The sequence below is a fragment of the Lynx rufus genome, unplaced genomic scaffold (genome assembly GCF_022079265.1).
Source record: "Lynx rufus isolate CCGP_SWC_20201006 ecotype Redwood Valley unplaced genomic scaffold, mLynRuf1.p SCAF_18, whole genome shotgun sequence".
In the NCBI taxonomy this organism is placed as follows: domain Eukaryota; kingdom Metazoa; phylum Chordata; class Mammalia; order Carnivora; family Felidae; genus Lynx; species Lynx rufus.
In genome coordinates, this window is record NW_025814832.1 from 2,153,573 (window position 1) to 2,411,515 (window position 257,943).

At 48.8% G+C, this 257,943-nt stretch overlaps 8 protein-coding genes across 20 annotated transcripts; all 8 read left to right on the top strand.

Moving 5' to 3' along the window:
- The first annotated feature begins 4,129 nt into the window (after positions 1–4,129).
- On the top strand, positions 4,130–36,936 carry PRPF8 (pre-mRNA processing factor 8). Its single transcript, XM_047080624.1, has 43 exons — positions 4,130–4,194; positions 4,385–4,495; positions 4,991–5,159; positions 6,542–6,706; positions 6,785–7,003; positions 7,131–7,343; positions 7,470–7,595; positions 7,676–7,781; positions 8,685–8,875; positions 9,005–9,124; positions 9,215–9,404; positions 9,540–9,659; positions 9,769–9,903; positions 10,256–10,385; positions 10,779–10,975; positions 11,504–11,710; positions 11,838–12,001; positions 12,154–12,280; positions 12,416–12,608; positions 12,884–13,071; positions 13,237–13,475; positions 13,710–13,856; positions 14,047–14,257; positions 14,460–14,576; positions 27,125–27,372; positions 27,473–27,652; positions 27,847–27,982; positions 28,102–28,271; positions 28,417–28,546; positions 28,671–28,817; positions 29,309–29,469; positions 29,658–29,849; positions 30,163–30,400; positions 30,532–30,660; positions 31,766–31,879; positions 31,959–32,132; positions 32,431–32,624; positions 33,342–33,581; positions 33,676–33,817; positions 35,733–35,873; positions 36,009–36,148; positions 36,253–36,455; positions 36,600–36,936. The coding sequence occupies exons 2-43, from the start codon at positions 4,396–4,398 to the stop codon at positions 36,752–36,754; spliced, it is 7,008 nt and encodes a 2,335-aa protein (XP_046936580.1). The 5' UTR covers positions 4,130–4,194; positions 4,385–4,395; the 3' UTR covers positions 36,755–36,936.
- Positions 36,937–37,607: 671 nt separating this feature from the next.
- Positions 37,608–41,348, top strand: RILP (Rab interacting lysosomal protein). Of its 2 annotated transcripts, XM_047081136.1 has the most exons (9): positions 37,608–38,165; positions 38,240–38,333; positions 38,418–38,524; positions 38,635–38,880; positions 39,180–39,307; positions 39,690–39,812; positions 40,494–40,577; positions 40,852–40,938; positions 40,970–41,348. In XM_047081136.1, the coding sequence occupies exons 1-9, from the start codon at positions 37,938–37,940 to the stop codon at positions 41,073–41,075; spliced, it is 1,203 nt and encodes a 400-aa protein (XP_046937092.1). In that variant the 5' UTR covers positions 37,608–37,937; the 3' UTR covers positions 41,076–41,348. The 2 variants fall into 2 exon arrangements, with proteins under 2 accessions (XP_046937092.1, XP_046937091.1); XM_047081135.1 differs by lacking the exon at positions 40,494–40,577 and having other exon boundaries at positions 40,852–41,348.
- Positions 41,349–41,420: 72 nt separating this feature from the next.
- Positions 41,421–52,188, top strand: SCARF1 (scavenger receptor class F member 1). Of its 2 annotated transcripts, none has more exons than XM_047081137.1 (11): positions 41,421–41,918; positions 42,242–42,303; positions 42,546–42,647; positions 43,517–44,042; positions 46,019–46,237; positions 46,641–46,769; positions 47,573–47,676; positions 48,166–48,286; positions 49,527–49,648; positions 49,733–49,879; positions 50,536–52,188. In XM_047081137.1, the coding sequence occupies exons 1-11, from the start codon at positions 41,701–41,703 to the stop codon at positions 51,393–51,395; spliced, it is 2,610 nt and encodes an 869-aa protein (XP_046937093.1). In that variant the 5' UTR covers positions 41,421–41,700; the 3' UTR covers positions 51,396–52,188. The 2 variants fall into 2 exon arrangements, with proteins under 2 accessions (XP_046937093.1, XP_046937095.1); XM_047081139.1 differs by having other exon boundaries at positions 49,770–49,879; positions 50,536–50,733.
- A 7,533-nt stretch (positions 52,189–59,721) lies between these two features.
- On the top strand, positions 59,722–97,621 carry SLC43A2 (solute carrier family 43 member 2). Of its 5 annotated transcripts, none has more exons than XM_047080628.1 (14): positions 59,722–59,796; positions 60,673–60,865; positions 69,572–69,779; positions 71,071–71,126; positions 72,265–72,341; positions 84,380–84,472; positions 85,799–85,932; positions 86,016–86,218; positions 86,677–86,823; positions 89,931–90,069; positions 91,368–91,497; positions 93,541–93,614; positions 94,906–95,029; positions 95,544–97,621. In XM_047080628.1, exons 2-14 carry the CDS (start codon positions 60,706–60,708, stop codon positions 95,703–95,705), a joined length of 1,707 nt encoding a protein of 568 aa, XP_046936584.1. In that variant the 5' UTR covers positions 59,722–59,796; positions 60,673–60,705; the 3' UTR covers positions 95,706–97,621. The 5 variants fall into 5 exon arrangements, with proteins under 5 accessions (XP_046936584.1, XP_046936585.1, XP_046936583.1 ...); XM_047080629.1 differs by lacking the exon at positions 59,722–59,796 and adding an exon at positions 60,196–60,275; XM_047080627.1 differs by lacking the exon at positions 59,722–59,796 and adding an exon at positions 60,227–60,504.
- A 10,261-nt stretch (positions 97,622–107,882) lies between these two features.
- On the top strand, positions 107,883–146,881 carry PITPNA (phosphatidylinositol transfer protein alpha). Its single transcript, XM_047080637.1, has 12 exons — positions 107,883–108,105; positions 111,789–111,819; positions 116,658–116,803; positions 120,862–120,953; positions 124,751–124,758; positions 125,815–125,889; positions 128,028–128,111; positions 130,014–130,091; positions 130,242–130,352; positions 131,130–131,252; positions 145,440–145,508; positions 146,559–146,881. Exons 1-11 carry the CDS (start codon positions 108,086–108,088, stop codon positions 145,482–145,484), a joined length of 813 nt encoding a protein of 270 aa, XP_046936593.1. The 5' UTR covers positions 107,883–108,085; the 3' UTR covers positions 145,485–145,508; positions 146,559–146,881.
- Positions 146,882–150,308: 3,427 nt separating this feature from the next.
- INPP5K (inositol polyphosphate-5-phosphatase K) lies at positions 150,309–169,733 on the top strand. Of its 4 annotated transcripts, none has more exons than XM_047080633.1 (12): positions 150,309–150,503; positions 152,317–152,424; positions 152,740–152,848; positions 156,997–157,113; positions 157,429–157,604; positions 158,120–158,231; positions 158,889–158,998; positions 166,448–166,634; positions 167,503–167,640; positions 167,903–167,986; positions 168,155–168,259; positions 168,458–169,733. In XM_047080633.1, exons 1-12 carry the CDS (start codon positions 150,451–150,453, stop codon positions 168,515–168,517), a joined length of 1,359 nt encoding a protein of 452 aa, XP_046936589.1. In that variant the 5' UTR covers positions 150,309–150,450; the 3' UTR covers positions 168,518–169,733. The 4 variants fall into 4 exon arrangements, with proteins under 4 accessions (XP_046936589.1, XP_046936591.1, XP_046936590.1 ...); XM_047080635.1 differs by having other exon boundaries at positions 152,747–152,848; XM_047080636.1 differs by lacking the exon at positions 150,309–150,503 and adding an exon at positions 151,557–152,184.
- A 3,112-nt stretch (positions 169,734–172,845) lies between these two features.
- On the top strand, positions 172,846–195,178 carry MYO1C (myosin IC). 3 transcript variants are annotated; one of them, XM_047080641.1, is made up of 32 exons: positions 172,846–172,958; positions 178,964–179,119; positions 179,236–179,351; positions 179,916–180,114; positions 180,195–180,275; positions 181,668–181,847; positions 181,929–182,027; positions 182,226–182,339; positions 182,426–182,497; positions 182,782–182,901; positions 183,025–183,107; positions 183,329–183,434; positions 183,552–183,632; positions 183,934–184,025; positions 186,191–186,285; positions 186,366–186,412; positions 186,521–186,601; positions 188,833–188,938; positions 189,061–189,178; positions 190,269–190,382; positions 190,462–190,538; positions 190,890–190,958; positions 191,057–191,141; positions 191,237–191,396; positions 191,682–191,765; positions 192,510–192,603; positions 192,698–192,753; positions 192,880–193,015; positions 193,098–193,168; positions 193,258–193,355; positions 193,430–193,529; positions 193,985–195,178. In XM_047080641.1, the coding sequence occupies exons 2-32, from the start codon at positions 178,994–178,996 to the stop codon at positions 194,009–194,011; spliced, it is 3,087 nt and encodes a 1,028-aa protein (XP_046936597.1). In that variant the 5' UTR covers positions 172,846–172,958; positions 178,964–178,993; the 3' UTR covers positions 194,012–195,178. The 3 variants fall into 3 exon arrangements, with proteins under 3 accessions (XP_046936597.1, XP_046936596.1, XP_046936594.1); XM_047080640.1 differs by lacking the exon at positions 172,846–172,958 and adding an exon at positions 176,257–176,276; XM_047080638.1 differs by lacking the exon at positions 172,846–172,958 and adding an exon at positions 177,527–177,595.
- Positions 195,179–201,045: 5,867 nt separating this feature from the next.
- Positions 201,046–226,950, top strand: CRK (CRK proto-oncogene, adaptor protein). Of its 2 annotated transcripts, none has more exons than XM_047080643.1 (3): positions 201,046–201,414; positions 211,618–211,983; positions 224,292–224,385. In XM_047080643.1, exons 1-3 carry the CDS (start codon positions 201,174–201,176, stop codon positions 224,297–224,299), a joined length of 615 nt encoding a protein of 204 aa, XP_046936599.1. In that variant the 5' UTR covers positions 201,046–201,173; the 3' UTR covers positions 224,300–224,385. The 2 variants fall into 2 exon arrangements, with proteins under 2 accessions (XP_046936599.1, XP_046936598.1); XM_047080642.1 differs by having other exon boundaries at positions 201,047–201,414; positions 211,618–212,153; positions 224,292–226,950.
- The last annotated feature ends 30,993 nt before the right edge of the window (positions 226,951–257,943 follow it).

Consider the following 257,943-nt stretch of genomic DNA (forward strand, 5'->3'; position numbering starts at 1 on the left):
CCCAACTTTTCCCATCCAACAGTATGCTTCTTGGCATGACCATAGAAGTTGATGTAGCAGTATGGTCAAGAACATAAGCCCCCTGGGCACCTGGCTGGTTCAGTCGGTAGAGCGTGCAACTCTTAATCTCAGGGTCGTGAGTTTGAGCCCCATGTTGGGGGTAGAGTTTACTTAAAAAACAAACAAACAAAAAGCCTATAATCTCTGGATCCAGTCGCTTAGGGTAAGACGGAGGCTTCATTATTTACTCTCTGTGGGGACATTATTTACTGTCTGTGAGCAAGTTGTCAGTTTCTTTATCTAGAAATGAGGCTAGTAAGAGTAACTACCCTGTTGGATTATTGTGACAATCAGGTGAACTAATGCATATAAAGTTGTTAGAACCTACACATACTTCATGTAATTAGCCATGTAACCCAAGACAGATTACTCGACCATTCTGAGCTTGGGTTTCTCATCATTAAAATAGGGATAATAATAACATCTATCTTGTAAGGTTGTTTTGAGGATTAAAGTCGCTTATTTATTTATTAACTTAAAAAATAATGTTAGGCTCACATGAAATTTGCAAAAATAGCACAGGGAGCGCATAAAGAGAAACATATAGATCAATGGAATAAAACTGAGAGTCAAGGAACGAACAAATGGTCAACCAATTTTTGTCAAACAATTCAAAGGGGAAAGAATAGTCTTTTTAACAAATGGTCCTGGGACAACTGGATATCCACATGCAAAAGAATGCATTTGGACTCCTATCTCTCACCACACGTAAAAATTAACTCAGTGACTCAGTGTGAATCGTAGACCTACATGTAAGAGCTAAAACTATACAACTCTTAGGAAAAAACATAGGAGTTCATGTTTGTGAGTTGGATTAGGCAATACTTTCTTTCATTTTTTTTTCAATATTATTCAGGTGTTTTTAGGTTTATTTAGAGAGCGAGAGAGCACGCACGTGAGCTCACATATACCTGTGTGAGAGCATGCACTGGAGGGGGGAGGGGCAGAGAGAGAGGGACAGAGAGAATCCTAAGCAGGCTCTGTGGAGTGAGACAATGTGCTGTCAGTGAGGAGCCCAACTCAGAGCTTGAACTCATGAATCGTGAGATCATGACATGAACCAAAATCAAGAGTCTGATGTTTGACTGACTGGGCCACACATGTGCCCCTAATTAGGCAATAATTTCTCCAAGATTTGATGCCAAAATCATAAGCAATAGAAGATTTGGTAAGTTGAACTTTATCCAAATTAAAAACCTTTGTTCTTCAAAGAACACCATGAAGAAAATTAAAAGATAACCTTAAGAATGAAAGAAAATTTTTACAAATCATGTAAAGGACTTATATCTAGGATAAAGAACTTCCAGAACACAATAATAAAAAGACAACGCAATTTCAATATGGGCAAAGGATCTGAATAGACATTTCTCCAAAGAAGATTTTGTATATATGTATATGTATGTATAGGTATACATATGTGTGTGTATGTATGTATGTGTATATTTTGAGGACGAACCTCAAAAACATGCTAAGTAAAAGAAGCCAGTCACAAAGGATCACTATTCTATGATACTAATGATGAGAAATGTCTAGATCAGACAAAAAACTATAGACACAGAAAATAAATTAGTGGTTGCCTAGGGCTGAGGGGTAGGAGGTAGGAGGAAATGGGCAGTGAGTGCTAATGGCTACGAGATTTGTTTTGGGGATGATGAAAATGTTCTGGAACTAGATAGTAATGATAATTTCATGACTCTATAAATATGCCCAAAGTCATTGGATTGTATACTTTAAAGAGGTGAACTTTATGGAATGCAAATTATATCTTAATAATGCTGTTTAGAAATAGCACGGGGGGGGCGCCTGGGTGGCTTAGTCTGTTAAGCGTCCGACTTCGGCTCAGGTCACGATCTGGCGGTCCGAGAGTTCGAGCCCCGCATCGGGCTCTGGGCTGGTGGCTCAGAGCCTGGAGCCTGCTTCTGATTCTGTGTTTCCCTCTCTCTCTGCCCCTCCCCCGTTCATGCTGTGTCTCTCTCTGTCTCAAAAATAAATAAATGTTAAAAAAAAAATTTAAAAAGAAATAGTACAGGGCCTCCTGGCTTGGTCAGTTGATGGAGAACATGACTCTTGATCTTGAGGTTATTAGTTTAAGCCCCAGTTGGATGTAGATTATGTAAAAATAAAATCTTTTTTTTTTTAAATAAAGAAATAGTACAGGGAATTCCCAGTAGCTTGCTACCTTTCACCCAGTAGCAAACTTCTTACATGACAATAGCAGAACAACTGAAACCAGAAGTTGACATTGGTACTATTGACAAAACTATAGACAATACTAGTGATAGGAAAAAATCTGTTACATGATGGCCGACAGTACTGATAAGGGAATTTCAGTCCGTGCCTGAAGACTTCCCTTCTGGGTTCTTCTTCCACCCTGCTTGCCTCAGGCTCCAAATTACTACTAATGAGGAATGCAGAAGTAACAGACTATAACTTGTCCCCTCTATTGATGTTCTGGGTTCAGACCTCTGGAGAATGATCTCCTCTGAACCCACCGGTGTAAAATAAACCTCCTGCCTTCTAAGCTCTCCAAGTGCCACTTGGTTCTTCTGTCAGGTGATCCAGACCAGTTTCCATAACACTTGGATATTACCAGGGTTTAGAACAATACCTCCCACCCAACCTTATGCAGGTGGAAGGACTCCACAACAATGACAATGATGAACATAATAATGACAAGAGTGGAATTTCTACTGCTGCCAGATTGATTGGCTGTTTTCAGAGCACGCCATATTGGTTCCTCTTTTTTTTTTTTTTAAGTTTATTTATTTATTTTGAGAGAGAGAGAGCGAGTGCACATTAGCTGGGGAGAGGCAGAGAGAGAGAATCGCAAGCAGGCAGAGCCTGATGTGGGTCTCAAACCCACAAACTGTGAGATCATGACCTGAGCCAAAGCCAAGAGCCAGATGCTTAACCGACTGAGCCACCAGGCACCCCTATTGGTTCCCCTTTCTAAACTTCAACTCTAGCAGTTTCCACCACCTGGGATTTCTTTCTCCTTCCTCTTTCTTTACCCCCATCAAATCCCTCACATCTACCCATTTCCATCAAATCTTTACTAATCTTTACTTGTCTGGACTCTCCTTTGCATTTTTCTCTAATCATTTCACCTTTGAGTCCTACATTTTCAACCAGTTTGAGAGGTTGTATGGGTTACAATTCCTCTGCATACTCCACAGTAGACTGTGTGAGTTCAAACAAACTTACCTGTTGACTAAGTCAGATTTAAGGTTGTTAGGATGCAATAAGAGAGATAGAAAGTGAAACCAGGATGGCAGGAGATGGAGGGCAATCCAAGTAGCAAGACACAGGCAGAGCCTGAGGGAATCAAGAAGCATTTATGTCCAGTATATACTCAGTGGTATATAATACACTATATTACACAGTGTGATCATTGTCAGAGAGAGAGAGAGAGAGAGAGAGAAAGAATGGAGAAGGAGGGGAAAGGTCACCCAGCAATGTTGATCTCCATGGCCTCTTTATTGTTCTAGGTGCATTGACTAACTCCTTGACTTCACTGGCAGGGTTAAAATGTCCTGCCCCTGAACTCCCATCACATTGCATTGTAAGATCCTGGGTCCTTTGGCCGCTACCCTGTGAGTTCCATGAGGTTGGCTTCCCCTCCCCCCCGCTGTTTCCAACCCCTGATACATATTGAGCACTCAATAGATGGTTTAGTGAACGAATGCATGCATGAACAAAAGAAGGATGGACTCCGAGCTAGCGGACCTCAAACCTACATTTATGAAATTAGACACAGTATAACGTGCAGATTGTTACAAATTTATTTTTCAAAACTAAGGTCTGTCGTAGTCTGATGGACCCCAATCGCAGACTAAAGTCTAGCTCCATCTACCCCAGGTCCCAAAACCAGCCCGAAAAAGGAGGGAGGCGGGGCTTGCGCCTACCCGACCCCACCCTCTTGCGTTTTAATATTTCCGCCTATGGACCGCCCCTCTGGTCCTATGTGCAACTCTAATTGGTGAGCTCTCTAATCCGTCTGGGCACTTGGGCGCCTATTGGATCGACTGCTGAACGAGAGTTGCGTACTTCCCGGCGTTGGGAACGCACAGCGGACGTAGGCTTGCCGCCATTGTGCTGCGAAGAAAGCGGCTACTTGTGTGGGGGCCTTTGGGGGTTCGTGGCGGGCTTTAAGGGCTGTGTTGCGGGAGGTGTGAGGGGGTCGGGCTGAAAGGCTTGAGGGTTGGGCTGGGCCGGGCTGGGCATACTCTGAGCAAGGAGGAACTGCAGGTCGGGGGTGTTGACGCGTTCCTGCTGGGCCCGGGCCCTATTGCTCGATACAGTTTTAATTTCTCTGCCCCCCCAGATCCTCCGGGAATGGCCGGAGTATTTCCTTACCGAGGGCCGGGTAACCCGGTGCCCGGCCCTCTAGCCCCGTTGCCAGACTACATGTCGGAGGAGAAGCTGCAGGAGAAAGGTGAATGAAGAACGCGTGCGGGACCCGCGCCTGCGGGCCGGGAGGCTTAGGGCGGGTGTGCGCGTGCGCGCAGCGGGTTTGCTGCTTTTCCCCGTTTTGTTAAGTCGGCATGAGGTGTCAGCTCACTTATAACCCCGTTTATTTTTTAATCTAATAGGGTAGTTAAAGGTATCTGTTATTTGCAGGCACTGATCCAATGGGGAAACAATTGCAATGGAAAAAAAAAGCCCTACTCTGATAAGGGTTAAGTTGCAATGAGTGAGGTAGACAATAAAAAACTTAAACATGTGTAACAAGAATGTCAGACAGTCATAAATGTGATGAAGGAGATAAAGGAAAAAATAAAGCAGAGGGAGGTAAGAGAATTGTCAAGGAGTGCATCTACTGTATGCCCACCCCTTCCTCATACATCCAGACAGGAGCTTACCCTGGGGCAAGAGGTGGGGATGATTAGGCTGAGGGTGTGTAGATCTTTAAACTGAGTTGTCTTTGTAGCCCGAAAATGGCAGCAATTACAGGCCAAACGCTATGCAGAAAAGCGGAAGTTTGGATTTGTGGATGCTCAGAAGGAAGACATGCCCCCGGAACACGTTAGGAAGATCATTCGAGACCATGGAGACATGACCAACAGGAAGTTCCGCCATGACAAAAGGGTCTACTTGGGGTAAGGAACCTCTTGGAATTATTTCATTTACAGTTTGGCCCCTCTCCTTTGTTCCTGTCCCATAGGTTGTAGTCCTGGATAGCAGCTCTCATTTGGGGACAGGAATCCTCTATGACAGCCCATCTTGGTGGTTATAAGCAAAGGGAGAAAACTAGGATTCTGTGATAATTTTCAGATCTTGCAGTTATTCTCTTAAAAAAAATTTTTTTTAACATGTATTTATTTTTGAGACAGAGGGAGAGAGAGCATGAACAGGGGAGGGTCAGAGAAAGAGGGAGACACAGAATCTGAAACAGGCTCCAGGCTCTGAGACGCGGGGCTCGAACCCACAGACCGCGAGATCATGACCTGAGCCAAAGTCGGACGCTTAACCGACTGAGCCACCCAGGCGCCCCTTGCAGTTATTCCCATGATTGCCCTGATTTCTTTTCTTGATCTGCCTCTAATTCGTCCTGTTGAAGCTATGTTAAGATGTCCCTATCTTTGAATGGGTTGAAACCCAGAACAGGATACTTCATTCTTATTGTTAGTAACTCCTCAGTGACCAGAATCCTGAAGTTCAGGATATTTAACTCCTGAAGCCTCTATACTCTTGTTTTTCTCTGCTCCCAAGCTGAGTAAATACAGGTATGAGTGCCTTAGCAAATCTCCTTTCTATTTGGACACAAAAATGTTAGCCACTTAATGGTCTAAGGTGGCCATCTAAAAAAAAGAGGGCCATATGTTTTGGTTATAAAACGTATTTTTTGAGAACTCTGCTAGGGATAGAGCAGTGAATAGGACGTAATGGCCTTTCTGGATCTTATAGTCCAGTGGCATGGCCGATATGAGACAGATGGTGACAATAAAGTATGACAAATATTTTATTATTTTTTTAAGATGAATAATTTTACTTAATATTGGTTTCTTTTATTTATGTTTTTAATTTGGGAGCAATAGACTGCAAGTGGAGGAAAGGGGTAGAGAGAGAGAGAATCTCAGCACAGAGCCTGACATGGGGCTCAATCCAATGACCCTAGGATCATGATCTGAGCTGAAATCAAGAGTTGGACGCTCAACTGAGACAATCAGGCGCCTCTTATTGTTATTATTTATGGGAAGGTACAGAGAACGTAGAATGTGTGACAGCCCGAAAACTATCTCTAGAGGAAAAGAAACCCAATACTGTAGGACTGTGAAGTTGAAGAGGAAGAGTGGCACAATTGGAGAGGAGGAGGCAGGGCTCCTGGTCAAGGAGGGCCTGTGTGCTAAGTTTGGGAGTTTGGACTGTAAGGCAGGCTTTTCTGTGGAATGCTGTACTCTGATAGCATGTGGCTTCTCTGCATGGCACAGGTAGCAGAATACCTTGTCACTTACAATCGTCTTTCTCCCTAATGTTGCAGTGCCCTAAAGTATATGCCCCATGCAGTACTGAAACTCCTGGAGAACATGCCTATGCCTTGGGAGCAGATTCGAGATGTGCCTGTGCTGTACCACATCACTGGAGCCATTTCTTTTGTCAATGAGATTCCCTGGGTCATTGAGCCTGTCTACATCTCCCAGTGGGGGTAAGAAGGGCTGGAATGGGGGGAGGGTGGTTTGGGGACAGTGAACAGAAACCATAGTATGACATTTTTGGCTTCTAGGTCAATGTGGATTATGATGCGCCGTGAAAAAAGAGACAGGAGGCATTTCAAGAGGATGCGTTTCCCCCCTTTTGATGATGAAGAGCCACCTTTGGATTATGCTGACAACATCCTAGATGTTGAGCCACTGGAGGCCATTCAGCTAGAGCTGGACCCTGAAGAGGATGCCCCTGTATTGGATTGGTTCTATGACCACCAGCCACTGAGGGACAGCCGGAAGTGAGTGATGGTTAAGTTACTGCTCCTGTGAGAGTTTTGGAATTCCAGGAGTCCTGGGAGAGCAATAGGTAGAATGGCTTGGCTAGCTGGTATACCTAACTGACAGAGGCCTGTCTTTTTTTCCTAGGTATGTGAATGGCTCCACTTACCAGCGCTGGCAGTTCACACTGCCCATGATGTCCACTCTCTATCGCCTGGCCAATCAGCTCCTGACAGACTTAGTAGATGACAACTATTTCTATCTGTTTGATTTGAAGGCCTTCTTTACCTCCAAGGCACTCAATATGGCCATTCCTGGAGGCCCCAAATTTGAACCTCTTGTTCGAGACATCAACCTCCAGTAAGTTGAAGAGAGTGGGGATTTTAGGCACTTTGGGTTGAATAAGATCTACTCTTGATCCTTGAGAAACGTTTGTAGTTTCCAAATTCCCCAGCTGGTCTGCTCATCCTTGATTTTGTACCCTAGGGATGAAGACTGGAATGAATTCAATGATATTAACAAGATCATCATCCGGCAGCCTATCCGCACTGAATACAAGATTGCTTTCCCTTATCTGTACAACAATCTTCCACACCATGTCCACCTCACCTGGTGAGAGCTAGAATACATGTTGGGGAAAAGAGAAGGCTGGAGAGTCAGGAGAACTTGAGCTGATTGTTCTTCCATTTTAGGTACCATACTCCTAATGTTGTGTTCATCAAAACTGAGGATCCTGATCTGCCAGCTTTCTACTTTGATCCTTTAATCAACCCAATTTCTCATAGGCACTCTGTCAAGGTGAGAAGAGGGAACATTTGACCTTAGTTCTTGCAAGAGAAATTTCATGACTGTGGCTTAAGTGTTACTAGATGGAAATCAGCTAGAGGGAGATGTGTTTGTCATCTGCTTTAGTGTTCTCCTTGAGCTTGAAGCTAATTTGACATTTTGGCACTTGGCTCAAACCAAGTTATTGGTGTTTAATTTGTGTTTCTGTGATTGGGGCTTTCTGTGTAGTCTGTTCGGGTCCGTTTGCATTATGGCTTTTTTTGGAATCCTTTTATTAAGATAGAGTTCACATATCATGTAACTCACCTATTTAAAGTGTACAATTCAGTGGTTTTTAGTGTATTCTGAGTAGTTCAGCCATCTGTACAGGCAATTTTAGGACATTTTCATCATCTCAGAAATTCCTGCACCATTAGTAGTCACTCTCTATTTCTGTTGAACCTCCCTTGCCTAGGCAACTACTAATCTTTCTGTAGATTTGCCTGTTCTGGAGATTTCATATAAATGGAATCTTCCAGTATGTGATCTTTTGTGATTGACCTTTTATACTTGAAATAATGTTTTTGATGTTTACCTATGTTCCATAGTGTTCTTAACAGACCTCCTTCCCCCAGCTCAGGTTTTGGAGCTTGGGCAGGAGGTGATTGCGTTGTGTAAGGTACTGGGGCTCCTTGGGAGGCCCCTGGTGATGAGCCATTTGGGGTGTGAGGAGTGATGCTTGCTTTCCTGATTGGCCCTGGCTTGTTCTCTGCTCCCTTGGCCCCCTTTGCCCTGGCTCTTTAGGGCTTTTCTTGTCTGGCAGCCTAGTTTCCATGGCAGATGTAGCCACTGTGCTTGGCCCCAGAGAGTTTTCTTCTCATCCCAATTCTCTTCCAAGTTCAGTGGGAGCTGAACCCTTGGGCATTCTCGTTTCAGAGCCAGGAACCGTTGCCTGATGATGATGAGGAGTTTGAGCTCCCAGAGTTTGTGGAGCCCTTCCTGAAGGACACACCCCTCTACACAGACAATACAGCCAATGGCATTGCCCTCCTCTGGGCCCCACGGCCCTTTAACCTACGCTCTGGTCGCACCCGCCGGGCCCTGGATATCCCCCTTGTCAAGAACTGGTAAGGTTTCTATCTGGGGGGATGGTAATGAATGTATTGGAGAGAACACTACAACTGGGTGGGATTGCAGCCTTTACCAGAGGGACTGGAAGGAGAGATGGGCTAACTCTTCTTGGCTTGTTTTCCCAGGTATCGAGAGCATTGTCCTGCTGGGCAGCCTGTGAAAGTGAGAGTCTCCTACCAGAAACTGCTTAAGTACTATGTGCTGAATGCCCTGAAGCACCGGCCCCCTAAAGCCCAAAAGAAGAGGTAAGGTGCCTGAGGGTCATTTCTCAGACTTCTTTTGTTCCAAACATAATCAGGAGCTAACTCTCACTCTCCCTCTTATTCCCACCCCAGATACCTGTTCCGTTCCTTCAAAGCCACCAAATTCTTCCAGTCCACGAAGCTGGACTGGGTGGAGGTGGGGCTACAGGTTTGCCGCCAGGGCTACAACATGCTCAACCTTCTCATTCACCGTAAAAACCTCAACTATCTGCACCTGGATTACAACTTCAATCTTAAGCCTGTCAAGACCCTCACCACCAAGGTGTCTGCATTTCACCTTAAGGGTCTTCTGGGTTTGAGGGATGTTACTCGTTTTGCTCTGTCCTCTGGGGAAGGAGTACATCTAGTTTGGACCATTGCTAATTAATGTTTTTTCTATTTTTGGTGTCTTCTCCAGGAAAGAAAGAAATCTCGTTTTGGGAATGCTTTCCATCTCTGTCGAGAAGTTCTGCGTTTAACTAAGCTGGTGGTAGACAGTCATGTACAGTATCGTTTGGGCAATGTGGATGCCTTCCAGGTGAGGCTAGGTATCCTTGATCCCTGCCCCAGGGGGGAAGCTGAGTGAAGCCTGATCTCATCATGGAACTGACTCTAGCTTAAAGCCTGATGGGGTAATTGTGTTGCAGCTGGCAGATGGGTTGCAGTATATCTTTGCCCATGTGGGGCAGCTGACGGGCATGTACCGCTACAAGTACAAGCTGATGCGGCAGATTCGCATGTGCAAGGACCTGAAACATCTCATCTATTACCGCTTCAACACGGTGGGACCCTGCCCTCATGCACTTACTTTCTCCGATCTGTTTTAATTTTTATGTCTAGTCAGGGCTTTTTCCAGGGACCTGTTTGGAGAGAGGCCTTAAGTATGTCCTTACTTGCCCTCACTGTGTGTACTTTAACACTTCCCCTAAAAGCCCACCTTTAAATAGGGAATTTCAGTTACTGGTTTGTACCTTAGAATTTCTCACCTATTTTAGATGTTGAAGTCCAGGAGTTTTGCTTCTTTTCCTTTTATTGTCTTTGATATGTTTCCCATGACCCTACCTGTGCCCAGTTTTCAATTGCTCTCTAAAAGAATTGCTAACTTATTTTCTTGATTTCTGCTTGGGGCCACAGGGCCCTGTAGGGAAGGGCCCTGGCTGTGGCTTCTGGGCTGCAGGCTGGCGGGTCTGGCTGTTTTTTATGCGTGGCATCACCCCTTTGTTGGAGCGGTGGCTAGGCAACCTCCTGGCCCGACAGTTTGAAGGTGAGTGGTTTTCTCTGTGTCCAACATTTTTTTTTTTTTAATCCCTTCAAGGGTAGATCATATGTTCCCATTCTGTCCCCTCCCCTTGTTTGAGACTGAGAATCCCTTCCTGCTGGATTGCCTCTAAGTCCCGCTCTTCAGTGATTCTGACTTGGCACTGTGTTTCTTGGGTTTCTCTCCGGGGCCTTGAGGCTATCTTGGATTTGTAGGATGGAAATTCCTCAGAAGCATTGTTGTGACTATCTGAGGTAGCTTGTCTTTTTTGCATGTGCTGGGTGTGTGGACACTTTGTTTATACTTGTTGATTTCAGTGTACCCATGGTTAATGAGGGGACATGATGGTAGAGACTCACTGAGAGCAACGAATCTGGCCTTTAATCAATTCACTTTTAGGCCGACACTCTAAGGGGGTGGCAAAGACTGTAACAAAGCAGCGAGTGGAGTCACATTTTGACCTTGAGCTTCGGGCAGCTGTGATGCATGACATTCTGGACATGATGCCTGAGGGAATTAAACAGAACAAGGCCCGGACGATCCTGCAGCACCTCAGTGAAGCCTGGCGCTGCTGGAAGGCCAACATTCCCTGGAAGGTGGGTGTCACCCCAACTCTGAGAAGGCAGGAACATCATTTTCCTAGGGTTAGGGTTACCGCTCCCGGGGACACCTGGTGAGCTCAATTGATTGAGCATCTGACTCTTGATTTCAGCTCCGGTCATGAACCAGGGTTGTGGGATGGAGCCCTGCATTGGGCTTCTCTCTCTCCCTCTTCCACTCTCTGTCTGTCTGTCTCTTTCTCTCTCTTAAAAGAAAAAAAAAAAAACTTTGGCGGGGGGCGGTGCCTGGGTTGCTTAGTTGGTTGAGTGTCTGACATCAGCTTAGGTCATCATCTCACAGTCTGTGTGTTCAAGTCGTGCCTCAGGCTCTGTGCTGACAGCTCAGAGCCTGGAGCCTGCTTCAGTTTCTGTGTCTTCTCTTCTCTTTGCCCCTTGCCCACTCACACTCTTTCTGTCTCAGAAATAAATAAATGTTAAAAATAAAAAAAAGATTATCATTCTCAGACTCCTTTTGGCAGCTATGTGGCTCCTGTCACTTTCTCACTGTGCCTTTTGCACTTTCAGGTGCCTGGGCTGCCAACACCCATAGAGAATATGATCCTTCGATATGTGAAGGCCAAGGCTGATTGGTGGACTAACACTGCCCACTACAACCGAGAACGGATCCGCCGTGGAGCCACTGTGGACAAGACTGTTTGCAAAAAGAACCTGGGCCGCCTCACTCGGCTCTACCTGAAGGCAGAACAGGAGCGGCAGCACAACTACCTGAAGGTTGGGCAGCTTAGGCTGGGCTGGGTGTGGGGAGTGGGCAGGAGAATAGACCGCAGAATTGGGACTATGCCTTGTCCTGTGGGGATGAGGCTACACTGGGGGGCTAATTATCATGTCTCCTTTGCAGGATGGGCCGTACATCACAGCAGAGGAGGCGGTGGCAGTGTATACCACCACTGTGCACTGGCTGGAGAGCCGGAGGTTCTCACCCATCCCGTTCCCCCCACTCTCCTACAAGCATGATACCAAGTTGCTCATCTTGGCCTTGGAGCGGCTCAAAGAAGCTTACAGGTAAAGAGTAGAGAGTGGATTCCTTTGGGAAGGTGAGAGCGGGAAGGACAGCATCATTGTCACAGTCCAAAGAAAGAAGGTTTAGCTTCCGTGGTTTCTGGTTTTGGTTTCCTTCTTGGTTTTTCCATTCATCTTTCCTGTTTCCTTATCAGTGTGAAGTCTCGGTTAAACCAGTCTCAGAGGGAGGAGCTAGGTCTGATCGAGCAAGCCTATGACAACCCCCATGAGGCATTGTCCCGCATCAAACGTCACCTCCTCACTCAGAGAGCCTTTAAAGAAGTGAGTAAGATGCTTCCACCACCCCCCCAAGTTGTCTATTGCTATTCGTTCATGGCACCAAGAGTAGTGGGTTGCTACCAAGAGTAGTAGTAAGTGATTGGTGGATCCGTGTAAGCCAGCTTCCCTGTTCTGCAGGTGGGCATTGAGTTCATGGATCTCTATAGCCACTTGGTGCCGGTTTATGATGTGGAGCCACTGGAGAAGATCACTGACGCCTACCTGGACCAGTACCTGTGGTATGAAGCTGACAAGCGCCGCCTTTTCCCACCGTGGATCAAGCCTGCTGACACAGAACCACCCCCTCTGCTTGTTTACAAGTGGTGCCAAGGTAAAGTTTTTCTGGGTTTGCCCTTGGGAATTGAGGTGAGTTGGGTTGATTTGAGGTGAATTGAGTTCTACATTAAAGTTCTCATCCAGGCAGTGTAGCTGACTCTTGCTGCGTAGTGCCAAGGAAATAGTATTGACGTGAAACTGAGCAACGCTGGCACTCCTATCAGTCCACACGTGTGAATGGAGGGCAGTGTGATGAGGTTATGGACTGTGGTAGCTACTACGGGATGGGAATTTCTAACCTGCTGGACACCTGTCTTGACTACTTCTCAGGCATCAATAATCTGCAGGATGTGTGGGAGACAAGTGAGGGTGAGTGCAATGTCATGCTGGAATCGCGCTTTGAGAAGATGTATGAAAAGATCGACTTGACCCTGCTTAATAGGCTGCTGCGACTCATCGTAGACCACAACATAGCCGACTACATGACTGCCAAGAACAACGTGGTCATCAACTATAAGGTATGTCTTAGGGGCAGGGTAGCAAGGAATTGGGGAAGGGGTGTGTCTGGCTCCCTGAGTTAGGATTTGCTGAAGGGAGGACAAAAGAGGATAAGCCCCCAGAGAGGCTTCAGACATGGCCTTGGGTTAAGAATTGCCAAGAGTTTGTAAATCTTTTCTTTCTAGGACATGAACCATACAAATTCTTACGGGATCATCAGAGGCCTGCAGTTTGCCTCATTCATTGTGCAGTACTATGGCCTGGTGATGGATTTGCTTGTGTTGGGATTACATCGGGCCAGTGAGATGGCTGGGCCCCCTCAGATGCCAAATGACTTTCTCAGTTTCCAGGATATAGCCACCGAGGCTGCCCACCCCATCCGTCTCTTCTGCAGATACATTGATCGCATACATATTTTCTTCAGGTGAGGACCTTGCCTGGAGTCTTATCTTTGCAGGGCATCAAGACATATGCCCAGCCTCTGGACACAGCTTTTGTTCCTTAGTTGAGGAACTAAGGTTCCTGCTGCTGGATCGGGGCTCTAAAATGGAATGAAGTCCCGTGAGTAGGGTGGGGGTTGGAGGTGGGCTCTACAAAGCTGTAGGTCTCATGAGGTTCCAGTTTATTTGGGTCTCAGCCACGCATCTTGCTGGTATAGGTTCACAGCAGATGAGGCTCGGGACCTGATCCAGCGTTACCTGACAGAGCATCCTGATCCCAACAATGAAAATATCGTTGGCTATAATAACAAGAAGTGCTGGCCCCGAGATGCCCGCATGCGCCTCATGAAGCACGATGTCAACTTGTGAGTTTAAGTTGGGGGCTGTGGAAGCTGGAAGAACATTGGTCTGAGGGACCCAGAAAACAGGGAATTTATGACTTTGTGTCCTGTGTGGGAGGAGTGTACTCTGTTAGGATATTGTCAGTCTGGCCTTCTGAGGGAAATTCCTTCAGGTTCCAGGAGACTAATGTGACCATATGTTCCCTGTGAGCAGGGGTCGGGCAGTGTTCTGGGACATCAAGAACCGTCTGCCACGATCAGTGACTACAGTTCAGTGGGAGAACAGCTTCGTATCTGTGTACAGTAAGGACAACCCCAACCTGCTGTTCAACATGTGTGGCTTTGAGTGCCGCATCCTGCCTAAATGCCGCACCAGCTATGAGGAGTTCACTCACAAGGATGGGGTCTGGAACCTACAGAATGAGGTACAGTCCGGAAAGGGGCTAGAAGTAGCATTTCCACCCCCATACCTTCAGGATACATAGGGTGAGGAACATCACACCTTTTCGTTATCAGTCATTTGAGCTTTGTTGGGTGGTAGGGCTTAGTGAGGGGTTGTGGTGTCAGAGTTGGTCCTTGCTCCCATAACAGTATCAGAGACAAATTAACCTTGACCTTGTGATTTAGGTTACTAAAGAGCGGACAGCTCAGTGTTTCCTGCGAGTGGATGATGAGTCAATGCAGCGTTTCCACAACCGCGTGCGTCAGATTCTGATGGCCTCTGGCTCCACCACCTTCACCAAGGTATATAAGTCAGTCAGCCCCAACCTCCTTCACATCCTCTATCCATCTCCTGTCCTTTTGAACTCTTCCCTTGGTTTGCTCTCCTTTTTTCCCAGTTTGGCTCAGTGTACCAGTTTCTATGCTTTATGATATAGAACCTTAGAGTGTCAAATCAACTCAGTTCCTTTCTGAGAATACCCTGTAGGGATTGTCCGTGTGATGACTGAGTTAAGGTAAGAGTAGAAGTGGGATTCTTTAATTGGGACAAAACTTGACATTTTTTACATCTTCCCAGGGGGCTTATTGTCTATTCATATAGCTCATTTTTTAACCAGTAACTGTGTATGTTAAAAAGCAAGTATAACTAGTATTCATTTTCCCCTTCAGTTGCTTCCAGACACCCACCTGAAGGCAGCTGGAGTTAAGAAAAAATAATCTGGAGATTTGTTAACAGTGCATACCTAAGCTTCTGCGAGGTTTAAAACGTTACCTTGTTCTTCCTGCTGTCTTTCCATGGTGTCGTAAAGGTGCACATAATGTCTTGGCTGATGCTCTCAAGAACATCAATAATGCCAAAAAGAGAAATTCAGGTTCTTACTAGGCTGTGCTCCAAACAGTGCTTTTAAGGATACATTTCTGTATCTCAGTTTTTATGTTTTATGTAAGTAATCTCTATACCCAACTTGGGGCTCAGACTGTTACCTTGAGATCAAGAGTCGCATGCTCTTCTGGCTAGGTCAACCATGAGCCCCTTAGTATTTCTTAACATTTCTTACACATTTTGAGTATAGTACAAGGGGAGAGTTTACCTTTTCAGGTCTAAGGGTCAGGTAATAAGAATTCCGTAACTCATTCATTCCATTGGTGTTTATTGATAACTACTGCGTTCAAGGCTCTGTGCACACTGCATGTACTTTCGAGCTCACCTACCTAGTTGGAGAGACAAGATCCATAGACAAGAGAACTATGGATGTAGTGTTTATAAAGAGACAAGGATGTAGTGTTTATAAAGCTATGGTGTTATTTGGGAATCTGTGAGAACACTCAAGTTAATGACTAGCCCAGTCTGGGAGAAGGAGAGGAGAGTCTTCCTGAAAGAAGTAATGTGTGATGAGGTAGATGAGGGAGGGCCTTCCTTCAGCCTTAGGTATGGAGAGGTAACTAGCATGAAATGTGTGGAGCTGTGCAAATTCAGGGTTTACTGGAGTATAGTTATGGAGTAGGGACTGTTAGGAGATGGGGGCGAGACAGATCACCAAGAGCCAGATCATGGAGGGGATTGCATGGCTTGTTAAGAATCCTGTGAGGGTTTTTTTTTTTTTAATGTTTATTTATTTATTTTGAAAGAGAGCACTTGCACCCGTGTGAGCGGGAGAGGGGCTGAGAGAGAGGGGGAGAGAGAATCTCAAGTGGTTCTGTGCTGTCAGCACAGAGTCTGATGTGGGGCTCGATCTCATGAACTGTGAGATCATAACTTGAGCCAAAATCAAGAGTCAGATGCTTAACCAACTGAGCCTTCCAGGTGTCTAAAGAATCCTACGAGGTTCTTAAGCATGAGAATGATTTTTCCAGCTTTCTGTGTTAGGTCCTTCACTCTTGTAGCTGTGGGGAAGATGGGTTTAGAGAAATTGGGTGGGAGATCAAGTTTGGGGATTTCTGCTTAAGTCCTGATGATAGAGATGAGAGCAGTGAGGAGACAGGAGTAGATCTGAGAAGTAGTTAGCAGGTGAAATCAGCAGCCTCATTTTGGTGGGACGCCAGAGGGAAAGGAAAATAACACTCCGTTTTTGGCATGGCTGACTAGGTGGATATCGGCACTGCCAACTGGAAGAGTACAGGAAGAAGAGCAGGTTTAGGAGGGAAGATAAATGGATTTCGTTCAGGATGTAAAAAGTTTGAGGTTCCTAAGAATATCCAGATGGAGCTGTTTGGCAGGCACTTCTTATATCCTCTGTTTTCAATTCCAAGATGAGTGTGTGTGTATGTGTGTGTATATATGTATATGTATGTATATATGCAAATGTATACACACACACACGTGTGTGTGTTTTTTCCACCCTAGTGATGCCTATTAAATTGATAATCTCTTAGATTTGCTGTAAAATACTTTGAGCTTGAAGCTTCAGAGAGAGAAATGAAGTGAGAAAATGAGAGCAGTCAGGGGTAACTTTGAGGCTCCTGAAGGATGTCCAAGTGGAGATATTTTGCAGTCTGAAGCTTGGAGAAGATATCTGGGTTGAAGATGCAGGTTTAGGAGTCTGGTGGTTTAGGAGGTGGTTTAAAACTCAAGAGTGAGCAAGATTTCACAGGGTAAGGAATGAGAAGAGCAGAGGGACAGGTTTGGAACCATAGGATACACTGAGCAACAGCATGGCCAGACTGGGAGAGTGCTGGGTCATGGGAGCCAAGGATGTCAGGAATTGGGGCGGGCATTTAACAGTGTCAGTTGCCTAAGAGTCTTTCAGTTAGATAAGGCCTGAAAAGTATCCATTGGATTTGGCAGTCAGGACGTCATTGGTGACCTTAGCAAGAGCTGTTTCAGAAATAGTGGGGATAGAAGCCAGATTGCAGTGGGTGAGGCTTTATGGGAAGTGAGGGAGTGGAGACAGCAAGGACCGACAAATTGCCAGAGCTAGAAAAAGAGGAAGGGCATGAGATGCCACCTAGAGGGAGATACAGGTCAAGGCAGTATTTTTAAATGGTATTGAGTGAAGAATGTTCTAATTAGGAAGGAGCCAGGAGCAGTTCAGGGTGCAGTAGACCAGTGTAGTAAGTGATGGAGCAGCGTTCCCCAGAGTTGAGTGGGGGCAGAGTAAAGGGGAAGCAGAGGGAACCCTCCTCTAAACCTAAAAGAAAAGAGGTCTGGATATATGTGAATGTAAGGTTGAGTGGGAAGTTATAACAAATACTGAATTTTTCAGCTTTGCCTGGGTTGGTCACAGTGGTGAGGGTATGATACAGTTTTTGAAGAAACTGTGTGCTCCAGGTGGGTTTCAAGAAAATAGAAGACAGCTGTGAGTGTGAGTTCTTCCCAGAAGCACTCAGCTACTCAGTGACAGGATGGGCAAAGTGGATATATTCTATTGGTAGTTCAGGTTTTGGGGTTTTGCTGTAGGACTGTTGTGGAGTGGTAAGGGATTGAATGCAGGAGAATCAAGAGTGCTGGCCCCTGTTGGGATCCTGGATTATTGGGGGTAGTGGGGAGTGAGTAGGAAGAGACTAGAAGAGGCCAGTGGTCTTGAGTTGTAGGGATCAAGGGAGTAGATGTGTGAGAGGTGAGAGCCTGAGTAATGTCAGAGATTAGGGAGGCGATTTACTATAGTGGGTAGAAGTCAGATTGGAGTTCAGATCATAGCTCTGTCACATAACTAATTGAGATCTTGGATAAGTCACCCACTTTGGGCCTCAGTTCTCTCTATAGAATGGGGATACCAATGATGGGGTGCCTGGCTGGCTCGGTAGAACATGGAACTCTTGATCTCGGGGTTGTGAGTTTGAGTCCCATGTTGGGTGTAGAGATTACGTAAGTAAATACACTTTTAAAAAAAAATGGGAGGCAAACCATAAGAGACTCTAAAAAACAGAACAAACTGAGAATTTTGGAGGGGTGTTGGGTGGGGAGATGTGCTAAATGGGGGTGGGCACTGGGTGTTCTGTGTAAGTGATGAATCACTAAATTGTCCTGAAACCATTATTATACTATATGTTAACTTGGGTTTAAATAACATTTCAAAAAAGTAAATTAAACCAAGAATACTGGGGCACCTGGGTGGCTGAGTCAGTTAAGCGTCCGACTTCAGCTCAGGCCATGATCTCACAGTTTGTGGGTTTGAGCCCTGCATCAGGCTCTGTGCTGATAGTTTAGAGCCTGGACCCTGTTTTGGATTCTGTGTCTCCTTCTATCTCTGCTCCTCCCCGCCTTGTGCTCTGTCTCTCAAAAATAAATAAACGTAAAAGAAAAAACAAAAAACAGGAATATTGATGTATTACCTAGCTCTGAGGGCTTATTGTGAGAATGAAATAGCAAATGTAATAAGTTAAATTATTCAGTAAATTGTTCAGTAAATGTTTGCTCTCATCAAGTAGAGGGATCCGGGTTTTGATCAGGTAGTAGAATATTGGAATTTGTTTCCTGAGGTGTGTTAAGGTAAAATAGTTCTTGTAACACTTCCAAGGTTGATAATAGAAGGGAAGCATCCATTAGGGTGAGAGGTGGCTGGACCTTGTGGCCCTGTTCTTGTCCTCTAAAATTGGACTCTTGCAGTCATTGCCACCACTGCCACTTTAGGTGCTTTCACCATCCTTGCTTTCGGGTGTGTGCAGCACACTAGCCCAAGCGTGCAGGCAGGGACCCTTCTCTTCGGTCCCAGTGGGAGCTAGAAGATAAGGCTGGAACGTTTAAGCAGGGCTTTCATAAGGGCCAGGCATAACCGGGAAAACAGAGATGGGCATAGATAGTCTGACTTACAAGGTGCAGTCTACTTAGCTTCAGGTTCCGAAGGGCCTTACTGCTGCCTTCCTGCCTCTTTCACTGCCTTCCCAACACGGCAGGCCCTGTTTCCCTCACCAAGGTGTCCCTTTCACCATGTCCGGATGACTTGAAGTCTAAAGCCTGAGGCAAAGGCCTCAAGAGAACATCTTTGCCTGGCAGGAGATGTATTTCTCTGTTCTTTTTTTTGAGTTTCGTTTTGACTTCTATTTCACATTATTTATTTTGAGACTTAATTTTTTTAAACAATTCAAAAAAGGGCACCTGGGTGGCTCAGTCAGTAAAGTGTCTGACTTCGACTCGGGTCATGATCTCACGATTCATGAGTTTGAGCCCCATGTTGGGCTCTGTGCTGACAGCTCGGAGCCTGGAGCCTGCTTCAGAATCTATGTCTCCCTCTCTCCATGCCTCTGTCTCTCTCAAAAATAAATAAATGTTAAATTAAATTTTTTTTTTCAACGTTTATTTATTTTTGGGACAGAGAGAGACAGAGCATGAACGGGGGAGGGGCAGAGAGAGAGGGAGACACAGAATCGGAAACAGGCTCCAGGCTCTGAGCCATCAGCCCAGAGCCTGACGCGGGGCTCGAACTCACGGACCGCGAGATCGTGACCTGGCTGAAGTCGGACGCTTAACCGACTGCGCCACCCAGGCGCCCCAATAAATGTTAAATTAAAAAAAATTTTTTAAAAACTAAAACAATTTTAGTTTTATAGTGAAATTGAGAGGGAGGGACAGACTTTTCATGAACTCCCTGTCCCCGTACATGCAAGCCTCCCCTATTAACATCACGCACCAGAGTGGTACGTTTTTTACCAAGAATAAACCTACACTAATGCATCATGATCATCCAAAAGCCATAGTATACTTTCGGGTTCCATCTTGGTGATATATATTCTGTGGGTTTGGATAAATGTATAATGACATAATCGATTATTAAAACATACAGAGTGTTTTTGCTACCGTAAAAATACTAACAAGACCTAGAAAATATCTAGAATCCTGTTGTCCTAACATCAGTTTTTATTTTTCCACATTCGTTTCGGGTCATGAGGTGTGTTGAGCAAGTTGTAGAAGTTGAATTTGTTTCTTTTATGAAGACTTAAAGGCATAATGAGTGTAAAGTTCTTAACCTTGGTACCTAGCACATGTAGTCACTGATGCATTTTCTTTCCTGCCTCCCTGAATCCCCAGCAACTCTGGCTATTCTTCTTTTTTTTTTTAAGGCTTTTTTGTTTGTTTGTTTTTTATGTTTTATTTACTGATTTTTGAGAGAGAAAGAGAGCAGGGGTTGGGGGGCGGAGAGGGAGTTCCAAGCCCCAAGTGTGGAGCGTGACATGGGGCTCCAGCTCACAAACTGTGAGATTATTACCTGAGCTGAAATCAAGAGTTGGATGCTTAACCGACTGAGCCGCCCAGGGATCTGCTATTGTAAAGGAATGTAGAATACTCCTGTTATTCGTAAAGGACTGTGGTACTTCTTGGGAATTCAGACTTACTCCCCTCCAGGAATAAAGCACTGGTAACTGCAGAATACAACTGGTGTGTTTTGTGATAAAAACCATGCAGCTGGCAGTTCCTAGAGCCAATTACAGTCGAAGAGCTTACTGAGCCTCACAGTTGTCCTACTCAAGTCTGTTTGACTTTACTCCCAGATCCAGCCCATTCTGGCCCATGGCCTTCCTTTCTGTTTGTCTGTTGTCTTCGTTGGTTCATCTTGAGTACAAGCTAGATGCTCAGTGTAGCTTTTGTGATTTGGTTCACGCTGTTACCTAACTCTAGAAAGTCCCTTTTTTTTTTTTTTTTTTATTTTTTTTTTTTTTTCAACGTTTATTTATTTTTGGGACAGAGAGAGACAGAGCATGAATGGGGGAGGGGCAGAGAGAGAGGGAGACACAGAATCGGAAACAGGCTCCAGGCTCCGAGCCATCAGCCCAGAGCCTGACGCGGGGCTCGAACTCACGGACCGCGAGATCGTGACCTGGCTGAAGTCGGACGCTTAACCGACTGCGCCACCCAGGCGCCCCCCTTTTTTTTTTTTTTTTAAACGTTTATTTATTTTTGAGACAGAGAGAGACAGAGCATGAATGGGGGAGGGTCAGAGAGAGAGGGAGACACAGAATCGGAAGCAGGCTCCAGGCTCTGAGCTGTCAGCACAGAGCCCAACACGGGGCTCGAACTCACGGACCGTGAGATCATGACCTGAGCCGAAGTCGGATGCTCAACCGACTGAGCCACCCAGGCGCCCCTAGAAAGTCCCTTTTATCTTGCCTATCTGAAGACGGCTATTTGCTCAAGACTAATTTCCATGGTTACTCCAGCCAATGTGATCTTGCACTTCAGTAATTGTCCAGAAAACATAGTCCTTACCTTAAAATCTTGATTATATCATTTGGTATTTTGTAGTTTGCCTTTTTTTTTTTTTTTTTTAATCTTAAAGAACCAGCTTTGGTTTCATTGATTTTTCTCTGTTCTGTTTGTTTTCAAAATGCTCTTATAGTATTTTTCCTTTTGTTTACAGTTGGGTGTAATTTGCTTTAAAGTTTTCTGGTTTAAGGTAAAAAGATCAATTTGGGATCTTTTTATTTTTTTTTTATTTTTTTATTATTTTTTTTTTTTAAATTTTTTTTCAACGTTTATTTATTTTTGGGACAGAGAGAGACAGAGCATGAACGGGGGAGGGGCAGAGAGAGAAGGAGACACAGAATCGGAAACAGGCTACAGGCTCTGAGCCATCAGCCCAGAGCCTGACGCGGGGCTCGAACTCACGGACCGCGAGATCGTGACCTGGCTGAAGTCGGACGCTTAACCGACTGCGCCACCCAGGCGCCCCGTGATCTTTTTAAATATAAGCATTCACTGCTATAAATTTCCTTCTTAGTACTACTTCAAGCTGCATCCCTCAAATTTTGATTAAGTTGGGTTATTTTCATTCAGTTAAAAATATTTTCTAATTTCCCTTGAGAGTTTTTATTTTACTCATATGTTATTTAGAAGCATGCTGTTTAGGGGTGCCTGGGTGGCTCAGTTAGTTAAGTGTCTGTCTTGAGCTCAGGTCATGATCTTGTAGTTTGTGGTTTTGAACCCCGTGTGGGGCTCTGTGCTGACAGCTCAGAGCCTGGAGCTTCCTTCAGATTCTGTCTCCCTCTCCCTCTGCCCTTCCCCCTGCTTGTGCTCTGTCTCTCAAAAATAAACAAACATTAAAAAATTAAAAAAAAAATAGAAGTATGCTGTTTAATTTTAAAATATTTGAGGGTTTTCCAGGTATTTTTGTTATTAGTTGCTAGTAATTGTTATAGTCAGAAAACATACTTTTTATGATCTTCGTTTTTCCCGATGTCTTAATACTTGTTTTATGGTTGTGAACTTGAAAAGAATCTGTATTCTGCTTTTGGGTAGAGTGTTTTATAAATGTTAGTTAGGTCCAGTAGGTTGAATGATTGTGTTGTTCAAGTCTTTGTATATTTGTAATGACTTTTTTGTCTACTGTCAATTACTGAGAGAAGAGTCTTGGAAATCTCCAACTATAATTGCGGATTTATTTATTTCCTCTTTCAAAAGGGTCCACTTTTTTGTGGTTGGGGTTTTTTTGTTTTGTTTGTGGAAGGGGTTATTCAGAGACACAGTTAACTTTATTAGAAACATCCAAACTTTTAGCATAAAGCCACGTGACATTTTTCAAGAAAATTATATATTTTTTGAGCATGAAGAATTTCTGAAGTTCAGAAATCTGGAATTCTTAAAATACTTAGAACAAAATTACTCACATAGGTTGTAATTGTATAAAAAGGCAAATAAATGATCAGGACGTTTTGTTGAACATAATTGAAAGTTGGGCAAAATGTATTGGCTTGCAGATGGAAAACCAACAAGGAATTCATCTAAGATATTAGGCTTAGGGGAGAGGGGAGCCATTGCATTGATATCAAAATGCAAACTGACAAACCTTTTGTCCAAGGAACATTGAACCTGCATACAAATGATGACCAGGGGAGTGTGCCAGATGGAGTGTTGTCATGTACCTAAAGAGACAGCTGAACTTAGAATTGGGCCTTACAGTGGAAACACATAGATACTTCTGTACATACAAGCAACTCTGTTGATACCCTGAAAGGAATATGTAGTGTTCATGATTATTTTTGAGTTTTCTGCTTCAACATCCACCTGTTTTTACTTTATATAAACAGTTTAGAAGCTCTGTAATTAGGTATGAAATGTATTTAGGGTTAACATATATACATATACTTTTTTTTTTTAACACTCTTCAAACATTTTGGTGGGGGTGGGGGGGAAGAGGGGGAGAGAGAGAATCCCAAGCTGTCTCCACACTGTCAGCGCAGAGCCCAATGTTGGGCTCAAAACCAAGAGTTGGATGCTTAACTGACGGAGCCATCCAGGTGCCCCAAGGATTATTATATCTTCTTAATTGACTTTCTTATCATTATGAAATGTTCTTAATTCATGGTAATATTTTCTGTCCTAAAGTCTGCTTTGTCTGATAGTAGTGCTACTCAGACTTTGTGTTTGCATGGGTGTCTTTTTTCATCTTTAAGCTTTTTTTTATTTAAAAAAAAAAAATACATGTTTTTTATATTTATTCATTTTTGAGAGAGAGAGAGCACGAGCGGGGGAAGGGCAGAGAGAGAGGGATACACAGAATCTGAAGCACGCTGCAGGCTCCAACCTGTCAGCACAGAGCCTGATGTGGGGCTCGAACTCACAAACGTGAGATCGTGACCTGAGCCGCAGTCGGATGCCCAACTGACTGAGCCACCCAGGCGCCCCAGATTTTCTTTTTCTTTTATTTATTTATTTATTTATTTATTTATTTATTTATTATTTTTATTTTTTTTTAATTTTTTTAAACATTTTTTTTTTCTTTAACGTTTTATTATTTTTGGGACAGAGAGAGACAGAGCATGAACGGGGGAGGGGCAGAGAGAGAGGGAGACACAGAATCGGAAACAGGCTCCAGGCTCTGAGCCGTCAGCCCAGAGCCCGACACGGGGCTCGAACTCCCGGACCTCAAGATCGTGACCTGGCTGAAGTCGGACGCTTAACCGACTGCGCCACCCAGGCGCCCCAGATTTTATTTTTCTTAAGTAATCTCTACACCCAACGTAGGGCTTGAACTCCTAACCCTAAGGTCAAGAGTGGCATGCTTCATGCTCCACCAGCCGAGCCAGCCAGGCAACCTGAGTGGGCTTGTTTTTTTCGCTCTTTGCTTAGTAACTACGTTTTTTTTTTTTTTTTTAAGATTTATTTTTAAGGAATCTCTACACCCAACATGAAGCTCAAACTTACAACCCCGAGACCAAGGGTTGCATGCTCTAATGACTGAGTCAGCCAGGCGCCCCTACGCTTTTTCTTTTTCTTTTTTTTTTTAATTGGTTGCTCTGTACATCACTGACTTACCATGGTCTACTGTCACCATTAGTCTTCTACTAAGATCACTTTACATATAGTGTAAGAACCACACATTACACTTCCATTTTCCCCTTCATTCTTTGTAGTATTTTTGTCATATGTTTTAACTTTACCTGTATTATAAATACATTACTTTGTTGCTAATTTTGTTCTAAACAGACTTTATTTTTTTACAGAAACTACAAAATGAGCAAAAATATCTTTTACATTTTACTCACATACTTTTTCTGGTATTCTCTGTTACTTGATGTAGATCCAGATTTCCATCTGGTGTTGTTTTCATGGTGCTTAAAGAATTTCCTTTAACATTTCTTATAGTAATGATCTATTGGCAGTGAATGCATTCTGCTTTTGTCTGTCTGGGAAAGTGTTTATTTTGTCTAATTTCTGTTAATGTAAATCATTGTTTTCTTTTGTAGTTTTACAGAGTCATTCCATCGGTGTATTTTTTTTATTTCAGATATTATGATTTTCATCTCTGGAAAGTTCCATCGAGGTGTTTAGTATCTTCTCTCCTTATTATGTTCATATTTTCCTTTATATACTCCAGTGTAATTATAAGATTTTTTAAATGCTGTTTTATAGTCCTTGGTTACTAATTTTATCACCTGTGTTATTGCTAGGTCTATTTCTATTGATTGATTTTTCTTCTGGTTATGGTTAATTCATTCTTTTTGCATGAATGATCATTTTTATTACATGCTAGAAATTTTGAGTTTTACATTATTTATAGGTTTTGTTATGTTTTGTTAAAGAGTATTGAGTTGTGTTCTGGTGTGCAGTTCAGTAACTTGTGGGTTAGTTTGGTCCTTTGAAGGCTTGCTTTTAAGTGTAGTTATGGCAACTCTATAGCACCCTTTGTTCTGGGGCTAATGAACCTCTGCTGCTGGGTTGATAACCTTCTGGGGACTCTACCCAATTCCCATGTATTACAGGTTCTCTCTAGTTGGCTGGTGGGAACACAAACTGCTGCCAACCTTATATGACCTGTGGGACTTGCTCAGCTTTCTGATCTCGGGTGTTCTTGGAGTTTTACTCCATACACATTGGTACTCATCCAAAATCATGGGGAATCCCTTCATGGATCTCCAGAAATCTCTTTTGGAGACCTTGCTTCTCTCCAGTACCTCTGCCCCACAAATTGTAGCTGCCTTGGCCTCCTGAATTCTAATCTTGATCTCTTCAATTGAGTGAGACTATTGGGCCCTGTTTCTGTTACTCCTCTATGTGTATGCTGCAGCTTAGAAACTCGGCAGTAAGTTGTGGGGGACAGTCGTGGAGTTGACTTCATTTGTTTCCTTTTCCTCAAGGGTCATGGCCCTTAGGCCTATGTTGCCTATTTGTCGGTTATCTGAAGATCCTGTTTTATATCTTTTGTTCAGTTTTCTAGTTGTTTATAGTAGAAGGCAATTTCTGTGGCCCCATTAGTTTTTATTCCCTCTATTAATTTTTAGTAGTTTTTCTCATCCCTTTTTCTCCCCCACCCACCCCAGGATTACTTACTATATTTGCTCTTAAGTGTTTATATTGCCTTAGTTGATTTTTTTATTGAGATGAAATTCACATTGTAAAAAAAAAAAAAGTACAGTTCCGGGACACCTGGTGGCTCAGTCGGTTAAGCGTCCGACTCTTGACTTCGGCTCAGGTCAGGATCTCAAAGTTCATGAGTTTGAGTCCCACGTTGGGCTTTGTGCTCACAGCACGAAGTCTGCTTCAGATCCTCTGTCTCCCTCTTTGCTTTGTGGCCCTCTCTTGCTCACACACCCTCTCTCTCAAAAATAGATAAACGTTAAACATTTTTTTAATAAAAATTAAAATAATGAAATGTACAGTTCTTTGGTTTTCGGTATATTTATAAAATTGTGCACCTGTCCCCACTGTCTAATTCTAGAATATTTTCATTACCCCAGAAAGAAACCCTGTATCCATTAGCAGTCATTTGCTCCCCATTGCTCCCCACCATTCAGCTCCTGGCAAGCATGAGTGTACTTTCTGTCTATATGGATTTGCCTGTTCTGGATATTTCATACAAATGGAATTGTACAATATGTGACCTTTTTTGGTCTGGTTTCTTTCACCTAACATGTTTTCAAGATTCATCTACATTGTGGCATGTATTAATACTTGAAGAATCCTTTTCACAGGTGAATAATATTCTGTTATACGGATATACCATATTTTGTTTATCTTTGTCAGTTGGTGGACATTTGAGTTTTTTCTACTTTTTGGCTGTTATGAATAATGTTTTCATGAACACTTGGTACAGATTTTTGTGCAGATGAATGTTTTCATTTCTCTTGGTTATATACTTAAGAGTAGAATTACTGGATCACACAGTAATTCTGTTTAACCTTTTAAGCTACCAGGTTGTTATTCAAAGTGATTGTACCAGTACACGTTCCCACCAGCAATAGTAGAGGAGTGTTCCATTTTCTTCACATTCTTGCTAACAGTTGTCACTGTTCTGTAGCCATTCCTGTGGGTGTTAAACAGATTCTCCAGTGGTTTTGACTTACGTATACTTCCCTAATGACACTGAGCTCAAGTCTTCCTTGAGAACTAGGAAGAGTGTAATCAACTGGGCCAAGTAGTCCCCACCACTTGTCCCCTCCCATGGCTCACCTATAATTTACCTTTTCCCCACTATTTTCAGATTGTGAATAAGTGGAACACCGCTCTTATTGGCCTTATGACATATTTTCGGGAAGCTGTAGTGAACACCCAGGAGCTCCTGGACTTGCTAGTGAAGTGTGAGAACAAGATCCAGACACGTATCAAGATTGGCCTCAATTCCAAGATGCCGAGTCGTTTCCCTCCTGTTGTGTTCTATACCCCTAAGGAGTTGGGTGGACTTGGCATGCTCTCAATGGGCCATGTACTCATCCCCCAGTCTGACCTCAGGTAGGACTTGCTTGAAAACCTTCTAGATCCTGAGGGAAGGGGATGTTTCTTTACTTTTAGGTTTTATTTTTTCTCTAATCTTGGTTGTGCCCCCAAACAGGTGGTCCAAGCAGACAGATGTAGGTATCACACACTTTCGTTCAGGAATGAGCCATGAAGAAGACCAGCTGATTCCCAACTTGTACCGCTACATACAACCATGGGAGAGCGAGTTCATTGATTCTCAGAGGGTCTGGGCTGAGTATGCACTGAAGAGACAAGAGGCCATTGCTCAGAACAGGTACACATCCAGGAAGGCATAGCAGTCCTGTCAGGGGTGTGCAGCCTTGCATGGAGGCCAGGAACAGAGCATGCTGTATTTTAATGGAGACCAGGGAAGTAGGTTCTACATCTGACCCATCGGTCCTTGGCCAGGGAGAAATGCTAAATAAACTTTGTGTGAGCACATATTTGACTTCAGTGTTTTTTTGACAGACGACTGACCTTAGAAGATCTAGAGGATTCATGGGATCGTGGCATTCCTCGAATCAACACCCTTTTCCAGAAGGACCGGCACACGTTGGCGTATGATAAAGGCTGGCGTGTTCGAACTGACTTTAAGCAGTACCAGGTACATGGAGGGGATAGTACAGAGATTTCCCCTGCATTAGAGGAACCCACGGCTGTGCCAGGAATCTGGCTGGGGCAGTAGGCTCCCAGAAGCTTGATGGTGCTTGCTTTGCCATCTAGGTCTTGAAGCAGAACCCTTTCTGGTGGACACACCAGCGGCATGATGGGAAGCTCTGGAACCTGAACAACTACCGTACAGACATGATCCAGGCCCTGGGTGGTGTGGAAGGCATTCTGGAACACACACTCTTCAAGGGCACTTACTTCCCTACCTGGGAGGGGCTTTTCTGGTGAGGATTCTCGTCTCCCCTTACGGTAACCTGTCATAACCCTCTGAGCTCATCCCTATTGTGCCTTTGTGTTCTGTGGCGTTTACCAGAGACCAGTGCTCTGGGAGATGGCAGGGTATCACTTTACCTGGTCTCTTTTTCCCAGGGAGAAGGCCAGTGGTTTTGAGGAGTCTATGAAGTGGAAGAAGCTAACCAATGCTCAGCGATCGGGATTGAACCAGATTCCCAATCGTAGATTCACCCTCTGGTGGTCCCCAACCATCAACCGAGCCAATGTGAGTGTGATTGCTAGACCTGGAAGACAGGAAGCTAAAAACAAGAGTTTGTGTTTCCTTCATTGTGTCCTGAAAACAAGTGTCTTGATGTCTGGGTTCACTTTCACTCTCTTTTTCCCGTCAGGTATATGTAGGCTTTCAGGTGCAGCTGGACCTGACAGGTATCTTTATGCATGGCAAGATCCCCACACTGAAGATCTCTCTCATCCAGATCTTCCGAGCTCACTTATGGCAGAAGATCCACGAGAGCATTGTGATGGACTTATGTCAGGTGGGCCAGAAGTGAGGGGAGAGGGTACCATGAGAAGTCAGGTCAGCTTGGGCTCAGTCAGTTAAACATTTGACTCTTGGTCTTGGCCCAGGTCTTGAGTCACAGTTGTGAGTTCAAACTCCACCTTGGGCTCTGTGCTGGGTATGGAGCCTACTTAAAGAGAAAAGAAAAAAAGGAAAACTGTATTTGGGGTGCCTGGATGGCTCAGTCAGTTAAGGACTCTTGATCTCAGGTCATGATTTCAGAGTCATGAATGCAAGCCCTACATTGCGCTCCATGCTGGATATGACGCCTACTTTAAAAAAAAAAAAAAGAAAGAAAGAAAGGAAAAGAAATGAAAAAGCTCACTCTTGGTATGGGAAGTCCACCCTGGAAGCACCAAGGAGGAGACCTGCATTGTGGTGCCAGGTGCCACATTATCTGGACTCCTACAAGTCTCGTTCTAAGTGGGCTCCCATAAGCAGTCATAACCTTTCTACCTTTGCCTTCAGGTATTTGATCAGGAACTGGATGCACTAGAAATTGAGACAGTACAAAAGGAGACAATTCACCCCCGAAAGTCCTATAAGATGAATTCTTCCTGTGCAGATATCCTGCTTTTTGCCTCCTATAAGTGGAATGTCTCCCGGCCCTCATTGCTGGCAGACTCCAAGTAAGTGCATTATAACACAGCCCTTGGCATCCAAGAAGCTTGTTTACTATTCTACCTGTGCTACTTTGGAAACTTTCCTTTTCTTTTTGAGAGTTAGATGTAGCGATTGAGAGTTCATGTAGTTGTTGGACATTGGTTGTGTCAATGGCTTCCTGACGCCTGGATTCCTAACCTCTTTCCACCCTCAGGGATGTGATGGACAGTACCACCACTCAGAAGTATTGGATTGATATCCAGTTGCGCTGGGGGGACTATGACTCCCACGACATTGAACGCTATGCCCGGGCCAAGTTCCTGGACTACACCACAGACAACATGAGTATCTATCCTTCACCCACTGGTGTGCTCATTGCCATTGACCTGGCCTATAACCTGCATAGGTAAGTTGGTGTTCAGAAGCATGTATGTAATGTCAGCCCCATACTTTATTTTTAAATTTTATTTATTTAAGTAAACTCTGTGGCCAGTCTGGAGCTCAAACTCAACAACTCTGAGATCAAGAGTCACATGTTCTACTGACTGCACCAGCCAGGCACCCCAGTCGGCCCCATACTTTAATGTACACGTTTTTTTAGTTTGCCTGTGTGGCCCTTTTTTCTTCTGGGTCATTGACCTTTTCTTCTTGCCTCTGTGTACATGGGCAGACACTTGTCAGCCTGGTCTTCACTCTTCTTGACTCTTCTATTCTCATAGTGCCTATGGAAACTGGTTCCCAGGCAGCAAGCCTCTCATACAGCAGGCCATGGCCAAGATCATGAAGGCAAACCCTGCCTTGTATGTGTTACGTGAACGGATCCGCAAGGGGCTGCAGCTCTATTCATCTGAGCCCACTGAGCCCTATCTGTCCTCTCAGAACTATGGTGAGCTCTTCTCCAACCAAATTATCTGGTTTGTGGATGACACTAATGTCTACAGAGTGACTATTCACAAGGTGAGAATTAGAAACAACCTAGGGGTGTGGGACTGTATATGCCTGTGAGAGGGTGATGAGGCAAATGTGTGCATATGGGAAGGTAGGGTGGATGTGTCTAGGCCGCACTAACTGATGATATCATTCTTTAGACCTTTGAAGGGAATTTGACAACCAAACCTATCAATGGGGCCATCTTCATCTTCAATCCACGCACAGGGCAGCTGTTCCTCAAGATAATCCACACATCTGTGTGGGCTGGACAGAAGCGTCTGGGGCAGGTGAGCTGGTTAAAGGGTAGAGAGGCTGTGGAACCTTGCTGCCCCTTTTTCTTTGGGGAGCAGGGAGCCAGGGCACATCCTCCTGTTTCTCTCTGTGAGAGATTATGTCTCATTTGAACCTTTGCTCCAAATTACTTAACTTGGGGAGTACTCTACAGGGGGCCCAGCAGTATGTGAGGTCCTTCATTACCTACCAGTTGGTCTCTGTGTTTCTTGCATCTCCCATCTCTAACCTACCTTGAATGAGACTACCAAGAATCATCTTTCTAAAGGGAACCAAGTATGCTTAAGACCTCATTTTTGCCAAATCTCTACCTCTATCTATCTAACTCTTTTTTTGCTGAATTAACTCTTTTCTGGCTTCCTAGACACTTGATAATTTGGCTGAGCTACCACCTGTCCACCCATGGTTTCTCTTCCTTTAAAACCTGCTTCCTGGGGCACCTGGGTGGCTCAGTCGGTTGAGCGGCCGACTTCGGCTCAGGTCATGATCTCGCGGTCTGTGAGTTCAAGCCCCGCGTCGGGCTCTGTGCTGACAGCCTGTTTCCGATTCTGTGTCTCCCTCTCTCTCTGCCCCTCCCCTGCTCATGCTCTGTCTCTCTCTGTCTCAAAGATAAATAAAACATTAAAAAAAAATTTTTTTTAAATGAAAATAAAAAAATAAATAAAACCTACTTCCTCCTAGTATCCCCAAACTCTGACATCCATTTCCACTTCTGTGGCTTTGCTCATGTATCTTTCTTTCTAGAATGATCTCTCCTCTTTACTCTGTTAATCAAGTCTTCCTTATCCCTTAAGACCTGTTTCTTTGTATAGCTTTTTATCAGTTTTAGCCTTAATTTATTTTGTCCCAGACACTTGGTATTATATAATCAAATACCGGCTTGTGGTATATCTTGTGTGAGTTTTGTCTGGCCAGCTAGGTTGAAAAACCCTTTTGGGCAAAGCCATCTGACACTTCTTTTGCACCTCCAAAGTACCTAACATTCAGTAGCGGTGTGCAACAGAAAGATAGGTTGATTATCTCAAGACCTAGGCTGTTTTGTTCTAGTTGACCTGTGGTGATAGACACTCAATTTCCATTTCCTCCCCTCTTCCTTTTCAGCTGGCTAAGTGGAAGACGGCTGAGGAGGTGGCTGCCCTGATCCGATCTCTGCCTGTGGAGGAGCAGCCCAAGCAGATCATTGTCACTAGGAAGGGCATGCTGGACCCATTGGAGGTGAGAGGTGGATGAGGTAGAAGAAAGGAGGGCTGAGACGTATAGGCTATTTCTAATCTTGGACTTGATCTTGTCTCAGGTGCACTTGCTGGACTTCCCCAATATTGTGATCAAAGGATCGGAGCTCCAGCTCCCTTTCCAGGCTTGTCTCAAGGTGGAAAAGTTTGGGGACCTCATCCTTAAAGCCACTGAACCCCAGATGGTTCTTTTTAATCTCTATGATGACTGGCTCAAGACTATCTCATCTTATACGGTATGAAACTACCTAACAAAGAAGGTCACTCTAAGAGGAGTGGGTTTGGGGTCATAAGACAATCCTATGCCTTCCTTAAGTTTTCCCCAGGTCCCCTATGGGGCCATTTTCACATCTTCAGCCTGTGGATGAGACAGCAATTCTGTGCTCTGCATAAAAAGTTGACTGGGAGAGCGGTGGAGGCTCTACCTTAGAGTTTGAAATCAATTTCTGGGTTCCCTGAAAGAACAGAATCGAGGAAACGGGGAGGACCTCAGTGTCTGACCCCCCCGCCCTTTGTTGCCATACCTCTTCTCAGGCTTTCTCCCGCCTCATCTTGATTCTGCGTGCCCTGCACGTGAACAATGACCGGGCGAAGGTGATCCTGAAGCCAGACAAGACGACCATTACAGAGCCACACCATATCTGGCCCACTCTGACTGACGAGGAGTGGATCAAGGTGGAAGTGCAGCTCAAAGATCTGATCTTGGCCGACTACGGCAAGAAAAACAAGTGAGCGCTGGTGGTTGGGAGACATCCTAAAAGGGTGAAATGAATGGTTTGGTATGTGGTTTCTGGGTTTTTTGAAACATTTAAGGCTCAGAAATTTCTCAAGGAATTGTCCTGGAGATGCCTACAGAAAAAAGATAGTGTCTTCAGATAATGTAGAAAATGTCAGTGTTTCAGGGTTTCCGTCTGATTCTTGGGCATTGTTTCATGTTGCCATTTTGAGCAGGGCATTTCTTTACCGTTCATGTTACAGGCAGTTTTAACATCCACATCCCCAGGTACCACTGCTAACAGCACACACACCCCTTCCTTCCCTCTTCCTGTCATTTTGGCAACCAAGAAGAAAAATGTCCATAGATGTCCAGGTACCCCCCCCCCAGGATGACTGAGGTGACTGACAGTACCAGCAATGATTGAGAACGTGTTCTAAGGGTTTCTGTTTTTGAGAATTGTTCTATAAACCAGGGCACTTCTTGTCAAGGAAAAGAGGGAGGAATGGCTACTGAGCAGGTTTGAGTGTTGCTGAAAGGGTGTACATGCTCAGGGCCATCCTGGGCTGTGATAAATCTTAACCGGTATTGGGGCATCTCTACTATACACTTGAGGATCGTCTGGGGTAAGGGTATGGAGTCCCTTGTCCTACCAAGTTACACTCTTGCCATTGAGGCATAGTTGACCAAGGGAAGGGATCTTGTGGTGTGACCCATGCTGTCCCCGCAGTGTGAACGTGGCATCACTGACACAATCGGAAATTCGAGACATCATCCTGGGTATGGAGATCTCGGCACCATCACAGCAGCGGCAGCAGATAGCAGAGATCGAGAAGCAGACCAAGGAACAGTCACAGCTGACAGCAACACAGACTCGTACTGTCAACAAGCATGGTGATGAGATCATTACTTCTACCACCAGCAACTATGAGACGCAGACTTTCTCCTCTAAGACTGAATGGCGGGTTAGGTACTGTAAGGGGAAGAGGTAGGGATGGCAAAGCCTACTGATGCTGCCTGTGGTGCTCGGCCTGAGAAATGCTTACATTCCTCACCATTTGTAGGGCCATCTCTGCTGCCAACCTTCACCTGAGGACCAATCATATCTATGTTTCATCTGATGACATCAAGGAGACTGGTTATACCTATATCCTTCCCAAGAACGTGCTTAAGAAGTTCATCTGCATATCTGACCTGCGGGCCCAAGTGAGTAAGTGTGCTCAACTAAGCCGTAGTGTGTGCCTGGCATTTTACATGCCTAAAACTCACCTGAGACTGCCTGGAACGCAAGGTACATAAGAGTGGCCGAAACAGCAAGGAGGGTTTTGGCTCCCACCAAATATTAAAATGTTATAAAGCTATGGCAGTTAAGAGTTCCAAAAGTTTTTGGAAGAGGATAGCATATAGTCAGAAAGGGATTCCTGTGTACATAATAAATGTGTATCAGATCTGTAGGATTAAGGATGCTTTGTGGCACTGGAACAGTCAGAACCCTGCCTCACAGCACTTAAAAAATGCAGGTGGAGTAAAGACCTGAATATAAAATACTAAGCTGTAGAGTATTAGAAGAAAATATCTATTATTGTAATGCTGAGATCGCCTTTTTTTTTTTTTAAAGTTTATTTATTTATTTTGAGAGAGACAAAGACAGCCTGAATTGGGGAGGGGCAGAGAGAGAAAGGATCCCAAGCCCACAGCCCAGAGCCCAACGTGGGGCTCGAACTCAAGAAACCATAAGATCATGACCTGAGCTAAAACTAAGAGTCAGACGCTTAACCAACTGAGCCACCCAGGCAGCCCCAAGATAGCCTTCTTAAGATACAAAACCATGGGGCACCTGGGTGGCTCAAGTCGGTTGAGCATCTAACTTTGGCTCAGGTCATGATCTCAAGGTTCATGGGTTCAAGCGCTGTATCAGGCTCTGTGCTGACAGCTTGGAGCCTGGAGCCTGCTTCGGCTTCTGTGTCTCCCTCTATCTCTATCCCTCCCCTGCTCACTGTCTGTCTCAAAACCAAACATTAAAAATTTTTTAAAAAGGACACAAAACCTAATCAAAATCAATAACTTGTGTGTGACAAAGGGTGCTGCAAAAGACACACTAAAAACAGGAAGAAAATTTTGCATAATTCTAAAATAAGGTGGATTAGAATCTAGAACAGGGAAGTTGATTTTTAAAAGTAATTGTAGGGGCGCATGGGTGGCTCAGTCAGTTGAGCATCCAACTCTTGATTACAGCTCAGGTCATGATCCCAGGGTTGTGAGATTGAGCCCTGCATGGGGCTCCACACTCAGTACGGAGCTTCTCTCTCTAAAATAAAAATTAATAAAATAAAAAAATAACTAGAAGAATAGGCAAAGAATATGAAGGTAGTTCAGAAATGGAACTACAAATGGCAAATGTCATATGAAAAGTTGATTAGGGGGGTGCCTGGGTGGCTCAGTCTTGATTTCAGCTCAGGTCATGATCTCACAGTTTGTGATTTTGAGCCCCATGTCGGGCTCTGTACTGACAGTGCGGAGCCTGCTTGGGATTTTCTCTCTCTCTCCCTTTCTCTCTGCCTCTTCCCTGCTTATGCTCACACTCCGTTTCTCTCTCAAAAATAAACAAACTACCTTGAAAAGATGTTTAGCCTTACTAGTAATCAGGTAATTCATATTGTATACAATACCCAATTTGTGGCCTCAGGTTGGTGAATTTGAGAAGATTGTTAATAGAAGATTGCGGGTGGGTTTATAGGACACAGGTCCTCTTTGTCGATGGCCGGGTAAGATTCAAAATACCACCTAGTGGTGGACTTAAAGATGTATTCATCTTGTGAAAATTCATGAGCTGTGTGTTGGTGTGCTCATTTATTTATGGATACTGTTTAATCGATTGGGGAGTGTGTGAGCAATGCAGATTCTTGGACCCCACTTGAGATTCTGATGTGATAAGTCCGAGATGAGGGCCATGTTTAACATTTCGAACAAGCACCCCAGGCTACTCTGACGCAAGAGATTCTGACCACGTTTTGAGAAGCTCTCCTTTGTTCTTGGGGAAGGGAATGAAACACAGGGCTGACAGCCCAGAGTCTGGAATGGTGCTAAGAATCGTTTTGGTTCTTGACCCCTTTGTTTCCAGATTGCAGGATACCTGTATGGGGTCAGCCCACCGGATAACCCCCAGGTGAAGGAGATCCGCTGCATCGTGATGGTACCGCAGTGGGGCACTCACCAAACCGTGCATCTTCCTGGCCAGCTGCCCCAGCATGAGTACCTCAAGGTCAGTGGGGGTGTGGGAGAATGGGAGCTTTCTTCTGTGAGAGTGGTGGAAGGAAGGCAGCCGTGTTGTTCTCATGGGGTGATTCCCGTCTGCAGATGGGGCTCCAGATAACTTTTCACCTCTCTTTGCCTATAGGAAATGGAACCCTTAGGATGGATCCACACTCAGCCCAATGAGTCCCCCCAGCTGTCACCCCAGGATGTCACCACCCATGCTAAGATCATGGCTGACAACCCATCTTGGGATGGTGAGAAGACCATTATCATCACCTGCAGGTAGACTTGGGCCCCTTTGGGAGGAAATGGGGTGCGGCAGGCATTGCAGCACAGGGCCTAGAACGGTGGCCTGAGCTCTGACTCTGTCTTCATCGCTCTGTCAGCTTCACACCAGGCTCCTGCACACTGACAGCCTATAAGCTGACCCCCAGTGGCTATGAATGGGGTCGCCAGAACACAGACAAGGGCAACAATCCCAAGGGCTATCTACCCTCGCATTATGAAAGGGTCCAGATGCTGCTGTCAGACCGCTTCCTTGGCTTTTTTATGGTCCCTGCCCAGTCCTCATGGAACTACAACTTTATGGGTAAGTTCAGCGTGGGGAAGTGGGGCTGGGGTAGGCCATCCCCCTTAGCACTTGGGGCTTGACTCTGGTTTGGAGATGGCCAGGGTCCAGGCTGGGTGAGGCAGGTGCACCTTGTTAACACCAGACCATTCCTTCTACCCCAAGGTGTGCGGCATGATCCCAACATGAAGTATGAGTTGCAGCTGGCAAACCCCAAAGAGTTCTACCACGAGGTGCACAGACCTTCCCACTTCCTCAACTTCGCTCTCCTGCAAGAGGGCGAGGTCTACTCCGCGGATCGAGAGGACCTCTATGCCTAGTTGTATCCTCACCTCCCCCTGCTTCAGACGCTCCACAGGCTGGAGTCTTTTACCCCCAAAGACAAGCTGGTGACATTCAGCAGCTTGGCCCCATTTTCCTGTCTTTGTGCTTCTTGTGTTATTGATCTCTGGTGGCTTGTAGTCCTGAGTAAAGTGTAATAATAAATTTTGTATAAATAGGAGTTTTTGAGTTGTTGTTGTTGTTTTCCTCCTGAGCTCAAATTCTGGATGTAGGGAGGCTGGACTTGTTCATAGCAACATGCTGGCCTCAACCTTAAAGGGGTATGAGCCTCCTTTTCATGGGCTGTGGGACTAAGTAAGTATCCCTTAGATTCCGGGAACTGAGGTGGGGTTGGGCTTTCACACCCTTACTGCTTGACCACATTTGTCAACATCCCTTCAAAATATTTGCAAACCGGGGCACCTGGGTGGCTCAGTCAGTTAAGTGTCCCGACTCTTGATTTTGGCTCAGGTCATGATCTCATAGCTGTGAGATCAAGCTCTCTGCTCTGGGTCTGGACCTGCTTAAGATTCTCTGTCTTTTTCTCTTTCTGCCTATCCCTGTTCTTGCATGTGTGTGCACTCGTATTCGTTCTCTCTCTCTCTCTCTGCAAACCAAATCACTCCTATTCAACATCCTTTGGAACAGTTGCTGCCATTTTCTGAGTCTGGAAGCTTGTGGATTTGCCCCTCCCAACTGTGGTGCCCAGCCTAGCCCCTTAAGCTTTGTGTCACTCCTGGTTGGGGAAATAGGCACGTGGCTTCACAGATGACTGTCTCTGAGACCAGGGACAACCCTCCTACCTCTCACCTCTTGCCTGTAGTGCTTGGCTGCCAAGTGGAGCCTCATGACACCAGACACTGGGGTGGAGCCTGGACTGGAGGCTGTGGGGAGGGATTGACGAAAGTGACCACTTAGAGCCCTGAGCCTTAGCCCTGGGACGCCTGGCTGGAAGCAGGCAGTCCTGCTTCCTGTGACCTTGGGGGATCCGAACAGGACAGGGCCCAGGGGACCCAGTGCACTACCTCCTTCCCCACGCCTTTTCCCTTAATCGCTCCTCCTCTGTCGCCTCTTCCCCGCCCTCTACTGCCCTAAACTGCTTCCTGGGCCGAAACTGTTTGGCTTTTTCCTGCCCTAGTTAGGGTTGGAGGGGGGTGTCGCAGCCCTTGGCCTCGTGGAACCATGGAGCCCAGGGGGACGATACCCGGGGTGCCTGGCTGCGGGCCTCGAGTGGCCGCCGGGTCAGGGACGGCCGCGGAGCTCGTGTACCATCTAGCAGGGGCCCTGGGCACGGAGCTGAAGGAGCTGGCGCGCCGCTTCGGGCCGGAGGCGGCGGCCAGGCTAGTGCCGCTCGTGGTTCGGGCGCTGGAGCTCCTGGAAAAGGCTGCCGTGGGGCCCGACCCGGACTCAGTGAGTCACCGCCCCCTCCCCTCGCCACCCGCAGGGCTGGTGGGAGCGTAGCCCTCACCGCCTGGACTCCCCAGCTGCAGGTGTCAGCGCAGCAGGCCGAACTAGAGCTGCGGCGGCTGCGCGAGGAGAACGAGCACCTCCGCAGACAGCTGCACTCTGGGCCACACGGTGAGTGCGGGCACGACCAGGGTGTGGGGTGGGCCGGCTCAGGGCCCCCACCCCAAGCCGCTGCTAAGTTCGCCCCTTCCTCAGAGGAGCGCGCTCTTCTGCGGCAGCTCAAGGAGGTGACCGACCGCCAGCGAGACGAGCTCCGGGCGCACAACCGCGACCTGCTGCAGCGCAGCCAGGAGACGGAGGCGGTGAGGGCGGGGCGGGGCGGGGCGAGGGGCGAGGGGCGAGGGGCGAGGGGCGGGGCTCTCCACCTCACCCACCGACACCCCGCCTACCTTCTCTTTTGCCCCGCCCCCAGCTGCAGGAGCAGCTGCAGCGCCTCCTGCTGGTGAATTCAGAGCTGCGGCACAAACTGGCAGCGGTGCAAACCCAGCTGCGTGCCGCGAGGGACCGCGAGAGCGAGCGGGAGCTACAGCGCCAGGGGGCAGTGGAGCTGGCTCAGGAGCCGGCGCAGGACCAGGCCAGGGGGGCCGGGTACGAGCAGAGGCAGGAGCCCGAGCGGGCAACCGCTGAGGCGGGGGCCCCAGGGACCCCTGAGGACCCGGTGAGTGCCCGTCGTAGTTTTCGCAGGTCTGGTACTTGGTGGGCACTCGGGAAAGGTTTGCTGTGCGGCGTTAGCAGGTCCACCGGAAAATTGGAAGGTGGCATACAAGTGTGCGCCCCCCCGCAGCCGGCCTCTGCTCTCACTCTCAGCCAGAGCACTGGTCTGTCATCTGTTGCAGCGCCCTTGCCTCCCAAGTCTCCCTGCCAGTCACTTGCTCTAGCATTCCTGGGATGGCCCCGGGGGGGGGGGGCAGGGGAACGCCAGCAGAGGCACCCCCATCGACCAAACCCGTCCTTCAGCCAGGGCGCCCCTCCAAGGTAGGACAGTGCAGCTTCAGTCGAGAGGAACTTGAGCAGATCCTTCAGGAGAGGAATGAACTCAAAGCCAACGTGTTCCTGCTGAAGGAGGAGTTGGCCTACTTCCAGAGGTGAGGGCGGTGGGCAGGGGCTGGGAAGCTGGGGATGGGGGCGCTCCACTCACACCCGTTCCCAGATCTCAAGTCACCAGCTTCATTTTTTGGCTCACTGATATATCCACAGTGACATGTGCCAGGCACTGTGTGGGACACTGGGAGGACACAGCACCTGCCCTCCAGGAACTTCTTCCAAATGAGGGAGGAGGTGGTACAAAGAGTCACAGCAGTGGTCAAAGAAGTACTCCTAGGAAAGGGCAACAACTAAGCTAAGGTCTGAGGGGTGTTAGCAAGGCGGAGTGTTTTAAAAAGGGGGGGACAACATGCACAGGTACTTGGGATGAGACCTACTGTTGGCATTCCCACTGCTTACTCGGCCCCTCTCCCTCCTCTGCAGGGAGCTGCTCACGGACCACCGGGTCCCTGGGCTTCTGGTTGAAGCCATGAAGGTGGCTGTCAAGAAGCAGCGGAAGAAGATCAAGGCCAAGATGTTAGGGATTCCAGAGGAAGCAGAGAGCAGGTAAGTCCCTGCCTCCATTCCCACTGAGCCAGCTCTCCCTTTCTCTTTCTGTTGAGCCTGATGTCCCAGCCTGGTCATGCTCTAACCCAGCCTAGTCACCCCTTGAGCTTACCACCTTAGCCTCCTTACTGCCTGAGCCTGTCACCTAGTTACGGCTTAAACCTGCTAACCTGGCCTGGTTACCCCCTGAGCCTGCTGTCCTGTCTGTTCTGCTGAACCTACCACTCTGGCCTGGTCACCCCCTGGACCTGCTGTCCAGCCTGTCCTGTTGGGCCTTCCATTCTGGCCTGGGCACACCCTAGCCTGCCACCCTTCTCTCTGGATTGCACTGCACCCACATGCCGTGCTCACTGTACCTCCTGGCAAAGAAACCTGGTAATGCTGCTTCTCCACATGAATTTTTCAGTTTCCTGTCTTGGCTGGATCTGTTTGTTCTCGGAAGTTTCAGACTGTAGTTCCAGCTATGTCAGGGCCGGCCGTCAGGCTGTAAAGTAAAAGCCTCAAGATGTCCTTCATCTCCCCAGCACCACCTTCTCTCCAGCCTTGAGGGGCCCAGGGTCACTCTGTCCTCCCTTGGCCATTCCTGGGCGCTGTGCAGAGGCCTGAACATAGCTGGACTCCTGGTGTCCCCTAGGGCCTTGATTAATGACCCCTACATCTCCTCTCTCCTCTTTGCCTCAGTGACGATGAAGACAGCTCATGGCTCCTACTCTCCAGTGATAAGGGAGCCCACCCTCCACCCACTGAGTCCCGAATACAGAGTTTGTATGTTGGGAGAAGAGGAAGGGGAAAGGTTGTGGGAGTGAAGGAGGGGCCCCACCTTTGTTCTTTCCCCCTTTCCTGCTCCACTGATACTCGTTTTGCTGCCCTGAGCTCTGAGCATGCCGCCCCACATTGGCCCTGGCCCCTTTGCCCCCTCAATACCTCATGCTGCCCTTTCTTCCTGTTGTATCCCTTTTCCCACCAACCCCTGCCCTCAGCCCATATCGTTGACCTCTCTGGCATCCAAGCTCAGCGTGCCTCTTGATTCTCCCCCCAGCTTTGGCCTGTCCTATCGGGGTGAAACAGAGGCCCCTGAAGCCCAGACCAGCAGCATGGCCCCCAGTAAGCTAGGGGGAGAAGAGGAGACCCCACAGCCACCCCACTTGGAGCCTGTGGGCAGCCCCACAGTCCTCAACTCCTGACCAGCCGTGCTCTGCACTCGATGAACATCTTTGTCTCAGCTGCCCCAGAGACCTGACTTTGGAATCTGGCTATGGGTAGATGTGTGGCCTCAAATGAGGACAGGGCTCCCTCCTTCTCAGCCCTCCCCAGGCTCTTTCGCGATCCTGGCCTGAGCCAGGGGATGATGAAGAGCTCAGCCTACCTTCCTTCCCTGTATCTCTGTGCCAAGCCTCCGGGGTCAGATGAAAGTGCTTCCCCCCTGAGTCTCCGTTTTCCCATTTGTAAAATGGAGAGCGGGTTACCTACCTCCCAAGGGTCTATGTGAACGGCCTAAGCCAATGTAATAAAGCCGCTGCCCACGATACCCAGAAACTGCTTCATGTCTGTGTGTGACTGGTCTGCCCCCGCCTGACTCTGCCAGGACCAAAGGCAGGCTGAGGTTTCCTCACAGGGTCTTGTGGGTTGTTAGTGGGTGGGGAAGTCTCCCAGCTAGGGCCTCAGTTGGGTAGCATGACCTAATGGAAAGATGTGGCTCCCACTCGCACCCCACACCCTCGCCTGTCCCCAGTACCTTGGGATTTGCAGCTTCATCTTCCTGCCCCCTCCACACTGAGACCAGCCCCTTAAAGCCCCGACTCAGCCTTTGCCCTCGGCTTTCCTTTTCATTTCTCTGGCGTCTGGTCTTCCCAGCACCCACCCGCCCGCCCTCTCAGGGAGGTGCCTCATGGCAGCCCGCCTCTCGGCACTGGTTTCCTCAGGAAAGGCCTTGGAAGGAAGCAGGGAGGGGGTTGGGAGCCGTGGGGGCCAGACTAACCCAAGCCCTCCCGCTGGACTGGCCGCCATGGGGCTGAGGCTGCTGGTCTCACTGTTGCTGCTCTGGACACAGGGTACCCAGGGGTCCAACCTGGACCCCAACGGGCGGCATGTCTGCACGGCCGGCAGGTGGGTCTTTGTAGGAATCTGATGGGGGGGGGGGGTGTGCCTGAACTGGTATTGCGGCATTGCAGGGAAGGAGGACATGAGGGAAGAGGTCATGGGCTGAAGGGAGGGGGGCTTGGGGACAGCCTAGAAGGTGGTGGGTAGTCAAGACAGAAGGTGGGAGGGCCAGGGAAGGAAAGGGAAGGAATTGGGGACACTGGGGCTGTGACTCTTGGCTAGGCCTGCCTGATGGGGCTGAGGCAGCCTCCCACATCTCAGCCAGAGACAGTGATCCACCTGCGGAGCCAGTCTGTCTGTCCCCCGGCTGACCCCTCTCTGCCCCACAGCCCCTCTGCTGAGCTCCAGTGCTGCCCAGGCTGGAGGCAGAAAGACCAAGAATGCACTATCCGTGAGTAGCCAGAACGGATCCCCACCTGAGAAGAAAGGAGAACATAGTCCAGTGACCCTTCCTGCCTCCCCTCCTGGGGCCTCCTATTTCCCCTTCTGAGTCCATCCTGACACCACCCCCCCCCCTGCCCTGAGGGAATGGCTCTTGACGGGGCAGGGCGCTGGGAGCCAGTGAGAGGGGCAGAGTGTCCCCTGGTTGGTGCCATGCCACCGTCCTTCCCACCTGGGTGGGGTGTTTTTCAGCCATCTGTGAGGGGCTGGATGCTTGCCGGGAAGATGAAGTGTGCGTGAAACCAGGCCTCTGTCGATGCAAACCTGGATTCTTTGGGGCCCAGTGCAACTCCCGTGAGTCCTGAGTTTCATCTGGAGGATGAAGTTGTCAGGCGGAACCAGGGAGGGGAGCGGGGAGGCAAAGCGGGTAGAAATGTGATCTTAAAACGGCAGAGCCAGAATCCCTCCAAGCCTCACTGAGGAAATTGAGGCCCAGAGTCAGGAAGTGACGCATTCCTGGAAGATGCCCTGAGTCATCTGGTTTTTACCCATATCCACAAAGCCCTACCCACACTTTCAGTTCTGGGCCCTTCACCATCCACAACTTCTCAGAAAAGATGGTGGTTATCCCTGTTGATCACAAAATGGACACGTTCTCCGTCTCCCTCGTGTGCATTTTATACATGTGTGGAAGGTGGAAGGAGATATCTGGCAGGGCTCTGCCCTGTCCTGGTGGGCAGGATGGCCAGAGAGCAGCCACCAGGAATCAGGGCTGAGAGGAGACACAAGGGGGGAAATGTGGCTTCTCTTGTGACCCTCATGGTCAGTATCCAGGCAGGGGTGGACACTGGGACACTCTGTCATCTCTAGTGGGGTGGGGGTGGAGGGAGGGGGGGATGGGCATGAGAGAGAGGAAGGGACGTGAATGAAATCCTACTGCTGTGTGACTCTGGGCAAACCTTTCCCACTCAGGAACTTTGTGTTCTGGAGTATGAAGTGGGAGTCTGGGCCACTCCAAAGGCTTTCTATGTAGTTCGTGAGTCTGAGGCAGGAAGTGAGCTGTGCCCCAGGAGGTTAGGCTGCCAGATGTTCAAGGGTCTGTCTCCGGCTCTTGGAGGGTGGGCCTGGCGCCTCTCTTCCTTGTGGAAGGGCGCGCGGGGCGGAGATCCGCGCCTGGCCCTGAGCCCACTGACCCCTTTATGTTCCCCACCCGACTCCTGCAGGCTGCCCGAGTCAGTACTGGGGCCCAGATTGCCGTGAGACCTGCGCCTGCCACCCACACGGCCAGTGCGAGCCGGCCACGGGCGTGTGCCACTGCCAGGCGGAACGCTGGGGCAGCCGTTGCGAGTTCCAGTGCGACTGCGGCCCCCACGGGCGTTGCGACGCCGCGACGGGCGCGTGCCGCTGCGAGCCCGGCTGGTGGTCACCCACTTGCCGCCGTCCGTGCCAGTGCAACCCGGCGGTGGCGCGCTGCGATCAAACCAACGGCTCCTGCCGCTGCGAGCCGGGCTGGTGGGGCCGCCGCTGCAGCTTCCGCTGCGCCTGCCACGGCTCGCCGTGCGCGCAGGAGACCGGCCGCTGCGTCTGCCGGCCGGGCCGGTGGGGTCCCGAGTGCCGGTATGAGTGCGAGTGCGTGCGCGGCCGCTGCAACGCCGTCTCCGGCCTGTGCGCCTGCCCGCCCGGCTTCCGCGGCGCGCGCTGCGAGCTGCCCTGCCCCGCCGGCAGCTACGGGCCGCACTGCCGCGACAGGTGAGCGGGGGCCGCGGGGCTGCAGCTAGGCTGCGGGGCGGGCGTGCGGGGTTGGGGGGGAGGCGGGTGCTGACGGGGCTCACGCAGCAGCCGGACAGAGGGACGGGCCGCCGGCGGTGGGGGTGCGGACAGAGCGCGGGGAGGGCGGGCGAAGGAGCTGAAGGGAAAGGGAGAGAAAGGGGATGGGCCCGGCAGGGGCGGGGGCGCAGGGGGAGCGTCGCGCGGTGCCCTCGGCAAAAACATACAGGGACGGGATGAAAGGGGGAAAAAGACCCCCGATGCCCCTAGGTCCGGCCTCGCCCACCCTACGTCCGGTTACTGTTAAACGGACAATAGGAGTACTAGCAAGCTCTACTTAGAAGCAGAGAAAAGATGAACCACGTGACGAAATGATTGCAGGGTCCCTTTTAGACCTCGTGGCTTTCAAACTTTGGCCGCCCCACCCACAATAAGAAATGGGTTTTAGGAGTGCCTGGCCGGCTCGTAGGTAGAGCATTTGGCTCTTGATCTGGGGGTTGTGAGTTCAAGCCCCATGTTGGGCGCTGGGGATGGCGCTTACTTAAAAACAAATAAAACGAGCAAAACAACAACAAAAAGAAATGCGGGTTACATCCCCCCTATCTCATTCACACCCCTCTGTGGTAAAAGCTTAACAACATATACTTATCTTTGCTTCATATATATAATATATATTACATATGTGTGTATAGATACATATATGTGTGTATAGATACACACATATGTGTATATATACTGTAATGTTTTTATTTTTCTTTTTTTGATGCTGGTCTGCTAAGTTGATTTTATGAACAAATGAGTCTGATCCAAGCATATGACTCCAAGTAATTATCTGGGGGAACCTTGTCAAGAAACTGTTAAGAATCAATAAGAAATTAGAATAAAGTAAACCTTGTTGGAAAAGTTGCTAAGAGAGTAGATCCTAAGAGTTTGCATCACAAAGAAAAAAGCCATTGTTTTCCCTTTTTTGTACCTATATGAGATGAGGGATATTAACTAAACCTACTGTGGTAATCATTTCACACTATATGTAAGTCAAGTCGTTATGCTGTACACTTTAAAGTTGCATACTGTTGGGGCACCTGGGTGGCTCAGTCGGTTAAGCGTCCGACTTCGGCTCAGGTCGTGATCTCGCGGTCCGTGAGTTCGAGCCCCGCGTTGGGCTCTGTACTGACAGCTCAGAGCCTGGAGCCTATTTCAGGTTCTGTGTCTCCCTCTCTCTGACCCTCCCCCGTTCATGTTCTGTCTCTCTCTGTCTCAAAGATAAATAAACATTAAAAAAAATTTTTTTAAGTTGTATACTGTCAGTTATATCTCCAAAAAACCGGGGAAAGAATTTTTTAATATATTTTTTAAGTTATTTATTTTGAGAGAGAGAGAGAGGGGAATAGGGGCAGAGAGAGAGGGGAGAGAGACTCCCAAGCAGGCTCTGCACTGTCAGCCCAGACCCCGATGGGTCACAAACTGTGAGATCATGACCTGAGCCGAGATCGAGAGTCCGAGACTTAACTCCCTGAGCCACCCAGGTGCCCCAGCATTTTTTTTCAAACATATGATAAACTTGAAATTATAGTGATGAAAACAGACATGTTTTAATTTTTATGGAAATTTATGTTACGAGATAGAAGAGTCACATTCAGACCAGACCTCAGAGATGGCGTGGGTAGGAGGAAGAGAGGAGAAAGGATAGGAGGGAGAAGGTTGGCCAAGGTATCTTGGCTGCTCTGCCTGGGCTAATCCTGGGACCCTGGGAAGGATGGGTCCTGGAATGGGAAGTTGGAAGGAGAGGGCTGGAATCCTACGGAGATCATCTGTCCGGCCTTTTTGTTGTACAACATGGGGAAACTGAGGCTGAGACCTGCCTGAGTGTCCTGGATGCTCTCCAGTGTCCCTGGAGGCCTGGGTGGGCATTCCATCCATGGGCTCCTCAGTGCTCCCATGACTCCTTCTCTTCGCAGCTGCGGCCACTGCAAGCAGAACGAGCCATGCTCTGCAGATACAGGCAGCTGTGAGTCCTGCGAGCCGGGCTGGAATGGAACCCAGTGCCACCAGCCCTGCCCACCCGGCACCTTTGGCGAGAGCTGCCGGAAGCAGTGCCCCCACTGCCGGCTTGGGGAGGCCTGTCAGGCAGACACTGGGCACTGTCAGCGCTGTGACCCTGGGTGGCTGGGGCCCAGGTGAGGGGGCCAGCCTGCTCAGGGTGGGGGGCCCCCCTCCTTCAGGGTCCTCATTCCAGCCCTGGGATAGCTGGCCCCTCCCCCACTGGGGGCCTGCCTCCTGGCCAAGACTGACGGAAGAGAGAGGGGTGCTGATGAGGCCCCGGGCAGGCTTCTCTTCCAGCTCCCTCACCGCTCAGGTATCCTGCTCTCTTCCCCCTCCAGGGATCTGTAATCTTGTCACCTATGGGATTTGGCCCCAGGTTCAAGGCCCTGTTAACACCTGAGCTTCATTGCTGAGGCATAGACAGTTGGGGCCCTGAGTCCAGAAGCATGGGGGAAGAAGGGTAGGACCTTTTTGGGGGGGGGGTCTGCCCTGCCAGACCTGCCCTGCCCTCCTCTTCCGAGTCTCGCCTCACCTCAGATGTGAAGACCCCTGCCCGCTCGGCACCTTTGGGGAAGGCTGCACCTCTACCTGCCCCACCTGTGTTCAGGGGGCCTGTGATGCTGTGACTGGGGAATGTGTCTGCGACGTTGGCTACTGGGGACCCAGGTGAGAACTGGGGCCCTGGCAGGGAGGCACGGGCCTCGGTCAGGCGTCAGTGCAATCTGTGTCCTAAACTTCCCTTCTCGGCCTGGCTGCCTCCCGGATACCCACCCAGCAAGCTCTTAATGAAGAAGTAGTCCTCCTGTTGTGAGGTCTGCACCTTCTGAAGAAGGGTCAGAGCGATCTAATCTTAATCTCAAAGACCTGGCTCCGGAACTAGGCTGGGGAAGTTATTTAGGGGTGGGACTCCCAACTCCATTGTTGTTCCCGTGAGGCCTTCATGTGGTGAAACATAATCAAGGTCAATGTCTCCAATGTCAGGTTTTCCGCCTCTAGGACAGAATGTAGTATCAAATGGAAGAGACCTCATCTCATAGAAGAGAGGACCAAGGCCCAGAGAGTTTGGGGCAGGGCCAGACTCAGACCTCCAGACCCTGAGGACGTTTCTCTGGATGCCGTTGGCATCTTGCTTATTTCACATTAGTGTTGGATGGGCCAGGGACGAGCATCATGAGGGGTGGATCTTGCCCTCTACTCTGGGGTATACCCTGGGGGGCTGGGGACCAAGGGGCAGCTTGTGGGGTGGCCTCTCTGGAAGATGGGCTTAGGGGCTAGGGGATTCTCCCAGACATGGCCAGGGGTACTTAGAATGTCCTCAGAGGTCGGAGGAGTCTGCTTGGGCATCCTCCAGGGAAGTCTGCATGACAGGGGTTGGGGAGCAGTGCCCAGAAATCCACCTTCCCCTGTCCCCTGCCCACCCCTATCCCTTCTCACCAAGCCTTCAGCCTGTTTCTCTTGTCACCCCATAGCTGCAACACTTCATGCCCATCTGGCTTCCATGGCAACAACTGCTCTATTCCCTGTGAATGCCCGGGGGGATCCTGCCACCCTGTCTCTGGGGCCTGCCAGCTGGGTAAGGTGAAAAGGAGGGTGTGGGGTGCAGTGACCAGGGAAAATGGGCCCTTTATATGGCTTCAGGGACGTATCACTTGCCAGGGAGGCTGGGCTCACTTCAGAGACATTCCCTATACCTGAAATCTGTATGGATGCTCTGGAGACCCCTGAAGATATGATACGGCCCTTGCCTGCTGAGACACCAGGCACACATCCAGGGCTGGCATCCGTGAGCAGGCAGGTCTGGATACCGGGATGTGTATCAGGCGTGACAGTTGGGAGCAAGAGCTTGTGGAACATGGGCCGTGAAGAGGGGACAGGGTAGCAGAGAGGCTGCCTTGGGAAGAGGGCCTCCAGGCTGAGCAGAGCCTGTCTCTCTCAGAAGAAGGGGAGGGACCCACAGGTGGAAAATTCCGGGGTGGGGGAGGCAACTCAGAGCTGGAGATGAGATGCGATGTGTGGAAGACAGGAAAGCCCTGAACTTTCGGCCATCCCCCGCTCTCCCCAGGGCCTCACGGTCAGGATGCCGCCCTCATCGCAGGCATCCTTGTGCCTCTGCTGCTGCTGCTCCTGGGCATCGCCTTCTGTGCCTGCTGCTGCTGGGCCGCCCGGTTGGACCCCAAGGACAGGTGAATGCCGGCTCACCCCTTCCTCACCCCCAGCTCAAGCCACAGGGTGGGAGCAAGGTAGCATCTGGTTTCCTTTCAGCGGCGGGGAAGGGCTGGTCTTGTCGCGCACTTAGAGGGCATGAGGTAGTTGGCAGTGGCCATGGCCTGGAGACACCAGGTCGGCTGCCTGCCTTCCCTGCGAGTGTCCGAGTTGCATGACTGCGTGCCATGGGCGCTGGGCACCAGGATGGCAAATCTCAAACCTGCAGCAGGAGGCCGAGGGTTTAGGGACCCGAGGGGGAATGCGGGGAAGGCAGAAGCAGCAGGGCAGCTCTGGGCACGGAGGGGAAGAGACGAGGCCTCAACACCCTCCACCACCCTCGAAGGAGAGTTCAGAAGTCTGAGCAGTGGTTTAGCAGAGATGGTAGCTTCCTGAGAAAAGGAGATAATAGGAAGGATTTGGGCTTGCGGGGGCCTGCTGCAGGGGAATGTTGCTTGCACAGGGCTTTGTTCCTTTACAAAATCCCTTGGAGACTCACAGCAGCAAGGTTTAAAGCAGGGAATGTGGGGGCAGGAGGATTAGCGTTCTCAATTCACAGAGAAGGACATGGAGGCCCAAGGTGACCCAGCCTGTCACCAGCACGCACAAAGCCCCTGCTCTGTTGTTCTGGATTCTCTGTCTGGTGCTCTCTTATTATTTCGTGCACTGAGCCTTGAGCACGTCCTCCTTTGTGCTATGGGGGATTCTCAGATGAGCAGACCCAATAGCCCCGGAGGCCGGAGGCCGGGAATGACAAAGGTCATCAGAGGGTTGGTAACAATGAAGCAGCTTGGGGATGGGGTCAAGGACAGGCTTCCTGGAGGTGGTGCCACTTCCAGAAACATAGCTGAGCTGGGGACTCAGCCAGATGATAACACAAAGCTGCATTTGGGGGAACCTCAGCAGGTGCCTGGAGGTATACTGGGTCCTGAAAAAGAGTCTCAGAGCTAGGAGTTGTCCCCACTTTACAGATGAGGAAACTGAGGCCCGGAGAGGGGGAAGCCAGAACCAGAGTTGCTACCCAGTTCTATTTGAGCTATGCTGCCCTCTCTGACAGGCCCAAATCCCAGGCTCAATGGTTTGGGTTTTACTCTGTCGTCAAAGGGCACCGCCGAGGTAGACAGTCGCTGTGTCAGCCTGCCTCTCTCACATCGTTCTCTCCTGCCCCCACGCTGCCCCAACCAGTGGTCTTGTGCACTGACTGCCCTCCTTTCCCCTCAGGCCAGCAAGAGATGAAGCTGCCGTGTCCAGGGTGAAGATGCAGGTCTGGGGGGCGCTGACCAGCCTGGGCTCGGCGCTACCCTGTGGTTCCCTCAGCAGCCACAAGCTTCCCTGGGTGACAGGTGAGTATGGGTGCTGCAGGTCAGGGGCTGGGACGGGACAAGGTCTTCCATGGAGCTCCGTGCCTGACCCAGAGCCCCCTGCAGTCTCACACCACGACCCGGAGATCCCCTTCAATCACAGCTTCATTGAGCCACCCTCCGCCGGCTGGGCCTCGGACGACTCCTTCTCTTCTGATCCTGAGTCTGGCGAGGAGGACGAGGGCCCTGCCTACTGCGTGCCACCCCAAGAAGGTAACCAACCCCTCAACAGCCCACGTGGCCCCGAGCAGCCCTGCCCACTACTTCTTTATTCCTTCAGCAAACGTGTATCAGGTGCCCATTCAAGTGCAGGTCACTGTTGCTGGCTGGGGGACATAGTAAAGAGCAACACGGATTCCCATCCTCACCAACCTTCTAGTGTGGTGGGCAGGAATCAGACACGTGTAGGACCGGGTGATGCATGCTTTGATGGGGGGACATACACGTAGGGGCTCGTAATCCAGCCATGTCAGGGGTGATTAGGGGCAGGGAAGATGTCTCCGTGTTCGTGATATTGGAACTGAGCCTGCTAGACTCAGGAGTCAGGAGTCAACAAAGCGCAAGTTGAGGAGGGATGGGAACGGTGTTTCAGGAGGATGGAACAGTGCACGTGAAGGTCCAAGGTGAGAGGGACATGACTGTGTGGCACTGAAAGAATGTTAGCTTGGTTAGAGTGTGGCATTAGTTCAAAGTGGGAAGGGGTGGGGAGAAAAGTGTGTAGAAGGAGTAGGCTCTTCTCCTGTCTCTGTGCCCTCGCCCTCTTCCTTGCCCCACTGATGAGGATCCCCAGAAGATGCTAAACTGAGTAAACAGGACGGATTGGGGTGGCCAGCCCAGTTTTGGCCAAGCTCTTCTGTCTCCTCTGCCAGGGATGGCCACTGTGGCCCACGGAGAGTTTCCAGAGGCCAGCCTGGCTGGAGGTCCCATCCCTCCCCCTGAGGACGCCTCCACACCATTCCCTATCCCACGCACTTCCAGCCTAGCACGGGCCAAGCGGCCATCAGTCTCCTTTGCTGAAGGCACCAAGTTTGCACCACAGAGTCGCCAAAGCTCAGGGGAGCTCTCCAGCCCTCTCCGAAAGCCCAAGAGGCTCTCCCGTGGGGCCCTGCTGAGTCCGGAAAGCCAGGAGGCTGAGGAGTCCATGGGCCCGGAGAAAGCAGAAACGGATGAGACCCTTTCTGGTGCTGCCAGCCCCAGGGATCCAGCCATTGGCCGCCGCCGGCTCCCACTTGGTGGCCGGACAGTGGCTGAGCGTGTGGAAGCCATTGAAGGCAGTGTCTCAGAGGGCTCAGGCTCCGTGACCACGATCTACATGCTGGCAGGGACACCCCAGGTATCTGAGGGCCCTGTCCGGTCTGTTCTCCGTCGTTTTGGTAGCTTCCAGAAAGGCCAGGCAGAGCCCAAGGTCAAGAGTGCCATCCCCAAGCCGCCACGCCGGGCCCTGAGTCGAAATAAGGACAGCCCCGGGCTGGCCTCCGGCACTGCCAGTCAGAGCCACAACTTAGCCCCGAACCATGAGCTCACTAGGGCCTTAGAGTCTGCAGGAACTGGACCAGAGGAAGTGGCCAGGGGACTAGGCGATGGCACCAAGAACTTGGGGAGGGCCCAGGAGCTGGCCCCTGAGGGTGGCCCCCAGGAACAGGATCCCCAGAAGCTGTCTGATGAGGAGGGGCAGGAGGAGCCCCAGTATGAGAATGTTGCACCCATCTCTGGGCCACCAGCACCCTGAGAACCTTGAATTGGGGGAGAAGGAAGACTATGGATGGAGGGTAGGCATACGAACTGCCCCTGGCTCAGATTGTGTTTTGCTGGAAAAAGATCCCAGGGCCAGGAAAGACATACCAGAGCCTCTGCCCTTTCGTGGGGAAACGTCAGAGTTGGAGGCCAGTTGGCTCTGGGCCCTGGCAGTGCTCTGGGAGTGGTCTCGAAGGCCTGGGCAGCGACCCCATTGGGTGTGGTCAGGAAGGGGAAAGAGATGACCGTGGGGACTTTTTCTCTGTTGTCCTGGACTCTGTTTGCCCCCAAAGGCTATTCTTTTCTTCATTTGGAAAACATTTTTCTGAAATGGGAAACAACCTAAATATTCAATGATAGAAGATTGGCTAAAGCAAGATTGCTTATGATACTTTCCTAAACAACCATGAAAAATCATGTTGTGCAAGAAGATTTAATATGGGAAATATGGGAGACTGTTTATGCTTTACTGTTAAGTATAAAAAAGTAAGTTTTCTTCTTATAAATTTCATTTCCTTTTCCTTCACGATACATGTTTAGAATCCTTCCGTTTTGTGTGTGTTTTGTGATTGTTTTGCCAACTTTTTTTTTTGGTATATGCATAAAAAAGATTCGGGGGAACAGCATCAAGTGGCATTTTTTTTCTGGGAGATGAGATAGTGGCTGATATTTATTTTCTTCCTTCGTAAACTTCTGTATAATTTGTAAATGTTCTATAGTGAACATTCTTTTTACTTTTCTCCCTAGATTTAATTTTTTTTTTTACAAAAAAAATATAAAAAAACAATGTTGTTAAAAATAAAAAAAGTACGGGGGCGCCTGGGTGGCTCAGTCGGTTGAGCGTCCGACTTCAGCCCGGGTCACGATCTCGCGGTCTGTGAGTTCGAGCCCCGCGTCGATGGCTCAGAGCCTGGAGCCTGCTTCCGATTCTGTGTCTCCCTCTCTCTCTGCCCCTCCCCCGTTCATGCTCTGTCTCTCTCTGTCTCAAGAATAAATAAACGTTAAAAAAAAAATTAAAAAAAATAAAATAAAATAAAAAAAGTACTAACATTACAGATATGTATAGAGTAGAAAGGAGATTCCCCCTTTCCCCAGAGGAGTCTGAGGGACAGGGGAGGGGCTAGACTTACTTGTCATTGAATGCCTTTTGGTTCTGAATTCTTTTCTCACATACTTGAATTACCCAGTCAGGACAGAAACGGCAGCTCCCCCTTCCATCCCAGAGCTCAGAGAATCTTACAGACAGCTTAGATCCTTCCTTTTAGAGGTTTTCCTGTGCGCATATCGTTGTAGAATTTGGTTTTTTACTTAAATATACTCTGGATATCTTCTGATGTCAGTAATTATAAAGCTACCTCTTTTCATTAAAAAATGGCTGCATGGGATTCCATCATGTGGAACTAACACAGGTTATTTAAACCATCCCCTACCCATGGGAAGTTGGGTCATTTCTAATTGTTTTGATACAATAAATGATTTGGTGTACAACTTTGTCCATATTTCTTTTTGCACTCACGGAAGTTTTTTCTGTAGAAGAGATTCCTACAAGCAGAATTGCTAGGTTATAGGGTAAGAACATTAAACAATTGAGTACTGGGGTGCCTGGATGGCTCAGTCACTTAAGCGTCCGACTTTGGCTCAGGTTGTGATTTCATGGCTTGTGAGTTCCGGCCCCTCGTCGGGCTCTGTGCTGACAACTCAGAGCCTGGAGCCTGCTTCCGATTCGGTGTCTGCTTCTCTCTCTGCCCTTTCCCGCCTTGTTCTCTCTCTCTCTCTCTCTCTCTCTCTCTCTCTCTCGTAAAAATGAATAAACATTAAAAAAAAAAAAGTAACCATTTGGGTACTTATTCCAAATTACCGTCCAAAAAAGTTATGTGGTTTTGCATTCTCGCAAATGATGATAGGAACTGTGTTCCCACACCCAGTCTAATAGGTTGAAATGGTGTCTCATTATTATTATTATTATTATTAATTTTTTTTTTAATTTACATCCAAATTAGCGTATACTGCAACAATGATTTCAGGAGTAGTTTCCTTAATGCCCCCTCCCCATTTACCCCATTCCCCCTCCCACACCCCCTCTAATAACCCTCAGTTTGTTCTCCATATTTATGAGTCTCTTCTGTTTTGTCCCCCTCCCTGTTTTTGTATTATTTTTGTTTCCCTTCCCTTAGGTTCATCTGTTTTGTCTCTTAAAATCCTCATATGAAGGAAGTCATATGATATTTGTCTTTCTCTGACTGACTAATTTCACTTAGCATAACACCCTCCAGTTCCATCCACGTAGTTGCAAATGACAAGATTTCATTCTTTTTGATTGTCGAGTAATAACTCCATTGTATATATATACCACTTTTTCTTCATCCATCCATCGACGGACATTTGGGCTCTTTCCATACTTTGGCTATTGTTGATGGTGCTGCTATAAACATGGGGGGGGGCATGTGTCCCTTCGAAACAGCACACCTGTATCCCTTGGATAAATGCCTGGTAGTGCAATTGCTGGGTTGTAGGGTAGTTCTATTTTTAGTTTTTTGAGGAACCTCCATACTGTTTTCCAGAGCGGCTGCACCAGCTTGCATTCCCAGGTGTCTCATTATTTTAGCACAATAAAAATAATAAAGTGATAACATGCTAAAGCTTCTTAAAAAGTTAACATCTTTGTACAGATAAAAGCTTTTTTTTTTTGCTTTTGTTTTTTTAGCTATCAAAAATTATATCATTAAAATGTAAATTTCTATGATTATTCTAAGGTTGAGCTGCTTCTTGTATCTTTAATAATTACTTGTATTTTTTCCTATGAGCTATCTAATTATATTCTTTCCACTATTTTATTTTATTATTTTATTTTTTTAATGTTTTTATTTTTGAGACAGAGAGAGACAGAGCATAAACAGGCGAGGGGCAGAGAGAGGGAGACACAGAATCCGAAGCAGGCTCCAGGCTCCAAGCTGTCAGCACAGAGCCTGATGCGGGGATCGAACTCACAGACTGTGAAATCGTGACCTAAGCCGAAGTCGGACGCTCAACCGACTGAGCCACCCAGGCGCCCCATATTTTTTTAGATGTTTATTTTTGAGGGAGAGAGTGTGAGTGGGGCAGGGGCAGAGAGAGGGGGAGACAGGGGATTCAAACCAGGCTCCAGGCTCTGACAGCAGAGAGCCTGATTAGGGGCCTGAACCCACAAACAGTGGGATCATGACCTGAGCTGATGTCAGATGCCTAACCTACTGAGCCACCTGGGTGCCCCTCTTTTCTCAGTTTTCAGGTGAGGTGTTTCTCTTTTCCTCACTGATTTATAATTGCCTTTATGTATATCAAGGATATGAATTCTTTGCCCCATTTGTGATTGGTCGGTTAATGGTGTTTATAGTTTTTTTTCCCTCTGTAGAAATTTAAAGTTTTAAAAAAAATGTTTAATGTTTATTTATTTTTGAGAAATAGAGACAGAACACAAGCGGGGGAGGGGCAGAGAGAGAGAGACACACACAGAATCCAAAGCAGGATCCAGGCTCTGAGCTGTCAGCACAGAGCACGATGTGGGGCTGTGAGATCATGACCTGAGCCAAAGTTGGATGCTTAATCAACTTAGCCACCCAGGCACCCCAGAAATTAAAAAAAAAATTTTTTTTAATGTTTATTTTAGAGAGAGAGAGCAGAATGCAAGCAGGGAAGGGGCAGAGAGAGAGAGAGACAGAATCTGATGCAGGCTCAAGGCTCTGAGCTGTCGGCACAAAGCCCGATCCAAGGCTCAAACTTGTGAACCTAGAGATCATGACCTGAGCCGAAATCAGCTGTTCAACTGACTGAGCCACCCAAGTGCCCCAGTGCCCTAGAAATTTAAAATTTTAATTTAGACAGTCTTTTTGTCTTATGAGTTTCATGTCATTTTTAGTGGAAAGGTCTTCTCTACCCTAAAACTAGTGAAACAATCATCTGCATTTTCTTCTAGTACTTTAAGTGATTTTATTTCTTTATGATTTTCCAGCAGTGCTGGTTTTGGAGTTTTAACATCCTTGATAAAAAGACTGAAAAAAGGGGCACCTGGGTGGCTCAGTCGGTTGAGTGTCTGACTTTGGCTCAGGTCATGATCAAGTCCCGCAACGGGCTGTCTCCTGTCAGGGAGGATCCTCTGTCTCTCTCTCTCTCTGCCCTTCCCCTCTGTAAGCTCGAACTCTCTCTCTCAAAAATAAATAAACATTAAAAAGACAGAAAAAAAAACAAACAAAACCAGCATTTCATTTAAATAGCTATGGATTCAAATCTCAGTTCTGATATACTTGTTTTGTGACTTTGGAATGGGGTTAATGGCCATCTCCCAGAGTTACGGAGGGGATTAAATGCCACAAACTAAAGCACCTAGTAAATTTTTGATTCTCAATGAAGGGTAATTATTATAGTCATTACCATCATTCTCCCAGCTTTGAATCCTTTGTCCCTAGAAGCTTGTACCTTCCACCCCTTTTCATTTGTTCATGTTTTCACTCAGTCACAGTATTGTGCATCTGCTTCATGCTTCCGTGTTAAGGGGGGTGGTGATTTGAAGTTGAGTGAGACCTAAATAGTTCATAGTCAGTGGGGAAAGGGAGAGACAAACAGATGAACTGATGGTTATAAAACAGTGCAATCAGTAGACTAAGATAGTGAATATTTTTGGGAGTGGTTAGGGAAGGCTTCCTGAAGGAGGTGCTATCCAAGAAGAGGGTATGTTTGAGGGCCAGAGGTGAGAGAACAGCACGTGCAGGAACTACAAGCAATTCCCTGTGATTGAAGCATCAACTGGCCTCTGGGGGGTGGAAGACTGGTGGGGAGGAGTCTGTGGGTCAGGCTGAAGAACTTGAACTTTACCCTACAGGACAAATAGTAGAGTTTCTGAAGGATTTTAGCAGAAGTCACATTTACTGAAGTTAGATTTACATTTCCCACAGCTCACTGGGATGGGGTTGGGTAAAGAAATGGATTTGAGGGGCTGAGATTGGAGGCTGGATGAACAGCAGTTGCAATCCTTCGGACACAGATGATTTTTTTTTTTCAAATATCATATATAAATATTTTTTTAACTTTATTTTTTATTTTTTAAAATTTACATCCAAATTAGCATATAGTGAGGCAATGATTTCAGGAGTAGATTCTTTAGTGCCCCTTACCCATTTAGCCCATCCCCCCTCCCATAACCCCTCCAGTAACCCTCTGTTTGTTCTCCATATTTAAGTCTCTTAGGTTTTGTCCCCCTCCCTGTTTTCATATTATTTTTGCTTCCCTTCCCTTGTATTCATCTGTTTTGTCCCTTAAAGTCCTCATATGAGTGAAGTCATAAGATCTTTGTCTTTCTCTGACTGATTAATTTCACTTAGCATAATACCCTCCAGTTCCATCCACGTAGTTGCAAATGGCAAGATTTCATTCTTTTTGATTGCCGAGTAATACTCCATCGTATATGTATACCACATTTTCTTTATCCAGTCATCCATCGATGGACATTTGGGCTCTTTCCACACTTTGGCTATTGTTGATGGTGCTGCTATAAACATGGGGGTGCATGTGTCCCTTCAAAACAGCACACCTGTATCCTGTGGATTGATCCCTAGTAGTGCAATTGCTGGGTCGTGGGGTAGATCTATTTTTAGTTTTTTGAGGAACCTCCATACTGTTTTCCAGAGTGGCTGCACCAGCTTGCATTCCCACCAACAATGCAAAAGACATCCTCTTTCTCCACATCCTCGCCAACATTTGTTGTTGCCTGAGTTGTTAAAGTTAGCCATTCTGACAGGTGTGAGGTGGTATCTCATTGTGGTTTTGATTTGTATTTCCCTGAGGATGAGTATTGTTGAGCATTTTTTCATGTGTCGGTTGGCCATCTGGATGTCTTCTTTGGAGAAGTGTCTATTCATGTCTTTTGCCCATTTCTTCACTGGATTATTTGGGGTTTTTTTGGGTGTTGAGTTTGATAACTTCTTTGTATATTTTGGATACTAACCCTTTATCTGATATGTCATTTGCAAATATCTTCTCCCATTCTGTCGGTTGCCTTTTAGTTTTGTTGATTGTTTCCTTTGCTGTGCAGAAGCTTTTCATTTTGATGAGGTCCCAGTAGTTCATTTTTACTTTCGTTTCCCTTGCCTCTGGAGATGTGTTGAGTAAGAAGTTGCTGCAGCCAAGATCAAAGAGGTTTTTGCCTGCTTTCTCCTTGAGGATTTTGATGGCTTTCTGTCTTACATTTAGGTCTTCCATCCATTTTGAGTTTATTTTTGTGTATGGTGTAAGAAAGTGATCCAGGGGCGCCTGGGTGGCGCAGTCGGTTAAGCGTCTGACTTCAGCCAGGTCACGATCTCGCGGTCCGTGAGTTCCAGCCCCACGTCAGGCTCTGGGCTGATGGCTCAGAGGCTGGAGCCTGTTTCCGATTCTGTGTCTCCCTCTCTCTCTGCCCCTCCCCCGTTCATGCTCTGTCTCTCTCTGTCCCCAAAATAAATAAACGTTGAAAAAAAAATTAAAAAAAAAAAAAAAAAAGTGATCCAGGTTCATTTTTCTGCATGTCGCTGTCCAGTTTTCCCAGCACCACTTGCTGAAGAGACTGTCTTTATTCCATTGGATATTCTTTCCTGCTTTGTCAAAGATTAGTTGGCCATACGTTTGTGGGTCCATTTCTGGGTTCTCTATTCTGTTCCATTGATCTGAGTGTCTGTTCTTGTGCCAGTACACAGATGATAAATATTTAGGAGATACGGCTGTATTGGTGGGGTGGGGATGGGGTGAAGGAGAGGGAGAATAACAGCAGTTGCCCAATAAATATTTGTTGAAAAGATGGTTTTATGGTAGTGGTGCTATTATCTGAGAAAGAATGGGAGGGACAGTTTTGGGGGTAGAGAGTGAATCATTTTTGATGGTTTTTGAAACAGTTCAGAGATGTCTATCGAACAGCTGCCTGAAGACGTCCCTTAGGCAGGTGGAAGTAGGAGGGAGAGAAGGACTGAAGTTTATCAAATGACAGTCTCAAGTGAGGAGTGAGTGGGTGAGATTCTGTGAGGGTGGGTAACCTGATAGGTAAGCAGCCAGTATCTCCCCCAAGCCCACAGCGCCAGGCGTGGTGTGAGCAAGGTTGCCAGCGGTGGGTTCATGGCGGCAGGGGGCGCACTCGGATTCAAGGACATGAAAGGGGAGGCTGTCGAGGCTCCCAGAGCCCTGGAATAAGCCAGCTCCCAAAGCGAGCCGAGGGAGACCAAGCTGAATCTGGGGGAGCCCGAGGGTCCTCAGAGATCGGGCTGGCAACTCCGATCCGGAAGACGCATCTGGGCTGCTGAACCTCCCCAGTGCCGGGGCTCCATCCCCCTGCCCTAGCAGTCCTGGGGACAGGTCCAGCTCTGATCAGACTGGAAGCCCAGAGTCCTCCCGACTCCACGCGCTTTCCCCGAGGCGCTGCCCGCCGCGTCACCAGAGAGGGCCCTTAAAGGAGACGTCCGGGAATGGGGCGTAAGGGGGTGGTGGCGGCGCAGGACAATGGGGATGGGATGGGCAACTCTGGGTAGGGGTCCCCAAGGGGACCAAGGACAGCAGGAACGGGTGGGCGAGGGATCAGTGGATGGGAGAAAACCATCCTAGGGTATAGACAAGCCCCAAACTCCCACCTAGGGATCCCCCAAGAGCATCTTCTAGGGATCGGGCAGATGGCACCCAGGAGAAGGGTCGATGAATCAGGAGAGCAGGGAAGAGGCATAGCACGCCTGCACAGGAGTCCGGGGATCCGGGATGTGCAGACAGCGCCTGGATGGAGAACACTGGGGACAGGAGAGCGAGAAATCAGAACACAAAGCCCGAGGCAGCCGGGGATGGCAGCGTTGCGTGGGAGAGGCAATGGAGACGGCAGGAGCGAACGACCCACACGGAGCCAGGGCATCGGGACGTGGCGCCCAGGACAGAGGGGAAGCTGAGGACTATGGAGCGGGCTGGAGTAGAACGGAGTGCAAGAGCCCAGCTGGGTGTGCGAGGGAGGCAGGCATGCAGTCCACCAGAACATCCACAGAGGGGACCGAACCCAGGGTCAGAGCTTCGGAGTAAGGCTCTAGAGAGACGCTGGGGCAATGCCCCGGGGAATTCCCAGCCCGGCTGTTACTCCAGTTTAAGGCAGCAGTAGCAGTAGAGGCAACCCACCGCTGCCCCCGGCAACCCCCCCCCTACCCCCCACCCAGCTCTCTTGTTTGTCTCTCAAGTCCGGCCGGAACCGGCTTCTGCTCGCCGCCTGGCGGGCGGGTAGCTGCTGATTGGCCAATGCCTGTTTCCAGCCCCCACTCAGCCAATCAGCGTGCGACAGTGTTTTCGTCTTGGGGTCGAAATAAAAGCTCTGGAATAAAAGGAGGCAGAAAAGGCGCCGGCCGGGCCCGATACACGCCAGTAGAAGCCGGGTGAGCTGGGTCTTGGGGATCTGGGAGAAGGTGCTAGGCGGACAGAAGGCGCACGAATAGGGGCATAGGGAGAAGATGTATAACTATGAGAGGAAACAGATTGGATGAAGGTCTGCCAGGGAAGAGATGACGAATGGAGGAGGCAGCTCGGAGATGGAGGGACTGGGGGTCCTTTTCCATGGGAACAGACTAAATGGCGCGGAAGCAGCCGGAATGGGGGTCGTGCAGGTGGCTCGCGCCGCCGGTTTGAACCGGCTTCGCCTCTCCCATGCGGGGTTCGCGTGGCCGCAGCGCCTAGCGACCTAGACAGCGGCCAATGGCGCAGCAGTTCCTAACCGTCCAGCCTATGAGCGGGCCGGGGGCGGGCCGTTCCGGATTCCCTGCGCTGATCTTGTGGTTGAAGGAACCAGCTCTGGGGAAGGGTCTCGAGTGCGGGCGGGAGGGCGCCTGTCAGGGTCCCAGGGAGTGGCAGTCCTCAGGTATGGCCCTGCCCAGGTATCCGGACCTGAAGGTGCCTCCCCTGACAGTCCCCAAGCTATGTCAGTCCTGCGGAGAGCCAGGATTAATTCCACGTCCCTGAGCATGCGTTAGTCCCTCCTGTTTTCATGCTTCAGGTTTCCTCGGGATGAGCCAAGGGAGAGGTCTCCCTGCCTGGCCGGGGCCGCTGTCCCGTAGCTGAGGGCAGACGTACGAGCCAGCCGCGGACAGGTTGGCCTGGGACCCAGGCAGGGCTGGGGCTTCCTTCGCTGTGCGCACCCACGGTCCGGGCCGCGGAGGGGTGACAAGCTGCGCGCGCTGCGGCAGCGGCCCGGGTTGGCCACACAGGCTGGGCAGGGCCGGGCGCTGACGCTGACGCTGACTGGGGTCTGTGTGCAGGTGGCTGCAGAGCCGGAGCAGGGCCGCCGCGCCATGGCGCCCACCCTGGCCACTGCCCATCGGCGCCGCTGGTGGATGGCCTGCACAGCCGTGTTGGAAAACCTCCTCTTCTCGGCAGTCCTCCTGGGCTGGGGCTCGCTGCTCATCATGCTCAAGTCGGAGGGCTTCTACTCATACCTGTGTACTGAGCCAGGTGAGACGGGCGTCTCGGGCTCGGGGTGGTTCCCGGAGTGGGAGCTTTGGGAGAGGGCGAGATGGCAGTGAGGACCCGGCCCGCAATACCGCCTGCTGCGCAGCGCCTCCCATTTAGCAAAAGCCCCATTTGATCGTCAGCCAGCTCAGCTGAGTACATATCATTGTCCCTGTTTTGTGGGTGAAGAAACTGAGGCTCAGACAGATCTGCTGACTTGTCCAAGGCCACACAGTTGAGGACTCTGGTAGTTCCAGAACCTCCAGGTCCGGGATGTTCTTTCCGCCACCTAGGAACCTTGCTGGATTTCTCTCCTCCTGGTGTCTGGCGTATCACTTGACTTGAACTAAATATGTTGCTCTCTGACTGTGAGAAAGAGGAACTCCTGACTCAATGGTTGGGGTGCAGCAAGAGAGAGAGGAAGTGGCTTGGCCTCCACCCCATCGAAGTTTCATCTAGAATCTAGATGTTTTTTAGGCCATTATGGAGTCTCTTAAGGGCATGTCAGCTACAATTTCTTGTCTGTTTTTGCTGCTTTATGATTTTCCAAAGGACATTTCTCCCACAGGCCATGAGAATGTCTCTGTGGCCTTCTATCTGCCTATCATGGTAGGGGAAGGCAAGGGGAGTATTTAAGGAAATAACACTAGTTCTGTCCTCTCCCTTTGCTGCATCATTGGTGTTGCTGAACGCAGGTTGAAGATGCTTGTCTACAAGGAGTGTAACCCCCACTCCTACCCTCACATGCCCCCTGACCCCGTTTAAGGATCCTAATTGCTATAGGCCAGTAGATTAAGCCAAGAAGTGGGACCCAAGTCCCCACCTCTACCCTGCATCCCCTTTCTTAGGTAACCTTGATAGGAAATGTTTCCCTCTGCCCTCCTGTTGTCCCCAACAGGGGCTATCTAATAGTTGAACTCCGGAATATCTCTTCCCAGTTCCTTTGTCAGCCAACCCCTGTGCGAGTCCCCTTAGAGGGAGATAGCTTAAGTCTGTCCCTCTGAATCACACCGCTGGCATGCCTTTTCTTCCTAGAGTTCTAAATTGGGGGGGGGAGAGAAAACTTTGGACCAGCTCACGCTGCCTGGAACCCCATGTAGAATCCTTCTTGTTTCCCTCTCCTGACAGTCCCAGGAGATCCCCAAGTGTTTCAGTCTCTAGGCAAGCTTTGCGGGACAAGTTTAGAGCAGGAGAAATGGAGGAAATGTAGAGGCCACCTGGGAGAGAGGACAGAGAGTATGTCATTTATAACCTTTAGCCTTTAGCTACTCAGAAATATTTCCAATAGCCTAAAGGTTCTTGGCAGAACTTTCCCCACATCAGCAAGAAATCTTGGGAGATGGGAGAGTCATTCAGACCTTGTTCCTTGAACGAGCTTTCTGCTTTGCCCAAGAGATGTTAGCAGATTAAGGACTATCTGGAAGGAGCAGGTTGGAGTGTTTGGCTCCTCCCCCGCCCTCCTGCTTTAGATCATGACCCTTCCTGCTTGCCTCTTTGATGGATTCTTTCAAGGTACAGCGAGGGTTTTAAGAACAGCAAGAAACATCATCATCCCCAGATGAAGCTTTTAGCATCTCGTCCAGACTGAGGGACTGTTGTGGTCGATTTTTTTTTTTTTTTTTGGACCTCTTGTGGAAGGTCCGATTCTAGGGTTTTATCCCCCAGATTGTCCACTGCTTAATTATTTTATGGTATTGGCAGCATCGAGGCTGGTCATTTCACTCCTGCCTCGACCTTGGCTTCTTCCTTCGTTAAAATGGGAGGAGTCCTGGAGATTGTGCCGACACAGTGCTGAGTTGGTGTTTAAGCCCTAGAGAGGCTTGACCCGTCCCTTCTATAAAGCAAAGTGAAGGTGAAGGGTCAGGTTGTAGGTTGAACATCAACTTCTTATCCCGTGCCTCTGCCCCTGCCTTTGATTTTGTTTTTTCTGACTACCTGGCAAACCTGCTGACCCAGCATCCTTTATGGACAGGCCTGCCGGTTCCACTTAGCTTATCTCTGGCCTCGCTGCTCCTTGCTTCTTGGAGTCCAAGTAGCCTGTTGCCTTTGGGGGCCAGGAGTCTCCTCCATGCCTAACTGGGAGTGTCTGGAGGATTTAGGGTCAAGGTTTCTGCTTAGGCCTAATATTTTCAAACTTGGTAGGTGGCTGAACTACAGAGAAGCCTTTGGGCCATTTATTGAATTAGACTGTGAAAAACATACTGGTCTACATCTGATTGAGATGCAAATTTGTCAGCTTTTGGTTGCTTTTAGGACCTTTGATTTGGTTTGTTCTCTAAAGAAAATTTGCCTGAACCTGTTGAAAGGTTCTTGGGACTCCAGCCAGAATCTCACCACAGACACGGTGTTGGGTTCCAGCATAGTGAGGTGGGAGAAGGAAAGAAAATGCGCGTTTCTCTGTTGCCTCTCAGCTCTTTTTGCCTTGCCCACCAGACAGGATTGATAAGGACTGGTGGGCCTTTGGGCTTTGCCTCCTGGTGTGGATAGGAAGCTGACTGGCTTCCCAGCCCAGGAAGAACAGGGCTTTTCCAGAACCGTATCCTTCTGGCCTCTGGATGGCTGTCGTACCTACCCACTCTTGACCTCTTTCTTCGTTCTCTCTGTCATCTGATGGCCCTCTTGGAGAGGGTCAGATCAGGGGGCTGTTAATCTCCTCTTCCTCTAACCTCCATGTTCAGTAAACATTTAATTGAGGTGCTGTGCTGGGGGTGTAGAGCAGTCCCGAGGGAGTCTGTAGTCTGCCAGCATTAAACACACAGACCATATAATTCCAAGAGGGGGTCAGAACTCCAGTGGAGAGCAGGGTGCCAGGAAGGAGAGCCACAGAAGGCACCTGGTTCAACTTGGGTGTCAGGGCCTCTCTGATGTTTAGAGGGCCAAGAGGGGTGAGTTGGGAGAGGAGGGGGCAAGGAGAGTGGGAAGGAGCCAAGGCCCATTGGGCCTAGGAGGCCACTTGGGGAAGTTGGATTTTATTTAATTAATTAATTATTTAAAAAAATTTTTTTTCATGTTTTTATATTTTTATTTTTGAGACAGAGACAGAGCATGAGCAGGGGAGGGACAGAGAGAGAGAGGGAGACACAGAATCCTAAGCAGGCTCCAGGCTCTGAGCTGTCAGCACAGAGCCTGATGTGGGGCTCAAACCCATGAACCCTGAGATTCTGACCTGAGCTGAAGTCGGACGCTCAACCAACTGAGCCACCCAGGCGCCCCGGGAAGTTGGATTTTATTCTCAAGGCAGGAAGAAGAGACAGAGGCAGAAGAGGGTGACCATCACGTTCACCTATTAGATTCTTAAAAATTGTTGAGGTCTTGCCACATTCTGGGCGTGGGGTGGGGGGGTGGAGTCGCGGCCTCTGCCTGAGGAAGTCTCAGTCCAGCTCCTCCGTGGATGCTGAGGCAGATCCCAGTTCTGTGCTCTTGACCACGGCAGTCTCTCTGCCTGTGGTGGCAGGGGAGCTGAACCCCTCACGAAACAAAGCTGGGCCCTGAAGGGGCAGAGGTGCTGCTGTCACAGCAGGGAAGCAGAGCCAGGACTGGCCCCCTGCAGGTGGGCTGAAGCTGCAGATGTGGACAAGAGACATTCCCAGTTGCTTAGAGACCCTCTTTTAACGGTCTCTGCCTCACTCAAAGGCTGCTGGCCTTTGATAGCTTTTGAAAACCCACCCTTTTACTTGTATTGCTATGAATGTGACTGTTTCCATCCCTCCCACAACCCCCCCCCGCCCCCCCCCCCCCCCGCCCAGTGTATTTTGGATTAAAAAAAAAAAAAAGTATTCTGTAGCAACGGGTAAGGTCTAAAGGCTGGTGCCCTCGGCCTCAGGATGCATCACAGAAAGGAGCTGGCGCCCTCAGCGTCCCTTCCTACCACCCCTGCCTTCCTCCTGCCCATTTCGTGACCCAGTTTCCCTCCCCCACATCCGCTGGCCCCACCTGCCTTCGTGGTGTTGCATTAAGGTTCTGTTCAGCTTGGGTTGTCTTTCAGGGAGGATCTTGGGGACGGTCCCATTCACACTAGGTGTCATTAAGAGCCACCTGGTGCTGTCCCCGACACTGTGATAGCCTTGGGCTGTCTCCATTCCCTCAGCATATTTTCTCTGAAATGCCTCTAACTCAGGTGGTACAGCATCAGCACAGCCTGAAGGTTAAAAGCAGGAACTTTGGGGTCTGGCAGCCTGGATTCAAGTTCAGCTTCCCCATAATGTACTGTCTGGGAGACCTTGGGCAAGCAACTTGCTGGTGTCCTCGTGTGGCGACTGGGTGGGGGTGAGAGGGCACTGAGTGAAACAGAACGAATACCACTGAATATAGCAGCCAGCATACACAGGCACTCCGGGACCGCAGCAAGGGGCTAGGCCCTGGCCTCCCCACGATGGCTCTCTGTCTGTGTCCTGCCTTTTGTTTGCTCTGTGTCTGAGACTGACCTCTCACCTACATCCCCCTGTTGGACTGAGATGCTGCTTCCTGTTGCCGGATAGACTAAGGATTTGGGAGACAGACAGGAGATCCTGGGGCAGGGACCATCAGCAGGGAGGTCCAGGGGCCTGCATCCTGGGTGGAGGGCCCAGTGAACAGCCAGTCAGAGAAGGGGGCTGCTCAGAAATTTGGAGGGGTCTCCAGTCCCGTGTCCCTCGCTCCCTTAAGCATCATGCAGCCAGCTGTTCTGTTCCTCATTCCCTTTGTTTCTCTGGGGCGGGGGGAGCTCCCTTTTTGACCCAGAGATGTCAGGGGAACCTGAGTGGGGTCATAGCACCCCCTTTTGTCCCCTACTTTCACTGTGCAGATTGTGTGCGAGTCTTCTGGGAGGAGGGCTGAACAGTGCAAGCATTGTTCTCTCTTCCCTGCCCCTAAGCAGCCTCGAAGCTATTTTCTCAGCACACTCGGGCCACACCAATTCCTTGCCTGTCCTCTTGATTCACCTTTCCTGGCTGGGCTGGGCCAGGCCACCCTGGCCGCCCACTGCAGAGACATCTGTTTGATAAACAGGTGCAAGTGAGGTGCAGAGCAGGCCGGTTTGGAGTGAGGCCTGAGCTCTAGGCTGGGAGCAGAGGGGCACCCCAGGGCTTGACACTTCCTCTGTGCTTATCTGTTTGTGACTTTCCTGGCCCACGGTGGCCCAGGTGAGAGCAGAGGGAGAGGAACAGCTTGGGTGTGGCTGTGTTTGGGCATCTCCTGGATCTGTGACTATTCATGTGGACTGTTTACTGCCAACAAAGCTTCTGGGCTCACCGAAGATTTAGTCCCCTCTAGGAGCAAGGGACACTTTTGAATTGCTTCATGGGCAGACGAAGAGAGGCCACCGGGACCCCCCACCCCAGGCTGACCTGTTGCTGGACATCCCTGCCTAGAGGCAGGAGGGCAGAGGGCCAGGCAGCCCTGTTGGCAGGGATTTTTTTAAGGAGAGAAAGCCGGTGGCCCAAGGTGTGTAAGGTCCCTGCTCCTGTGTGCAGTGACTGTAAGATGAAAGACGGGGGACAGATATCCTTCCCCCTGGTGTTGCCTTTCTCCTTATGAGCTTCTCTGTCTAGCCATCTCTAAATAATTCGAGATGTTTCCGTGGACATCCCCAGTTATGGCAAATCAGGGAGACTGCTTTGGGTACATTGCCTTGGGATTTATCTTCTCTCTGTTGGTGAGTATCATCATGGATTTAGGAGTCCAGCTCTGGGGAAACTGAGGGTGGACACCCTGGGGCCTCTACCCAGAGATGGTGCTGCCTGGCTCCATCAGTTCCCAGTCCAGCTCTGGCTCCCTGCCTGTAGCAGCAGATCCTGCCGAGCTCCCGAGTCCTGAGTTATTTTGTGTCATTTATTTATTTATTTATTTATTTTTAATGTTTATTTATTTGTGAGAGAGAGAGAGAGAGCAGGGGAGGGTCAGGGAGAGACGGGACAGAGGATCTGAAGAGGGCTCTGCCAGCAGCGAGCCCGATGCGGAGTTTGAACTCACTAACCGAACCGTGAGGTCACGACCTGAGCCGAAGTCGGACGCTCAGCCGACTGAGCCATCCAGGCCATTTCGTGTCCTTCAGTGCCGTCATGGGCTCCAGACCCTGCATGGCCGCAATCAGGGTTCGCCAGCCAACGATCCTGGGCCCTGAGGGGCCTTCTGCGCCCATCCAGCCTGTCACACGTGTGCTGCTTTGCCCCTATCTGCACACCAACGTGGGGATGGCCATTGCTGTGTGGGGACCCCGTCCTCCCGCTTCCTGTTGCTGCTGGCCGAGCTGTCACCAGAAACCAGTGCCAGCCTGTGAGGCAGCCCGGCCTGTGCCAAGGCTATCCCACAGTGGATGAGCGGCTCGGGCCCGCTGGCTAAGGCAGGGTGTGTGGTGGTTCTGACCCGGACGCTGATGGACTCAGATGATCCTGTTTGTCCTGTGTTTGGGCTGTCAACATGGTGGAGCCTCTTTTGGAAAACTGGAAGTGGCAGAGATTGGGGGTGAGGGGAGAATCTGGCGTGCTGGGTCTTGTCTCTGTGGCTTTAGGAGGTTAGCAATGTGTCTGTCATCTCCGTGCGTCCCCTCTATTTTCATGGTTCCGTATGTCCTAGTTCCTTTCTTCTCTCTGGGGCCTTTTGGCTGTTGTGATCTGACTCCGTTGTTTTCATTCATTCAGTAAATAGCTACCATACACCAGGATCTGGGTGAGGTGCTGGGGACACAGCCCCCAGCCTAACAGGCGACTAGATGCAAATTCATGCTACGCACACACAGTTATGGGACCCTGCACCCAGTTACTTTGTCCGGCTCCGCCGCCACCCAGGTGCACCCTCCCAGGACTCCCATGATAGTAATAATAATAACTCATAACTATTGTTCATTGAGTACTTTCTACAGCCATGTGAGCCCCAGAGCGTTATCTGGATTTTCTCATTTATCTCCCGGGCAGACTCTAGGAGGTAGATACTACTATTACGTTATGCCATTTTACACATAAAGAAACTGAGATAGAGTGGGATTAAGTCACTTTTCTGAGGTTATACAAGTAGGAAGTAGAGACACCAAAATTGGAACCCAGAGGCCAGGTTGTAGCACCTCACCCTCAACCAGTGTGCCCCCAGCAGGGCTTTGTTGGTTAGGAGGTTGGCATATAGCATGATTCACCTTAAGTGCATCCTTTTCCGTGACCCTGGGGCAGCCCTGAGAGGCCTGGGCAGGCCTTTGCAGCCCTCAGCTTTATAGCCCTGGCGCCACAGGGCCGCAATCCGGAGTCAGGCAGTTATCTGGAGAGAGGTGTTTCCTTGACTCTCCCGGTGTGACCTCGCATCTAATCAGAGGCTGCTCCTCGTGGGATTAGTCAGCATCTCTTAACTAGCAGTCAGGGAGGGAGGGCTTCTGTGCCGCCTTCCGGCCTGCACTCCACCCTCCAGCCCTCAGCTGCTTCAGTGCTTCTTCCTCCCTAGTTTTTGTTGTCTTGGTGCTGGGTGGATTTTGGAGAGGCCGTTAAGGGCTGAGATTGCAGCTCAAGATTGTGGCCACAGGGGACAGCAACACTTGACCCCCAGCAAGAAAAATAAGAAAGGTGAACCTCAACGAGTGAAAGCAAGTAACTTGGGACTGTTTTAAAAAAATCTTTCCTGGGGGGCCTGGGTGGCTCAGTCGGTTGAGCGACCGACTTCGGCTCAGGTCATGATCTCACGGTTTGTGAGTTCGAGCCCCGCGTCGGGCTCTGTGCTGACAGCTCAGAGCCTGGAGCCTGCTTCTGATTCTGTGTCTCCCTCTCTCTCTGTCCCTCCCCTGCTCATGCTCTGTCTCTGTCTCAGAAATAAATAAATATTAAAAAAAAAATTAAAAAACAAAATCTTTCCTGGGGTGCCTGGGTGGCTCAGTCGGTTAAGCGTTCGACTTTGGCTCAGGTCATGATCTCACGGTTTGGGGGTTTGAGCCCCGCATCAGGCTCTGTGCTGACAGCTCAGAGCATGGAGATTGCTTCAGATTCTGTGTGTCTCTCTCTCTCTCTGACCCTCCTCCGCTCACTCTCTTTCTCTGTCTCTCAAAAATGAATAAACATTAACACATATGTTTTTTTAATTGAAAAAAATAAAAAAACCTTCCCCAGGGATTCTGTGACACAGTATGTGTGGTGGTCGATGCTGTGAAAATACCCGGGGGAGGTAGCAGGTGTAGGTATGAGAAGTCTCCTGTACTTAGCAGTAAAGGAGACCCGCTCACTCTTCCCTTTGGTTGACTGAGGAGAACTGGAGTGTTGCGGTGAGACCAGCAGCCTGTGCTTGCCAAGTGATCTAGGATCAACAGCCTACATACTGGCTGCTGTCCTTTTCCAGGGACAGAGCTGCTGAGGAGGTTTTAGCCCACCTGCAGCCCCACAGCCTACACTGGGTCCTGAGGCCTATTCTTCCAGAGCATAGGTTACTCTAGAATGGGACTCCCAAGCTGGGGCTTGTGTGTTTCAAGGGACACATAAATCTCCTCAAACTGTGGACAAAACTTCACATGCATTTTCTGAGGAGCAGGAGTAGAGCCTCCTCCATTGGATTCTCCAAAGGGTTTGTGCCCTCCACAAAAGACCAGGGCCTCCACCTTATCGCTCCAGGGGGCTGGGACCAGATGGACAGCCACACCTGCTGTGGGGGAGCCAGAGCCAGCCCTGACATTTCCAGTGGGGTCTGAATGTGCATTTGCCCTCTGATCTTTGGGAATCCTGGCCTCAACCCTGTGGTCAAGTTTCCCTCCTTCTGCACACACAGAGAATGTCACCAACGGCACAGTGGGGGACACGGAAGAGCTGGAGCACGAGGAGGTCAGCTGGATGAATGGCTGGCTCAGCTGCAAGGCCCAGGATGAGATGCTAAACTTGGCCTTCACCGTAGGCTCCTTCCTGCTCAGCGCCATCACCCTACCTCTAGGCATCGTCATGGACAAGTATGGCCCAAGGAAGCTCAGGCTGCTGGGCAGGTCAGTGCAGGGGTTGGGGGTGGGCAGGTGGGACTCCTGGGGCTGAGGTCCCCACTGTAGGGAATCCTTGTACCTGCTATCAGATGCACGGTGGACCTCCCTAAATGCCCACCCGGAGTGGGCTTCCTACTCATTCCACCACCAAATCAGTAGGTCCTGTGATCCTTGAGACATGCCAATACTGCATAAAAAGGATCAGGGCTCCAGGCCCGCCTGGGAGGGTTTGGAGTTGCTTATCGTTAAGAACACTGGTTTCCACCATCTTTTTGACCTCTCCCATCAGAAAAAAAAGATTTTGAACGTGTACGTCCAATATAAGCATGGAATTATCAATTATATACACATATGCCATTTTTAATGTTTTATGTTGCTTTATGATGAATGTACAAAAAAAGTCAATTAAAGTGGCTAAGATTAAAAATGATAAAAGTTTCAATTTTTAAAAATTGCAAAAAAAAAAAATCACTGAATTCCAGTCCTGAAACCAATATTGCACTGTATGTTAGCTAGCTAAAATTGAAATTTAAAAAAATTTTGCAAAAAAAAAAAAAAAAAAAGTGATAAAGCAGAAGTCCTCCTGTTTCCATCACCCCCCGGCACTGCAGTGGTTCATCTTGTGCACTTCCTGATATGGTCCGTAAAGCTCCAGTCTGCCAGACTCAGGGTCAGTCCCCCAAGAAGCTAGCCCTCTCAGGCCAGCATCCTCCCCAGACCAGGCCCACTGGGAATGATCACATGCAGGGCAGTGGTTTGCAACGGGTGAGGCCTGTGACCGTGAAGGGCATGGGTAGGGGATCAGTTTCACTCATTCTTTGGAGCTTGAGAGGCCTCTGTCCCCAGGATGGAGCCAGGCAGCCAGGACTCAGAAACTGCCATTATCTCCCTCATGCTCAGTGCGGTTCTGTTCCTCCCCTGGCACGACGGGCAGAGGAATCTGGAGAATGGATTGTGCTCTCTCTCACTTCAGAGCTTTGGCCTCTCCAGTCTGAGGATGGGAGGGGAAGGCACAGGAGATAGTGGTATTTACCAGATCTGCCTTCGGGCCTTGAATTGCAGTTTAAGACACCTCCTAGCTATGAGACTTTTGAGAATGTAGTTTGTTTGTTTTTTTCTTTCTTTTTGTTTTATTTTCTTCATGAGTAAAACGGAGCCAATTATACTCCTTAGAAATGTTAAATTAAATGAGAGAATGTATATACATTTTCTGAAAACATCTGACCTATGGTAAATACTTCCAAATAACACTATTTACAATAATAATAAATAATGTACTATTTCTGCTTGTTTTTAGTGCCTGCTTTGCTGTCTCCTGCTTGCTGATTGCATATGGAGCAAGTAACCCAAACTGTGAGTGTGCTTTTCCTCTACTCTTTGGTCAGGGACTGGGGAGAGAGTGCCCAGAGGTGCTCACAGGTCCATCTGCTCTAGAAAGCCATGCCAGGCCTTACTGCTCAAATTAGAGGGGATGCCTGTTAGGCCTTCATGCAGCTACTTATCTCAAACGGGTGGCTGGGTAAGACAGCAGTCCCCCAGACAGACGTCTGAGAGAAGCTCCGGGGTGTACCGTGCTCCCATCTCATCACAAGCCAAGCCAGTCCCTGATGGCCTCATTGATGCCAACCCCAGACAAGTTCTAAGAACCAGGCTAGCTGAGGGGTGTGTCCAGAAGTTGGGAGCGGAGTCCCCTGAGGCAGCCTAGGCCAGCACTGTGAAGTTGGCTTAAAAGCTGGGGCACCAAGGGGGCGCCTAGGTGGCTGGGTAGGTTAAGCGTCCGACTTCGGCTCAAGTCACCATCTCATGGTTCGTGGGTTCGAGCCCCGCTTCAGGCTCTGTGCTGACAGCTCAGAGCCTGGAACCTGCTTTGGATTCTGTGTCTCCCTCTCTCTCTGCCCCTCCCCTGCTCACACTCTGTCTGTCTCTCTCTCAATTAAAAAAAAAAAATTAAAAAAAAAAAAAAAAGAAGCTGGGACACCTGACTGGCTCAGTCAGAAGAGCGTGCAACTCTTGATCTCAGGTAGTGAGTTCAAGCCTCATGTTGGGCATAGAGCCTACATTTTAAAAAAAATGGCTTAGAATCCAACTGGTCCCCAACCCTGTTTAGGTGGAGCTGTTGCTTCAAAGACTTTCAGAACAAACACCAAAATAGAACTTGGGTTTCATCAAAATCTTAGCTGGGCTCATCTACTGATTTTTGAAGACCCGTATTTTTGGTTTCGGTGAAGCAGCTTCTTTGGGCCTCTGGCTTGCTCTAAGGTTAATGGAGAAAGGAGGGGGTGGCGTCAGACCTTCAGCAGGAGTCCAAGTCCTGTAAAATCAAAGAGGAGGGGGGTGAGGAGGAAGAGGCTGTTCCAGCTCCCCCTCCCCGGGTGTCCGGCGCTAGCCCCCGATGGCCCGTCGTCCATTCTGCTTGCTCTCTGCGAGGCAGCGGGCCAGGCCTCCCGCTCAGCCGTGGTTCCCGGCTGATGAGCCTTCTGTTTCCTTCCAGCTCTGTCTGTGCTCATCTTCATCGCCCTGTCTCTGAATGGCTTTGGTGGGATGTGCATGACTTTCACCTCGTTAACAGTAAGTATTGATTTTTTTTTTTTTTAATTTTTTTTCAACGTTTATTTATTTTTTGGGACAGAGAGAGACAGAGCATGAATGGGGGAGGGGCAGAGAGAGAGGGAGACACAGAATCGGAAACAGGCTCCAGGCTCTGAGCCATCAGCCCAGAGCCCGACGCGGGGCTTGAACTCACGGACCGCGAGATCATGACCTGGCTGAAGTCGGACGCTTAACCGACTGCGCCACCCAGGCGCCCCAAGTATTGATTTTTTAAAGCTCTCTCGTTTGGTCATCTCCTTGTGAATCTGAGGCAGCTTTTGTTGGCTTCAGTTGCCCTGCTTTCCGTTGGCCTACCTGTGCCTGGACATCCCAAGCAGGAGAGGCTGCTGGTGATGAAGCGGCCTAGCAGCAAAGCCAGTCATGGCCTCCCGGGCTGGGAGGTTCCGGAGGCGGGCCTGAAGGCAGCAGAGCACGGCTCTCGGAGTGAGCCCATCCCCTGCCTTCTGATCTTGGCTTAGGTACCGAGGAAGCCACCTCGCTAGCCACGTACCCAGAGAAGACAGGAGCAGGAAGGAAAAAAGCTGCTGCCCACTTTCTTTCCTCTCCTTTTCCATGGCAACTCTGGCTAATAGTGCACTCTAGAAACAATCCTCCCTTGGAATCTCCTCGCCCTTCACCATTGCCTTTGTCCAGAATGGAATGGAAAACTCAGGGGAGTACCCGGCTGCGTCTCTTCTTGGTTTTCTACATGCCAGGGCACAGCGAGCCGACCTGAGGAGGGAGATGTTTTCTTGGGATGCTTGAGCGCCTACCTTACCTATAGCAGTGGAACACCACAGAATGTGTTTCTTTTTGAGGTGAGAGTGGTTGCGGGAAGGTCCAGGTTGAAAGAAAGAGAGTCAAAGAAGACCAAAAATGTCTTCCCCAGGAAGACGAAGGGAGCTCTCTGCAGGCTTGCCCTTCAGAGCTGGCTGATGGGAAAGAAGTGAGAATACTACGTTTCTCAGAGAGATTTCCACCCAACAGCAAAGTCTGGCTTGCCTTAGTTTCCCTGTGAAAAACTTATATGATGTAATATCTACTGTCGCCATTCACAGGGCACTCTGGTTTCTGATTTCCCTTTCTACTAGTGAGTCGAGTCATGCTTTTGAGGGGCCCTGGGACTGCTGGTCTTCTTGGAAGGAGTTTAAATAGGTAGCTGGCATCTCCATGACCCCTCTACCTGCAGGCTGTGAGCCCATGGCCAGGCCCAGCCCAGGGCCTATCCTGTTCACTTTGCCTTATTAACTTTGTCCTGGTGGGAAGGGATAACCGTCTGGTGGAGGCACATGGAAATGGGGAGTTCAGAGAGATCTGTGTTGGGTGAGAAAGGCACAGCACAGGGCTGTGTATGTGGGATGCTCAGGGTGTGGGTGACAACTCGGGTGTGGGTGACATGCACAAATCTGGGAACTCTGCTTGCCTTGCCCTCTGTGACAGGAGGGAGATTTACTCTGTACTCTTTTGTGCATTTTTATTTCTGTTTTTTTTCTTAAATTTTTTTTTTTAACGTTTATTTATATTTGAGACAGAGAGAGCCAGAGCATGAATGGGGGAGGGTCAGAGAGAGAGGGAGACACAGAATCCGAAACAGGCTCCAGGCTCTGAGCGGTCAGCACAGAGCCCGACGCGGGGCTCGAACTCACGGACCGTGAGATCATGACCTGAGCCAAAGTCGGATGCTTAACCGACAGAGCCACCCAGGCGCCCCAGGTCCCCAATCTTTCTGATTTATGATGATGCTAAGGTGCACACCCCCGTATGTATATTTCTGTAAAATAAACTCCCAGAAGTGGGATTGCTGGTCTTCCCCATACTGGTTCTGGTGGACCGGCAGGAGTAAGAGTGGCCCTTTCTCCACACCCCTTCCTGTGCCCTGTTATTAGTCTTTTAAACATTAGCCAGTCTGATCTGGTGAAAATGATATACCATGATTTTTTTTTTAATTTGCCTTTAATTGTTTACGAGGCAGAACATCTTTCCACCACTTTTTTTGTGATCTTTTGTATTCTGTGAATTGCTTCTTTGTGCGATTTGTCTGTTTTTCTACAGGGTTGTTGATCTTTTTTAAGTGTTTTGTAAGAGCTCTTTTGTATATAAAAAAAAAATTAGCTCTCTTTTTGGAGTGAGCGAGGGATCTTCCCCTAGGGTTTTGAGGCCTCCGGGTGATCATGAATAAACTTAAGGAGGACCGTACACCCCCTTAAAGTTGTATGCAAGCAAATTGTGTGTGCGTTTCTCTGCGGGAGGGTCTGTTGCCCTCATCAGCCTCTAACAGGTCTGTGTGCTAACACAGACCAAAAGCACTCACAGTCCAAAAGCACTGTAGCGGGAGCACTCCCATTGGCTCCTCACCCGCCCACTGGGAGGTCAAAGGTACAGAGGATACAGAGTGACCAGGCAAGAAAACCATCTGATTGTTACCTAAAGCGTTTGGTTAGCAGCTGTCTGTTTAAGGGAGGCTGGTGGCTTGTCTCCTAAGGTCTCCATTCTTGTGTCTAGAGCAGGGGTTAGCACACTGCTGCCCCTAGGCCAAATCCAGACCACTGCTGGGTGTGGGGCAACCGATCAGGTAGAGGCCAGGTGGAAGCCGGAGGCGAGGGCAGGGAAAGAATTCACCCAAGGCAGAACAAAGGAGATGGGAGTTTATTGAATACACTGCTAGGGAGCGGTGGGTGAACAGCCAAGGAGAGACATCTGCCAGGAGGCAGTGGTGGGGGGCTGTAGTTAAGGTGGGGAGTGAGGAGTTATGGGAATGTATGCTCCTTCTTCGGCACCTGTGCCCAGTTGTAAGTGGCCCATTGGTCAGCTGGGAGTTATGGCTATTTTGAGGTGGGTCACCTAATGGGCCTGTTTGTACTCAGCCCAGTGGTCACCGTGCGCCCTTTTCCCTTACTCAGGTTTCCATTGCTCAAGCCTGTTGCCTAAAAGAGGCCTCTACAGTGTGGGGTGCAGATTGTAAACAAAGTTTTTATTGGAACATAGCTGTGCCCACTTGTTTACTATTGTCCGTGGCTGCCTTTGTGCTGTAGGGGCAGAATGAGGGAGTTGTACAGAGACTATATGGCCTGCAAAACCTAAAATACATACTGTCGGGCGCTTTACAAGCTTTGGTGCAGGGCGCCAAGAAGCTGCTCAGTTACTATTCCTTGTCAGAAGGCAGGTGTTGCCCTCACCCCCTCATCCCCTCACCCCCATCCTACTGATCCCCCTCCTAGATACATGGGCCAACTCCCTAAACACTTTCTAAGTCATTCCCCGCCTCCACTACTGCCCCTGGCCCGAGGGATCTCAGTGGGCATTCTCTTGTCCCATGTGGTCTCAGATGGGGGCTCTTGTGGCTGTCCTTTCCAGAATAGACCCCAAAAGGGGAATGAGAAGCAGGTCAGTGAGGACAGAGCCAGAGCTCTTGGGCAATGTTTTAGGGCTGGCCGAGGCTTCTGCTGAGCAGAGCTCAATCTCTTTCTGACACAGCCCAGGCCTTTAAAAAGCAGAACTGCCAACATTGCCCCCCAAAGACGCCAAGCTAGCAGCACAACCGCACTTTCTGTTTTGTCTCCCACCCATGTTCTAATTTGGGGGACAAAGGAGTCTTTAGGGTCGCCTTTAGGAACTTCCTAAATCAAATCTCCTATCACTTCTTTGGGGCCGTGGATAATCACTCTGTGATAACCTGGGAATTTGGGGGAATGTGTTGCCATAGAAATGCTAATTTGGGGACTTTCTGAGTTCTAAGAAGTTTTGTGTAGTATGGGCTGTGGTATAAATAAAAATGACCAGGAGCTGTGAGCGGTCACCCCATTGGTGGAGAAGAGGCCCCAAAGTTGGCAAAATGCCTTTTCCCCACAGGCCAGGGCGAGATGGTCAATAGTGCCTGAGAGGCCTGTACTCCTGGGTGATCCTTCCTTCCAGAGCGGAGGCTCCAAAGGGCAAGACTGAAATCCCATGCCCGTGGGCTGCCGACAACCAGAACTGACTTTCCTGGGTCCCCACAGCAGAGGGCCTGAACCTCGTGACATCCTCAGGGGAGGGTGAGGTCATTCCATGGGAACAGAGCACTCCCCGAGGTGCAGAGCCCAGCCTTCCCGCTGGACATCTGGACAGAACACTTTGGTCTGTTTGCCCAATGTCTAGCGTTTGTACAACCCTTTAACTCGCTTCATTGGCTGGAGTGTAAATACCGGCCGGCGGCTGAGGCGGCATCTTTGGGTTGCCACCCTGCGATCCAGGGCCCGGGGTTGCTTAGAGATGGGAGCAGATGCGACCAACATTGTGAACATATCTTTTCCACTTCATTACTCTGCCCCCTGTCCCTGTCGGCGGGAGTGGGCTCTGAGCTGGAAACCTTACAGCAAAGTGGTTCCAAACTGTTGTCAGGCTCCTTAATGAAAAATTTCTCTGTGGGCTTTTCCTATTTGATTCATTGAAGTCTGACTTTAAATCTGAGGAAGAAATGGTCCCATGGGAGTTGGGACTAGAGTTTGAGGAGAAGAGAATAAATATCCCTCTTTAAACACCAAGAAGAGGTGAGGCAAAGGAATCGGGCACAGCAGTGAAGCATGTGCCCCCTGGTGGGGGGATGGGAATTCGGCATTGCTGCTCAGCTGGCCCATTTCTACCACCAGGAGAAAATCCCCACAGCACCCCAGCCAGCTCTCTGGGAGCCCACTTTGGGAGCCCAAAGTGCCAGGTGAGCAGGACTTTCAGTGCCCGGAGCCAGCTCTGTCTTTTAGCTTCTATCCCGGGCCTTGAGAGCCCACTAACCAGCTGATCGCCACCGACCTGGAAAAAATTCACCCATCCGAGAGTTCTGCCTTATGAATTTGTTCACCATGTGACATGTTTGGGGGTGAACAGAAGGTGTAGTGGAGGCATCGGCAGGGCTGGCCCTGGCTGGGAAGGCAAATGAGGTGGTTTCGGGAGTGGAACCCCTCCTCCCCACCCCTACAGCACTGAAGCGGAAAGGTGACCACAAGGACCTTTTCCTGGCAGTGTGTGCTTGGAGCTGCCCGGTTGTTTGGGGTTAGGAAATAGCCTAGCTTTGCTGAGTCTGCTTGTCCAGACTGGTACCTGGATCCCGGCCTATACAAGTTGTACAGGGCTCTGGGTGTGTACACCAGCCACCTCTGGAAGGGGCCTTGTGTCTTTTCCCTGAGGGCCAGGGTGCACCCTTAGCTGGTGGGCTTGGGGGACCATGGATTTGGAAAGTCAGTTCCAGGGGCTATACGGTGGTCCTTCTGTCCCTGCCTGCCAGCCAAGGCCTGTCTTTGGGGCCCCTGAGTAGAGAGGCATCTTAAGGTCCTGCAAGGACGCTAGCCAGTCCTCACCATCACAGAGCCTAGGCCTCTGGGTCCTCTTGTCCAGTAGCCATGTTCTGTGGCCAGAACTCCAGGGGAGGGCTGCCTGCAGCTGCTGTTTTCCCCTCTGGGAAGGTCACAGAGCCAGGGCCTGTTTACAGTGCAGCCACGGGGCTGAGAATGAGTCACCACTGGTATCCCCGAGTGAGCTAGGCCGTGGGTTCTGCCCCGCGAGCTATTCCAGCCCCAGCCCTTGCAGAGACAGCAGAAGTGGTTATGGGAAGCACCCAGAGCCTGGGGAGGGGGCCTGCGCTCCCCACCTGTGAGTGCAGTTGTGAATCCAGAATCAGGAAACCGCTCCTGCTGAGTGTTTTCCCCTGTCGTCTGTCATTGTAGCCTGGCTCCAGCTTCCTACTTGGCAGAAGAGCTCGTTCTTCCCTCTCCACCTAGCGCTTGAGGCCCACACTAAGGCACTCTGCTCAGTGCCCAGCCATCACTCCATCATCAGGGCTTCTGAGTAGCCATTATGTGCAGATGAGGTCATTTGGAGCCAGAAGGAGGGAGAGGGTGGGAGGGAGGAGGAGACCAGAATGGGAGGAGACAGACATGAGGATGAAATAGGAGAAAGTCCAAGGGCAAGTGCAAGTCTACTTGAAGGTGTGGCCCTGGACCATGGGAGGTCAAGAGGAGGGAAGGGGCAGGTAGGTCCAAAAGGAGCATCAGAAGGGACGTAAAAAAAACTCTAGTGGGGAGAGCAGACAGAGTGCTTAATAAGGAACAAATAGAAGCTTGAGGGGCGCCTGGGTGGCTCAGTCAGTTAAGTGGCCGACTTCGGTTCAGGTCATGATCTCTCGGTCTGTGAGTTCAAGCCCCGCGTCGGGCTCTGTGCTGACAACTCAGAGCCTGGAGCCTGTTTCAGATTCTGTGTCTCCCTCTCTCTGACCCTCCCCTGTTCATGCTCTGTCTCTCCCTGTCTCAAAAATAAATTTAAAAAAACGTTAAAAAAAAATTAAAAAAAAAGAAGCTTGAGAGGTGATGGTAATTGCCCTGGGGGCCAAACTCAGATTTCCAAGAGGCAGAGTAGTCCAGTGGCTATGCACGGAAGCTTGAACTGCTTAATCCCAAATTTGACCCTTACCGGTTTGAGGGTGTCCCTCAACTTTTCTAATCCTAGAGTTTTATACCCGATAAGTGAGTGTAAAAAGTGACCCTTGGAACCTACCTTGGAAGGTTGTTTTGAGGGTTTTTAAGATAATACCTATAGTAGGTATTAAAAATCATTGCTGTTATGATAATACTATTGTCTTATTATTATATGCTATTATACTAATATAATTATGCCATATTATTATATATTATTACTTAATAATAAGAAAAATCATCTAATCAAGCTGCTTCTGGGCATGGCAAATGGGGAAAATCTCCTGGCAGGCATGACAGCTTTAGGAGGAAGGGAAGGAAGTGGCTTAAAGGAAAAACACAATTAGTATTAACATTTAAAAAATAATTAGCGTCCTCAGGGAAACCCTCTTTTCTCCTGTGCTTGCTATTCTTTTGTGACCACACATTGACATTGTCAGGATGTTTGTACTTTGGGGTTCATTGGTCAAGGTCACCCTTGATGTTCTTTTCGGAGAGATTTCATCTGACAGAAATGCTACGTAGGCCCTAAAAGCTGACACACACTTTGACTACCTATTTAAATACTTCTGTTGATCAAAAGAACACCATGAACTAAGAAGAAGGTAAAGTAACTAAGAAGTTAAATGACAAACTAGGAAAATATACCTGCACTCTATGGGCAAACCGTAACTGTCTTTAATATATAAAGAGCCTATACGAAATCAATATAAAAAGATTAACATCCTCATAGGAGAAAAGGACAAGTGAGGAATATAAATGGCTGATTTTAAAAATTATAGAAAATGTTGAAAGTCATTAGTAATCAATAAATGTACATTTTTTAATTTCGTTTTTTAGTCATGGAAAAATTTAAATATATACATGGTATTAGAATAGTATAATGATCCCATGTGCCCATCTTGAACTTCAACAATTATCAGCTCACAACCAGCCTTGCTTTGTTCCTGTCTCTACCCACCATCCAGACTATTTTGAAGCAAATATTACTCATTCATTTCATCCATATACACAAAGAAATGGATTTTAAAACAAGGATGTTGGTAAAGTGGCAAATATTAAAAATAACACGAAATGCCAGAGTGGATACAGTGAAATAGACACTCTACTGTGCTTCTGGTGGGAGTTACCAATTGGTGTAACTTTCTGGAGGGCAGTTTGGCACAGGATATCACAAAAACTTAAGAATGTGTATTCCCTTTTGCCTAATGATTCTACTTTTGGGAATTTACCTTAAGGGAATAATAGCTATGTGCACATAGGCTTATCTTTAAGAATGTTAATTAAAAAGGACTTGAATTCCAACATCAGAGAAGTGGTTGCATAAATTATAGACCATCCAGATAAGGAAATACCAGACAGTCATTACAAATTATGTTGAAGGTGAATACTAAGTTAGAAAGCGTTTATAGGGGTGCCTGGCTGGCTCAGTCAGTGGAGCATGCAATTTTTGATCTCAGAGTTGTGAGTTCGAGCCCCATGTTGGGTGTAGAGATTACTTAAAAGTTAAAAAAATAATAATAATAAAATTAAAAATCTTAAATAAATTTAAAAAGTAAGAAAACATACTATATCAAGTAAAAGGGAAAAATTGTAGAACGACATGTAGCATATGATCCCAGTTTTGTTTAAAAGCTACAGTTATTTATAAGACAAAGGTTAATGGGAAATATATAAAAAATAGTTAATGGGTATATCAGGGGGATTTTTATTTTATTCTTTCTTTATGTATACTTTGTTCCAAATGTTTTACAATGAACATACATTACTTTTGTAATCAGAAAAAAATAACCCTAATTTAAAATAAAGGATATAGGTGTTGGTGAGAACACTGTGTAGTACGGTTTGACCTGAGGCTATACTCCCCCTAGGTATCACCCTACTGACCGAAATAACACGTTGGGGCAAATTTTCTTGGTGTCGCTAAGAGTGTTCTAGGCAGGGAGAAGTTGGGCAGCTAAAAAGCCACTGTCCTTGTCTAGGTATGAGGGCAAGGGCCTCATCCATGGGCAGATGGGAAGTCAGTCCTCTTTCTCAGCTTCCTGTTATTCCTGAATCTTTTCTGGGGAGAAGACTCCAGAAGATCAGGCCAGGGTTGTATGCTAGCCCGAGTCCATTGTTCTGTTGGCCTCTAGCCTAGGTTAGGATTAAGGCAAACTTGAGCTTAAGAAGGAAAAAGGCTAGCTAGTAAGCTGTCTCCTTTTTAAGAGTATTCCCAGCCCTGTTGAAGAGTTGGGAGATACCTTTTTGTGCTTCAAGGTGACTACAGGCAACAAGAGTGTTTTTCTGGCTTGACTTTGTACCAAGTAGCCTTTCCTGTACCGGGCGCTTGGCCTCCATGCGCTCTTCTGGTTCGGTTCCAAGGCCTCTTTGATCCCTTTCTTCCTATATTTCCCATGGCTGGGGTGGCATCCCAGCATCCCAGGTTGGAACAGTTCCTTCCTTCCACATAAGCAGAACAAATCTTTGGATTCTCCCTGGGGCGGATATGACCCCAGAAATGCCTCCGCTGCAAGGTTGCCTTGCTGGGTGAGCCAGCACAGAGCAGCCCGAATATGTGAGCTCAGGAACAGAGGCATGTCCTCTGAACCGCAGCATACCTGGGAAGCAGGTGTGCAAAGAGTAAGATTAGGCACCTTTAGTAGTCACCTAGGTGTTCCCGGGCACACGTGAGCATTCACATTGCCTCTGTTTCCTGCTGGGGGGAATTTCAATATGCTCTCTATCCCCCTTTGATCCTATCTGAGAAGCCTGAGTGGACAGAGGGTCCACTCTATGTCAGGGCTGGAAGAAGAGCTCTTTGTGTGCTTGGAATTCTTAGGGGAGCCTAGATGGCCACCCTGGCCCTATGCCATAGAATGGCTTATTGGCCATACACTATAGATTTATTCATTTTCCTTTTTAATCCTGGGACCCCAAATCATCTTATGTATCTTACTCATGTATTTTTTAACAGTGATGTTGAGACAAATTTACATACCATACAATTCACCTAAAGTATACAATTGAGTGTTTTTAGTACATTCAGAGTTGTGCAGCCATCACTGTAATCAATTATATCACCCCAAATAGAAACCCTGTACCCATTGGCATTTCCTCCCTATGCACTCCCAGCTTCCTCTACCCCAGCCCTGGGCAACCACTAATCTATTTTTTGTCTCTATGGATCTGCCCATTCTAGACATTTCGTATAAATGGAGTTATACGATATGTGGTCTTTTGTAACTTGTTTTTTTCATCTATCATAATATTCTAAGGGTTCATCCATGTTGTAGTAGGTATCAGTACTTGATTTCTTCTTGTGGCTCAATAACGTTCCATTGCATAAATAGACCACATTTTGTTTACCCATTCATCTACTGATGGACATTGGCCTTGTTTGCCCTTCTTTGTTATTGTGAAGAATGCTGCCACAATTTTTTTTTTAACATTTATTTGTTTTTGAAAGACAGAGTGAGACAGAGCACGAGTGGGGGAGGGGGAGAGGGGAGGGGGACACAGAATCCAAAGCAGGCTCCAGGCTCTGAGCTGTGTCAGCACAGAGCCCGACACGGGGCTCGGACTCACGGACTGCAAGATCATGACCTGAGCCGAAGTCGGACACTTAACTGACTGAGCCACTCAGGTGCCTCCCAATTTTTTTTTTTTTTTTTTGAATGCTGCCACAATTTTGTGAGTCCATTTGTTTTCATTTCTTTTGGTATATACCTAGGAGTGAAGTTTCTAAGTCATATGGTAACTCTGTGTTGAACTGTTTGAGGAACTGCCAGACTTATCCAAAGTGGCTGTGTACCATCTGATATTTCCACTAGCAGTGGATCAGGGTTCTGATTTCCTATATATATGATCAACATTTGTTATTATTTGATTTTTTATTATAGCCACCCTAGGGGGCACGAAGCGATATCTCATTGTGGTTTCAACTTGCATTTCCCTAAGATTAATAATACTGAGTGGATTTTCATATGCTTATTGGCCATTTGTAGATCTTCTTTGGAGAAATGTCTGTTCAGATCTTTTGCCCATTTAAAAAATAGGTTATTTTTTTATTATTGAATTTTAGGAGTCTTTTATATATACATAGTGTATAGACACATGTCCCTTATCAGATGTATGATTTGCAGACGTTTTCTCTCTTTTGTGCATTGTCTTTTCCCTTTCTTCGTGGTGCCTTTTTTTTAAAAATTTTTTAATGTTTATTTATTTTTGAGAGAGAGACACAGAGTGCAAGCAGGGGACGGGCAGAGAGAGGGAGACACAGCATCCGAAGCAGGCTCCAGGCTCTGAGCTGTCGGCACAGAGCCCAACGCAGGGCCCGAACTCACAAACCGTGAGATCATGACCTGAGCCGAAGTCGCGTGCTCAACCAGCTGAGCCACCCAGGAGCCCCTTGCTGGTGCCCTTTGAAGCACAAAAGCCTTTAATTTTGGTGATGTCCCTTCCTCATTTTTAATTGTGGGCAAAACAGGCAGAAATGATGAGGGGCAGGAAAGGCCAGTTCAAACTGCCTGCACTCAGCAACAATGGATTGGCTCCCAGGCAGCAGTGTTCCGTGTTTAAGAAAACCCCAATGTGATTCCGGACAGATGGGAGAGGGGGTCATAGATTAGGTCCATATGAACAGCCTGAATTCAGTGAAGCAGGTTGGATAGCTACACAGAGAGTGATCTCGATGCTCTGGACACTGTGGATGTGGGACGGGAGAGCTTCACAGCATGGCAGTTCCGTCTCTTTGGAGATACAAACTGGCTGTTTGGGAGGATGTACTTTGCCCTAGGTCTGTTTGCCTCTGTGACTGTGTTGTCACATTTACTGTGCCTGGATTTGTGTAGAATCGCGGGCTGGGTGGGTCTGAGCTTTGAAGTTGTGGCGGTAGGCCCAGAATGAGCTGATAGGAGGTGTGTGAGCGACCTCGCCGGGACAAGAGAATGAGTCTTTCTTGCCATTGGTCTCCTCCGATGCCCATCACTGGGGTAAAATGTGAGATGGAGAGGGAGGGCTCTCCTTGCACTTAGAAACCAGAAGCAGGAATCCCAGACTAGGCTGGCTCCCCTGTCAGCCCTGAGGAACTGTAGAATTCAGATTGGCACCTTCCAGAAGCCTACTGTCTTAGAACCAAAAGCAGCTTTTGCTGACATCTGGTCCTTCTGGGACACTGATATTTTTATGTATACAGTGACACTCTCATCCCCAAATAGATTCTTATTTTTAACAGGCTTTCTCCCTTTGAGGGATGCCTGAGGCTCCCGACTTTGCTCGCTGGCATCTCAATGAAACCCTGCAAAGACGCAGAGGCTCCTGGCATGAGCAAAGAGGAGGGACACTCACCAGCCAGGAAGTCCAACAGCTCAGAGTCTGACCCGGTCTCCGAGTTCTGCATTAATCTCCCCTCCCCTTATCAAACTAAGTCCCAGATGAAAAGCCGTAATTACCCACTCCCCACACCACCCCCTCAATGACACAGGAAGGAGAGCTGATAAGAAATGGAACCTGAGGATACCTTGATTCCTTCCCCCACGCCTCCCCCACCAGTCCGCTGCCCATTCCCTCAGCAGGTCTCCCTTGCTTCTTGTCTTTCAGCTACCCAACATGTTTGGTGACCTTCGGTCCACGTTTATTGCCTTGATGATTGGATCCTATGCCTCCTCAGCAGTCACCTTCCCAGGAATCAAGGTGAGGGTGTGACCAGCCTCACCCTCCTGTCCTAATGTCTGAGCAGAGCCCTCTCCCAAGGCTCTTTCAGCCTCCTCTGAAGAGGGAAGTAATTGTGGGTTCTGGGGTTCGCCCCTCCCCCTCCCCACCACCCACACCTGGGAGGATGCACCTGGCCACCACAAGAGTAAGAAAAGAAAACCACTGAGCCATGGGAGACGGAAAACTCAAGCATATCACACAGGGTGTTACCGCAGGCCGCCTTTGCATTTCTGGGCTGGGGTAGAGAAGAGGGATGGGTGAGTTTGTCCCAGGTCACCCCACCCCCAGGTCTGTTGTTGTTGGGCTGTTACTCCTCATTAGCCAGAGCGCTGCTCTTGGCTAAGTTGGTTCAGCTGTTTCCCTCCCAGGCAGGATTCTGAGCCCGTGGAAGTCACGCAGGGTCAGGAGGAAGCAAACGCCTCACAGTCTGTCAGCCCCGGCACCCGCTCCAAATACTGTTGCCCCTGCCAAGTCTTCGAAAGGGGCTTGTCCCACCTGTGGTCTCAGCACCAAATCAAAACCCCTTTCCTGCGATACATGGCGGGGAGGCCATGGATTAGGAGGAGGAGTCATAGACGCGGGCTGGCCTCTGGGGAATCAAGGTACCTGGAGGGTGTGGAGCCAGCCATGCTGTGGCCTCCTAGGCGTTCTCACCCTTCCGGAGTGTGGAGAAGTCTACAAGTTCCTCCTCCACTCTTCTTGCTGTCTAACCACTGGTCCCCTCCCTGGAGAGCTGGGCGGCTGTCTGCCAGGATGCTGGCGACTCTTGTGCTGGAAATAAATGGTAACAGTGACAACAACGACTAATATGCTTGCTCAGCAGGCTTCCCACCTGCCAGGCCCTGTACTGAGCACTCTGGGGATCACACCTGCAGCTCCTTGAGGCTACAGGACAGTGTTATGCCCATTTCAGAGAGGAGCAAAGTGAGACATCCATCTGCTTGTTGGGTGTCTGGGGCACCTGCCACGTGCACCCTTCAAGGCACATCCGTGAACAAGGCTAGCAGGTTCCCGTTCTCAAGGAGCTGGACTAGTAACGGACTAGGAAAGTAATCAAGAAGTCAGTAATCTCAGCCAGGGCTGTTCACTGTGAACTTGTGAGGTGACAGTGACGGAAGCAGTCAGGGAAGGCCTCTCCAGGGAGGTGACATGTGGTCCAAGTTGGAGGCACAGGAGGTTAACGACGTGCCTCCTTATGCAGCTCAGCACAGGAAGAGCAGGGCTGACAGATGCCCGCCACCTGCCGTGGCTTCCCTCCGCTAACTCTGCCCCCTGGCCCTGCACCTACCCCATTGTGCCTGTCAGGTCATCTACGACTTTGGTGCCTCCTTCATCATCATCCTCGTGGTCTGGGCCGGCTGCTCCGGATTGGTTTTCCTCAACTGCTTCTTGAACTGGCCCCTGGAGCCTTTCCCAGGGCCTGAGGACATGGACTACTCGTAAGTGGATGTGCCGTCTGCCCCACCCCCGCCCTGGCCAGGGTCCTGGGCAGCACCGATGGACACTCTCCTGTGGCCTCCAGGGTGAAGATCAAGTTCAGCTGGCTGGGCTTTGACCACAAGATCACAGGGAAGCAGTTCTACAAGCAGGTGACCACGGTGGGGCGCCGCCTCAGCGTGGGCAGCTCCATGAGGAGCAGCAAGGAGCAAGCGGCACTGCAGGAGGGCCATAAGCTGTGCCTGTCCACCATTGACCTGGAGGTGAAGTGCCAGCCAGACACCGCAGGTACCTGCCTCATGACCTCACCTTCAGGGCCTGCCTAGGACGTTGGCGGGGCCGCCTGCACCCAAACCCGCACCTCGGCGGCGGGGAGGAGGCGGCCAACCCATCCCGGAAACCCCTTCACTGGGGCCAGCAGCAACTGAGGGCTTCGTGGGTGCCATCTCACTTAATTCCCACTTGATCCCCAGAGGGCAGGCAGCACCCTGCACCCGGGCTGACAGATGAGCACACTGAGGCCCAGAATGGGGAAGGGATTCTTCCAACTCACTTCACACACCTGGGTGACCCAAGTCCAGCACCCACACATTTAACCTCCCCCAGGCCCATCCCTGCATCCAGCATAGGGTGATCTGGTCAGCAAATCAGGCTTCCCCTGGACGGTGGGTAGGCTGTGGGCCAGCGGGGGGGGTGGCGGGTAGGGGCGTCGGTTCTCCTGAGCACCCCTGGTCTTCTCCCCGCAGCGGCCCCCTCCTTCATGCACAGCGTGTTCAGCCCCATCCTGCTGCTCAGCCTGGTCACCATGTGCATCACACAGCTACGGCTCATCTTCTACATGGGCGCCATGAACAATATCCTCAAGTTCCTGGTCAGCGGTGATCAGGATGTAGGTAGGTGGCCCCCCGACCTCGATGCACTTCCCCACAAGAGGGCACCCCGCGATCCGTGCTCATTCCTACCCGCCTGAGGTTAAGCCCACCGCCTGGAAGATACTAGTCCGGAAAATGGCAGGCTCCGAAGGATTCACTGCTGATGAGAGCCATTTCACCCCAGCCGGCCCCCACTGTTCTCTCCCGTTGCCATTAGAATTTCCCGGTTTAGAGGCGGGGGAGGGGGACTAAAATAATTACATGTGTTCAGGGTGTGGGGCGTATGTTTTTCATTGCCTCGGGGCCATTGGCAAGCCTGTTTGTGAATGAAAACACTGTGGGGAACGGAGTACTCCACCTGAGAACTTGTTGAAAGACAGGCAGTCAGCCCCGTTGCCAAGGGTCTCCCTGCCCTGGGAAACCGCAGGCGCGGCCGTGGAGAGGCTCTGTGCGAAGGGGCAGGGGTGGCCCACACCGCTGGGTACTCAGGGTCTGCACCCAGAACTGGGAGGCAAGGCTGGGCAGCGGCTTCCTTGTGCGTGTGATCCAGTCGAGGCTTGTCAAGTTCGGTAAACAGAGCTGATAACGCACACACCACTTTTCTAAAACAGCACAGAAGGTCTTCAGCTGATTAGAGGTTTTGATTCTACAAAGAAAATCAGTACTTCCTCAGGGCCTGAGCTGAGTCAGCTTTAGTCATCCCTAAGCTGGACAAACACAGTCGGTAAATCCTTTTTATTGGCATTCTCACTGGTGTGCAACTGTTTGTTGGTTTAGTTGGTTTTCCCCAGGGGTAGTTACACTAGGGATTACAAGGAATCAACTATAGGTTTTTTGGTGTGTTTTATTTTTATTTTTTTAAATTTTTTGAGAGCGTGTTCGCACAAGTGGGGGAAGGGCAGAGGGAGAGGGAGAGAGAGAATCATAAGGAGGCTGCACGCCCATCTCCCGATGAGGGGCTCCATCCCACGACAGTGGGATTATGAGCTGAGCCACAAACAGGAGTCGGACGCTCAACTGACTGAGCCACCCAGGTGCCCCTGAAATACAGTTTTTAAAGGGGATGAGTCAGTGAGCAGCCTGCCTGGAATTCTCTCTCTCCTTCCTGTCTCTCTCTTCCCCTACCCCATGCACATGTGCACTCTTGTGCTCTCCCTCTCTCTCTCTTAAAATAAATAAATAAACTTAAAAAAAGAGAGGGGTGCCTGGGTGGCTTAGTCGGTTGAGCGTCCGACTTCGGCTCAGGTCATGATCTCACAGTTCATGAGTTCAAGCCCCGTGTCGGGCTCTGTGCTGACAGCTCAGAGCCTGGAGCCTGCTTTGGATTCTGTTGTCTCCCTCTCTGCCCCTTCCCTGCTCACACTCTGCCTCTGTCTCTCTCTGTCACTCTCTGTCTCAAAAATAAATAAAAAAACAGCTTTAACAAAAGGGAAAGATGACAAAGGGACCTGGACAACACTGGTTCCACTGTGAAAATGGATGTCCTGTGGTGAAGTTACCATGTGCCCTTGCAAAATTGCATAATGGACGCTGACACAGTAAAGGCCCTAAGAGAGCCCTATAGGAAAACATACCTATTTAACTTTGTTTTGTCCAATGATTTTTCCCCAAACCTCCACCACAGGAACATTGTTATGGTATAACGCTCATTAAAATCTGTGGACCACACTTTGGGGAAAGCTGATCTATCGTGTCTAAACACCCTCTGTTATAAACTCAGGGCCCGAGAAGTGAAGTGAGGGCCCACTGGCTCTTAGAAGGCAAATCTCCCTGCTGCTGAGTCGTGGACTTTCACTCCAGTTCTCTAAGAAATCTTTTGCTGCTCAAGAGGATTTTTTTTTTCCCAACTGTTTCCCACATTCAAAAAGTCAGCTTTAAGAAGTAGAGGAAGTTGGGCCAGGAAATCCAATCTGCAGCTGACGGGGCACCGGTTTTCCCCACTCTGCTCCTGTGAGCTGTTGTTCCCGACCCCCACAGCCCCGGCTGTCCCCAGAGGGGCTGCTTCAGGCTCAGGGAGCTGGTGGAATAGAAGGGACCGGCTCTGGCTGTCGGAGGGAGACCCATGGTGTCAGTGTTTGGCTGGGGGTCGGGACGGATTCTTTGACCTCTCCTTCCCTTGGAGAGCAGTAGGAGGTGTGACAGAGTATGACAGGGCAGGGTACATGAGGGGCCCTGGTTGGCCGGGTCTTCGGCACCCACGCCACTTCCCCCTCCTGGTCCTCGGCAAGCACCGCAGGCCTGATTCACCAGCCTGCCTGTGACGAGGCCCCGGCTGCACGTGACTGAGGCCACAGCAGACCGGAAACCATCAACAGATGCCCGTGCCGGGCCTCACCCGCCTGCACTCCCAGAAGCCTGACTCAAGCTGGGCGTCCCCTGGATGCTCTAAGAGTCTGGTCTTGGTGGGAAATGGCATGTGTGTGCTGGGCCCAGAGCTGGCCTGCTACCACGCCCCATCTCCCTATAATAAACCATTGAGATCTCTGCTGCTAACCTCTCTCCTTTCTGCTTTTTTACTTTTGCTTTCCTGATGCAGTGATGGCTACCGGTAAGCCAGGGGGATTGTCGAAGAACACTGCAACATCCCCTCCAGCCAGTCTCTGACCAAGAAACATCCCTCTTGGCCAGAACTGTGGGTGGGGGAGGGGCAGTCAACCCTCAGCTTCTATTTGCCTGAAAAAAAATCTCATCATAATTTTAAGGCTCTTTGAAGGCTGGAGCCCTTACGTCAGAGCCCCTGTGAGTGGTGCCTTCCTGGTATATTTCTAGAGGCAGAAAACTAATGACTAGTCGTACACAAAGCCTCAGTCCCAGGCATTGGTAATTTTGTGGTTCCCGAGTCATAGACGCTTCCTGGAGCTTCTGTCGTTGTGACATACTGGATTTCATTAGCTGTTTCTTGGAAATAAGCAGACGATTTGGAGAAGAGAACAGGGTGCCTGCCCCTTGCTCCACCTTTGATTCTGGAGTTCAAAGTCTCTGGGCTCCCCTCAAGGCCCACGGTGAGGGGTGGTGGGGGGTGGTCTGTGGAAGACCCCGGAAGGGCCTATGGGGTCTCAGGCTCTTCCAGCACCTGCCTCAGGCTTCTGCTAGGGGCCCCCCACGACGCAGCCCATTTTCCTCCCCAGTTGGCCTCTACACCTCCATCTTCGGTGTGCTCCAGCTGCTTTGCCTGCTGACAGCCCCTGTCATTGGCTACATCATGGACTGGAGGCTGAAGGAGTGTGAAGATGCCTCTGAGGAACCTGAGGAGAAAGACGCCAACCAGTGCGTAGACAGGGCCTGTCCCCTAGCTCCTGGCCCCAGAGTCAGCTGCTAGGCAGGAACCGGGTGGGTGGCCTAGGTTTTGAAGTCAGCGGGAGAGGCAAGAGGGGGTCGTGCCCAAAGCTATTTGTAAGGGCTTTCCGACACTCTCTCACTTAGCTCAGCACAGATTTGAGTGTATCACTTCGTTATGGAGATTCTTTGGTACCCGAAAGTTTGGAAAAGCACTGGCTTGACAGAAGAATGGGAGAAACCGGAGGAAGGTCTGTGTGCAGACACTGGGTGTCCAAGGACCCACTCAGGAATACCACAGTGGTAAACCGTGGTAAAGTCCTGCTTGCCTGCGAGGCTCACTCCACTCGGTGGGAGTAGTAGGCTGCTATAACCGCAGAACTGCTAGATCTGTTCATAATTGTCAGCATGAAACAAGGTATAGGAGCCCCGTGTTCGTAAAGGTTGGGCTCCAAGATCAGAGGGTGAGTTAAATGCTGTCTTCATGACTCCACCTTAATATAATAAGCCACTGTTTATTGCTCTGGGCCCCATGCCAAACACTTGATGCACAGTATCTCAGTCAAGCCTCCCAGCACCTGGATGAGGCGCGTACTAGTGTTGAACCCATTTTTCAAATGCGGGAACTGAAGTTAGGACTTTGAGTAGCTTGCCTGGGGCCACATAGTGAGGAAGTGGTGGGTCTGGGACTCTCCGGGTCTCCAGCACTTGGCATTCATTGTTGCATGTCCTACAGTTGTCCGTGGGTTATCTGTGTGGGCAGTGGGACTGGGATCCCTAATAGTGAATTCACAAGGAAATAGCTACAGAGAATGCTCCGTTATCTAGGTCAAGTCCTAAAGCCATCTGGTTCCATCTATTGCTTATTTGTTTCTCCTTTACCCCTTCCTGCCCCCAAAGGGGAAATCCACTCCCTCCCTTGTATGACTTATTATCTGGCTTATCATCAGCTCCCTGCGGGATCTGGGTGAAGTTGGAGTCTGCGGTGAAGCGGGGCTTCGCCACATCCCGACTTGGGTGTGCTCTGCTGCTTGCCTCCCCGTCAGTCTTCACTGAGGCAGCGCAGTGTGTTAATGACCTTGCATCCAACCTCTCCACTGCGGTTCACACCCAGCACTCAGTCCAGAGGGCGCAATGGGGGCGTCCCTAGGGGTGGTCTCGCCCTGACAGTCCCTCAGATGTGCTCGGGTGGTCTCCGAGTCTCGCATCGTCTGCAAGCTGTGACTTCCTGGGAGAGCCCATCCTCCTTCAGGGAGCTCCCAGCTCCGGTGTGTGCTCTGTCTCCACAGGGGCGAGAAGAAGAAGAAGCGAGACCGGCAGATCCAGAAAGTCACCAACGCCATGCGGGCCTTCGCCTTCACAAATGTGCTGCTTGTGGGCTTTGGGGTGACCTGTCTCATTCCCAACCTGCCTCTGCAGGTGGGTACGGGGAGAAGGAGAGGTCGGGCGGGATGTGGGACAGTGAGACTAGAAGGGACGTGATGTGTCGTGGAAGCCATCAACAAAGACCATGATGACTTTTCATTCATTTATTGCAACCAACAACCAACCAACCCCGCTGTTATTTACCAAGGGCTTCTTACTTGCCAGGTTCTGTGCTTAATGCAGGGGGTGAGCTCTAAATGAAACTGGGATTGCCTTTCACAGAAGACTCTTCTCTATGAAGGCATATCCTTCTTCATGGCCTTTTGAGCATCCTGCATGCTGTGAATACCACCACCATACCGTCCCCCAGAACTATGTGGGGTAGTTGTATGGCTCCTTGTTTTGCTTTCGCTCACACAGTTGAAACCTGAGGTCCAAAGAGGTCTGGCTAATCTGTGGCATTGATGGGACCATCTACTCTGGTACAAGAATGCCTACGGGGTATCTGTGTTGTAGAGAGTTGGGAAAGACTGTGATGATCACTGGGCATCAGGGTTCAAAAGTTTAATTCCTTTTCACAAGATTTCTGTTGCTTTTGAAAGCTGACTTTTGGCAGACATTGCAAGCAAAGTAGATTTTGTCACCTGCCCAGCTCTACCCTTACGTCCATGAAAGTGTTCTAGTGCCAATCTCCAAGTTTGTTTATTGTTATTATGACGATTTTTTAAATCCCCAAGTTTATGAACTTTGAAGGGACCTGAATAATGGCATTGCTTCCACATGGGTTAGCTCAAGTCCAGATAGTATCTTGGGCCAGGTCCAGAAGGAAAGCCAGAGTCTCTCTCTCTCTCTCTCTCTCTCTCTCTTTTTTTTTTTTTTTTTGCAAGTGGCCATGTGTTGAAGTACATTGAACACCCAGCTGTGCACCACCCATGGGTACTATCATGTGCATGTGCCGACATTCTGTGTGAGACCAGAGTAAACCACTGGAGGCTTGTTCCAGTTCCCAGTGAGAGTGTCTTTGTATTCCTGGTGCCCTCCCAGCTTCCTGGTGGCTGTCCCCTCTTACAAGGCTGGTCGATAGATCCTTGCCTTGACCACCTTGTCTAATGAAGGGGCAATGCTCACTAGGGACAGTCTTCTGCTTTTTGTTTTATTTAGTTCTTGTTGAAAGAAAAGTTATGAAAAGGCAACAAGACACTTGAAGTGGAAAGGGGGAACCTGCACAAGGATGTGTGAGCAAGCATAGTTGGGCACAACCCTCTTGCAACACTGCAGAGAGCAGCCCCTGCCCCCTCTGCCGCCCACATTCCTGGGAACAGGTCCTGGCTGCTAAGCAGGATGGCAGGGCCGTGTGCAAAGGGTGAATAAAGGGTCCCAGCGGCTGTGGCAAAATGGACACAGCTCTCTTGCTCCTGAGGAATTATCTACAAATGCTTCTTGGAGCTTGCCAAGCCGGCCAGCTGTGGCCTTTTTAAGAAGCTGAACTTTTGGGTAGGGAGAAGGAAAGCTATCAGCCGTTAGGACCTGAGTGACCAGGCACAGAGACCTCTGGGCACCATCCTCAGGTCAGCAAAGGCAGGAGATCAAATCATGATTAATGACCTCCTATTTAGTGCTGTGTCAGTACATCTATAACTGCTGACTCTGGGTGGAGGCAGGAGGAGCCCTGTTTGCCAATTTCCTTGGTGTAAATGCTTTCACCATGGCTGATTTCAACTGATATGACGTCCCCAAATGTGCAGTTGAAAAGAGATTCACAATGACACGCCATCGTACGGTACTCCCGCCGTACTAGACTATAAACGTAGAAACCCCCAGAGCACAGATAATAGCAAAATAATTAAGAAATGGTGAATTCTGAGTATCCGTTACCTCTGTTTTTATATAATTTGTTTAATTCTAAGTCTTTATAAATTTAATTTTTCGTAGTGACTGTCTCATAGCTGGCTCACAAAATCCCTGACAACTCGGGCATTGGCCCTTGGAGAGCTGGTGTGAGCCAACACCAGTTGCCAGTGCTGCCATTGCTCAGGACCCCAAGGACTGTGGGGACCCTCGCGTTTCTCTGCTCACACTCTGCTCTCCCTCTCTCAGATCCTCTCCTTTATCCTGCACACGATTGTGCGAGGATTCATCCACTCTGCCGTCGGGGGCCTGTATGCCGCCGTGTAAGTGCTGGTTGCCGGGGGTGGCCTGGGGCCGACAGTAAGGGAATGACCTGAGGGAGGTTCGTGGGAGGACTGAGGTCCTGGAGGGGGCCAGCCTGCCATCTGGGCTCATCTTCTTGTGCCAGGGGATGGGTACCGGGGGCTTCTGTTGAGTGTGTCAAGGGAAGGTCACACCTGGCGGGAGGTGGGTCAGCGGGCCGACAGTTGGGTGCCCACAAGCCTTGGCATCTAACACGAAGTCAGTTCCCCCACCAGGGTCAGTGCTCCCGTGTAGCTTGTTATGCCTCGGGGATGGCTGCTCAGCTGAGCCCCGGGACTGCCCCTGGTTGCTCACAGGAAGGACAGGGGAGGGCTCTGGCTGCCCAGAACTACAGGGCCTTCCACAGGGGCAATGACATGGATAACTGAGCCCACAATGTGTCAGACTGTTCTCACCCAGAGTCTCAAAGGGCCTGGTTCTGCCACTGGCCTTTTTGGGCCTTGGCTAAAATGAAACCTGCCTCCTTTTCCAAGAGGCCACACATCCAGAAGGAACCACAGTTGTTTTTCCCCCTTGGGCTGGGGCTTGGCTCAAAAATGGAACTCCATGGGGGTGCCTGGCTGGCTCAGTCAGTAGAGGATGTGACTCTTGGTCTTGAGGTTCTGAGTTTGAGCCCCATATTGGGTGTAGAGATTAATTAAAAATAAAATCTTTTAAAAAAAAAAAAGGAACTCAAGCACCGTCTCCTGTGTGTCTCTGACCAAAGACTAGCCTGTTCCTCGCTGGGAGCCCCTTCTCACCTCCGGGGCCACAAAGCCTGACATTTCGCTGAGATTTTCTCTCCCCTCCCATCAGCATCCCACGGGGGTCATTCCAGGTCTGCCTGTCGTCCCCCACTCCACCCGATGCCAGGAGGAAGTTGCTGCTGCCCTGGCAGAGTCTGAGAGTCCACCAAGAGTGTGATGCCGAGTTTCCGTGATTACACAATGCTCCTCTGGATGAGGGCGTAGCGGAGCCAGGGCCAGCCTCCAACCTGCTCCCTGGGCCTGTTTGCCAAGCCGCAGAGTCCTGCTGGCACCACTTTCCACTCAGCTCGTCCAGACACCCATGGACCTGGGGCACGCCTGGGTGGAGTGGGGTCCTCCCCAGAATCGGGGGTCTCAGGCCGGTCTGAAAGAGAAATTCACAGTCACAGGACTGCTTGGCAGAAACTAATCCGAGGCAGGCACACCTGGGGCCAAGTTGAGGCCGAGGAGCATTGGGAGGGTGAGGGTGGCACCTGTGATGACAGGTCCCCTGTCTTCCCGGCAGGTACCCCTCCACCCAGTTTGGCAGCCTCACAGGACTGCAGTCGCTGGTCAGTGCACTCTTCGCTCTCCTGCAGCAGCCCCTGTTTCTGGCCATGATGGGTCCCCTCCAAGGAGACCCTCTATGGGTAAGAAGGGTGTGGGGCAGTGGGGTATGGGCATCTGCCCACTCAGAGCTGGGAGGCATTGCTCAGGAGCTTCCAGGGCCCCAAGGAGAGGCAGTTTGGAGCTTCGGTTAGGATGAACTCAGGGTCCCTCTGTGAGCGGTGGCTGTGTAGGAGAAGAAGAGTATCCTTTCTGGACCTGATTTTGGGGTAGCCCTCCTGCTGAGGGTTGGCATTTTTAACCAGGTACTGTGAACGTGCCCCACTGCTGGCCCCACCCCTGGATATTCACAACTGGAGGTCAGAGGTGGAGGGCCCAGGCCCCGAGGGCTTCTCAGCTGGGAATCCTGATACTGGAATGTGGAGCCACGGGCCCTGGGCCCTTCGTCCAGTTTCAGCTTTTCCTTTCCCCTCCCGTGACCTCCCCTCGTCCAAACCTGAGTGTGGGGAAGGCTCTTGAGCCGGGCTCTGCAAAGACCACAGCTCCTGCCCGGCCCCCTGCCTCATGTGACGTCAGCTCTCATTTCTACTTCTCCAGGTGAATGTGGGGCTGCTTGCCCTGAGCATGCTGGGGTTCTGCCTCCCCCTCTACCTCGTCTGCTACCGGCGCCAGCTGGAGAGGCAGCTACAGCAGAAGAGGGAGGATGACAAGCTTTTCCTCAAGCTGAACGGCTCCTCCAACCCAGAGGCTTTCGTGTAGCGCTCGCCACCTCGGAACTGTGGCCTCCTGCCCTTGCTTCAGTGACTCACCGGTGTCCTTCTCCCCATCCCAGAGGACCTCCGTGCACCCTCAGGATCCTCTCCTTCACCATTTTGGAGTCCATGCTCCCTCCCAGGGCCCTGGTCCTGCCTTGGAGCTCTGCAGCGCAAGGACGGATGGGAGAGGGCCCGGATGTGCGATGTTCCTACTGCTGGAAGCAAGGGCTGGCCTGGGCTTTGCTCTGCCACTGTCGAGGGGCCCCGGAGCCTTGAGGCACAATGGTGCCTGCAGGAGGAGCAAGGAGGACCTCCAGCAGGCAGGCTCTCTCTCCCTTAAGTGTCTGGATTCTGCCTCTTGCCAAAGCAGAGGGGTCTGCCACCTACTGCCTGCCACCTGCCCCTCAGCTGCATGCCCACTGGCCACACCTGCCCAAGGACAAAGGCTTGCACTGTCTGCGCGCCCTCGCCTGGCCCCTCAACCTCCTCCCCGGCCAGTCTGAGGCTGCCTGAGGAAGGAAGGACCCGCTTCCTGTTGTTGGTGCTAACTCCTTTGTAATTCCAGCCCCCTGTGGCCTGTCCGTGACCTGTCCTCCTGTTATAGGCCTGTGGAGAAGCCCCCCTGGCTTAAAGCCTGGGGAGGGGACGGAGGGCTGGATAGTCATGCACGGCTAGGAGCCAAGGACAAGGCTGCTTAGCAGTCCCTCACCTCCTCCCTCGGGGCAGGGAGCAAGTTTCCACTGCCACCCTTCATCCAGTCTGTGACCCGAAGGGAATTAAAACAGCACCAACAGGGCACCCCCTACACACACAGCTGTTTTTATGGGGGTGGAAGCCAGGCTGCTGCTGACAGATGAGGAGGTCCAGGCCTGGCCGGGGAGATGGACGGTGAGGGGCCTAAGTGTGTGTGTGTGTGTGTGTGTGTGTGTGTACATGTGTAAGTGGGATGTGTGACCCTGTGATACGTGTGAGGGATGTGTGTGGTGGGGTGATGGTAAGGAGTGGGCTCTGGGTGTCTGCCCTCATCTTCCTGGGGCCACCCAGGAGCCAGCCAGGCCTGCCACAGGCCCAGGGTCCTGGAGGCAGCCTCACTCTGGGCCTGGAGCTGGTCTGAGGCCGTGGGGCCACAGCGCCCCCTGCCGGCAGACTCCTCCAGGGCCCTGGAGCTGTTTACGGGAAGAGGCCGCCCTTCCTCTGCCAGGCGGGCCTGGCTTTCCAGCCCCCCACCTGACTGCCTCCAGAAATGTGTCTGAGACTTCCTGGGAGTGCTCAGCAGGGTGGGTTGATTTTTAGGTTTCTACTTTTGGGTTTTTTCTTTTAAGTTTTATCAGACTCCTTTTCATAAAGCAATAAATCCATTTTCCTCCTGGTAAGGGACGCCCCTGCTAAGCATTTCGGTTAATGGCTACACGTGCCTGTTTTGAGCTTGAGGAGAAAAGGCAAGACAAGATTTCTTGCCACTGAGCAGCCCCAGTCCTACCCAGCCAGCCGCTCCCCATCTCTCTGGGTGATTGCCATCTTAGAAGCTACAGTGGGGCCAGGAAGAGACCTTACTCCCCACCCCACCCCCAAACTGCGCTTGTACAGACATCTTAGAAGTGTGGGCCAGACTGCCTCTGCTGTTTATCCCAGCCAAACAGCGAGTCCTGATCCCTTCCATCCCCGACTCAGATTTCTTATTCCTGGATCCGCTGCCCTGAGGGTTCCTCCTGAGCTCAGGACACAAGGTGACCCAGGAGAACCTCAGGCTCAAAGAGACAGAAGCAGAAAGTGGTGAGGGAAACTGGTGGGGAACAGTAAAGGACAGACCCAGGCCCAAATTCGAGTCCTGCATTAACGGTCGAGCACCTTGAACACACCTAATTTTCCTAGATTTCAGTCCACTCAAACATTAAAAAATAAGATATTTGTTTGAAACAATTATTTTTACTGTTCTTAAAGTTTATTTTTGGAAGAGAGCAAGCGAACAAGCCGGGAGGGGCAGAGGGAGAGAGGATCCCAAGCAGGCTGTGTGTTGTGGGCGCAGAGCCCAACTCAGCGCTGCATCCTACAAACCGTAAGATCGTGACCTGAGACAAAACCCAGAGTCGGACGCTTAACTGACTGAGCCACCCAGGCGCCCCTAAAACAAATAGTTTTAAAAAGGAGAGAGAACCAGACCAACATTTTCCAAACCGTTCTTCAGAACACTAGTTCTGTGAGATGTTAATTATTCAAATTAAAAAAAAAAAAAAAAAAAACAACTTTCCTGGTCAGGGGCACATGGCTGGCTCAGTCAGTAGAGCATGTGACTCTTGATGTTGCGGTTGTGAGTTCAAGCCCCATGTTGGGCACAGAGCTTTCTTTTAAAAATAAATAAATAAATGGTCAAATTTGGGAAATGCAGAGTTAAAGTCAGGCAGGTGTTGTACTTTTGTCATGTTCGTGGACCTGTGGCTTCCAAGGCCAGGTGGGGTATGGTGTTAGCAGTCAGAGCCGTCCTCCATGGATGGTCCAATGACCACCGGCAGCAGGAACTCCTCGGGTGCTTGTTAAAAAGGTCAATGCCAGGTGTCGCCTCTGGCCCGGAGAATTGACAATCTACATTTTGCTAAGCCCCACCTGGTGATTCTGGGGCACCCAAATTTCGAGACCTAGGGACACAGGAGTACAATTTGGGGAGATGGCTAATTAGCAAGGGCCTTTCCGTATTGAGGTTGTACAGACAGGGCCCGTGTCATCCCCAGCAGCGCCCAGGCCCGGCCAAAGGGAGCTGCTGCCTATCTCTCCCAACCCACCTGCAGGACATGGGCACTTTGTGAGAAGAAGCAGGCATTGAGAAACTAGAGGGCAGGCTGGAAAAGAGTCCAAGGCCAACAGTGCATGGAGCAGTACCAGATGGGTCAGGTAACTGCGCCCCCACCCCCTTGTCGGGGGCCAGTCATTCTGCTCTGACAGTACGGAGTTGATGGGTTACATATTTTCCTGTTATCATCCTTGAATCATAATAACCCAGGAGTTAGGTACTATCCCTATTTTATAGCTGGAAAACTCGAGGCCCAGGGGGTGGAGTAACATGCTTAAGGTTAGAGCCAGGACTCCTGAAGTCATTAGAGCATCCAAGGCCCTCTAGACCAGGACATTCTATTTGGAGCATCAGCCCCAGGGCCCACTGGGCCTTGGGAGCAGGGCAGCAACAGCCCAGGGAAGGGAAGCAAAAAGCCAGGCATGGTCTCTATTTCCTGGAGCCAAGAGCTTCCTCAGAGCCTGGATTGAGCTCTACTTAGTAGAGTCATCTTGGCCCTGGAGACTGATGGGTACAAGGGGGAGCAAATCTCTGGTCACCCCCACCCTGAGAAGAGTGCCCTGGGGTGGGAAAGGGACCACGAGCTGGTCAAAGGCAGTGGACACCAAGTGGCCACAGCCCTCTGGTCTCGTCCCACCCCCCCAGCCTCCAGGCTCCTGGTGGGAAGGAGCAGGAAGTGATGCCTGGTCCTGCGCTTTTGGTCGGAGAGAGGAAGGGGGCTGGGCCGTCCTCAGGAACGTTGCCAGGGGTCTCCTCCTGTCTAGTCTTCCTGGACTCCTGTCTGGGAGTCTAGTCATTCCTTTGTGGTTGGCTTCCTGCAAACGCTGCTGGGGAAAGTTCCAACCCTTCTAAATCCCACAGTTATGGTTGCAGGCCCCTGTGGGTTCCTTTTGGTTTTGCTCCATCTCCTTTCCCTCTTGTATCCAGAATCGGCGTGGTCAAAGGAACTTCTGCTCAAGCCCCCATGGTCATGGCCCCTGGGCTATGCAGTCTGAGGGGGGCATCACTCTGCCCTGGGCCCCAAGGACACTGAAAATGGGGACACACCTGGTTTTGGGGGTATATGTGCAGGACTGCCCCAGGCAGCAGCACATTCAGCTCCGTGGAGTTGTTGATGCACTTGCATCAGCCTGTGTGAGTCTGAGCAGACACATAAGGTGGGGGTGTGGGGACGAGTGGTTGGCACTCTGTGGTCAGGGGCTCCTGTCAGAGAGCTCTGAGAAGTCTTCTCGACAGGATCGGGCTTCAGAGGCTGTTTAAACACCAGCTCCCCTCTTCTCTGAAGGAGAATATGATGGCTCCTCACAGGCTCTTGGGGTGGTGGGGCGCCTTACCTGTTCCAATTGCCAGGGGACCAGCTCAAGGGTGATAGCCCATTTTTCCCAAAACGGTATAGGTCGTGGGGTTGTGAGGATTAGGAGCCCAGGACCCCCAAAGTGAAAGAGTTGGTTTTCCATAGGCTGCAGCCCCCACCCCGGTCCCCCAGGGTTGGGGGCAAGGTCAGGGTGAACAGGTAGGCTCTGTGAGGCTGTTTCCACCCATTTCCTAACTCACCCAAGCCCTGGGGTGAGGACACAGTGTCAAGAAGGAGGTGTGGCATCCTCCACGTGGGTAGCCTGCCACAGCGCCAGCCTCTCCCTGCCAGCAGGGGGCCACCACCTGTGCCCCTGGGTCTCTGCAGACAGCACGTTCACCTTTGAAGTCAGTCATTCTCAGCCTCCTGGGTGGATCCGAGACTGAACCCGGGCCCCTGGCAGCTCCCAGCCTCTTGACCCATCCCAGATAAGGCTCCATCTTCCCGTGCCAAGGAGGCAGTGAGAGGAGGAGCAGAGGTTAGAGGCCCCACGGCATATACTGTCTCCGTGGCCTTAGGCAAGTCTTGAGCCTCAGTTTCCCTACCTGTAAAATGGAGGTGATCCCCTCACTGGGAGGTAGGTGGACATGGGCATAAAGCACATGTACAGTGGTATACTGCGGATAGCACAGGGAACAAAGACCGTCCCCACCCTAACCCCATCCATACAACGTGACATCTACCTTAGGCAACTCTGACCGGAACAGACTTGTGGCCAACTAAAGGAAGTGAGGTCCGTTTCCGCTGACCTGTATCCCTCTCAGAACCCCTCTCGAAGCAAAAGCCTTAAGAAGTTGTCCCTTTGTTCATCTTGTTTATTGTTATTTTTCGTTTATTTCTCACATTTTAGTAAGTGACTTGGCCCCAAAGCGTCTCAAGATAATTTCTAAGTGGTGGGTGTTCAGGCGCCCCGACAGTTCATGCTAAGCGGGGTGACTCGGGTCACTGCATGTAGGTGGCACCTCCGTACCACCTCCTGCACAACTGCTGGGCTGTGCCTCAGTGTGTGCGTGTGTGCACGTGTGAGTTGAGATGTGCTCAGGCACATCGGGCACGTCAGGTGTGAACGCGTTTTGAGGAGCGTGCAGGAGCTTGTCTGTGTGCTGGAGAAGAGGGAGAGGGTCTTGCCTCGCTGAATCCCTTTCCATGGCTGGGAAGGCCTAGGTCCTGAGTGGTGCCTGAAGGGTTCATTGGTTCCCTGTGTCAACCAGGGTCAATAGTGACACTGCTCCTCAGTAACTGACCCTGACTCCCGGCCCTATTGCTGTTTCTGGCACCTGGCTTACTTCCTGGCACACAGTAAGCACTCAATAAATGTATGCTGAGAATGACTAACAACTACTTCCTCCTCTGCTCCTGTGTCTCTTCCTAAGTCCCCCGTCTTTCTGCCCCTTACCTTTTGCTCAGATTCTGTGTCACTTGTCTGACATGTGCTCCCTGACCCCCACCCCTCCCCTATGGTGCCCTTGCCATGGCCCAGCTTTGCTAGCTTGGCCTTCTGCGTGGCCATTTCAAGAGGTGGGGGAGGGACAGAGTGAGGGACCTCTTGGGTGGGGAGACCAAGGCTTCTGGTGAATTCTGGTTCTAAAGGGAGCTTATCCTCGTCTCTTTTCTTTCGTACTAAGGTGGTGGTCATGGGCATGAGTGCTCCTTCTAAGATTTCTCACCATGCTGGCTGCCCTCCTGCCAGGGCCCTGGGCAGTGGCAGTGAGAGAGAGAGAGAGAGAGAGAGAGAGCGCCACTGGGCCTCTCCGGAGAAGCCACAAGGACATCCCCATCCCAGGGAGGGAAGGGATGGCCTGGCCCCTCACCCTAATTGTGTGGAGGAGGCTTGAGGCCCAGGGGAGGGATGTGCATGGCCTCAGGGGCCAGCTGGGGAAAGGATGAGAGGGAATATTACCTGGGTATGTGTGGGAGCTCCTACCTGTCAGGATTGCAAATTCAAAAGCTAAGGCTCTGACACATCCCTTTGCTACCTTTCCTTTTCCCATGTTTGACTGAGAAAGCACAGAGAAATATTTCTCTAACGTAAGTAGAGCCACAGCATAAGGTCTCTGGTAATGCAGGCATTGTTAGACCTTGACCTCCATGCCAGGGACACAGGAGGACTTGGCGGGGGGGACTGGGGGGACGTGGAGGCCACAGCCTCCATCTAAGGGGCAGCCTTGACCTCACTCTATCGTGGCCACGTGGGAATGAGCCTAGTGTTGTCTGTCAGATCTTCTGAGTTTTTTCAGGAGAAGCTGAAAATCCTAAATTTTATTATTTTTTTAAAAATTCTCTTTCTCGGGGCACATGGGTGGCTCAGTGAGGTGAGCGTCCGACTCTTGGTTTTGGCCACGTCACGATCCCAGGGTCGTGGGATCAAGCCCAGTATCAGGCTCTGCCCTGAGTGGGGAGCCTGCTTGGGATTCTCTCTTCCTCTGCCCCTCTCCCCCACTTGTGCTCTCTCTCTCTCTCTGTCTCTCAAATAAAAATTAAAAAAAAAATTTTTTTTAATTCCCATTTTCAATTGTCGGCTCAAAACAATTTTTAAAAACTCTCATGGCTGCTCAAATAGCTTTCCACTGTATGCAGACCAAACACACCAGAGGTAAGGAGAGAGGAGAATGTGCAGGGCCTCCTTGCCTCTTTCGGGTGCCCAAAACAACTGCTTGTCTATTTCCTTGGCTCCAGCAGGTGACACGTTTGTCTTGCATCAGATTGTGGCCCTATCTGGCCTGGGACCTTTTCATTTTTCCCTTTGTCTCCCCCAAGTCTGGTGCATAATGAATGCTGTGGAGGGAGCAAGTGGGTTAAACACTCTAGTCTGGCTTCTAGAGGGGCCGAGTCTCCATTTAGGGACAGGGAATTGTCAGGCAAAGTGCAGGGCAGAAGCAGCCCGCCCTTACTGGCTGAGTGCCTGCCCGTGGCCTGGACTGGCCGACACCCTCCTCCTCCCAGTGGGTCCAGCCCAGCAGCCAGGGTCACGCCTTTGTCTGTTTTCTTGTCCGGTGTCTGTCTCTCCACTAGAATGAATGCCTCTTGACAGCTGCCCCATGCTCTGTCCTGGTCACTGCAATACTTCCAGGGCCCAGAATGGTGCCCGGCAAGGAACAGCTGCTCAATAAATATTTGGAAGATGAAATTTGAAAATGGAGAGAGACAGAAATGAACTGAAAAGGGGCTGACACACACTGAGAAAGGGGAAGAGCATGCCCTCGCCAGCCAGGAAGGGACACAGCAGAAGACGGAAACAGTGAAACACAGTCTCCTCGAGATACCCAGAGGTGGGTTCCAGGTGTGGCTGTGGCCCAAGCAGTCACAGGGCCGGCCAGCCAGGAGGACCTGGGCGGGGGTCGGAGCTTTGAGATACACAGACGTGAGGACGAAGGCAGGAGGAAGTCCAAGGTGGAGCGAACAGCACACAGGCCGGGGCAGGAGACCGCTGGGAAGAGAAGATGGCAAAAACACTGGCTGAAGGTCATCACCCAGACAGAGCAGTGTGACAAAGACTGAAACCAGAGGGCTGAGGAGAGGCAGAGAGAGGTCTGAAGAGGACAGGCAGGAGGAGAAGTGAAGAGAGACAGAGAGAGGAAAGGCAGAGACAGAAAGATACAGAGAAACAGAGGGCAGAGAGAGACAGAATAGAGAGGGAGACAAAGGTACAGAGAGATACAGAGACAGAGAGAGATACAAAGAGACAGGAGAGACAGAATTGGTGAGGGAATATGGGAGGGAGAGAAGACAGAAATTCTGGTGCAGATAGAGATGGAAAGAGGGAGAGAAACAAATAAGGAGACATGATAGGAGGTCACTGTGACACTCGAGATTTTAAGCCTGGAGCCTGGAGAAGTAGTTTTTTTTAATTATTTTTCATTTTATTTGAGAGAGAGATGGGGGGGGGGGAGGGATGCAGAGGGAGAGAGAAAGAGAATCCCAAGCAGGCTCCACACTCATCGTGGAGTCTGACGCGGGGCTCGAACTCCTGAACTGTGAGATCGTAACCTGAGCCAAAACCAAGAGTGGGACGCCCAACCCACTGAGCCACCCAGATGCCATCGGAGAGGTAGATTTAAGGGGCGGTGGCGTCCATCCCTCTTTCCTCACAACACCCCTTCCCCAATAATGATGATATGGAAATGTGCCATGCGCTGCACAAGATGGCCTCAAGGACACTGCCTCGTCTCCTGATTCCTAGCAGGCAGGCACAATCATTGCCCAGTTTTACAACTGAGGAAGCTGAGGCACAGAGAGGTTAAGTACCTTGCCCAAGTTCATACAGGCGGAAAGTAGTAGGGCTGGGACTGGAAGGCATGGGGCACCGGGGGGTCTGCTTCCACAGTGGGGCTGAGGACTCCCAGGGGGCCAAGCTAGAAAGTGCTGTGGCACCCGCATGTGAGGGCTAACTCTTAAACACACCCGAAGCAGAGCTTGCTAGAGTGGAAGATGTAAGAAACATCGCAAAGCTAAAATGTGGGGGAAATGCAGACCTTGTTCAGACACTGAACTTATCTAAAAGAAACTGCAAAATATTTTTTAGATAATAAGAGAAATCTGAATATGAACTGGGTAGGAGATAATATCAAGAAATGATTAATTTGGGGTGCCTGGCTGGCTCAGTTGGTAGAGCATGTGACTCGATCTCAGGGTCATGAGTTCAAGCCCCACATTGGGGGTCGATATTACTTAAAAAAAAAAAAAAAAAGAGGAGCATCTAGGAGGCTCAGTTGGTTGAGCATCTGACTCTTGACTTTGGCTCAGGTCATGATCCCAGGGTCACGGGATCAAGCCCCGTGTCAGGCTCCAGGCTGAACATGGAGCCTGCTTAAAGATTCTCTCTCTCTTTCTCTCTGGCCCTCTCTCCCACTCATGCTATCTCTTTTTCTCTCTCTCAAAGGAAATAAATAAACATTAAAAAAAAAGAAATTGTTGGGGCGTCTTGGTGGTTCAGTCAGTTAAGCATCCACCTCGGCTCAGGTCATGATCTCAAGGTTCATAAGTTCCAGCCCCACATAGGGCTCTGTGCCGACAGCTCAGAGCCTGATGCCTGCTTCAGATTCTGTGTCTCTGTCTCTCTCTGCCCCTCCCCTGCTCATGGTCTGTCTGTCTCTCTCTCTCTCAAAAATAAATAAACATTTAAAAAAAATTATTAATTTTTTAAGTATGACAATGGCATGGGTTTTCGAGAAAATATTCATATTCCTAGAATGCATACCAAAACATAGAGGGGTGAGGTGGTATGATGTCTGAGATCTGCTTTAAAATGTTTCAGAAAAGGGGTGACTGGGTGGCTTAGTTGGTTAAGCGTCTGACTTCAGCTCAGGTCGTGATCTCACGGTTTGTGAGTTTAGTTCGAGCCCCGCATCAGGCTCTGTGCTGACAGTGCAGAGCCTGCTTCGGATCCTCTGTCCCCTCCTTCCCCTCTGCTCCTCCCCCACTCACGCGTGTGCGCGATCTCTCTAAAAAATACGTAAACATTTAAAATAAAATGTTCCAGAAAAGAGATAAAGCGTGAGCGGCAAAATCTCTCTAACCGTTGGATCTGGGTGACAAGGACTGGGGGTTCCTTAAGGCCCTGGGTGGCTGTCCCCTGTCCCCGGAACAGAGATACAGTTCTCTAGCTTGGCACTCAGTCCCACCTGTGTGCCCACGCAGAACACGCTCGAATGCTAACCAGAGGCCCTCGTAGCATTCTGCCTCTGCACCTTTGCATGTCATAGTTTCCCTCTGGAGATGCCATTTCCTCTTCCAATGTGGCTCAAGTGCCTGTTGTCCCAGGATGCTTCCCACACCTCTGCAGCCCAGAGAGGCCTCTCTTTGGACCTGTTCTTTGTGTCACACATGTTCCCCTTTGTCACAAGCTACCTTGTGTCACGAGTTACAGTTCTCCAAAACTGCAAGTCCTCCTCCCTGTGAGCGACTCAAGAGCAGGGGCTGTTTCTCAGGCATTTCGATTATTGTTTTGCTTCTTACTTTCCCCAGAGCCCAGCACAGCCCTCCAAGCCCCTTTGTCTCAGCTTTTGTTAACTAAGAGTCTGCTTAGCAATAATTCCTCTCATCATGGAGGGCTCAGTGTAAACCTCGCCTCCTCTAAGCGCCTTCCCTGACCACCCCATTAATGTCACCTGCCACTGCCCACAGTCACCATGTTCAGCCTCTCCGGAACATTTATCACTACTTGAAGTTATTTCTGTGTTTGTTTATACTCCACTCCCTCACTCTGAACAAGGGAAGGACCTGGTTTTTGTAGGTCACCCCCCGTGTCCCAAGTGCTGAGAAAAAGGCCCAGGACAGGGCCAGGAGCTCAATCAGTATTTACTGAGTGAATTCACTAGTTGTCCCAACTAGACTTCAGGCTCCCAGAGGGCATGGTTCGGTTACTTTCTGGAGAGAACTAGCACATGGCGATTGTTAAACAACTATTCACTGCTATTATGTAGGAGAAAAAGCCCTCTACTGAAGGGTCAGGGGATCAGGGTCCAGTTCAACTTGGACTTTGGGTGGTAATATCTCTTCTCTTGGCCTTCCTTCAAGGGGCTTGGATTTCTGGGGCAATCCACGCACCTACTTTAGGATTTGATGAACGAGTGGCCAACATGGGCAATACTCAGAGCTGTCCTGGGGTACGAGTCATGGCTTGACAGCAATATGCCACCTACTCCACCCTCCCTTCCCAAATCCGTACAGTGGCAGCCCACCCACCATCACCTGGCTGTCCCTCAAGTCCAACCGTGGAGTCATTATCTTTTGCTGTGCAAATCTACCTTTCTGGTATTCTTCTGAAGACAGTACTGCCCACCCAGGCTCTCAGGCCAGAAACCTGGGTGGTTTTCTTCCTTTCTCCCTCAGCCAATTAGTCAACAAGCCTTGCTGATATTACCTCTTGAGCTGCTTCCCTCCACTGCCCTTTCCCATCACTGTCATCTTCACCTGGACTTCTGCAGAGGCCTCCTTACTGGTCACCCTGCCTCTGCTCTGGCCCCCGCCGTCCCCTCTCCACCCACCGCTCAGAGTGAGCCTCCAAACACCAAACCTGCTTAAAACCCCTAAAAGGCCCCAGCTCCCTTAGGATGGACTCCAAACAACTTATTATCACCTGTCAGGAACTGCATTATCTGCCCCCAACCCTCTCCGCACTCTGCCTGGTAAACCCTCCCTTTCCAAGCTCTCTGCAGACCTCAGCTTAGAACTTCCTCTTCCAGGGAGTGCCTGGCTGGCTCATTCCATAGAGCATGTGCCTCTTGATCTCAGGGTCGTGAGTTTGAGCCCCACGTTGGGTGTGGAGATTCCTTTATAAAAAAAAAAAAAAATCTTAAAAACAAAGTGAAAAAAACCAAACAAACCCTCTTCTTCCAGGAAAATTTTGAGGACTATACCCCCAGTGTAATCCCATCAAGCTTGTGTTTCACTATTCACGGGCCTTTTCTCATTTCTGCTCGGTTCATTCTCTCAAAAAAAGCACAGGTTTTGGTACACAGCAGGTACTCTGCAAACACTTATTGGATGAATGACATCACACTAAGACTATTAGGTGAAAATCTCCATCACATGCTCTCTATGGACTTGAACAAGCCATTCATTCACTTTTGAGCAATTCCTGTAGCCTCTGCCTCCTCCTCCTCCTCACCTGTAAATGCGGACAGTAATGGTAACTTTTTCCGGTAGAGTTGTTGTGAGGAGTCAAGCACTTAGAACAGCAGTTGCATGTAAATTTGGCTACTTTTAATATTTTCTTGGCACAACTGCTTCCTTGATCTCAACCCACCCCGCTGAGGGGGGCCAAACGTACAGGTGCAAAACAGTCACACCTAGGTCCCCACGCGACACCTTGATGTCCGCTTCGCCTACTGCCCTAGGCGGGCGGCGGGGAGCTCTTGACCCCCGCTGGGGGCCCACCTCGGAAGAGGACGCAGACGCCACGGCCCACTTAAGGATGGAGGGGGCGGGCCCGAGAAGGCTCCGCCTTCGCGCTGAGGTCAGCGCGCACCGCTGCGTGTGACGCTCTGGTTGCCGCAGAGACGCCCCGCCCCCGCGCGGCGCTGCGGAACCGGAGCTCCGGGCGGCGTCGGCAGCGGCGCGGGAGGCGGCAAGGCCGGGGCGGCAGAAGCCGGCGCGGCGACCGCAGCGAGAGCGGCGGGGACGGAGCAGACCACGACGAAGGCGCGCAGGCAGCAGGGCCGGGCCGGGCCACGGGGAGAGCGGCCGCCGGGAAGCGGGCGGGAGGCCGGGCGGGCAGCGGGCAGCCGCCGAGCTGCGGAGCGACATGGTGCTGCTCAAGGAGTAGTGAGTGTCCGGCGCGCCGTGCGGAAGCGGGGAGGAAGGGAAAGTCGGGGATGACGACCAGGGAGCCTGATGGCTTGGCGGAGTGGATGCAGCGACCGGACGGGGATGGGGAGCAATGGATGGGCTGTTGGGCGGCCCAGCAGGGGCTGAGGGGACCGTGAGGGCCGGAAAGGGCCTGAGGTGGGGCCGACGGGGATAGAGAGATACGGACATCTCCTGAGGTGGGGCCTGAGGGACAGTGAGGGCCGAATAGGCCTGAGAGAAGAGGCCAAAGGGACAATGAGGGCTGGACAGGGCCAGAGATGGGGTCAAGGGGACAGTGAGAGCCAGCAGGGCATGAGGAGGGGCTTGAGGGGATGGAGATGCGTGGTGGCCCTACAGTGGGGGCAGAGGGACGAAGGGGCCCGCCAGAACTACAGGAGTGGCCGCGGGGACTGGCGGGAGAAGGAGGAGTAGGCTTCAGGGGCTGAGGAACAGTTAAGACAGCTTCAGGAATGGAGCTGAGATGGTGGAGAGGAGCGTGAGGGGGACCTGGAGTATGAGGAGTGGCCGCCTTAGGCATGGGGAGGATTGTAAGGAAGTGCACACAGGGAAAGGTGCAGGGAGTTAGGGCCAGGCTTGGGTGACAGAGGAAGGGTCTAAGAAGATTGCAGAGGGCACTGGTGGCGTGACATGGTGCCTAAGTGGTAGGTGCAGGGGAGGAGGTACTTGGAAAGAAGCTTAGGATGTTTGCTTGGGACTTGGGGGACACTTGGGGAAGGCATCCAGAAAATATTGGGGAGGAGCTGGTTTGTGGGAGTTATAGTGCTGGAGAGGGCTGGGATGTTACCAGGGTAGAGGACAGTTTGGAGAGGGAGTAGGTTTGTGAATGTATGTAATAAATAAACATATTGGAGTAGGGGTTAGGGGGCAGGGGCAGCCTGTCTCTAGGGCAATCTCAGTCTTGGTGCAAAGAGGGAAATTGCTTTGAGAAATTAAGGAGGTTCCAATAAAGCCATTACTTGAGGAAAGACAGTGAAGGGTGAGGGAGTTCTCGACTAGTGACTGGGGTGGAAAACTAGTGACTTCTGGTAGGTGTTGCAGGCAGAAGGCTTGCTCCTGAAATCCAGGGGATTGGATGACAGGTGGGGATGTGTAGATGGCTAAATCTTTCAAACACTAGATGACCCGTCACTGAAGCTCATGGTTCCAAGTAAACATTTCAGGACTTCCTCCCTGCCCCCAAAGAGGAGAGATTGAATGCGTGTGTGCAGAATTTACAGTGAAACTGTGCTTCCCTGGAGAAGAGGGTGGGTGGGCAGCATTGGGTCAGAAGCCCAGGAAATCCAGAAGGGGGAGATGTCCCCATAGAGAGCAACTGGTGGAACTCACTTGGTAGCCAGGCAGGTGTGCCGAGGGCTGTTTCCATTCTGTCATTGAAAGCACTTTGCCCCATCCCATATGGCTTGCTCCTTGGAGGTGTTTAGGACATTTAGGACATAGTGTGGCGCTTTGGATAACAAAGGGAGCAGAGACCCAAGCTGTCGTCCCAGCTGGACACCTCATCTGAACAGCATTTTTTGGAGCCCCTCCACCTCTGGTTCTTGACATCCAGTCTGATGTTGATCCAGCCAGAGCTTGGAGCTTGGTATGGTGAGGAGGAAGAACCTTGGGATACCAATGGGAGGAGAGCATGGTGCACTTTGGCTTTTAACCTCGACCGTCCAGAAAACAGGCTTTTCCCATCCCATCCCATTCTCCTGATCTTTTTTATCTCTTCCCAAGTGAATTCCAGAGTCTGTAGAAACCTGTAGTTTTGTGAAGAAGGTCAGGCAGGGAAGGGACCTTCAGAAGAGATCTGAGTGAGTTTTGAAGAAAGGGCCTTCCTCCCCAGTCTTTGTTCTTCTACCCTTGAAGCCTATCAGGGAAAGGTCCAAGGTGCCGGGGCTGCAGAGCCTGCCTGGCATCTGCGTTTCCTTCCTGCCTGACTTGTGCCCCGCGTGTGCTCCGGCGAGTGTGTGCGTCCTGGGGCAGGGGCCGAGGAGGGGGGCATCCGAGGCACTTGGCCGTGGCTGCAGTGCTGCAGCTCTGGGAAGGGTGGAAGTGAAGGTCACACTGAAGTGAGCACAGCTCCAGTCTCAGCCCAGCACTGCCCCTGTGGCCCTATCCTTTGGAATTGCACTCAATTGCTGCTAAAGTGGTTTTGCTCCTGAGGAGCCAGGGAGAGACGTCCGGGTGTGCGGCTGTCACGTAAGGCAGCCTCAGAGCATCCCGTCAGGAGCTGGGGGAGACTTGGTGCCTACCCAGGGTCTGGCGGTTTCCCTGGTGATTTTTCTGACACTTCCTCTAACAGGATTCTCCTGGATTTGATTTCTGCAAATTCTTGGATGTGATTCTTACTGCTGTTCTTGCAGATAAAAGGCGTATTGTTTTCTAGGAAGTTTCTTCTGAGGGTGCAGAAATTGTGGCCTCCACGTTGGAAGTATTTTTCTGCGCTGTTGGCTTTCTCTAACGGGAGGAAGGGCATTCGCGGCAGCATCCAGTAACCTGCAGGATTTGTGTTATTTGAGTCATTCTGGAGGAGGGGGTTAGCAGGCAGTAAGCACTTGAAGCCCCTTTTGTTTTTCCTGCTCCTTTTCTGCCCCGCACCTTGCCGTCAGTGTGATGTTTTTCTCAGACCCCTGTGTGCTTCTTGCTACCTGGGGGACCTTTGTGGATTTGGAAAATAGTGAGCGGACTGTTTAGCAGCCTGGAGCACAGATCCCAGTTGTCGGAAGCACTGCCTAGGAAGGAGAACATAGCAGCTCACGCTTCGCCAAGCGTGCGAGGGGCAGGAGGCTCCAGGGCGTTCCAACTGGGGTCTGGGCACTGAGAACCTGAGCTCGGGAGCGGGCCTCGTCTGTATGAATACAACCAAGTGTTTTGGTCTCACCTCTCTGACCGCGCGGCTTTCAGCTGTGGCTCGGCTGTTGCTCTGCCACTAGCCCTCGCACCTCTGTGGAATGCTGACGGGCGTGCGACCTGGCTGGGCATGACTTGTTGGTCATGGCTTGTTGGCACCTCCAACAATCAGTGGTCGTTAAGATGGAGAAGAAGTAAAAGGAAACTGTCAATTGGGGTGCCTTTGGACAGCTTCTGGAGTTGAAGACACAAGTCGAGTGTCCTCTCTTGGTGACTTTGTGATAGTAGCTTGTATTGCAATATCCTGCCTCAGAGCAGAGATGGTTGGTGTGTGCTCTTGGGGTGATTAAGCTTTGAAGGAGCTTGGTCCCTTCCTAGCTTTCTACCTTGAGGGCCATCGTCAGGACATTGGGTCCGTAGGGATGAAATCCCCAGGGCCTGAGTCTTCAGGTCTGACTCCTCATCTTGGCTTCAGAGTTTGCGGGGGGGGGGGGGGGTCCTCGTTTTGCTGGGAAAGATATCAGTGGGGGAAAGGGAGAAGAAGACAGCTCCAAATGTGAGTCAGAGGCCTGCGAAGTAGCCCGTAGGGGGACAGGCTTGCACTGAATCACAGGTTCTAAGTTGGGGCTGAAGGGCACAGACGATCCTGCCTCATAGCACTCAGGGGGCCATTCTCTGCTGGGTTTTCGGCAGTGAGCATATGCCATGTGCAACAGAACATTTAAGACTGTTCTACAGTGGTGCTGTAATGGCCTTGGGTAGCATTCAGGCCTGAAGTTGATACTGTTTTCCCTCTCTTGTAGCCGAGTCATCCTGCCTGTGTCTGTAGATGAGGTAAGTTTTTTTTTTCCTTTTTATTCATAGTTTCTTTTTATTCATATAATTGCTTGCGACCATTGGCTACATTGGGCTACAAGTGGCCCACCCTCTTGGTGTGGTTTTCATGGTTGTTCTAACTTAGAGATACTCAGTATCCGATGAGAATTTTCCTACTGCCACCTTTAGTGGAAGGAGGGCACCTGTTTTGTATATCTGCAACCTGCCTCAAGCTGTCGGCATGCTAGGTAACTTTGAACGGAGACTTTGGATAGAGCCTAAACCAGCCCCTTTTACCTGCTAAAACTGTGCCTGTTGGGGGACATTTTATTGAGGGGACTGAGTGAGGGGATTTCTGGGCCCTCCAGCACTTGACTGGGAAGCGTGCACGGCCCTCTCTCTGGTTGTGCAACAAACCAGTAGGGCGGGAAATCTCCGAGGCCCTCCCTAGCCATGCTCTAGGTGACCGCTGGGAAGACCAAGGCCCCGAACCCTTTTACGGAGGGCAAGGAATAACAAATGGGCTTGGCTTGCCCTCTGTCCTTTTATGGTTTTAGGCCCAACGTCCCTGTGTATGGGGATCTGGCAGGACTTGCCCCAAGAAGGTTCATAGGCCATGCTGACTCAGAATCGTGTCTTGGACAGCAAAAAACTGTCATAGAGCCTCCCTTGTTCCATCCTTTCTTTGAATCTCCTCCACTGTCTTCTCCTGTTGCAGCCTGTTCTTTGCACCCCCCAGCTTCTAGCCAGGCTCCGGTTTGGGTGAAGTGTGTCAGCCAGCGCGGTGCCCTCAGTCACTGTCTTTCCTGTGGTGTCAGCATGAAGCTCCTGTGATAACTTACACTCTGTTCCAAATATGAAATGGACCTTTGAAAAATGAAATCAGGCCAACAGAGCCTGCAGCACACTTTAGATGAGACAGATATCCAAGCTTCTTGGACCCAAAGGGGGTGGGTAGGCATCGGCCCCCTAGAGAATTGTCTCCAGTGGTGGGCTATAATCTGATAAGAGCTGTGGAGACCTGGGGGTGGGAGCCAGAGGTGGTCCTTGAACATGCTCTGGGTGCTCTAGGAAAGGAGCTTGAGAGAAACCAGACTGGGGATGCAGGGCAAAGGGCATGGAAAGGATAGATGCTCCTATCCCTGGAAGCACCTGACATGTACCTGGGGCCTGGGAACCCTGTGCTTAGGCTGACAGGTGTTGGGCTTGGGGGGCTCTGTTAACCCACCTCCTTGGAGGCCTTGCCGTCTTTGTGAAAAATAAAAGTGATGATTTTCCAAATCAGGAGGCCAAGTGAGAAGGCTCGGCCTGTCCCTTACCCTGAAACTCAGCTCTTGGGAGTCCAGTAACCCTCTCTTTGCTGTACAGGATGATCCCACCCTCCCCACCCCCCCAACCCCCAGTCAGGAAGATGTCCCCCAGGAACTCCGGAGTACCTCAGTGTAGCATTTAGGGGCAAAATGGGTCTTTTCACAGGTAGTATCTTGATGGAACAAGGATGGGAATATTTGTGAGAAGTGTGGCCAACCCGGGAGAGCCAGCACTGTTCAGGAGCACCTATTGGCTACTCTGCAGCAAGGCTGGAGGTGACTTAGGATGGGGCCAAGAGTGGAGGGAAAGAGGAACTCACCTTGAGATCATCTGCAATTGGCAGTTTTTACCTTGTGATTTTTTTTTTTTTTTTTTTTTTTTTTTGCAGCATTGAGGAAGTGATGGGGCAGGGTGAACAGAGCCTAAAGTCTAAGCAGAAGCTTGGGAAGTAAGCTCTGCTAAGGATTCATCTGTCCGACTGGGAATGGTCAGCTTTTTCTTAGCTAGAAACCACTGATGAGAAAACAAGTACATGGCTTGGGTAGGGTGAAGCGGTGCTGCTTCTCTAAGATTTTTTGTTTTTAAGTAACTTCTATGGCCCTAGTGTGGGTCTTGAACTTATAACCCCAAGATCAAGAATCCCTTGCTCCACCATCTGAGCCAGCAGGCACCCTGGAGCTGCTTTTCTGATGGCTTAAACTTTAGTTCCAGAGATCAGAAAATCTTGAATGGGGAAGCCAAAGAAGAAACAAGTAATGATCAACCTTTTCAGTCTTTATCAATAGACCCATCATGACTCATGGTTCCCATGGGAACAGCCCAGCATCATATGACTGTTGGATTTACTTCCTAATTGGAGGCCTTGATTTGAGGCCCTCGTGGCTTTCTTTCCTTTTTTTTTTTTTAAAGTTTATTTATTTATGTAAGTGATCTGTGTAGCCAACGTGGAGCTTAACTCAAGGCCTCAGGATCAAGAATTGCATGCTCTTGTGACTGAGCCAGCCAGGCACCCTTCCTCAGGGCTTTCTGTTGTAGGTTGGGAAAGAGAAGAAGGAGAAAAGAGAAGGCCACGTCTTTATAACGATCCTGATGGTGTGAATCAATATTTTGGGGCGGAATTAGCTTCTATCTGGCCAGAGCCTTTGGGTTAACACTGCACAGGGTTTCTAGGCCTTCTGCGGAGAAAGCCCTGGATGTTTGACAAGGGTGTGTCCACCGGTGGTTCCTGGCTTAGATAGGCCCACCCTCTTCCCTGTGGGCAGGGCTGTTTTACTTCCCATTTCCAGAAATGCACGTTACCATCCGCCTGTGGTACCTGGCCTGACACAGTCACGTGGATGGGGCCAACAGCTGTGCTGTTTTTCATGATAATATTGCCTGTCAGTGTTTCAGGCCCACCCACTGCATGTTCCTGGGCTCCCGCTCCCAGGTTGCCTAAGTGGTAGAGTCTGTTTTTCTTAGCTGAGTGTCTTAGTTCTTTGGGACAAGGGCAGGCCTCGTTGTCCTAAGCCTGAGGAGGCTGGAATCCTCAGATGGATAAGGGTTTTTTTTATCTGATTTAATGGTCTGCCCGACACCCCCAGCCCCATCCCCATCTGAGTGTGGCTGCTTTCCGCTTTCCCAAGGTGTGGCGCCACTTTGCCAAAGGGAACCCTCTGGCATGAAAAGTGTCCCTCACTTGTAGCTTCTGAAGGCCAGTCTTACTTAACCCCTTTGGATTAACAGAACGGCCTTCACTTGTCTCATTGGGATTAAAGGATCAGAATATCAAGAGAGATTAAAGGGAGAAGATGCCGGCCCAACAGACTGATCCTCTTAGAGCCTGCCCTCTGGTTCCTGTATCTGATGAGGAACCAAATGAAGGGGATTAGTGTCTGCGTGGGGGCCCCTCCCCAAGCAGTGCCACCAGCCGACAGCCAGCCCTGTCCCCTCCACCAGGCCCTTTCTTCAGCCTGTCCTTCAGGATTGCTGAGTCAGTGGTTAGATGTTATTATGACTCTTCTCTGAAACAATTAATGCTCCTTCTTAGGAACCCCTGTTTTAGCCCAACCCGGACCCACTTGAGGGGGTGGACTTGGAAAGGCACAGAGACAGCTTGGTGTTCCACGGGGGCATTGAGGCAGCACTGATGTTGTTCAGGATTAGCAAGGTCAAGGTGACTGGCTCTGTCCCAGATGTTTCCCTCTATGGGATTAACTGAGCCTTGATCACTTGCTTGGGCCTTTCTTTGGCATTTTATACTGGGTTTTTACTTTGGAAGTTAGGCCTCTAGGCGTTTGTCCTAGTGTGCTGCCTCCCCCAGACTCTGCCCAGAAATTTCCCTGAAGTGCTTCATTCTGAAGCTGCCTGGTAGAGCGGGCTTCCAAGTTTGAGGGGAAGTAGCCCTGGAAGCTGCCTCTGCTCCTTGCTGTTGCCGGGAGTGGGTTAAGTGGCAGCTGCTCAGAGACGCAGCCTCTCTCTTTTAATCTCGAAGGGAGGGAACCCCTTGTCTGTCTCTCCTGGGCGTAAAAGGAGTCTGGGGAGCAACGTAGAGGGTGAGGAAAACCTTTATACCCGCAGTGTGATTACGTACCTTTTTTTCTCATCCTCCCTGAATAGTTGTTCCTGGTGGCACTGGCAGTAAGAGGGAAAATGCATCCTCCGGTATAGACATAACTTCCTGCATTAACTACTGCCGTTCGTTCTTTTTGCCTTATTTTTCCCTCCAAACAGCTTCACTCAGAAGGTTGCAGAGAAGGGCCAGGTCTGGGCAATGCCCAGGTCACTGGCCGTAACACTGGGTTGTCCTGAGGGGGTCAGAGGAGGCCAGTAACCTTGACTGGTGACTTGATAGGGTGGCAGATGACCAAATAAAGGAAAACCGGGTTCTTGCCATCTAGTAAAGGCACATACCGTGGGGTCGGAATCTCTGTCATCCAGTATGGGAAGCAGGCCACTTGCCCCAGCGCTACCAGGAATCTGGAAAGCATCAGGAGGTTTGGTCGCCTGTAAAACTGTTCTCTGAGCTGCTGGCAGGGTGACGAGCTGCCTGACACTGGAGAAAAAACAGGTAGATGAGTCAGTTCACAGCAGAGGTTGTGGACTTCTCAGAGCACTGGGGCAACTTTCTTTGACAAGAAGTCCTGTGTTAGGATCTGTTTGAATGAATGGGGTGAAGAGATTCTAGCGGCCGACCCAGATCTGGTTTTAGGGTCTTAATACCAGAGGCAGGTTCAGGGAAGAAGCTGCCTTGGACTCTGTAATCTGGTTCCTGGATAGTGGTGTGAAGTTAAGTATGTTTACGTGGCTCCTTCAGCCTTGCTGGAAGATGGGAAAATGGGAAGGATGAAATGAAACACATCTGATAGCTAAAGAGAGGCCACGGAGCAGCGTTCTTAGTCGCTGTGGGTGGATTTGGGCAAGGTCCCAGTGGAACTGCAGAATGAGGTCCTGGATGCAGGGGAATCCCAGGGTGATCTCACTGGACAGTTCCTGGCAACTGGACTCTGTGCGCTTGTCGAGAAGACTCTGCACTGACAATGACTCCTGTCTCTCTGTTCCTCTAGTACCAAGTAGGGCAGCTGTATTCTGTGGCCGAGGCCAGTAAAAACGAAACGGGTGGTGGTGAAGGCGTGGAGGTCCTGGTGAACGAGCCCTATGAGAAGGATGGCGAGAAAGGCCAGTACACACACAAGATCTACCACCTACAGAGGTATGTGGCGGAGCAGCAGGACCGGGAGGCAGGCAGGGATCGAAACAGAGATAGTGGATCACTGGGGTTTTTTTCCGGGTTCTCGGCTGGTTACGCGGGTTGCTTCACCTGTGAGAGTGGGCGTAAAGGACACTTCTTTGCTCGTTTAAAGGTTTTTTAGTTTATTTTTAATTTATTTTTTGGATTTTTTTTTTTTTTAATACTTTCCCCGCCAGGTTCCTCGTCCCTAGAGGTGGTAGTGTTTAGTTTCTTGGAGGCTGTTCCATGGTCTGTGAGTATAGGGGTGTGTGTGTGTGTGTGTGTGTGTGTGTGTGTGTGTGTGTATGGGTGTTCCATTTCCTTTGTTGTTCTCTCATCCATGGGATCGAACTGTACGCACGGATCTGGACTTGGCGCTTTTGTTACTTGTCATATCATAGCTGTCTTTGGCTGTCAGCATATTCTACCCTGTTCTTTTAGAGAGCACAGTGCTACGTCATACAGATGTGCTATAGTCTGCTTCACCAGTCCTCCCCTGCTGGACGGACCGTCATCCTTGCCAGATGTTACACAGATCTTTTGCTGCACTTATGTGTATAAATCTATAGTACATGCTCCTAAAAGTGAAATTGGGGGCAGGTAGTATTTTAAATTCTGATATTGGGGAATTGGTTACTAGAGAACTTGAAGCAGCTCTTTTTGGATCAAAGGCATACGTATTTAATTAAAAGAAATTTTTTTTAATGTTTACTTATTTTTGAGAGAGAGAGAGAGAGAGAGAGACAGAGTGTGAGCTGGGGAGGGGCAGAGAGAGGGAAACCCAGAATCCGAAACAGGCTCCAGGCTCTGAGCTGTCAGCACAGAGCCCGAAGCAGGGCTCGAACCCACGCACTGTGAGATCATGACCTGAGCCGAAGTCGGACGCTTAACCGACTGAGCCACCCAGGTGCCCCAAAGGCATAAGTAAACGTGAGTCTGAGGGGTGCCTGGGTGGCTCAGTGGGTTAAGCGCCAGACTTAGCTCAGGTCATGATCTCACAGTGCATGGGTTTGAGCCCCGCGTCCAAATTTGTGCTGACAGTTCAGAGCTTGGAGCCTGCTTCTGATTCTGGGTCTCCCTCTGTCTGCCCCTCCCCAGCTTACATGCTGTCTGTCTGTCTCTCAAAACTAAATAAACATTAAAAAAATAAATAAAAATAAAAGTGAGTCTTATTTGTATACCAAAATCCGTAGCAAATCACATAGATTTGCTGAATCATATATTTCAGTAAACAGTCATATTTCAGTAAACTCTAAGCTGACCCAAAGGGCACTGAAAGCCATGATAAACATATACCAGCTTGAATGGAAGTTGAACAAAGCTAGTTTTAGAAACTATCCAGTACTGGAAAAAATAAATCTTATCTATGCCTTTTTTCCCCCCAAATCTATGTTTTTTAACTGTGGTAAAATACACAAAACACAAAATTCACCATTTTTAAGTTCAGTGGCAATAAGTACATTTACATTGCCATGTAACATAAACCGGAATCTTCATTTCCAGTCGCTGAACTGACTAGACATGAAATCAATTTCATTTTCGTCTGGTGAAATCCCTGACTTAATGTATTCTGGTGCTCTGGAGATGTAAAAGTGCTAGCCCAGAGCGGTCCAGGATTTTGTGAGTGCTGGAACCAGGAAGAAAGCAACACTGTAAAGTGGGGAAATCTCGCCATGATCCCATTTCCTTGCCGTTGTCTTCTTTCTCCTCCATGTCTCCTCTTCGTCTTCTTCCATCCCTACGCAGTTGACTGCCAACCAATCCTTACTGAGCCATTCACCGTTGGTTAGAATAAGACTCAGGATATGCCTTCCCCATAGCGTCTCTGTGTTTTCCTAAAGAGGACTTTGCAGAGATAGTGAGGTGGGAGAAGAGACCAGCTGGTTTCTTACGACTCAGTTGGTCCAACCAAAGTGTCAGAGGGGAGATCTGTACATGTGGAGGGTGGGACATGTCTTACTCTCTTCCTTAAAAGAGAGGGGGTAAACTTTGGGCTGCCACCACCACTCTTGACTTAACTTCCACTGAAAAAACCAGGTGGAAACCAACAGTGCTGAATCCCGTGACCACCTTCCCTCATGAGGATCAAAGCCTTCCTGTCAGCCATCTGGTTGCCCTGGTCAGAAATATGGGCTGCCCACTACCTTCTTCCTCATCCCTCATATCACATCAAGTCCTTTGACTCCATCTCCTTAGTACCTCCAGCATTTCCATTGCCTTCCATCATCTCTTGCCAGCCATCATCATCTCTTACTACAGCGCCTCCTAACTGTTCTCCCTGCTTTCCATTTCTCTGCTTCCAGTGTTCTGTCCAAAGATAGATCTGTTGCTCCCCAGCTTAAAAGTTCCGGATGGGGACACCTAGGTGGCTCAGTCGGTTGAGCGTCCAACTTTGGCTCAGGTCATGATCTCACAGATTGTGAGTTCGAGCCCCATATTGGGCTCACTGTTGTTAACCTGTCAGCACAGAGCCCACTTTGGATTCTCTGTCCCCCTCTCTCTGTCCCTCCCCTGCTTGTGCTCTCCTAAAAATAAATAAATGAATGAATGAATGAATGAATGAATAAATATTAAAAAAAAAAAAAGTTCTGGATGGCTTCCCTATGCCCGAAAGTATGGATAAAGTCCATACTCCTTGATATAACTTACAAGATCTTTTATGACCAGATTTTGCATCTTTTCTTTTCTTTTCTTTTTCATGTTTATTTATTTTTGAAGAGACAGAGACAGAGCATGAGTTGGGGAGGGGCAGAGAGAGAGGGAGACAGAGAATCCCAAACAGGCTCCAGACTCTGAGCTGTCAGCACAGAGCCTGATGTGGGGCTTGAACTCATGAACCGTGGGATCATGACCTGAGCCGAAGTCGGCTGCTCAACCGACTGAGCCACCCAGGCACCCCATCATGTTTTCTTATATTTCCTGCCTCATACCTTAACCAGCTACTCCAATCTTCTCTTTCTCCTAGCTTTTCTAACCTTACTTTCTGACCTTCTTTCTAGCTCAGTCCTACTCACACTCTATTCTGTGTTCGTGTAATTCTTATTTTCTCTGAGGAGCCTCCCCATGTCCCATGCCTCCCACACCGTGTTCTCCCCGCGCTCTGTCCCCCCAGAGCCCTGGGCTCACCCGTTATGGCATATACGCGTACAGTGCCGTCCTCTGCCTGGTTTGCTGGACTCCCTGCTCGCACGTAAGCTCCATGAAGTCAGGAGCCATGTCTGTGTGATTTCTGTATGTGTCCTGGTGCCTGGCACACAGGAGTATTTCCCTGAATGAGTGTGTCGGTGAGTGAATGAATCTCAGTTGCTGAGTGCCTGAATCAGCTCTCTGCTGGACTTAGCTCTTTTGTCTTAGGCCCAGGCTCCAAAGCTGATGAGATTGTTGGAGCCTCTAAAGACTACATGGATTACCAGCTAAAAACGAAGGCAGAGGAACATATGCACCTTTAAAAACAAACAGACAAACAAACAAAAATGGGCTCATACTGTACCTGCTGTTCTGTAACCTGAGATAAAATGAATTGATGAAATATTTTGTCCTGGGAGTCAGATGGCCCTGAGGCCCTTCTGGCCTCCCAGAACTGACGAAGCAGATCAGATTATCTTGGATCCCATATTCCAAGTTCATCAGCCTGTCAGTCACTCTGGCCCATAAGCCTAGACGGGTGAACTCTTGGAGTTATCACATCCTTGCAGGGTGTAGTATAATGCCCTGGGCCTGGTGAACTAAAAAAAATGGGTAATGATAATGTAAGGACTGCCAAGCCGTGGCAGGTAGCCCAGGGTCCCACCTGCTGTCCTGTTCTGATGGGTGGTGAGGTACTGGGGCGAGTAGTGGGTAGATGTTAGTAGCCAGCCGAGCCTGGGCATCAGGCTCTGACAGGTGGCCTCACATACACAAGAGTAACCTGCTTATCTCATGGAAATTTGCTCGTCAACCCCACTGAAGAAGCTGGGGCTGTGGCCTGAAGAATGTGATATAAAAGCCCACTGTCTTTTCTCCTCTCCATTTTTCTTCACAATCCCTTTTTCTTACCACAGCAAAGTGCCCACGTTTGTTCGAATGCTAGCCCCAGAGGGAGCCCTGAATATACATGAAAAGGCATGGAATGCCTACCCTTACTGCAGAACTGGTAAGTGCAGACCTGGCCAGAAGCTGGAGTTTGAGCCCCAGGGTGGACCGAGGGTGTGGTCAGGTAGGCCCAGGGGTGGCAGTGAATTAGGGTTTGGGGTCATACCTTCATTTGCCAGATTAAGCCAGTGAAAGGATGAGCCTGGGGACTCCCTCCGGGCTGGTGGTGAGCGTCCGTGCTGTCTAGTACAGTTTGGCAGCCAGCTGGGTGGGAACCACCAAGGAGTCACGGCCTGGATGGCATAGAACCAGTCCGCCTTGGTTGGGATGGTATAAATTGTTCATTTTTTACTCAGGACATTTCCCCTATCGCTATGTAGTCTACTGTTTTTTAAATTTGTAATGTCTGAATAGTATTTTATTCTGTGAGGGTACTGTGATCTTTTTAAACCACTCCCTTATTGTTAGACACTGAAATTTCCAGTTAAATATAACATATTTGGGTTTGGCTTGAAAAACAGCTTTGAGTCTGAGGAACTCTTGAGGGAGGCAGTCGTAGGAAAGGACCTATAAGGTGACCTTCTTGCCCTGGGGGAGGGTCAAGCCTGTGTGTGTGTGTGTGTGTCTGTATTATATAGATGTGTATAGAATCTATATACACATAGAATATACGTGCTAAGAGCCCTGAATTAAAGGCTTACACAAAATCAGCATGTTCTGTATTCAAGGTATGAGTAGAGGTGGAATTATTGTCTTAATCTTGGCTATCTGGAGTTTCTGGGAAGGAAAGACTTGAACCTCCACAGAGAACTTTCTCTTCTAGACATTCTGGGATTCCTGTTGAGTAATTCAGACTCTTAGCATTCTAGGATTCTTAGGTCTTGAAGGCTCTTTAAGAGTAGAACTCTTGGAGGACCGAAGCCAGTACTGATCCAAATCTTGGCGGGGGGTGGGGGGTGTCCTTAGAGGTCCCCTGGAATTTGACTGTGAGTTAGTTGAGTGGCCTTTCCCCTGGCCAACCTGCATTTGTTGGCATAGACAGTCTGGCTGTGGGGCCCTCCTGCCAGCCTCTGCTTACGTGTAGAGTTAACACCTGTCTCATTTGTTGGAACCCGGCACACCCTAAAGATTGTATCTGATGAGGATGTTCCACCCATGGAGTCCTTATCCTGTGGACTTTGGGAGTGACTAAAGGCTAGAGCACAGGTCATTGCTCTCTCCAACCCTCAGTGGCCCTACAGAGGTTCAAGAACTTTGTTTCAGGCGATGGACAATCTTCGGTAGAACCCGGGATGTGTAACACTTAGAGTTTTATTGCAGTAGCTGACAGTGCAAATACCACAACTCCCTAAACAGTGCAGGGCATAAAATTGTTAAGTTCTTGGAAAAGAGGCATGCACACACTTTCTTAAAAGACACTGCCCACTGTGGCTGGGTGTGTCTGGCCTAGGGTCAAAGGTGAATTTTCTTTATGTCCAAGAGAATTGCATGGAGCATGCATCATAAAAACCTTAACCAACATGGCATAAAAGTGATAAACAGATAATGTGGACTCTTTCATGCCTGGGTCAGTGTTCTGCATACAGAGCTTGTGTTGACTCAGAGATGCCTCTGTCCTCTGAGTAATTCTGGGGAGAGTGTGCTACAGCTGACACGGGCATTTTTCTAGATGCCAAGTGTCCATTCACATATTGTCCTGATCCTTAGCAAAAAAAAAGAAGAAGAAGAAGAAGAAGAATGTGATTTCTAAATATTCCATGAAGAGGAGAAGCAGGGAGTTAGGGGAGTAAGGTTGGTTTCCTCAGTGGGTGCTGGTCTCATAGCCAGAACTCTCCATCATACAGAACGAATATGTTGAATCTTAGATCTGCTTAGTTAGACATTGTTTTTTGAAATTCAGAGATAGAAATAAGGAGCCAGAAATACTGGCCAGTTTCCTCTGGTGGGAGAAAGATCAATAGTTCAAACCCCTTAGCCTGGTTGAAGTAAAGTTTGAGGTGAGAATGGATAAAGGAGCATAGGGTGTCTTTTAGAAGGCTCTACCCCTGCTCTGAGTGGAATGAAAACGGATTTGTGACGCTGTCTTCACCGTCTGCTCTTTCCGTCCTCTGACCTTGTTTCTCTCTGTTTCTTTCCTCCTGTTGCTGATAAGGAGGGGGTAAGAGGGGGCTTGGCCTGTGATTGAAAGTAGGAAGAGGGAAATAAATGTTTCTCCTCTTGCCTCTCCCTCTAACCTTAACCCGGGCCTGAACGCGGTCTCGGTAAGCCATGGTTTTAAAGTACCTGATAAGTCTTATTTGGAGAGCCGCATTTCCCAACTGCAAAGGGCTTCCCGAGACTCTTCCAGTATAGCTAGTGTTGCGGTTTGAAGAAAAGGGTCTGTTCTGAATGCAGAGGTGTTTGGAGGGACAGGGAGGGCTAGAGAAGATTGGGGGAGCTTGTTTGGTCACCTGAGTTGACATTAAAGGCCAGGGAGGGTCATCACCCTCGTAGGTTCAGAAACCTAGTTTGTCAGAACTGAGTGGATCCTTTTCTCAGGGTCTCAGAAAGACTAATGCATGAGAACCCCTAGTGCTGATATATTAAGTTGTATTGAAATACAGAATTAACTAATGACACCAGGTATTCCTGTTTGCTGACTAGAGTGTTCTTTCCTTGGGGACCCCTCTACATGGGAAACCAGCGCTTACTCAGTACGCCAACACGCGGTAGAAATGTCCATTTGCTTAAGTGATTGGACTCTCGTGTCCATTGATGAGCATATTCTGTCCCCACGGAGGCCTGGCTACTAGAACATTGCTTGGAGTACATGGATTCAGGATCAGGTGGTTAGTTGGAGAACCTTAGTGGCTCATGTCGTCAAACCAGCCCCGGCTGACACCGCTGTCTCCACTGTAGAGACGGGGCTGACTAGATGTGCCCTGGAATTATTGCCACCGGTATAACACGGGAGAATTTCTGCCAAACGGGCCTCTTTGGCCTCCCACTCAGTAGATATCATACCTATCATTTCCTTTTTTGTGAACTGATTTCCTTCAAGCTGATAACAGGACAGGCCACGTAGTTAATAATCTTAACCGGGTGCTTTCTTGCAAGTATCTTTCGTGGGACTCAGGGAAATTACTAGTAGTCTCTTGGATTGTTTCTATACAAGGTGGGCCTTCTCTGTTATGTTTCAGCGTTTCCTCATTTTAATCTCAGGGGTAACCTCAGTTTCAGTTTTGGAGTTACGGAGTTTGACTGTTAGCCCCATAAGCTGTCCAATATGGCCGTGTGACATCCATCAGAACCTGAGATAGCTCCTAAATTCAGAGGGTACACAGTGACCTGGGCTGTTGTCAGGAGGAGAGCTAGTTTGTTCCCCAGTGACATTAGAGCTGCAGCCATTTTCTCTGGTAAATAATTGATCCGTGCTCTCCGAAGGGGTCTCATTACAATGAGCAGGAGTATAGAGGGCGCGAGATTTGGTTACAGTGACAGGAAGCATACAGAAGGCCGACAGACAGTGTCTGGCCGCAAGCGCCCTCTGTGCCCCGGGAGGCAGTAGGAGGTGATGCTCTGATGGCAGAGTGCTGGGTCTCAGGGGGCTTCAGCTCCTCAGAGCCGGCCCCTTCCTTGCGCAGCTGGGAAGAATCCATTCCAGATTTGGTCTTTTGGGACTTTTGTATGAGTGAACCTTGAGGGTTGGTACATTTGAAGCGCCAGATGCACTCACGGGGCTTGAAGGGTGACCATGGCATAAGCCCCAGGGAGTGGAGAACTTTTTACTACCGTGGTCCCTGGGGGTGAGGGGCAGATATTTATTGATCCTCATTAATCTTTTTCTCTCTTCTTTTCCATGTCCTTGCCTTGGAGCAGTTATTACGGTAAGAATTTCCGAGGGGGGAGTGGAATTGCAGATGATTTATAAGAAAAGAGGAAATTAAAATATCACTACACTGGCGGTTCCTGGGTGTTCCTCTCTGTCAGGAGACATGGTGCTGTTGAGGCTTAATCCTTTCGCTCCTAATGAGGAATTTGTTAATTGGGAAAGTGGCCTCTTGCCGTAAGCTGCATTGGCATGTGGCTTTGTAGGTCCGGCAGTGAGGACCACGGGTCTCACGTGTACAGGATGACCCGAGGCTCTCTCCCGCCCTCCCCACGTCATGCCTTCTCAGGGTTTACGAAACCTCAGTTCAGCTGACTGATCGTGGCTTTCCCACGTGCGCACCTGTGGACCCCAGGCGGCACTGCCTGTTGGCAAAATTGTGAAGGCAACGTGGTGTCTTTTCCACGTCCACCCCCCCGTCATCACCCCTTCTCTTCACCCTTGGACACCACGTCCGGGTGTCCGTCCCTGCTGCTCAGCGGAGGCGGCTTCTACCCACCTCATGCCCGCTGAGGAGTTCGGGGTTAATGCATGCCTCCTCCAAGTAACACCATGTTTTAAACAGCATCAAGGGAGGAAGCACCAAGAGTTCATTTGCTGAGAAGAGAACTTCAGGCCTCGGCAAAAGTCTGGCTGGCGGATGGGGCGCCGGTGAACATTTGGTTGGTTAGGAATATTCCTTCTCACATTAACCGTTAGCACCCTGTGCTTAAAGCAAGATGACCGAGTTGTTAATTACGTGGATTTTGAAGTCAGACCAATGTGGTTTTAAGGCCCAGCTCTGTCAATGTCCGCGTGGCCTTGGACAAGTCACCTCCCCGCTTTGAACTTCACTTTCCTCGTCTGTAAAATGAGGGTGATAGTACTACAGCCCTTGCAGACTGGGATAAGGAGTGAACAAGATAACGCGCCCCTAGCATGTTGTGGGCGCCTCGTCAAGTTGGCTGTTACTGTAAGACAAGCTGGAGTCTCTCAACCGCCCGCGAGCAGTAATGGGAGATAGTTACTCTCCACCTTTGAGGCTGGTGACCATAAGGTGTTTTCCCCCTTCCAGAATGAATACATGAAAGAAGACTTTCTGATTAAAATTGAAACCTGGCACAAACCAGATCTTGGCACCCAGGAGAACGTAAGTAGCACTTCCCAAGAGCGCAAGGACTTGCAGGCTGCAGAGTGGCGTTTGAGGTTCTGCCCAGAGCTGCTCCTTCGCTGCCTTCCCCGTGGTCCCATTTTCCCTGGCCATGAAGGCAACAGCCTGTACCTAGACGCTTTCTACCAGCATGGGATTGCTCTAATTTGCCAAACATGATCTCCAAGACTCCTTTTTTCTTTTTTTTTTAATTTTTTAAATGTTTTTCTTTTATTTTTTGAGTCAGAGAGAGCACAAGTGGGGGAAGGGCAGACAGAGAGGGAGACACAGAATCCAAAGCAGGCTCCAGGCTCCGAATTGTCAGCCCAGAGCCTGATGCAGGGCTCAAACTCACGAACCATGAGGTCATGACCTGAGCCGAAGTCAGACGCTTAACTGACTGAGCCACCCAGGCGCCCCTCCAAGACTCCTTATAGGGCCTTCTCATAGAGCTGAGATTGGTCTAAAATGCAACACTTGGCACAGAGGAATTGTATTTTTAAACCACGAAGATTATAGGGGCGCCTGGGTGGCTCATTTGGTTAAGCAGCTGACTCTTGATTTGGGCTCAGGTTGTGATCTTGCAGTTTGTGAGATCGAGCCCTGCATCGGGCTCTGCGCTGACAGCTTGGAGCCTGCTTGGAGTTCTTTCTCTGCCCCTCCCCTGCTCATATGTTGTCCCTCTCCCTCTCTCTCCAAATAAATATTTAAAAGATAAAGAGAATATTCTCTCTCCTCTCTCTCTCTCTCTCTCTCCTCTCTCTCTCTCCCCCTCTCCCTCCCTCCCTTGCTTGTTCTCTCTCTCACAAATAAGTAAATAAACATTTTTTAAAAAGGTGGGGTGGCACCTGGGTGGCTCAGTCAGTTAAGCATCTGACTCTTGATTTCGGCTCAGGTCATGATCTCACAGTTTGTGAATTCAAGCCCTGCGTCGTGCTCTGTGCTGACAGTGCGGAGTCTGCTTGGAATTCTCTGTCTCTTCTCTCTCTTTCTCTCTCTCTCTCTCTCTCTCTCTCTCCCTCTCTCTCTCCCCCCCCCTCTATCTCTCTCTCCCTCTCTCTCTCCTTCCCCCCTCCCCCCTGCTTGTACGTGCTCTCTCTCTCTCTCTCAAAATAAAATAAATATTTTTAAAAAATAAAACATGTTCACACAAAAACTTAAAACAATAGAGAACAGTCTTCAAGGTAGACTGTTCAGTGAAAAAAAGCATGATGCAAAACTGTATTTGTGTTACCATTTTTTGTTAAAAGAAAAATCTCTCTACGTGGATGTTTGTGCATAGAATCTGGTGGTGGTGGTGTTACTCAGGAGGGGACTGGAAGATAAGCAAGAGAAAGTTTTTTAAAAGCATCAAAGTAAGCAGTATAGGGGCACCTGGGTGACTCAGTTAAGTGTCCGACTTTTGATTTTGGCTCAGGTCATGATCTCTGATTTGTAAGTTTTGAGTTTGAGCCCTACATCAGGCTCTGTGCTGGTAGCGTGGAGCCTGCTTGGGATTCCCTCCCCCTCTCTCTCCCTCTCCCTCTCTTTCTGCCCCTCCCCTTCTCATTCTCTTTCTCTCTCTCTCTCAACAATAAATAAATAAGCATTAAAAAAAAAACCAAACAGTATATGGCTAAACAGGGAACAAGTCCACAAGTATTTGTAGTCTTTATAAAGGGGAACATACAGAAATAATGTTAGTGCTGTAAGTAGCCCTGAGTGTTCTGGCCTGCTGAAATCAGAGTGTTACTTCTCTCTTGTATATCTACTTAAAATCCTTCTCTTGTTCCTTTGGATAATTTTGTCTATAATTCCTTACTGGTAGGAATTGCACATCGATGACTACAGGAATAGCTGTTCCTAGGTGTTCATTCTGTTGTAATATTTATTTATTTTTGAGAGAGAGAGACAGAGCATGAGCAGGGGAGGAACAGAGAGAGAAGGAGACACAGAATCCGAAGCAAGCTCCAGGCTCTGAGCTGTCAGCACAGAGCCCGATGCGGGGCTCGAACCCATGAACTGGGAGATCGTGACCTGAGCCGAAGTCGGACGGATGCTTAACCAACTGAGTCACCCAGGCGCCCCCTAGGCGTTCATTCTGGATAAAGGGTGCTTTGTAGTTGACAAAACCTACACAGTGGTCCTTGTTCCTACAGGTGCACAAACTGGAGCCTGAGGCCTGGAAACACGTGGAAGCCATATATATAGACATTGCAGATCGAAGCCAAGTACTTAGCAAGGTAGGCACTGGTTAGCGACGTGGGCGGCCTTTGAGGTGTAGAAATGACTTCCAAGTGTCAGAGAAACCAGGGAACCATACCCAACTTGGCTCAAAGGGAAGTTCTGTCTCAGCTATTGTTTATTTTATTTTTGTAAAGTAGTGTTAAGAATTCTCCTATCTTGACTTGGGGATTCCACCAGGAAGATAGTGGCCCGGATGTATGTGTCCTGTTTAGCCTCTGGGAATTATCACCGGACAGTGTAGGTGCTGAGGATAATTTGCTCAGGTGAAATGACACTTAGCCTGAAACTAGTTTTCAAATTAATGTTTCCAACCCAGTAATTAAAAGAACATTTATTGCCTGCCTGTTGTGTTTGGAAGACTGTGTTCTATGGATTCCAGCAGAAAAATGAAAAGACAGATGCCCTCCCCCCAAGAAGTTGGTGGTGGCTTGTCAGAGTAACACACATGGCAGCACACGCCCAGAAAAGGACAGTCACTACTAGACCATGAACTTGGAGAGAGCCGGGACCAGGTGTGTCCTGCTCAGTGCTGTGCTCCCAGGAAGTATTTGTTTAGGGAAGGAAAGTTTAGTTTCTTCCTCATTCACTACTCTTCCTATTTGACGGGGGATATTGGGATCAGGGCAGAGGAATTTGGCTCTCTGCCCATTGGTGGGAAATAAGTGTTTGCTTTCCATATCCCAGAGGTATGACACCTCTTTCTTGGAGTCGCTCTCTGTGCTTCAATATTTTGATCTGTATGTCTCCAAAAAGACAGGAAAACCATCCTATGCTTCCTTGCATAATAGCCTCACTTCCACCCTCAAAAGTTAGTGGATTTTTCAAAAAGCTTTTTATTGAAGTATAGCATACAGCAAAGTTTATATATCCTAAGTGTGTAGCTTAATGGATTTTCTCAAACTGAGCATACCCAGATATTTCTCCAACAGAAATGCTAACAAAGACTATGGCTCTCTGAGGATTTTGTCAACTCTGGTGGTTTTGTGTGCATGGAGATAAGCAGAGGTGGGGAAGATATGAATAATTAATTTATTTGTTTTTATTTAAGTATAGTTGACACAAAAGGTTGATCTTTTTTTTTTTTTTAAAGCACACATAATTTTCATTTTGGGAAATACTTTATGACTCGTGTGTATGCGTGTGATTTGTTTTCTTCGGTATTTTCATTAAGTAGCTCTTAGAGTGAGTTGCTTTTCTTAAGCCCATATTAGTCAGTGCAGAAGAATAGCCACAGATTAAACTTCTGTTACGGTTAATTCACACACAGCATTGACCGCATTATAAATAAGTGAAGTGAGACTAACAATGGTATACAAGAGGATAGGTCCATACAATGAACGTTTCCAGTAATGATTTTATTAAAACAAGTCAGTTAAAAACAACAGAACCAGCAGAAGACTGGATGAGATTTCAGGTTCGACAAGCAGTTCTCATCTATGGCCAGGTTTTAGAATCACCTGCAGAGGCTTAAAACAAAAAAAAGAAAATCTGCCCTTACCTGCAAATATTCTTATTTGCTGGGTTTTAGGTGCAGCAGCCCAAAAATCTGTATTTTGAAAAAGCTTTCCATTCGGATGCTTATCCCAGGTTGAATATCTCTGTCTTAAGCTGGAAATATGTGCCTGCTCAGATAGTACTTGACTTGACACTTTCATACGCATAAAACTGAAAACAAACTGTGGCAAAGAAAATCACACAGAGCTCTCCTTAGAGGCAAATGTAAACGGTTCTATATCTTGTTTTATTATAAAATTTTCCCATGTTTTCTATACACCAGCAGCTTCAACTGGTATGAAGTGTATTCTGATGGAAAAACCTAATCTCTGTGTCTCTCCCCCTCCCGCCTTCCCTCCTTCTCTCCCTTCCGACCCCAACTCCAATTCTACCACTTCTCTCAGGATTACAAGGCGGAGGAAGACCCAGCAAAATTTAAGTCTATCAAAACAGGCCGAGGACCCTTGGGACCCAATTGGAAGGTGCAGTTCACATCCTCACCACCAGGGGGCAGGGCACAGCATGGGCAGACCTCTGCCATTGAGGAGGGGAATGGCTAGGGTGGGCCGAGGGAGAGCCAGAGGGCTGCCCTCTTAGTTACCTGCCTGCCTATATGTGTGTTTCTAATACAGCAAGAACTTGTAAATCAGAAAGACTGCCCATACATGTGTGCATACAAACTGGTCACTGTCAAGTTTAAGTGGTGGGGCCTGCAGAACAAAGTGGAAAACTTTATACATAAGGTAAGTGACCAGGGTAAGGCCTTTCCCGTGGTGGTGGTGGGGGGGGGGGGGGTTTGCCCAACAAGATAAGTGACTTTTATCCTCAGGTGGGTGACATCAGAATATTTCGGTTTGATTTCCCAGACCCCACTTCCCCTTTCACTTAACTGTCTTACAGTTGAATGCTGTCTGTCCAGGAGCACCACATGTTACAGGGAAGGAAACTGAAGCAACAAAAAGGAAACAGGAAGGGGTTTTCTATGACTGAGCTTCAAATAAAACTCAGTCTTTCTCTTTGCTTGAAGCCGAAAGGCAAGAGGCCCCATGAGCTAAATTCTCTAGCACCCTCAATTCCTGAACTGGACAGACCTAAGGCGTTTTTATAGCTTTTTCTCTGATGTGTTAGAGCCTCGCTCCTGGGCCACATTTCATAGCTGCTGGCCGGTTTTAACCTGGCCTTAGGCTCCAGAGACAAGAAGGGAAACTTGGCACAGTTTTTGGGGGGCCTTGGCCGAACTGTGAGCACATGCGCTGCCTGTCTTGCCAGCATTTTGGACACAGGGCCTAGGCTGTGGGGGGGCTCCCTCCTACCTGAGACGTTACCTGTTGTCATGTGAGGGCAAAAATCACTGACTTTTGGGACCCAAGGGCTCACCCATGTAAGCCAGCTGGGCACCACTCTTCCCCGCCCACCCCCGGAAAGTGGGGTTGTTGACACGGAGATCGTGGGAGGGGAGCTGCAGCAGTGGCCTCTGCCTTCTGGTTCTAACTTCTAACTAGGTTCCCTCCTCTCTGTAGCAAGAAAGGCGTCTGTTTACAAACTTCCACAGGCAGCTGTTCTGTTGGCTCGATAAGTGGGTTGACCTGACCATGGACGACATCCGAAGGATGGAAGAAGAGACGAAGAGACAGCTGGATGAGGTAAGTGGGTGCCTGGAAGAGACTGGGCTCTCCACCCGGTCGATCCCCGAAGGAGACCGTCATGCGGGGCAGTTCACGAGGGCACCGCCTGCGGCTCTAGGAACGCGTCAGTGTCCACGTGAGTAAGGTCTGGTGCCAGGTGGCATGGAAGGAGAGACAGCGAGCTGAGGCCTTGGCGTACTCGGAGAGACGAATATGGCAGCGTGTGCTGCATGCCAAGTGAGCGCTTGCTGCCGTGGTTCTTTGGAACTGGAGGGGTGGGGGGAGCCGTGCTGGGCTGCGACCTCGAGGGGGCCCCTGGGAGAAGGCAGGCTGGTCGGATCCGTGAGTACCACGCACATCCCCCACGGAGGACGGCAGCAGCGCACACACGCAGCTGACTACTGAAGAGGGTGGTCTTGAGCTATATTTAGAGTTTGGAGCCTTGGCTCTTTTGGGGGAAGCAGGGGCTTGGCGTGGATCCAAAGAGCTGGAGGCCTACCACTCGTGCCGCCTCATTTGGGGATGCTTCTCTGCGAGGCTCGCTCTGAGGAGATGGTCAGTAAACAACATTCAAGCACTGACTGTGTGTGAGGCACCATTCCAAGGGCTCTTAAATACGCCATCTCCTGAGATCCTCATGATACCAGTGAGGAGACGCCACTGTTGTTGCCACCCTCAGACGAGGCTCCGAGAGTCCAGCTCGTGATACGGGCAGGGTGAGAGCCATAGCTCCGGATCACTTGGCTGCTTTTCCTCCCTTAGATGCCATTTGGGGCCGTCCTGCCCTCTCGGGGCTAAAAATAAGGCAGGAAGCTCTGTTTCATAACTGCCGTCCATTTCTCCCTCCTTGCCCTGGGTGGGTTGGCGTGGAGCCAGATGTCGGGGAGACATTGCTTTGCCCAGCTTCGCCCAACTCCCCGGTAGTGCCTCCGGCGAGACCCAGGCCTGGGTGCCCGTGGTGCTCCCGCTCCACTGAGCTGGTCTTGGGTGCAGACTGGGCCCAGGCGTTCTTCCTTCCCTAGTTCCTGTTGAAGGCAGATGTTCTGGTTATTCATCCAGCTGCATTTGGCAGGGAAGTGGCAGGATTTTTGACACAATTCCTGATTCTTCTGCTAAGGATCTTCAAGGAAGTGGTAGATTTTTAACCTCCGGGACTATATGAGAGAGAGGCCGGAGTGTTTTGGTCACCCTAGTCCTGACAAAAGAAGGGAAAAAAATTACCAAACAAAGGAGCGTGGTGAGTTCAGGGTTCAGCCTGGAGCTTCCGTCACCCACTGCCTGACAAGGTATACCGGGGCTCATGGAGGCGTTTGCGGACAGCCTTTCACTCTTTGGGCAGAATTTGAGTTCTTGGAGCTGGAGGAACTCTCCAGAGGAGCTCCTGGATCTGACTCTGAGATTCAAAGTTTGAGAGTCCTCACCATTGTGGAGTTCTTTTTTTTAATCCCCACCTCTCTCTGTGTGTTTCTCCATTCTGTGGAGAATTGTGCCAAAACCTTAGAAGACCGCTATCCTCCAGGCTAACTGCAAATTCAGGAAACCCATTTTAGAACTGGAATTTTAAATAGTTTGTAGTAGAAGAAAAAGGGAAAACCAAGTCTGTGTCGTTGTGGGACATCTTTTGACCTCATCAGCAACTGTACCTCTGAGATACTTGTCTTTTTTCTCTTTTTTTCCCTCCTTCTAAAAATATTTTTATCAAAGTTTTATTTTTATAGTTATATTTATTAAAAAAAAAACTTATTGGGGTATGATTGGCACACAGAAAGCTGCACATATTTAATATATATATCTTGATGAGTTTCAGATAAGTATACATCTGTGAAACCATCACCACAGTTTTTGCGTGAACAAAAACATCACCTCCAAAAGCATTTTTATAGTTTTCAAACTCAGATGGCGTCCCCGGCTTATGAGGAAGAAGCTGTCCTCCTCTTCCCTGCCCCTGGAGTCCTGCCCCCAAGAAGCAGCCCCTTGCAGTTCTTCGGGGTATTTCTTTTGTTAATGACCTCCATTATTTCCAAATAATATGCTTAGGTGCTTAATTTTCAATTTCTCAACTTTAGATATTAATGGTCGACTTTTCCTATGATTTAGTTCCTGTACTCCACCCATCACTCACTCTCTTCTCCCTCCTCCATTATCAGAATTTTGGGTTAATTCATTATTCTGTTTATATTATTACAACTTTTTTGTTCATTTCCCCATCTGAGCACTTTAGTCTTCTGCTGATTTCCGTTCCTTTCTTGGAAAATTTTTTGTTTTTTAATAATACAGTTTGAAACTAGTATGTTAACGAACTGGAATTTAAATAAACACCTGGGGGAAAAAAAGATAAGAAGTTAGTAATTGCCTCCCTTCCTTTAGTTAGCTTAGTTTTATGTATCTGTGTCATTAAGTTTTGTTTTTGAATCTTTACATGGGTGATCCTGTCTGGTCGTGTGGCGTGTGCCGTGTGATAACGTAGGTAATGTCGGTTCATCCTCACTGATTTTGCTCCCCCCTCAACAGACACTCTGATCTCAAGATCTCCTCAGTTCTGGAAAATGTGTTTGTATATCTATTTCATAATTTTTTCCCCTCTGTTTCCTTTATTCTTTTTTCTGGAATTTTTATTAGGAGTCAAATCAGACTTAATGAAGTGACCTCATTTTCTTATGTTTTCTCTCCTTTTTTTCTGCCTTCTGAAGATATTTTCCAATGTTTGCTTCTCTCTCATCTGTTGATTTTAAAAACATTTTCAAGCATTTCTTGCACCGTGTTCTTTTTCTTCAGTACTTTTTGTTTTTCTCTGTGCGTTCTCTTCCTTTTCTGAGGCTTTGACTTTTTGTTTTTGTGTTTGGTTTTTGAGGTTTCTCTGCCCCTCGTGTGTTCTTTGTTTCCCCTGAGCACCCTTCTCCTGTTGGACTCCGTGATTCGCCTTAGTGGCTTTCCTTAAATGACTAGCGGTCCTTGGCCATTCATTCACATCTAAGAGTGAGCATGCCGTGGGATTGCTTGAACTTAACCCCCTGGTTAAGGGTCCCCCCACCCCCACCCCGCCGCACTTGCTGAGCCCTTCACTGCTGCTATGATGTGACAGGAAGGGGGGTGATTGCTTGGATGTGAGAACTCAGGGAGGGAATACCAGGGCCAAACTGGGTTTTTTTTATTCTCACTTTCAAACAAGTCACCCATTTTCAACCCTGGCTGCACACCCACCCTCTAAGGTACCTGGTGCTTCCGGTTCCTGAGCCTCTGGAGAACCTGCAGCACAAGTGGGTCTGTTCCTCCTCAGCTCCCCTCCTCACAGGTACTTAGTGCCAGTCCTGCTGCTCTGCGAATTAGTCACTACTCGTCCATCCATGTTTCATCTTCCAGAATGGTGTTGCCATCTCTTCTCTGCTGTTGGCGCCTGTGTTTTTGTTGTCTTCATGGTTTTATATCTTTTGCTTATTCGTTTACTGTCATCGTAGTGGGGTTTGGGGGAGGAATAGTGATAGATGCATGTTTACAACCTGCCATGGTTAACTGTAAATTTGCAAGAGGAATTATGACCCTTGCTCTCTGAATAATGCATAGCAGTCTAACGTGGGTGGATTTTCTCGGTGAATTATGAGGGGTCACTATAAGGCCACAGTCACCACTACTGTAACTCTGGTCCCAATGGGAGGGTGGACTTACCATTCTTGGGTGAGGTTCAAGGGTTTGAGAAACAAGGGATCAAGAGATCAGTCCTTTGCCCTAAAAAGAAACATGTCAGGATATGTGTGCCTGTAGGAGAGCAGTGTCTGTCTGTCTTCCTCCCTCCTTTCCTCTTTCCCTCCCTTCTTCCCTCTCTTTTTCTCCCTCTCCCTTGCTCTTGCTCTCTTAAGAGACTCATAGTCTTGAGGGGTGCCTGGGTGGCTCAGTCGGTTGAGCGTCCGACTTTGGCTCAGGTCATGATCTCACCGTCTGTGAGTTCGAGCCCCGCATCGGGCTCTGTGCTGATGGCTCAGAGCCTGGAGCCTGCTTCCGATTCTGTGTCTCCCTCTCTCTCTCTGCCCCTTCCCTGCTCATGCTCTGTCTCTCTCTGTCTCAAAAATAAATAAAAACACTAAGAAAAAAAATTTTTTTTTTGAAAAAAGAGACTCATAATCTTGAAACTGAAAGAAAGCTCCTTAAAGCTCACTTAGTCCAATTGCATGTCCAACGCTTGACTCCTCTCTGCAGCTTCCCCACCAGCCTATGCTTGATTGCTTCCTATAATGGGGAACTCACTATCTCTTGAATGTGGTGGTAATAAAAAATATTTTCATTACTAATAGCTAATATTTTATTGAGGTCTTACTGTACGCCTGGCGTGTGTGTTCAGCATTTTCCGTGAATTGCGTTATCAAATCCTCATGTCATCCTGTGCCATAGTATTTTCCTCTTATAGGTAGAACAACTGAGGCTCAAAGAAGTTGAGGATACCTTCTAGTTCAGTATACAAGTGCCGCCTGGGCCTTTGGCCAATAACTCTGTAGATAATGCACCTGGGAGAAGGGAACTCATTTTAAAACTTTTAAGAAAACTTGTTTCCTGATGTGCTGGACTCTAGAACATTTGCTGAAAAACAGCAAAGATACTGTTGTGTCAGAGTGCATGAGTAAGATTCTGTAGCATTTTCTTTCCCAGCCTTCCTTTGTGGGGGTTCCTTCTAAGTTCCTGTGGGCTCCATGATTCCTCTGGTCCCTCCATAGCCCATCCCTTCGTGATGGAGCCGAGAGGCTGCATGACCCTCTTGCTCCGCAGGTCCACTTTGGGGGCTGTCTCTGAACCTCCTTGCAGTCAGTCCCCCTGTCCATGTGCTTACCTGTGAATGTGCCTTTCCCTTTCTCGTCTCCTCACTCTTGATGCAGAGGTCCCTTGCTCCATCCTTTGGCTTTCTGGCAGATGATTGCTGGTTCACCATCATTTTTAGATTTTTAAGTCTTAATCTCTGAACTGGTTCCCCTGAGACTATATAAGTGTCCCTGTGCAGTGAAATGCCTACTATATCCCAAAGTTTCCAGTTTGTGATTATGGTAGACAGAAGTTTAGAGGGTTAAGCTGATCAACAGAAACCATTCAGAGCCTAGCTTACCTGCTGGGCCGCGGGACAGTGGGGCGTGAGATTCCAGTAGCATTGGCAGAGGGCAGCGCTAGCTCGGGCTCTAGAGGCTGCGGGATCCCTGCAGGTGGAGAACCATGTTGGCCCGTGGACTCTTAATTCCCTCTCATCTGCCCAACAGTGAGTGACCCCAGGGCAGACCGCCTGGAACTTTGGAACATCTTGAAATATGGAAGTAGATTTATTTACGTTCTTTTTATTTATTTATTTGTTCATCAGTCATTCACTTATTAATGTTTGTTTATTTTTGAGAGAGAGCAAGAGGCAGAGTGCGAGCAGGGGTGGGGCAGAGAGAGAGGGAGACGCAGAATCCCAAGCAGGCTCCAGGCTCCGAGCTGTCAGCACAGACCCTGATGCGGGGCTCGAACTCACAAACTGTGGGATCATGTGACCTGAGCCAAGGTCGGAGGCTTAACCAACTGAGCTACCCAGGCAGGCGCCTCTTTCTTTTCTTTTCAAATACAGTCTCATTTTTCAATATTAGGGTAATATATAAACATTAAACATTTTTTTGGAAAATAGTGGAAAGTAGAAAGAAAAAAAAATCACTTGTACTCTACTTAAAGATAACCTCCAAAACATGTGAAGTCTTTCTACACACTTTTTTTTTCAACTTTTTTTTATTTTTTTATTTTTTTATTTTTGGGACAGAGAGAGACAGAGCATGAACGAGGGAGGGGCAGAGAGAGAGGGAGACACAGAATCGGAAACAGGCTCCAGGCTCTGAGCCATCAGCCCAGAGCCCGACGCGGGGCTCGAACTCACGGACCGCGAGATCGTGACCTGGCTGAAGTCGGACGCTTAACCGACTGCGCCACCCAGGCGCCCCTACACACTTTTTTTAAAAAAAATTTTAATGTTTATTTTTGAGAGAGAGACACAGAGCATGAACAGAGGAGGGGGCAGAGAGAGAGGGAGACACAGAATCTGAAGCAGGCCCCAGGCTCTGAGCTGTCAGCACAGAGCCCAATACGGGGCTTGAACTCACGAGAACCGTGAGATCATGACCTAGGCCAAAGTTGGATGCTTAACCGACTGAACCACCCAGGTGCCCCTTTCTACACACTTTTACTTAGTTATGATCATAGGACATATGCCAAATGGATAGCCTACTTTTTTCTGTGAACATTATAATAAATATGTAACATTATAACAAATGTTAACATTTTCCACCAAGAGTTTCTTCACACACAGGGTTCTGACGGCAGCATACACATTGCTCTGTGATCGGTCATTGCCCTGCATTGGGTTTTCCTTCATGTTCTCAGGTTCTCACTGTTGTCAGTAATGCTGGGATGAAAATTTCTGTGCATGCAGTGTTTTGGATTATTATTTGGATTTGGATTATGATTATTTCCTTAGAATAAATTCCTACTAATGGAATTAGAGAATTTAAGACTCTTGTTATTTATTACCAAATTTCTTTTCTGAAGGGCTTTCTTTTTTTTTTAATTTAATTTTCTTTTCAGTTTTATTTATTTAAGTAATCTCTGCACCCACCATGGAGCTTGAGCTCATGACCTGGAGATCAAGAGTCACGCGCCCCTCTGATTGAGTCAGCCAGGAACCCCTGCAAAGGGCTTTCTAAAGAGGTTCTAGAAACAATTTGCATGTGCCTCATGTTTGTGTTCCTTCAGGAATGCTTGGTCTCTGGTTGCTTTTCAGGGTCTTAAACTGATTTTTTTTTTTCCTAGCTTTATTTCTTATTGAACTTTTTATTTTGAAATGATTATAAGATTCACACGTAGGGGCGCCTGGATGGCTCAGTCGGTTAAGCGTCCAGCTTCGGCTCAGGTCATGATCTCACAGCTTGTGAGTTCGAGCCCTGCATCGGGCTCTGTGCTGACAGCTTGGAGCCTGGAGCCTCTTCAGATTCTGTGTCTTTCTCTCTCTCTCTCTGCCCCTCCCCTGCTCACACTCTGTCTCTCAAAAATAAATAAACATTAAAAAAAATTAAATAAAAAAAAGATTCACATGCAGTTATAAGAAATAATACAGAGTGGGGTGCCTGGGTGGCTTAGTCAGTTAAGCGTATAGCTCAATTTTGGCTCACGTCATGACCTCACAGTTTATGAGTTCAATCCCCACCTCCGGCTCTATGCTGACAGAGCAGAGCCTACTCGGGATTCTGTCTCCTTCTCTCTCTGCCACGTTCATGCATGCTCGCTCTCCCTCTCTCTAAAATAAATAAACTTAAAAAAAAAAAAAAAGAATGCAAAGAGATCCATTTCTCCCAATGGCAATGTGTTGCAAAACTATAGTACAGTATCACAACCAGGATATTGACATTGATACTTTCACTAGTTGTTTTTTTTTTTTTTAATCAAAGGAGTATTTCATACTTAATAGTAAAAATTTTCAAAAGATATACAAAATAGGGACACCTGCCTGGCTTATTCGGTAGAGCATGTGACTCTTGATTTCATGGTTGTAAGTTTGAGCCCCATGTTGGGTGTAGAGATTAAAAATAAAATCTTTTTTTTTTTTAATGTTTGTTTATTTTTGAGAGACAGAACATGAGTGGGAGAAGGGCAGAGAGAGAGGGAGACACAGAATCTGAAGCAGGCTCCAGGCTCTGAGCTGTCAGCACAGAGCCCAATGCGGGGCTTGAACCCACGAACTGTGAGATCATGACCTGAGCTGAAGTCAGAGGCTTAACCAACTGAGCCACCCAGGGGCCCCAAAAATAAAATCTTAAAAATATATAAATATGGAAAAATACAAAATTGAAGTCCAAATAAATAAATAAAATAAATAGATGAATAAAAGTTCCTTTCTTCCAATCCCCGGCCTTATTCCCTAGAGAAAATCACTGTTAAAAACAAACCAAGGGGGGAGCCTGGGTGGCTCAGTCGTTTGGGCGTCCGACTTCAGCTCAGGTCATGATCTCACAGTCTGTGAATTAGAGCTCTGCGTCGGGCTCTGTGCTGACAGCTCAAAGCCTGGAGCCTGCTTCAGATTCTGTGTCTTCTTCTGTCTCTGCCCCTCCCCTGCTCATGCTCTGTCTCTCTCTCTGTCTCAAAAATAAATAAAAATATTTAAAAAACAAACAGGGGAGGGGTCAGCTCAGGTCATGATCTTGCACTCCGTGAGTTTGAGCCCCACGTCGGGATCTGTGCTGACAGCTCGGAGCCTGGATCCTGCTTCGGATTCTGTCTCCCTCTCTCTCTGTCCCTCCCCCGCTCATGCTCTGTCTCTCTCTCTCTGTCAAAAATAAACATTAAAATAAAAATTAAAAAACAAACAAACCAGGGGATGCCTAGTCCAACTGACATGGCTCAGTCGGATGAGCATCTGACTCCTGATTTCTGTTCAGGTCATGATCGACCCCAGGGTCTTGGGACTGAGCCCTGTATCAGGCTCTGCACTCAGCGTGGAACCTGCTTAAGATTCTGTCTCCTTCCGCCCCTCTCCCTTGCTTGCGCACGTGTGCGTGCACACACGTTCTCTCTTTTTCTCAAACAAAACAAACAAACCAGGATTGGAGTTTGTATTTTCATATTCCTGGACTATATGCATCTACATAGCCAGCCTTCGGTAGCTTGATCGGAAGAACAAACATCAGATAAAACCTCTCAGTGTTATACAGGCCCCAAGAAACAGGAAATAAGCATTCTTAGAGCATTTCATTAGAAGAATGAAATAATGCATTTTTATTTCAGTGGCACCCTCTGAGGTGACCTTGTCTCTGAGAGTAGGGGAAGCTATCATGGTCTCTGATAGGAAGTTGCATCTTAAGCCATAGGAAACAGGACCTGGCTTAGTAAATTAAAGCAAGGCAATAAACTCTGAGGGTATACATGGATCTAGTTGGGGCCCAAGGAGCTTTGCTCCCCTGGTACTAAATCTTAGCCTCTCTCAAATCGAAAATTTATGTGAATGGTCATTAGTGAGCAAACAGTTAATTCTTTTTTGTGTTTTTTTTTTTTAATTTTTTTTTTCAACGTTTATTTATTTTTTTGGGGACAGAGAGAGACAGAGCATGAACGGGGGAGGGGCAGAGAGAGAGGGAGACACAGAATGGGAAACAGGCTCCAGGCTCTGAGCCATCAGCCCAGAGCCTGACGCGGGGCTCGAACTCACGGACCGCGAGATCGTGACCTGGCTGAAGTCGGACGCTTAACCGACTGCGCCACCCAGGCGCCCCTCTTTTTTGTGTTTTTAAAAAAATTTATTTTGAGCTGAGATACGGAAACAACCTAAGTGTCCATCAATAGATGAATGGATAAAGAAGATGTGGGGGGTGTGTGTGTGTGTAAATAAAATGGATGGCATACGACTCAGCCATAAAAAGGAATGAAATCTTGCATTGTGACAACATGGATGGACCCTAAAGGGTTTACACTAAGTGAAATAAGTCAGACAGAAAAAGACAAATACCATATAATCTCACTGATAGGTGGAATCTAAAAAACAAAACAAATGAACAAACAAGAGAAACAGAGCCTCAAATATAGAGAACAAACTAGTGGTTCCCAGAGGGGAGGGTGGATTGGGAGGTGGGTGAAACAGTTATAAAATAAGTAGGTCATGGGGAGCCTGGGTGGCTCATTCAGTTAAGCGTCTGACTCTTGATTTCAGCTCGGGTCATGATCTCATAATTTGTGAGTTTGAGCCTCACGTTGGGCTCTGTGCTGACAATGCAGAGCCTGCTTGGGATTCTCTCTCTCTCTCTCTCTCTCTCTCTCTCTCTGCCCCTCCCCTGCTCACACTTAAACGAACTTAAAAAAAAAAAAATAAGTCACAGGATGAAAAATACAGCACAGGTAATACAGTCAATAGTAGTGGAATGATTTTGTATGTGACCAATGGCGACTACACTCACATGGTGAACATTTCCTAATGTATCTAATTGTCGAATCACTGTGTTGTACACAGAAACTAACATAATATTGTACATCAGCTATACTTTAATTTTTTTTTTTTTTTAATTTATTTTGACGGGCACCTGGGTGGCTCAGTTGGTTGAGTGGCCAACTCTTGATTTTGGCTCAGGTCATGATCCCAGGGTCATGGGATAGAGCCCTGTGTCTGGCTCCACACTGAGCGTGGAGTCTGCTTAAGATTCTCTTGGGGCGCCTGGGTGGCTCAGTCGGTTAAGCGGCCGACTTCGGCTCAGGTCACGATCTCGCGGTCCATGAGTTCGAGCCCCGCGTCGGGCTCTGTGCTGACAGCTCAGAGCCTGGAGCCTGTTTCAGATTCTGTGTCTCCCTCTCTCTGACCCTCCCCTGTTCATGCTCTGTCTCTCTCTGTCTCAAAAATAAATAAAAACGTTAAAAAAAATTTTTTTTAAAAAGATTCTCTCTCTCCCCCTGCCCCTCTTCCCTGCATGCATGTGCTCTCTCTCTCTAAAATTAAAAAAAATAAATAAAAATTAGTTTGAAAGAGTTTCAAACTTAGAGAAAATGACAAGAAAAACACAAATAACTCTTGTATGCCCCCTTACACATAGACCTCATTCCTTTTAAGTTTTTTTTTTTTTTAATTTTTTTTTTTTTCAACGTTTATTTTATTTTTGGGACAGAGAGAGACAGAGCATGAACGGGGGAGGGGCAGAGAGAGAGGGAGACACAGAATCGGAAACAGGCTCCAGGCTCTGAGCCATCAGCCCAGAGCCCGACGCGGGGCTCGAACTCACGGACCGCGAGATCGTGACCTGGCTGAAGTCGGACGCTTAACCGACTGCGCCACCCAGGCGCCCCATGTTTTTTTTTTTTTTTAAGTTTATTTCTTTCTTTGAGAAAGAGAGAGAAAGCGCCGGGGAGGGGCAGAGAGGGGGGAGAGAGAGAATCCCAAGCAGCTCTGCATCGACAGAGGGCTCAGCCCCAGGAACTGCAAGATCATGATCCCAGCTGAGATGAAAAGTTGGACATTTAACTGACTGAGCCACCCAGGCACCCCTATTTATTTATCTTGAGAGAGAGAGAGCAGTGGAGGGGCAGAGAGAGAGGGAGAGAATCCCAACACAGTGCTCAATCTCACACGTGAGATCATGACCTGAGCCAAAATCAAGAGTCGGATGCTTAACTGACTGAGCCACCCAGGCTTCCCAGAGACTTCTGTCCTTTCGAGCGGATACAGCCCAGTGTCACACGCTGTACCCTTCTAGTCTCTTTCACTCTTATGCAATTCCTCAGTTTTCCTGGACTTCCGTGACCTTGACATTTTTGAAGGTTATAGGCGTAGGCAAATCATCATGTAAAATGTCTTTCGGTTTGGGTTTATGCAGTGATTCTGCAGGATTAGATCCAGTTTATATATTTTAGGCCAGAATGTCACAGATTTGGTGTCCTTTCATTGCATTGTAGCTGTCTTTCTGTCCACTTACTGCTCAGGTTACCTCTGTCCACTCAAAGCACAAGGCATCAGGGGTTTGTCTTTTTCTTTTCGTGACACAGCCCTGGGACCATGTCTCTAAGGAGCCCTGGTTCCTTTCAGTGAAGGGTCCTGGGTGTGCTCGTTACTGCTGGGCTGTTGCTGCCCCCAGGCCTTCTCGTAGGACAGAGCTGAGGAACTTTCACATCTGTAGTTATTTCCATATCTGTCTTACGTGTATGTTCACACAAATACTTCCAATTCCAGCCTAATACTACAAGGTAAACTTTTTCTCTTTTTAAAAACATAACAGTAGGGGCGCCTGGGTGGCGCAGTCGGTTAAGCGTCCGACTTCAGCCAGGTCACGATCTCGCGGTCCGTGAGTTCGAGCCCCGCGTCGGGCTCTGGGCGGATGGCTCAGAGCCTGGAGCCTGTTTCCCATTCTGTGTCTCCCTCTCTCTCTGCCCCTCCCCCGTTCATGCTCTGTCTCTCTCTGTCCCAAAAATAAATAAACGTTGAAAAAAAAAATTAAAAAAAAAAAAAAAAACATAACAGTGGGGCATCTGAGTGGCTCAGTCGGTAAAGCATCTGACTTCGGCTGAGGTCATGCTCTCACGGTTCGTGAGTTCGAGCCCCGCGTTGGGCTCTCGGCTGACAGCTCGGAGCCTGGAGCCCGCTTCGGATTCTGTGTCTCCCTCTGTCTGCCCCTCCGCTGCTTGCACTCTGTCTCTTGCATTGTCTCAAAAATAAATAAACATGAAAAAATTTTTTTAAAACAGTGCCTTTATCCTTAACAGATTTCTATCATGTTGGAAAATCTTGAATTTGTTAAACTCCTATAAAATAATATATTAACAGGCATTAATTGATATAGATAACTGAAGTTACAGAAGCAATAAAAATCAAAAGTCATCATTTGTGAAAGTGAGTTTAGAGCAAATCGACAGGGGATAGGCACCCAGGTGGAGGTAGGAATAAGCACATACTGGCTTTGTGTCAGAAAACGGATCTTCCTGTTTGGCACAGAGGATCTTTGCTGGGGATGGTAAGTGAGGCATGTAAGACTGACTGATGTGATGACTCACTTATTGTCTGTCTCCTGTAGGTTCTGACTTATCAGGTCTTGGGTCCAAGAATCTACAACAAGCAGTCTGGGCAATTCTTTTGCTCAAGTAGGAAACTCTGGCCCAAAAGACCAAGCTGAGACATTTGATGTAATTCCAGTAAAAGTTGTCAACAGGGAATGAATATCGGAACCTCCAGGAGAATTTTTTTTTTTTTTTTTTTTTTTTTTTTTACCATGTCCAGGTTCCACATGGATTCACTGAGTGTAATAATTGGGGGAAAGCAGGGAGTGTGAAAAATGGACAGGAATTCCAAATGTGGCGGGAAGAGTATTTTGAAAATATTTCCTAGCGGAGAACTGCTGCTTCTGAGGTAGAATCTCTGCAGACGTGGCAGTGTTAAAGTTTTAGCGAACGAAACAGAACTCTGAGGAGGAAGCGTAGAAGTCCAGTTTCCTCGGAGCTTGTGGGCACCCCCCCCCCCCTCCTTTGCTGCAGGGTGCTGCAGAGATCCCAGGTGGACTGAGCGCATACTCCGGGCCAGCACTCTACCGCACTAAGTACTCTGCATGAATACCTTTACTTCATTTTCTACAGCCCCACGACGTAGTCGCTTTTATTATCTTCATTTTATTATCACAGACACTGAGGCTTAGAGTGCAGTGAGGTAACTTGTTCAGGGTCACATGTGGTGATGGTGCCAGAATACAATCCAGGCAGTTTGACTCCAGAGGCCCATTCTCTGAGGTGCTCACAATTTGTTGAATGAATAAAGAATGAGAGTTGAGCAGAACACTCATGGATAGTGAAGAAATATCTGATGGGAAGTTAAAATACACGTGTGTTGTAGGCATGCTGCAAATAGAGTGGAACTTGCGAGTTGGAAAGGATTTGAGGGAGATCACCTCCGCGGTCTCCCCACGAGAAGTTGTGTCCACTTCTGCTTGGAAGGTGCAGCTGACAGGGGCCACTCAGGGCTTCCAGAGAAGACCCCATCCTGTTTTCCAGCAGCCTCACACTTCTGCTGAGATCTACCCCCCCCCCCCCGCACTTTCAAGCCCTGCCTTCTCGTGCCACGCTCTGCCCATCTGACCGATGGCGTGGAGCCTCTTAGCAGAGCCCAGGAAAGGGAATTGCCCTTCCCTTTACCTGCCCCCTCCAGGGAGCCACAGGACTTGCCACCTCGCTTCCTGCCAGTCTCTACTTAATGTCACTTGTCAGAGACCTTCCACAACCCGCTTCTCCAGGGTCATGCTCCATCCAAACAGCCCTTGGCCCCACCTGACATATTGGTTTGTTCTCCCTCACTTTGCCCCAGGATGTAAGCACTGGGAGGAGAGACTTGGTCTCTCCCTGGTTCACTGTTGAATCCTCAGGCCTGAAGCAGTTTTGTGCAGTTTCTAGCACAAAGGAGTTGCTTCATAGATATTTGTTGAATGAATGAATGAAGAAAGAGAGGAGCTTAAGAGCTATACCCCAGCACTGGGATGCAGGGCGAGGAAGAGAAATCCTGGACAGTGGGACCAGTGACACGGAGCTATCCATGGTAGGGCTTTGGCCGTATGTATGCAGAATTCTCTTCTGATTAGCTTTGTGAACAAAAAATGCTCCACCCTCTTCATTGGCAGGACTGAAGAGAAGGCAGAATGTATTTGTGTTGGAGTTCCATCAGCAGCAAGAGCCTTCAGTTTTTCCTGTTTTTTTCTGTTCCAGATGAGACAAAAGGACCCAGTGAAAGGAATGACCGCAGATGACTAAAGCCACCCCTCCCCCTTCTGCACTGTATGTACCGAATACCCTCCCTTTGCATGTCATAGACGTGAAAGCCAGTTTGGGTCCTCGGGGCCTCAGCAGCTCGCTGTGGAGTCAGGAAGCACGCTTCGTTCATCATCCTGCCCTCCACTAATAACGATGGCTGCCATGCTAAACAGCTCTCAGCCCTCCACTGAAAGACCCTGTGACTATTAGGACATTTCAGGGATATGTGATTTTATAATGAATGGCCCAGACACATGGACCTGGGGGTGAGGAGTGGGGCTGTGTTGGTAGATACAGATTTGAAGCTTATCTGCAACTAATTCCTCTCCCTGTCATAGCTAGAGCCGTGTCAAGTTGCAGCTGGCATTCCGGGGTGCCCCCTATGCCCCTTAGCTCGTTCCTAGCTCCCAGGCCAGCATTACCTGCCCCACCCTTGGAAAATCTGCGGGCCAGACAGCTTTTCCTAGGGTCCATCATTGTGTCTGGGGCATCGTTTCCTTGTTCTTTAGACCTCCTGATCCCATACTAAGTAGCTGTCCTCATCAGAGGCAGCATCTTTCAGATGCTTGGAGAGTATTGCTGCCCAGGTCATAGGACCAGAATGAGATGTTCCTTGTTTAATGCTGTCACTCTTGCCCAAGCCCTGTCCTTCTCTTAGCCCCCAGGGCCCTACATACCTCCCCAGACTCCTGGTATTCCAGCAGCTCAGAGCTGGCTTGGTCATGGCATTGAAAACCTGGCCCTGCTTCCCATCAGGCTCTGAGAGAAAATTATTTTATCAAATAAAATCTGGTTGTCCTCTACCACTAAGTTGCTGAGGAGGCCTGGGGTCTTAGCAGTAGTGTGGACCTCAGCTTGCTCTCCCTGCCTCATGTGCTTGAGGACTTCTGAGAGATAAAACAGTAAGATCAAGTGGATTGGTGCAATGCCAGCTGCTTGGGCCTTAGTTTTCTCCCCTGACCCCAACCCCCAACTGGCATCTTTCCTCCTTTTGAAATTCCCCCATCAATGACGATTTACAGTGTGCTTCTATTTTCCTCTGTTGCTTCCTTAATAATTGTATTTCTTTTCTAGTTTTGCAAGACAGTGGTCAACAGGAAGGCCCAGCAGCTCCACCCTCCCGAGTGACAGGCCATCTTCGGACGCAGCCTTTCTGTGCCCATTCTTCAGGCAACTTTCGATCCCTTACTGTAGCTAATTCTAGATGCCCTTCAATATTGTGAACAAATAGACCGTCTGGTATTATGAAGCCCACGTGTACGGGAGCCTGCTCCTCTGAGATACATGGCCTGTAGGTTGCTGTGTTTACAGCTCCTCCCTCTCCAGCCATTGTGTTCTCAGCCCATTTCTGTGTGCCCCTCCCTTTATTTCCAAGTGACATTTTTAGTCTTTCAAAATAGCTGCCTTTTGTGATGTGGTGATTTAAATGATTTAAGTTTGTTTGTTTTCAACCTTGGGATAAACTGAGGTATTTCGCTTCCTGGGCAGATCTTTGCAAATTTGCTCACCTGGGGAGAGGAGATGAGTTGGAAATACAGTTTTTTCCTCCATTTCCACAGAACAGCAGTGTGGCTTCCTAACTGTGATCTCTGCTCTCAGTAACCCATTGTTAATGTGCTGTAAGCACCAAGGAAGTACCCAGGGCCCAGCCAGTCTGTTCTAAAAATTCAACAAATTCAGATAACCTCTGCCCCAGGCATCGCATCTCTGGTCACTAGTCTTAGAAACACCTATGGCTTCTCGGCCCTCCTGTTGCCCACTCTGTCTGAACCTCACAGAACCCATGATACGCCCGGGGCCAACTCTCCACCTGGAGGGACCTGTCCAGTGTGGCCCTTAGAACTGAGTCTGCCCTGTATGTACTAATTAGTGTGCCCACCCCCCTGAGGAGCTCTGTATGTCCATGCTCCTCTTCCCTTTTGGGCTGGTGCTGCCACTCAGCAATAATCCTCTTTTCTCTGTGCTTTCTCACATTCCTGCCCTGTCTTTGAGGCTGGTCAGGACAGAAGGGTCCTGATCTTTTCTTGCTGCACAAAACAAGCATGCAAAAAGCTTTTCCCCAGCAGAACATGTTCCCTCTTGTCTCCAGCTACCAGAAAGGAATTTGGGGATCAAGGACTCAGCTCATCCCACCCCCATGCTGAGTTCTGTCCTGGACAATCAAAAGCAAGTAGTGATCGTGGTATAGAATTCTACCATAGTAGGCCAGTGAAAAAGTCGACTCCAAGGGAGGTAGAAGCTGCTGAGTGCTTCATGGTTTTGTACGACTTGGCAAAACCCAAGCATGCCTTCCTGGTGGGAGAATCCGAGATAGCTGTGGTGTCATCCGACATCTCCCAAGCCTTGTGAGGTATGTTGTTAGCCAAGCGTGTTGTGATCCAAGCCCATGCCAGCCTGGGTGGGGTGGCTGATTAAGAGACCAAATCTGTGTTGGGGGAGCAAGAAGTAGGATGGGATCATTTATCCTTATGTTCTTGTCAGTTTGTTTTGCCTTACTCATTTCTAAGTGCAATAAGGGAATGTTTCACAGGATTGCACCTGTGACATCCTGATGGATGCTTCCCTGTGGCCCTGTTGGGGCAACAGTGGATGGACTCAGACCCCTCAGTGTGGTTGTCTCCCACCTTCATTGAGGCCTCTTTGGGACCAGGAAATGTCCTGTTACACCTTCCTTTCAGTCTCCTCACCTTGTGGGGTCTACAGTAATGGATCTGGGGCAGTTCAGTTGGTTATTAGGATCCCGACTGCTGGTAGCTTCTCTTTGACTGGGAAAGTGAAGCATTACTACTGGAGAAAAATGTTAATGTTTTCCTACAAGCTCTGTATTAGCTATAATTATATTTGTGCTTAACGTTTTCCCTTCTTCATTCATCATCTAAGTCCACATGTGGGTCATCCTGGGAGAAACGAACCATGATGTTCTCAGCAGACAGGTAGTTTGAGGGTCAGCAGATGTTAGTCTCCTTGTTTCAGCTCTTCTCTTAAGATCCACACATACCACTCCCAACTCCGTGGAGTTGGGGGCTTGCTCTTTATCTGGCTTTTCTCTGGCTCCTCCCACATCCACCTGTTGCCCCAGTTTGAAAGCATCCACATGAGCTGAGCTAGAATTTCCTGAGGTCAGCTGGATCTGGGGCTCCAACCCACAGAAACATAAGGAGGGGTGTCCCTGGTCTCTTCTATCCCCACGGATAGTGTTGCTGCTGGGCAACAGTGTTGGCTTTTAAGTATCCCCCTTACCCTCTCACCCACCCCCCAAACTGACTAGCACCGAGAGGGGCTTCTGATGCAAGGCTCAGCTCCGGGGATAGTACCTGAGGGTGTGCCGTGCCCCTGCAGACTAGCTGCTTCCATTAGATTTCCAGGGTCATAGTCCCAGTTTGAAGCAGCAGTGCCTCTGTTAAGGGGGGATGCCGGGCTCTGGCCTTCTCGTCGAGAGAGGTCAGGGACGGGGTCAGTATTGTGGGCATGTGTATATCTTCCCAAGTCCTCTTATAGTCCCTGCTGGGACTCCCTGACTTATTTCGGTTGGTTCCTAGTGCTACTTCTTTTACAAAATACACTTTGTAGAACTGATTAGATTACCTTGTTTATTTAATGTGAGTTTGTGCCTTTTTGTCTCAATCTTCCGAAACAGGTATATTGGGGGGAGAAAAGCAGTCTAATAAAATCCTAGACAGAGATTTCTGGAGTCCAGCTTATTGGTGATGTCCTTATGTCCATTTTACAACTTAGATATGCTCCAACTTCTGCTGATGTCTTCCATTTTACCAGGATTAGAAAAAAATACAAGATGTCTCCAAAATTTTTTGCAGGCCAATTTCTGTAAATTAAAACATCCCCTCGTCATTGTACTTACGCAGACATCACGTATTTGAAAGGAATTCTGCCACTTTATATTGGCAGTATTTCCCTTTTGCTTTGGTCTCTCCTCCTCTTCACATCTCCCTCTTTTTTACCATCCTACCCATCAAAACATTTATTTAAAAAAAAAAAAAAGTCCCAGGTCTGTGAACCTCATGACACTTGTTTGTGAAATTGTGCGTTCTTCTGGGGAGTCATGGTTCTCATCGGATCCTCAAAGGAATCCCATGCATCGTCCTCCCCACTGCCAAAAAAGATTAAGAACCAGTTATCTGAAGAAAATCTGTGTTAATCTTTGGCAAAATAATCTTCATCTGATATTCATCAAATATAGGGAGTGGTTTTTCATTCTTTGGTGGCTAGTTTTTTAAGAGTCCAGGACCCTCCAGCGTCTAACGTGTAATAAATAACCTAATGAGTTTGAAAAGCGAGAAGCACTTTAAAGTGGGAGTGGAGAGGAACGACGGAGGAGCTCGATGACCAACATGAAAGCGTTTACCTGTAGATGAGGGGCAGAGACTGGTTTACAGGCAGGACAGTGGCTGGGCTGCCACCCCACCCTCAACCTTCGCCCTTTGGGTCTCTGGGCATTGGGGAGGTGGAGGGGCACAGCGCAGAGGTCAGAGACCCCATTTCCAACGATAGGGACACGCGCCGGCTCGAAGAAGCTGGTGCGGGCTTCGCAGCAGCTTCCGCCGGAAGACAGCCCCTCCCGGCCGGCCTCGCGCGGGGCACCCTGGGAGCCACGGGGGGGGCGGTGATAGATGCCGGCGCGCCGGGCGGGGCATCGTTGCGTCGGGTTCTGACGACACAGAGACGTGCCTGTCTTATGGCCCGGATCCCCCTAAGCCTCTCTCCTCGCAGCCTTTCGCCGTTTCGCGCTCGTTGGAGAGGCCCGCCTCTTCCCCAGGGCCGAGCCACTCAGAGCCCTTCGTGCCCTCAAGCCCCGCCTCTTACGGAAGCTGAGGCGGAGAGTCAGAATCCGGAAGGAAAACAATTGGTGAGAGTAAGCTGGCCGGGACCTCCTGCAGGAGGGAGGCGGATCGGGCCAGGAGCGGCTGTGGCGGGGACACACGAGGCGGCCGGGCCGCTACTTGGGACGATGGCGGCTGTGAACCCACGGAAATTAACCGAACCGAGAGGCAAGACGCTTAGGTGAGGAAGGCGGCTGCGGGCAGGCCGGCCTGCTCCGGGCAGGATCACTGCCTCCTACCCATTCCGGGCTGCGGATCTGGGGTAGAACTAGACTGGGAGAGAAAGGACCAGGCCTACAGGGCTGATTCTAGTTCAGAGGCCCTCCCCAGTTCTCCCAAGCCGATGTCGAGTGGGCTGTTTTGGGCCCAAGCCCCGCGCCCCCTCCAAATTCAAGCCGCCGAGCTCGTTCCTATTTGGGTGCCCCAAGCAGGTGTCTCAGTTTGCTACTGGCGGAGGCAGCGGTGTCGGGCTGTCTGAAGTTAAAGACATAACAAGGCATTCTTCTGTCAGCTCTAGAGTAGAAATCTTGTTCTTTTGATCAGCACGTACATCACGGGGTCTGCCTGATCCCGTTGTGATCTCCTGAAATCCGAAATCAGATTTAGGTAAGATCCTTTAGCGAAGGGATATAGCCTGGTCCCATGCTTGCTCTTTAGCAAAGAACAGCGCTAATCACCAACTTAGTGCAAGTCACAATGCAGGGATTTGCTGCTAATCGTCGGATCTGAGAGTGAGGGCAAGAAATCCCGACTTTTGTTCTCCATCCATTTAGAGCTGGTCCGTGGGAAAACAAAGAGCCTTGCACTAAAAGGGTTGCTTTTCTTAATCCTTTGTTGGACAGCAGGGGGAGATCTTAAACTAACGTAGCCCAGAATCTCTGGCCGAATGCCTAGAAAGGTGGTTTGTGTATTGTTTTGTTGATGTTCATAGGGAGGGGCAGGAAGTTGTTTTAAAAAGGCCAAGAATTTCAAATTGTGCTTTTTAGAACACGGACCTCTGAGAACAGGATCTGGTGAAGAAGAGATGTTTTTAGACGTCCTGCCCTTCTCTCCCACCTCTTTCAACCCCCTTGTAGCTGCTCCCATTCTCGGTTTGCAGCTGCTGCAGATCCTCTCCTCATAGTGTCCCTAGGACTCACCTAGGGATTGGTGGCTGTCTTTGGTCTCTGCAGGGTTCGTAGCTCCTGCCTGCTCTGTACTGAGCAGAATCGGGCTCTCTGGGAGTATTGCTGTAACTATTCAATTAAAGAGATCTGCAAGTGTCTTTTCCCCGGAGCCTGTGATGTGATCCATTGTTATTGAGAGCTGCTGATCTAAGTTCTGTTGCTTCCCTAGCATGAAGCCAAGGTTGAGGATGTTATCCAACTGATGACTTTTCCCAAGAGAGGGTAGACTCTTGAGAGAGATGTTGAAAACCTTGTTATTTAGGATCTTCTCTTTGGGCTCCCTGAAATGTTTGGCGGAATTTGGTTATGCTCCAGGGACCTCCTAGGAAGAAGGAAGGAAGGGAATGTGGTATTGTTATCTCTGTTATTTTTGAAATTCTCCTGTCTTGTAGTGCCGAGGCCTCTTACAAGGTAGAAACTGAACCTCCAGAATCTTTCTGGTGGTCTTAGGAGCCCTGAGGTGTGAATGGCTGGTGGAATTATTAAGTTCCTGACGACCCACCCCATCCCCACCCCTTCCCTTGCCTGCCCCAGAAAACTTTGAGCAGCTTTGCTGATGTCAGCAGCACCCATGCTGCCAGGTGTGGGCAGCTGTGGGCCTGCATGGAGGAGCCAAAGCAGGATGGAAATGTCCTGCTTCAGGACGGAAGTCAGGATGAAGAGCCTGCAGTTCAGTGCACCTCTTCCCACACCCAGGTGCAGAAACACATTTCCCACTACGATTGCAGGGGATCGTGGTGCAGCCGTTAGCGGGCCTCGGCCCGTTTGTTACCGGGATAAGGTCTTACCCTCCTTCCTCCACGACTTCCCTTTGCATCCCTTCCACAGCATCCATGTTGTGACGTGGAACGTGGCCTCTGCAGCACCTCCTCTAGACCTCAGTGATCTTCTTCAGCTCAACAAAGAGAACCTGAGTGTGGACATGTATGTCATTGGGTAGGTGTCTGCAATGCCCCCTCACCCTTCCCCATATCTGAGATAGGTAAGCCCAGCCAGTCCCAAATCGTCCCCACGGGGAACTGTGACCTGTCCTCCCTTGCTCTGGAGTCTGAAGGCTAGGAGCTTTCAGCCAGTGAGTGTCTCTTGTCCTGAGTTAGTGATGGCGAAGGGTTGGCGATCAACAGCCAGGGGAGGGAGAGATCACGGTCATGAGTACCCAAGGTTTGAAAGTGCTGAGGGCAGTATTAAATGTCCGTGGCAGAGGCAGTACCCTCTAGGCCAGGGGGAGATCCTCTGACCTGGGATGGGCAGTTTGCAGGAAATGAACTGTGGGATCATGAGCCTCCTTTCTGACACTGCCTTTGAAGACCCATGGAGCAGTTTCTTCATGGATGTGCTTTCCCCTCTGACCTTCGTCAAGGTAACTTACAAGTTCATGGGCAGTTGGGAAATGTATCTCCCCTCTCCTCACTAACCCCCAGTCCTTTGGTCTCCCACTCAGGCTTTCATGCTGTTTCCATTTATTTAAAGGCCTGAACTTCAGTTGCACCTGGCTTCCTGGTGCTCCTGTCTGCCTTGTGTCTTTCCAATGTAGCTGGAGCTGAGCTGGGACCGCGGGGGTTAGTTTAACACCTTGATATTTTTCAGATTGGGAGAATCCTGGGGGGTGGAGGGGGGAGCTTATTAACACCTCAGTGCCTACCCTACCGCCAGCCTCCATCTCTACTCACATGCCCAGCCTGAAGTCCCTGAATATAATAATAACTGCTAACATGTATCGAGTGCTTACTTGGTAGTAAGCATTGTAAATAAGCTTTCCATATACATTACTTAGAAACCATAACTCTTGAAATATGGCTATTTTACAGATAAAACCAAGACTCAGAGGTCACACAGGCTATCTGGGATTTAAATCCATATGTTTCAAACTTCATAACCCATGTTTTTGATTACTATACTTTAGTGCTATATTGGTGAGCTCTGAGGCTGACAGGTATCCCAAGGCTAGCCTGCTGGTATCCAAGGGTGTCCTCTGATCATAGAGGACATGTGCCTCAACTTCTAGGGGCCCAGAGGTTAGGAGAGGGGAGATAGATGGGGAGGAAAATAGTTCTCAGTCTGAAAGGCCAGTATTCTTTGGGGAAACTAGACCATAGGAGACTCCACAGGAAGGCTCTAGATTGCTGCATCTTCACCTTTATGTCCTGCGCAGCTGAGGGATGAAGCATCCTCCCATTCAGAGCGCCTTATGCAGTGCTTCTGGGAAATACCAGAATTCCTCTATTCCTCTCCCTGGGCAACTGGATTTCTTCAGAATTGATTCTCTTACCCCAGTTTGCCTAAAGATGCCAAGGCAACAGATGTGAGTCCTCTTGAGGGCAGAGCCAGGAGGAGGGAATACAAGTTTTGTCCTGCTGCTGAGGCTAGAAAAGGCCAACCCCCAAGCCCTTGGTCTTCTCCAGATGAAACTCAGGCCTCTTTCTACAGACGAGGAGCTAGAGCCTCTGTGAGGGCAGAACCACTACTCTCACCACCCACTCTCTTCCCAAGATTGGAGGCCTCCTTGCGCCCCAGCTAACTGGCAAGGGATTGGTAGAATGGAATGGAGCCAAGGAAATTAGCTCAGCTTGTGGCAGGGACACAACCCATTCCACCCATGCAGCGTCCCGCGTTTGGGAGGACTGCCTGAGGGGCTGGCACCCAAAGCAGATAGACGTCCCTCCTTCCCCTAGCCAAGAATTGAGGGGAAGGGGTGAGCCCTGCTTGCAGCCTCTTCCTTTGGCAGGAGTTTGCCAATTATAGGTTGAGAAGCCTGGGCCTGAGGCCCTCTGCCTGCTCCAGAGCCCCTATCTGCCTCCCTTTAGGCCCTTCCTTAGCTCCTCCTACTTCACTTCCTCCAACCCAACTTCCCCTCTCCCGCCTTCCCTCCGTGGCCCCACCCTTTCTCCCAGTCTGAGGCTTTCCTGCCTCTGCCACCCCCCCCTTCCCCACCCGTCCCTGCTGCTTCACAGAGTGGACTGGTGCCTTTGTGCTGGGTCCCAGTGGCCCAGACCTGCTCCGTGGATTAGGATTAAGCTTGACAGCCCTTCCTGGATCTTTATCGGTTCCTTAGTCCGGTCCATTATCCTGTGCTTGTGAATGGGAGAGACCAAGACTGGGGCTGGAGGGTGGGGCTGAGGACACATCTGTAGCAACCTCTACCCAGCCCTGGGTTTCCACGCCTCCCTCACTCGTTCCTGGGTTTGGGGTTCTCCCTGCTTTGACTCCTCCACTGTGCCAAAGCTCCTGGCCTGCGGCATCAAGTTTCATAATTCCTGGAAGGCCCCAGTACACACTCCCCACCCGGGGATTTCCTCCTTGGCCTCTGCACCTCATGCTCCGGAAACAGCTACTCGGGTGGTAGGTGTAGACAGCCTGAAGCTGAGTGAGATGGTCACTGGCTAGGGCCCTTTCCCACCCCACCTCAAAGAGAGCAAGGATTTTGGTGATCCCAGACCTCTAATACTGTTATCCAAGTAGTCCTATTGGTTCCTTAGTCTCCTTGAGCCTCAGCCTTCCATCTGCAGAACAGGGACATTGGTGCAGAGGTTAAATGCGGTATGAAGGGTTTGTGTAGATGGTGGCCGTTCTCCCCAGCCCGTAAACACATGTCCACTGTGCTTGCTCTCATTGCCTTTGTGGAAATGCAACGAACCACAGGGTATAATTATTTTGTGGAGCATTTTCTTAATTTTCCATTGACCTATAATGTTTGCAAAATTAAGTGTATTTTTTATGGATTTTTATGTGTATATGCACCAATATTATCACCTGTCAAGTCAACAAGTCAAGATACAGAATACGTTTAGCACCCTAGAAGGCTCTCTCGTGTTCTTTACCTGAATTTACTTTCTTTTTTTTTTTAAGTAGGCTCCACGCCCAACGTGAGGCTTGAACTCACAATCCTGAGATCAAGGTCACATGCTCTACCGACTGAGTCATCCAGGCACCCCTCCCTGAATTTACTTATATGTATTTTTTAATTTCATAAAATGGTTATAAGAGGGAGGGAGAGAGACAAAGGGGCAGAGAGAAAGAATCAAGCAAGCTCCGTGCTGTCAGCGTAGAGACTGACTCAGGGCTTGATCTCACAACTGGTGAGATCATGACCTGAGCCAAAATTAAGAGTCATATGATTAAGTGACTGAAGCAGTCCCCTCCCCCTAAATTTACTTTTATTTATTTATGTATTAATGTATGTATGTATGTATTTATTTTTAAATGTTTATTTTTGAATGTGCATGTGCATGCTCACGGGGGAGGGGCAGAGAGAGGGGGACAGAGGATCCAAAAGAGGCTCTGTGCTGACAGCAGCAATCCCAGTGCGAGGCTTGAACTTACAAACCATAAGATCATAACGTGAGCCGAGGTCAGATGCTTAACTGACCAAGCCACCCTGCCACCCAATTTACTTTTAAAAACTTTAAATCAAGGGCGCATGGCTGGTTCAATCAGAAGAGCCTGCGACTCTTTTTTTTTTTTTTTTTAAATTTTTTTTTTTTTTTTTTTTTTCAACGTTTATTTATTTTTGGGACAGAGAGAGACAGAGCATGAACGGGGGAGGGGCAGAGAGAGAGAGGGAGACACAGAATCGGAAACAGACTCCAGGCTCCGAGCCATCAGCCCAGAGCCTGATGCGGGGCTCGAACTCACGGACCGCGAGATCGTGACCTGGCTGAAGTCGGACGCTTAACCGACTGCGCCACCCAGGCGCCCCGAGCCTGCGACTCTTGATCTCAGGGTCATGAGTTCAAGCCCCATTTTGGGTGTAGATTACTTAAAAGAAAAAAAAAAAATCCATGGGACGCCTGGGTGGCTCCGTCGGTTGAGCGCCCGACTTCGGCTCAGGTCATGATCTTGCAGTTTGTGAGTTTGAGCCCCGCGTCAGACTCTGTGCTGACAGCTCAGAGCCTGGAGCCTACTTCAGATTCTGTGTCTCCCTCTCTCTCTGCCCTTCCCCTGCTCATGCTCTGTCTCTCAATAATAAATGTTAAAAATAAAAAATAAATCCTTAAACCAGAAAATAGCAGCTACCAGTTAATCCTTCCAGCATCTGTGAGATAGATGAGATAGATTCCTGCTTTATCAATGATAAAATAGACTGAGACTTGGCCCAGTATCAAATACTCTTGGGCTTTGAACCCAGATCTGGCTAACTTCAAAGCCACTGCCCTTAGCCATTATCCTGCATTGTGCCATTCCTCTCTGAGGCCCTGGCCCACAGGGGTAGCAGCCCAGAGTGCCCAAAGGACCCACAGAGCATGGGTGAGAGGAGCCCCTGGGTTCCATGGGACTGGGACTGAAGAGTCAGTGCCCTCCTGATGGCAGGGTACCCTGTCAGCCTTGTCTTCCCTGCCTTCCACCCAAGGCCAAGAACAGAAACTGGAACTTGCTCAGCTCTCAGAATGCATCATTTGGCAGCTAAGGGGAGTAAGACTCAAGCTGAGATACCATTGACCTCAGGGCTGGGCAGGGTCGTGCTCAGCCAGTGCAGGGAAATGAATGACCATTGTCCCCCCTGTGCTGTAGGTCTCCAGTGTCCGCATGCAGGGGCTCCTCTTACTCTTCTTTGCCAAGCATCAGCATTTGCCCTTTGTCCAGATCCTCTCTACTAAATCCACCCCCACTGGCCTCTTCGGGTACTGGGTAAGGACTGAGCTGTGGTCTGAGTTGTGAGCTGGGAGGCCTCCTGCCACTGGGCCGGGGAGGGCTGGGTTCTTTAGAGGTGAGCAAATAAAAGAGGGGGTGAAATGAATCTTAGCATTCTTCCAGGCCAGTGCCCCACATATCTGCTCTCCTGCCCCTGGGAGCTTAGCACCCCTGAGACCTCAGACTGGGTGAGCTGGGCTCTTAGATGGAGACGTCGCTCCAGGGAGCTGAGTGTCTGGCCCTGCAATGGGAAAGGGGAGGTGATTCTCACCCAGAGCAACTTCCCACCCTTCTGCCCACCTGTTCCACCAGGGGAACAAAGGGGGCATCAACATCTGCCTGAAGCTTTATGGCTACTATGTCAGCATCATCAACTGCCACCTCCCCCCCCACATGGCCAACAATGACCAGCGGCTGCAGCACTTTGACCGGATCCTGGAGATGCAAAATTTTGAGGGGCAGAACATCCCCAACATCCTGGACCATGAGTGAGCATGTGCTTGCGAACTGCTGCCCCTGCGGTCAGCCCAGGCTAGCATCCTCCTCAGGCAACTTTGCTCCCCTCCCCCCCCTTTCCCAGCCTCTTCCCTAACGCTCCATCTACTCTCCCATCCAGCTTTGCCTCCCTGGCCCGCCTAGGAGCTCTAGACACTTCTGAACACCCCAGATTGAGAAGGCCATGGTTCCTTGAGGTCACCCACGGGGAGCTGGTTCTCAGCCTTGCCTGGTGGCCAGTTGAGGGGGGCGTGGGAGGCCTAGAGCCTGCTCTGTATTTGCTACTTGCCCCCAGGGGCTGGCCTCTTTGGAGGACAAGGAAGTGGCCGTCAGAACAGCCCAGTAGGACCCATGCCACGTTGTTACCATTACTGACTCCTGTCCCAGCATCTGGCACCTCACCTGCCCCTCGAGCTCTGTGCCAGAGGAGTGAGCGGCCCCGGGGTCCATTGCTCCTGTCTTCTCTTACCTCATCATAGCCCTCAACTGCCTTCTTTTCTCTCTGCAGCCTCATTCTCTGGTTTGGAGACATGAACTTTCGGATCGAGGACTTTGGGCTGCATTTTGTTCGGGAATCCATAAAAAATCAGTGCTACAGTGACCTGTGGGAGAAGGATCAGGTATCAAATGAAGGAAGGGTCCAGAGGGGTGATCTGAGCCCATTGTGGAGGCCTAACATCAAATGTGGGGAGTACTGCTCAGGTTCCTGAGCACCTGTCCTCCATTCCCAAGCCTCTGAAGCCCCTGTTCCCTTTGCACCCAGGGACGTGGTCTTCGCCTGGAGGAGCTGCCAGGTGTGAAATAAGTTGGGGAACGAGAAGGGCTTCCGCCTGCCGTGGCCCCGCACCAGACACTGACTCTCCTATACCCTGTTGTCTTTCCCATCCCCAGGCTTGCTTGCCTTCTGGAGGATGAGATACTACCCCTTTGGGGGCACCCTGGCTACCCACATACACTGTGATACATGTCTGCTAGTGGCTCCCAAACAGATGCAATTCAAAGCCTGCTCGCTAGAGTCCAAGGACTGGGAAATGGCAGGCATCTGCCTCTTGCGGGACTAGGGATCTCGCGTGATGTTTACAAAGGGATCCAGCTGCTTTCCTGGGGGTGGAGTGGGGATGGGGTGCTGAGGCTGCCACCGGGGCGGCGGTGAGGAAGGGAAGAGGTGTTGCTGGACTCTTGCCTAGCGTGCCGGCACGTGCTCATCCCTTGAATGGAGTGTGTGCTGGGCCACTGGGTCAGGACTCCTAGGAGATGGGACTGTTCTTTCTCTCTAGCTCAGCATTGCCAAGAAACACGACCCGCTGCTCCGGGAGTTCCAGGAGGGCCCTCTGCTCTTCCCGCCCACCTACAAGTTTGATAAGAACTCCAACAACTACGATACCAGGTGAGGGGGCTCCACCAGGAGAGGGTCAGCCTGCCGCAGATTTGGAATTAGCCTGTGAGGAGGAAGTGCGGGGCCAGGAGGCCCGGGAAGTCGGGTTGTACGGGCCCTAGTGGCAGAGGGAGCTGCCTCACAGGAGAAGTGTTAGAAAGCAGGAACAGATCCGGCCAGCCACCACCTCGGGAATGGCACCTCCCACCTGACCACGGGAGGCGCTGACCACGGGAGCTGCCCCAGATTGTCCTCGGAGAGCATGGAGGTGCTGACGAGGCTGCAGGGTGGGGGTGGGGGCAGGGCAGGTAGGGCAGGAGGAAGGGGAGAAGCAGCTCATTCCTCCCTTGGGAGGGACCGTATTTCAGCATTCTGGGCACCCTTGTCCACACTTCCCCAGACCTTCTGGTCCCTCCCAGACAGGGGGACAGAAATGTCGGCTCAGCCAGTTACTGGTATGAAGTGTCCCTGCCCCAGCTGTGGGTGAATCACGTACTATTTAGGAAGATGAAATAGTAGTTGTCGGGGCGGGGAGGAGTTTATGGGAAACAGTATAGAGACGGTGCAGCTGGCAGTCAGAGGTACAGCTCTGCCCCTCGCCGGCTGCGTGACCTTGGACAGGTGTTTAAGCCTCAGTCTTGTCATCTATAAAATGGGGGTGCTAACAGTACCCTCCTCATGGGTTGAGGATTGAACGAGACCTTGCATGTGCTTAGCCTGGTGCCTGGCACCTGGTAAGCACGGTGACAACTGCTGTTGTTAGATTCGTGCCTTCAGGTGGTAGTTTTACCAGAAATGTTTCTTTTTTTTAACTTTTTTTTTTTTTTTAATTAATTAATTAATTAATTTATTTTTTTTTTTAATTTTTTTTTTTCAACGTTTATTTTATTTTTGGGACAGAGAGAGACAGAGCATGAACGGGGGAGGGGCAGAGAGAGAGGGAGACACAGAATCGGAAACAGGCTCCAGGCTCCGAGCCATCAGCCCAGAGCCCGACGCGGGGCTCGAACTCACGGACCGCGAGATCGTGACCTGGCTGAAGTCGGACGCTTAACCGACTGCGCCACCCAGGTGCCCCTTATTTATTTATTTTTGAGACAGGGAGAGACAGAGCATGAACAGGGGAGGGTCAGAGAGAAGGAGACACAGAATCTGAAACAGGCTCCAGGCTCTGAGCTGTCAGCACAGAGCCCGACGCGGGGCTCGAACTCACGGACCGTGAGATCATGACCTGAGCCGAAGTCGGCCGCTTAACCGACTGAGCCACCCAGGCGCCCCCAGAAACGTTTTTAAGAAACCAAGAAAGGGCCAGGTAACCACCAAAACTTTAAGCTCAGGCCAAGGGTCGAAAGCAGCTCCAGCATGGAGTCCCTGGCCCAGTTTGGCAAGGATTCTCATCTCTTTGAAGAAAAAGAATAGGGGCACCTGGCTGGCTCCATCGGTGGAGCGTACGACACTTGACCCCAGGGTTGTGACTTCGAGCCCCACGTTGAGCGGGGAGACTACTTAAAGATAAAATGTTAAAAAAAGAAGAGAGAAAGAAGAACCCCTCACGTGTTCTGGGGGTTTCGTTTCCCCTGGAGCAGCGGCTTCATTTATTCCTCACAGCGGGGCTGCCTTATGAGGGAGGCGGGAAGTGCCTCCAGGGCAGCACCTCTGGAATTTAGGGAGTGAACAGGTATCTCCCCAGCCAGGCCAGGGAGACAGGTAGAACCGACGGCCCTGTGCCGGAAGGGGTATGGCAGAGCCACAGCGGCCCCTCCACGGAACGAGGAGAGGGTGAGCCATTTCAGGAGTGTGGAGCAAGACGGGGTGGGGTCATGGCCTGGGCAATGTACACAAGAGAGGCCATGAACACTGGAAACAGAGTCCAGCCTGGGCAACAGAACAGGCTGGAAAAGAGGTAAGAGGGCAGGTTCTGGCTGGCCAGCTGGCCCGGGGCCACAGCGGCACGGAGAACACCAGTCTCCGCAGCCATGCATTGGAAATGAGAGCTATCATGGAAATTGGGAGGCCTTGGTGGGACAGGCCCAAGCCTTGGGGCCTGGGACCCTCTGCCAGTTGACTTTAAATCCTCACTTGGCAGCGGGAAGAGAGCTGCTGGCAGGCCATGTGGCCAGGTGTCCCTCTGTCCCCACCCCGAGGTATGGTAGGGAAACCACCAGGAGACTAGGAATTATTACAGCTGAGTCTGGGCTGTGGTCAGCAGGGACTGAGATTGGCTAGAGAGGCCCTGAGGTGTTAAAGGACTTCAGAGGACTTCCCCAGGAAGCTCAGCCACTGGTGGCAGAGTTGGGGCTGAGACCTGACTCTGGACTCTGGTGGCCCACGATGCTTCCCTCTAGCCCGCAGTACCTCCACAATCACAGCCGGTCTTGCCAGCAGCCGCAGAAAGGGCGGGATTGGGATAGCAAAGCCTTGCTAAGAAGGAAGCAGGTACTTCCACATGATAGATACAACCCACATTGTGGTCGCCATTACTGAGCACTTGCCGTGTGTCTGTGTAACCAGACTGTTACTCATCCTTGAAAACTCAGTTCAGACATCACGTCTGTTAGAAGGCCTTCCTTGACCCTCCCCCATCCCACCGAGAGTCCTCTCCTGCCAGCATGCCGCCTGAAAGCCCTGCACACATCATGCTTTTGGTATTGTTCTCAAGACACGGTGTGCTTTTCTTGCTCTACTCTGAATGCCTGAAGAGAGCTGATTTATGACCGTTTCTGGTATGTAGCATAGTGCCTGGTGTATGTTTGAATCGGGAGCCTGAGAGGACAAAAGGAAGAAAGATAAGTTATTTAAGGAGCAGCCATCCTAGTAGAGAGACCCACCCATAGCAAGAGATCCAAATAAACACTCTCAAGTCCAAGAGTTGGCCGGGGCGCCTGGGTGGCGCAGTCGGTTAAGCGTCCGACTTCAGCCAGGTCACGATCTCGCGGTCCGTGAGTTCGAGCCCCGCGTCAGGCTCTGGGCTGATGGCTCGGAGCCTGGAGCCTGTTTCCGATTCTGTGTCTCCCTCTCTCTCTGCCCCTCCCCCGTTCATGCTCTGTCTCTCTCTGTCGCAAAAATAAATAAACGTTGAAAAAAAAAAAATTAAAAAAAGAGTTGGCCAGTAAAAGGTTCTAGAGCTCTGTAAGTGCCGAAGGAAGTTGAGCGAATGGTAAGGAGACAGACAGCTGAAGCCAGGAGTCAGTCAGAGCTGCTGTCAAGGAAGCAGCAGACTTTGGCAGAAAGAAGGGCAGACGTTCCGGTCAATCAGCAGCACCGATGAGAGGCACCTTGAGAAGAGGCTGACCAGCCATACAAAGTGGCTGCGAGTGAGTTGTATACAGGGCATAGTACGCACACGGCTCTGCCCAGCCACAGCAGCGTCCCTGAGCCAAGATGTAATGAGAAACGAGGTCAGCTCCATTACAGGGGAGGGTGAAAGGGCCCAGAGCGGGAAATCCTGTTAAAGTCAGGGATTGCGATAGGATTTTGTTACAGTCAACACGAGCCTGGTCAACCTCTCCACTAGGCGATGAGCAGAGGTTATTATGCTCAATCTAGTCAAAACTCATGTCCAGAGTTCAGTGAGACACTTAGAAGCCATCTATAGGGAGCGGAAGGGAAAAGTCCATTTCTGACCTAGAAATGGAACACTTCCCTACTTTAGGGTCAGTAAATTGGCTCAATTTTCTAGCTCCTAAAGAGAAATTTGCAGAGTTACTCGGTTTTAATTTTTCAAAAATTAGGACACGGTAATATCCAGAAGCATTTCTTATACTCAGTCACACCATTCAGCCAAAAAGCAAAAGTGAGGTCCAGTTCTATACGGCATGCTCTGAGACAGTTCTGGCTGCTGGGAATTGGCCACAGGGGAGTGCCGTGGAAGGAGTGTGGACTTCGTAGACCTGGGCAAACGTCCGACTTCTGCCTGGACAGGATGACCTCTGAACTTCAGGGTCTTGTAGAAGGAGGAAAATGCGCCCTGTGACATTCTTCCGGTGTTGAGAGGGTTAGAAGAGTCCGTGAGACACCTGTCACAGTGTCTAATGCACAGAAGGACCCCATGTTTTGCTCTTGTTATTTTTAGAAATGGAGAACTGGGGGAATTTAATTTGTGCACATTTAACTTGCTTCCTGTTTTGTTTGTCAAACAAGCTCTTTGAGGACCTTGTCAATCCCATTTTTCAGGTCCCCAGTTGCCTGGCATATAATAAGCACTCAGTAAATCTTTGTTGAAAGACTGAACAATACAGGTGCCCAGTGATAAGCCTGGGCCAGGCCATGGAAAAGGAAGAAAGGGAGACAGGCTGTGGTCAGGTCTTGGGGAAGATCTTGAAGTCACCATGATAGGAAAGTTGAGGAGGGGGAACACTTTGAAAGGAAGAGTGGTGTATTTATGTGGCGCATCACCAAGTATAAGCATTGCTGGGTACTGAATGTAGGTTCAGTAGGTTCTGAGATTCTGTTTATAGTCTCTGGGATGGAAATAGCACATTCTGATGTGCTCTGACCAGTCCTCAGAAGAGTGAAAAGTTGAAACAACCCCAGGAGCCCCAAACAGATGTGCTTCAGCCAGTTAGCACTTTTTGACCACTCCCTTGACGCACATTAATTTATTTGGTCCTCACAATGTCTCTTTGAAGTAAGTACTGTTATCACCCCATCTTAGAATTGAAGAAACTGAGGCTTGGAGTAGTGAAGTCACTTGCCCAAGGGCACATAGCTTTCTCTCTCTCTGCCTTTTTTAAACTAAATTACCAGTTAATTATAAAAAGATGTAATTCAGGAACAGGCAGATGAAAGAGATGCGTAGGGCAAGGTATGGGGAGAGGGCGAGGAGCTTCCATGCCCTCTGAGCCCACCACGCTCTTCAAATCACATGTTCACCAACCAGAACCATGTAGCTCTTAAATAACAGAGCAGGACCTTCCCCCAACTCCTGTTGTCTGATTCCAGAGTCAGAGTTTACCAGCAGGACACCATTCTGCCTCTGTTGCTGGAAAACTATTGCTGTTGAATTGACAACAGTACGTCGGAAATGTTCATTTAAAACAGTAAAAGGGGGCGGGGGGGCGGGGCCTGGGTTGCTCAGTTGGTTGAGCGACCGACTCTTGATTTCAGCTCGGGTCATGATCTCATGGTTCATGAGATCAAGCCCAGCGTGAGGCTCTGCGCTGACTGTGCAGAACCTGCTTGAGATTCTCTCTCTCTCTCTCTCTCTCTCTCTCACCCTCCACTCAAAAAAAAAAAAAATAAACTTAATTAATTAATTAATTTGTTTTTAATTAATTAAAAACAGGGGATGAAACAGAAGACAAAAATAGCATTTCAAACTGGTTATCAACATCTGAAACCGTATACGTTAGGATTAGATCATTTTTGAGGAGAGAGATTGAGTTTGGGGTTTTAGTTAGTTTGGGTTCCATACGCCATTGAGTACCTACTATGTGCCAGGCTCTGTACTAATGCTGAGAATACACAGGGGACTCAAGAGCCAGTCCTGCCTTCCGAGCTCACGCTAAGCGACGTGCTGACTGGGAAACAAAATGGCCGCGCTGTATAACATAATTAGGGAAGCACCGGTGTAAAATGCTTTGGAAGCAAAAAGGAGAGCTCAAAGCTGGCTTTATGACAAAGACAGCTTTGGAATTGGGCCTCTCCCTGTGAAGAAGTGTGTTCCGGGCAGCAAAAACCGCAAGAGTAAAGGTCCTGAGGCTTAAGAGTCACTGTGGTAGGCGGGTCTGGGACAGTGGTGGCAGACAAGGTAGGACAGGGGTGTGAGACTCCTGAGCGCCTTGAAAGCCATACTTGGGGACTTGAGCTTTTTTGGAGGCATGAAGACTCCTTAAAGGTTTTAAAATGGTGGGGGGGGGGGGAGTTTTTAAAGTAGGGAACCATCTGACCAGGCTTGACCACTCTGGCTTCATTTAAAATAAAGGGGGAGGGGGAAGCGCCTGGGTGGCTCTGTTGGCAAAGTGTCTGACTTCGGCTCAGGTTATGATCTCACGGTTTGTGAGTTCAAGCCTCACGTCAGGCTCTGTGCTGACAGCTCAGAGCCTGGAGCCTGCTTCCAATTCTGTGTCCCTCTCACTCATCTCTCCCCCACTCATGCTCTGTCTCTCTCGCTCTCTCTCAAGAATAAATAAAACGTTAAAAAAAATTTTTTTAATATGTAAAATAAAGGGGGAGGAGGCGCCTGGGTGGCTCAGTCGGTTCAGTGTCCAACTCTTGATTTCGGCTCAGGTCATGATCTCACAGTTCATGAGTTCAAGCCCCCCATTGGGCTCTGTGATGACATTGTGGAGCCTGCTTGGGATCCTCTCTCTCTCTCTCTCTCTCTCTCTCTCTCTCTCTTTCTCTCTTTCTCTCTCTCTCTCTCCCCCCACTCACTCTCTCTCTCTCTCTCAAAATAAATAAATTAAAAAAAATAAAATAAAGGGGGGAGGAACCCAGAGCAGCCACTGTTCCCCCCCACCCCACCCCGTTCCAGGACTCCCCGTTCCAGGGGTCCCCCTTTGGAGGGCAGGGCCTGGTTAGCCAGCCAGTCTTCGAGAACAGCAGTAGCTGCCTGGGCATAGCTGTGTTAGGAGTGAGAGATTTGCCTGTCTTGGGGCAACTACAGTTACCTAGGGGAGGAGAGCACTCTTGTCTCCAGGGGCTGTACGGCCCCTCATGCCCTTCAAGGAAGCTTGTAAGCAAACAGGTGAGAGGTCCCTCAGTGGAGGACTCTTGAGAACAAAGAGTCATAATAGCCAGTGACTACAGAGAGTTTATTTTGTACCTACCGCCGTGCTAAATATTTTTTGTGCTTTATCTCATTTAATCACGTCAGCAACCCTTATTACCTTCATTTTACAGCTGAGGAGGCTGAGGCCAGGAGGGGTTGGTGTGATGAAAAGCGTGTGCTCTGTGGTCATGCTGCCTGCCCTTGAATCCTGGCTCCACGCTCGGTAGCTGGGTGACTTTGGGAAAGTTCCTTCCCCTCTAAATCTCAATTTTTCCACCTGTGGAGTGGAGAGTGGAACAAACAGTATCGGTGGCAGGCATAGACAGCTTCTCCAAATGCTTCCCTTTCCTTTCCTGAGGCCGTGCCTTTAGTGAGGGGGAAGCCAAAGTCAAGCTCATGTCTGACTCCCGAGTCCAGACCTCAGCTTTTTTGAGCTACTGCTGCTTTTGTTTAAGAAAGAAGAAAAGCTTTGAAAAGAAACGGTTCCGAATCACAATTTGATTCATACAAACGTAGACCAGACTGAAGGTCCTTGGCGGAGTCTGACAAAAGCCAACATACTTTTGATTCCCTTGGGCCCCCTCCAGTCTGCTGCCATGCCATGCTCCAGCTGTAGCCCAGGGCTCTCAGGGCCACTGATAGCCCCTGGTGTTAGGGGCTCCAGCAAGCTTGTGGGGGGTAACTTCTTGCTCTCCTGCCAACCCTTCTCTCCTCCTCCTTTTTCTCCACCCACCCCCCCCCCCCCACAGTGAGAAAAAACGCAAGCCCGCATGGACCGACCGCATCCTGTGGAGGTTGAAGCGGCAGCCCCAGGCCAACCCCCACACCCCGAGACTGCCAGCCCCCGACTTCTGCCTGACCCTGAGGAGCTACGTCAGCCACATGGTGTACTGCATCAGTGACCATAAGCCTGTCACCAGCACCTTTGACTTGGAGGTGAATTTCTGGGCTGCCTGGCACTTAACAGAGCACCCGTGCCGGGCCACCTCCCACACCCTCCAGCCCTGGATTCTAATGTCAGCAAACGTCCCAGGGGAGACCTGTAGGAGGACACCACTGCCACTCCTCCCAGGTCAGGTATCCCAGCTCTTAGAAGCTGTGGAGGGCTCTGTCAAAAACGTGTCCAGACCCTTTGTGAACAGGTTTCCATTTCCTCTTGGTACCGTCCCTTGGGGCTAATGAGTTCCATTATGCTTATTACCTACTATGTGAAGTAGGATTTCTTTTTGTCCTAAACTTACCTGGATCAGGTTGCAAAGGGAGCTCCCTCCATCCTCGCATCTTGCCATCGAATGACCAAGGCGATGTTGACTTCCCTTGGTGACCCGCTGGCTGCCCTCAGCCTTCACTTTTTCTTACTGGTTTGTCTGTCTGTATACCATTGTGTCCCTCTACATGCCTATAGCTGTTCTCCCCAGAGCCTTGGGGAGGGTTCCTGACAAACCCTAGAGGCCTGAGAGCAGCTCTCTGCCTTCTTTCTTAAACCTGTCATCAACTCCCCCATTCTCCCCCACCATCACCCCTCAACACTTGACTCTCTGCGTGGTTACCCACCTGGCCCCCATCCCCATCTTCCCTGGCAGGGCCAGCCACCCCTAACAAGCCTTTGGCCCCTTCCTCCAGGTGGCCAGCCAGGGTCTGATACTTTCTCGGGGCAGCCGAGGGGAGTTCGATGCCCACCCCCTTGCATGCCCTCTTTTCCCCTACTGACCCTGATGTGTTGGAAGGGCCCAGCAAGGACATTCGTCTCAGAGAAAGGAATGATGCTATGGGATTTCAACCCCTTTCCCACTCCTGCGTGTAGCTGAAGCCATTGGTGTCTGCCCCATTGATCACCCTGATACCTGAGGGCCTGTGGACCATGGAAAACGACATGTTGATCAGCTACTCCTTGACCCCAGACTTTCTCAGCAGCCCCTGGGACTGGATTGGACTATACAAGGTGATGTGGCGGGAAAGGCGTGGCATCCATCACCATACTCCTCTGGCTTATCCATCCTGAGGGTTTATGGGAGCTGGGCACAGGCTGAAGAGCTCATGCTCATCCCCCATGGGGGTCCTTGCCCACCTAGGGGCTGGCAGTGAAGGGGAGGGTGCATACGCTACAATGGCCAGCCTGGGGAGTAAAACCGTCCTCTCCTTAGGACTTACCATAGGTCCTGTGTCCTCCCAGACCACTGACTGCCCAATCCCCTCTCCCACAGGTGGGGCTGCGCCACATTAATGACTACGTGTCCTATGTCTGGGTCAGGGACAACCAGGTCTCCTTCAACGATGGGCTGAGCCAGGTACCTGCCCCCTTTCCTAAGCTAGGTATTCCACGTCTCCAGCATGAGGGCTTGCCTGAGCACTGCTCTGTCTTTGGAAGGAACCGAGGCTGGGATGATTTGTTGCTGAGCTCTGGGTGGGGCCCAGCCTGGGGAGGTGACCCCATTCTTATTCATCCTCCCCTCCAGGTATACTTCAATGTCAGCAATATCCCCGAGACTGAGGACCAGTTTCTCCTCTGTTACTATAGCAACAGTCTACATTCTGTGGTGGGGATAAGCAAACCCTTCAAGGTACGGGATGCTGGTGGGGAAGGGGACTGTCAGAGGACTTGAGCTCCTCATCGGTTCTCCGAGGGCACGGGCTAGGAACCCACTTGTACCATGGAGCCGCATCCTTTGAGAATGGGAGTGATGGAAAGGCACAAAGGAAAACCTGCTCTTCCCCTCCCCCCCCCCCACTTCTACTCACCGCCTGTTTTATCCCTGCAGATCCAGCCTGGCTCCTCCTTGGCAGAGGACCTACTGGGTGAAGCCCAACCACATATCTGAGCCCGGATGAGAGTGGATCCAGGGCGGAGGCCAGAGCTGGCAGCCAGCTCTGCCTACCACTGCCAGGAGCGCTGGGGGCCCAGCCCCCAGAAGAGGCAGCAGGTACCCTCCACCTCCCAGGGGGAGCTCTCGCCACACTCCTATGCTCTCTCTCCAGTCCAGATCTCTGGAATTGGCCACTTGAATACAGGTTTTTGTTGCTGAGATGTGAGTGCAATCAGCTGGTTTGTCAGCAGTGAAGACCTGGGACAGTCCACTGGCTGTGGGAAGACCCTCCAGCCTGCATCTCGTTTCTTGATTTTCCCCACACACACTTCCAGTTCCGCCCAAGCAGGCCTGCCAGGCACATGCCCCATCTGGCACAGGCCTGCATTCTTGTCACGCCATCCTGGGCCTCAGGCTGCCTGGGCGGCGGGGGGGAAGAGATGCTCACATTTGCACAGGCTCTGTAGACTGGTTGGCACAAGCAGCCCTGGGTTCCAGGAGTCTTGGCGTCTCATTGCCTGTACCCCTGAGGGATAGGCAGAGGGCCTGGGGTCCCTGCTTTCAGCAAGGACTAAGTGGGTGGGATGGAGGGGCCCCTTCACCCAGGCTCTCATGTGGATGTTGTGGGCAAGACGATGACTGTCCTGCTGCCAGTACCCCCACCCCAGGATGTCCCAGGGCCGGAGCAGAAGATTGAACCCAGGTTCACTTCTGCTGGTGGGTCAGGCGCCATGCCCCAACCTGTCCTCTTGTGAAGGCACAGACTTTTCCAGGGTGTTCCTCGCCCATTCGTGCTCATCTGCCCCTACCCTTGCTGCGGTCACTGGCCAGAAACCTGCCCTCTCTCTAGAGTGCCCTAGCACCCAGAAGCGGAGGCCGGCAGAGAAGAGAGCCAGAATCTAGATGTTGGAGAATCTGACCTTGAGGGTGTTCAGAGAGCATTCTCTAGGTGCTGTGTGGGCACTCAGTCCCACCTCCCACCACTTGCCTCCAGCCACTGGTGATTCAACGGCCCTTCTCCCAGGAGAAGACACCTCAGGGAGCCTGCTCTGTGACCATCATGCCCATCCTATGACTTGAGACTGAGGGACGCTGCAGTTGCTCTATGATCCATACTCCACCCTGGGAGCCGTGTGTACCATGAAGAACTGTCCCCCTGGCTGCTAGCGGGCCATGGCTGTCTGTGCTCTGTGTCTGTTGTGTTGGGGGATAATTAGAAACATGACTTTTACGCTTGTGTGTGACTCCGTGGCACATAGTAACGGGCCCTTTCTAAACTCTGGGACGAGGGCCCTGTAGATCCAGACTAGACTTTCTGTGTCCGAGAGTGGCAGATATTGCCGGGATGGGAATGGGATGAGGTTCCAGGATGGTGGCCCTCTGGGTCCCTGGTGCAGTTGGGGCGAGCCACCTATGTGATTAGGCACTTAGTTTACTTTGCTGCGAAGCAGAATGCATTTCTGGCAGCCGACAACTCAGAAAAGGTGCTTACTCTGCACTCTGGTTCATCCCTCCTCACCTTAGTCTTGAGCCTTGGTCCCATGTCCAGCTATCCAAAGATGTCACCATCTTTTCTCTCTGCCCCACCTTTTCCCAGACCCTCCTGCCCCCAACGTCTCCATGGTAACCTCTGTTCCTGCCCCAACACACTCAACACCTGAGGAACCCCAAACACCCGCACTTGCCCGCCTCCTGCCTTCGTGCCCGCACAACCATCATGGGCTCTGCCACACGGCACCTGTCACTTGGCAAACAGAGAAACCAAAGCTCAAAGGAGTGGCGTGATCCTTCCAAAATTACACAGGCAGCTGTGGTGTCCTGCAGGGCCAGAAACCCAGGAATGAGGTCAAGACCGGGGTTTGAATCCGAGTTCCACCTCTTCCCACACAGGAATCTCGGCTGTCTGTAAAACACAAAGAATGAATCCATTCACAAGATTGTTGTGAGAACAATTGCAAAAACAACCAAAGCGACAGCATGCCTACCTCTTCTTTCTGATTAACGGAGCCCTGGGGCTGGGTCTCCGTGGTCCCCCCTTCTGCTTGTGGAGCATGCTTGTCCACGTGCCCACCTCTCCCCTTCCCTCCTTTAAGTCCTCACACATCCCTACCCCTGCCTCCTGTTGGGGGCCCCCTCCTGGCCTGGGGGTGGGGGTGAGTCCAGTGATTGAGAGGCCGGGAAAGGGAAGGGGGAGTGTTCTCCCTCCTCTTGGCCCCAGTCAGGATATGGTCGCTCTGGGCCCAGCCCTGACCCGCTGGGTGGAAACAGGAAATATGTGAGACTTGGTGTTCACTGGGTCTCTGCGCCTGGCTCCACAGCTGATAAGGGCCATTGTGTGACCACCGGGGATGAGCCTGCCCTAGATAGACATGCTGCTCAGAGGAAGGAAGGAAGCTTTGCTGGCCTTTCCTGGGCGGGGGAAGCCGTGGGGAGGGAAGGAAAGGGTGCCCCGGGGGGAAGGTGCCCATCCAGGGGGCTGTCAAGGCCAGCACCAGCCCGCTGGACTCCACCCCTCCCAGGCCAGTGCCTCTCTCTGGAAAGGTCACTTTTCCCCATCCTCTTTCCCTTCTCACTTCCGATAAGGAACGGCTGAAGACCTGAGGGCTCACTCCCAGGCCAGGAAAGTGTCAGCTGTGATTTAGCAACAATAAAGAAGAAAACAGGAACGCTGGGGGTGAGGGGCACCTGAAGGTGCTATGGAAAAGTAAGAAGCCGACAGGGCTACAGCTGCCCAGAGCCAAGGAGTCTGGGGACCAACTTCCCAAGCATTAAAGGCTCCAGAGGACGGTGGGACGGGGGCCTCCTCCCAGTGTCGTCCTGCCTCTCTGGCTAAACCCCCTCTGTTCAACATGGCCAGCCCCCAGCAGCTCTGGCCTCTCAAACTTAAGGGGTTTGCCCGCTGCTGTGGGGAGGTAGGCACGCTGGGGGAACATGCAGGAGGGGCAGTGCCTATCGATGGATCCTGTTGGCTTAGGGCGGGATGTGCTTCTGGTCTGGGGAACACTGAGCTCTGCGGCTGACACCGGTGAGTGGGCAGCAGGAGAGGCCTGGCCATGGAGCTGCTGCGGCGAAGGACCCTCCTAACCTTTGACCTGGAGGCCAGGGTCCCCCACGGGTGGCTGCATCAGCTCCTCTGGTTACCTGGGACAACAGGCATTTCCTCCATCCCTCGGCCCCTCCTCTTCCTGCCCCAACCCGCTGGGCCAAGAGGCCTCCCAATCAGACCTGGGCTGCTCCAGCTGTGTCCTGAGGAGCTGGACCAGACACATCCCCCGGGGCCGGAGTTGAAGCCGAACCAAGTGGCCATCCCAGTGTGAGACCAGATTCCTGACTCCGGGAGCAGCCAGAGCCAGTGGGCAGGCAGGCTTTTGCTCAGCACACTGGCTCTCCATCGGCAGAATGGCACTGCAAGTGGAGCTGATACCCACTGGGGAGATCATCCGCGTGGTTCATCCCCACAGGCCCTGCAAGCTTGTAAGCTGGAATGCCCTGGGCCGGGAGGAAGGGTGGCAGCATCTCCCCAGGGCCCAGCAGCTCCCTCTCAAGCAAGCCCCTCAGGAAAGAGGTGAGCAGTGGGGAGGGGTTCTGATCTTTGGCTGGACAGGAACAGACTGGACAAGAAGGGGTAAATGAAAGGAAGGGGTAAGAGCTTAAGTACCTCTAGGAGCAGGGTTTTTCTAAGCAGGGATCTAGGTTTGAATCCCTTCTCTCCCAGCTCCCTGATCCTCAATAGGCTGGGCTATAAACTGGCCCTAACACGTAGGTGACAGGACTACTCTGGGGCCAAAGGACGGGTGGTGCATGTAAAGCTCCAGACGCATAGGACAGGTTGAATTAATGCCTCCGCTTCATTCAGCCCAAAGAACCAGGACTGGCCAGCTCAGAGCGGTAGCTTGGGCAGGGAAGGAGGGGGAAGAGAGACAGGTAGGCACAAGTGGGGAAGAGCTGAGCTGGCCTGGCAAAAGCGGGGCGGGGGTCGGGTTTGCTCTGAGGATGCAAAGCGGCCCTAGGATGGGGAAATGCATCCCCTCGACCCCAGCGCTGCAGCGAGTGGGCCAGGTGTGGAGAGTGCGTGAGTGTGTGTGTGTGTGTGTGTGTGTGTGTGTGTGTGTGTGTGTGAGAGAGAGAGAGAGAGAGAGAGAGAGAGAGAGAGAGAGAGAACGTGTGTCCGCGTGTGGCTGTGACGCGCGCCCCGTCCCCGGAGCTGGTTGCGGAGTGTGCGGCACCGAGTCTCGGCGGACTCGGGCGGGGGCCAGGGCCGGGGCTGGCCGGGGCGGGGCGGGGCGGGAGGGTTCGCGCGCGCGCGCCCGGGCCTGGGCCCTGCCCGGGATGACGACAGGCAGCGGCCCGGCCCCGGGCGGGCCCTGGGCGGGGAGAGCGTGCCGGGGCCGCGGACTCCGGAGCCGGCCACGCCGCCCAGCCTGGCCCCCGCCTGCGCACCCGAAGAGCCGAGCCGGTGGGTACGGGGGGCGTGGGCGCACGGCGGGCAGCAGCCGCGTGGTCTCGGGAGGGGTCGGCCGGCTAGGGGAAAGGGGGAAAGGGCAGGTGGCCGAAAGCCGAGCCCAGCCCGGAGCTGCCGTGCGGGAAGGCGGGGGTCGCCGGCCTGGGGATCGCTGGGGCCGAGGGTCGGCCCGGGGCGGCCTGGCCCGGCCCGTGAGGGGTCCCAGAACTCGGCCTCGTGGAGACTTAGATTACTTGCAGGTAACGTGAGGGCGGGGAGGGCGGCTGGGGTCACAGGATCCAGGCACCCTGTACCCCCTTTGGGCCCCTCCGGCAGCCGGGGCTGCCTCTGGGTTCCGGAGAGGACGCTCGAGCCCCGCCCCTTCCCGTACTCCGCCCCCGGGGCCCTGCAGTGCCAGCTTCCCCGCGCCTGGGCGCCCGTGAGTGCGGCGGCCGGGGTCTCGGAGATGAACGAGAGAATGAATGGTTGGTCCACGGCCTTATTCAACTCCCGGCACGTTCTGGGCTCTGTGATTCGTTCATTCATACAGGCGTCCACGAGGGGTTACTGAGCCCCTACTGTGTGCCTAGCCACGGTGTACGCCCTGGAGGGAGCAGTCTCCTGGGAGAGACTGACAAGGAAACTGGCGATTAGAGCACGATGAGATATGGAGGGGGCTATGTGTTGGGGGAGGCAGGAAGGGGTTCTGAAGGAGGTGATACCTGAGCTGAGTCTTCAAGGATGACTAAGAGTCAGTCAGGTGGGGAGAGGGAGGGTGCGCCCAACCAAGGAAGGTGCAGGTGCAAAGACAAGAAGCTTAGGGAGAGAGCGACGTGTGATAGGGATGGGGGCAGTTCCTCCTGGCTGTGTGTGGTAGTGAAAGAAGGGACTGGAGAGGACCACCCCTGTGGTCACACGGGAACACGGGCACATCGGGTGAGCTGAGGACAGAGGGGGCTGCTGGAGTCTATATGCAGGTTCCTGGCAAGAAGCATTAGGTGTGAAGTATGGGCTTGGCACATGGAAGGGTGCCCTATAAACTTTCACTCCGTTAACATAAGATGTTAATTAATCAGACTTGCATTTGTAAATACTACAGGCTGTTGTGGGAAAATGGATTGGAGGGAGGAAGGCTGGGAGGGCAGTGTGAAGGTTGCTGCCTGATCCAGGAGCACAACAGTGAAGGGGGAGCAGAGGGAAGGTTTTAGCAGGTGGTGACTCCTTGGTGTGAGAAATGGAGGGAAGTGAACAGGACTTTTGATGCCAGATGGTGATGACTAGCTGGAGGTGTCTTCCTCCTTTCTACATATAGCATATTGAACAAGGAGGATAGGTCAGGGGGGCAAAGTGCTCTGTTTACTTCCGCTGGACCCCCAAGCAGAAGTGTTTGGCAGGCCAGAGACCCATGATTCTAGAGCTAGAGTGTACAGCCCTTGACTGGGGCCCTGTGAACAATCGGGTAGAGCCCTTTAGTCCCCACCTTTCATCTCCCTTGCCCCTCACAACAGTTGCCTTAAGTCTGGAACAGTCCTTGGTGGGGCAGCCTGGGCCCAGATCTAAGATACATCCAATAAATATAAACTGAGCATAATGAATATAAACTGAATATAAACTCTTCTGTGCCCAGCACTACACTGTGGGTGAGAGAGGCTATGATTCTGTTTCCCCAAAAGGCCAGGAGGCTGCCTCGGTGGAAATCAGCTTTTAGCAGAAATGTGGGGATGCTCAAAACACCCTCTCCAGATCTGCATGGGTCCTTTGAGGCTCTTTGAGGCCACTGCCTTCCCCACTCCTCCAGAGGCCAGTCTTGAGGGTACCTGGCCCACCCTAGGTAAAGGGCACTGGATGACCTAGGTCTGCTGGGTCTGCCCCATCCCTGCCTTTAGAGGAAATGACACAGGTGGGAGGAAACCCAGAGGTAGTCTTGGGAAATAAGTCCTGGGTCACTCGTGTCCCTGGCTTTTCGCCAGCCTGCAGCCAGCCCCTAGGTGCAGGGCCATGCTGGGGGCCCAAAGGCAGTGGGTACTCCCTAGCTATTGCTCCTAAGGCCTACATATCAATAGTCACACAAAACCGACAGGGTTGTATACTGGGCACAGCAGTCACGGGGTTACTGAGGAAGGTCATAGCCTGCCAGGGCAGCGAGTTAACCCTTGCAGAGAAGCGGAAGCTTGGACATCCACCAGCCAGCGGGCGGGCCTGCCTCTCTCCTTCAGGGCAGCCCTGCAGAAGCAGTGAGTGCTGGCGTTGCCGGTTCCAACCCCACCCCTCCTTTTACTAGTCCTGGGATCTTGAACAAGTCATTCACCTGCCCAGACTCAGTTTCCCCGCCTATAGAATGGGGTAATAACACAGACCTAAAGGCTTGGCTTGGGAGCATGGAAGGGAGTACGGTAAGTCGGCGCTGAGAACGCAGGAAGCTCCAGGAGCTGCAGCCTTGGTCGCTGTGTCTCTCACACCCTCGGTTCCCCGCCTCCCTACCCCTCCCTGGGGCTGGCGCTTCCGTCCAGTGAGGCGGGGCGGGCGGGGGCCGGGACCCCGGCTGGGGCCGCCCCTCTGGCCTGCCCGGCAGCGAAGACGCCCCCTCCTTCCGCCGCCGGGCGGCGGCTGTGGGGGCGCCAGCGGGCATCCCGGGAATGCGGCGGCGCGGCTCCGGGTGGGGGGTGGGGGGGGTGGCCGGCAGGACCCCTCCGCACGCGGATTCCCCTCATTCCAGCCGCTTGACGAGGCAGCGGGCGGGGCGGGCTCTGCGGCCGCGAGGCTCCTCCCGCTCTCCGCTCCTCCTCCCCGGTCCGCGAGCGGCCGCAGCGCCAGCCCTGTCGCCCCCTTACCGCAGGGAGCCATGCTGCTGGTGGGGGCTCGCTCGACCTCGTTCCCCCAGTATCCAAAGGCGCTCCCCACCCCGAGTGGGCTGGAAGCTGAGAACCCTCCCCGCTCCCGTTCCCTTCTGGATTTTAAACCTGGGACGCCGCAGAGGGCGCCCCCTTCCTCCCTGAGCCCGCCTCTGTCGGTGGCGTTTAATACCCCCCCTCCTCTCCCACCCATCTCCCAGCTGCGCACCCAGTCCCCTGGCCCCTCCGCAAGGCCCCATCTCCCAGCTGGTACACCCCCCGCGGGGTCCCCCGGGCCGCGGCTCCGACCGGGCTGTTGTTCTCGAGGTAATGAGCCTCCCCACGAGGCTGCAGCCCGCACCTGCCGCAGCCTCACCCCCTCTCGGGGGATCCTGGGTGCGAGGGGCATGCTGGGGCTTTAGGTCTCGGCCCCGCCTTTTCCTCTCTAGGACAAGTCCGCGTTACTGTGCCTCAGGTTCCTTATCTGTCAGGTGGGAAACAGGTAAAGTTTATGAGAGCTATCTGTAACTGGCAGGCACGCCTGAGGGGCTTTCCCCACTATAGGAAGTGTGACCTATCTGGCCCAGGGCCTGGCTCTTAGTAGGTCTGTCCCAAGCACGTGTGGAATGAATGTCGGGCCGAGAGAGGGAAGTGCTTGTTGAGGGACTGGGAGGTGCCTTCGCGCTTTATCTTAGCCTTCCCAGCAATCTTTAAGGCAGGTATTAGCCACATTTTAAGGATGCAGAGTTGGCTCTAGGAAACCGACTTGCTCCCATACAGCTCATAAGAAATAGCCCAGCCTTTTGCAAGCACCAAAGCCTTTTAGCCATCACCGCCTCTGCCAGCGGTGGGACCTGAGCTAGAGTTTGCCCCTCGAGTGCCTTTTAAGACCCCAGCGACGGTGGGGCTGCTTGGAGCTGGTTTGGGAGAAGAGTGTCCTGGGGGATCAAGAGGGAGAGGAGAGGAGCCCCTGAGCGAAGCACAGAGGACCTCGTTAGGGTGTCTGGGATAGGGGAGAAGGGTATAGGCCCCAAATGCTGGAAGTCGGGTGTACATTTCCCAGATGGAAGAATGAGACCTCCATAGGGGCCACACACCGCGCCCGGCAAAGGCTCCCTGTGGCCGTGGCTGTCCCTTGGGTGTGCGCTCCGTCCTGACTCGGAACCTAAAGAGATTTTCTTGGGCCTTAAGGACACTGGGCCACCCCCCAGAGAGTATATAGGGGTGGACAGTGTCCTGCACGGAGGCTCCGCCCGCCTGGGCGCGCCGGCCGTATTTGGACATTTCGGTCTATTTTTAACTTTCCTGGGACTTGAGGTTGGGGTGAGGGGAGATGGAAATCCTGCCTCCTTCGGGACCCAAGGGCCTCAATCTTCGTCGTGCGCCTGGCCTGATGTGTAGTGTAGACACAGCCCGGAAGTCAGTTCCGGGTCCGTGTAGACGCGGCGGCCGTGCGGGTTCCGGGCCCCACCCTGGAACCAACAACGCCCCTCCTGGAAAACCTGACTCAGGCGGAGCCCCTGCCGGGCGGGGAGCTCCGTTCCCCCCCCCCCCCATTTCCACCCCCGCACCGAAATCCCGCGTAGTTCCCACCCCACTCCCACCAGCTGGGCAGGAACCCCCGAGTGCGAACCCGGTGCGAGGCGGGGGCGGCCGGGGAGTCCCGCGCTTCTGAGGCTCGCGCAGGGGGCGGCGCGGGGGGCGGGCCGGCCCCTCCCTCGCTGACGCCGCCGCCGCCGCTGCCGCCGAGCCCCGGGCGGAGAGCACGGGCAGCGGAGCAGGGCGCCAGACCGGCCGGGCAGGATGCGCTACCGGGCGTCGGTGAGCGGAGGTGGCGGGCAGGGCGGGGGGTCCCGGGCGTCCTTCTCTGCCTCGCGGCGCCGCCTCGGCCCCGCCAGGAAGCGGGCGCGGCCCAGGAATTTCGGGTGGAAAAACGTCCCGGAAAGTTGCAGGGGGAAGAGGCGGAGGCAAAGAGGGCCGCGGGGCACTCGGACCCAGAGCCCGGCTGGCGGCTCTCAGGGAGGGCTGAGAGCACAGAGACCCGTCACCCAGAGGGCAAGGGGGCGGGAGCTTTGGCCAGATTTGGCAACAGCTTCGGGACAGGATGGGGGGGGGGGGCGGTTAAGGCGGCGAGGGACAAGCCTGGGAGAGGCAGGCCAGAACCAGAGGGGTGCCCCAGGCCAGAGATCTGGATACTTTGTGGTTGGAGGAGAATTGATGGCCTCAGTGGGATCTACACCCCCCCTCCCACACTGCCACCTTGCTTTTCTCCGACCCTTGACACTCGACGTCAATTTCCTAGAGCCCCCTCTCCTCCAATGTGAAGAGTGTAACCTGGGGTGAGGGCCTTGTTGAGCCTGTGTGCTCTGGAGGCAGCTGGGCTTTCCATGGTAAAACCCCCACCCCCTTGAGGCTTCTGGGGCTCTCAGGAGGAGGGTGTCTGGGGAGGCTGGCAGCTGGAGGAGAGGGTGTGGCCCAGCTATGGGAAGGAGTCCCCCCCCACCTCCTCCCCTGCAACTTCTGGGGTGGGTGTTGAGTCCAGCTGGGACAGGAGGCCCTCTGGGGAAATCCCTCTCCTGTGGTCTGTTGGTGGCCTCTTGCTTGGTCCCTGACTCTCTTCTCCTGGAGATTTTGATGAGTGAGGGTGGCAGAGATGGCTCCACCCTGACTGCAGAATTCACTCTGAGCCATTTTGTCCTCCAAAGCACCTGTCACACGTGGCCCAGAACTAAGGGACTTGAGGTCACCTGGTCTAACTCAACTCCTCCTTGAGGAGGAAACAAGCCAGAGAGAGGAGGGGATTTGTCCAAGGTCAACAGAGCATTCTTTTTATTATTCCAGGGAGTTTCTTCTCATGACTCCTCTTTCTCTACACAAAAAGCAGTGCCTGCCTGGATTTAGTGGCCTTGCTTCACATTCCTCAGGGTCTTCTGTGCCCCAGTGTCCTGTGTCCAGGTGCCATGTGCCCCACATGGTCCTTGTTCTGTATGACCCATGTCTTCAATGTTCCATGTGCCAGCTTCCTGTGACCCTGCCCCTGTACCCAGCATGGTCCATCTCTTGGGTGTTCTCTGTGTCCTGGGTGCATGTGCCCCTGGTTGCCCTCTTAGTCCCACAGGCTGAGGTGGAAGAGAAGCAGCCTTACCTTACCCTGCTGGCTCTGACCGTCCTGTGGTCCATTCCCTGCAGGCCCTGGGCAGTGACGGGGTGCGGGTGACAATGGAGAGTGCACTGACGGCCCGTGACCGGGTGGGGGTACAGGATTTCGTGCTGCTGGAGAACTTCACCAGTGAGGCAGCCTTCATCGAAAACCTGCGGCGACGCTTCCGGGAGAACCTCATTTACGTGAGCCCCAAGTGGGAAGAGAAGGGTTTCTGGGGGGCGCAGACACAGGTCTGAGGGGGAAAGAAGCACCAGGAGCCTCTGGGAGAGACTTCTGATTCTCCTCCCTCAACCCCCAGACCTATATTGGCCCCGTCCTGGTTTCTGTCAACCCCTACCGGGACCTACAGATCTACAGCCGGCAGCACATGGAACGTTACCGGGGTGTCAGCTTCTATGAGGTGCCACCCCACCTGTGAGTGACCCCCAGCTTCTCCAGGAGTGACCCCCCCCTCCACCTGAGATGACCCCACCTGAGATGACTCTCACTCTAGAACATCCCTGACCTCCAACCTGGGATGAATCATTATTTACATCTGTGAGGGGTCCTACAATCTCTCACCTTAGAGTGACCCTGATCCCCACTTGAGATGAATCTCTCAACCCCATCTGGGTGGGGCCTCCCCAGCCCCCACCCCACCTCACACCCCTAGCTCCTTGCCCCCAACTGTACCTGGGCATGGCTCCCTAACCTCAGTGACTCTGCAACCCCAATCTCTGCCTGAATAACTTCTAGGACCCCCACCTGTGAGTGATCTCCTCAGTCCTCCATCTCAGAATGACCCCCATTTCAGGGTGAAGGACCTTCCCTGACCCGCAGTCCTGAGGGTCCCCAATCCCCATCTGTGAGGGTATGCCCAACTCCCACCCACAAATGAATTCCAAGCAAATATGAGAAATACGGGAATCCCTGTGCCCCATCCCCCTCCTACCTTGCCCCACTCCCATCCCTTAAGCTCCTGACAAGCCTCTGCCCCAGGTTTGCAGTGGCCGACACCGTGTACCGGGCACTGCGCACCGAGCGCCGGGATCAGGCGGTGATGATCTCTGGGGAGAGCGGGGCAGGCAAGACAGAGGCCACCAAGCGGCTGCTGCAGTTCTACGCTGAGACCTGCCCAGCCCCCGAGAGGGGGGGTGCTGTACGTGACCGGCTGCTGCAGAGCAACCCGGTGCTGGAGGTAGGGGACAGCAGTGTCTGCAGGGAGGGAGGGGCAGGGAGAGAACACCAGATATCCCTCATACCCCCCTCTGCTCCTAGGCCTTCGGAAACGCCAAGACCCTCCGGAACGATAACTCCAGCAGGTTCGGGAAGTACATGGATGTGCAGTTTGACTTCAAGGTACCTGTGGATGGGTCAAGGCAGGGGGAATGGGATTCCCAGGTAGTAGGCACCCACTCGCCAGGTCTTTGCTATCAGCAAATATTTATTGAGCGTCTACTCTGTGCCAGGTGCTGTTCCAGGTGCCGGTGGTGGTACAGCAGTGAAACAAAACAGACAAAAATCCTGCCTCCAGGGAGATAGACAATAAACAGAAAAATGTAATTTAGGTGACGAGTGCTATAGCAAAAAATAAAATGAGGTGAGGGGTGGGGCCAGTTGCTATTTTAAATAAGGCAGATAGGGTAGACCTCACTGAGAAGGTAGTATTTTGGTAAAAGCTTGATGGAGACGGGAGCAAGTTGTGCGGATACCTAGGGGAGAGAGTTCAGGCAGCGGGACTAACCAGTGCAAAGGCCCTGGGGTAGGAGAGTACCTGGTAAGGACAGCAAGGAGGCCAGAGAACAAGGTGCCCAGGAATAGGAGGGGAGACTGGATGGTGCAGGCACTTCTGGGTCTTTGTAAAAAGTTAAAAAAAAAACAACTCTGAGTAGGGGCACGTGGGTGGCTCAGTCGGTTAAGCCTTTGACTTTGGCTCAGGCCATGACCTCATGGTTCATGAGTTTGAGCCCCGTGTCGGGCTCTGCGCTGACAGCTCGGAGCCTGGAGCTTGCTTTGAATTCTGTGTCTCCCTCTCTCTCTGCACTGCCCCCCCCCCCTGCACATGCTCTGTCTCTGTCTCTCTCAAAACTAAATAAAACAAAACAAGAAACTCTGAGTAGAGGGGAGCTGTTGGAGGGTTTGGAACAGAAGTGCGTCATGATGTGACGTTGCTCTCCAACAGATCCCTCTAGTGCTTTGTCGAGAGTAGATGGTAGGAGAAGCAGGCTGAACAAGGAAACCAGTCCAGAGGCTGGTGGTTATTAAGCCGAGATGACAGATGACAGTGGCTGGGACCAGTGTGGTGGCAGTGTAGAGTTTTGGATGTTTTGAGGGTTAAAGCAGCAGGATTGGCTGCGTGGCGGGACATGAGGTTAGGGAGGAAAAGAGGCTTCCGAGAGGAGGGCAAACTTCTTGGGCCGAATACCTAGAGGGGCAGAGCGGCCACTGACCAAGATGGGAAGAGAGGAGCTGGTCTGAGGAGGGGACACCACGAGTACAGGGTGCAGTTCCAGGCCTGTTGAGTGTAAGCAGCTCGTCGGACAGCCAAGTGGAGTGGCCAGGTAGATAGGGCCGGACGTGCTCATTTCCCAGATGAGAACACGGAGGCCAGAGGGGGTGGCTGGCTGAGCCCATGCAGCTAGTCGCAGCTCTAGAATTAGAGGCTGGGAGTGCAGAGGAAGGCGGGGGAGGGTGGGTTGGAGCCTATCCCCAGGCCCCCTGAACAGCCACCATGTCCTGCCCTGCCCACAGGGTGCACCTGTGGGTGGCCACATCCTCAGTTACCTGCTGGAGAAGTCCCGAGTGGTTCACCAGAACCACGGGGAGAGGAACTTCCACGTCTTCTACCAGCTGCTGGAAGGGGGCGAGGAGGAGTTGCTGCGCAGGCTGGGCTTGGAGCGGAACCCCCAGAGCTACCTGTACCTGGTCAAGGTGAGTCGCGAGCGGGCAGGGCGGGTGCCACCCAGGGAACGCAGCGCCGGGGCTGGTGACCCAGCTCTGCCCTTCCCCCAGGGCCAGTGTGCCAAAGTCTCGTCCATCAATGACAAGAGTGACTGGAAAGTCGTCAGGAAGGCTCTGACAGTCATCGACTTCACTGAAGATGAAGTGGAGGTGAGGCCGGTGCTGGGGACGGCCCCCCTTTCCTCCTGCCGCACCTGGAAAACCTCCGTCCGCTTTTACAGCCCTTACAGCTCCCTTCTCTCAGACACTCCCCCACCTATTCCTTGCTCCATCTGACTGCTCACTGGTTGCCCTCCTTGGCTCTCTGCCCCTCCTGTGACCCCCACCCACCCCTCCCTGTTTGTCCAGGACCTGCTGAGTATTGTGGCCAGCGTCCTGCATTTGGGCAACATCCACTTTGCCGCTGATGAGGAGAGCAACGCCCAGGTCACCACCGAGAACCAGCTCAAGTATCTGACCAGGGTGAGTGGGGTGAGCAGAGGGCGAGGGCAGAGGGGCTGAGGTGAGGAGGAGTGCACCCCCACCATGCCCACCCCCTCCCTTGACAGCTGCTTGGTGTGGAAGGCTCGACGTTGCGGGAAGCCCTGACACACAGGAAGATCATCGCCAAGGGGGAGGAGGTGAGGCCAAGCCTTTGTCTCAGGACGTGGGGGGTGAAGGGGGTGCAGGTGCTCCAAGGCCTCTTCTGAGACTCCCACCTCCAGGAACGCAGCCTCCTGTCCTTACACCGTCTTCCCTCTGATGTGGCCACTGTGGCCTCTCCTGGTGTGCCCCACCCCCCAGGCTTACCAGGAGCCGGGAGGACAGAGTGGCCATGGTTTTCTGGTGCTCGGCCTGAGCCCATACGGGAGGCAGAGGGAAAGGGGTCTGTGGCATTCATCTCCCGTCTCACCTTGGCTGGCAGCTCCTGAGCCCGCTGAACTTGGAACAGGCTGCGTATGCACGAGACGCTCTTGCCAAGGCCGTGTACAGCCGCACTTTTACCTGGCTGGTCAGGAAGATCAACAGGTCGCTGGCCTCCAAGGTGAGCTCGTGGTCCTTGGCACATGCTGCTTCTGAGGCAGCAGAGAGGGCAGTCCAGGGAGGCCTGGGGCTGGGTGCTGGCAAACACCAGGACCCACGCTCTTTGTTGAACCGCTGGCCCTAGGATGCTGAGAGCCCCAGCTGGCGGAGCACCACAGTCCTTGGGCTCCTGGACATTTATGGCTTTGAAGTGTTTCAGCACAACAGGTCAGCCCCCCCGTCCACCTGCCCGTCTCTCCTCCCATCTCCCCTGTCCTGGTCCCTCTCCTCTTGCCCCTGCCTCTCGTATTCCTGACGAAGTCCCCGGCCACCTCGGGTCTTGCTCTGTGTACCTTCCCTTAGCTACTCCGAGTCCTCCCCGCATCTCTCCCCTGTCCTGATCCTGTGTCCCCCTTGAACTACCATGGGCTCTTCTGTTTCCTTCACAGCTTTGAGCAGTTCTGCATCAATTACTGCAACGAGAAGCTTCAGCAGCTCTTCATCGAGCTCACCCTCAAGTCGGAGCAGGAGGAATATGAGGCAGAGGGCATCGCGGTGGGTGCGAGCCTACAGGTGTCCCTATGGACACCCCATAGGAAGCCAGGCACTGGGGTCCCCCGGACAAGGTGCTAGGACCCCATGATGATGCCGTCCTTCCCTTTTGCCCTTCAGTGGGAGCCCGTCCAGTATTTCAACAATAAGATCATCTGTGACCTGGTAGAGGAGAAGTTCAAGGGCATCATCTCCATTTTGGTGAGTCCTTGCTCTTTCAAGGACTCATATTGGGGGCTGGGTGGGAGGATGTTACTCCGTTCCCTGTTCTCTTAGGCCTGTCCATGGAGGGCCTGAGTTTGGTGTTGAGTAGGGACAGGGCAGGGCTGTGTGTGGAGGGTGAGGTGAGGTGCTGGTCTGGTCTGGAAGGTGTCTGTGGGAGGCTCCCTATGATCTGCCCCTGTCCGCTGCATCTCTGCTTCCTGGCACGATGCCCCTGAGTCTCCTGTGCCCTCCGGCTCCTTCCCTGATACATCCCTCATCCTCTGCCACACCCCCCCAGGATGAGGAATGTCTGCGCCCTGGGGAGGCCACGGATCTGACCTTCCTGGAGAAGTTGGAGGACACAGTCAAGCACCATCCGCACTTCCTGACGTAAGCGGGGTGGCCGAGCAGCTTAGGGGCAAGGGCTCGCTTGGGGAAGAGCCTGTGAAGCGCGGGATCCCCCTACAATCCTAAGACCCCAGTCATAAGGAGGGATGACCAGGGGAGTTGCTAAGCTGAGGACAGGCGCACAAAGCCACAGCTTGTGGTGCATCCACAAAGTAAGAAGCTAAGAGGAGCATGGCTCCCTCCTTATTCTTTTTTGAGAATGAAACTTAAGATTTTTTTAGCTTCCTTATTTGGAAGTTGCTCTTTCTTTAAGGATTCCCCTAATGTGGGAAGGGGAAGGAAAGAAGCAAGCACCTCTGCCCTGCATCTTTTGTGCACATCACCTCCTCTAACCTGAAGCAAGCCTGTAAGGAGGCATTCGTGGTGCTTTCTCCACTGTACTGAGGCTCCAAGAGGTGACGTCATTTGCCTAAGGTTATCACACATTTAGTAAGTTGCAGAGCTAGGACTCAGGCCTGGAGCTGTTGAATGCCAAAGCCCTGAGCATTTTACCTTTTTATTTTTTTATTTTTATTTTTTGCTTAGTTGTAACCTTAAGGGGCACCTGGGTGGCTCAGTCGGTGAAAAGTCTGACTCTTTTTTTTTTTTAATTTTTTTTCTAATGTTTATTTATTTCTGAGACAGAGACAGAGCATGAGTGGGGGAGGGGCAGAGAGAGAGGGAGACCCAGAATCCGAAGCAGGCTCCAGGTTCTGAGCTGTCAACACAGAGCCCGATGCAGGGCTTGAAGTCACAAACCGTGAGATCATGACCTGAGCCAAAATTGGTCATTCAACTGTGACCGAGCCACCCAGGCACCCCAAAAGTCTGACTCTTGATTTCAGCTCAGGTCATGATCTCACGGTTTGTGAGTTCAAACCCCGCATCAGGTTCTGCGCTGACAGTGCAGAACCTGCTTGGGATTCTCTCTCTCTCTCTCTCTCTCTCTCTCTCTCTCTCTCTGCCCCTCTCCTGCTCATACTCTCTCTCTCTCTTTCAATTTATTTATACATAAATAAACTTTAAATTAAAAAATCGTAACACTAAAAACCTCTTCCTGGGGGCGCCTGGGTGGCTCAGTCAGTTAAGCATCCAACTTCGGCTCAGGTCATGATTTCAGGGTTCTCAGGGTGCAGCGCTGACGGTGTGGAACCTGCTTGGGATTCTCACTCTCTCCTCTCTCTCTGCCGCTGCCCCACTCACGCTTTCTCTCTCTCTCTCATAGTAAATAAATTAACATTTTTTTTCTGATTGTAAAAATAATGATGCTCATTAGAGAAAAATTGGAATGTGTGCAAAACCCACTTGTTATCTAGCTTAACACCCAGAGGTCATCACTGTTAACAATGTGAGGCATTTCCTTCCTGCCTTTTTCTATATGTTTTTTTTTCATAGTTGAAAACTTATTGTGTATAAGGTTCAGGATAATGTTATATCCTGAGTGTTTTCCTGTATCATCAAACAGAAAAATTTCCTCAAAACACTTCCTCCAGTGGCTCTAACTCACAGATATTCCAGTGCTCTCACCCAGCCTCTGGAGGCCCCTAGCCAGCCTCCAGGCTTCTGCTGGGGTAACAAGGCTGCCACAAACATCCTTGTGCTTTAAATCTCTCCCTGTATCTCTGGTTAGTTGCTTGGAATAGTTGTAGAAAATGGTGGGGGTGGGGGTGTGCCTGGCCGGCTCTGTCGGTGGACCATGTGACTCTTGATCTCGGAATTGTAAGTTTGAGTCCCATGTTAGGTATAGAGATTACTTAAAAAATAAAATCTTAAAAAAAAAGTAGACAATGGGTTAAAGGGTATAAATACACTTAAGTAATCTTTTGGGGCAGATTTCCATTCTTAAAATGCAGTGGGCAGCACTGAGCCTTCTGAGCAGAGTCAGATAACAGCCACAGGCAATGAAAGGAGACCTCTGCCCCATGAGCCCCAGCCGCGCAGAGGCCTGCATCCCGGTCCTGGCACTGTGTGACCCTGGGAAAGGCCGTCTGCCTCCCTGAGCCTCCGCAGCTGACAGCCCTGCCCTGTCTGTCGCCAGGCATAGAGGGTTGTGGCGTGGCCCAGGGCGTACCTGCTCCTTACTAGATGCCCGGTTCGTCTCTTGAGCCTCTTCAGCAGGAAGGCGCATGGCTCAGGCCAGCAATCTGTAGCTTCCTCTCGTTCTCCAGGCACAAGCTGGCTGACCAGCGGACCAGGAAATCTCTGGGCCGTGGGGAGTTCCGCCTTCTGCACTATGCTGGAGAGGTGACCTACAGTGTGACCGGTGAGGATTCTGGAGCTGGGTCCCCACAGTGGGCAGGGAGAGGGGCTCTCCCTCACCTCGTGTCTGCTCCCCCCTCCCAGGGTTTCTGGATAAAAACAATGACCTTCTCTTCCGGAACCTGAAGGAGGTGAGAAAGACTAGGGAGAGGGATCGGGATCTGGGCACTGACTGACCTCTGCCCCAGGAATGGGTCCCACCTGTCACTGTGCCCTGACTCCCTGCTTTGCCCTCACAGACCATGTGCAGCTCAGAAAATCCCATTATGAGCCAATGCTTCGACCGGAGTGAGCTCAGCGACAAGAAGCGGCCAGAGACGGTGTGGAGGCTGTGGGGACCTGAGGGGGCACGTGTGTGCACGTGTGTGTGGATGGGTGCCTGCGTGAGCCAGGAGTTGGCAGCGTGCATGTGAGCTACGTGTTCACTGGTACACATCTGTGTGTGTCTAGGAGGCTGCCCGTGGGTGCATCTGTGCTGGCTTCCATGTGTGCACCTGTCTCTACCTGTAGACCCACACATGAACCCCCGAGTCCTTGTGGGGATTGTACCTGTCTCTGCATCGGCACTTGCCTGCATTCACCCACTCGGCAGACATTCCTAGGCACTTAGGAGACCAAAATGAATAGGTGCTTTCATAGAAATGTGCACAGGGTGCTTTGGAAACAGAATAAGGAACAGCAAATTGCCTGAGGGAGTAGAAGTGGGGGGAGCAGTCTGGGAAGGCTTCCTAGAGGAAGCATCTGAGATAACTTGGGACTAAGTGCTTGTCAGAGGGACCTATGGGAGAGCACAGAAGGCAGAGGAAGGCCCAGCACAGACACGCAGAACCCAAAAAAAGACCAGGAGGTTGACAGGAGAGTGACATCATGGAGAGAGAGGCTGGGAAAGGCGGGTGCGGCCAGTAGTGCCTGATTCAGGGAGAGCTCCAGTGAGCTGAGGGCAGAGGTGTGGCTGTTGGGTGTGGCGGGAGGAGGTCCCGGGTCCCAGCAGGAGCAGGCTCAGTCTGAGGTAGAAGCTGGAGTACTGCAGGCTGAGACACGCTGGCAGGGAGGGTGCAGAAACCATGGGTTGCCCAGTGTCCCACTCCCCAGTCCCTTGTTCCCTGATGGATACCCCTCGCCCTCCCCACACACACATACCTCCCTTCACGGGAAGGACACGCACCACTGTCCAGGCCTCTCCAGCAGGCTGCAGGTTCACGTATCCACTGATCTCCTCCAGTGCCTTCCAGGCAACCCACTGGTCTAAAATGGGCCCTTGATTGCACAGTGCCCCAGGCCTGCCCCTTCTGTGTCCCTAACTCAGGACGAGGATCACCCACCACCCAGTCTCACAGGCCAGAAACCTGGGCAACATCCGTGACTCTTCAGTCTCCCCCATCTCCCTCATCCAGACAACTACTGGATCTTGCTGGTTCCTGCTGCCTGAGTACTTCTCAGCTCCTTCCCCTCAGCCTGTCCCCATAACCACTGCTCCAGTTCAGTGCTCTGAGCCAGCCAGTGTCATCTCTGGTCTCCTCCTGGCTTCCTGGCTGCCCTTGCCACCCACCCTCCATATATTTGCTTAGAGGTCTTCCAAAATGCAGATCTGTGCCTGCTGTTCCCTCATTCCAGATTCCTCATTGGCTCCCTATTTACCTCAGGAGAAGTCAGTCCCCCAAAAGTGACTCTCCAAGCCTGTCATGATACTGCATCTGCTTGCCTCTCTAATCCTATCTTGTTTACTCCCAATTGGATCCTTTCACTGCTTATAGCTCCCTGGGTACATGAAACTTTTGCTCAGGCTGTCCCTCTGCCTGAATACCTTCCTCTCCTCTCTTCCTTCTGGCTGTCTCCTACTTATCCTTTAAATCTCAGCCCATGGGGCATTTCCTGATGCCCCTTACCCCACCAACTAGATTAGTTGCCCCTCCTTGATGCTTTTGGAACCCCCAGGCACACACCTCTGTCATTGATGGAATTGCGAATCTGTTGAGAAGTCTACTTCTCCCATAGGCCTGAGATCCTTGACGGTCTTGATGAGCAGTGTGCAGAGACAATGGTTGGATGCATAGGCATTAGGACACACTGGTAAAGAAGGTGGCCCTGAAATTCTAGAAGGAGAAAGAGTTGTCGTCAAAGGGAGATGTAGAATCGGGGTTGTGGGGATACCTGAACAAGTGTTTTTGTTTTTGGTTTTTTAAGTAATCTCTACAGCCAATGTGTAAAAGATTGGGTGTAGAGATTGGGTGTGGCTTGAGCCCACAAGAGTAGGTTCCAATGATTGAGTCTCAGCCTGGTGCCTCCTGAGCAGGGTTTTTAGATAGGAGTGAGGTTCCTAAGCTGATGTCTCTAGCCCAGCTGGAAGATGCCAGCAGTCTGGTCCCTCCCTCTACTGTGAGCTTGGGGAGGCAAAAGGAAGGGCCCAAGTAGGGCCCAGGGTAGCTGTGGGGACTGGCGCCACTCCGCTCCAGGAAGGGGCGTCTGCAGGGTTCAGCAGCTTTGCCCCAGTGAGGGGCAGCTGCAGGGATCCACAGCCTTGGCCAACCTTCCATTCACTTTGGCTGCCCAGGTTGCCACCCAGTTCAAGATGAGCCTCCTGCAGCTGGTGGAGATCCTGCAGTCCAAAGAGCCCGCCTATGTCCGCTGCATCAAGCCCAATGATGCTAAACAGCCAGGTAGGTGCCTCGGCCCGCCATAGGCCTGTGGGGACTGGGTCACCCCTGCAGGTTGCCCCTGCAGGGGCAACAGGCTATCCATCCCTGAAAGTCCACTGACCACCCTGTTACCCCTCCCCCAGGCCGCTTTGACGAAGTGCTGATCAGGCACCAGGTGAAGTACCTGGGGTTGATGGAGAACCTGCGCGTGCGCAGAGCCGGCTTTGCCTATCGTCGCAAATACGAAGCTTTCCTGCAGAGGTGGGGGCGTGGCCTGGCTCAGTGCCAGGGAAAGGGGGTAGGAAGGAGGGTAGGAATTTCTGGATCCCGTGAGAGCAGACAGGGATTCTTAGCCCCATTTCAGAGACTAGGACACTGAGTCTCTGAGCTGCTGTGGGATGCATGCCAGGGGACACTCCATGCTTGAAGGCCTAATATCAAGCTAGGTGGACAGGATGCCAGTGCTCCCAACCCCATCCCCCACCCCACCTGCTCAGGGACCTGCCCTCATAGAGCACCTGGTTAGGGGTCCATAGGCATGCATCCACATGCTTGTCACCAGGTGGCATGGTAAAAGTCTATGAAGAGGACAGAGTTTCCAATCAGTTCAGAAAGGATAGAGCAGCTTTGTGGTTGGTCTAAGGGGCTGGAGAGTCAATCAGATTTGAATTCCATCCCTGCCACTTTCTAGCCCTGTGGCCTTAGACAGATGAGGATACATCAGTTTCCTCCTCTTTAAAATGGATGCAGTGGTGGGGCGCCTGGGTGGCTCAGTTGGTTAAGTGTCCGACTTCAGCTCAGGTCATGATCTCATGGTTCGAGAGTTTGAGCCCCGCGTCAGGCTCTGTGCTGACAGCTCAGCGCCTGGAACCTGCTTTGGATTCTGTGTCTCCCTCTCTCTCTGCCTCTTCCCTGTTTGCTCGCTCTCTCTCTCTCTCTCTCTCTCTCTCTCCCTCTCTCAAAAATAAATAAACTTTAAAAAATTTAAAAAAAAATGGATGCAGTGGGGCGCCTGGGTGGCTCAGTCGTTCAAGTGTCCTACTCTTGATTTCGGCTCACAGTCATGAGATTCAGGCCCCTGTGTTGGGCTCTTTGCTGAGTGTAGAGCCTGCTTAAGATCCTCTCTCTCCCTCTCCCTCTCTCTCTCTGCCCCTCTCCTGCTCACTCTCTCGAAAAATAAATAAATAAAATAAAATGGATATAGTGACAAAGTGACCTCGCTTTTCATGAGCTGCAAGTCATGGGTGGGGGTACCCAGCATGTACCCCAAAAAGCTGATTTGGGTCCCCAGGGGTGGGGGGGAATTGATTGGGGTGGGGCCTGGGTGCATTTCCGCTCCTCCTGTCTCCAGGTACAAGTCACTGTGTCCAGAGACATGGCCCACATGGGCAGGACGGCCCCAGGATGGGGTGGCTGTGCTGGTCAGGCACCTGGGCTACAAGCCGGAAGAGTACAAGATGGGCAGGTGAGTGGTACCCGCCCACACCCAGTGTTTGGGGTGCTAAGGGGTAGCAAGCAGGGGCTGATCACTGCTGCCTCCTCAGGACCAAGATCTTCATCCGCTTCCCCAAGACCCTGTTTGCCACAGAGGACGCCCTGGAGGTCCGGCGGCAGAGCCTGGGTAAGAGAGAGGCCGCACCTTCCTGTCCCAGTGGGGTCTGTTCTGGGGAGAAGGAAAGAAATCACTGCATTTGGGCCTTTTCTCCAGGAAGCCCAGTTCACTCACATTCAGCTCCCCTCCTCCTTACCAGCTCCAGTCCTGCTCCTGGATGCAAACTCTGAGCATATTCCCACCTTCCTTTGCTCCCTCCTTCACTCCTTCACGCATTGCATTCTCCTTCTCTTATGTATCCTCTCATTCAGTAGTTCCTTCAACCACTCTCATTTGTGCCCCTCAGTGAGCTCTGACAGTGCCAGGCCCTCAGCTGGTTCCCCAGGGCTCTGGCCAAGTGACTTTCTTTCCCCACCACAGCCACGAAGATCCAGGCCGCCTGGAGGGGCTTTCACTGGCGGCAGAAATTCCTCCGTGTGAAGCGATCAGGTGCGGGGGCCCAGGGGTCCTCAGAAGGGGCAGGGTCTGAGGCTAGAGTGGGCCGCCATCGTGAGGAGATTAAGGTCAGCCGTTTGTGGTCTCCGCAGCCATCTGCATCCAGTCGTGGTGGCGGGGAACGCTGGGCCGGAGGAAGGCAGCCAAGAGAAAGTGGGCCGCCCAGACGATCCGGCGGTGAGCACCGGGGCGCCACGAGGGGGTGGTGCAGAACAGGCAGTGGGGCGCTGCCAGGCCTCTCACCCCCACCCCTGGCGGGCCCACACCCCCAGGCTCATCCGTGGATTCATCCTGCGCCACGCACCCCGTTGCCCTGAGAATGCCTTCTTCCTGGACCACGTGCGCACCTCCTTTCTGCTCAACCTGCGGAAGCATCTGCCCCGGAATGTCTTGGACACTTCCTGGCCCACACCGCCACCTGCCTTGCGTGAGGTCCGTGGGCTTCCCTACTGATCTGGGGACCGTGAAAGCACTCAGCGGAGGGGCCTACTGATCTTGTGGACGGAGAAGCATTGGAGGTCCCCCGAGGGAGAACTGGAGCTGGGCCACAGAGAATGAGTTCTTTTGAGAGAAACGGCTCAGGAATGGAAGGGATGTCCAGGTTGGGGGCGGGGGGGGGTCACTCCAGCAAAGGCCCAGTAGTGGGCATATGCCTAGTGTCTCCAGAGGGAAGGGAGCCGGGCTGTGTAGGTGCCCTGACCTCCCTCGTGCCCTCAGGCCTCAGAGCTTCTGCGGGAGCTGTGCATGAAGAACATGGTGTGGAACTACTGTCGGAGCATCAGCCCGGAGTGGAAGCAGCAGGTATGGAGAGTGAGGAGGCAGGCGTGGACTGGGACTAGCCAGCGAGGTCGGGGCAGCGTGCTGGGAGGAGCATGCTGGGAGGAGCACGTCACCTCCCCCCCCCCCCCCCCCGGATTTACAGTGTGATGTCAGACGGATCCTGGGCCCTATTTGGCCTCGTGTGTGAGGTCAAGGCTGGAGTGGCTCCTGGGTGGCAAATAGAATTTGTCCTATGGGCCCACTCCACCGGAGTGGTAGAGGCTCCCCAGAGCCCTGTGTTGAAAAGGCTACAGAATCAGTCTGATCGGTTGGTAACGTCTGCCGTGGTTGCATGGATGGACGTTGGTGGCTGATGTGCCTTGTGTTGGCCAAGTCACTATTGGATGATGCTGAAAGACCCACCAGCTCAGATAACCTGTTAGTAGTTTAGAGTATCAGCAATCAGCCAGCTTCAAGGTGCCAAGCTAGAGGTGAACGCCAGGGGCCCCAGGGCCTGATACGATGGGGAGTTAGCCCCCAGGTCGAGCCTAGCCCCTGGAAATGCTGTCTTGACCCTTCTGGAAAGCCTTCTGTCTTGTTAGTGGGGTTGGGGGCAAAGCAGAGGGAGAGGCCAACAGCAGGGTTGGTGGCAGGGCCTCGCCTCCTGGTGCTGGGGCCAGAGAGAAGGTGAGAGACTGTCTCAGTTCCTGGGGCTGGCCTGCCCCTTCCCGCTCCCTGATGGTTCCCACCCCTTGTAACCCCCACCTCCCGCCCTTGTCTCCTCAGCTGCAGCAAAAAGCCGTGGCTAGTGAGATCTTCAAGGGCAAGAAGGACAATTACCCCCAGAGTGTCCCCAGGCTCTTCATCAGCACACGGCTTGGTGAGCCCCTTTCAGTGCTCCGACCCTCCAACACCATCCAACTTAAGTCCCCTCTCCCCTCCCCTGACCTCTCTCTCCCCCATCTGCGTTGCAGGTGCAGATGAGATCAGCCCCAAGGTACTGCAGGCCCTCGGCTCTGAGCCCATCCAGGTGAGACCACGGTTCTGCGGCCTGAGGGCTGCATGGGGGGTGCTCGGGGCCTGGGCAGAGAATGAGGGGCTGCCCTGGAGGCCCTGTAGCCCCTCCCCGAGCCCTCACCCCACCTTCCATCTGCAGTATGCGGTGCCTGTGGTGAAATACGACCGCAAGGGCTACAAAGCCCGCTCCCGGCAGCTGCTGCTGACACCCAGCGCCGTGGTCATCGTGGAGGACGCCAAAGTCAAGCAGAGGATTGACTACACCAACCTGACCGGTGAGCTGAGCGAGAGCCCAGGGCTGCTTAGGGAGGACCCTCGCTCTGACCCTTGACCCCTAACCTCTGCCCTTCTCCTCAGGAATCTCTGTCAGCAGCCTGAGCGACAGCCTCTTTGTGCTGCATGTGCAGCGGGAGGACAATAAGCAGAAGGTACCCTGTTGGGGCCTGGGCGGCAGGGCCGAGGTGGGTTCTCGAGCTTTGGGCAGGGCCTGACCCCTCTCTCTTCTGGACGCCCCCAGGGGGATGTGGTGCTGCAGAGTGACCACGTGATTGAGACACTGACCAAGACAGCCCTCAGTGCTGACCGTGTGAACAACATCAACATCAACCAGGGCAGGTGAGGCGGTCAGGGGTGATGAGGGGACCAGGCGTGCGTATGCAGACAGCCCTCACACACCCCCTTCCTTCCAGCATCACGTTTGCAGGGGGCCCCGGCAGGGATGGCATTATCGACTTCACGCCTGGCTCGGAACTGCTCATCACCAAGGCCAAGAACGGGCACCTGGCTGTGGTGAGTGGGGCCAGCAGGCAACAGCCCACCTCCCTACCAGTAGCCCTGGGGCTCAGGTGAGCCTCGGGTGCCGAGCTTCCTCGGCAGCTTGGCAGAGCCTGGGCAGCTCATCCATGGGTCTCCATCCGTGGGGCATCAAACCACCTTGTTCTTCCCATTGCCCATTGAGGGCCAGAGAGTGGGGCCATATGAGCCTCCACGGTGCAGAGGGTCATAAAGATGGCAGCATCGGGAGGTGGGGGAGGCCTGGGAGGCTCGAGGGGAGCTGTAGACAAGGCCCACTCTGGCAGGACGGGGAGTCCTATGGGAGTAGGATCGGAGTCTCCAGGACTGAGGCCACCAGACGCCCACCCCTCAGACCGCCACTGCATTTATCTAATCCATGTAGACAAGCACCCAAAGCGCCTGGGTCTGCTTCCTACTCACCACTTGGGCTTCTCTCTCTGCCCCCATAGGTGGCCCCACGGCTGAACTCTCGGTGATGAAGGCGCCCACTGGACCCCCTCCCACCTCCCAATGCTTTGCTTCTCCCCACCTCCCCTTCCCACTTACCAAAGACTCGAGCTTCTAGACAGGGACCCAGGGACACCTCGAAGCCCACTGACAAATTCCTGCCTTTTGCTCACCCCTCTCTTGAGGGAGCAGCAGGGGCCAGGGAGCCGCCCCAGAAGTGGGCCAGGCCGGGCCACAGCAATAGGAAAGCCGGGGACAGAGGCGGCCATGCCAGCCCCACTGCCGATGCCAAATATTTGAGAGAAGGGAACTTTTGCTGAGGTTTTCTCTGAGATTTTTTGATGCTTTATAAGAAACTATTTTTTAAAAAAGCTATTTTCCCACCCCAAGACACACTGGATGTGTTTTCCCTGATGCCAGCAGGGCAGGGAGTGTAGCCGAGGGGTTGGGTGGTCTGGGCCCCGGTGTCCTCTCCCTTTCCCAGGCCACTCTCTCCTCTTCATTCCCTTGGCACCTTTCTTTCTGCCTGCGTGCCCACCTGTACCCTTTGCAGCCCACTCTGCCATCCCCTTGGGGGCTGAGACCACCTCTGCCTGCCCCCTTCTTCCTGCCTTAAAAATACCCTTTCAAAATCATCACCCCCGCCTGAGGACATCCTGGAGCGGGGGAAGGGGTCTTAGACCACAGAGATCATCTAGTGTAAGCTTCCTGGTGTGACAGAGCAGGAGACAGAGGCCCAAGAGAAGGGATGTGCCCTTCATCCAGCAGGTTGGGGCAAAACCAGGACTGCAGTCCTGTCTTCAACACACCTCACTGCCTCTCCAGGGACAGGTTCATGTCTTTAAGGGTGCGTGTGGCTCCCTAACCAGCAATCACCCTGGGGGCCAACAGGTGGGAGAAGCAGTCCTACCTGAGTCTATGCCTTAGGATGACAAACATCCTATTTATATACTTTGGCCCCAATTTAAGGATGTAGGCCCTTTCCTGGCCCTTACGCCCTCCTGTCTGCGGAGCCCAGGGAAGAGGCTAGCCTTGGGAGGAGCTGCAGAGGCATCACCTCTTTCTGCTGTGTCCCCCCACCTCCCCAGAGGGCCTGAGCGCTGCCCAGCTGCCTCTGCCCTCCTGGGGGTCTCAGCCCACCGCTGATACTTCTGCAATCCAGAGAAACACTAAATAAAGCAATATGTGTTTGCCAACATTGGTCTGCTTGTGAATGTTAGGAAAAGGGACAGGACCCCTAAAGGCAACCCAGGGTCTTGTGTTAGAATTTTGCCTTGTCCACAGAAGGAGGAAGGCAGGGTGCCTTCCCGGAGGGAAAACAGAAGTAACCAGTAGCTGCAACACAGACTTGCTTTTTCGTTAACTATCTACCGAAGGGCTGCTCAGCCTGGCCCACTGCTGTGGGCCAGGGGAAGATGCATCTCACACAGTCCCTGCCCAGTGGTACTCAGCCCGGCGGAGAGAAACACAGCCCAGTGTGGGAAGTGCAGGCCCCAAGGGGCACGCTGACTAGCGATGGACTCAGTGGGGGAGAAAGGCTGTAAACGCTTCACAGAGAAGATGACATCTGAGCTGGGTCCCAAAGGATAGGCTCCAAATTCTGTGGCAAGTGGCAAATAAAATCTAAATTGGCTTGGGCAGAAAAGGCATTTATTAGCATTAGCGACCTAATGGTCCCAGGGTAGGGCTGCTTGCAGGCACTCAAACAACATCGTTAAGAACATGTCTGGGACCGTCTCTTGGCTCAGCCTTCCTCTGCGGTGGCTCCACTGTCAAGCAGGTTCTGCCCTGTGGCATGGCGGCAACAGTCAGCAGCAGCTCTGGGCTTTCACTCTGTGAGTTGAGCATAAGGAGGTAGGAAAAAAGAGCGTCTTTCCCAGTAATTCAAAAGTCTCAGGGGGCGTCTGGGTGGCTCAGTCGGTGAAGCGTCCAACTTTGGCTCAGGTCATGATCTCGCCATTCCAAGTTCAAGCTCCTCATCGGGCTCTGTGCTGACAGCTCAGAGCCTGGAGCCTGCTTCAGATTCTGCGTCTCCCTTTCTTTCTGCTCCTCCCCCGCTCATGCTCTGTCTCTCTCCCTGTGTCTCAAAAATGAATAAACGTTAAAAAAAAAAAAATGACAAAAAAAAAAGTCTCAGAGCCAATGCAGAGTAGACCAACTTGAATGAAGACCTTGAACTGGGTCTTCCATGACCCAACTGTTGCAGTTAGGGAGAAGAGCACATTCTGTTCCGATAGGTGCCTGCCAGGTCTAGGTCATGCGTCTAACCCCTACCCCAGCCCAGACACCAGCAGCATGAACCACACCTGACTCATGGTCCAAGAGCGGGGGCAGATGGCTTCCCAAGAGATCATCAGAGTGGTGCCTCCAGAAGAAAGGGAATGAGTGTTGCAGGCAGCATCCACAGAACTCCTTGGCAGATGGCTAAGAGTTTTCCCAAGTGGGACAGGCGTGGTGAGCAGAAGGAATGGCAAAGGAAGGGGTTAAAGGCAAGAAAAAGTTTAATTTGGGGTCAAGCTATCTGCCCAGGAGCTTAGATTCATCATCCGGGGCAGAAGTTCCCGATGAATGAGATACTGTGCAACGTGGGACTATTTTGGGCTTGACGCAATCCTGTGTGCACAACCTAGATTTGACACTCCCCCAACTACAGGAAAAAAAAAAAGCACCACAATAATTTGTCCGCTCTATCAGTAGTAGCAGTGGCTGCAAGAAGCCGACAGATAAGATAAGCATTGTGCTGGGTGCAATTAGCAGCTTTAGAACCCAGCAACACGCCTTTCTCTAGCAAACTGCGATGCGTGCAAAGGCCACGTCGCAGACGTGACCCACGTGCGGCCCAGGAGCCTTGGCCTCTGGCGAGGCAGTCAAGAATGGTCTGCACCCCCAGCTCACGTCCTGCAGGAAGTCCAGTGCCCTCCAGGAGTTGCGTGCCAACTGTGGGAAGCTACATGGGGCCCTGGACAAGAGTCTCCACCCAAATCTCTGTCCATTCCTTCATTCAACCAGTATTTACTTAATGTCTATTATGTGCCAGGCTCTCTGCCAGGCGCTCGGGATATAGCAAGAACAAAAAGCACCCAAATCCTTGCTTTTACGGAGCTTACGTTTTAGAGGAGGAAAATAAATAAAGCAGAGAAGGAGGAGAAGCAGAGGCGGCTGCACCATTCGCCTTTGCAAATGGGCGGGTGAGGGAAGGTCTCCCTGAGGGGGCAAAATGGGGCACAGACCTGGAGGAGGTGAGGGACTGACCGTGGGCCGCCAGTGGAGGGAACAGCAAGTGCAAAGTGCGGAGGCTCATCAGAGGAGGAGGAAGAAGAATCAGAGGAGCCAGGGACAGGTGAGTAGGGGGAGACAACAAGACGGGCACGGTTGCATCTTGCCTCCTTCAGATGTTCTTGACTTCCTCAGCTTGGAGAGGATGGAGACAACGAAGGTGACACCTTCTCTTGGATGCCTCACTGCAAAGGCTTTCCTAAAGGATGGAGGCAGGGAGGGGCATTCACCTCGCAGCAAGGTACACAACGCATTCTGCCTTTCTCTGTCTTTAAAAAAATTTTTTAATGTTTATTTATTTTTCAGAGAGACAGAGACAGAATGCGAGTGGGTTAGGGGCAGAGAGAGAGGGAGACACAGAATCCGAAGCAGGCTCCAGGCTCTGAGCTGTCGGCACAGAGCCCGACGCGGGGCTCGAACTCACGAGCTGTGAGATCATGACCTGAGCCAAAGTCGGACGCTCAACCAATTGAGCCACCCAGGCGCCCCATGTCTTTCTCTCTCTTTTTAAAAAGATTTTAAGTAATCTCTACACCCAACATGGGGCTCAAACTCACAACCCTGAGACCAAGAGTCGCCTGGTCCACAGCCCGAGTCAGCCAGGCGCCCCCCACAACCTATTCTCACCAGTCCCACAGCACATCGCCACATGGGAATATCTCACTGACTTTCCTGGGAAGGTCTGGCCTCCTGCCTCGGTTCCTAGCACACTCTCCTCTCCTAGGCCCTCCTGGAATCCCCTCACAATTCCTCACAGAGCTTCCCCCCCGCCCCCCGCCCTGTGTCTGCCTCTAGATCTTATCTTTGCACATTTTAAGACCAGTCCTTGTCTCTGCAAAACTAAGGGCTACCCACTGGGAGGTGGGGCATTTCTCTTCATAGTTCAGAAACTCCAGCAGAGGTTTGGAGATTTTTGTGTCTCCTTCCTTTCCCCCAGTCTCCCTACATGGATGAGAACAGGGTAGAATGGTGGTTTTGTACTAATACAAATTGTGTCTCCACACACTCACCCACCTTTTCTTTCTCTCTCTTGCAAGGTGATCCTGTCAGTTTTCGCTCTAGATAGCAATATTTTTGTCGTCTTTGATACAAATCGTCTTTGTTTGCTTTTTTTTTTTTTTTAAGGCAAACTGTGTAATAGTAGTAACCCAACTCCAAGGGCTTCCTTACATAATAGTGTGGACTTATGCAGTGCACAGCCTGCACAGCTGTACGAGGCAGCTCTGATTACTTTAGGTAACTCAGTGCAGGCACACAAGCAGGTCACTGATCCCCTGCTCCTCCTCCCCTGCTAAAATAAGGAATGCCTTTCTCTGGTTAGGAGAGTTGGGAGTAAAGGACTTTGGTGTGTTTTTCTCTTGAATGGGGCAGGCTTCTCTTTCTTTTTCCTTTTTCCTTCTGCTTCTCTTTCAGGTAACTCCCCCACACCCCACCCCAGCACCAGGAGCCATTCCTAAGCAGGAAAGTCACATTCTTTGTAGGGCAAAGAATGGGGGGGGTGTGTGCAAAAGCCACCATTACAGCACAAATCCCTAATGTATGTAGGGGAGAGAAGGAGGAGAAGAGAAAGGACAGAGGCACAGGATGGGTTCGCCTCCTCCTTGTTCCAAGGCCACTCCTGTTCCTACCTCGTTGGCCTCTCTGTGCTCAAGAAAGAACACACGCGAGTAGCCCCTTGGGTCTAGGTCTCCCTCCTTGTCGATCTCCTTGCTTATAATCCAGTTTATGATCTGTTTCCTTCCTTCCTCTGTGCCTTCCTTCCTTCCTTTCCCTTTTTCTTCTTTTAAAGTACATTTTCTGTCATATCCATATGCCCCGGAGAGAGGGTTTGGAGAAATGGCTTCAGAGCCCACAAGCAGCCTCCTGGTAAGGCTTTGCCTCAAGGCTCCGCCATCCTGGAGAAGCGAACAGCAGGCACTCCTCTTTCCCAAAGGGCCAGAATTCACACTGGGATGGCTTCTGCTGCTGGCTTGTGGTAACTTGGCTGTGACTAAGCCAGGGTCACGATGAGTCACCCACAGCATGGAAGGTGCCTTTGCTCCCCTTCCCTTCCCAGAGCAGGCCCAGGAGTGTGTGAAGTAGATCCGGAAGAGGTGTGCTGTTCATGTTAAGACCAAAACCCAGGGCTGGCTGATTTTTTTTTAATGCCTATTTCTGCCCTCCTCCTCCAGCCTCGAGTCCCTCTTCGTTCCTATTCCAGGAGCCTGAGGATGTGGCACAAGGACCATAGCTCTCTGTTCCTTCCAGGATTTGAATGCCAGCTCCTCACTCGGCAGCCAGCTGTGTGTCTCTGGACAAATTACTTAACCTCCCTGAGCTTCATCTGTAAAATGGAGATAGCTGTAAAATAGGTTGTTAAGAGGATTAAATGAGATGACCCGTATAAAGGTGGTTAGCAATTAGCACTCTGCCTAGCAGGTAGTATTCCCTGGATAAATGTGAGCCGTTATCATGAAACATTTGTGTAGTACCTCCTACACTAGATGCTTGGCCTTCGAGGAGCTCTAGTGTGGGACACGGACAGATCTGTAAACGAAAGGTTACAGTACAATGGGTAGGAACTGTAATGGAAATAATACGGACGCAGCGCTGTCGATGCAGAGAGGGAGGGATGGGTGGTCAAGGCCGGGACACATTTGAGTTTGAGATCTGGAAAGGACTGAAAAGGTATTCCAGGAAAAAGAAACACAAGGTTCACGCAGGAGCAGTTAAGAGGAGACTGTGGCCCCATTTTATGCTGGGAGCTACACCGAGTTTTCACACCTGGAGACCGTTCAAAGTTGCACACAGGGTGGCAACAGACTTAGAGCTGTAATTTAGAAAGCTGACGCTGGCAGATATGTGCAATGCACTTGGGGCAGCAAGACTATAGAGCACGAGTGAGCAGCTGTTCACAGGAATACAGATATAGATGCAGAATACAGAGATAGACATGCTCATGAGAGCAGGGAAAGTACAGGATCCCCACGGCCACAATTAGGGTTTAGAAGAATCTGGGCAAATGACTTGAGAGATTGATTCAGTACAGAGAACTCCATACCTCTACCTCGCTTGGCACATTCTGCTTCCTTTGTGTTGAATGCTCTTCCCCCACTTGCCATTCAACATTCAGCTCAAGCCACCTCCTCTGGTAAGCCACTTCATATTGAATCCCTTTACAGACTGGATGAGCACCCCCACCCCCACCCCACACCGTGCTCCTAGAGTCCCTTCTCGGTTCCCTATCACAGCACTTGGCATTCCTTTGTCATTGTTTCCTGGTTCCTCCCACTGGTGGTGAATTCGGTGAGGTCAAGGCCCAGCCTTGATCACCTTTGCACCCACAGTGGTGTCAATAACTGTTTGCTGAATGAATCAATGCAAACAAAAAACTTTAGCCAGTATAGACAAAAGCTGGAGGAACCACCAGAAAAAGACGGGTCTCCCGGAACTCAGGCCCTGGGGCCACATGCATCTTTTGTACTCCAGTTCTGGCCCGGAGTCGCCGCCTAGAAATTCTGGGCCTTTCAGGAACTTGAAGCCTGGTGCAGAGAAGAGCCTCGGGTCCCAAAGCACAAACACAAACCTCCGCCGACTGCTGGCTGAGCCCCTACCCCTCGTCCCAGACTTTGCCTGTCCATCCGCTGCAGTCCCGATCCCCACCAGGTGGCGACGCACGTGAGAACGCACGCGCAGTGAGCGCTCGAGCCATACTTTGCCCTTCTCCCAATGGCGGGTGGCGGTCCCCTTCCCGGCATCCTCGAGGGGGCAAAGCGCGCGTCATTTCCGGTGGGGAAGGCCCGCGGCCGCCGCCGCCATTTCAGGCGCTGCTGTGAGGCTGAGACCGGAGCCGGTCCGCTGGGCGGCGGGCGCCGGGGCAAGAGGGGCGCGCGCGCGGCGGCGGCGGCGGCCCAGCGTATAGGCGCGGAGGCGGCCATGGCGGGCAACTTCGACTCGGAGGAGCGGAGTAGCTGGTACTGGGGGCGGCTGAGCCGGCAGGAGGCGGTGGCGCTGTTGCAGGGCCAGCGGCACGGGGTGTTTCTGGTGCGGGACTCGAGCACCAGCCCCGGGGACTATGTGCTCAGCGTCTCCGAGAACTCGCGCGTCTCCCACTACATCATCAACAGCAGCGGCCCGCGCCCGCCCGTGCCACCGTCGCCCGCCCAGCCTCCGCCCGGTGAGGACAGACGGGACGGGAGGCCCGGGGCGGGGGTGAGGGCCGCGGAACTCCCCAGCCTGGCTGGCTGCTCCTCGCGAGCTGACCTCCACGAGGGACACGGGCAGAGGGCTGGAGCGACCATGGCAGGGGGGCAGCCTGGTGCCCGGGCTCGTTCCCACCGACTAGCGGGCGTGTGTTGGGGGGTGGGGAGAGGAGGAGCCGCTGACCCAGGCCTCTGGGTGTGACTTGGGAGGACAGCCCGGGGGAAGGGGAACTGCTTCGGCCCCAGGGTGGGGCTAGCGGCGGGGCCAGGCACAAGGGCAGGGCCGGGCAACGTGGGGACAAAGAGCTGAGGGGGATGTTGGCACTGCGGGGGCATCACTTGGCACCGGTTCCCAGAATGAATCCGATAATCCTACAAGTGGCTTTTTAGGCTTGAAACATTTCCTGTAGTGTTAGAGAGCCGGGTTTGGTTTGGAGAGCTATTCTCCCCTGCTGGCCTTTGGTAGGAAGTCACCACATACTAGCCGGGAGGGATGGAGACACCCTCAGGAAACCGGTCAGCTTTTTCCTTTCTTGGGCATTTTTCCAAAATACTTTTACTGCCCTCTTCCCCCACAGAGGACGAAGGTGGTGAGCTAAGTGCCTTGGTGATAGAAGTAAGCCCTCTGTGATCAGCCCAGAACAAGTTGATGCCCAGCTGATAGTGTCCGAGAGATCTTAGCGTCCAGAGACTGTTCTCCACAATGACGGGTTCTAGTTTTCAAGGTATTTGGGGGAGGACATTGCCCCCCCTCCCCCCAGGAAATAAGCCAGTGGAAACCATCTTTTCCTTCAAAGTGAATGGACCTTGCAATTTCATTGGACTTAAACATTGTCAGTCTTGTAAGTCAGGGCCTCTCCTTTCTCAGTGACTTGGGGGCTGTGACCTAGGTTTTCCTTAGCAAGGATCATTGAGACGTGACTGTCTTATCAATGTCTTTGGAGAATGTTAACGAGATTTATGCACTCAGTACTTGAGATTTGTGAGGTGCAGAGTAATTCTGAGGTTACTATCCTCTTACCATCATCTGTGTCACAGCACGGAGAGGCTTTGTCTTTCTCCTTGTTCCCAAATTGAAGCAGTTTCCTCCTGACCAGTTGAGGCAAGCTCTGGGCCAGTCTCAGTGAATTAGGAAGCTCCTGAGCCAGGCTTTGCAGACTTGCAAATTAGGTAGTCCTAATTTAGATTTATTCACTCTGGCCAGAAATGGGGAGATAGGATAGTCCGTCTCTTTGTTGCTAACACATACCAATGCCTAAGTCCTTCTCAGTCTCTTTGGTTTAATAGCATAACATGAGACAGGAATATTGATGTAACATAAATTTGCCCTAAACCAGATATATTCTACCTTTTACCACCTTCTTGGTATCTAGGTTTTTGCATTACAATGCAGTAATATGATGTCAAACTGTCTCCAAAGCTTAATTTTCAACCTTTTTGTTTGTGTATCTGTTTTGCAAAATTTGGGAATGGCAGCAGGAAGGTTTGTTAGTTTGAGCTTTCTCCACACCTTGGTGTTACGACTTTGTATCTCTGCACTTACCTTGATATTGAGCTCCACCTTGTCATAACAGATACGAGTTCACATGCTTGTCCCAAGAGAGAAGGTGAAGATTGCCAAGGTTTGTAGATGGGGTGTGGAACATTCATGGGCATTGTGGTAATTCTTGTTTCTGGTAACATGCCCACTTTTTCCACGTAGAGCAATTGATTGAGTTGCTGTCTTTATAAAGATTACTTAATCTTTGTTCTCCCCCTCCCCCATCAAGCTATTTTCTTTTGAAACTACACAGGAATTCTTGAGTTTTAGAAAAGCATGCACGGTATTAGCTAACATTTATTGACTGGTTATTCTATGCCAAGTACTTTGCTGAGTACTTTCTGTGCTTTATTTCATTCTCTGTCTATAACAATCTGAGGAGAAAGTACTATGATTTCTATTTATTAAAGTGTTTTCATTTTAACAAAAAAATATTTTTTTTTCCATTTTATAGCTGAGGAAACAGAGTTAAAGATTCAGTAATTTGCCCAAGGTCACATAACTAGTAAATGACTGAGCCAGAATTTGAACCTTCGAATTCTGACCAGAGAGTTTACATTATTATACTGTACTTCTTTCTCTTTCCTTTTAAGATCTCAACCATACACATAGAGGATTCAACACTTCTGTCTCTGTCCTGGGGTTACAGGTTCTATTTAAAGACCAAAAGGAAAGGATGACAAGAAGAAACTAGCTTTAGCATTTAGATAATACACGTCTGCCATCTAAAAGTCAATGATGAAGCTTTAAAAATCCTTATTTGGTAATTTGAACATGAAAAATGAGCTTTTTACGTAGGATTATATACCATATTTTCTGGACATAATACATAGGTAGAAATTGTATAGAATGGCTTAGTGTTTAGAGTCATAGGGATAGGATGGAACAGGTATTCTCAACCTTTTCCCGTGAACCTATGTTTAACTTAGCTGTTCAGCCTCCATAGGCTGCCGTAGTCTGGGAGCAACCTGCCTTATGCCTCAGGGCCATAAGGCAAGGTTTGGTCAGGTCTGCTGGTCATACCTGGTCAGGTTAGACTTCAAGGTTGACCTCTTGGGAAGGCTTTGCAATCACTGATTCACACGTTTCTTCTTCAGACAATGAGGTATTACTAGACCTTGATCAGTAGACAGTCAACAAAACTGAGTAAGTGTGACCTGGGAGAGTAGTTATAAGTTTGAGCTCTGGAGCTTGGATTTGAATCTTTCTTACCTGCCACTTACTACTTATATAACTTTGGGCAAGTTCTTTAACTTCTGTCTGTTTCCCCATCTGTAAAGAAGGGGGAAATAGTAATACCTCATAGAGTATGATACCTCACTATGTTGTGAGGATTAAATGAGTTTAGTATATTAAATACTTGTGAATGGGGCCAGCGTATGGTAAGTACTCAGTAAGTATTAGATATATTAGTCTTATGAGGTTGGGAGAGCAGGACTTGAAGCCAAATTGAAAACTGTCAGCTTTGAGAGGCTCACAGGTAGGCACAGTGTGGATTGGTGGACACTGGCAGGTGCCTGGGTGGAGGGGAATGGGGTGCATCAAGAAGTGTGAAAAGGACCTTGGATCCAGGACGTGGAAATAAAGAAGACACCTGTTGTTACCTGCTTAACTCAGAGCCTTCTACCTGTTGCTCTAGTGGATGAAGGGAGCATAAAAGCTTGCCTCCTTTTGAGGGGGGAGGGGCAGAAGCTAAGGTGGTTATTGTTTGTGCTGCCTCTTCAACGTGGTGTTGCACTAAGCCACTTTAGAGATCTTGTGGGACTGCTCATCACCCACTGCTCCTTTTTTTGTTCATCCACCATCTATGTTTCATTTGTTTACCTGGTCTTTGCGGTCCTGAAACCTGGTCCTCAGGTTTTATTCGTCAGTTACAGAGCATCCATCCATCCAGTGGTTCTGGGGGGAAGTTCTTCAGTGAGTTACTTCCACGTTTTACAAGAAAAGGATTCCATGGTAAAAGGAAGTAGGTTTATTTACTAGAGGACTTCTCTAAGCCTTTACTATGCTTATGTGAAATTAGTAGGTATTGGATACTGGGTTTTTCAAACATATTTGACCACAAGACTTTTTGAGAAGCATTTGAGATTCTGTAGAACATTTTCTGGGAAACAGTATAGTGGACTTTGGGTTTGGGATTAATTGGAAATTTCTAAAGGAATTCAGAAGTTTGGGCAGGGTATTAAGCTGAATTTGCTTTTTATTAAGCACCTGTAAGGTACCAGCTACTTTTAGGAACTTTGTTGTAATAAAGTAGGTGTTTGGCCCCATGAGAAGTTAAATAACAGCTCATACAGCTAGTAAATGGCAGAGCCAGAATTCATCAAACCCAATCAGTCTGAGTCTGCAAAGTACCAGGCTGATAGCTAATAGCTACCATTTTTAGAAAGTTCTGTTTGCTTAGGAGACCAGACATTTGATACCTCTTTAGGAAACCTTCTCAGATGGAAGTCAGCAGCCTTTTTATCCCTTTGTATTAGACAGGTGGTGGGGTGTGTGTAAGCAATTTCTATAAATATCATAAGCAGAAGAGAAGGAGTGGGAATTAAGGAAAGGGAAAGGGAAAAAGGAAGTGCTGTGAGATCAAGGAGAGGATGATAATGGAGCTGCTGAGGTGGTACCCACGTCAGAAGTGACCTTGCCTGTCATAGCCCACAGAGCTCTTGGGTGTCCATATAACCTTCAGGGAGTCGTGTTGTAAAAACTGATGTAACCCAAGGGCTAAAATGCTTAGAAGTAATGAGTTGAGCATGTACAGAAACCAAAAGAATATCTAATTGCTTGCATTGATTGTGATTTCTGAACGTGTGTGTTCATAACTGCATGTTCAGAATACCAGCGCAGGTTTAGGTAGAACAAATCAGTGAGGTTTTCCAAGCTCCAGCAATGAGAACCTTGTCATTGGTTCTTTTCTCTAGACTGACTGTATCTCCTTCCTTTCCCGCCCTTCTATTTCCTGCCTTTGGCTCTTTGTGGTTGGAAGGAGATGGACTAGGGAAAAGGAACCAGAACACACAGCTGTAATGAGGTTTGGGTTTATCTGAGACTTACCTTTGTTCTCTTCCCTTCCCTTCCCTTCCCTTCCTCTGGAGTTTGGATCGATGAAACTTGATAGTCTATATAATCTGATTGCTTCAGCAGTACACAAAAACAGGCATTCTTCTTGTGGTATTATTATAGTGTCATTAGAAGAGAAAAAAATTTATGAGTAAGGAATATCTGAGATTTCCCTTGGTGTTTTGCTTATATTTCTGTGACTGCTGGGGTTGCCAAGCCAAGCCAAGAAAGAAGTCATAGTGGGCCCACTTCACACCATGTAGCAATTGAAGAAGAAATGAACAGCTTCCTACCTTTATGTTTATGGCAGAGGAGCTGCCAGTTTTTCCTTTCAGAATTCTCCCAGCGATCTTTCTAAGGGAATTGGTTTTGTGGTCTTATTTGTTCTTCTAAACTCTTTTCCCCCAAAGAAACACAAACACAAAACACATTTTATTTGGGCTACTACAGTAATGGAGGAACTATAACAATGGATAACAGGGAGTGGTTACTTTCCTTTTTAGAGTGAAAAGAGTGCCCTGGAAATGTTCAGGCATGATCAAATCTTTCATCATGATTTTGTTGTATCTAAGAACACAGTTTGATGTTGCTACTGTTTTTTGTAAGAACACATCTCCCCTTCAGAGTGAAAGCAGGAAGTGGGGCGCCTGGATAGCTCAGTAAGTTAAGCGTCCGACTTTGGTTCAGGTCATGATCTCGCAGTTGTGAGTTCGAGCCCTGGTTGGGCTCTGCTGACAGCTCAGAGCCTAGAGTCGGTTTCAAATTCTGTGTGTCCCTCTCTCTCTGCCCCTCCCCCTGCTTGTGTGCTCTCTCTCTCTCTCTCTCTCTCTCTCTCAAAAATAAAACATTTACAAATTAAAAAAAAAAGTGGAAGCAGGGGGGAAATAATGTCTTCCTGCGATACACTGCTTTGGTTACACTGTGTACGCCTTTACATCCCCAGTTATGCTGTGAGCTTCTCAAAGCTGGGAACAGACTTTCATTTTACTTCTTTACCTCACTTCAGAGTTTTGTTCATTAATAATATCTAACATTTATTGAGTATATACCATCTTCGAACCACTGTCCCAAAAAGGCAACTAGTGAAATCCATTTGGCTGTTGCACCTTGGCATGTAGTTGTATAAACTCGAGCAAGGAAACTTTCCTCCCCAGGTGTCATTAGGACCATTTTCTAAGCCATGGATACTCTGCTGGTGTGAGAGTTCTCCCTACCACTCAGCCCTGAAGGCTTTCTTGAGCAGGCAGTGCTAAGTAGGTTTCCTTGGAGCTCACACTGACCCAATCCTTAACAGTTATGCAGGTCTAAAGGATCACTTAATTAGCCTAGTGGTGATAGGCAGAATGACCATGTGTCTCCCTGCCTACCAGACTTAAATAAGAACAGTTCCCCTTCATTGATCCCCTTTAGTGAAGAGAAACTCCAAAATATAGCACCACCGTGCTCTGGTGTATTCATAACCAAAATTCTCTTTCTAGTTCAACACTCAGAACTATCATGATTGTGCCTGCTAAGTGTTCTCCATAGATATGTAGTCCTGGGTCTGGACATCTATTTCAGCATCTTGAGTTGGAGAGACAGCATTACTGAATGTGGGCTATTAACTTGTTTTAGCTTACAGCTTGTTTAGCTTACAGCTCTTCATTCATTCATTTATGTAAAAAGGGAAGGCATTAATTCATCAGAACTCATTCTGTATTGAGGACTTCAGGTTAACTTCCAAAGTTTATCTTCACTTCTCCTCACTACTGAATTTTAAATGTACTTTTTCTGGTCATTCTAGAAGTGATTTCTAACAACAGAATAATTGGGTCTCATTTCTTTTAGAATGCAAATTAATTTATACTTCTGAGCTACCGCAATATTGCTATTTCACCATATTAATCACTATGGCTTTTAGATGGTGGACCAGTGTTCTTGGAGTGGAGAGCAGAAATTGACCATTTTCCCTTAACAAAGGACTTGAACAAGTAACCTTCCCCAAACAAGTACAAATAGTAAACTTGAAAAACACCAAATAATCAAAGATGATATTTAAAAAGAGATCACGTTTCTCATTAAATTGGCAGTGATTTTTTAAATGCTGTTTTGGCAAGAGTATGGGGGAAGTGGGAACTCATAAACCACTGGTGGGAGTGTAAAATTGTACAGATTTTTTGGAGGGCAATTTGGCAACATAAACCTTAATGGTTTTTTCTTTTTTCTTTTTTCTTTTTTTTTTTTTTTTTGAGGGAGAGCACATGTGTGCAAGGGAGAGAAGGAGAGAGAATCCCAAGCAGGCTCCACAGACATGGGGCTCTCACAACCACAAGATCATGCATGACCTGAGCTGAAATCAAGAATTGGATAGCTTAACCAACTGAGCCATCCAGACACCCCTAAACTTTAATGTTCTTACCCTTTGCTCCAGCCATTGCATTTCAAGGAATCTATCCTAAGGAAGTAATGAGAAAAAAGTTCATTAATAGTTAAGAAAAAAAATGCTCACAATAGGGGCACCTGGGTGGCTCAGTTGGTTAAGCATCCAACTCTTGGTTTTGGCTCAGGTCATGATCTCATTGTTTTGTGGGTTCGAGCCCCGAATCAGGCTCTGAGTACTGACCACGAGGAGCCTGCTTGGGATTCTTCCTCTCCCTCTCTCTGCCCCTCCCCTGCTTACACTCTGTCTCTCTCAAAAGAAAATAAATTTAAAAAATTGCTTGTAGTAGCATTTTCACTAGCAAAAAGTTGGGAATACTTCATTTTTTTAATTTTTATTTTTTAAATCCATTATCAGCATTTATTCCATTATCTGTATTTATTTATTTTTAAAGTTTATTTTCAAAGAGGGAGCGTGTGAGCAGGGGAGGGGCTGAGAGGGAGAGAGAGAATCCTAAGCAGACTTCGCACTGTTAAGCGCAGAGCCAGATGCAGGGCTCCATCCACAAACCGTGAGTTCATGACCTGAACCGAAACCAAGAGTCAGATGCTTAACCAACTGAGGCACCCAGACACCCCTATTTGATTTATTTTGGTGTTTATTTTTCAGAGAGAGAATGCATGTGTGTGCATGAGCTGGGGAGGGACAGAAAGAGAGGAGAATCCCAAGCACGCTCTGCACTGTCAGTGCATATCCTAATGTAGGGCTCAAACTAATGAACCATGAGATCATGACCTGAGCTGAAATCAAGAATCAGATGCCAACTGAGTGAACCACCCAAGCACCTCAATTTATTTATTTTTAAGAAGGCTCCATGCCCAGTATGGAGCCCAATGTGGAGCTTGAAGTGATGATGCAGATCAAGATCTGAGCTGAGATCAGAGCCAGAAGCTTAAGGGACTGAGCCACCCAGGCGCCTGGGGAATGCTTTGTAGCTATTAAAAGTCATGTTCTTGAAAAGAGAGAAAGTTTTTATTATATAAAATAAAATGTTTTTCATAGTATGAGAAAAGGCAAGATATAAAACTTTATAGCAACCTGGCTATGAAAACCTGTATAAATTTATGACACACACATACACACAGATCTATATTAAAATCTGGGAGGTTGTGGGCACCTGTCGTTAAGTGTCCAACTTCGGATCAGGTCATGATCTCACAGTTCGTGAGTTTGATCCCTGCTTTGGGCTCTGTGCTGACAGCTCAGCCTGGAGCCTGCTTCAGAATCTGTATCTCCCTCTCTCTCTCTGCCCCTCCTCCCGCTGGCACTCTTGTCTCTCTCTCCTCAAAAATGAATGAACATTAATTTTTTTTAAATCTGGGATGTTATAACTCAATGCTGAGTGCCTGTAGGTTAAGGCTGATTGAAAAAAAAAAATCCAACCTCCACAAAATCCAGTTTTCTATAGAGTTATTTATTACTTTATCAGGAAGCCAAAGGTTAAAAATCCAATGAAGACAATTTGATATTTTGGCACTTAGCAGAGTGTAAGTTAGAGGTGCTCCTTACTAGAAACTTTGTTTCTCATTTGAACTGATACTATGTTAATTTATTCAATTCTAGAATCTCAGGATAAAGGGAATACATTCTTTTTTTTTTTTTTTTTTAACATTTATTCACCCTTGAGAGATAGAGACAGAGCGCAAATGGGGGAGGGCCAGAGAGAGAGGGAGACACAGAGTCTGAAGCAGGCTCCAGGCTCTGAGCTGTCAGCACAGAGCCCGACGTGGGGCCGAACCCACGGGCCACGAGATCATGACCTGAGCCGAAGCTGGCAGCCCAACCGACTGAGCCACCCAGGCGCCCTGAGAGGGAATACATTCTGAAGTATGCCCTGTATGTCTAGGGCCATACACCTCTTTGCATCATATGAATTTTAAAGATTCCTAATGCATTTTCTCCTTGACCCTCAGGATGTCCTCAGAGGTTGAGAATTTTATTTTTATTTTTTAAAAGATTTTAAGTAATTTCTACACCCAACATGGGACTGGAACTCACAATCCTGAGATCAGGAGTCATGTGCTGTGAGTGAGCAAGCCAGGTACCCCTAGAGGTTGAGAATTTTAATGCTTCTTTATTTTTTCAAGCATCCTTATTTACTTTTTTTCGTGACCTGTTTGCCTCAAAGGGAACAATACTGTTTGCATGTTTTATTTCAATGAAGACATTAGGAATTGATTTTTAAGCAGCTTTTTAGTTTCTTTTTATAGGCTCCTTGATTCTTTTGCCTGATTAAGATTCTTCTTTTTTTTTTTTTTTTTTGGCTGTCAGAAATGAAATTGGAATCAGCAATCATAGATTTAAAAAGATAGTCTTGGGGTACCTGGGTGGCTCAGTTGGTTGAGCATCCAGCTCAACCCAGGGTTGTGGGATCGAGCCCAGCATCAGGCTCTGTGCCAAGTGTGGAGCCTGCGTGGGATTCTCTTTCTGTTTGTCTCTCCCTGCCCTTCCCCCCCACATGCACGTGCTCTCTCTCTCCCTCTCTCTTTCTAAAAAGTAGATTAAATGAAAAAACAATTTTTAAAGAGATAGTGCCTGCCTGGCTGGCTCAGTCAGTAGAGCATGTGACTCTTGATCTCAGGGTCATAAATTTGAGCCCCACATTGGGCACAGAGCTCACTTAAAAAAACCAAAAAACAACCTTTTCTTAGCAATTGTACATTCTAAATGTGAAGAGAAGGAATGTATGAGCCTGGTATAGATAAATAGCAAGTTCTCCCCACCTCTTCTTGGAAAAGCTGCTGAGACCTGTGGAAAAGGAGAGTTGCTACATTTCCTGAGGTTGAAAAGAAGATTTTAACAAAACGTTAAGCCTTATGCTACTCTGTAAATGGGATAGCACAGAACATTTTGGGAAAATGAACAAAGTCTCCATGTTGCTTTGTCTTTTATCCAGTATGAGAGTATGCCCCGACTGGTCTGGTCTCTTATGACCTTCCTTCCTTTTCTGCTGCAGGTGGTGCTGGGCATCTTTTGAGGGTATGTTTTAGCTACAGAGTATTTCAGTTTACCATAAGGAGATGGGATTATCTTTTCTAGACTTTATTTATTTTTTTTTTTTCTGATTACTGACTAAATGTGTTTGGGAAATGCTTAAAATCTGCATTTCATATCCTGTGTAATACATCTTTAAATAATAGCCTGCTCTGTTTTTTTTTCCAGGGGTGAGCCCCTCCAGACTCCGAATAGGAGATCAAGAGTTTGATTCATTGCCTGCTTTACTGGAATTCTACAAAATACATTATTTGGACACTACAACGTTGATAGAACCAGTTTCCAAATCCAGGCAGGGTAGTGGAGTGATTCTCAGGCAGGAGGAGGCTGAGTATGTGCGAGCCCTCTTTGACTTTAATGGGAATGATGAAGAAGATCTTCCCTTTAAGAAAGGAGACATCCTGAGAATCCGGGATAAGCCTGAAGAGCAGTGGTGGAATGCGGAGGACAGCGAAGGCAAGAGGGGGATGATTCCAGTCCCTTACGTGGAGAAGTATAGACCTGCCTCCGCCTCAGTATCGGCTCTGATTGGAGGTAACCAGGAGGGTTCCCACCCACAGCCACTGGGTGGGCCGGAGCCTGGGCCCTATGCCCAACCCAGCGTCAACACTCCGCTCCCTAACCTCCAGAATGGGCCCATTTATGCCAGGGTAATCCAGAAGCGAGTCCCTAATGCCTACGACAAGACAGCCTTGGCTTTGGAGGTACATAATGTGCAAAATGTAGAAAGAAGAGATCTGCTACAGGGTCTCCCTTTCAGACCTCTTAGAGCTTTATAGGAATGCTGAATACAAGCACCAGCATTGTGATGTTGTAGATGTCGAATCATTAAGTACTGATTTTGGCATTTAATGTTGGGTTTTCTCTTTTTTTGTAGAAAACCTATTTTGAAATGAGTAAGCTTGAAATTGTATAACTGAATGTTCTTATTGATCTACTAAACATACTTTGACCTCTTTAACTCCGCCTAAATTCACAGGAATTAACCTAAAATATTTTTTTCTCATCTGCATTCTAATCTGATTCTTTCTGTTTATCGGTGTTGAAAATAATAAGATGGGCTCTATTAAAGTACTTAAATGGAGTTTTCCCACAAAACCATAATGTTTTTACTTTAGAGGGCATGGGGTTCCTTAGCATTGACTAATTGTGTTCATAAAGTAAGAATTCAGGAGGAACAGTGTAGCATAGTACAGGGGAGAAGAGATATGTACCTAAAAGCATACACTCCAAGGAGCAGCAGGTTTACTTGGCTTTTGTTGTTCGGTACCTTTGACGGGCGGGAAGCCAGTTCCTCCTGAGGAATAAATTCTTGCCTTTTACTGGTGAATAGTTAATCTTGGTAGCCCATCTCCTCTGGCCAACCATTGCATTGTGTTTATTCTTTTATTCCTCTCTTTAGCACTCATAGCTTTGTCTCCCTGCCTTTCTGAGTTATGCAGAGCTAGTGGTTTAGTGTAAAAGCTTGTACAAAAGTGGTATGCTCTCCTGTCTTTCAGAGCTTACGATAGAATGTGAATTTAAGCAAGGAGCTACCTTTCATAAGCACAGACTGAAGTTATGTGAGTACTGACTAGCAGAGAAGGGGCCAAAGTGTGTTCTTATAAACTGAAATCTCTAAATGCTGTTTTCTTTGGGTTATGTTCATACACTGAGGAGTAAGAGCTGCTTAGAAGTGTTAGCCTATAGAATAAGCTAGGTTTTATTTGAATCAGTCTCTGATCATACTGGATTTGAAATTTTTCTTTTACATTCTGAATAGTGAATGCAAAGAGGGTTAGCTGAGTCATACAGATTTTACTGAAAAATGTATTTTTAAAGTGCTTGTTTTTTGAGATTGTGCTGTGAGTTAAAAGTATTGTGTTTCTGCTTTGGCGAGAAACGAATGTGTGTTATCTAGAGCACACCACTTTTTCCCACTTTGAGTCTGGACATACAGCATGATGCTGGGCACATACATGACAGATGTAACTCTTGACATTTACTGCAGACCTTGTTAGCACTGGGCTGGAGTATGAAAATAGCATTCATGAAACAAGCCAGCCAAGACCCTGGAAAGAATAATTATCACAGTACTTTTGTTTCCATTTGCATTTCCTTTTTTTTTTTTTCTTTAAAGTAATCTTAGTACCCAACTCGGGGCTCAAACTCACAACCCCAAGACCAAGAGTCACATGCTCTACTGACTAAGCCAGCCAGGCGCTCTTGCATTTCCATTCATTCATTCATTTGAGAGAGAGAGAGACAGAGAGAGAGAGAGAGGGAGAGGGAGAGAGAGAGAGACTTTTAAGCAGGCTCCATGCTTGGTATGGAGCCTGATGCAGAGCTTGATCCCACTACCCTGGGGTCATGACCTGAGCCAAAATCAATAGTCAGACCTTCTACCTACTGAGCCACCCAGGTGCCCCTGCATTTCCTTTCTTGAAAGAGATTTCTTTTTAATGAAGTGTTGTTGTTTTTTTTAATTTTGTGAGAATGACAGTGGGGGAGAGGCAGAGAGCGAGAGAAGGGAGTGAGAAAATCCCAAGCAGGCCCTATGCTGTCAGCTCAGAGCCCAATGTGGGGCTTGAGCCCTGAACCATGAGATCATGACCTGAGCTGAAATCAAGAATTGGACGCTTAGCCAACTGAGCCACCCAGGCTCCCCAAGAGAATTGTTTTTAATGATGCCTGCCTTGACTAAGAGATTTTAGTGCTCAAAGTGGTTGAGTTGCTCTCCCTACTATGAAACATAAATCTTGTGAATAACTAAGTAGAAAATAATTTATGAAAAAAAAAAAAAGAAGGAAAGAAAATAATGTCTGATTTCAGTAAGTTTTGTTTTTTGGTCAGATACTGGTTTTAAGCCACATATATTGATTGCCGAAGATGGCCTCTTTCAAGTTCAATACCCCACAGTAATAGCTTCAAAATACCTCATGTGCTTAAAAACACAGTGTCAGTTTAGCATCATACAATTTTAGAGCTGGAAAGGACCTTAGATATCTTTATCTGTTATATAAAAAGAACTGATGTTTAGACAGATTGGATTGTTCAGACTAATTGGAGGTAGAGCTATAATGAACCCAGATCTCATGTGGTACCTTTTCTACCATGCCCAATCTAATCTCTGATTCTTTTTGTTTTTTAACAGTGCCACTGCCCTTCTCAATGTAGGTTTTGTGTGATTTCACTGACAGCATATCCTCACTTGTACTGTATGCAAGGATAGTTGTGCTCTCAGTACAGTACAGCTGTATCATAGACAGTTGTCTACAGTTCTCCTTTCCCATGTCTAGTTTTTTATAAGCTGATGCCTTGTCCCTGTTGAGGTGAGGCTGGGAGATAAGAGTAGGAGGCTGTGGTGTTCTGACCTTAGCATTCTGGTTTAATAAAAACAAAATAAAGTAAAACATTCATTGCTATATATGACCCACTAGAAATCAAGATCTGTAGACCAGTGAGGTACATTTTAGTGCAGTTTTACATTTAACTTGAAATTGATAAATTAGAATCCTTGCATTTTAGAATTGGTAGGGCCCTAGAGATACTGTATTAGACCAGCAGTCTTCATAAGTTTTTTTTTAAGTTTGTTTATGTTTAAGAGAGAGCGAGCAGGGGGAGGGGCAGAGAGAATAGGAGACACAGAATCTGAAGCAGGCTCCAGGCTCTGAGCTGTCAGCACAGAGCCTGACATGAGCCTCAAACTCACAGACTGCAAGATCATGACCTGAGCCAAAGTCAGATGCTCAATTAACTGAGTCACCCAGGCGCCCCTTCATAAATTTTTTTTAATGTTTATTTATTTTTGAGAGAGACAGAACGTGAGTGGGGGAGGTGCAGAGAGAGAGGGAGACACAATCTGAAGCAGACTCTAGGCTCTGAGCTGTCAGCACAGAGCTGGATGTGGGCCTTGAACTCACGCACTGCGAGATCATAACCTGAGCCAAAGTTGGACACTTAACTGACTGAGCCACCCAGGCGCCCCTAGACCAGCAGTGTTCAGACTGCTTCTCAGTGTCATAAGAGTCCCAAGAGGTACGTAGTGAGAGGGGGAATCGAAGGATGCAGGGCTCTGGCTTCAACCAAAGCAACTGTTTTTAACTGTGTTACATATTTGGATCTCTCTAAGATTTTCTTTGAAGAAAGGATTTCTGTACTTAAAAACATAAATTTTAAAAAAATTTTTTTTTTCAACGTTTATTTATTTTTGGGACAGAGAGAGACAGAGCATGAACGGGGGAGGGGCAGAGACAGAGGGAGACACAGAATCGGAAACAGGCTCCAGGCTCTGAGCCATCAGCCCAGAGCCTGACGCGGGGCTCGAACTCACGGACCGTGAGATCGTGACCTGGCTGAAGTCGGACGCTTAACCGACTGCGCCACCCAGGCGCCCCTAAAAACATAAATTTAAAAAACAGCGTTCACAAACCACCTGCCCTCACCTTAAAGATGGAATTTTTCTGCAGTAGTACATTTATTCTGACCACAGTCCTCAACTGGAAAATTATTAGATATTTTCTCTTTTGCTATGCACCAGATTTCTCTAGTAAGGTTGAAGGCTTTGGAAAGTAGGGATTGATTCCAGCTAACCACCAAAGTAAGGGTATTCCTCTGCCCACTATAGTTCTGTGGGTCAGTTGGTCATATCTGGGGGGAATATAACTAAATCAGATACCTTCTGTTCCATTCTGGAGCTCCTGAGATTTTAAACATACAAATATGCAGAGTGTTTTAAAGGAGAGATACTGGAAATAACATTAGGGTAGTGCAGTGGCACCTTTAATTTTTGTTCTTAGATTTTTGTGTAATGGTTCCTTGGGAGCTGGAATAGGATGATTCTTAAATTTGTGAATTGCAGATGTTAAAGTTAATTTGATGCCTCTATAGACTGTCGAAAATAATCAAATTATCTTTAAGTGTACTAATCACGTAACTTTCATTCTCTGATTCAACCTGGCATTTTGCCTTTGATAGATGATAAGACTTGAGAGTAATCAAGGAGCTTCTCAGATATTCTTAGACTTGGACCTGTTCCTCAGGGCACAGATAGGAAAGGAGTAAATGTGCTTTGGGTCCCAGATTATATGCATTAGTGGCTACACCAACTCTATCTCCCCATGTGGAACTCTATGAAACCTAAGTTTTTTATTTGTTTTTATTTTATTATTATTTAAAAAAAAATTTTTTTTTTACGTTTATTTATTTTTGAGACAGAGACAGAGCATGAACGGGGGAGGGTCAGAGAGAGGGAGACACAGAATCTGAAACAGGCTCCAGGCTCTGAGCTGTCAGCACAGAGCCCGACGCGGGGCTCAAACTCACGGACCGCGAGATCATGACCTGAGCCGAAGTCAGCCGCCCAACCGACTGAGCCACCCAGGCGCCCCGAAACCTAAGTTTTTAAACTTTCCCTGTGTTAGAAAAAAAAAAATTGAGATCGGAAAGTGTAAGAACACGAGTGGCAGGTTCTTGCTGTGTCAGTTTGGTTTGTCTTTTCCTGGAATTGTAATTACAGATTTCTGTATTGCTTATTGAGACAGATGTCTACTTTTCCTCTTCTTTCCATTCTTCTTGGACATTACCTTTATTTCAGCTCATAGAATCTCAGTTGGAAAAGACTTTTGGAGGTAAACTAATCTAGCCTCTCAGACATTAAAGGCAGATCTTCTGGTATCTTCACAGGTGATTTTTTAAACATCTGCTTGGATATCTCTACTTTTGGGGAACTTGCTGTCAACACAGAAGTATAGTCCAGAGGTTCCAAACTTTCTTGGTTCGTAGCACCTATAGTGTCTCAGTAACATTTCACAGTGTCCCAGGCCAAAAGAAATACATGACAGTTGCATTTCTTTAGTAGATAGGTTAAAATTTTATATCCTAATAACTTAGTACCCATTTGAAAAATAATAAACATAGTGGAAAGAAAACAATATTTAAGAAAAAAAATTTTAAGTTTATTTTTGAGAGAGAGAGCGGGGGAAGGGCAGAGAGAGATGGAGAGAGAGAATCCCAAGCAGGGTCTGCACCGTCAGCCTGGAGCCTGATGTGGGGCTTGAACTCACAAACCGTGAGGTCATGACCTGAGCTGAAACCAAGAGTCGGACACTTAACCAGTTGAGCCACCCAGGCTCCCCAAAAAAACAATATTTTAATTTTAATCTCAAATAACTGCAATTACTTAACTATTAAGACATGTACATCTAGGGGTACCTGGGTGGCTCAATCGGTTAAGCATCCAACTTTGGCTCAGGTCATTATCTCACAGTTCGTGGGTTCAAGCCCTGCATTGGGCTGTCTGTTAGTGCAGAGCCTACTTCAGATCCTCTCTCTGCCTCCCTCTCTCTCTGCCCCTCCCTTGCTCATTCTCTTTCTCACTCTCTCTCTCAAAACGAAGTAAGAACATTAAAAAAAAAAATCAAAAAAAAAAAAAAAGACGTGTACATCTATTAGATGCCATATTGTTTCCAAACCTTGAGATCATTTAGAACACTGCCATTCTTGTTTCTTGTTCCACACTTATTTCATGAGGTGCTTGTTTTTTATTGTAGCTTGCTGCCACCTGGTTTTGCAAAGAGATGACATCTTTTTTTTTTTTTTTTAATTTTTTTTTTTTCAACGTTTTTATTTATTTTTGGGACAGAGAGAGACAGAGCATGAACGGGGGAGGGGCAGAGAGAGAGGGAGACACAGAATCGGAAACAGGCTCCAGGCTCCGAGCCATCAGCCCAGAGCCCGACGTGGGGCTCGAACTCACGGACCGCGAGATCGTGACCTGGCTGAAGTCGGACGCTTAACCGACTGCGCCACCCAGGCGCCCCAGAGATGACATCTTTGAAAGGAATGTTGTGCAGTCTAGTGTAGAAATTGTCAGCTGCCTTGAGCTAGTAGTTCACATGGCATAATAGATGTCAAGTATTGCTGTTTCCCTCAAAACTTTAACTGTGTCGCGGCACCCTCTGAATTTGCTGCAATGCCTGTCTCTGACACTACAGTTTGGGAACCTTAGGTCTAGTCCATTGTGTTGGTTTTTAGAAAATCCATGGGGGGCCTGGCTGGCTGAGTTGGTTGAACATGAAGCTCTTTATCTTGGAGTTGTGAGTTTGAGCCCCACGTTGGGTCTAGAGATTACTTAAAAATAGAATCCTTAAGGGAGAGAAAAGAAGAGGAGCGCCTGGGTGGCTCAGTCAGTTAAGCATCTGATTCTTAATTTCTGGTCAGGTCATGATCTTATAGTTTATAGGATCAAGCTGACAGCACAGAGCCTGCTTGGGATTTTCTCTCTTCCTGTCTTTCTTTCCCTGTCTCTCTGCACCTCTTCCCTCTCCCCCTCAAAATAAATAAACTTTAAAAAGAAAAAAGAAAAAAAAAAAAAGAAAATTCTTTACATTTAGCTAAAAATGTATCTAGTATATGTGGTTACCTCCCCAACTTGTACCAGGGGGATAGGGAACTTAGTTTTAGGTAGTATCGGCTGTGGAGCTAGAGAAGATCTGTTCTGACTTGGACTAGAATTAGGATGAGACCTATTTTCCAGGATTTGTTGAGATGCTTTTTCTTTTCATCCAGAAGCCTACCAGTTAAATCTCAAAGACCTGCCACTTTCTACCAATATAGCCCATGGCAATTTCAGTCCATCTCTGAGGCAAGTGAATCTTTAAGGCCGAACTGTCTGCAGTTGTTTCCATTGATTTGCAAGACTGTAGATGTACCCTAAATATTACCTATTCCCTTAGATCAGAGATCTGCAAACTTTTTCAGTAAAGGGCTTATCAGACCATACGCTTTCTGTCACAACCACTCAACTGTCATTGTAGCAAGAAAGCAGCCATAGACAAAACAACAGATGAGTTTGCTGTGTTCTGAGAGAACTGTTTACAGAAACAGGGAGCAAGCTGGATTTGGCTCATAGACTGTAGCTTGCTGACCCCTGTCTTAGATTGCTGTCGTTTTCTTAACTTTTGTTCTCCTCCAGCCAAATCTGGAAGTATTTACTAAATGTGTTCTTGGTGTGTTCAAAAATGTTTGAAGACAAGGCCTCTGTATTCCATCTCTGTACGTACTTTTCTCTGGTTCTATTTATATGAATTTGTATGTGTTTTCTGTCAGATCTCACTGGAATCCTACAGCAAGTCAGCATCAAAGGAACACTGGTGATTGTTGATGCCTTTCCTGTTAGATAGTAGGGACCGAAACTAGAAAAGTAGTCACCTGGAGTTACACCAGCAAAGGAAGGAGATCACACAGTTCCCTGATGTCTCCTCTATTTAGCGAGTACCAAAAATTAATGCTAATTGGGTTCCAGTATTTTTCTCACTATAATGGAAACTCACTGGTGAATATCGATTGGGTAGTCATTTGCTCCTGGACCAATTGTAGATCTGACTCATGTGTACCAAAATTGTGATTTACCTTGGGAACTACACAGAGCTAGGGAAGAAACCAGTATTCATCAAATTCCCTAGGAGTGAAAACACTGAAGTAACCACATTCAGTCCTCTTTATAGATGATGCCATGATTTACTTGCAGGCTTGTGTCTAAGTTCATGACCTAGGATCAGGAGAACTGACTGGACAATAGAACAGTACCTCAGTGAAAGAATCATCACTGTCTCTCCTTTACAGGGTGGTGATGAAGTCTGCCTCAAAAAGAAAGGTTAACTGTCTCGTGTTTCAAATCCTTTATAAAGTCTTTCTTATTCATTGATAGGCAAATTAGGGTTTTTTCCATCTATAACTTGAATTTTGAAATCAGTAGTGTTAGAACACAGTTATTACTGCACTTACTGATTAGTACATTCCTTTGTATCTTAAGATTATAGCAATTCTGGAGCAAGTACTCTGTTTTGCTTTCTTTGTCTTTGGAATAGCATGCCAAGCTTGAACCCATATCCGTCCCCCTCATCCTCCTTGGCGTGGCCTTGGAAATTATGCTTTAGTGAGTTGTTGCCTAACAGGAGGAGAAACGTGAATTCTCGTGTTGTTTCTGATTTGGAGGAAGAACTGCACTTAGCGTAGCCCGTGTTTTCAGACTGCCCTGGCACCTTCTGAGCTCCCCCAGCCTGCATCCTCCAGGCTTGACAGCCACCTATTCTTCCAGACTACGGAAGTACTAGGGCCTCATGTGATCTAAGGATAGTCGTGTTGCCCTTGGGGTTTGCCTTTTCTTGACCCTAGGAATCCCCATGGGCTTTGAATATTGCAGTAGAAAAACTCCATAGGGTACAAAGGGTTATTTAATTTGATAAGATCTTCCTCGAAGTACTTGTACTTAAAGGCCACTTTGGACAGGTTAATTAGCCCAATTGACTGCTTACAATTTTTCTCTTTTATCCACTTAAATCAGAATTTAAAAAAAAAATGTTAGAATTGTTTTAGAGTTGTGCCATAGCCTTTGTTTCACTCCCTGATGTTTGGACCTCTCTGCCAAGAACCTGATCAACTATAAAAAAAAGGTTTTGGATTTCAGAATATGGTGTGGTTTTCCAGAGCCTCTGTAGGGTAGAGCCAAGACACCATGTGCGTTAGAGATGGCTCTGGTGTGTCCCAAGGTCTAATCTGTACAGAATCCACCCCTCACCCCTACCAGTACCATCTTGCAATGTTTCTCCGTTTGACCTCTGAAAGAAGAAGAGTCTGAGGGCAGGTCAGCAGGTTCTGTCCTGCTTGTGGAGCAGCTGTTGTGTTTCTGTGGTACTGATAAAAGCAAGAGGCTGGGCTAGTCCACATTTCAACCTGTCCTTCACTTCTCAGAGCTCTGTGGGATGCGATTTGAGATAGCATGTTGAATGCTTAAAAATAAAGACAATGTAACATTGAGAGAAAAGTGTTTAAATCTAGATTTTGGGGGCGCCTGGGTGGCGCAGTCGGTTAAGCGTCCGACTTCAGCCAGGTCACGATCTCGCGGTCCGGGAGTTCGAGCCCCGCGTCGGGCTCTGGGCTGATGGCTCAGAGCCTGGAGCCTGTTTCCGATTCTGTGTCTCCCTCTCTCTCTGCCCCTCCCCTGTTCATGCTCTGTCTCTCTCTGTCCCAAAAATAAATAAACGTTGAAAAAAAAACAAAAACAAAAAAAAAATAAATCTAGATTTTGGGGGTGCATGGGTGGCTCAGTTGGTTAAGCATCTGACTTAGTTTTGGCTCAGGTCATGATCTCAGGGTGTGTGGGTTCAAGCCCTGCATTGGGCTCCGTGCTTGACAGCATGGGGTCTGTTTGAGATTCTCTCTTTCTCTCTCTGCCCCTCCCCCACTTGCTCTCTCTCAAAATAAAATAAACAAACTTGAAACAAAATGAATAAAATAAACCTAGATTTTGCTATCAGGTAGAGTGGTGGACTTAAGGGTATACCCTGAAGAACCATCTTCTAAAAAACCCAGAAAATGCGGGTAAAATATAACAAATTTTCATCTTTTCATTTAAATATGAAATCATTTGAGGGAGTGGGGTTAGGAGAAAAAAATATATGAAATCATTTGGTAAAAGGTACTGATCCTGAGTATACAGCTTGGAGTTTTACATGTGTATTCACCTATGTGATAACCACCCACATGAAAGTATAAAACATTTCCAACACTCCAGAATGTTTCCTCATGTCTCTTGTGGGTTTTTAATATCAGTAAAATGATGGATTCAGATATGACAGCTGTTAGGGGTGTTAGATATTGTCAAACTAGCTTCCCCCCACCCCCCAATGCCAAGTAAGCGCTTCACCCAACATGGGGCTTGAATTCACTACCCCGAGATCAATAGTCACATGCTCTACTGACTGAGCCAGCCGGGCACCCTGTCAAACCAACTTCTCAAACTGGCCCCTTGTCCCCATCTGGAGGGGAACTTAATGTGAGTGGCAATTTAGACTTTTGACATGAGTGTACACATCCCCTAAGGTCTATTATCCTATGTCTAGCTACCAGAATAGCACTTAGCACAACATGAGTGTTTTAGTAGAAAATACAAATAAATACTAAGATGGGGAAAAGAAGTCCTACACTCGATATAATTGACCTTAGCATAGCAAGAGGCTAGTGGTGTGATTGGGGGCTATAGGAACATCTTGACTTGTCATGGTTGGCTTGCTTGGACATCAGGAACTTTGAATTCAAAGATTGCTTGGAATAAAGAACCCTGGTGCTAGCAGCCTTGTAGGGACTGCATTGTGCATGTGGATGCAAGAATGGACGTGCAGCATCTTTTCTTCTCCCCTTAAACCATCAGCCTCAATCTTTACAACATCAGCAGACTACACTGCTGCCTTTTCTCACCCTTATATTTTATCCCTTTTTCTCAGATATTCTCTAGTTTCTGTCTTCCTTTTTTCCCGCACCCTATGGTCCCCACAACCACCTTAGGCCTCTGTAGTTCTCAGATAGTTCTTCAGGAAATTATAGACAGACCAGTAGACAATCTGTTCTTCTGTAAGATCAAGCTGGTTTTGCAGAAGGCTCTGGTCCTAAACAGGAGTTCACTTAAGCAAGTGGTTGACCTACAGACATTCTTAGGGAATCCTGAAGGTCGTGGGAGCATAATTTGAAAGTTCCTGCTATGGTAGAAAGAGCATAAATTAATTGGCTTTGGAGCCAATACTTCTGGGCTCAAATCCCAGCCCTGCTCCTGGCTATGTGACCTCAGGTATATCCTGTAATTGCTCTGAACCTCAGTTTTATCATCTATAAAATGAAAAATTCCTGTTTTACAAGGTTATTATAAGGACTACAAAATAGTGTATATAAAATATTTTGTACAGTAGGGGTGCCTGGCTGGCTCAGTCAGTAGAGCATGTGATACTTGATCTCAGGGTTGTGAGTTCAAACCCCATGTTGTATCTTGGAGCTTACTTAAAAAAAAAAAAATCCTCTACAGTACTTAATGAAAGTTCAGTAAATAGTAGCTATTAACTTAATAAAACCAAATGAACAGTTATGCTTAGAAACTTCTTGTATGCTCAGAACTCTTTAGTCCAGTGTCATATGGGGCCTGATCTCACCATTTGTTCAATATTTTGCCACAGGATGAATCCATTCATCAGACTGATTTTGTCTTAAGTTTTATAGGAGAATAGACGTATATCCTAGATTGTCAAAACTTTATAGTTGATGTTGCAAAGTAAGGTTTTTCATAACAGAAACGAAAACGTAATGTCTCCTTAATGAATAGGTACCAAGTGGCATTGAAGGAGCAACAAGGTCTGTTAGTACATGGTAAGGTGGGGGTGGAGAGCTGGCAGGCAGTGGCCTGCCAAGTAGAGCTTGATGAAGAAGATGGGGACTTTGCAGGGAGCTGATGGAATTTGGAGTTTTGGCCTATACCTGCCCAAGTGGGAAAAGCCTTGCCTTGATAGGAAGGTGATAGAACACTTCATTTTCTGGGACCAGATGAAGTTGATTTCCATGATTATCTTCTCTGCAAGCACTAGTAGGTAGTGATATGTATACACCAGTGGGTTGAGGGATTGTGCTGCTGCTTGTATGCCAGTAGGGGTGGGGGATCTCTCCTCCTAGGCCATGGCCTGGGGGGCAAGCAGGAATCTAAGGGCAGTGGGTACCAGAAAAAAGAATACCGGCTCATTCTGGTTGGGATTTTTCTTCCAGAGATGATTAAAATTTCCAAAAAGTGTCATTTTTTAGGGCCCTTTCTATTTTCTGTACTCTGTGTTTTTCTGCACTGCTAAAATCACTTCTTCCTTCTGCCTGCACTAACCACAAGTAATCAGTCTGGTGGCTGGGGCTTGGGAGGCAGCAAATAGCCATTTCTATAATGTCAGCCCTAGAGCAATCACGTGGGCAGGGTATGCCTAACCAGAGAATGGAGTTTTTCAGTTTGCATTCATAACTGGAAATAAAGCGCTTTCCTTATTCTCCTCCTGCAGGTCGGTGAGCTGGTAAAGGTTACGAAGATTAATGTGAGTGGTCAGTGGGAAGGGGAGTGTAATGGCAAACGAGGTCACTTCCCATTCACACATGTCCGTCTGCTGGATCAACAGAATCCTGATGAGGACTTCAGCTGAGTATAGCTCAACAGTTTTGCTGACAGATGGGAACAATCTTTTTTTTTTTTTTCCAATTGTCATCTATACGATTTTCTTACAGACGTCAAAGCAGTCTAGTTTATATAAGCATTCTGTTACCTGTGATCTTTTTTAGACTGAACTACTCCATCTCTAGTCTCATTTACCATATTCAGGGTACGAAACTGGAGGGCTCGTGTGTTAACTTCTGAATTGGCAATTTTAAGCGATAGCAGCCATGCCTGAGTGTATCAGAAGGGATGGGTATTTTGCCTCCTTTCCCTCAGGCAGTGCAGATCAACCTGTGGAAAACTGATGGACAGGAGAGGACTATTGGACACTGCTTACCCTGATTTACTCAATGGTTTTGTTTTCATTTTGAAACCATGCTAGCAAATGGCAATAGACTGTTCCCTTCCACCCCCATGAAGTAATATTGCACCGTGTGAATAGGAAGTACCCAGTGGGATTGCTTTTTCATTTATAGAACATGACCACTGTGTGACTCATTCTGACAGTTCAGATCCTGAGATTTCTGAGGACACTACTAGAGGCATTTGTCTTCCTTCCTAGTCAATGCTTCATACTTTTTCTTGGGATTCTTTAAATCCTTGTCATTCTTTTCCCCTAAACCTACAAATAGGTTCATTCTTGAGAAAAGTATTTTTCATTCCAGATGACAAGCAGGATGTGCAGAGCACTTTATTCAGTGCATAGCTTTAAGCCAGTATTGGATTCACTGAGTGGACACCCAAACTCCCAGCTTTCTGCCTTCCCTCAAGGGGTCATAGGTTCACACTGCTACCACAACTAAACAGACTCCTGGCTAATGGGATCCAGTAGGGCCATTTCTTCTGAGTGCCAGTATCCTATTAGGGAACTCTCTGAAATTCTTAGCTTCTACTTGCTTGGAGTGGAAGGACCAATCACTTAGAATATTCCATAGAGGGTTGTAGGGCCAAATTCTGCCCTTTGCTTTATGTGCAACTTGTATACAAGTCAGATTAAAATTACATGAGTTTGGGGTATGGTTAGCGCTTTTAAAAACATTTGAACCAATCATGAATTATGTAGTATTCATTTTACATGGCCAGAATAGTGCTTGAAGTGCATTACGTTATCAACTGCCTTCATTTTTGGCTCTTTTTCTTTGTGTTCCAGTTTAGTTTACAAATCCTTTCAAGTATGGAAGGTTTATGTGGGGTCAGGTGCTCCAAAGAATTGACTTCTGAGACCAAAAATGATCTAGGCTATTTAGACTACAATATGAAACCTTAAAAGTTAGTTCCCAGTCTAGAAAGGCACTTACTGGTCTATGGTGTGGTATGACCCATAGAAACACCTTATATTTTGCTTTGGGCCTCATTTTAGAAAAGTAATGTATCTTTCTCATTGTTTCTACATAGGTTAATGATTAATATGCATTCTTTGAACTATACCAAATCATGGTATCCCAGTGACTAGCACAATGCCTGGCATAGTCGGTGTGCAGATGTTTGTGTGAGTGAATGAGGGGTGTGCAGAAGCTCATACGGCACAGGGAAGCCAGCTGACACAGGATTACATACCACAAGCAAACTAATGAGTTGACGCTAATTTATTTTTACCTCACACTAAGGTAATGCTTGATAAATATATTAATACTCAACTTTTAAAAGTTAGCACAGTGCAATGCACGTAGTGGGTGCTCAATAATGTTAAATGAACATATTTGCAATACTAGACTTAATTCCATCTGACTACTCTTAAATTTTCAGTTAGAGCATAGATACTGTAAAATCCAAATCCAAATACGCATTAAATTAAATCTTGTTTTCCTGAAAGTATGACATCTAAAATACTTGTAGAAAAACCTTGTCATAAACTGATTTGAATGTTTGTATTTTCTTTTGCCTTTGACTTTGATATTGGCTTGGATATGTCTCTTTTCATCATATGTAATATTAGTGGAACATTCAACTCTACCCAAATCATAAGAATTTCTCAATGATCAGTTTGATCAGTTGTCTGAAGCCATTATATGAACTGTTGGGTTGGATTTGGCTGGGTGTGTCAGTTGTTAGACCTTAAATCAAAGGACTTCTAAAAAGTATCTTCCAAAAGCAAATGCTAGAATCCTATTCAAGTGCATATGTACATTGTCACAGAGCAAGTAAACTGTAATTGGCTGCTATATTTTATATAATCATTTCTGCAAAAGCCCAGTTTTTGGATACTAATATTTGACGTGGTTAATTCTTATTAATTTGTTGGAATTGTTTATTGTTAATAATGCAAATAGATAATTTTTAATTATCCTTAAGTAACATTTCACTATTAATGGTTTGAAATGGGTGGTCAGCAAACCAATTTGAAATAAAATATGAACATGTGCCATTGTATTATAACACTATACACTTTCTTGACAGTTAAATTTTAAAAAAAATGTTTTTTTGTAGCATGTATTGTATATGTTTATAGTATATGTAGTAAATAAAAATATGGCCAAATGTTTGGCTTGGTGATCTTTTGAAGAAAGTAATCCTTGAATATTTTTCACAAAAGAGCTAAATCTTTTATGCTTAGGGAATAAGAGGTGTGTACATTCAACAACCTACAAACAATCATATAATCTGATAAAGGAACAATTATGTATAATCTGTGGGTACTCATTAAAGATGAGGTTAATCATTGGTGATATTTTGAACAAGGGTCTCCAGAAGTTATGAAATAAATTGATTTGAGAGGAACATAAGAGATTATGTAATGATCAAAAAGCTGGAATAGTGTGGACAGAGAACATCAAACTTGTCCAGAAATGGTTATATGTGGGTGTAGAGAAAGTAAGGATATGGTAGGGGACTTTATAAAGCAAATGAGAAATTTAGACGTTATATAATCGGTTTTTAGAATGTTAGTGTGGATAGATACACAGTTTAATTTCTCCTTTTTTATGTAAGTAGCACATTTTCAGGGTAGATAATTTAGTAAATACCAAAAAAAAAAAAAAAAAGGTTAAACGTTATGTTTTTTCCATCCTTTCTCAAAGCATGTGTATATATCGAGACACACACAGTATGACACTATATATACCTAACAGGTTGACATTATCCTCTAGTTTTGTGTCCTATGGGTGGTGAAGTCTTAAAATGAAAAGGACAGGGACACCTGGGTGGCTCAGTCAGTAGAGCATGCAACTCTTGACCTTGGGGTTGTGAGTTTGAGCCCCAAGTTGGGTATAGAAATTACTTTCAAAAAATGAAATGAAAAGGACAAGCTTTGCCAATTACTTGGACCCAAAATAAAACGTCTCATTACCGCTGTAGACAAAGCAGATTGTTAACCCGGAGTTAAATAAAGGAATCTCCCCCAAAGGGAGCCAACTTTGGCATATACAAGCTTAACAGCAAGGTGATTTAAGTATGTTTCGACTTTTTATCAATAAAAAATAAAATGTTAAAATCTTGTTTTAATATGTTGAGTGTTGGGTTCCTTCACATAACTTTGAGTGCCCATACCTACTCTTACGTTTATGACCCTGATTTTCAGATTAAATTCTATTCCTTTTACAGATAAGAAGAGAGAAGAAGCCCCCTCTGTAGAAGAAAATGCGAAAATAGGCCTCTTGAGTTTGACAGGAGGAAACCAAGTGTTTGGAGCTCTACTACCATACATACCCTGAATATAAAAAGAAATGGGTGGAGGGCAAGCCAGAACTAACCATCAGGAAGTGAGGTTCATAACGGGAGCAATGGTTGAGGATCCTCTAGGGATACAGGATGAAAGCAAGCAAAAAAAATGAGCACCCAGCCTGGCTTCTGGTCAAAGGGATGCTTCCAGTATTTCTGTAGTTGGCCTGATTTTCTTAGATTTGAGATTTGCATTGAATCTGCAAGGTGGGTACTAGAGTATTGACCAAATGGTCAAAGGTAAACTGACTTGGACAGATATTTTTTTCTATCCTCCTACTTGAAATGGGAAGACTTTGGACATTTTAGCTTTCTGGGAGTGGGAGGGAGAGAGATTGTATATCAGACCTGTGGAGGTTGACTTGTTCCAAGCCTTCTCTCCTTAATTTGGGACAATTTTGTGGAGTTTTCTAGCTTCATTTCAAGCTGGTGGCCCTGGTGGGCTTCTGCAAGGTTCTGAGTACCAGTAAGGAAACTAGGAAAGTAGAGACCTGAGTTAAGATGTAAGATGGGCTCCTCCTTTCTCTTTTATGCCAGGAAAATACCGTGAGTGAAAACTTGGTACAATGTTAGGGTATAGTAATACTGTTTGTTGGATACCTCTGGGCTACCTTCATGTACTATGTAATGCAGGATTAACCTTCCTGAAACTACTGTGTTTGTGCAGGTTTGTATACTCAATGCTACCTCTCTCCCCTTAGACCTCCAGCGTGACCATAGGGGTCCCGTGAGCCCTTAACAGCTGGGAGCCCTAACACAAAGTCTTGACTGCCTTGGCTGGTGTCGCTATGGTGTCTAAAGATTACCTACTTGACCTCACTCATCGTTTTGTAATCTTTGTTTTGAGAGAGTATCACATGAACCCAAGGTGATACCTCTACTGCCACAGAAGGGAGCTATTCTAAATGTGAAGTATTTTAATAAATAAATATGAAGTACTCATCTGTTGTCACTAAAGGGAGAGATTGACTTCATATTTTGCAGGCTGTTGAGCTGTCAGGGCTAGCTGAGTGCTTCTGTGACTAGGTTTGATCAGATTATAGCAGCTCTAAGTGTGGTAGTTCCTACAGGATAGATCCTTGCCCTTGTGAATCTTACATTCTAGGAGAAGCAGGACAAAACCCACATCCATTGCCCCCATGGAGGCTGCTGGTGGCTTTCTGAAAGTGTTCTGTCAAGGTCACCAGTCACACAGCTTGGTGGGCAGTAGGAAGGCACTCCTTCCTCTTTGTGGACATGGCCCATGCCAGGCTCGTGGCTTGACAAGTCCAAACAAGAGTGTGATGTAGATTATAACCCCTCTTGCCTCCTCAACTGATTGCCCTTTTCTGATGCAGAACTGTACGTGGTACTCAGTAAATAGTTTGGGTTATTCTTTTTAATGTTTCAGTTGGCTGCCCATTTATAGACGTCTCTCTTCCTCACATCCCCATCATCACCAAATCCTGTCTGCTCTGCCTCTAAAATATTCCCTGCATGCCTCTACCACCACCACCCAAGCAGCCATCTCTCCTGTAGACCACTGCAACATTCCCCTGGCCATGCACTTTCCCTAGTCTGTTCTTCAGAAAGCATCCAGGATGATCGTCCTTGGCAGACTTGAGCATGGCATTCCTTTGCTTAAAATCATTTAATGGCTTCTTCTTAATCATAAAATACAATCCGTATTCCATAGAATGGCCTACATGGGAATGCTGACCTTTTCCTTGGCATATCTTATTCTCTGTGCTCCTGGCAGGCTTTCCTTTCAGCTTCTCAGATGAGGGGCACCTGGTTGGCTCAATTGGTAGTGTGTGTGACTGTTGATCTTGGAGTCTTGAGTTGGAGCCTCACGCTGGCCATAGAGGTTACTTAAAAAGGGGTGGGGAGCAAGTCAGCTCGGATAAAGAAGCCTTTGCCCATTCTAGGACCTCCCTTCCCTCAACTCTGATCTATTACTCTCTTGGTTCCAGCTTAACTGTCACTTCCTCAGAGATGCCTTCCCCAAACCCACAAATCTCGTAATCAATCACATCATTCGCATTCACAGTGCTCATCTCAGATTGTGGTGGTATATTTCTGTGGTCATTTCATTCCATCTCCTCTGTTAGACTAGAAGTCAGCTCCAGCAGGGCGGGAGCTACGCATGATTTGGTCATTCCATCTTCAGAGCCCAGCACAGAGCCTAGCTCACAGCTGATAATACACGTTTATTGAATGAAGAATGTTTCCTTCAGCAGAGTTTTTAGTGCTGGGGAATAGGGACCCAGCCAACTACCTCTCAGCTGCTGTCTCTGGTTTCCCTGGTCTTGTGTATGCTCAAAGACTGTAGGTTCGTTTTAATATTAGACTAAAACCCATCAAGACAAGTGTATTCTTAATCCCACTCACCTATTTCCCCCACGCCCCCCCCCCCCAACCTCCCTTCTGGTAAACATCAGTTTGTACTTTATACTTAAGAGTTTGTTTTTTGGTTTGTCTCTCCCCCCCCCCCCCCTTGTTTGTTTTGTTTCTTAAATTCCATAAGAGTGAAATCATATGGTGGTTGTCTTTCTCTGACTGGCTTATTTTACTTAGCATTATACTCTCTGGATCCATCCATGTTGTTGCAAATGGCAAGATTTAATTATTTTCTATGGCTGAATAATATTCCTGTGTGGTTATATATGTATATGTATGTGTATATATTATATATGTCTTACATCTTTATGCATTCATCTGTTGATGGACACTTGTTTTGTCCTGCTTCCATATCTTGGCTAATTGTAAATAATGTTGCAATAAGCGTAGAGGTGCACATATCTCTTCAAATTAGTGTTTTTGTACTTTTTGGGTAAATACCCAGTAGTGCAATTACTGGGTTGTAGGATAGTTCCATCTATAATTTTTTTAAAAAATGTTTATTTATTTGAGAGAGAGGGAGAGAGAAAACACAAGTGGGGGAGGGGCAGAGAGGGAGAGAGAGAGAATCCCAAGCAGGCTCTATGCTGCCAGTCCAGAGCCCATCTCGGGGCTCAAACTCACAAACTGTGAGATCATGACCTGAGCCAAAATCAAGAGGTTGACACTTCACTGACTGAGCCACTCAGGTGCCCCCCACCTTTAACTTTTTGAGGAACCTTCATAAGATCTTCCATAGTCCGCTGCACCAGTCTGCATTCCTGCCAAGCAGTGCAGGGCGTGGGGAGAGGGGGGTGCTCCTCGCTAGTTGTAGCCTATTTTTAATATCTAGTTTTAGCAATACTTTTTTTTTTTTTTTAATTTTTTTTTCAACGGTTTTTATTTATTTTTTTGGGACAGAGAGAGACAGAGCATGAACGGGGGAGGGGCAGAGAGAGAGGGAGACACAGAATCGGAAACAGGCTCCAGGCTCCGAGCCATCAGCCCAGAGCCCGACGCGGGGCTCGAACTCACGGACCGCGAGATCGTGACCTGGCTGAAGTCGGACGCTTAACCGACTGCGCCACCCAGGCGCCCCAGCAATACTTTCAAAAAGACTGAATCCCATGACCAAAAATGTCAAGGTTATGTGCAAATTATTTTGTTCTAAAATGCCAGTTCTAATGAAAGTAGCTTAATATATCCTAAACATTATTCAAAGTAATTAGTTCTTATCTTGCCATTTAGGTCTCAATAACATAGACCGTAGAGGCAGCAAGTCAAGAAAGCAGCTAATGGGTGAGGTCCCCGTGAATTCTTTCTGTAAAGTATATAGTAAAGGGCGTGACCCCATTCCAATGTCAAGGTGGATTGCAAGTAAAGAGAAAATTGGCCGAGTCTGGGGCCCAAATCCTTTTATGAGCCCTGTGATATAGCAAGAAACAAGAAGAAAGCCAGATCCCATCCTCAAAGAAAGAATGTAACAAGAGGAAGTGGTTTATTTAAATTTTTTGACCACATCTTTTCTCTCAGTAGAATCAAATTCTTCCTCTACTTTCACTTTTTCTTTTGAATAAAAAATTGCCCCAGTTTTTCATTTCCCTTGTTAGGCATACCTATGGGATTAGGTTTATGTTTGAACCAGCTAGTTGCTTCTTGTTTCTTAGCAAGCTCTGCCATATGATCAAGGCAGTCTTCTTGTTGTCATGACAACCGACATTTACATAAGCAAGAACTGGGGGAAAATATTTGTTGTTTGGAATGATTTGTGGTAAATTTCATCGTAATGGAAAGATATAGCACCAACTTGACAGGCTAGCAGCTAGAATTGGAAAAACAAAACAGACTTTTCCTATTTCTTTTAGTGAGATCTATTTGATAGGTGCCACTTTTGGCTATCCTAAGTACCACCGTATCTGGGAAAAAAAGGAAAGAATGTGATAATCTTTCATTATGTCTTTAATCACATTTTCAGTAGCAATCAGGACTTGGTGTGTTTTTGAGAGGGAGAGGAGGGGCCTGTTCCAAAAGCAACGGTTATTGAACCAGAATCTTATGACCCCCTAGGGGATCCACAGATAAACCTCCTAAGGGGTATGGCAGAGATTACTCGCTCAAATCCGTGTTCTCTTCTATGCACACTGCCTGACTACATTAACAGGACTCCCTTGCCGTTACGTAGGACCATGTGATTGACATCAGCCAACAGACTGTGTGCAGGAGTGTCTACGCCACTTTCGGGCCTGGCTTATACAAACCCCTACAGGTGCTCCTCCATGCTCACCGTTTCCACCCGGCTGGAATGGAGATGACACCCAGGGCAGAAAGTTCATCCCCCTGACCCCTAAATGACTGCATGTAGAAGGGCCTCTCCAGCTTCGTTACCAGCTAGGTAGGAAATAAGCTTTGTTCAACCATTATATGGGGGCACGTGGCTGGCTCAGTCGGTGGAGCATGGGACTTGATCTCGGGGTTGTGAGTTTGAAGCCCACGTTGGGAATAGAGATTACTTAAAAAATAAAATCTTCAGGGGTGCCTGGGGTGTGGCATCGGTCTCTGGGCTGATCATGGAGCCTGCTTATGATTCTCACTCTCCCTCTGCCCCTCTCCCCCATTGGTGCTCGCTCTCTCTCTCTCTCTCTCTCTCTAATAAATTTTAAAAAATGAAAAAATAAAATCTTTAAAAAGAAAATAAAATCTTAAAAATATTTTTAATTTTTAAAAGTAAATTTCGAAAATCAAGAAACCTGGGGCGCCTGAGTGGCTCAGTCGGTTAAGTGTCCACCTTCAGCTCAGGTCATGATCTTGCGGTTTGTGGGTTCGAGTTCCATGTCGGGCTCTGTGCTGACAGCTCAGAGCCTGGAGCCTGCTTCAGATTCTGTGTCTCCATCTGTCTCTACCCCTTCTCTGCTTGCACTCTGTCTCTCAAAAATAAGTAAACATGAAAAATAATTCTTTTTTAAAAACCCATTTTATGTTTTAAGATCAAATAGTTGTAGCAGTTAGCCTACTCTAATACAAAGGAGTTGAATTGGATAGCTGAGAGGCTAACCAGCTGGCAGGCTGTTACGACTGTATGATGCCAAAACTTTGTAGAAATTGGTCTAAGTATGTCCCATGCAATACCTGAAATTGAAATTTAACAGAGCAGGGCGCCTGGGTGGCTTAGTCGGTTAAGCGTTCGGCTTTTGGTCTCGACTCCGGTCATGATGTCACGGTTTGCGAGTTTGAGCTCCGCTGACAGTGCAGAGCCTGTTTGGGATTCTCTCTCCCTACCTCTTTCTCTGGCCCTCCCCTGCTTGTACCTCCTTTCTCTCTCAAAATAAAAAGATAAACTTAAAAATTAAAAAAAAAAAATTTAACTGAGCATCCGTATTTTCATTTGCTAAACCTGGCAGTTCTATCCCCGGCTGCCCTTTAAAAGAGAAACACTGTGCCGGGCTGCTGGTCTTTCCTCAAGGGGTATTGCATTCCTTCCAAAGCATGAACAATCCGTACCTGGACATCTGGGGCCAACCCACTCATACCATACTTCACATTCTTGTCATTTTGCTAATTGCCCCAAGTGTAAGTCCCCCAGTCACCCTTCATTTTGTTCCTGGCATCCTCAAGCTGTGCCGAGTCTTCTCTGAACATATGTGCCCCGTTTTGGACTTCACTCCATCTTTGAAGGTCTTGCCGTCCTGTTCTGCCCCTTACCCACTTTACTGTCATCAACCAACCTTCCTCTCATTTTTTTTTTTTAATTTTTAATGTTTATTTATTTTTGAGAGAGAGCGTGAGTGGGAGAAGGGCAGAGAGAGAGGGAGGCACAGAATCCAAAGCAGGCTCCAGGCTCTGAGCTGTCAGCACAGAACTCCACACGGGGCTCGAATTCACGAACCGCGAGATCATGACCTGAGCCAAAGTGAAACGCTTAACTGACTGAGCCACCCAGGTGGCTCATTTATGAAAGGTTTACCTTTCTCTCATTTATGAAAGGTTTTGACATCTGGCCTGCTATCATCTGGGGTGACCCATCCATCACCTTGGCCTCTCTCTCTCTCCTTTTTTTTTTTTTCGAGTACTTCAAATTCATTATCTTGTACTTTTACATCCTGGGATCCTAGACATTTTACTCTCTGACCACTACCTTCTAGGCTTCCGGTTCTCTCACTTTTCCCAAAGCTCTCTTCTTCCCTTCCTCCTCTAGTCCCTAAACTCCTCAACTATCAGATACCTCCTATCTTTTTTTTTTTCAAGTTAGATAATGAGCAAATATATAAAATATTGTCTGTCAGGTCTTAGATATATCCAACTGCCTACGAGACATCTCCATTTGGATGTCCTGAAGGCACCTCAGACTTAACATATTCTAAACTGAATTCTTCATCTCTTCCCCTATTTTTTTTTAAGATTTTATTTTTAAGTAATCTCTATACCCAATGTGGGGCTCAAACTTATAACCCTGAGATCAAGAGTTGCAGGCTCCAGGGGCACCTGGGTGGCTCATTTGGTTAAGCATCCAACTTCGGCTCGGGTCATAATCTCATGGTTCGTGAGTTCGAGCCTCATATCAGGTTCTGCATGGACAGTACAGAGCCTGCCTGGGATTCTCTCTCTCCCTCTCTCTGCTCCTCCCCCACTCGCTCTCTCTCTCCCTCCCCTTCTTTCTCTCTCTCTCTCAAAATAAATAAACTTAAAAAAACAAAAAAAAGAGTTACATGCTCCACCGACTGAACTGGACACAGTTGCCCCTTCTGTTCCCCTGTTCCTCATCCACATTCTTAACCTCAATTCTATCACCATTTGGCCAAGCCAAAAATCTGGGACCACTCTTTATTCCTTCCTCGTTCATCATCCCATTTCTAGTCAGTTATGGAATCTTAACTCCTAAGCATCTATAATATCAGTCCACTTAACTTCATCCCCACTACTGCTACCTTAGTTCAAACTGCCAAGTTCTGTCATCTAGATGACCGCAACAGCCGCCTAACTGGTCTCCTGCCTCTAGTTTCAACCCGTCCAGTCCCTCTGTCACCTTGCAGTCCTAGTGAGGTTTCTACATTCATATTATATTAGATTATATTCCCCTGCAGCAGATAGCTAAACTCTCTGTAAAGGCGGGTAGAGCTCTTTGTGTTCTAGTTCCTGCTTCTCTCTCCAGCCCTGCCTCTCCTTGCTCTCCCTCCTGTACTCTGGGCTCTAGCCACACTGAATTTCTTGACCTTTCTTTGCCTGACCCTCCTATTTGCCCCTCCAGGCTTTTGTGTACAGTCTATACCTCTCTCTGACTCACTTTCTCACTTTCAATTACTAGTCTTATCTGACTAGTAATTATCTGACTAGTTATCTTATCTGACTAGTTAGGTGTCTGTCCCAGGTCCTTTGTTGGCAATATGTATTTACATTTGTAGCATCACACTGAACTGAAACTATCTGTATGTGTCTGTTGCATAACCAAGGTGGCTCATTGGTGTATTTCAGTACCCAGCTCTGCTTGTACACACAACAGATACCCAATGGTATCTTGTACACACCCAGATACCATTATTTTGGACAAAATAATGGAAAGCAGGATAGGCCAGAGGTCATCAAAAGCCAAGTGGGAGCGGGTAGTAATAAGCCAATGGACATAAGAAAGTTACTGTATCAGTTAGCTTTTGCTGCAGAGTAAACCATGTCAATACTTAGTGGCTTAAAACAACAATCACTTATTTATCTTCTAGTTCTGCAGTTTAGGTTGGCTCAGCTGGACTGTTCTGGTCTGCTCAGGTTCTATAAAAAAAAATTTTTTTTTAACATTTATTTATTTTTGAAAGAGAGACAGAATGCGAGCAGGGGAGGGGCAGAGAGAGAGAGGGAGACACAGAATCCGAAGCAGGCTCCAGGCTCTGAACTGTCAGCACAGAGCCCTATGCGGGGCTCAAACCCACGAACCGTGAATGTGGGGCTCAAACCCAGGAACCATGAGATCATGACCTGACCCGAAGTCAGACATTTAATCAACTGAGTCCCCCGTGCGCCCCTGGTCTGCTCAGCTTCTGACTGACTGGGGGCTGGCCGGTCTTGGATGGCCCTCAGCCGACACAGTTTATCTCTGCTTTGTGTGACCTTCCATCCTCCAGCAGGGTAGCCTGGACCAGGTCTCATAGCTACTGACAGAATTCCAAAAGAATCCTATGGAGGCTCTTAAGGCCTAACCTTAGAACTGACACAATGTGAACTCCACTGCATTCTATCGATCAAAGGGAGTCTCAAGGCCAGCCAGGTTTCAAGGAGTGAGGAAATAGACTCCCCCTCTTGATGAGATGAGCTGTAAATACGTCAAGAGTTGCATGTGCTATAGACTGAGCCAGCCAGGTGCCCTATAGTGTTTATTTTTTAATAGCTTCCCTTTATTTTATTTTATAAAAATAAAATAATAAAAATATTTATTTCTTTAATCTCTACAGTCAACATGGGGCTTGAGCTCATGACCCCAAGATCAAGAGTCACACGTTCAGGGGCGCCTGGGTGGCGCAGTCGGTTAAGCGTCCGACTTCAGCCAGGTCACGATCTCGCGGTCCGTGAGTTCGAGCCCCGCGTCGGGCTCTGGGCTGATGGCTCGGAGCCTGGAGCCTGTTTCCGATTCTGTGTCTCCCTCTCTCTCTGCCCCTCCCCCGTTCATGCTCTGTCTCTCTCTGTCCCAAAAAAATAAATAAAAACCGTTGAAAAAAAAAATTAAAAAAAAAAAAAAAGAGTCACACGTTCAAACAACTGAGTCGGCCAGGCGCCCCAAGCATGATTTTTAGCACCTGCCAAAGTGGGTGTTTGGAACTGGGCTTTGGGAACTGTTTGAGAAGAAAGGCCCATGGAAAAAGATTACTGGGAATGAAAAGACTCTGACAGCAGGCTTCTTAACGTCAGGGGTTGTGCCCATTTTATTCGCTTTTATCTGTAGCACCTCACATAATTACCACACGGGAAATGCTCAGCAAATGTTTGTCAAATGACTAATAGTAAACTTCTATTTACTACTGTAAAGGAGAACCAAATGTCTAGTCTTACTAGCAGTGCTGCTGCATGTGAATATACAAGTTAGGCCCTAACGAAGGACTTGTGGGGCACAGAGGAGTGGAGTCGAAATCCAATCTGTGCTCCGATGGCCAAGATTCAGGCCTGGCTCCTGGCTTTGCCTGCCTGCAGGGGGCATAGTTTTAAGTTCAAACATAGCAGCCTTTTGCCTGCTAAGCAGCAAGCCTTTAAGACTGTGTGTTGGAGGGGGCACCTATTTTATAAATCTTACAACAGTTCTTTTGGGTGAGCCCGGCCCGGCCCTGGTAGTCTAGGGGAGCACAGAGCTGGCTACTGAGGGATACAAGACGACACAAAATGCACAAAGCAAGGAAATTAAGCATAAAACTAGAGACACTGTTCTTAAAAATTGATCAACATTGGGGTGCCTGGGTGGCTCAGTCGGTTAAGTGTCCAACTCTTGATTTCAGCTCAGGTTATGATCTCAGGGCTCATGAGATCGAGCCCCGTGCCAGGCTCTGCACTGACAGTGCAGAGCCTACTTGGGATTCTTTCTCCCTCTTTCTTTCAGGCCCTCCTCTGCTTGTGTGCATGTGTGCACACATACACAAAATAAATAAAAAAGCTTTAAAAAATATTTAAAAAGGGTCACCTGGGTGGCTCAGTCAATTAAGCATCCAACTCTTGATTTCGGCTTACGTCATGATCTCACGGTTTGTATGTTGGGCTCTGCGCTGACAGCATGGAGCTCACTTGGGACTTGCTCTCTCCTGTCTCTGCCCCTCCCTGACTCGTGTTTTCTCTCTGTTTGTCAAAATAAATAAATAAACTTAAAAATTTTTTTTAGAAATTAATCAACGTCAATGAATGAGGGATTGAGAGAAACAGGAGCAAGGGAAGGAAAAAGGCATAGTGAGGTTAAAATTTCTGAACCAGGGGCGCCTGGGTGGCTCAGTCGGTTAAGCATCCGACTTCGGCTCAGGACATGATCTCACAGTGTGTGAGTTTGAGCCCCGCATTGGGCTCTGTGCTGACAGCTGGGAGCCTGGAGTCTGCTTCCGAGTCTGTGTCTCCCTCTCTCTGCCCCTCCCCTGCTCATGCTCTGTCTCTCTCTGTCTCAAAAATAAATAAAAACATTAAAAAAAATTTTTTTTATAAATAAAATGTCTGAAGCGAATTCTGAAACCGACTGGGAGTTAACAGAGACGAAAACAGTGGAGCACACAAAACATGATTTGTTTTTATATAGGGTGAATCTATGAGACAGAAAATAGATTAATGGTTGCCCGGGGCTGGGAGTAGGAATGGGGACTGACTGTAAATGGGCTCAAAGTTTCATTTCAGCATGATGGAAGTGTTCTAAAATTAGACTGTGGCAACAGCTACATAACTCTGTTAACACACTGAAATTAATTGAATTTTACGCTGAAAACTAATGGATTTTATGGTGTGTATATCTCAGTAAAGCGATTTGAAAATATTTGTCTCAAATAAAAATAAACAAACAAAGAAATAAATAAAAATATCTGTCTCAGCAAGAGATAACAAATGTTGGGGTGCCTAGGCTGGCTTAGTCAGTGCGGCATGCAATTCTTGATCTCGGGGTTATGAGTGCAAGCCCCACATTAGGTGTAGAGATTACTTACAAACACATAAATAGGGGCACCTGGGTGGCTCAGTTGGTTGAGCATTCGACATCAGCTCAGGTCATGATATCACCGTTTGTGAGTTCAAGCCCCACTTTGGGATTGCTGATGTCAGTGTGGAGCCTGCTTCGAATCTTCTGTTCCCCTCTCCCTCAGTCCCTCCCCCGCCTGCGCTCATGCTCTCTCTCAAAAATAAATAAAACATTAAAAATTTCTTCATAAAACAATTTTTTTTTAATTTTTTTTCAACGTTTTTTATTTATTTTTGAGACAGAGAGAGACAGAGCATGAACGGGGGAGGGGCAGAGAGAGAGGGAGACACAGAATCGGAAACAGGCTCTAGGCTCTGAGCCATCAGCCCAGAGCCCGACGCGGGGCTCGAACTCACGGACCGCGAGATCGTGACCTGGCTGAAGTCGGACGCTTAACCGACTGTGCCACCCAGGCGCCCCATAAAACAAATTTTAAAAATACATAAATAAAATCTTTTTTTAAATTGCTGTCCAGATTTTTTTTAAGTTTATTCATTTATTTTGAGAGAGAGAGAAAGCGCATGTTGGGAGGGACAGAGAAAGAGAGAACCCCACGCAGGCTCCGCACTGTCAGCACAGGAGCCTGATGTGGGGCTTGAACCCATGAACTGCAAGATCATGATCTGAGCTGAAATCAATGCTCAATGACTGAGCCACCCAGGCGACCCCATAAAAAAATTTTTTTTTAAAGAAAAGAAAAGAAATGAGTGTTGGTGAAGATGTAGAAACACAGATCCCTCCTGCACTCTTGGTAGGAATGTAAATTGGTGCAGCCACTGTGGAAAACAGTATGGAGTTTCCTCAAAAAAATTAAAAATGGAAGGACACCTGGCTGGCTCAGTCAGTGGAGCATGCAACTCTTGACCTCAGGGCTGTGAGTTTGAGTTTTACATAAATAAAATCTTTAAAAAAAAATTCAAACTAGGGGTGCCTGGGTGGCTCAGTCCGTTAACCATCTGCCTTCAGCTCAGGTCATGATCTCGTGGTTTGTGAATTCGAGCCCCGTGCGGGGCTCTGTGCTGACAGCTCAGAGCCTAGAGCCTGTTTCAGATTCTGTGTCTCCTTCTCTCTCTGACCCTCCCCTGTTCATGCTCTGTCTCTCTCTGTCTCAAAAATAAATAAACATTAAAAAAATTTTTTTTTAAAAATGAAAAAACTAATTTGAAAAGATATACACACCGCTATGTTTATAGCAGCATTATTTGCAATAGCCAAGATATGGAAGCAGCCCAAGTGTCCATCAGTAGATGAATGGATAAAGAAGATGTGGTATATACATACACAGTGGAATACTCAGCCATAAAAAAGAATGAGATCTTGCCATTTGTGACATATATGGATAGAGTGTATTATGCTAAGGGTAATAAGTCAGGCAGAGAAAGACAAATAACATATGATTTCACTTATATATGGAATCTAAAAAACAAATCAACAAACAAAAAAACAGACTTTTTTGTTTGTTTTAGAGAGACAGAGAGCAGGGGAGAGGGGCAGAGGGAGAGAGAGGATAATCTTTTTTTTTTTTGAGTGTACACTGTATTTTATTATTTTATATTTATTAAATAATACATGCTTATGATAAAAAATAATAATACGTGAAGGGATGAAAAGTCCACCAGTTATGTGATTACACAAGGAAAACCACTGTTAATATTTGCTATATGTTTTCTGGTATGTGTAGAGAGAGGAGAATCTCCAGCAGGCTCCATGCATAGCACAGAGCCGACGTGGGACTCAATCCACGACCCAGGGATCATGACCTGAGCTGAAATCAAGAGTCAGATGTTCAACCGACTGAGCCACCCAGGTGCCCCCTGAAACACATTTTTAAATACATAAAACAAACGGGTAGTTGCCAGAGGGGAGGTGAGTAGGGACAAAATAGGTGAAGGGGATTAAGAAATACAAACTTCAAAAAAAAAAAGATACAAACTTCCAGTAATAAATGAAATGTCATGATAATGAAAAGTACAGCATGGGCAGTATAGTAAATAATGTTATAATAACACAGTACGGTGACAGATTGTGATTACACCCACTGCGGTGAGCAATGAATAATGCATTGTCAAATCACTACGTTGCATACCTGAAACTAATATAATATTGGTGGGTTTTTTTGTGGTTGTGTTTTTACTAACATAACATGGTATGTTGTATAACAATTATATTTCAATGAAAAAGAAAAATTTTAAAAACAGAAAACATTGTTCTGAGTATGATAAAATTATTTGTCTCTTATCAGTGATAGCCACACTAAAAGTGAATAGGACATTGTGTGTCACCGATGTGATACAACAGGAAGCTCATAGCAAGCACCACCTCTGAGGCATTCAAATTAAAAAAAAAAAGGACCTTACTCTAATCCAGCTATCAGTTTACAGGAAATATGAGGAATACAGGAACAAGTTAAATAACACCATAAGGAAGTGAGGACGTATCTAGGATGTGAGATATTCTATAAGACAAATGGCCCAGTTTCTCTCAAATAAATGGCATGAAAAAGAAGGACAGGAAGGGAGATCTGTTATGGATAAAGAGAGACTTAAAAGCTCTACTCACTGATGTATTGTGTGAATTTAGTTTGTTATCCTGATTCAGGTATACCAATTGGGAAAAAAAAAAAAAAGCATTTGAGACAACCATGGGAAATTGACCATGGACTGAATATTCAATGATATTAAAAAAATGAATGAGGAGCACCTGGCTGGCTCAGTCAGTAGAGTATGCAACCCTTGATCTCTGGGTTGTGAGTTTGAGCCCAGCATTGGGTATAGAGATTACTTAAAAAAAAAAAAAATCTTGAGGTACCTGGGTGGCTCAATCAGTTAAGTGTCTGACTCTTGATTTTGGCTCAGGGCATAATTTCATGGTTCAGGGATTTGAGACCAGTGTCAGGCTCTGTGTTGACAGGGTGGAGCCTGCTTGGGATTCTCTCTTGTTCTCTCTCTCTGCCCTTCCTTCACTATCTCTCTCTCTTTCTCTCCCCCTCTCTTTCTCTCTCCTTCAAAATAAATAATGAAGGGGCGCCTGGGTGGCTCAGTCAGTTGAGTGTCCGATTTCGGCTCAGGTCATGATCTCACGACTCATGAGTTCAAGCCCCACATCGGGCTCTGTGCTGACAGCTCAGAGCCTGGAGTCTGCTTTGGATTCTGTGTCCCTTCTCTCACTGTTCCCCTCCCTCACTCATGCTCTGTCTCTCTCTTTCTCAAGAATAAATGAAACATAAATATATAAATATATATATATATATATGTCAAAATAAATAATGAAAACATTTTAAAAAAAGAATTAAAGATTAATTGATGAACTTTTCAAAAAGTATAACTCACTCAATTTATTTGTAAATTTTATTACTGGTGAGAATGAATATATTTCTTTATTAACTCTTTGACTTTTCTCATGTATGAATTAGCAGGTTATACCCTTTTATTTTTTTGTTTTTACTTACTTACTACTTTTAATTTAGAGAGAGTGTGCATGCGCTAGCTTCCACACACCCATGTGGGGGAGGGGCAGAGGGAGAAGGTGAGGGAATCTTAAGCAGGCTCCACGCTCAGCTCAGAGCCCTAACATGGGGCTGGATCCCAGATCCTGAGATCATGACCTGAGCAGAAATCAAGAGTTGGATGCTCAGCTGACTGAGCTACGCAGGTGTCCCAGGTTATACCCTTTTCATATTTTATTTACTGGATTTACTCTTTATTCAAATAGTCCTTTTTTTAATTTTTTTAAATGTTTATTTATTTTTGAGACAGAGAGAGACAGAGCATGAACGGGGGAGGGTCAGAGAAAGAGGGAGACACAGAATCTGAAACAAGCTCCAGGCTCCAAGATGTCAGCACAGAGCCTGACGCGGGGCTCGAACTCACAGACCGCGAGATCGTGACCTGAGGCGAAGTCGGACGCCTAACCGACTGAGCCACCCAGGCGCCCCTCAAATAGTCCATTTTTTAAATGTTTATTTTTGAAAGAGAGAGAGAGAGAGAGAGAGAACGAGTGGGGGGGGGGCGCAGAGAGAGAGAGGGAGACACAGAATCGGAAGCAGGCTCCAGGCTCTGAGCTGTCAGCACAGAGCCCGATGAGGGCTTGAACCCATGAACCGTGAGATCATGACCTGAGCCAAAATCAGATGCTTAACCAACTGAGCCACCCAGGATCCCCTTCAAATAGTCAATTTTTACTTTCAATGCTAAAAAACCTTCTTCCATTGATCTGACAGGTATTTTATTATATTTTATACTAATATTTATAGAAGTTGGTTCTTAACCTTACTTCATTAAATTTAAAAGCTAATTGGTGAATGGCATAAAGTGTAGACCTAACTTCTTTCTAATTTGCTACTGTCCTCAAACCACTTACAAGATAATCTTTTCTTCTTCCTAAGTAATACAATCTTGTGAGGGTTGGAAGTGATAGGTTTTACTAGTTATTTGGAGAATAGCAGAATCTTTTTTTTTTTTAACTGTATTTATTTTGGCGGGGGAGGGGCAGAGAGGGGGAAAGAGAAAGAATTCCAAGCAGGCCCTGCTATCAATGCTGACTGAACCCGATGGGGGGCTCCATCTCATGAATCTAGAGATCATGACCTGAGCTGAAATCAAGAGTCAGACACTCAACCGACTGAGCCACCCAGGTGACCCGGAGGGTAGCAGAATCTTGAGTGAAATCAGCCACAAATGTAGAAGGACGTGATGTGGTGGATTGCTCATGTGCCCAAGCCTCTCTGGGCACCTGACCAGAGGATTGAGGAGAGATGGCAGGATAGAGAGGAGGTGCCAGGGAAGCCACCTGTACTCCCATCTTTCTGCACAATATAAACGTGGGTATTTTCCTGAGAGTCAATGGACAAGACTATAAGTTTCTGGGCTGAAACTACTTGCCTGTAATCTACCAAGAGGGGAAGCCCTTCGGAACCTTCCCAACAGGGTCATCTGGGTGGCTCAGTCCATTGAGCATCTGATGCTTGATTTTGGCTCAGGTCCTGATCCCAGGGCCATGGGATCCAGCCCCGTGCCCAGCTCTCTGCGCTGAGCATGGAGCCTGCTTGGGATTCTCTCTCTCTCTCTCTCTCTCTCTCTCTCTCTCTCTCTCTCTCTCTTCCTTTGCCCCTCTACCTTGCTTGCACTCTCTCTCTCTCCTAAAAAAAAAAAATAATAATTAAAACAACAAAAAAAAGAACACTCCCAACATATTTACACAGGTGTCCTGAAGAGAGCCAGTCACGGGCTGCCTGCCATATGTATATATAACTAAGAAATTATTCCAGCAATGTAAATATGAGTCCATTAGAAAATCTACTAATATAACCAACTATACTTACTCATTAAAGAAAAAAAAACCATACTTTATAAAAATTGAGCCTGAAAAAGCATCCAGTAAAAAGTAAAAACTTTTTTTTTTATGATTATTTCCTTAAATAATTTCTATACCCAATGTGAGGCTCAAACTCACAACCCCGAGATCAAGACAGCATGCTCTACTGACTGAGCCAGCCAGGTGCCCCAACATTCACTTTTTAACTCAGTTTTTATTTATTTATTTTAAAAATATTTATTTATTTTGGGGGAGAGCACAAGTGGGAAAGGGGCAGATAGAAGCGGGCTCTGTGCTGACAGGCTGACAGCAGTGAGCCTGATGTGGGGCTTCAACTCACAAACTGTGAGATTATGACCTGCGCGGAAGTCGGATGCTCAACCGTCTGAGCCACCCAGGTGCCCCTTAACTTACAGTTTAATAAACAGTCTTACCAAATTAGAAGTAGAGGGATCTCTTTAACTTGATTTAAAAAAACACCTATTTATCAAACCATTAGTAAACATTACTCTTAATGTGAAATATTAAATTCACCTTAAATATTAAGGTGAAATATTAGACATTCCCATTAAAATATGGAATTTAACAAATGCCCAATTTGATCCCATATTCAACATTTATCTGAAGCTACATAGATATGGAGAAATGAGAAGTAAATAGGAGCTATCTTACTGTAAAGGAAGACACAAAAATTTTATCTTTTTAAAATTTTTTTAAAAGTTTATGTATTTTTGACAGAGTGAGCAGGGAAGGGGCAGAGAGAGAGGAAGAGAGAGAATCCTAAGCAGACTCCACACTGTCAGCACGGAGCCCAATGTGGGGCTCGAACTCAAGAACCACCAGATCCTGACCTGAGCTGAAACCAAGAGACGCTTAACCAACTGAGCCACCCAGGCACCACGAGACAAAAATTTTAGTAGTTCACTCTGAAAACCCAAGCCAGGGGGAAAGAGAGAGGGAAAGCCAGAGGGAAAGCCAGGGTGGCTCAGTCGGTTAAGCTTCAGACTTCAGCTCAGGTCATGATCTCATGGTTCGTGGGTTTGAGCCCCACATCCAGCTCTGTGCTGACAGTGCAGAGCCTGCTTGGGATTCTCTCTCTGTCTCTCTCTCTCTCTCTCTCCCCCTCCCCCACTTGTTATCTCCTCTCTCTCTCTCCCTCTCTCTCTCAAAAATAAGTAAACATTAAAAAAAAGATTCCCAACTTTCCCCTAATTAATCTATAAATTCAGGGGAACCCCAATCAAAATCAAAATGGATCTTGGGAGGGGCGCCTAGGTAGCTCAGTAGGTTGAGCATCCAACTATTGAATTCAATCTGGTCATGATCCCCCTGGGATCAAGCTGTGCGTCAGGCCAAGTGTAGAGCCTGTTTGGGATTCTCTCTCTCTCTTTCACTGTCTCCTTCTGCCCCTCTCACACTTTCTCCCTCTCTAAAATAAAGAAAAAAATTCTAAACGGATCTTTTTTTTTTTAATTTTTTTTTTAACATTTATTTATTTTGAGACAGAGAAAGAGCGTGAATAGGGGAGGCACAGAGAGAGAGGGAGACGCAGAATCTGAAACAGGTTCCAGGCTCTGAGCTGTCAGCACAGAGCCCGATGTGGGGCTCGAACTCACGGACCGTGAGATCATGACCTGAGCCGAAGTCAGACGCTTAACCGACTGAGCCACCCAGGCGCCCCTCAAAACGGATCTTGAGAGAATGTTTCGGTTGATTCTCCAGTTCATCTGGGAGACTTATAATACAAAATGAGTGAAATTTTGAAAAAAATGTTTACTTTACCAATATGATAGTGTGCTGTAAACCTATTGTAATAAATAATGTCATGTTGAAATAAGGATAGACAAACAAGCACCTGGCTGGCTTAGTTGGTAGCATGAGACTCCTGATCTTGGAGCTGTGAGTTCCAGTCCCATATTGGGTGTAGAGATTACTTACAAATTAACCTTTAGAAAATAATAATAATAACTTTTCCTTCTAGGGGAGCCTGGCTGGCTCAGTCGGTAGAGCATGCAACTATTAATCTTGGGGTCGTGAGTTAGAGCCCCACATTGGGTGTAGAGATTGCTTAAAAATAAATAAATAAATAAATAAAACAATTTTCCTTCCTAGAAATACCCTTATATATATGTAAATATACCCATCTCTCTCTCTCTCTCTATATATATATGTAAATAAATAAAGGGGTTTGTTACAGTATTATTTGTAACAGCAGTAATTAAAAAAATTTTTTTTAAATGTTTATTTACTTTTGAGGGGTGGGGAAGAGGCAGGGCCGAGAAAGAAAGAGAGACACAGAATCTGAAATAGGCTCCGGGCTCTCAGCTGTGAGCACAGAGCCCAACTCGGGACTCGAGCTCACAAACCAGGAAATCATAGTCAGATGGTTAACTGACTGAGGCACCCAGGTGCCCCTGTAACAGCAATAAATTTTAAAGAGCTTAGATATTTATCAGTAGAAGATTGATTAAATAATGTAACACCCATACAAGAGAATATCATAGGTGTTAAAAAGAGAAAAGTAGCTTTATAGGTACTATTGAAAAAATATTCTTGAAGGGCACCATGCTGGCTCAGTCAGTGGAGCACACAACTCTTGATGTCAAGGTGGTGAGTTTGAGCCCCACGTTGGGCATACAGTTTACAAAAAAAAAAAAAAAAAGGTATGTGTGTATATATATCATATATATATATATGATATATTGAATGGAAAAAGCAGTCTGAGCCTGCAGAACAATATTATGGCAGAAAGTAATTTTTATTTCTTTTGGTTCACTTTTTTATTCTTTTTTTTTTTGTTTGTTTCTAAGTAGGCTCCATGCCCAGTCGGAGTCCAATAAGGGCCTTGAACTCCCCACCCTGAGATCAAGACCTAAGCCGAGATCGAGAGTCGGAGGCTTAACCAACTGAGCCACCCAGGTGCCCTCACCTTTCTACTCTTTAAAAGTAGTACATAATCCAGGGCACTTGGGTGGTGCACTGTCAGGACGGAGCCTGCTTGTGATTCTCTCCCTCTCTCTCTGACCCTCCTCTGCTTGCACTCTCTCACTCTCTCAAAACAAATAAATTTCAAAAAGTTAAAAAAAATAAAAGCAATACATAATTAAAGATATTTATGAAAATACAACAAAAAATGAAAGCAAAAGCTGAAAATAAAACACCTATAATCCCTAAAAAACTGATTTTAACCTTCTTGGGGCACCTGGGTGGCTCAGTCGGTTAAGCGTCCGACTTCGGCTCAGATCATGATCTGGTGGTTTGTGAGTTCCAGCCCTATGTTGGACTCTGTGCTGACAACTCAGAGCCTGGAGACTGCTTCAGATTCTGTGTCTCTGTCTCCCTCTGCCTCTCCCCAGCTGGCGTTCTCTCTCTCTCTCTCTCTCTCTCTCTCTCTCTCTCTCTCACTCAAAAATAATTAAATGTAAAAAAATTTTTTTAATGTTTTTAAATTTATTTTTGAGACAGAGAGAGACAGAGCCTGAGCAGGGGAGGGGCAGAGAGAGAGGGAGACACAGAATCTGAAGCAGGCTCCAGGCTCCTAGCTGTCAGCACAGAGCCCGACGCGGGACTCGAACTCACAAACCACGAGATTATGACCTTAGCCAAAGTCGGATGCTTAACCGACTGAGCCACCCAGGTGCCCCTATACATAAAAATTTTTTTAAAAACTGATTTCAACATTCTATTAGTGTATTTTTATTGTTTTCTAAATATAATTGTATTTTTAACAATGCGATGATACTAAATATGTGATTTCATTGCTTTTATACTCAATCATACATCGTGAGAGTTTTTCATGAGTATCTTCATAAATTTTATACTGTAAATTTTAAAAAATTAATTTTTAAAAATTAAATTGTAAATTTTAAGGTAGTACACACATTTTAAAAATTTAAACAAATTTTAAAAAGTTTAAAATAAAATAATTAGCCTATTTTTACAAGTAAAAACACAATGTTAACTTAAAAAAAAAAAAAAAAACTAAACTGCAAGCTCCCGGAGGCAATGACTAATCATATTTTTTAATGTCCTATTTCCTTCTTGTAGTGCTTAGCACACTGCCATGTATGGATACACTACTCAAGACAAGTCAAGTGAGGTCTTGTTTCCATTAAAGGAAATATTTCAATAAAGTTGGGAGACTCATACTTAAGGGTGTGATTTAATGACCTGGTGATTGTTTTAAAGGATTTTCAATGGAGTATGAAGTATCCATTAACACAGCAGCTGTGCGAAGTTCAGTATTACACTGTGAGAACCACCTCAATACAGCACCATGATTTTCTGTAAGTATTAATCTCTCCACCCAAGATAGTGCTTGAACTCCTCATCCTGAAATCAAGAGTCACATGCTTTACTGGGCGCCTGAGCGGTTGGCTCCGTTGGTTGAGAGTCCAACTCTAGGTTTCAGCTCAGGTCATGATCTCAGGGAATCGTGAGACTGAGACCCAACAGGACTCTGTGCCGACAGCACGAAGCCTGCATGGGATTCTCTTTTCCTCTCTTTTTGCCCCTGCCCCTCCCCTGCATTCTCTCTCTCTTTCAAATAAATAAATAAACATTAAAAAAAAAAAAAAAGTCATATGCCCTACCAACTGAGCCAGCCAGGCGCCCCCATGCATGCACCATGATTTTTTTATATGTTTTTTATAGTCCCAGATGCTATATCAAAAATGTTTCTCCTTTTTTTTTTTTTTTGACATAGTACTGGAAGTCCTAACCACAGCAATCAAACAAAAACAAAAAAACAAAAACAAACAAACAAATAAAAGAAAAAGAAAAAGAAATGAAAGGCATCCAAATTAGTAAGGAAAAAGTAAAACTCACTATTTTTTTAAACAGATATAAACTATTGAGTATTTGCCACCAAATATTGTTTTTTTTTTCTAATGTTTATTTATTTTTTGAGAAAGAGAGAGAGACAGAGCATGAGTAGGGAAGGGGCAGAGAGAGAAGAAGACACAGAATCCAAAGCTGGCTCCAAGCTGTCAGCACAGAGCCCGATGTGGGGCTCGAACTCACGAGCCGTGAGATCATGACCTGAGCTGAAGTCAGATGCCCAACTGACTGAGCCACCCAGGTGCCCCGTATTTATTTATTTATTTTGAGAGAGAGAGAGAGAGAGAGAGAGAGAGAGAGAGAGAGAGAACACACGAACCAGTGGGGGAGGGGCAGAGAGAGGGACAGAGGATCCAAAGTGGGCTCCATGCTGACAGCTAAGAGCCCGGTGTGAGCCTGAAACTCACAAACCAGGGGAGCACGACCTGAGCCAAAGTCGGATGCCCAACCGAGTCACCCAGGTGCCCCTTCACATTCTACCTTTAAACTTTCATTATTTTCAGAAGACATGATACTGTATATATAGAAAACCCTAAAAACTCCACCAACAACTAAAGCTGATAAAAGAATTTAGTAAGGTCACACATAGGACACAAAATCAATATACAGAAATCCATTGCATTCTCCACACTAATAATGAAGTAGTAGAAAGAGAAATTAAGAAAATAATATCATGTATAATTGCATCAAAAGTAATAAAATACCTAGGAATAAACCGAACCAAGGAGGTGAAAAACTTGTACTCTGAAGATCATGAAACATAGATGAAAGAAATTGAAGATGATACAAGCAAATGGAAAGACATTCCATGCTCATGGGTTGAAAGAACAAATATTGTTAAAATGTCCATACCACCAAAAGCATTGTACAGATTTAATGCAATCCCTATCAAAATGGCGACAGTATTTTTCACTGAACTGGAGCAAATAATCCTAAATTTGTATGGAACCACAAAAGACCCCGGAGAGCCAAAGCAATCTTGAGAAAGAAGAACAAAGGTGGAGGTATCACAATCCAGATTTCAAGATACACTACAAGACTGTAGTAATCAATCCAGATTTCAAGATACACTACAAGACTGTAGTAATCAATCCAGATTTCAAGATACACTACAAGACTGTAGTAATCAAAACAGAATGGTACTGGCACAAAAATAGGCACATATATCAATGGAACAGAATAGAGAGTCTAGTAACAAACCGTGATTATATGGTCAATTAATCTTTGACAATGGAGACAAGAATATTCAGTGGGAAAAAAACAGTCCCTTCAACAAATGGTGTTGGGACAGTTAGAGAAACATGCAAAAGAATGAAACTGGATTGCTTTCTTACACCATAAACAAAAATAAATCCAAAATGGATTAAGGAACTAAATGTAAGACCTGAAACCACTTAAAAAATGTGAGACCTTAAAAAAAAAGTGAGATCTAAAACCATAAAAATCCTTTTTTTAAAAAGTTTACTACTTATTCATTTTGGGGGTGGGGTGGGGTGGGCAGAGAGAGAGACAGAGAAAGAGAATCCTGAGCAGGCTCTATTCTACAATCCTGGGATCATGACCTGAGCTGAAATCAAGAGCAAGATGCTCAGCTGACTGAGCCACCCAGGAGCCCCTATGCCCCTAAAATCATAAAAATCCTAGTAAAAGATCATAGGTGGTAATTTATCTGACATTGGCCGTAGCAACATTTTTCTGGATATGTCTCCTGAAGCAAGAGAAACAAAAGCAAAAGTGAACTATTGGAACTACATCAAAAATTGGTCTGCATAGCAACCAACCATCAAAATGAAATAACAATCTATTGAATGGGATAAGATATTTGCAAATGGCATACCCAATAAAGGGTTAGTATCCAAAACACAGAAAGAACTTGTACCAACTCAACACCCAAACATCCCAAATAATCCAATAAAAAAAATGGGCAGAAGACATTAACACACATTTCTCCAAAGAAGACAGGTGGCCAACAGCCACGTGAAAGGATGCTCAACAACATTCATCATCAGGGAAACCACAATGAGATATCGCCTCACACTTGTCAGAATGCCTAAAATAAAGACACGAGAAACAAGTGTTGGTGAGGATGAGGAGAAAAAGGAACTCTCTTTCCCTGTTGGTGGGAATGCAAACTCGTGTAGCCACTGTGAAAAACAGTATGGAGCTTCCTCACAGAAATTAAAAATAGAACTACCATGTGATCCAGTAATTCCACTCCTGGATATTTACCCAAGAATACCAAAACACTAATTCAAAAAGATATATGCACCGCTTTGTTGATTGCGGCGTTATTTACAATGGCCAAATTATGGAAGCAGCACAAGTGTTCATCGATAGATGAATGACAAGATGTGGTATATATACAGGATGGAATATTATTCAGCCATAAAAATAATAAAATCTTGCCGTTTGTTGCAACATGGATAGATCTAGAGAATATAATGCGAAGTAAAGTAACCAGTCAGAGAAAGACAAACACTATATGATCTCATTCATAGATGCAATTTAGGAAACAAAATTGTCTGTAGAGAACAAACTGAAGGTTACCAGAGGGGAGGTGGGTAGGGAGATGGGTGAAATAGGTAAAACGGATTAAGCATTAAGAGTACACCTACCAGGGGTGCCTGGGTGGCTCAGTCGGTTAAGTGCCTGACTTCGGCTCAGGTCATGATCTCACAGTTCGTGGGTTCAAGCCCCACATCGGGCTCTGTCTGCCGACAGCCTGGAGCCTGCTTCCGATTCTGTCTCCCTCTCTCTTTGCCCCTCCCCCCCCACACTGTCTCTCTCTCTCTCTCTCTCTCTCTTTCAAAAAGTGAATAAAAAATTAAAAAAGAAGAGTATACTTATCAAGGTGAGCACTGAGCAATGTAACAATTGTTGAATCATTATATTGTACAACCGAAACTAATATAACCTTATATATTAACTATGCTGAAATTAAATTTAAAAATATTTCTTTATATGTTTGTTACCTTGTCAATAATTTCTGTCTCTCTTAGTTCTGTTTGTTGAGAGGACAGGCAGTACAGTCAAAGAATCCATCTAGGTTTAAGATTTCTACCTTCTCAGCAGTTTCTTAGGAAGAGGCACCTTCAGATAGACTTCAGCCAGTCTTGGGAGACACTGCTCGGGAGAGAGTACCAAGTGGTGACAATGAGGTCCCCCCAAACCTCTGCATGTCCATGATAGCCCTGTAGCATCCTGGGAGCACAGCTGGCTTTGTAGGGTGAAAAAGGGGGGCCAATCTGGCCACCCCTGTTGGCTAATATTTCTGTGAAATGACCACTCTCTATCTTTTCACTGCTTTTCTTCTCAAGAGAACCCCACACTTACTGCTCTCACTTTCTTGCCTCCTTTATGCTTTAGTCAAACGCAGTGTGGCCTCCAACATCCTTTAGAAGCTGCTCTTGAAGGTCAGTAATGACCTAATTCCTATATCCAATGGCTTTTCCTCATTGCTAATCTTTTTTTCCCAAAGTTTATGTATTTAGTAATCTGTACACCTAATGTGGGGCTCGAACTCACAACCCCAAGATCCAGAAGAGTCCATGTTCCATCAACTGAGCCAGCCAGGAGCCCCTATGCTGCTGTGGTAAGTTTGTTATTATTTTGTTGAAGAGGTTTGCATCTATTTATAAAAGACTTTGGTCTGTAGTTTTCTTGTAATGTCTTTGTCCAGATTTGGTATTAGAGAGCCAGGTAAAAGCTGGCCTAACAAAATGAGGTAGGACGTGCTCTCTCAGCTAATTTTTCGGAAGAATTTCAAAGGGTTTGGTGTTAATTCTTTAAATGCTTGGCAGAAAAAAAAAAAAGAAAAGAAAAGAAAAAAAGGGGCGTCCGGGTGGCTCAGTCAGTTGGGCATCCGACTTCAGCTCAGGTCATGATCTCACAGCTTGTGAGTTCGAGCCCCGCATCGGGCTCTGTGCTGACAGCCCAGAGCCTGGAGCCTGCTTCGGATTCTGTGTCTTCCTCTCTCTCTGCCCCTCCCCCGCTCATGCTCTGTCTCTCTCCTACAAAAATAAATGAACATTAAAAAAATTTTTTTGGGGGCGCCTGGTTGGCGCAGTCGGTTAAGCGTCCGACTTCAGCCAGGTCACGATCTCGCGGTCCGTGAGTTCGAGCCCCGCGTCGGGCTCTGGGCTGATGGCTCAGAGCCTGGAGCCTGTTTCCGATTCTGTGTCTCCCTCTCTCTCTGCGCCTCCCCCGTTCATGCTCTGTCTCTCTCTGTCCCAAAAATAAATAAACGTTGAAAAAAAATTAAAAAAAAAATTTTTTTTTAAAAATGCTTGGCAGAATTCACCAGTGAAGCCATCTAGTCTTGGGATTTTATTTGTTGGAAGATTATTTTCTATTTCTTCTTGAGTCAGTTTTGGTAGTTTGCACGTAGTATGATCTGGTTCTACACACAATATTTCTTATACCAAATGTGTGGGTTCCCACACCAAGCAATTTTCCAATTATCTGTGGACACCAACTGGGTATCCTAAATTTTAATTCAATTCTGACACTACCCAGAGTTACTACAGACCCCGGGGACTGAGGTTAAGGGTTCACTTCCATAGGACAGTTCCCCACTTCATTATTTATTTATTTAAAAAAATGTTTTTAATGTTTATTTATTTTTGAGAGAGGGAGGTGCCTGGGTCGCTCAGTTGGTTAAGCAGCCAACTTCGGCTCAGGTCATGATCTCACGGTTTGTGAGTTCGAGCCCCGCGTCGGGCTCTGTGCTAACAGGCTGACAGCTCAGAGCTCGGAGCCTGGAGTTCTGTGTCTCTCCTTCTTTCTCTGCCCCTCCCCTTCTTGTGCTCTGTCTCTCTCTCTCTCTCTCTCTCAAAAATAAATAAACATTTAAAAAATAAAAAAAAAAACCAAATAACAGAAGCTCTTCACAGGCATTATTTGGGAAGTTACAAGAGTTTTAGGAGCTCTGTTCAAGGAACTAAGGACAAAGGCCAAACATGTACTTTTTACTATATCATGATATCACATTATGTTTCTAGGAATTTGTCCATTTCATTTGTTATCCAGTTTATCGGCATAGCATTGTTCATAATACAATCCTTCTTTCTGTAAGGTTTATAGTAATGTCCCTACTTTCATTTCTGATTTTAATTTTGAGACTTCTTTTCTTCTTAGCCAATCTAGTTTTTGTTATTCTCTATTTTATTTATGTCCACTTTAATCTTTATTCCGCTAATTTTCGGTTTAGTTGATTCTTCTTTTTGTAGTTCCTTAAGATGTACAGTTAAGTTATTAATTTGAGATCTTCCTTTTTTATTTTTTCATTTTTTAAAAAATTTTTTAACGTTTATTTATTTTTGAGACAGAGAGAGACAGAGCATGAACGGGGGAGGGTCAGAGAGAGAGAGGGAGACACAGAATCTGAAACAGGCTCCAGGTTCTGAGCGGTCAGCACAGAGCCGGATGCGGGGCTCGAACTCACGGACTGCGAGATCATGCCCTGAGCCGAAGTCGGACGCTTAACTGACTGAGCCACCCAGGCGCCCCGAGATCTTCCTTTTTTTAAATGTTTGTTTATTTTTGAAAAAGAGACAGAGAGGGAGGGAGATAACGTGAATGCGGGAGGGGCAGAGAGCGAGGGGGACAGAAGATGGGAAGAAGTGGGCTCCACATTGATAGCAGCTAGCCCAACGCGGGGCTCAAACTCACGAACTGCGAGATCATGACCTGAGCTAAAGTCGGTTGCTCAACCAACCGAGCCACCCAGGCACCCCAAAAGATCTTCCTTTTTTATTTTATTTTATTTTTTTTTTAATTTTTTTTTCAATGTTTATTTATTTTTGGGACAGAGAGAGACAGAGCATGAACGGGTGAGGGGCAGAGAGAGAGGGAGACACAGAATCGGAAACAGGCTCCAGGCTCTGAGCCATCAGCCCAGAGCCTGACGCGGGGCTCGAACTCCCAGGACCCCGAGATCGTGACCTGGCTGAAGTCGGACGCTTAACCGACTGCGCCACCCAGGCGCCCCAAGATCTTCCTTTTTTAATGTAGGCATTTACAGCTACAAATTTCCCTCTTAGCACTATTTTTACTCATCTCATGTTTTGGTATACTGTGTGCTTGTTTTTATTCATCTCAAGGTATTTTAAAATTTCCCTGGTGATTTCTTCCTGGGCCATTAGTTATTTAAAAGTGTTATTTCAGGGGTGCCTGGGTGGCTCAGTCGGTTGAGTGTCTGACTCTTGATTTTGGCTCTGGTCATGAGCTTGTAGTTCTTGGGATTGAGCCCCCAATCTGGCTCTGTGCTGACAGCACAGGGCCTGCTTGGGATCCTCTCTCTCCCCCTCTCTCTGCCCCTCTGCTAAGCACATGCACTCTTTCTCTCTGTCTCTCAAAATAAATTTATGAACTTAAAAAAAATATTTAAAAGTGTTACTTCATTTCCACATATTTGTTAATTTTCCAGTTTTCTTTTTATTATTGATTTTTAGTTTCATTCCTTTGTGATAGGAAAAGATATTTTGTATGATTGCATTCTTTTAACTTTTTTTTTAAGTTTATATATTTCTTTTTGAGAGAGAGAGAGAGAGAGCACACGTGGGGTAGGAGCAGAGAGAAGGAGAAACAGAATCCCAAGCAGTTTCCGCACCATCAGTGCAGGGTGCAAAGCCCGATGGAGGGCTCGAACTCACAAATGATGAGATCATGACCAGAGCTGAGAGCGAGTCGGACGCTTAACTGACTACACCACCCAGGCGCCCCTCAATCTTTCAGCATTTATTAAAACTCATTTTGTGGGGTGCTTGGGTGGCTCAGTTGGTTGGGCATCTGACTTGGCTCAGGTCATGATCTCATGGTTCGTGGGTTCGATCCCCGCATCCCGCTCTGTGCTGACAGCTCAGAGCCTGGAGCCTGCTTTGGATCCTGTGTCTCCCTCTCTCTCTGCCCCTCCCCCACTTGCACTCTGTCTCTGTCTCTCAAAAATAAATAAATATTAAAAACAAAAAGACTGCTTTTGTGGCCTATCATTCGATCTCCAGTTCCTTAACTTACAGAAGAACATGATGTTTGCTGAAGGTCACATGTTTATTTATGTACAGAATTGGGACTGGAACCTAGTAGGTCTTTTTGATTTTCACGTTTACCATTAAGATTGATAAGTTGTTTTTTTTGTTTGTTTGTTTTTTATTTCTATTTTATTTTTTTTAGAGAGAGAAAGAGATGGAAGGAAGGGCAGAGGGAGAGAGAAAGAGAATCTTAAGCATGAGGCTTCAAGCTCAGTGTGTAGATCAACTCGGGGCTTGATTTCACGACCCTGGGATCAGGACCTGAGCAGAAATCAATAGTCAGAGGCTTACCTGACTGAGTCCCCCAGGCGTGCTCCTGATAAGTATGTTTAAAGTGTAAAGGGGCTTCGTTTAGAAGGCAATAAGGAGCTACCCAATCTCTTTCGTTGGGTCTCCTGCTTTCAAATATTTATTAAATATTTTTATTAAATTAAATATTGAGGTCTTCTTCAAGGTTTCTCTGGTCTTCTACCTGCACACATTCTCTAGTTGCTTCCGTGGCAGCCTCCCAATTCCATGCTGGTAATTTTTACCTGATGATCTGTGAGAACCTTAGAACATGTATAAAAAGGAATTCATGTCTCTGTTCATTCCGTCACGTCTCTGTTCATTTATGTTCCGTTCATTCCGTCAGCAGCTTTCCCTACCCGTCAATTTTATTTTTTTTTCCTCTTCACAAAATCACATCCAAACAGCTACAAACTTTTTTTTTTTTTTAAATCTTATTTTTAAGTAATCTCTACACCCAATGTGGGGCTCAAACTCACAACCCTGAGGTCAAGAGTTGCATGCTCTACCAACTGAGCCAGCCAGGTGCCCCCAGCTATGAACTCTTGAGGCTTTTCTCTGCAGGACTATTTCTATCTGTCCTTTCCTTCCTATTTTTACTGCACCCATCTATTACTCTTACCTGTATTATTGTAGCCTTTCTTTTTTTTTTTTTTTTAAACATTTATTTCTTTTGAGACAGAGAGAGACAGAGCATGAACAGGGGAGGGTCAGAGAGAGAGGGAGACACAGAATCTGAAATAGGCTCCAGGCTCTGAGCTGTCAGCACAGAGCCTGACGCGGGGCTCGAACTCATGGACCGCGAGATCATGACCTGAGCCAAAGTCGGACGCTTAACCGACTGAGCCACCCAGGCACCCCTGTAGCCTTTCTTTAATCACAGCTGTGCAACCTTTTTTGTTTTAATTTTTATTTCATAATCATAAAGTTATATTTTAAAAAATTTGTTTAAGTTTTTATTTTGAGAGAGAGAGAGGAAGAATGAGCCGGGGAGAGGGGGCAGAGACAGAGGAGAACAGAGGATCTGAAGTGGGCTCTGTGCTGACAGCAGAGAACCTGATGTGGGGCTCAAACTCACAAACCATGAGATCATGACCTGAGCCCAAGTTGGATGCTTAACCGACTGAGTCACCCAGGCACCCCTCATAAACTTATTTTTAAAATTTATTTTTATTTATTTTGAGAGAGAGTGAGAGATAGAGACTGAGCGGAGGAGGGGCAGAGAGAGGGAAGGATACAGAATCCCAAGCAGGATTGGCGATGGCAGCACAGAGCCTGATGTGGGGCTTGAACTCATGAACTGTGAGATCATGACCTGAGCCAAAATCAAGAGTCGGAAGCTTAAC

Bases quoted from the DNA above. Each gene is read 5' to 3' on its own strand.
- PRPF8 (XM_047080624.1), top strand. From the start codon at position 4,396: ATGGCCGGAGTATTTCCTTACCGAGGGCCGGGTAACCCGGTGCCCGGC. The intron at 12,609-12,883 runs GTAAAGTTTTTC...ACTACTTCTCAG, and splicing joins TGTTTACAAGTGGTGCCAAG to GCATCAATAATCTGCAGGAT. The intron at 27,983-28,101 runs GTACATGGAGGG...TTTGCCATCTAG, and splicing joins CTGACTTTAAGCAGTACCAG to GTCTTGAAGCAGAACCCTTT.
- RILP (XM_047081136.1), top strand. From the start codon at position 37,938: ATGGAGCCCAGGGGGACGATACCCGGGGTGCCTGGCTGCGGGCCTCGA. The intron at 38,166-38,239 runs GTGAGTCACCGC...TGGACTCCCCAG, and splicing joins TGGGGCCCGACCCGGACTCA to CTGCAGGTGTCAGCGCAGCA. The intron at 39,308-39,689 runs GTGAGGGCGGTG...CCTCCTCTGCAG, and splicing joins GAGTTGGCCTACTTCCAGAG to GGAGCTGCTCACGGACCACC.
- SCARF1 (XM_047081137.1), top strand. From the start codon at position 41,701: ATGGCAGCCCGCCTCTCGGCACTGGTTTCCTCAGGAAAGGCCTTGGAA. The intron at 46,770-47,572 runs GTGAGAACTGGG...GTCACCCCATAG, and splicing joins GTTGGCTACTGGGGACCCAG to CTGCAACACTTCATGCCCAT. The intron at 49,880-50,535 runs GTAACCAACCCC...CTCCTCTGCCAG, and splicing joins CTGCGTGCCACCCCAAGAAG to GGATGGCCACTGTGGCCCAC.
- SLC43A2 (XM_047080628.1), top strand. From the start codon at position 60,706: ATGGCGCCCACCCTGGCCACTGCCCATCGGCGCCGCTGGTGGATGGCC. The intron at 90,070-91,367 runs GTGCGTAGACAG...CTGTCTCCACAG, and splicing joins GAGGAGAAAGACGCCAACCA to GGGCGAGAAGAAGAAGAAGC. The intron at 91,498-93,540 runs GTGGGTACGGGG...TCCCTCTCTCAG, and splicing joins TTCCCAACCTGCCTCTGCAG to ATCCTCTCCTTTATCCTGCA.
- PITPNA (XM_047080637.1), top strand. From the start codon at position 108,086: ATGGTGCTGCTCAAGGAGTA. The intron at 128,112-130,013 runs GTAGGCACTGGT...CACTTCTCTCAG, and splicing joins GAAGCCAAGTACTTAGCAAG to GATTACAAGGCGGAGGAAGA. The intron at 131,253-145,439 runs GTAAGTGGGTGC...TTTCTGTTCCAG, and splicing joins CGAAGAGACAGCTGGATGAG to ATGAGACAAAAGGACCCAGT.
- INPP5K (XM_047080636.1), top strand. From the start codon at position 152,045: ATGTCAGCAGCACCCATGCTGCCAGGTGTGGGCAGCTGTGGGCCTGCA. The intron at 158,999-166,447 runs GTGAGGGGGCTC...CCCCCCCCACAG, and splicing joins TCCAACAACTACGATACCAG to TGAGAAAAAACGCAAGCCCG. The intron at 167,641-167,902 runs GTGATGTGGCGG...CCTCTCCCACAG, and splicing joins ACTGGATTGGACTATACAAG to GTGGGGCTGCGCCACATTAA.
- MYO1C (XM_047080638.1), top strand. The intron at 182,340-182,425 runs GTGAGTGGGGTG...CTCCCTTGACAG, and splicing joins AGCTCAAGTATCTGACCAGG to CTGCTTGGTGTGGAAGGCTC. The intron at 188,939-189,060 runs GTAGGTGCCTCG...CCCCTCCCCCAG, and splicing joins CAATGATGCTAAACAGCCAG to GCCGCTTTGACGAAGTGCTG.
- CRK (XM_047080642.1), top strand. From the start codon at position 201,174: ATGGCGGGCAACTTCGACTCGGAGGAGCGGAGTAGCTGGTACTGGGGG. The intron at 201,415-211,617 runs GTGAGGACAGAC...TTTTTTTTCCAG, and splicing joins GCCCGCCCAGCCTCCGCCCG to GGGTGAGCCCCTCCAGACTC. The intron at 212,154-224,291 runs GTACATAATGTG...CTCCTCCTGCAG, and splicing joins AGACAGCCTTGGCTTTGGAG to GTCGGTGAGCTGGTAAAGGT.